At 35.6% G+C, this 260,137-nt stretch overlaps 1 protein-coding gene across 5 annotated transcripts; it reads right to left on the bottom strand.

Annotated features, from left to right (window-relative positions):
• Positions 1–18,833: 18,833 nt before the first annotated feature.
• On the bottom strand, positions 18,834–223,591 carry LOC120767234 (neural-cadherin). 5 transcript variants are annotated; one of them, XM_040093067.1, is made up of 21 exons: positions 223,146–223,591; positions 219,341–219,557; positions 215,370–216,155; positions 212,943–213,176; positions 212,690–212,881; positions 210,712–210,723; positions 207,726–207,916; positions 190,738–190,927; positions 181,594–181,776; positions 178,260–178,449; positions 73,435–73,578; positions 73,001–73,116; positions 67,090–67,248; positions 62,455–62,592; positions 56,404–57,727; positions 50,624–52,925; positions 50,295–50,465; positions 34,980–35,218; positions 28,665–28,877; positions 27,437–27,607; positions 18,834–22,687 (listed from the first exon to the last, which is right to left on the bottom strand). In XM_040093067.1, the coding sequence occupies exons 1-21, from the start codon at positions 223,502–223,504 to the stop codon at positions 22,563–22,565; spliced, it is 7,656 nt and encodes a 2,551-aa protein (XP_039949001.1). In that variant the 5' UTR covers positions 223,505–223,591; the 3' UTR covers positions 18,834–22,562. The 5 variants fall into 5 exon arrangements, with proteins under 5 accessions (XP_039949001.1, XP_039949000.1, XP_039948999.1 ...); XM_040093066.1 differs by lacking the exon at positions 34,980–35,218 and adding an exon at positions 44,601–44,842; XM_040093065.1 differs by lacking the exon at positions 67,090–67,248 and adding an exon at positions 69,906–70,070.
• Between the last annotated feature and the right edge of the window lie 36,546 nt (positions 223,592–260,137).

Here is a 260,137-nt window from a genome sequence, read left to right on the forward strand (position 1 = left end):
TCAGCATTCACGTCCGAGCTAAGTCGCGAATGCGATGACTGTTTGTTTGATGACAGGAGATATTTTGCCTTTTCTTCATTCACAACCTGACCCGTACGCTTCGCTTTCTTATCCAGTCTGGAGAACGCTGAACTAAAGGCGCGGTTGTTGATGGCAATGATATCAATATCATCGGCGAACGCCAGCAGTAGTAGACTTTTATAGAAGATTGTACCTTCGCTGTTTAGCTCTGAAACCTCGCTTGGAATGGTTCCGAGAGTTCTTCTCGACCCTGACGAACCCTTTGGTATTGCCCAACGTCAGCTTTCACAGCCGTATTAGTTTTGCGGGTATACTAATTTCAGACATAGCGGCATTGAGGTAGTTCCTTTTCTTGCTATCGAAGGCGGTTTTAAAATCGACGAAGAAGGTTTCAGTTTTTTACACATTACACTCGATTAAGATCTATTATGCGAAAACCCGTTTTGCTATTGGTTGTGATAGTAGCTTCCCGACGTCGAACTTTTCCTTTGTTGACGGGGCGGGCGTGTATCTTTACGTCAAGGACATTGGAGACATGTCACCCATCTTTTCCAACATGATGGTTTCGAACTTTTTAATCCGGAGACAGTCAAAAAGATTGATAAATTTTGTAATGCTGGAATCTAGTACTAAATAGTACAACCATATTTCCGGTCCCTGCTGGTAGGCTTCGCATTTTGGAAAAGTTTCGCCAGCAGAGTTTTGAAACTGTTGCACCAAAGACGCCATCTTTGGCGGATTGTAAACGTCATAAGCGCGCTCCAGCTGTTCATTAAAAGCCTTTTGGGTCATATCGGTCTTCTGTTCCGTCGAGGCGTGGGCGCAAATTAGGTTTAGTGAGTTGATGCAGTTATGCGGTTACTTTGAAAATATGCCACTTGGAACAGGTTTTGTTTTTCAGCACAGCCCATAACAATCTGACACCTTGGATACATAATAGTTTATCACCGCGACAAAACCAATTAATCAATATAAATATAATTAAAATATACTTTAAGCAAATAATCAACTTTAGTGCTGTTAATTATCAACAGTGTTATCAGTTAGGGGGTGTTTTCAAGCGATTTAATTTATTAGTTTTAATGAAGTTAATTGCGTGTTGTCTGGGTACTGCACTGTGATGTGAGTTGTAAAAAAACCATCGTAAACTAAGTATACAAAAAATTAAAAGGACAATTGTAGTTGACTGAGTTGCTCAAATGCGGTTAAAAACAGGCATTTCAAAATATTCATTATTCCGTTGTTATAGAAAGGTGAGGACTATTACATCCACCGTTCCCATGACAACTGTCAACTGGGCAGCTTTCGACAAAATTCTTAGGAGAATGTTCTTTGTCTTTACATTAAAAGGTAAGCAATTATTCAAAATGTCGTTGTGTGATCCGATTTTAAACATTTAATTAAGACTTGCATTGAAGTATTTCTTGGCTGCCCTAAAATAACCTATTATGAATATTTTGTACGAAATTTGGTACAAATTGTTTAAATTATTATGTATTCGGCGTAGCAAGCAGTTTTTGGCCGTTATAAATCATAAACGTATAGCGTTCAACACTGACGATTTACCAGAACTATAACACCTCAAGCAGTCGTGTGCAACGTTTTTTAGACCTTTACTCTGACCCATTTCGAGGTTTCCTACTTTTTTTTTAAGGAAAAAACACAAGAAAAAACTTCAAATTTATTGAGGAATGTTTATTATCATCGAAAAAACATTCTTTGGCATTTATTTTCTGAAGATTATCTCTTTCCAAAATTGTTACGTCCGTTGAGTCCAACTTTCGATGACTCGTTCGAGGATTTGGACTGGTAACTAGCGAATGGCTGACGTAGTGTTCCAAGGACTGAACCGAAACAGGATAGTCCGCATAGATTTTAGACTTTACATATCCCCACAGGAAAAAGTATAACTAATAAGTAATAATCACACGATCTTAGTGGCCAATCGACCGGCCCAAAACGTGAAATTATTCGCTAACCGAAGAGATCTCTCAGTATATTCATTGATTGATACCAGAAGTGGCGCCATCTTGTTCAAACCAAATGTCGCCGAGATAGCGAGCTTCATTTTCAGGCCTCAAATAGTCGATCATTATGACGCGATAATGGTAGCCATTGACGGTTACGTTCTCAGCGGCATCATGTGTGAAGGAATATAGACCACTGATTCCTCCGGCTCACAAACCACACCAAACCATTATCTTTTCTGGATGAAATGGCCGCTCTTGAATCTCTTCAGGTTGCTCTTCATCCCAAATGCCACAATTACGCTTGTTTATATACCCATTAAGCCAGAAATGTGCCTCATCGGTGCACACACTTTGGTCCCACTTTCGTGGAACTTTTCACGAGCCCATAGAGCGAGAAGATGTCGCTTGGGAAGATCGAGCGGCTTGAGTTCTTACAAAGGCTGTATTTTAATTTTAGATCTCTACGAATCATGCGCGATCTGTCAAAAAAAAGACTATTGAAACAAGTATCTCTACTTAGGTCACCCGTTATATGCTATAAATGCACGGGGCTAAAATTTCTCGCCTATTTACCCACCGTGTTCTACTCTCGCTTTGAACATGTAGTTCTTTGTCATCCACGAGAGCGTATAATAGGCAGCGGGCGTTACTTTATGGTAGAAGACTGAGATGTAACTGCGCAATTAGCAGAGGGCGCGATTGCATAAATAAACTTGTGGTTAACCGATTGTGGTTTGCTGGCTGTTTTGTTTATGGCGCTCACACAAAGCTGATTAGAAAATCGCTTGGTTTCATTGATGTAAGTACGTATAATTATTCAAAGTTAATTATCACTTGTAATTAAAATCAATTTAGTATGTACTTACATACATATACATATATTCCATTATATAAAGGCGCTAATCAAAAAAAGTAATTATTACTTACTTCGAGAGAATATATTAAGTTGTGAAATTCGAGTCACTCAGAATAGAAACGAATATTAGATGTGGCACATATTAGAGAATTGATGCGCAGTTGCATATTATCTAAATTTGGTATGACAGAACGAGTGAGCAATGACGCACTTTTATTGCACGTTGATAGTTCCGTGAATTACGGCGAGGGTGTGATAGATCCTGTGAAGACCAGTAGCATTGTTGCTTAAAATTTTCCTATTTCTTTTTACTTTCTACTACATATCAATTTTGTATAAAATATGGGAAAAATATATCTTCCTTTCACTGGCGTATGTACATATAACGACATTCACCTCAGATCATTTTTATATTCAGCCAATGTAATGTCCTTCACAATTGTATTTGTTGGAGTAATAACGTGTATAACCAAATATTTACATATATAGATTTGATCGGTCAGTTTATATGCTACAGTGGTTCGATCCCAACAATAGTTTCGGAAATTGTCTGGGAAAATAATCAACGCCAACTTTCGTGAAGACATCTTGTCAAATAATAAGGCTTTCCAGAATTTGATAACAACTATCTGATACTTATCAGTGATAAGGTAAGTTTGGAGTTTTGGCGACTCGAGTGTTGCAGTCTTGCAACTGTTATTAAGAAGGTTTTGACAACGAGTGCTTTTCTGTTGTTCACAGTAACTTGAAATATTCATCTCTAACGATTACAATTTTTAACGTGGTTTAACTCAGCAACAGCGCGTTGATGAACATAATTAAATTTTAATGATGACGCTCCATCAAGGCTCAGTATGATAAATTCAATTGAGGTATCAAATCAATCCCAGATGAATTTCTCGAAGCTCATCCAAAATCAGTCGTTGTTCCGGAAATCATTGATGCTGTAACTGATTGGGATAACTATAGGTTTTAGTGTGACCAGCTTTGACTGTAAAAGAGAATTGTTTTTCGTTGGATCCCACAAAAACTGTCAATCGCGTTAAAAAGGCTCGTGTTGATTGGAAGATAGGAAATGTTAAAAAGCAGGTCTATGACATAGTGACAGATGATGAATCACGAATTTACGCGTATGTGCCTCGACACCTGAAATAGCGTTTGATGCGTTCAGAATGCATGATTTGGAGATATTTCCATCAGAGTGCTTAAGGGGGTATTCTACTCCAGAAAGTGTCGTAAAAAAAAAAGCAATTAATGTTTTTACTATCCATTTTTTATGGTGTTTTTATTGATATCTTAAGAATACTGAAAAAAATATTACAAAAATATATTAAAAATTAAAATAATTGGAGGGGGAGAGACAGGTGTAAAAAAAATGGCGCATCCTGGTGACATTGATCCTGACTCTCCTGGTGGTCTGAAAAAAAAAATTAAAAGAAATTCTTAATCAGTAAGGATGCTGTTATAGTCGATACCTCAGGGAACAAGAAATTTTTTTTTTTTGAAAAATGGCGATTGCCTGAAAATAAAAATCATTTTTTACGATTTTTTTTGAAATTCCTGAATTTTTTTAAAATATTAAAAACAAAAATTTTGTCACGATGCTTATAGGAACGATAAAGGATTATATAAAAAAGGTTCACACAAAATTTCAAGTAAATTGTATAGAACTTGAGATAATGCCGGTACCGTGTGGAAAAAAGTAGTTTCGAGAAAAAGGCGTTTAAAAAATTCCATACGGCCGAACCGGGCTAGGTACTGCGTCATTAAAGTAACTGTAGCTCTTAAAATAATTTTAATTTTTAAAAATTCTTTTGAGGATATGTTCTTAAGGGTCTAAACTTTAAATATATGAAAAAACAAATCGCATTTTTCAAAATTCTAGAGTAGAATACCCCCTGAAATTGTAAAGATCTTAATTGAGATTGATTTCTGACTATTAAAGTTCGTTTTTGCTCTCTATTCCCAAAATTTAAAAGGAAAAAGAACGTGTACAAGATTTCAGAACGATATTTCAAACAACGAAACGTAGACGGACAGCCAGACGGACATGGCTAAATCAACCTCATAAAGCTAATTCTGAATATTATAAACTTCGTGGTAAATTTAATAAACCCTGTTAAGGATATAAAGAGTTCTCTCGCAGATCTCAAATTTTAATTCCATACTTTTGTTATATGTATAAAAACCACTGTTAGCATACATTGTAACGTAACAAGTACCGAAAATTGTAGTTTAAGTTCGGTTTATGTTTTCTGCCAACCAGTTTGTTTATTGCTACTTAAGTCAGTACACCTCAGTTGGGTTTTTTATAATGGATAAAAATATCGAACAAAGAATTTGTCTCAGTTGGATAACGCTTACGGTGATTCAAAAGCATAAGACTACGAGTCGTACCAGTCCTTTAAGGAAATCGAGAGGTCGTTCCAGACATGCGTCGTTCTGGACGACCTTCGACTTCCTCAACTAATGAAAATATTAAAAAAACGGGAAGGATATGGTGACATCTCTCGCGAGTCTTGCTCGACTCGTGCCGATAACGCTGATTTTTTTTTAAGAGTACCGTAAACAAGTCCATTTGAACGTGCGTGATCATGCGAATTCCAATTTCAATATTCTTCAGTGAGCATTATAACTGCCGATGAGACATGGGTTTATAAGATTGACATGCAAACAAGTCAATTTTCAGTCGATTGAAGAGATAAAACAAAATTCGCTGTAAGAGCTGAAGGCCACCTAAAAAGTGCTTATGAAAAGTGTTTCGATAACGGGAGAAGGGTATCTGTTGGGGATTACTTCGAAGGCGACAACATAAATTTTGTCACAATGTATATTACAATTTTCGGCAACTATTACGCAGCCATTCCATAACTGGTTTTCGAAAACAAAAATGTGGTAATATATTTTGTAAACATCACGATCAACCATATTTCGCTTTCTTACCATTTCTTCAGCTTTCTTTATTATACGAAATACCGATGAAATCAGATGTATGCCGTTTTTTTCTTTATAAAAAAATAAAAACCTCTCCTCTGTAAACCATGAGTCAAACCCTTGGAGTTAATAAAAATAAATGCGTTTTTTATTTCCCATTGCTAATAAAATCCATCAAAAAAATGTTTAAGATGTGTAAGTATTATTAAATTTTTATTGAAAGCTATATTTCTCATTTAAATAATATCTACCACAACGCTGAATACTTATAGTATTCATTTAGTACTTATGAATTTTAGTACTTATGTGCACTTACTGGTATGATATTTTATATTGGGGTACGCTTTCAATAAAACCCGAAAGCTTAGCAATTGAGAACAAATCTAATATTTTATCTAAAAGCATGAATATTAAAAACTCGGTTTACTCACACATTGGGACATTTCTGTTTGCACAGTTATACTGTGAACTGCTGTTTCACATTTGAAATTGATGTGTAGCATTCCTGAATGCGCTCATACATACTCCTTACAAAGATTCACCATTAGGTACACAGAGGGCCATGTTAATTTTCGCACATGCATATGCATTTGATAAATAAATTGACGTACGTTGGAGACCACAAAAAGCGTGGCACGCATCCCGCAGCACACACCGCCTCGGCCTCATGAGCATTCACAGTGGCAAGCTCATAAATATTGAGTGGGCAAGCATATGCGTGCATAAATTTGGAATTATGACAAAAATCCCGTAAAGGAATGACACAAATCGTTCCAAATGTAGCCATCGACATTTCTGAGCGGAGTCGGTGGGGATCATGCTATTTTAGCCGACGAATAAGTAAGGGCAAGGATTTTGTATTGGAAGCGCAATGTCGGTAGAAAATTGAGCTCCGCCATCAATTCTAGTTATTTAAGTTTTGTAATAATTCAACTTCAAGCAACCAATAATCTTCTCACCTTTATCGTATATAGCATGTGATAGAGCTTACTTCACGTTTTCAACGCATAGTAGTCAAGATATCAGACATATGTATATATTTTAAAGCATGGCTTAGTTCTTTTTACGAATTTTGTGTGCAATACGATTTAGTGGTATGACAACATCAGAGAATTGCTAGATCTTCCTCCCTTGAAAACTTTCTTTAAGCGTTTTAAACTTACAAATCTTCCTAATGCACCAGATGACGGGAAAGTTCTTTGTAAAACTCGAAATTAATCAGTTTGTCGGTCGTCACTTTTTTTAAGTACACATTTACATCTCAGCTTGTACATCAAGGCAATGTAGATTACTTCTTTTATTATCAGCTGAACTGCTGTTGAAATAGTAGACTAATCATTACTATACATGCTTAAGTATGTCTTAAGTTTAATTATCATTTGAGCGTTCGCAGTTTCCTTTTAGTTTTAAAGTCATTGCTATTCTATTAACAAGAAACATTTAAAACAAAAAATATCTACTAACATAATTATAAATTCCACTTGTTAATTTTTTTTGGATAACTGAGCAGTATGGATATCGATGCTTAAAACCCCTCTTGACTCTCAAAAATTGCCATATTTCGAGCTTTCGCGTATTGCGTCTTTCAGCCTGATTGAGCATTCGAATACCAGTTAGGTATCTATTTTTAAAAATATTTGAAAATATCTGAGACGTGCATTAGTTCACCTAACTCTTGTTTGTTACACCAAGAACTAATCGAGTTGATTTACAGAAAAATATATAGATATGGCGAGAGTAATTAGTTAAAATCCTGGTGAATGTGATAATTTGAGTAAGAATTAGATATCTTAAAAAAACTGGGTAAAAAAGTTTATTGGTTTCTTGAAAGGGTTGGTATTGCAACGATCGCTATCGAACTAGTTCAACGTCCATAAAATGCTGTTAGCTAATAATCAGAAATTTAATTTAAACACAAAACTGTAATTTGTTGCAGGACATTGAAGTATAGAGAAGCATCTGCGGTGTAAATAAAGGATTTCCAGGGTTCCCTAATTTTTTAAATGTTGGTGAATGTTTATTATCATTTGAAAGAACATTCTTTGGCATTTCTTTTTTAAAAATTATCTCTTTCAATTGTTGGTCGCGGCTACGTCTCAGATGGTCCATCCGGTTAGTTTAATTTTCGATGACTCGTTCAAGTATTTCGACTGGTAACTGGCGAATGACACAGGCGATGTTCTGCTACAAGGCATAAATCGAAACGGGATTGTCCGCAGAATTTAGACTTTGCAGATCCCCACAAAACGTGATATTATCTACTCACCGAAGTGTTCTCTCAATAAATCCATTTATTGATGCGATGTGTGGGAAGTGGTGCCGTCTTATTGAAACGAAATGTCGCCGACATTGCGAGCTTCAATTTCAGGCATGAAATACTCGTTGTCAAGTCGCGATAACGGCAGCCATTGACGGTTACGTTCTTCTCGGCATCACATTTTAAGAAATGTAGACCGATGACTCCACCGACCCACAAATCACACCAAAACTCAAACGAGTGTTTTAGCTCGTTGGTCGGTATGGCCGCCAGTATGCTGGTGCGAGCCTTTTAATGGCCTCTGCGTCTGCATAACGCTTTCCATTCATGAGCAAATGCATTTTTCCGAAATGGAAGAAGTCGCACGGTGTATCATATGTATCAGGTGAATACAGGTAGTGGTTAATGGTTAAAATGTGATTTTTGGTCAAATAATCATCCTTCGAATTTTGGATTCTGAGCAATTTTTGGTCGTCAGTCAATTTTTGCGGAACAAACCGTGCACACACCTTTCGTAAACCCAAATGTTCGGTCAAAATGCGATAAATCGATGTTTTGAAGATGTTCAATTCCATTTCCATGAATTTCAGTGATGAGTTCGGCTGATTTTTTATGGATTCACGCACAGTTTCGATGGAATTTCCGGTGATCACGGATTTTGATTGGCCCACATGTTGATCGTCATTTATGTCCTCACGACCACTTGGAAAACGTTGAAACCACTCGTGCACTCTGCTATGGGATAGGCAATCATCGTCATTAACTTGTTTCATCAATTAAAATGTCTCGGTAAAAGTTTTAGCAATTTAAAAAAAAATTAATGTTGACTCTTTGTTCCAAGCTCATTTTTGCACCAATAACACAAACATAACGACACTTAATACGCAATAACTTCACTTCCAATCAATGAAATGTCATGAAATTCTCACTGGACAATCGATAAAGTTAGCAGATTCTTACGCGTCAGTCGACAGATAGATAACCAGGGGGCGCTAGATTCAAAAAGTGCTGTTTACTTTGGAAATCAGATATAGATATAGATAAAGATATAAATATAGATATAGATATAGATATAGATATAGATATAGATATAGATATAGATATAGATATAGATATAGATATAGATATAGATATAGATATAGATATAGATATAGATAGATATAGATATGAATATAGATATAGATATAGATATAGATATAGATATAGATATAGATATAGATATAGATATAGATATAGATATAGATATAGATATAGATATATAGATATAGATATAGATATAATATAGATATAGATATAGATATAGATATAGATATAGATATAGATATAGATATAGATATAGATATAGATATAGATATAGATATAGATATAGATATAGATATAGATATAGATATAGATATAGACATAGATATGGATATAGATAAAGATATAAATATATATGTAGATACAGATATAGATATAAATTTCATTCTTCTTTTAGTTTGATATAATTTAATGTTAAATAACTATATCTCCAAAATTTTTAGGTACTGATCGGCAATATTCACACTCAGATTAAAAAATAAAATTTTCAATCCCCAGCAACGGAACCCTGATTACTAGTCAATGAATGAAACCACTTTACAGTAATCCAGCATTTCTTGTTTCTGTTGATAACAAGAGTCCACCGATATTTTCATTTTCCATTGCCTACCGAACTTCCTCCTCTATTCTTTTTCAGTGCTAAAATTCAGTTTGTATTCATCGATTTTCTATCATTTGCAAAAGCAATATTTTGGTGTGAGATAGGCAAAACAAGCCAACTCACACCGCAACCAGTCAGTAAACATGTAAATTGACGTAACAATACACCCAGCTAACCTTGTTACATCCGGCAGCCTATAGTGAGTTTAAAGTTCTTTCGAATATGCCTACGGGGCCAACAATCTTGTGTGCAATAAGACGAAAATAGTAAATATACCGCAGGGTGTTGTACTCGGTGTGTGCCTACATGGCTGCGGAACTTTGTTTGCATCTATTTGTATTTTATGATTTTCTTCACGCCACAAGCCACACAAATGATAACTTAATACCCTCCGACATTTTTACTAGTTTTGTGTATTTTTTGGAAGAAATTTTCCGTTTTCTGCAATGGGAATTCGCATAACTTTCCACAATAGGTATGAATATTCTACATATTCTTCTATTTTGGCTGTTTCCACATACTTACTCGTATCAGTGTGTGCCTTGGCATCCGTGTATTTACCTGTGTATGGGAATTCATGTTTGAGATTTTCAAAAATATTGTCACGTCGCTGTACACAAATGAAATTCCAATGAAACGGAAAGTATATATTGATGCAAGTGTTGTTTTTGTGGTTTGCAAAAGCAACCTTGGTTTGTGTTTTATTTGTAACCAAATTTGTAGTCTCTGGTGGTTGGAAATGTGGTAAGATTTAAGCCGTATATTCTGATTTAAAAGTGAGAAGAAAATCAAATATTTATTTCTATTCTTTTCATACGAGTTTTAGTTGTGTATGACGTTCTATATTCTACCTCATGGATATAGATATTATAACATAAATTTAAAACGTTTTAAGGCTGCTAAAGCGATTTTTGGAATACAGCAATTGATTCAAATTACAGCTTTGTTATGATGAAATGAAGAAGAAAACACTACAAATGGCTTGAACTAGACTTCACTGTAAATCCATATTTATCGGTATCTATTAAGATCAACAAATAATTTTAACATTTTCAAGAAAATGAAGAATACGAGTAGAACAAATATATTCAGTAACTCACGAATTGCCCCAGTATTTCGGTATAAAATATGCCATATGTTCACGTTTTCTATTACCCAAAACCAATAAGTTAATATATGTATGTTTACACATTTACATTCACGTTTCATTATTGTTTCGTATACTTATTAATTTGTACTTAAAGGACATGTTTGAGGAAAATCAGTCATCGTTTTTTGTACCTTCCGTACATCTTTCGCTATTAGTTCAGTCGATTGAGAGAAGACCTTTAATTTGCATGTTTCAAATAAAATTCGAAAAAATTCAAAAGGAACTTGTGTACCTGCGGAAAGAATGATTCATCAAACCATTCTTTAACAAATAAGGAAGGCCTAAGTTTGAACATTTTACACCCTTGCAACTTGTAAGAATTAAAGCCAGAGAAATTCTTTATGGTGTCAAACGTCGACCAGAGGATCGGAATCTAACTATATATATATACTCATACACTGGCCATCAAATTCAACTTAAAATTTGTTAGAAAAACGATAGACATTATACATATGTAGTATATTGGAGTTGGGCTAGTATCGACCTGATATTATCCATTAACTCTTATCATTTAGGTACCTCATATACAATCACCAATCATATGGAGCATTGTCAACCGGATGTTCGAAATCCTGGTAATGGTTATAAGGGAGTTAAGTTTATCCATTTATTTAAATTTATCCATTTTTGGCTCAAAGACACACTGTCATAATTAAAACACGCTCTCTCAATTTCAATGAGATAACACAAATATTGGCGGATATATCCAGCATAAAGTCACCTGTAAGTTTGAAAATCTTTATATTAGGTATATAGAGGCTGAGGGAGTTTGGGCTCGATTCGGCCAATTTCTGGCATACAGACATACCATTGTCAGAGAACGATTTTCTCCAAATTTTAGTTTCATATCTCACACATTGACCGATATCTTCGATCAGAAGTCAACTATAGGTACTGGGTTCACATATTCGGTACCTAGGGTCTGGAGAAGTTATGGTTGGATTTGAACAATTTTTGGTCACAAGTGGCACACACTAAAGAAATTATTTGTGCAAAATTGTATACCGTAATATTAATTGCTTCTTGATTTGTTTACTGGAAACTGAACGAATAAAATGGAATTTAAAATTGTGTTATATGGAAAGAAGGCGTGGTTGTTGTCCGATTTTGCTTATTTTCACACTGTAACATAAGAATGTTAAGAAATGATACATATTAAATTTAGTCGAAATCCGTTGGTCGAGTTCCGAGATATGAGCTTTCACCAAAAAGTAGGCGGTGCCACGCTCATTATCCAATTTTTACACTACCTGGCATAAAGCCTACTCATACTATCGCGGTGGTAAAATTTAATGTCTCTGGCGTATTTAGGAGTTATTGAATTTATTGCGATTTTAGTAGTTTTGAACAGTACCGTTATATGGGACATGAACCGGATTTTCATCCGAATTCATCCACTCTGCACTATCGGTAAGAGCTTTTGTAATATTCATGCTGAGGGAATTTGATTGTTGTAGCTTTAGTGGTTTAGGAGATATATATATTAAACTTATTAGAGAGCGAGGCCACGCCCACTTTTTCAAAATTTTTTTCTCACAGGTGCCCCTGGCTGTTGCGAACATATCTGTGCCAAATATGAGTTTTATATCTTAATTTAGTGCTTAGTTATGTCAATTTATACGTTTGCGGTTAATGGCAATTTTTGGCCGTGGCAGTCGTCCGATTACGCTCATCTACGAACTCGAACCAAGAAACCTGCACATGAAGTTTCATCAAGACACCTCAATTTTTTCTCAAGTTATAGCTTGCACGGACGGACAGACAGACAGTCAACCGGATTTCAGCTTTTCACGTCACCCTGATCATTTATATATCTCTATATCTATCTCGATTAGTTTTAGGTGATACGTACAACCGTTAGTTGAACAAAACTATAATACTCTGTAGCAACTGGTTGTAAGGGTATAAAAACAGCCGACGTCATCCAGGCGAATTTTGAGTCCTTGTACTCAATAGGACACTGAAAGTTTTTGAAACAGCGTGGATTCGTTGACTTTCCAATTGCCATGATTTTGAGTTTCTGAACTCCTGTGGCGTGATTCGTTGATTCTCCGACTTTACCAAAACTGAAGACATACGTTTTTTGTTCAATTAACTAGCTGAGACTGTGAAGGCAACTTTTCGCCCGATGTTTGAAGAAGTCAAATACCATATCATTTCTTGAAATTTTAAAGCCATCCATCGCTGGCGTAAAAATCAGCTTCGTTTTCCTTTAATTTTGAATGCAGGTTTTTGGCTGTTTCTTTTTAGCATTAAGGCACTTATTGGCCAGTTCTTATTTCGCATACGGTTAAAGAGCTTTCTCTTTTTTGTTTTGTTGTTGTTTTCCTATTCCATGCGCAGAAAATGTGTTGCTTACGCATTTTAAAATCACTTGTTTTCTTGCTTTAATGCCGCAATTTGTGCATTTAGCAAAATTACATATATTTCTTCGCTAATGACGTCACACTCGACCCTTTTTGTAAATGATGTCAAATACTTAGAATTAAGTTTTGCACACTAAATCGAATATGAAACGCTTCACGCAAATCCAAAATTGCGACCGAAATTTGTTACCCGTTACATTCAACCACAAAAAACCGTAATTTACTATTAGGGGTATCGATACAAAGTACTTTCAAACATTGAAACTATTTTTGTTCATGTTTTCTTGCCTTATTCGCGTTTTAGAATAGTTAATATACAAAAAAGCATGTTCACGTTTTCGAGCGAGCTCTGTTGTTCGATTGCGGTCAATTTTAAGGTTTTGCTAGCATGGTAGGACTTTAACAGCAGCTGCTTAAGTCGGTATACCTTAGTAGTGCGTTGGGATTTTTTCAATGCATAAAAATATCGAACAAAGAATTTGTCTAAATTTTTGTATTTCTAACCACATTTCATGTGCGACACGCATCGTTCTGAACGACCTTCGACTTCTTCAACTAATGAAAATGTTAAAAAAGTGAAGGATATGGTGCTTGAAAATCATCCGGCAAGTTTTAGAGAAAGAAAGCTCGATATCTCTCGCAAGTCCGTTCGAATGATTTTGGTAGATATTTTGAGTATGAAACGCGTTATTGCTCGACTCGTACCGATAAAGCTTAATTTTTTCAGAGTACGATGGTGATCGAATTTAAAGCTGTAAATGCAATGAACATCATCGGCCAACCAGGGTATTCAACAGATCTAACTCTGTGTAGTTTTTTCTTGTTCTCCAAACTAAAACTGACGCTCCGTGGAACCCGAATTCAGTCGATCGGAGAGATAAATAAATCAAAATTCGCTGGAGGAGCTGAAGGCCCTCCGAAAATGTGCTTATGAAAAGATGAAGAACTGGAAAAATCGTTGACATAAGTATATTATATTTGGTGGAGATTACTTTGAAGGCGACAAAACAAATATTGATGATTAATTAGATATTTTGCGTTCTATTTACATTTGCCGTTTACTTTTTTATCACAATGTTTATTGTAGGACCAAAATATATATTTAAATAGCATCAGCAGAATCCGTAAAAAAATTGGTACTCTATTGGTACCAAATAGTTAACAAACAGTTAACTTCAGCTGCATCGAGTCTATAATACCCATCTCAGGTGCATTTTTTATAGGTACATATGTATAACTAAAGCTAAAAAGTACGCATAGAAGACCAACAACTTGCGTCTAACGGAAAAGGTTTTGCTAGTTTTTTGTAGCCACGTTTTTGATATAAACATCCTTTAAGGCGACATAAGCTTATTTAAAAAAGAAAAACAAATTGTGTGGAGATTTCTTGATTTCAATCAGTTAGTTGGAAAGACAGCTATATGCCATAGTGGTTCCATCTGAACAATATGTTAAGAGATTTTACAGTACCTTATAGATATACACTAAGCACCACTTATGTAACTTTTGCGCTAGACATAGGTGAACCATGAATCGTTTTGTTTCCAGTGAAAAATATTGTAAACTGCAGAACCCGGCGAACTCTGTTTTGCCTTAGAGGAAACAAATAAGCAAGTTTTGGATTTTGTTAAGTCTTTTTTTTAGGAAATACATAAGAAATATTTATGTATTTAAATGATTCTTTAAGGTTCATGTATTCTAGTGCAGAGGTCGTACTCTTCAGTGCCTTGTGATACATGACATTTTCTGCTTAATTATCTGACGCAAGAACAAACAACGCAGATGACCTTCCATCCCTTGAACATGCCACTTAATGGCCATGCGAAATGTGGATATTTCAGATTAAAACCACAAACTTTAAAAGATTGATCTTGTGATTTGTCAATGGTCATTACGAATGACAGAATCGGAAATTGAAGTATTTTAACCTCAAACGGCATATCGGTTGGGATGATCAGTATACTTAGAATCAAAACTTTCTCACCTTCGAATTTTCCATTGGGTATTGTAGCGAAAATCACATCGTTCATCAATTTACTTACCACCAAACGCGTACCATTACATATTTTTTTTGGTTTATGTTTCGAAGCAATATTACTACGGAGCCAACCATTAGACGTAAATTGTGCATTGACAAGCCAGGCTCATCCAAGGAGTTTAAATATTCAATTGATTACTTAGTGGCTTCATCTTCATTTATTACTTAACCAATAGAATTGAATTCATGCATTGATCCAGTGTCCTCATTCTGAACTCGTAGGTTAGGTCTTCTACATCTTTGTTCTTTCCCGCTAAAATTGCTCGCTCAATTAACAATTCATTACCTTTGTGGTTAGTAAAGATGTTTGTTCGTCTTTCGATGAGACAAAGTTACAGAAATAAATCCGCTCGTTTCATCATCAGATACTAAACTATATATTACCGATAGTCAACAATTGTTCAAAGAATTCTTCAGCAGATTTACCACAAAGCAATGCAGTCATTCATTTCACGATTTGGCGCTGGCATTCCTAACCTGACCTGTCTTCGATCAAGAGTAAAGCCCTATTAGATACCTCTTTATTCATCTCAAGGTCGTTCGAAATATCTTCAGAAGACGAATTGTACTGACTTTTAACATAAAAGCATACAAAGTACCCTATGTCCGTCCCTTGGTTCTAAACTGCCTCTCCACCAATTTTCAACTTAATCGGGTCAGCCGTTCTTGACCTATAAATAGTGTAGCTAACACTAGCTAGCACACCTGGCATGCTGAAAATTTTGTAACGACTTTGTTTTTTTTTTTTTTAATTTTGGCATGGTTACCATTAAGGGGGAATAAGGTAATAAAGTAACATTTATTTGAATCAACGTCAGCTCCACAATCCGGTGCGTGTCTTCGCTTATGTAGCGCTGCTAATTACAAGTAGTTCACCAGTTATTTCTGTCTGATGCAGATATCGGCTATAGCAATACTAAACAGTCATAAAAATTTTATTGAACGAACTTCAAAAAAGATTTGAGGTCTTAGAACATACTGTGATCTTAAGATAAAACAAATTTATTCGATGTCGGTGTTTGAGAATATCTTCTGTTTGCCCTGAACACAATCCTAATAAAAGGATTTCGCAGTTATCAATATCTGCATTCAACATATTAATCGTAAATTTCATTAGAGTATTTTAGTTTGATGTTGATTCCTAAGTATTACGGAGAGCTAGTTGCTGTCTAAAACAATGTAAAGAAGATGTTATAGGAAAAAATGAAACCATCTCTTGTTAAAGGTTGTGAAAATAGTAGCTTCCTTCCTTTTGGTTTTACCTTTTTTATTTGCATTTTGCTTTTTAGCATTGCTATTTTACGAATTATAATAGCAGTGCAAACTGTTGAAGCCTGCAAAGTCTGCCCTTCTTTACAAAAAATTAGTACACCAAAACATATATGATTTCCGATAATATTCAATTTTATTTTCAAAAGTCGTACAGCATGAATTGTGTGAATAATCGAGTTCAAACATAATAATAAGATCTCTTGTGTGAGTGTGTTAGATTGTAGGTAACAAATACGGCTTCCACAACTCTACGTTGACTCATGTTTAACAACTTGGCTGACTTAATTACATTGGTTATTGCTATTTTCACGATACATTGTACGTGTTGTATTCTTATGTAAAAACATTCTAATGCATATGTATGTACATACGACACATTTGCACATACATACATATGTCCGCTTGACTGGGAATGTTCTCGATAAAAAAGGTTGTTAAATTATTTGTATGATTTATTATATATATATTATGTCAGTTATGCTAAAATAACAACAAAACACTTGCTTATTAAATAAAACTGTTTTGGTTTAAGTTCTGGGTTTTATACTTGTATGTGTGCAAACGCAGTTAGGGTTAAATATTTTCTTAGATTTTTTTTTTTGATAATATGTAGGTATATGGAGTATATGTATGTGTTTGTTTGTATGTATGAATGTCCTATAACTTATCTACGTTAAAGTATATGCATGTAAAATGTTTTGTGTATAAATATTTGTATTCAATATATGTATGTATGTATGTATGTATGTATATAAATGGTAAATTGCACTGGGTGTGGTTTAGCTGAAGCTAATTTTCTATATGTATATCTTATTATTAAATTATGAAAATTAGACACTATACAAAATGGTTTTAATGGTAATTTACAAACGATTTGGTGATTATCAACAAAAATTATACGTAAGTAACTTTGTACGAAAAAAGTTGTAATTTGATAAAAATTAAAGTTTTCAATGAAAAGTGTGTTATTATAAATAGAAAAAAAAACATATTTTATATTTAATAAAATAAATAGCGAAATTACATAAATTGCAACGAGAATTATAAGATGAAGGTCGGCAGATAAGTATATGTGCATACAATTTTTGAAAAAAGAAAAAAAAATTGATGAAAGTAAATTTTTGAAAGAAACAAATTCAAAGCAGTTTGAAAGCCAATGGAACTCGTAGTTTTGCCGTTAATTGAGATAAGCCATTTTTAACGCTTAAAAGTTCCACCACGCCCCTATTTTTTCTATTCCCTATCTCAGTTTGCTCGTGAATTATTTTTACTTTATTATTTGTTATTTAATCTTACGTTTCCAATGATTTTCCGCCTTCTTTGAATTTCTTTCACTTTTTACCATTTTTTAAGGGCTCTGCACTGGTCCAATAAACTGAATAAACTGAAAATTAAACTAATATTTTTTTTTTAATAGTTTTCTGAAACACAAACTAAAACTGTAGAAAAATATATTAAAATAAAGTTTTAGAAAAATAAAAAAAATATAATGTAACAAAAAAAATTATAAAACCAAAAATTTTTTTGAAACACAAAATAAAACTGTAAAAAATTTTATTTCAAAAATTTAATAAAAATGAACTAATATTTTTTTAAAATACTGTTCTGAAACACAAATTAAAACTGAAAAAAAAAATATTAAAAAAAATTTAAGAAAAATAAACTAATATGTTTTTAAAATATTGTTCTAAAAAACAAAGTAAAACTACAAAAAAAAATTTTAACTAAAATTTTGTACAAATAAACTAATATTTTTATAAAATAATTTTCTGAAACAAAAAATAAAACTGTAAAAAGAATTATTAAAAAAAAATTTAATAAAAATAAACTACTATTTTTTTAAAATACTTTTCTGAAAGACAAAATAAAACTATAAAAAAATTATTAAACTAAAATTTAATAGAAATAAACTAATATTTTTTTAATATATTTCTTTGTTGCCGTAAGCCATAAAAATTAAGAAAAATAATTTCAAATTAAAAAAATATATAAATTTATAAAAAATTTTTAACAAAAAAAAATATGAAAAATACATATTAAACTGAATTCATGGTAGGTTTTCAGTTGAAACATATCAACTCAGCTTTTTCGTACTCCTTTCAATTCTCCGCATTTATAGCCTTTTAATAATTAGGTTTTTTAACTGATAATTAATTTTTTAGTTTTACAGGCTTTTGTTGCTTTTTCTCCAAGTGTGTACTTTTCAACTGAAAGTGCTTTCACGTTTAAGCACGAGTTCAACTGTATTTTAATAAATTTTTTATACTAACTTCCTTTTGTTGTTATTATTTGTTACTACTTTTTTCTATTGTTATGTGTGTGTTTGTATTAATTTACCTTCTTATTAGCATGGTGTTATTGTTAAATGTGTTTATCGTGCTATTTTTTGAATTCACGCATAATCTCATTATCATTATAAACGTTTCTCCTTATACATGGCATGCCATTTGAACACTATTCCGCCATGCAGTTGGGCCCGTTTAGTAAGATATTGTGTTGTTTTCTTTTTAATTAAATGTACTTTAATATCTAGATTTTGTCTCCCCATTTTTACTAAAATCTATTTAATTTACTTTTACTTTTACTTTTAAACATATAAATACTGTTTTTTTTACTATATTCTGCTTATTTTATTTATTTTTTATTATTTTTTGCTTTTGGTTTACGTGTGACCTATTTAAAACCATTAGTTTTTCATATTTTGCTGCTTACATATGTACTTGTTTGTAATTATATTCAAACACTATTTCAATTACGTCATAATACACTAGTGCCGAACACAAGCAGACAGCGCCGGTCTTGGCTGCCTGCGGCTCTTGCGTCCATTACATGCTAAAACTATTTACAGTGTCTGCCAGTTTTGTGAAATCAATTTCAACACATACATATGCACCTCCTTATTAATTGCATTCGTTTGTTTATATATAAATATGCTTTTACGTTTTCATCATAATCATCATTTTTGCTTCATATTATTCAATTATTCATTACTTCAATTGCGCTAAGTTCACCTAAAGGTAAGTTTTACGTTTACATTTTCATTGTTTTGCGTTAATTAGTTGGTTTTACACTTTTGCTTTTAATCATTTTCGTAATACAAGTTTGTCTAATTAAATGTTCCTCTGCTATGCGAATTTGCTTAATTAAGTTTGTGTTAGTGATTTGTTAGTATGAAGGAGACTTTTAGTTTTTTTTTGTTTGCTTCTTGTTTTGCTATTATAATTCACCGCTCATATTTCTATTATGATGCAACATTTTTCCCATAGATGGTGCAGTTGTGTTTGAGAGGCGCAGCAAAGGTGCAAAAATCGTGATAAAAGTTGAAATGAATAGAAACACCATATGAGTCGGTTAAGACCACCGATTACCAAAGCCGCCAGCCTCTCAGCACACAAGCTTAGTTATCCAAACTTTGTTTCTACATTTTCTACGATTTTTGTTTTTGCTGTGTAAAAAAGAAGAAGTTTTCAATTTTTGTAATTTCCACAAATGTATAATTTTTTCATTTATTTATTTTTGTTTTTGTATTTTTACTTATTCAAATAGTACAACTTTTCAGCCCAGGTTTTATAATTAATTAAAGTTAAGTATGCATGTATGCGTGTTGTTCACTTTCACATATTTGATGGAACGAAAACAGTCTTTGGGTATTCATTTTACTTTAAATTTAAATTTTCATTCATTTTGTTTTTTTTTGTTTATTATGATATATTTAATTATACGCTTTAATTGATATAATTACGTCTACATAAAAAGTAAAGTAATAATTAATTAATTTTAATGCATACACACATTTTCACTTACGCTCAACATTAACTCATTTCGCCTAATTTGCCTTTTTTGTTGATTTTCTTAATTTCTTGTAAACATACAGTTAGTTACATATACAACATGTATATATAAGGGTGTCTTTGAGTGTGTGTTTGTGGGTACATTTTGTGTCTTTTGGCCTGAAAGTGCTGCGTGTGAAGAGTTGAAAGCATTAATAATAACTAGTTGTAATAAGCACGACCTACAAGAAAGTCTCTCACAAAGTAGTAATTAGGAAAATATTGCCGCCTTCAATTAGCCTGCACGGTGTTCAATATTTTTGAGTGCTGCTCTCTTTAAAACTTTTACTAGTGAAAATAATTCGAGCCAAGAAATTTTGCGTATGCTTTAAGTGGTATTACACCTATGAAATTATGCCAGTATATTTGAGTTATACCACTTTGTGATACACTATGTTACGGTCTCCTGTCGAAGCAGTGAAACCACTCAATCGAGTAGCAAGATCCGCAACAGCTAAAACCACTATTCGATTAACCAGCACACATGTTTTATGCCAGTTGCTTGTTCGAATCGGTATGTCTTTGCTAAAAATTGCACTACTACTCACAAGTCTCAAGTATGTTCGATTATGCCACTACATGTTTTATGCCATTTGCTTGTTCGATTCGCTATTCCTGGTTGAAAAATGTCGAAAATCGTAATACTAAAAACAATTCTTAAGCATATTGAATTATGCCACTTTATATGATTTATACCAGTTGCTTGTTCGATTCGCTATACTCGAAGGTTTGCCAGCAAAGTAAAGTGTAGGCACATAAAATAAACCAATATGAATTATCGCTAATTGTAAAGGAAAATTTGCTATAATTGAAATAGTCGAAAATTTTTAATCCAACCTAATATCAAGTGCGCCTGAGAAACTTATGGCTGGCAGTATTCTTTTTCGAAAACGCAGAATGAAATATAATAAGGACTGACAACTCAAGAATTGACTTCATTAGAAATTAGAAAGCTGCAACTTCACCGCCAGCGAACATAATAAAATTTATACAAAAATCAATTTGTATTTTTTCTTTACTAGTGTGCCGATAGTTGCGCTCAAAACATAGTTTTGAACTCTAGAAATATTTAATTTCCCTAAAATCGAGATATTTCAACAAGATACTATTTTTTCATCAATGTTTGCTCAACAGTCACTTTATAATATATGTATACATACAATAACTTGTACATATGTTTTAACACACAATGCAAAATTTAACTCAATTCTGGCCTATAACTGCTTGTCGTTGCGTTGAATTGATCCTTTAGTTGTGGTTTCTTGTTAAAAATGCTATAACTACTAAATATGTATGCGTGCAATATCACCTCTTTGACTATAGCAATTTGTTATATATCTCACATCCCCTTCAGCTTCTACTTTTGAAGCGTTGAGGTGCAATCTGCAACCATACTTGCCTCACCGGTGTTGCATAATTGCGTGCTCTGCACCCACGTACACTGTGTAACTTTTAACTAAATCTAAATTTTAAGTATACGCCTTAAATAGTTGTATTATAATAGTAATAAATAATATCAAAAAGGAAATGTACAGTACTTATAAAACTATGATGAGTATTTAATTTCATGTGTTTTTGTTTTTTTTTTTTCGTCTACAGTTTCCGTATGTGTTTTGTATGTATGTGTTTGTTTTTTTGTTTTATCTCCTTACATTTAAATACTTTGGTTTCATTAACATTTATATTCGTGCCCGCAAGTTTAACAGCTTAGTATTGCGACTCGGCCCGCTTGCCCCTTATGAAAGAACCTTGCTAGGCTGAAAATATTTTTGTCTTTAGTTTACCTTTCTTAACTTGCTCTCTGCCTAAATTTAGCGTACAGTAGTAGTCTTATATAAAATTAGTATGGGGATGAGTATTTTTTTACAAATGCCATTTTTGTCGCCGTTAATTTAATTTTCCATAGTTTGCTGGTTTTCGTTTTCGCGAGCTCCTTTCAATCTCCTCTACATCAGATTTTCATTTTCACTTCTATCTTTGGTTGCACTACACTATTTTATATTTAATTTAATTTAGTTTCCATTTAAATCTTTGCTCTTTATTTTTTACTTCTTGGTCCTTATATTCATCTTCATTTTCACGTTCATCTTTATCATTATCTCTGTTTGGTTTTCCATATTCTTAAGTGTACTTCGCTTCTTCTGCCGTACTTATGGAGCTTTTTTCCGTTTTGTGTCCTTTGTGTTTTTACAATCCTAATTCGGGGTGTGCAGCTGCAGCGTTCACTTCGTCGCCGTACATGTTGGCCAGTTTGCCGAAGCGCGGCCCCCACGAGCCCAAGTAATCATACTCGTGCGCCTCATCATCAGTGCCTGCAGTAAGTAGTGGAAATAATGTAAAATAATTTATTAGCGGGTAAAGCAAGTGCAATTTTTCTGCTACAATATAATGCCCAGTAGAATACCTCACGCAGATATATAGTACATATGTATATTACATAAAAAGGTATGTAAAGGAGTATGTCTACTTGTATAAAGCAAACACTGACACCCACAACAAATAGTTTACCTACAGAAAGGTTACATTTTCTTGCTACACATACATTTTTATTAATATATTTTTATCTGCAAGACGGCCTCAAATAGCAATATCGCTCCTATCAAAGTTACAGGAAGGAAATTTGACGACAATGAAGGGAAAACGATGATCCTGAAGAAGTTCTGCTGACAACGCGGATGCACCTTTTTTCCGAGGGACTGCCGGAAATGGCGTCGTAATAACTGCCATTTTGATATTTTTTTTTGAAAATTTTACAAAATGTTTATTAAATATGAGTCTTTTAAATAAAAAAAAATTTCATTAAAATATTTAATTTTTTATATGTAAACAAAATTATTGAAAAAAGGCCGTTTTTTGCCCAAGGAAACCCATGTAACCCCTTAAGTTATAACAAATCGTAATACAATTTTTTCTACGAAAGTGGAATATCGGATATTCAAATTTTGAAAGCAACCCTTATCAATGAATAAATATTCAAACGTTGCGTCAGTGAAGAGTTTTAATTTTGAGTTATGCAAACATAAAGGATCACAGAATATATTCTTCAAATTTTTACATCATCACACGATGGAAATGTTGCTGTATTGTGTGCAAAATTTATTATGATATAAATATTAGGGTGGGTCTAAAAAATTCGAATATTTTTTTTCGCTCGGTAGCCTGAAAAATTGGTTTATAGACACTTCTAAAACAGGCTCTCCGAATATGAGCTCTTAATTCTAACGAGAAGGTCCTCCGTCTAACGGTTTTTTATTTCTTCTTATTATCAGTCAAAAAAAGTGTAGCTCGATTCCAACTACTTGAAAAAATATTTCGTTTAATAGGTTTTATAGCAATTGAATGCTCTAGAACAGGTGCATCTACGGTTTTTTCGTAAAGTTCCGTTTCAAATATATTAACGCTTGAATTTTGACTATTTTAAGACAAATTTGTTTTTTTCTTTTGAATTTTTAGTTAAAGAAAAAACATAATTTTAAATTGCAACGCTCGAAGTCTTGTAGGAAATTTTCAGCTCTACAAAAATGGGCTACATAATTTCCGGATTCAATCAGCGAAAAAACAAAAATTATTAAAAATATATAAAAAGATAAGGAATAAGTGGTAATTTTTATAGAGCAGGGAATTTCCTACAAAACTAGATTTTTTCGCATTTATAATAATGTTTTTCGTTAAGTTATAAAATGCATAAGAACTTTTTTTCTTTTAAATAATCATATTAAACCGTTAATATCTCTTAAACGGTGAGGTTTACGGAAAATTGGTGTGGATTATGTTTAAAAAGTTTTCAATTTCCTACAAATTTCACAAAACGAAATATTTTTTGAAGTACTTGGAGAAGAGATAAAAACTTTTCTAACTGATAATAAGAAAAAACGAAATAAACCATTGGAAGAAGGAACTTTCCTAAAGGGCCTTTCTTCGAGATGTCTATCAACCAGTTTCGAGAGCTCGAAACAGTAAAATAACATACGTTTTTTTATCCATTATATATTCAGTAACTGTAAACGCCAAGCGAGTACTACTTCCTTCAGATCATATAACCCCATAATATGGTATTGTAAAAGAATTTCTTAAAGAGAAGTATCGCTAGTTTCGAATTTTCGAAAACCGATGTCAAATCTAAACAAAGGTAATTAATATAAACAGTTCACAAACTGAAGTTTTCAATTTAACACTAAACAAAGGATTAAGGGTACACTCCAATATTGGTTCCACTTAAGAAAACTTAATTTATGAGTGCCAAAAAGTTCAACAGACCTTTCGAGTAAAAACGATTTTTTATAATCCGATTTAATCGATCAAAATACCTTCGTAAGATAAACTCGCGTATTTGACGAGATATCTTTGAATTATTGGTCAAGACAACGGTACACGAAGAAATTGTTCAGATCGGAATAGTAGAGGGGACGGTCTAATCGAAGAAGCGTGGAGATCCCTGATCACCAAAAGTGGGGAAAATAACAATCGTTTAAATTTTCTTGACACCAAAATTTATTTTCATTTATTTTCCTACGCAAAATCTCTATGTGTCCATTTTATTTAAACCTGGTCTGCATACTTAAGTGGGTACATCAATAAAACAATCGGAATATAATATATATTTCTATTGTGTATTAATTTTTGTGTTTTTATTGGTTTTCTTAAAACTACTTAAATCTGTTTGCTCACTTTTACACCCAATATTCAGCAGTATTGGAGCGCAGTCCTGTAATTTTAAAATGGAAAACATATTTTGAACATGAATTATGCAAATGGATTGCCAAACTAAATGAACTATATATGAACTAGCTAGCTAACAGTCTGTAACTATATATTTAAATAGAAAGTTAAATTATACACCTTATGTAAAGGAGATAGCAAATTGGTACCATCTCTATGAAATAGTTCTTTGTAATTGTGTCTGGTTACTACTGTGTATCCCAATTATTAATTAAGTATTTATATATGTAAGTACTTATAGTTCGGGGCTTTAGCGGTTAGTGGATTGGATGGTTGGAAATCAAGCTTACTTTCTGTTCTTGTATATTTGGCTAATCTAAATCAAAGTATACATTTAAGTTCGTCTATAGTTTCAGTTGAGATAAGTTTGTATATCATACTCGTATACTATATATTTCGAGAATATTTCATAACTCTAGGCTAACTAATAAACCGGAAATTGGCTCAATACTTCATATATCTGTTTAAAATGCAATAAATAATTTAAATTTGAAAGTTTGACACAACGGTTCTCAGAGGCATAAGTGTTCTGATCAATTTATAAAAAATATATGTTGAACATAAGATAGCGATTTTTATTTGTTCTCAACGAAATAAACGCTATGTAGCAGATGGAAATTGTTCGGATCTTAATCTTCTCGCATTTCTGTAAAACCTAGTTGAATGTTACAGTGATAGTCACTATGTTGCCTTGGGTATTATGAATAATCTATGCATTATTGCAATAAATAAGAATTTAATAGCGTCAAGTCAGATATATGATCCTTTATATTTTCCTATCCTAACTTCGAAAGAGAAATACTATATGTCCAATCTAACATTGAAAGCGAAGCTTAACAAATAAGATATAGGCACCTTTATAGAAGCAGATGAGCCAGTAAATCATACGACAAAACTTTTCAATTCACCTGGGTAACTGGGAACTCCACGACCTACATAGAAATTGAAATTTGGTGTTAAATTATATATTGTAGAAGGCTATGAGCCAAGAATTTTCGACTAAACTTCCAACAAAAAGTTAATGGGAATTGCTGTAAGAAGGAATAAAAATAAGAGAACTTTTCTAAGTTACGGCCTTTCAATTTAACTGAATATTGTTATACATTGTGACAATAAAGCACCCAGAATTTGCAATTAAACTCCCCTGGTAAATGATATTTCAAAATGTATATTGCTAAGTTGGTAGGACTGTCCATAATTACTACGCCAAATATAATATGAGCGCTGATTCAGCTTTATCAAAAACATTAAGCTACGAGTGGTACAAAGACTTCAAAGACGATCGAGAGGTCGTTGGAGACATGCCTAGTTTTAGACAACCTTCGACTCTTCAACCGATGACAATATTAAGAAAGTGAAAAAAGGTTACTTGAAAAACGTCAATCAAATGTTAGCGAGATGGCGTCTGAATGATTTGATGTATATTTTGGGTATGAAACGCGTTCTTGCTCGACCTGTCCCGATAAAGCTGAATTTTTTTCAAATAGAGTACCGTAAATAGGTCTCTTTGGACCTATTTTACCACATTTATAGAGAATATTATAATTGCCGACAAGACATGGGTTTATGAGTTTGACATGCAAACAATTCAAAAATCATCGGAATACTTGTAGAACCTGTTTTCAGTCGATCGAAGAGATAAAACAAAATTCTCTGTATGAGCTCAAGGCCATCTCAAAAAGTGTTTATGAAAAGTGTTTCGAGGACGGAAAAAATGGTTGGCATAGGTGTATTGAATCTGGTGGGGATTACTTTGAAGGCGCCAAAATAAGTATTGATGATTATTATTTACAATTTCCGGATACTTTTTTGTCACGTTCCCAACCCGAACTAGTGGCAATTTAAGGTATTGTTTAGTTCACATTTAGAATTGTCTAGATTGCCTAAAAGCATGAACATTTTTGTTGAGAATTCTTTAGAATGTAACGTACTTTCCTAACCAATACATTTATAATAAAAATACATATATTTGCTTTAAAATTTCTTCATTCGATATAATTTGAAAACTTTTGAAAGAGTCTATTTCGCTTTAATCTCAAAAACAAAAATTTTGTATTTTTACCTACATATAAGTATGTATATATGGTAATATGTTGCACTGGCATTAAGTTCTAATCTGATCTATTAGCTAATGAATTAAATGAGTTCTAATGGAGCGAATATTGGGTGCAAAAGCATAAAAGTGCTGCCTTATATATAAGAATATATTAAAATATGTATGTATTAGTGTATAGAAAACAAAAATAAATATACACTAAACGATGGGAAGTTACGAACTGTTGTAAGCATATTTATGTGTGTTTTTAGTTGTAATTTATTTAGTAATTCACTGAAGTACTCACCAGAGGCCAGCGAACTCAGCGAACCGGCTGTGCTGCCGCCACCTTCATAAGCATAGTTGCGTAAGTCATCGAAGGGCGGTGCATTTGGGTCACCATCGGCACGCTTTTTGTGCTCCTCAATGAACATGCCCACGTTTGGCTCCTGGCCGGGCATTAGCGTCATCACCGGATCTGCAACGTTGCGAACATAAAGAAAACGAGCAGGAAATGGAGCAATGGAAATAAAATTAGTACGAGTTTCAGATGAGTAAGAAGAAAAATTTGTAAGCTTGCAGGCAGCTTGCGCGGAGAACTTCGCCGGCATACTGTTATTCAACATATTTTAGTGCGTTACTGGAGAAAAATGTCTGTGTCACTACATTTTTTAGATTGTTCACTGGCAGAGCGGGAGCTGAGGGCGTCATCAGTGTTTGGCGCAGCTCCACAACGCAAAGCAAAGCTGAAGTGCAAATTCATGTTGCTTACAATTTTAATGCTGTCGCAAGCGTACTTGCATACAAAGATTATGAGGTGGAAGATGGACGGACGGATGGTTTATTTTGCCGAGGTGGGAACTTGCAGAGTTTGCTTTAAGATTGTTGAAGAGACTTTACTTGCCAACTTATGGCGTGCCACTAAGTGATTATTAAACATTTAAAGAATGTAATTAGAAATGTAATCGTAAGTAATTAGAAAAAATATAAAAGCATTGCGGTTAGAATTTGTCTATAAAATGAAACTAAAATTTTTGTTATGTTAATTTTAAACATCATGAAAGTTGCCTAAGCTCGGTTATGGGCGTTAAAATTAAATAAAAAATATTTTTTAAATACTTTCTATTAATAGTCATTACTATATTGATAATATGGGTAGCTGCTTTAATTTTGTAGCCTCAAATGCAACTTTAATTAACACCAAACAGCCGCAACTATAAGCTTCTATCATAAAATGGAATTTTACAATCAGAACTGCTGCCTGGTAACTCTCGAAAAATCCCATTCAAAGTAAAAAATATGCTTTAAGCTTAATAATTAATGTTTGCACAAACTTTTGCATATACGAGTACATAAATAGCAAATGTGTGCTCAACAGTATTTCAGTATTTGCACCAAAATGGCTAATAATCAATATCCATTACGCGCAGCCGCCCCTGCACAGCTATGTAAACGCTCATTCATTTGCCACTTATGGATTAAAAATTACGATTTGCTAAAATAAACGGTAAATTATTACAGATATTTGTACTTACACATTATTGGCATTTTCATGGCCGCCAGCTCGGGTGGCATTGGCCCGCCGATTGGTATTTGCAGCGGTGTAATATCGAATGCAGTCATGTCGTCCTCGCCACCGCCCTCGTCATCATAGTTGATAATATTCTCTCGCACGTCATCATCCGGGCCAGGGTATTTAATATGCGCCTCACGACGCCGATTATAAACAACGAACACAAGCACGAGAACTAAACGTGGTAGCAAAAGAGTGGTGGGGGTGCGTACGCATGAAACGTTGGAAATGGATGTAGGATTGGGGGGGGTAAGTGTATGTAAACATTAGTTTTTTCACACAATAGAAAGCTTAGTGCATAATTTATGAGCATACATATATATATACACAGGGTATATAATGCACACATATTTGTGGAATTAATAATTTTCAAATGCAATATCCAGCGTTTCGCGGCAATAAGCGGCGGTACTTATCGCGCGCCAACTTAGACTATACAACGAGCCAATGTTGTTAATATGCTGCTGTTAGTTTTAAAATTGTCTGTACGCAATGGAAATTCATATGTTGTCACAACAACGCCACCGCCTCAGTAAGTAGGTACTTAAAAACTCAAAATGGATAATTTCACATACAATAATTATGAAAGTAATACTACTTTTTAACTACCGACTACTCTTAAATACACATGCATTACTACGCTTTACGGCTTGTTGAGAGTGTGCGTGTGTGTGGGTGTGAAAAGTGGTTGTTTTAAATAATAACGCTGCATATATGCGCAGACTCGTTTGGCTATAAACAAATATATTAGTCAGCAAAAATATTAAAATAATAAAATTCATAAATGCATACACGCATACACGCAAACGAACATACACACACAAATACTTGCACGAACATATGTAAGTATAGTAAGTTAAATGTGCTTGCGCAGCACACGCATACCTTCAACGCTCTTCCGGTAAAAGACTAACTACAGCTTCCATAACTTAACCAAATTTACCGCGAACAAATACTGGATAAAATAAATATAAATTTCTATGTAACATGTGTGTGTGTGTGTGTGTGTTTGTAAATTACAAATTGTGCTCCCTCCCATGCACACACATACATATGTGCATAAAAGTGAAATGCAACGGTTTTGTGGTACGGGCGCGCCAACACGCTGTCAGCCACACGCGCAACATTAATTACTTGCAACAAGCGTGTATAGAACTCAAAATGGTAGATATACATATGTAGAAGTATGTGTGTATGTATCTAAGCCAAACATGCTGCAGCGGGGGTTTGCCACGCTTAGTACGAATGGTACCGTTACAAAATGCGCTTACAACCGGCAATGAATTAAACTAACAATGTTGCAGTATCATTGTTGCACGTTAGCGCGCAAAACAGCCCCTGCTGCAAATTCGCAAGTGGCAGAGCAGCATTTCATTTGTAAATTCGCAGCACTCTTAAGCGCCTTGCCACTTTGCCACTTTGAAATTTTAATATTTCAACTCGAAAACACTTGATTGTGAAACCCCAAAGTACACGTGTGTGAAAATTAAGATAAAAACATATACATACATATGTATTATATTTTCCATTGATACCGTGAGTAAGCTTCAATGCGAGTTTGCGCTTACATGCGTGAAGTAATTAATATTCGTTTTATTTATGTTTTCTCAAATTTAAAGGACGCACAGCTACTTAATCAATCTGTCAGCGCTGCTACACGGCTTCAGCAGTCTCGTACAAATATACAATTAACATTATTATTATTTCAATTATGATATAATTGTGTGTGTTTTTAGTAAAGGCATTGAGCTGAGTTGAGTTATGGCATTGCCTTCTACCTTTCCATCCTGCTAATGCCTGACGTGCTTTTATAAAGCTTTCAAAATTTATTATTCCGGGTATATTTGTGAAAATTACCTATAAAAGCAACAACAAAGTCGAGTTATCGAGTTGAGTTCATACAGGAGCCTATGATCATAATCGCCATCTTCAAAGCTACCAAGTTTCGTTTTGTGTATTTTAGACCGCAGGTACTATTGTGAATGGCTCAAATGACAAAATATGGTCAAATATGACAATTTAAATGTTTTTATACACTGAACATGTTTTAATACCCAGATTTTTGATAAACACTGACACCTCTTTTGATAATCTTATTTCCGAATTAAGAATTTGGTGAAGTATTTTTAGGGGCAGCAACGAGCGAATAAGGTTATTTGGGACACGATAATGATTATTTGACTATATATGATTGGTAATATTACTCAAGATAAAAACGGATAAGTTCGGATAAGAGCGGATAAGCTTAAATAAGTTAAAAGTCAATAAAACTCGAGGAAAACGCAAAAATAAAAGGACATTAAGTAATTACGATATCATCAGAAGTACTTGGAATACTGTTATCGAGACTGGATAAAGCTATTTGGGATGGGTAGCGTGGTTTAATGATTATTTGACTAGATATGATAGATTCAGCCACTCAGGATAAAAACGGATAAGTTAGGATAATACCGGATAAGAGCGGGTAAGCTAAAATAAGTTAGAAGTCAATAAAACGGAAGAATGCCGTAAAAGTAAAAGGACATTGAGTGATAACGAAGCATATGCGAGGTGTCATCAGCAGATATTGAAATTGAGCATCTAGTATGGTTTTTTTTTATTCGCCACTCTCAAATATTTGGCGAATCGAAGACAGCTAATATTTAATTTTGGGAATATTTAAAAGTAATGCATTTTGTTTTTGCGTATTTGCTAATTGTACTGGTTAATAGCTTCAAGTAATTAAAACTCTAATAAAGTTTGTCATATCCTTTTGTAACAAATTATGTGCTAGGCGGTGACTTTATCCAATGATAATGTTCGTGACACTTCTTTAAAGCTTAATTGATGTATCATATGCATTACTGATAATAGCTCGGGAGTATAAAAAAATCTTCATCAATATCTCAGCTCTTATTACCCATTCCACAAAATATAAACAAACGTAAAAAGTCTGAATGGTGAGATATAATCCTTATTATCTTGTTTTAATAACTTTTTACAACCTAGAAACTTCTGTAGTGTGAACCCTCAACTAAAAGATAGCACTCAACTTTAGTGTTGCGTAGTTATTCTCAGTTCCGAGATGTTCGAACTGGCCCAAGCTCACGCATTTTGCGCTGTAAGGACTCACAATTACGCTGAACTGGAAACTTTGAAATCTTTGCCCCCAGCACTATTGAGTGCCATTTATGCACACTCATTACAGTCTAAGAATCATGTGCTTACTGCTGTAGTGCAAAAATTGTAAAAACTCGTGAATGTAAAAGAGAATTAATTAAAATTAATTGAAACTGCAATACAAGAGCAGAGCAAAGGTGCATGATAATTTCAACTTTTCAGCCCAGAGCTGACTACATTTAATGCGTACATAATTCCACCAGTGCAGGTTAAGTTACAACTAGTACCAAACTCAGGCGTAATAGTCCGCTGACTGTCCCTTTCACATTCCCTAAACTGACTTTGTGGAATGCTGCCGAGTTGATAGTGCTTGGACGGATATAAATCCAGTTTCGTAGGCTCGACTCTCATGGAGACGGATAAGTGGTAGTTTTATGTGGTGATGAGTTATGAGATGTACTAGATTCATACTATTTAAAAATAAACACATTACTATACGTCTTCACATGGGTGTAACCATTGTTATTTCTAAGAAATTTTTTGACTTTTACTTTGGACAGGTCTTTAGTGTTTTTACTTAAGAAAATTGCTGTTTTCTCGGTGATGACGTTTTACGTAATGTAATCATCAGATTTCGTTAAGAAATACTAGTTCACGTCAGACACTGTTACATCGAGTTATGGATAAAAACAAACAATGTTTATATTCTGGATTGAAAATATATTCCGCCATTAAAAATTAAATTCAAGCTCTTTTATTTCAGTACTTAATTGCATGAAGTCGTTGCACTGAATTAGGATCATTTAAAAACTGGTGTAGATTTAGGTTTTATCGGACTAGTATATTTGCAGAGCAATTTGCAAAGCAAATACACTGGGTTATACGCCGATGTATGTATGTCTACATATGTATGCATATCCATACATTAATAACTGTGTGAATTACAGCGAACACTTCAGAGTCAAGAGCCTGTAACTTATACGGTTCAATGAAAGTGCTCATCACTCGAATGGCATGTATGAAATTTTAATTTTCAATTCACCGGTTGCCCAATGGCCACTCATTGGCTGCGCTGGGTATTTGTGTTAATGAGTTGTAAATACGGCAAAAAGGTTTCACAATTATGGCACAATTTTCGATGAATTATAACATTTCTGTTCTTTAATATAACATTTAATTACAAAGTGAGATTTTTTTAATGTTAATATTTTAAGCTTTTTATAAACGTGTCTAACAAGCGATGTAGTGCCGAATTCAATGGACCTTTTGAATAGACTTTCAGTTGTAAACTACTATTTGTAGAACGCCATGACACAAACGAGAGATTCAAAAGTGCAAAAATATATTGTATTGAAGGTCTATGTAGGTTGCTTTTTATATTTCGGGATTTAGCGACCCTAGTGTTACGATCTGCAATACACAACTGTAACTTAAAGTTCAACATTTTTTATGTTAAACAAACTCAAAATATTTTGACATTTGAACGTTATTTGTGTTGCTTACAGTAACTTTAAAAATTCATCTCGATCGAAAAATAGAATAAAACCGCGCGGGATTAATTTTCACAGCTTTCGACGTGGAATATCTCAGCAAACAAAGAATCGATGGACTTAATTCAGTTTTGGGCAATGAAGCTCCATTAAGTGTTTATTGATAGTATGGTGAATCCAATCGAGATCGTAGAGCATTCTAAGACGAATTTCTTGAAGGTCGTGCAAAATCAGTTCAGGTTCCGAACTCTATTGTGATAGTATGCTATTGCAAGATCGCTATGTGACCTATGGTGAGACAACTATGAGCATTAATGGGACTAACATACATTGAACATTTCATTGTAGAAAAATTTTTTCCTCGTTGGTTCGCACACAATTTGTGAATCGCTCAAAAAAGCTGTTGTCGATAGAGAGAAACGTCAAAGAATACTCTAACGGTGGTTAGAAATAGTCAACTGTATGGGTGTTTCAAAATTGTTTAAGGCCTTTCCAGGCAAATGGTTACTGTTTTTTTTAGAAAAACTGAATATTTCGCAACCATACGACTAGAAAAATACAGAGCAGTAAGTTTTGTTTGGTTTGCAAACATTTGTTTCCTGTTGTCTTTCCAGAAATCAGGGAAACCAACCACCGAAAATGGATCACTCTTCGCCACGACAATGCGAGCTTTCAGACATCGCCTGAATCAACTCCATTTTTGAGCATTCAAAATATCGAATTCAGAAGACTCCACCATGCAATCTTGATTTGACTTAATAATGGCTTCTTTTTATTCTCGTACGTAAAAAATAAACTACGAAGTCAAGCTTTTCGACACCAGAAGAGGCGATACGTTCAAAAGACATGTTTCGGAGATTCCACAAACAAAGTGACAAAAGTGCTTTGAGAACTGGTTTAAACGTATGCAAAGGTGTATAGATTTTAATGGAGAATATTTTGAGAAACAATAAAGCTATTTTCTATAATTAAAATTTGTTTTATTTTTCTAATCCCGCAATGTAAAAGGCAACCTACGTATAACAACTCTATATGCTTTTCGGTCGGCAATACACGCCCTTGTAAGGCGCGGTGCTCGATTAAAAACTAGTTTTAGTAAATTATATGTATGTAATTGTATTTAAATACGCATATGGGATTTCGTCGTGGCTTTGTGCCGGTTAATGGCCGTGTATTATAATATTGTGGTTATGTGGTTGAACGCGTTCATTTAATGCGCTTTGTGGCTAAGGGCTGTCGCTGTTCAATTGTGAATATAAATGTAGTGTAATTTAAAATTTATATATTTACGAAATTAAATTTAAACGTTAGGCATTAGGGGTTTAAATATTTGCTATGTACATTTTTGTATTATTAATTAATATTATTGTTAGTATAAATAAATATTTAAATTTAATTGTTTAATTATAGTTTTAGTTATTTAATAAAGTGCAACTTCAATTAATAATTATTATATATTCGCGGACATTTTAAATAAAAAAGTAATACAAAAACTACAAGTGCTGCTCAACAAATAAAATAAATAAATAAATATTTGCTTATATGTAATGCTAAATAATTCAAAACATTCACGCCAAACTCGGTTAGTTCCACTCACACATCTTACCTCTTCAACTTTCAACGCTTTACGATTTGCATTTTATATGTGTGTATTTTACTATTTGTTTTTGTTTTTTGTTTTTACTTACGAATTAGTGTACTAGTGCAGAGTACTAGCGCTATTATGAAATCACGTGATGGCGTTAACACGCCGGACGCCAGTAATTCCAGTTCGCAATTCATGCCGGTGAAGCCCATCGGACAGTGGCACTCATATTTCTTTGGTGGATTGTGATCGCGACAACGACCACCATTCCGGCACGGAAATTGCAAACACTCATTGTCGTTGACACATTGACTGCCCGAAATTTTGTAACCAGCCGGACACCTAGGTTTATATATTGTTGGTTGGTTGGTTTGTTTGGAGAGGATAACATGAAGGAGAAAATTTTTGTAATTCTTTGTTTGTGTGTAAATTTGTTAACGTGTATGTATGTTTTGTATAAATATATCTACTATTTTTAATATATATACTATGTGTGGCTATGTACTTGCTTGGCAGCATGTGCGTAAGTTGTGTGTATGGTATGTGTGTGTTAAAAACCATAGAAGAAATTAATTAGAAGTTTATGGAGAGATGAACGCGTTTCGGTGCTAACAACTGCAAAAGGAGTTTTTTGCAGTGTTTGTGCGGCTAAAGAATTGTTTTCGTTTATTTTTGTATTCATTCTAATTCCAGAAATTGCTTTTACATTTAAAACATACATATTTGTGAAGTTAAATTTCCAGCAATGTAGGTCAATAAATTAATATAATTGTAAGTTGGGAACTGTCTAAAAAAAGTTGAAGGCGTATACTTTATTATATATAGTTAATGTAGTATATAGTATACCATTTAACTCGTTGAATATTTTTAACACTTGAAAGGCTAAAATAACCTCAGTTTTTTTTTAGTATTTCCCAAATATATTCAGTGTGTGTCTATGTCACACGAATAAACAGAGTCTCCTAAAACTAATGCAATACTTAAATGTTTCGCTATTTCAATTAATCTTCACAGTTGATGATGTGTTGATACTATTCCGACGATATTTTATATGAAATATTTGAACTGCGCACCCCAAGCTTTCATAAGTTTTAAAATGTTGTTCAATAATGAAAACATGTTGCTTTATCTTGTAATGCTCACTTTTACTATGCCTAAACTGTCCAAGCAATTATAATAACAAAGTTGAGTTGCGAGCTAAATTCGATCCAAGAAAATGATGAGATATCTTTACGAAGTTTGCCATAAATTATTGCCCAAGGCAACGAAATAAGCTCCGAAAAAATTGTTCACATCGGACTACTATAGCATATAACTGTCATACAATCTGAGTGATCAAAATAAAGTTCTTTTTTCAAACCTTTTGAATTTGTGAAGGGTTGTATATAATATTATAGAACAGGGTCGAATGAAAGAATATTAAGTGTGCTCTGCCCAATACACGCAATCTATGCCAAACTACCATGGTATAAGACTCATCACCATCGCATATAAGGTCTTATCGAGCGTACTGTGTGAAAGATTAAAGACCATCGACAACAAACTGATTGGACCTTATCAGTGTGGCTTCAGTCCTGAAAAATCAACAACTGAGCAGATATTCGCCATGCGCCGAATCTTGGAACATACCCGTAAAAAAACGAACGACACACATCATCTCTTCGTCAATTTCAAAGTTGCTTTTGGCAGCACGAAATGGAGCCGCCCTTAAGCCGCTATGTGTGAATTTGGTATCATCACAAAACTAATTCGGCTGTGTAAACTGACGTAGAGCAATACCAAAAGCTCCATGAGCATCGGGAAGGACTGCTCCGAGCCGTTTAATAACAAACGAGGTTTCAGACAATTCGACTGTCTATCGTGCGACTTCTTCTATCTACTCTTAGAGAAAATAATTCGAGCTGCAGAGCTGAATAGCGAATGTACGAGTACAATCTTCTATAAGAGTCCACAGCTGCTGACGTAAACCGATGATATTGATATCATTGGCCTCAACGTCCGCGCCGTTAATTCTGTTTTCTCCAGACTGGATAAGGTATTGAAGCAAATGGGTCTAGTAGTGTATGAGGGGAAGACGAAATATCTCTTGTCATCTAACAAACAGTCGTCGCACTTGCGACTTGACTCCCACGTCACTGTTGACAGTCATAACTTCGAAGTCGTATATAATTTTGTCTACCTTGGAACCACTATTAACAGCAACAACAAGCTAAGCCTAGAAATGCAACGCAGAATAACTGTTGCCAACAGGTGCTACTTCGGACTGAGTGGGCAATTGAGAAGTAAAGAAATATTCTGCGGAAGATTCATGGTCCTTTGCGCATTGGTAACGGCGAATAGCGCAGTCGACGGAACGATGAGCTGTACGAGGTATACGGCGACATTGACATAGTTCAGCGAATTAAGAGACAGAGGCTACGCTGGATAGGTCATGCCATCTATATAGATGACAACACTTCAGCTCTGAGAGTATTTGGTGCAGTACCTGCTGGAGGAAGCTGGCGCGTAGTTGTAAGTTCGGCTATAACCGAAGTTACGGATTTTCTTCGTTTGTATAGAAATCGTATATAGGGTCTATCGTATATATGGTATATTATTATCCCGCTGAACTAATAAATATATTACTTGACTGGAGGCGACAAATGCCTGCACCAAAAAATCAGCGGAACGCGTCTAAACAAATTCGTGCGTCCGTATGTATAATGTTCTTTACTGCTTTTTCGGTGGCGCAAGCTAGTATAATCTGTTCGATTCGTAGTTCTCTAACGTTTGCCGTATAGAAGTTAACTTATATTAGCGTAATAGTACTCTAAGGCTTCAAATATTGGTTTTCTCATGAACTTCTATATTTTATGGAAAACAATTCTTGGCTATTAAATCTTTTTTTTAATATATAAAAGATTTCGTTGTCGGCACTAGAATGTTTGAATTTCTTAAATACATCCAACACTTCTACTTTTTTTGTTGACAAACCAGTAAAGTATTAACCTACTATTTCTACTACTACTTTTTACTCTCACAAATCCTTCTTTAACTTGCTCACCACATACAAATAAGTGCGTCAATATGTAGATATATTTATTAAAATATCAAGGTCTATATACTAGGCATGTGAGCGGCTGTAAAAACTTAGCTGCTGCTGCGGCGTTACAATGCTCCCTGCTGTGTGGTTATAAATAACGTAAACTTAACAGTTTACTCTGAGGAAGCTGAGAAAAAAAGATGTATGTATGTATATAAAAACTAAAACTTTTACTTTATTCCCTATCAACCATAACTGACCAAAACTATGCGCGAATTTTCTTAGAGCTCAAGCTTTCCGCTTCCACGGCAGACTGCGCGCTGCTGTTTGGTTGAACACATGCCTACGCACATTTCTGGCACCATATTTCATGCCAACTATACTTTATGCCCTTATTTTATAAATTTCTTTTGCATTTATTTTCGCGCCAAGGCAACCGAATTTTTCGTTTATTTGTTACCATATTTTTGTATATTTTTTGCGAGAAAATATTTCAAAAAGTTTAGCTTCAAATTCCCTCTTCTATGAGCGTTTCCATTTTCTACTTTATTTACAGTTGCCAGTAAAACGATTCGCATCTATTTTATTTAAGAAGAAACTGATATTTTTCCACCAAACCGAAAAAGTCTCAAGCTCAGAATGGAACTTTCAAAAAACACAGCAAATGTATACACACGTTGCTGCCACACAATAACGGCAATGGATAGTAATGGAGAGGAGACTCAGAAAACGCCACACAGCGCAGGCAAACACATAGCTACTAAATCGGCGCATAAGCAACTGGCAGCGAGAAATCACAGTGTATGAGCTGGTGACTCCATTGGCAATGCATCCTTCGCTTGCAACTGACAGGCCGGCTTTGGTGATGGTACGACATGTCGTGTGCAGTGGATTTGTTAACTTTACGTAGAATTTCATGGCGCTTAAAGCAACAGCAGCCAGCCAAATTGTTTGTTTGATAGACGAAGCTATTTGGTTACCTGAATCGCGCAGGCAAACACTTGCCACACATACAGACACACAGTCGTACACGCACGTGTGTCGCAAAAGTTGTCTAAAAGTGAATATGCGCACTTATTGGTGCGATATCAGCGCTCAAGTACGGATTTGGAAAAGCATTCAAGTCATATGTGCGAGTGTGCATGTGTGTGTGGATATGGGGCAACATGACAACACCATAAATTATTCAAAATGCTGCAACATGCCGTGAAATATAGATATTTTGTTGTGAAAATATTTCCGTATAAATATTCTCTAAATGCTACTATCCACATATACCCACACACATATTACATAACACACTTGCACATAGTCGTAGATAACCGAATTGGAAGCAAATGCGTTCGTACAAGTCTGCAAAAGTTGGCCCGATTGCACATACTTGAAGAAGAGATTTGAAGAAAGCGATTGGTCGCATTATTCGGGTACTGCGAAGCGTGGTTTTAAGGCGCTCACTTGGGAGTTTGACGCTCAAAGAAAGTTCTTTGCCGCTGCTTTGATGGGGGAATTAGGAAAGTTGAATTTATTTTCACATCGCAAGCGCCAGTTGTGGCAAAGTACTTAAGCGCTTATGCAGTAGTGGCGCGACAATGCTTTTTAAATGCACGAGAAATGTCTGAAAAGCAGTGATTCCAAATGAATATACTAGAAATTTTGACATTAAATATTTTCCATTCGCGTTTCTGGCAAATAAATTTATTCAGTTGTGAATAATGCCTTCAATGATAACGTCGCAAAGCTTAAAAAAATGTAATTTCTTAAGGCTTAAGATGAGGAGAGTCACACTCTGTGTTTATACTCCTCACTATAGTCTCTGTCAGTCTCAGCCATATACTTAGTCCTGCCATAAGTTCCGTTACAAGTTTTAGTAGTACATGTTTTAATCAAGTAATATTTAATAAAACAATATTATAATAAATGAGCGATGCTAAACATTTTTTTCGAAATGGTTACCCATTGATGTCACACAACTCTTCATACAATTCGGTCATTTATCAACAGCAGCACGCACAGTTTCTATTGGTACTGACTGTCCAAATTTCTATGGTGTATTCGACAAGTTATGTCTTCTAACTCTGAACAGAAACTATCATCCAATGGACTCAAATCTGAATTACCATATAGCCGTTCATATGCAGCTATGAAACCAAATAGTGCTGTTAAGCCACTGAGAATATTGTTTAACTACTTTACAGAGCATCTAAAACATCTGGTTGGTACACTTTTGCCCCAGTTTCAAACTCTTTTAATCAGAAACGAAGAGGCGTAACGCGTTTACAAAAGACTCATCACCAAATAATAGCAGCTGGATGGTGACCACTTTGAACCCTTAGGTTAACATTTTTTGCCTCTTTGGAAGTGTTTGTATAGATTTTGTCGTTTTGCTTATTGAAAACTTCTTAAAAATTGAAAACTGGTTCATCTGTTAAAAGTATACTTTCATGGTTGTTGACCCTGTGCATCTGATGAAGCCGCTTGCATATGTTGATAGTAATTTTAAAACTTCCAACGGAATGTATCCGCGAACAGGTTCATGAATAAACTGGTTCAAACCACGCACGAATGATCACTCCTTTTTCTGTCATGAACTTTAGCCGTTTTAGAGAAACGATTATTTTCAAAGCAGTATGCGGTCTAGGGGCTAAGAGATATACTATTGTACGAAATGGATTCTCTTCGAATTTATATGACATATCTCACAGATTGTCTAATATTTTTGACAAAAAGTTCGTAACTGGAATCTTTAAACACATATGCGGTGTCTAGGCACTTGAATTATTTTGGTCCGATTCGATACATTAATTGATGCTTGATTTGCACACTGGAAAGTTAAAAAATCAGATGGAATTTAAAATTGTACGATATGCAAAGTAGGTGTGGCTATATGTCTGTGTAGTACTTAGTAAAACATAGAAATGTCTAGATAATATTAATACTCAATTTGGTCAAGATCTGTCTAGTAGGTTCTGAGATATAGCTTTGTTCCAAATTGTAGGCGGTGTCATGGCCATCGACCAATTTTGACACCGGCTCTCATAAAGGCCTATCGTATTACGCCAAGTCTAAAATTTAATGTCTCCGGCGAATTTATTTGTGGATTTATTGCGCTTTTAGTAGTTTTTAATTGTACCGTTATACAGGGAGTATGCGGGAGTTATCAGCGAATTTCATCCATTTTCCCAGTGTTAGTAGGGATGCCTAAGGGATTTGTCCTGAACGAAAATTTGGATATTGTATCTTGAGTGATTTACGAGATGTTTACATTAAACCTCTTAGAGGGCGGGGTCACTCCTATTTTCAAAATAAACTGTTGTACTCTATAGCAACAGGTTGATTTTTTTGAGAATTTGTCCTCAAATAAAGCTTTGTAAATTTTGTAACAAAATTTATGGCAGGTCTAAGGTCTCAGGTCCCTTTTCATGCCGTCACATCGTTTGGAGGATGTTTGACAAACTAAGTATTGATCTTAACGTCTAAAAAAGGGAATGGCCTTGTTAGCCCATGGATTTTCGACATTTTCTTTTGTGCTTCTTTTCGAGCTCCGATTCAAATACATATATACATCGGGGTCCTTTGTATATAAAGATTCACTTATATATATCTCACAGACTTGAACATCATTCCTGAAACTACTTCTTTGAAAAAGTTTAGTCAAATAGTTAATTTCGTAGTTGTCCTTTAACATTTTTATACCTGAACAGGGTATATTAAGTTTGTCACGAAGTTTGTAACACCCAGAAGGAAGCGTCGGAGGCCCTATAAAGTATATATGTATATAAATTATCAGTATGTTGAGCTAAGTCGATTTAGCCATGTCCCTCTGTCTGTCTGTCTGTCCGTCCGTCCGTCCGTCTGTATATATACTAGTCCCTCAGTTTTTCAGATATCGTTTTGAAATTTTGCAAACCTCATTTTCTCTTCAAGAAGCTGCTCATTTGTCGGAACTGCCGATATCGGACCACTATAACATATAGCTGCCATACAAACTGAACGATCGAAATCAAGTTCTTGTATGGAAAACTTTCGCATTTGACGATATATCTTCACAAAAGTTGGCACAGGTTATTTTCTAAGATAATTATGTAATATACGTAGAAATTGTGCAGATCGGCTTACTATAGCATAAAGCTGCCTACAAACTAAATGATCGGAAAAAAGTTTTTGTATGGAAAACTTTTGCAATTGACACGATATATTCACGAAATTTTGCATAGATTTTTTTCTAAGGCAACAATGTAATCTCCGAAGAAATTGTTTAGATCGGCTTTCTATAGAATATAGCTGCCATACAAACCGAACGATCAGAATCAAAGGCTTGTATGGAAAACTTTCGCATTTGACGTGATATCTTCACGAAATTTGACATGGATTAGTGCTTAAGGTAATAACATAATCTCCGAAAAAATTGATCAGATCGGATTACTATAGCATACAGCTTCCATATAAACTGAACACATAGTTACTAAAAGAAATGCATCTGTGAAGGGTATATTAGCTTCGGTGCAGCCGAAGTTGAGGTTTTTTCTTGTTCTTGTGTTCTTTTGACGTTAGTACATCCGTATTATGTAATGCTATTATATTGCAACCAAATTTTGATCATTCCTATAATCAAACACGCCTAAAAAGAAAAGATATGCATGCGTACTAAAGAGTAACGTACCACCGAACCAGATCAATCACTTGCTCGAGCTTGTCTAATTTTTAAATAGATTTAAGGTTTTATAACTTTTTGTTAGGCTTTAAAATAAAGCAGATTCAATAAATGTACAAATATGTAAAAAAATGGTAAATTGAGGAAACTACGCATTAGTTATCTATAGTTTTCCAGAATAAAATTAAGTTCACTTATCATACGTAATACAAAATACTGTGGCTATTACGTCCGTTAGACCGCCAACTATCGTGGGTTGCCTTACATAATAGGCGCATTAATCTGATGACAGCATTTTTTCACTGAAACTTTTGTATGTCCTTGTTTTTGTACTTTTGCGGTCATAGAAATATTACAAATATTTAAATATTACATAATTACCTGTGTTAATAATTAACGCTACCATTTTTTGTACAGTTTATTATGTATTTAAATTTACACAATATTTCCTATTTGCAAATTGCGTTAAACCAATACTGACAAATGCGGCAAAGACCAGTTGGTGCTGCAGTGAAATTTTTCAATACCAACAAACCGAGAAAATACCTGTACATTCCGTTGTACAGAATTTTTAAAGCATTGTAAAAAATGTGCAGCTAACAAACAGCTCCACAAAAGCTAATAGGTTCACACACTTTTTCTGACTTTTTCACTACTGTAAATACGTGTATATGTGGCACGCCATGCGTTGCTTTCAACGTAAACCAGAGAGAAGAGATGACTGTGGATGCTGTGCTAAATGGACACACAGAAAAAATAATACACAATGAACACTGAAATTTTTATATCTAAATACATATATACGTATGTATATGCATACATTTTACGGTGCAATAATGAGATGAGTGAAAAAGAGGCAAGCATTGAGGCGTGTTAAAAAATGCGTAGCCACAATTCAAATATCACACCTTTATACTATGTGGTGTATTTGTGTTATTTTATGAATATAATATGGCTAATGGAAAGTGTAAATATTTAAATAAAAAGCCTAAAAAATTGTCGTATTATGTAAATATTAAGTGGCAAGAATTTGTGGCATGTAAACATGATAAGGTGCAAATGCGACAATGTTGTGACACACAAGTAAACACAGCACAATATATTTGCAGCAAATGTGGCAAATGAGACAAAAAAGTTTGCATTTGACTGAGTGTAAGCTTCCATGTATACACACGTACATATGTATGTATAGATGAGTGTGCGAAAGTGCGCTAAACGCTTGAAAAAATGGCATGCACGCTACGAAATGGCTAAGTGGGTAGGGATTTGAAATGAATGAACGAAATGAAAGGCGCATGATGAGATAAGAACAGAATGGTTACTATATATGTATGTATGTATGTATGTATGGATATAAAGTGGCTGAAGCGCAAAATGGGCGGTGTTGTTACTTATGGTGAGATGAAATGATGTGAAATGATATGCATGGAATGAGGCAGGTCGAAAGCAATTGCGATTTTCATATATATACATATGTATGTATACATATATACATATATCTAACTTTGCTAACATTTATACAAGTAAACATATAAAGATATATAGATGTATATATATAAATGATGATGTTTGGGTCCAACATATTTCTTTTACATTAGCACCAACACCAACAGAGCATTTCCACCAACGCTACAAATCTACTATATATTTTAATTATTATAAATGTTGCATGAATAAAAGAATATTGTATATGTATGTAAAATCAAAAGTAAAATGTTTTTCGCTTGTGAATATTAAGGCAACAAATTAATGCTTTAAGCCTAAATATAAATATAAGTAACTATGATTTAATATTGGGAAAAATCAAAGCTGAATATGCGAATAAAAAATTGTTGCTACGGCGAGCAGTAGGCGTTGTTGCAAGTAGCTTGCGAGATGCCGCACAAGTCGCTAGACTTTTTTTAATTTAAAATTATTTTTTATTTCGTCGTTTTTGACGTTTAGACGACGCTTGTTTTGCATTTGCTATTATTATTTTCTACTTCTTTGTTTTTTTCTGTCATCATCTGCGACGCTCATATATATGTTTTTTCTACTCATTGAATGCTCACTCAGTATGACCAGCAGGCAAACCAATATGGCCGCCAGTGCGCCCATGCTCAACTTCAGCGTCTGTCCCTCTTGCACCAATTCGCAATTCTCGCCCCAAAAGCCATCCGGACAGATGCAACGGTAGCGCAGACGTGGGTCCAAATTGATGCAAGTGGCACCGTTTAGACATGGCAAGTCCAGGCATTCGTTGCGATCCATGCAGCCTTTGGCGTCTGGCGACATGACGCGTCCTTCACCGCAACTACAAGCCGTTGTTGTGCATGTCGAAGATTTTGTTGTTGTTGTTGTTTTGTTTTTGTTTTGATTTTATGAAGCAGTTGTTTTATTAATTTATTTACGTGCAGCGCATGAATATTTTATTAATTTGTTTGTTTGCGTTGATGACGATGGTGGCAGTTGTGGTGGTGGTGGTGAAAAAGATATACATACATACGATTTATTTATAATTATGTTATATTAGGTGAAAGTTATATGCAAATGCTTATACTCATTATAAGGATTTTAGAATTTGGCAAAAAGTCGATGTGAAAATCATGAATTTTATGGATTTTTTGCTCAAAAGCGATATGTGTATGTGTGTGTGTAAATGCTTAACGTTCACCAATGGTTATACAAATGGTCATGTGTTAGAATCAGTTGAAAATAACAAATACTTAAACTTTGATATTTAACTTTTTTTTTTTAACTGTACTTTCTTGGCGAAGTAACTCCGCACAAACCACCTACCAGTTGAAAGACCGGTTAGTTACCCGGTAGCGCTACCAGTTATTTCTGTTAAAGTTACTATGAGTTCCTTAAGTCAATTGACAATTCTAACCGAAACTCACACAACCACCTACCAGTTAAAAGACCGGTTAGTTACTCAATAGCGCTAACAGTTATTTCCGTTAAAGTTGCTATGAGTTCCTAAAGCCAATTGACAATTCTAACCGAAATTCACACAACCACCTACCAGTTAAAAGACCGGTTAGTTACTCAATAGCGCTAACAGTTATTTCCGTTAAAGTTTCTATGAATTGTTTAAGACCCAATTGACAATTCTAACCGAAACTCTTGTGCACATGTGTGTGTGTGTCAGTTTTCGCGCTAATTCTTTCTATGTACAGTAGTTTTGGTAGCAGTGACTTGCTGGCTTCACGGGTTGACTGTACAACTTCGTACAACAAAATTGGATCATATACATACATGCGCTTACATACATCATATATGTGTTTACATAAGTGCATGTCATATTCCCAGAATTGGGCAACAAAGCATGTGACAGCATCCGCTCCCCAATGTCCAAACTGCATTGTGCTTCGAAACTTTCCGAAAGGCTTTCCTTGTCAAATTCAATGCAGTCGAAGTTGCAGTAAACTTTGCACAAATTATATAAATATATCTAGCGTATATATAAAGTGTATTGTATGCGTCCATATGTATTATACTTTCGACCCATTACATCCTTGTAAATAGTTTGGTTACGCATTCGTTTACTTGAAACCCGCTTTTCTACGTTTTTTTTGGTAATCAACCTTGCTTGCAACTGCCTCAATTGTGGTTTATTGCGTTTACTTCACTTCGCTTCGACTTTTGTTATCGTTGTTTGGCTGTGTCCACATAGTTTGGTTTGAAGTCTTGTTAGAATTTCGAAAATTCGAAAGTTTTCGAATTCAGCACAAATGCTCTGCATGTTTTCCCTAATTATTTAGAAAGGAAAAGTTTCTTTGAATAGTGACAGGTGTGTGTGTGCAATAGCAAGCTGCCTCGGCTGCATGCGTATTAGTTTGCGGTTATGGAAGTGGCTGATGTGGTATCTCTTCGGCAAGTTTTAAGCCGACAATATGCCGAATATGTGACATTGATAAGGAAAGTTTTGTGGCTTAGTTAGAGCTTTCATATTTAATAGAAGTGAAAGTGCTCAAATTATTATATTTACTTTGTAGTTTTATTCTATTGCAACATTTCGAACAATAGCGGTGGCATAAGTTACCGTTGCAAGATGCAGTTCTTTTATTTATATTTTTAACGAGTCTAAAAAAAGCTCTAAAAAAGTTTTTAATGCATCATAATATATAAAATTTGTTCAACAACTTGATTTGTATTATCTAGAACTGTATGCAAGGGAAGGGGATTTGCGCAGCCTTTATGCCAGAGTTTCGGATAGGGTTCTGCTTTGAAGACAAAATCATTCGAAAAGCACAATAGATTTTGCAATTTATCAAAACACAAAAAATACACAAGAATCTATTTTAACTTCGTGAAGAGTAAATGAAGCCTAAGCATTGGCAAAATAATTAAAGATTTTATTTTTCAGGACATGCTTTCAGGTTTTTAACTTTCATTATGAAATTGCCACTAAACAAATAGAATGAAAGCTTAAAGCACAAACTTTTAGCACTTCCCACACTCTTTGTGAAGCCGTTGAACAATAGTAATTAAAGACCAAGCTACCAAGTATCAAATATGTATTTACTTTTTTTTATATGTAAATTGCTTCCATGAAGTTTCTTTGAGCAAGAAATGTGCATAAAAGATTCCACATGAATTTCATTTTCATTGTAAACATTACTCGGTATTATTTTCATATTTAATGAGAAATGGCAAATACTAATAATTGCAACAATTGCAGCATTTGTAATTTGCATAAAATGAGCAAAAGCTGTATCGTTTCCCTGGAATATCACGCCATAACAAGAAGCTTTTATTATGCTTCTTCCGAAACCACAGACTTAATTATTATATTACTGCCACACATATTTTACGATTTGTGGAAATGCTATAGGATTAACTTCCTACATGTTTATTTATTATTATTGCTGAAGCTTTTCTTTTTCTTAATTGGAAATGATGACCACAAGCTTTTAAAAATAGTATATGCTCGTACTTGCCACAGCTAACAGTAGTTTAATAAATTTAATGACTGTTAATAAACAAAATTTGAAACTTAATGCCGCTACCTTCAGTTGTTTTTGGATTTTAAGCGTGGTAGCTTTGTTTAGTTGATTAGTGGCTATTAAGAAGCTAAATATTTACTTAGTTAAAAAATGAAAGAAAAATAAGAGCGTGACTTTTTTAAACTGTTTCTATTTTCGTAAACGTTTGACTTGAAAATATATTAGTGTGTGACATCATCGAGGAGAAAATGCGAAAGTCACATATTTTTAGCTATGACGGCCTTATCATACGTGCGCTCGTCTTGACCATAATTTGTTTACTTTAAGTAAAATGAGTCTTTTCGCAGCGGATGCGGATACGTAGTTGTCAAAGGGGGATATAGTGATGTTTAAACCCTTTGAACTCCGCACGATTTTGATCGATCGTATAACTTATTATATTTTGAGAACTAAGTGACGTATTATAATGATATGGGACTGATATGAATTGGCAGAGTATGATATATTTTAAAACAATCCACTATACATATACAAATATTGCAGGCAGTTTGTTGCATGTTTGACAATAATAATTTCTTTGTCGCCTGCCATTTCTTATACCGACCTTTTGTTTTATAAACTTCCTTTATCGCTCTTTTCAAGTGATTCCGAGAAGTACTCAGACTGTCGTAAGCACGCGCATCATGTTGTTGTCTGACACAAAACCCGCTGATATTTTTGTAAATATGTAGCTCTTAGTAATTTTACGATATCTTGATGTGATTGTGAAAAATAATATCCAATTATTTATCGTTTGACTAATTTAATTAATTGCACAGTTCGCATTTCTCAGAACTTCTTACAAGCTTTAAAGCGCCCCTTACGGTCGTTCACTACTCGTACTAAACTGGATTACATAAAACCAATAAGTTAAAATTTGTTTATAAAACTCCATGATTTTGTGGACCTTCGACAATTTACCACCAGCAATCGGTGTCAGAAATACAATTTTGTGAGTGTAGTATTGAAATATGCATCATCAAATTTAAATAGTTTGAGGGCTTCATATGATGGAAAATAAAGACGGGCTCCAAAGTCAGTAGAACCATGTAATCGCGCAAACTTAAGAAACGGCCAATAGTGCCCCCATTTGCATATATTAAAAACGAGTTTGAATTTGGCATTTTGTCAAAAAAATATTAGAATTTTATATAAAAAAATTTAGTGAAATAAAATGTTTATGTTCAATTCGATGTCAAAAAAATTTTCTTCCATTTAATTTCAGTTTGGAAAAATATTTTGGGTTCTACTAGAGGGCTTTAGAAATTAAAGTTTTCTGACCGTCCTTATTTCATAAAAGAACTGATAAATACCAGTTGGAGCCTTATATGAACCTTAAATTGGGCGAATAACACCATGTATGATATGTACATACTTGTAAGTAAAAGTAAGTTCGTACACATGTATCTACACTTTGGCACAACATTCATTTTTACACAGGCTTGCCTGACTTGCTTGTAATGTTTTCGTAGTAATGTCTGCTCTCGAGAGTGCGATTTAAAGAATTGTATGCCTATGTATGGTATTTTCGTTTTTCTAATGCTGAGTGAGTGATTTTTTTTGAACCTTGATCGTCACACTTCACTTTACTTCTCGCACAGCATTTTCACGAGTATGTAAAATTGTTGTTGAAAGACGCTTTTTCAGTCGAAAGTGTAATGATGCAAGTGAAAGCTAGTGTCTGCGGTTGAATGTTGCAAGCGTTTAGCACAAAAACACGAGTGACTTTTCGTAATGGAGAGTGTATGGGTAAGCTATAAAAAGCGACTTTGTGTTTTTCTCTGTCGACATTTCAGTGTTCGTTGTTTTATTGCGTTTTGCTGTTTCTTGTGCTTTATGACATGGAGAGCTTTGCTCACTTGTAGGTGAACTCGCCTGCAAGCTTGTTGTTTGTAGGTACATACTATATGATTCCAGTAAAAAAAACGTATAAATGTATTTTGAAGGATTTTGAAAGTGAAAAATCGTTAAATGTTCTTTTTTGCTTAGTTTAGTGTCGTTTTAGTACACTTTCTTTATAAATTATCGTAAGACTCATCAACTATCTTTTTAAATTTTTGCCAGTGAAGGTAATAAATATTGCCATATCAGATATTGTTCACTTTTATTATTAGATGTGCTCAGTAGAGTCGATGATACTTCAGTAAAAACTTATATATTTTACAAACTTATTGTAGCAAATTTTGGAGTTAGAGATATGCTAACCTAAATTTAACTCAAGGTCGTTGAATATACTCGTATCATCAATCGACTGTCCTATATTTACGAAAATATTTGAATTTATATTATATTTTTTTTGTATCGACATCAATTTTAATGTTTTATATTTTAATAAAATTTATTATTTTTTTAATTAAAATAAAATTTATCAAAAATTCCAAAAGCATTATTTAACAAAAGCTAATACTGTACTTATGGTTTCAAGGTCCTTATTATTTCATAAGAACCATTTTCACAATAGTTGTAATGACACTTTGTGATGAGGAATTTGTCAACTGTACTGGTTGTTATATTTATTAAAAATTACTCAAGAAGAAGAAAAAACTGGAATCAATCAATAAGCTGCCTATGAAAAATAATATCAATATGTTCCCTATTTAATTCTTTATATGTTGAGTTTACTGTCTGTATTTATTTATTTAAGCAAATTTGAAGTATTCCATTTATGATGCAATGGAATGAAGAACTCAAAAATGTTATGAAAACAAACGATAGAAAGGCAAAAGTAATGTGCTTGCGTGCCAATTGCAACATAAATTGAACTCAAACGATACTCACGTGCACTCATATTCATTCCACAGATCCACACATTCGAACGGCTCCGGGCATATGACGTTTGAACAAGGTTTATTGGAGGGACAGTTCTTTTCCAGATTACGCGCCATAGTCGCTTGACCCCATTGCGTGCCATTCATCGCGGGTGGCAACGGCAAATGTTTGCCCTCAAGTCTATAAGCAAATGCAAACACAAAATAAAAATCCGCATGAATAAATGGTTAGTAATGCACGAAGTTAGAGAGCAATGGAAATGCCAAACCCTCTAACATTTAGGTAGGGTTTATCATGCATGCATACATATAGGACATTGTTCAATGCTGCACACTCACCTGATGTCGTCTAGGCAACTCTTTTGGTAATCCGCATACACCTCAAACGTACGCACGCCCGTATATTCGGCTTTGCCGCCTGCATATACACCCTCCTGCTTGTCGACCAGTAGCCATTGATGACCCACAAATTCGAATGTCTCATTGTAGCGGCGGCCTTCGCCACCATCCAGCTCCAGGGTAGCTGCCGAACCATAACGATTAATGCGCACCACATGCCATTGACCATCGTCGACCGCAACTGCGTTTAAACATAAATCTTTCTCCTCCGTACGCAGTGAATTGAGATTGTAGCGGAAGTGTAGACGCGCATCCTTAATTTCTAAAATTCCATATTCGCGGTTATGTTGGTCCGAAACACGAAACAGTTCGCCGTGTTGCTCACGTGTACGGAAACGTAATTGTATTTGTGTACTAAATCGATCTGGCTCAAAGCTAAGCGCATACTTAACGTAGCTCTGTTGCTTGAAGGTGGTCGGTATTGTGGGTATATTGCAAGCAGGTCCCGTCCAGCCGGGGCGGCACTGGCAACGTGCTTCGGAAAGTGAGCCAACACAGTTGCCGTGTTCCCAGCAGCGTGCTGTTTGCTCCGATTGCGAGCAAACTTCTTCAGTTTGTTGGCAACCAGTTACACTATTGCGTGATAGTCCGGGATGCGCCAGGTCATAGAGCTTAGAATTAAATATCAAATTACGTATGCAGCCATCGAAAGCCTTGGCGTTGGGCGCATAATGCCAGAAATAGAGTGACGGATCGAAGAGGTCGCGGTAGATGCCGCCCACTTGTAGTGGTCCATTAACATTCAGGTATTCATTGAAGGGAGGTATTTGTCCACGCGCCTGACAGGACATGTCATCAAATTCGGGTGGTGAGCCATCTTCCATTTCACTAATGTTGGCAGATTTACAGAAGTCTATAACCATGCGTACGCTCTCTGTATCCCAAAATATATCGATACGATGCCATTCACCGTCATCAAGCGACTTCTTTGTCTTCACGCGCAGTTCTAACGTACCGGAACCGAAATCCATAAGTAAACGTGGATAACCACGCTCCAATTCGAGCGCTATGTAATCAGTAATAATCATTTCTTCGCGTTCTGGTGGAACGATCGGTCCATTGTAGATAAAAAGACCATCCGGTTTTCTAGTTATGAACTCTAAACTCAAATGTGATTCATCACACATTTCTAGTGGTGGGTACCAAGCCCAGCCATTGCCTCGGAAGCTGCGTGTTGTTTGCTGGCAGCGTGGTCCATTATAGCCTGCCGGGCAGGAACAGTGCGGACCAAAGCGTGTATCTACACAACGTCCGCCATTGTAGCAGGGTGTGTTACGACACGACTCAGGTTTCGAAAAGTTTCGAGCGCCGCAAGTGCACTCGGCAAGCGTATCTACGCGCACACCCACCAAGGCGGTTTTATTCGCATTCACCATATATGGCAAAGAGCTGATATCCAATGTATTTGTGCAGGAGCCCTCGCACATCTGATTCTCATACAAACACTCGTCAATGCCGACCATGGTGATGTTGAATCCCACATCTTTTTCAATCTCCTCTCGATTCATGAGCACAATACCATTGAGACGTACTGGTTTGTAGTAGGGGGAACCATGCGCAGAGAAACGTATATCGGTTAGTGGCGGATGCCGACGCTTCAGTTGTACACTGAATATATCTACGTTCTCGCGATCCGCATTCAGCAGATCTGCCAATTTGTCCCGGAAACGATCCAATTTCGAGCGACTCAAACTCTGTGTACGATAATTCCAGACTCTTATGAAATCCTCATCTGTGATGCCGGAGACGCGTATAGAACCTGAATTGATTACCGCTTCGTGAGAGATCTCGCGAACTGTCACTGTAATATTGGCGGGCACATCGGTTTGCGTATGTTTGCGATCGTACACCTTAAAGCGCAAATGATAGCGTCCCTCACGTGTACCGGCACGCATCGTTACCATGCCTGAGTCCTCGTCCAATTTGAATCGTGGATGTTCTTGCGGATCCCAATAGAATTTCTTGTCGGGCAAATCCCAATCATCCAGATCGTATACATATACGCGTCCGATTTGTGTATCCGGTGACTGTCCTTGATAATTATAAACAAATATATCCTTGGATCCGGGTTGCATTTTATTGTCATTTACGTCGCCAATGATAACAGTCAGTGTACTAGTGCCTGTCATTGCGGGTGAACCGTGATCCTTGATCACAATCGGAATCATGTACTCTTTCTGTTGCTCGCGATCGAAGGAACGCAGCGAGGAGATTACAGCCATGCCATCGCCATTGGCGCCCTCTGTGTTGGTGAAAGAGTAAAGTGAGGAAAAATACATTTAACATAAGGTTTATTGCTGGTTTTCTAAAACTCGCTATAAAAACTAGAAACTTTAAATTGCTTTAGCGAAATAGTTTGGTTTATTCTTCTCCACAAATGCGTCTCCCCGAGTGCTTCTAATATATATAAATTATGTATGCATAAAGCACAGTTTATGGCGTTGTCCCCAGCGTTTGTGCATACCAAAACAAAAAGAAAAACCAAATGCAAAAGTTGCAATGCACAATTCATTTAAATGGTTTACCCATTGAAAATTTGGTGTTTAGCTTTTAGAACGAAAACTAATTTCATTGTTTCATGTTGTTCGAAAAAAACAAGGAAGCAAGGGCAGAACAATTGTGCCAATTATCAAGTAGAGCATGTCTGTACATAAATATGTACACCAGAACATACTCAGAGTTAAATTCAAAACGAACCCAGCAAATAATTACAGCTTTTTGGGACGGTAAGTTAAGATAAATTCTTTTCAAATATTAATGGCATATACGGGTTTACGGGTTTCAAAAAAATATTTTTTTATTGTCTTTTTAAATTCTAATACACCTCTTAACTATGCTTCTAAATTCTCAAGTTGATCCGTGTAATTGATCTTGAAAATTGTGCACTCGAGGCTAGCAAGGCTAAGTGCGCCGTCTTTAAACGCGTTTTTTCGGAAACTGTCTATTCGAAAAAAAGTCCCGAAATTTTCACAAAACTTTTCAGTTTTTTTCCTAAAAATGTCTGCCAAAAATTCAATTTTGAGTTTCTTTTCCTTGGTTCAAGTTCTAAGTTAAGGTTTTAACTAAAACACAATTTTTTTGTTCACTTTATGTGATGCTGTTATGAGTTATCTTGCCATCGCGGGTGCATCTTTTTTCCGAGGGGTCACCGGAAATGCGCCGGAGACCGAGTATAAAATATTTCTTACCAAAAATTTCAGAATTTTTTTGTTAATAGACTACATATGTTTGTAACAATAAAAAATTCTAATAATATTTTTTAAAAACCCCTTGAGAAAAATATTTTTTAAAGACCCCTTAAGCCATAGCTACGAATTAAATGCTTGTTAGTGACTACAAAATACTTGGCGCAGAACCTATAATGTAAATAAATAAATGGTCCGCGTGGCGAGCTGGGTCTGTTTGGCCATATCCGCCTGTATATCTACGAACTCATCTCAGTTTTTGACTGAAATTTTTCACACAAGGTTTCTTAATGAAATTTGGCACAGATCCATCCAAAGCAGCGCTAAAATCTTCGAAAATATTGTTTAGATCGGACCATTATTGCATATAGCTACCTTTCAAGCCGAGCAATTTAAAATAAGATATATATTATTTTATACCATTTTTTGCTATAAAAATGAACATGTAAAGGGTTTAATACTAAAACTTAGCGATCCAAAGAAAAAATATCAAATCAAGTGAGGCGATGGAACATTTTCGTTTGCCTGTTGTGGTTTTCATTAGTGGACTTCATCTGCTAGGTTTACGGTTGAGATATTTTGCAAGCAAAAAGAGTTTGGCTTACTCTACTTTTATTTTAAATACATAACAATAGATTCTGGCACTTAAATGTTTCATAAGTCATAAGTTCATTATTGATCACTAAGAAAGAGCCAAGTTGAAATATTATGATGGTTTTACATCAACCATAAATTATAATTTTTGACAACCTAATATAATACTATTACGTATTTAATCGCTTGCTGGGGAACAAATATGTATGATAAAGACTGGTTACAAAAATATCTATAGTAGTATGAGCAGATGGCAAGCGATTCAGTTCACCCTTGCAAGTTTCAGCACCTAAAGTGTACAGCGATATTGTTTAGAAACTGTATTTTTGGTTCTAACTACGTTTGTATTTAGAACTACATTTGAAAACATATAAGAATATCTACTCACAGGACGATTGCCAGCATATACTTGTACTCGTATGCACATTACTTTCAATGTCAACTGTGAAATAGAGACTGCTCAATGTGGTGTGGACAGCCAACGCACCCAACCCATCCTTACTTCTAAAAACTGCAAGGCATGAGATAAATGTTTAATTTGAAGTTTTCCCCAAAGTTTTGGGTTTAAATTTTCTGCTGTTGAGTATGCAGCTTGTACGTTTTTGTATTCATATACACTCAAGAAGATGCCGATAGATTAATAATCGATTTTGAATGTATTTCATGTCTTTTCACTTTGCTAACATGGTACTTTCATTTCGCTCGTAAAATGTGAATTAACAAGTAAGGAAGGCTAGTTTTAAAACTGAAAGTCAAAATAAATAATATATTTTGGTGTAGGCAGGATTTTATAAAAAAAACACGTTGTGAAAGTATTCGGTATTCATTATTCTACGAAATTATAAACTGATTATAATTACATTTGCTACACCATTAAAATACTTGTATGTTATATTATACTATAGGTCGTAGACTCCCTAAGGTTTTTGACTCCATTTTACTTCGTGCCCCTGATATTTACATGTATGTATATCAAAATCTACCGCAATAGAGGTATACTTGTTCATACATATGTTTGAAGTCCAAACAAAGCCATTTGAAAACATTCATCCATTTTTTATAGAAAATAAATAGCAAAGAGCATCTCTCTCTAATAACAATCTATGCGTTATTAGAGAGAGATGCTCTTTGCTATTTATTTTCTATAAATGGCGTGCGTTTTGTTGTCCGATTTCACCCATTTTCAATATTATTTTTCTCAAGCCACCATAAAACATGTGTATCAACTTTTCTCAAGATATCTCAATTTATACTCAAGTTAATGTAGTGACCGTATTTGAACTCGTCTCCTCCGTCATCCTGATCAGTTATATATGGTATATATGACTCTACGTCTATCTCGATTATTTTTAGGTGAACAAAATTATTATACTCCGTAGTAACATGTTGCGGTAGTACAAACATTAAAAAAAAAATGCTTACAACCATTTAATCTACAATGTTTTCATTGAATGGGTATTGTCCTAGATGGTAGACTCATGAATTCCCATTATCAACTAAGGAAGTGCGAGCACATCAAAGCAAGGAAATGTGAAATTTCGCACCATTGTTTTTGCCAGATTAAGTAAGTTGTGCATTTTCAACTTTTTTGAGAATTCACCGTAATAGGCAAAGAGAAAAGGTAATAAGATTTGGTTTCTTTGGAATCGGCAGTGTAGATTTTTCAGGTGAGGTTATTATTCTGTACGCGTAATCAAAGAAATTTACTGTGGAATGTAGTTTATGCAATGGAAATTTCAAATTTCAAGGCACATGACAACTTCTTCTAAAACCCAAAACAACTTCGGACCAAAAAATTCTAAATTGGAGTTTTTGTAAATTTAATCAAATTTCAATGTTGGTGAGCTTTACAAGATCATATAACAGAGACATTGCAACCAAACAGTATTTAAAATACATCTTTTTGGAGTAGTTTATATTAAAAGTCGTGCGTTTACTTACTCTGATCTTGTTCCACTTTGAAAGACGCGCGTATTATGTCATCGGCGCTGGGATCCAGTCTAAATTGGAATGGAGGACCATTGCTCTTTGAACGATCATCATCGTCTGTAGCCAATATTTCAACCACTTTCCTTGGCGGCACATGCTCTGGCAACACAGGCCGATAATCCTTTAAGAATTTCGGTGCATTATCATTAATATCCTGCACAATTACGGTCAGTGTGGCGGTTGCGGTTTTTGGTGGTGAACCATCGTCAATCGCCAATATTTTTACTTGATGTCGTGGTACAACTTCGCGATCCAATGAACGTTGTATGGTCACTGAGCCATTTTGATTGATAGCGAATTGTCGCTGCCGATCTGAGGAACGATCGATTGAGTAGGAAACTTTGCTCTTGCCACCTTGATCGGGATCGGTCGCCTTAAACTTCTCCAATTCCGTGCCTACTTTTGTGTCTTCAAAAACAGACACCTCCACATTAGCGCGTTCAAAGTGCGGCTTATTATCGTTAATATCACGCAGCTTGACCACAACCCACGAGTAGGCAACATGGTATTTATCGTTGTCGTTGTCCTCACCCTTGTCGTTAACTTGTATGCGAAAGCGGAATCCATTACTTTGCAATTGATCTTCATAATCCAGTGGTTGTACAATTTTCAGTGAGCCCGTACCATCATTGTTGCGCACCATAGTGAACTTATCAGCGCCATAACCACTGTTATCGATCACTTTGTACTGGAACTTATTCGTTTCATCCTCATCGTGCACCGTCACTGTTAGTATAGGCATTTCGGGCAATGTGGTGCCATCCGTTTCGTCCACCTCCGTAAACCATTCGTCTTTGGTAAATTGCGGCGGCATATCGTTGATATCTTTCACACGTATAGAAGCCGTCCCCGTGCCCTTTAACCCCCCGCCATCCATTGCAACAACTTGTATTGAATAATCCGGTGTGCGCTCACGATCCAAACAACAGACTGCTGTCTTTATAACACCGGTGTCAGGTTCTATTTCGAAAATCGGCGAACCCGTTTCCTCCTCAATCACATTCTTCTCAATGGAGTACACAAGCTTGGCATTAGATCCCTCATTTGGATCATCGTAGTCGACCGCAGTCATTGTCATTACCACCATACCGGCAGTACCGTTCTCTGTCACATTGCCAAAGTAGACGCCTTGTGGGAAGATCGGTGCATTATCGTTGATATCTTTCAAGTTCACTTGCACGTCAGCATAACCGACGAGACCCTCACCGCCTTCGTCTTGCGCAAAAACTGTGAAGCGCCATTGCGGACGACCGTTCGGTTGATCACGATCAAGTGGCTGTAAGGAGAAAAAGGAAAAACATATATTTATTATTACTTGTGTATACAGTCCAATTTAGGTATGTACTATATATTTAAACGTAAGCACATCAAATGTATCATAGAAGTTTTGTCACTATGAATAAAAATAAACTACATATTTTTCAGTTTAGCAAAAATTGTTTCTAATATTCTTAGTAAAGTTTTCATAATATTAAATAACTCGGATAATCTTAATTTTAAATTACTTGTATAATCCTAAAAGAAGATGCCACACAATGATCGAATACCATCACCTGGCAAATCGACCAGCGCGATTGCCGATTGTAGTATTGCGGATGTGACATCTAATGTAGTCATAGTATTCAGTGGGTTCTTTTAGTAACTGAAGGGGTATGTCGATTAAAATGATGGCATTCGTAGAACGAAAGCAAAGCAAAGGAGGAGGAGATATCAGAAAGAACGGAGCTTTGTGCAGTACCGTGCGGGAGATAAGTAAGTAGTATTCAAGAGACCCAAAAGTATGGTCAAGCAGCAGAAGTTGGACTACATTTTTTAAGGATACTATAATTATCCAATCCGATAGTGGTTTTGATTTTCATTTTTGGATTATAAGCCCATAAATATCCTTTGTAGAGAGAAATTTTAAGGCTATAGAAGGCTGGTAAGCAATAAACAGTTTTATATTCCGGAAACTTCATTGAGAAGTTTGAATTTATCCTCTGCGATTAAGACGTAACTATCTCCAATGAGCTTTTTATATTTTGCAAGAGAACAAAATTTTCGATATGCTGAAAGTGAAACAATCACCTATTTGATGCTAAGCATTCATTTTTTATAGACATGAATTTAATATTTTGGCCCTGAAACATTCGAAAGCTTCTCACACAAGTTGTGGCTGAAAATAATTTATGCAAGCTGTGTGTTTGTGCCGTAGTTAGTAGAATATTTGAATAGCAAAGCTTCTGCCGACATGCACCAATATGTATATGTAATATATGTATGTATATTCACTTAAATATAAACTTGTGTTTAATACCTCATTCAGAATGTCATATTGCACATGTGTTAGGATTATGTATGTATATATGTACTTGTGTACGGTTGTCATCAAATTCATTGCCAGAGTTGTACTTTGCCAAACAAGTTGGGGGCATTAAAATTATGTACATATATTAGAAAAACTCTTGGAAACATAAATGCAAAAATTATTTCTCCTTTATACATTTGGGGATATTCAATGAAATTTTGAAGAAAACGTTTATTAATTTCATCTCAATTGAATTACAAATATAAACAGAATTAATAATTTTTAATTTATTTGAATATATTTGAGGTAGAGCTAAAAGAATAAATTTCTTCATTGTGTAGTCATAAACCTCACTTAACTGTAATATTGGTAATTAAAACAAATATCATGTACAAATGTTCTCACTCAAAACACAGAGAATACTTTACGGAACTCATGATATTGGTTTGATATTTTTCCTTGAATTATAACATTGAATAATTGAAATACATAATGAACAAAAATTACGACTGTCTATAAATAATGCGTAGCCGATACCTGCACTTAATGTAAATTATGGTACAACGGATGTGTGATTGAATGAGTAACGCGTAGACCAGTTTTGGTCCTTTACGATACCAGAAAGAGTTCCGTTACGAACTTCATGAGGAGTGGTCATCTGAACCTTGCCAAATAAGTTAAATTGACGCGATTTTTGTACATTCTAAATTGTTATATTAGTAGACCGTAGCAATTATATAAAACAAACAGCAGTTCCATTTCGAAGAAGATAGAGAGATGTGAGTAGAGCTATCGGTTTTTCAAACAGCACTCAAAGCGTGTAAGGATTGATTTTAAATTCTCACAAAACCACAGCTTGTGCAAGAACTGAAGCCGTTCAACCTTTTCAAGCGACATGGTTTCATTCTATGGGCTCTTGAAAAGTTCCAAGGTGATCAGACGTTTTCGAGCTAAAGCTCAATGGATATGTAAACAAACAAAGTTGCCAATTTTGGGACGAAAGCAACCTGAAGAGATTAAAGAGCTGCCATTTCATTCAGAAAAAATAACGGTTTGATGTAATTTGTGAGCCGGTGGAGTCATCGGTCCATATTTCTTCAAAAATGATACCAGTGAGAACGTAACCGACAATAGCGACTGTAACCATGCCATGATAACCGACTATTTGATGCCTAAACTGAAGTTCGTGATCTCAGCTATATTTGGTTTCAACAAGACGGCGACACTTCCCACACATTGCATCAATCAATGGATTTATATAGAGATTACTTCAGTTATCAGATAAATTCACATTTTGGGCCTGTCGATTGGACCAAGGTCATGTGATATCACACCGTTATATTTTTTTTCTGAGAGGATACGTAAAATCTAATTTTCCTTTGTTTTTTCTTTAAAGAAAATATAGAATCTCGAAATGTATCACTTTTTATTTATAAACATATGTATAATCCATGTTATTGTTAAAGCAGCCAGCATAGCTCGATGTAAGGAAACGACTCTTCAAGCTTTCTCCTCAAAGTGTACGCAAAGGCATAAGTGAGTACCTAAGTGACAGTGAGGACTGGTGGTACATCATTCAAAGGTCGTGTGCAAGGGAGTGATTCCGACTAGGATATACATATGTGGGTACAACATAAAGGATTATCGCAATGTTGGCTGCAGTTGATGTGATAATTTGCTTGACAAATCTCAGACAAACGTGTCTTCCAGCTGCATACATATATTACGAGTATGTTTGTCAGCACTTTACACGCATAACTCAAAAGCCACCTTCGACTAGAAAGGTGCACGAGGTACTTGGTATTTTCTGTCTCGTAGATTTGCTGAAAAAAACTGAAACCACTGCCATTTGATGAATTTCGGGTGCTTACTACAACATGAATGCTAAGAGCTCCCGGTTCGTTTGGCTTGGCTACTCCGTAGAGTTTTATGCAAACTTTAGTGTGTGAATGGATGCACGCGAGACAAAACATAGCAGCGTATCTGTGCAGCGCGTGGAACGCATAAATTTGTCGACCACAATCTCTACGAAGCCATTGACAATAGCGCCACTGCAGCTGTGGCAGGTGAAGTGCCAGCGACTGCAGTTAGACTTAGCGAGAGTGTGCATAAAGAGGTTTGTGGGTAGCAGCGGCGGCATTTGCGCCATGCATATACAGGGTAAATTTATTAGATACAGGCGAAATTCTCTCTGCGGTGCTTAGCGCAAGCTTAAGTACGCCCATAAAGCCGAAATGCATTTTTAATGTTGCAGCCATGTGAATTTATGAACATTTTCGTAAAGTTCAATGCTGAAGCTGATATAAGAAATATATGTATCATATACGTCACATTACAGGAGGGTGAGCGCGTGCAATAACAAAAATTGTATTTGCCTTTAATGTTTCTGGAAACTTTATTTATTTTCTCTTTCTTTCAGCAGCAATGCGCACGAAAAACGCTTTCGTTGGCTTTAGCTGACTTATAGATAAGGAGTGCTGGCTTTACGCGCATTTACTTCGGCTTGGTAAAATGAACGGTTTCTTTTAATTATTTCTCCTCCATTTATAACTGTAATTTATTGCTGCTTTTCACACGCGAATCACGTTTATTGCGGCATAAATATATTTTACAACGACCCACATACGCACTTGACTGCGCCCATACATCTTCTGCTTATTTCACTTTCTCAATTAAGCAACGCATGATTATATACACATGTAGTATGTATGTATGCATGTACATATATACACAAACTGCAGTGCATTTCGCTTCTTCACCCTTTCGTTTACCCTTTTACAATTGCGTTGAATTCATTGTAGGCTTTTATAGCTCTGGATAATCAGGCAATCATCTGCTGTGGCTTGCTTACCGCACTCATTCAGTTGTTATCTCTGCCTTACCTGTCTTCTGCAACTGTAAATGCTTTTATTACGATTGTAGTGTGTATAGCAAATATTTAAGGCGCTCGCTTGGGCAGCAGTGAAATCGTAGTATACTTTTGTGCGCGCTTAATCTTGCTTTTAATGAGATTTTCACTTATTTTAAACACTGGGCAAACAGAATGCTGCTGCATTTCGTAATCATGCCAGCCCATCTCTTGCAATTGCAATCATGAATCAATCAATCGCAGCGCAACACAGAAGGGCTGAAAATGAAGGAATCGAGCATTTTCGCAGAATATGGTAAAGTGCTGCATGTACATTCAGAAAACTTCGGATTACAGGAGAACTCAAAATTATACTCGATGAAAGTCGATTAATTGTCTTTTCCGAAGTTTATTTTGGAAAGAGATATTTCAGCATTAAGAGTTATTAAAAAAAAATATATAAAAAATTTAAATTTATTAAAAACTTATTAAGAAATATTAAATATAATAAAGTAATTATTTGGTAGAAGCTTTATCGTTTCTGATTATTCAAAAAAAAAAAAAAAATTCACTGAAATCAATTTTAGCAAAGTTTGAAATTCGCTTAATGCTGCTTTATTAAATATTTAATATTATTTTAATAAATAAACTAAAAACTCTTTTCGGAAAGTTATTAAATTTCCATATATTTACCCCTCTATTTTCAACAATTCTGTCGCAAATTTTAAAAAAATGTTAATTTCATGCTTAAGTCCGCTTATTATTACCACTGTCTCGGCAACACTGCACATTTTATTTAAATAACTATATGATATGTATTTGTGAAAACGACCGCGAACGCAAATTAATTAAACTTTCAATCACTCACCTTAAGTACGAAAATTTCTCCCGTGGTGCGATTTATATCGAATTTGCTATTGGCAGGATTATCCGGATCGATGCCTTGACCTGTCAAAAAGTAAACGATATTCTGAGGGCGATCCTTATCTCCATCGGTGGCGGTGACCTGTTATGCAGGCAAAGTCAAGGGCGTTCCAATCCAGTTTCACGCAGTGCAAGCAAAAATAGTAGGCAAATATCTTTTATTAATAATGAATCGAAAAACGTATGAAATTACTTTGTATGTGAAGTGAAAATTAATCCGAAAATAATGTAAATTTCATCCAATATACACCAAGATACATATATGGCAAGACGCATGCAACTACTTAAAACAACAAAGCCAAAGTAACAGTAATGCAGATATCATGCAATCTACCGAAATAACTTTTAAAATATTTCTTTTATTTTAAATATAAAACCTTTGTTAGAACATGCTACTTTGTTATTTATATGCCAAGAAGCTTTAAATGTGCTATGTGCTAAATAATAAATTTTTTGAATACACATACCATACATGCATGTAAGTCACAATTGAATATGGAAAAGTATTTTGCAATAATTCAATTCAACTTCAGGCGATTATCCATAAAGCGCACGTGAATTTCTGTTACTGAATATTGCATAATCTTAGTTTTACATTTATAAAATTCAAGGAATTGGTGAACAAATTTTTTTTTGATATTGTATGAACACGTGTGTGTTGCTAATAAATAGCACAATTTTAAAACAATTTTCTTTATAAATATTTATCCTTTCATGCCATATTTTTCCCGCTCTTTCGACATTTCTTTTCAGTAAGGTTTGCTATTTCATCATAGAATGGTATACGATCCAACAACGAGTCAAAATTAATAAAATTTACCACCGAAATTCGGAGTCAGTGGCTTCAACTTTAAGTGCACTATGTCCAATTTATGGTCTTCATAAACGTCCTGTCAAATCAACAATTGAGCATCTAGTGGAAAATTTCGATCCACAGACACAGTACAAAATGTTCTGCTGCCAATGAGAGAAAGAATTGCTCATAGTGTCGAGAATATTGCTGCCGGTAGCTCATCAATTGTGGAAGAACCAAATCAGTCTCTCACACGTCGTTCTCAAGCGTTGAGCAACTCTGTAACGTCGTTGTGGTGAATTTTGCGAAAAGATCTTAGCCTACATCCTCATCAGATCAAATGAACGTAAGAACGGAAGCTGCTTGATCACCAGAATCGTCGTACAACTTGAAAATTATCCGGATTTTCATCGAAAAATCATTTTCAGCGATGAGGCTCATTTCTGGCTGAATGGCTGCGTCAATAAGCAAAATATGTGTTATTGGTCAGGCAGAAATCAACACGTACTTCATGAGTTACCATTGCAGCCCGAAAAAAATTACGGTTTGGAGCGGTTTATGAGCCGGCGGCGTCATTGGGCCGTACTTCTTCCGTGATGATCAAGGCCGCCACATTACTGTGAACGGGAAGCGCCACCACTAAATGATAACCGAATATTTTTGGTTCGAACTGGATGATATATATATATACGTGGACCATATGTGGTTCCAATAAGATGGCACCACAAGCCACACAGCGAATGTCACCATCGATTTATTGAAAACCATGTTTGGTGAAAGTGTTATCTCACGAAATAGCCCAGTCAATTGGCCGCCTCGGTCGTGCGATTTGACGCCATTAGACTATTCAAATTTGAGCTTCCATGATTTAATTCTATAGACCGCTTGACTATCTTCCCATTGGATAATGCACATTGAACGGATGCATGAATTGGGTTTAGAATTGCTTCGACACTGACCGATATTCCTCAGATCTGACTCGCAGCGACTTTAGACTTTAGTTTTCAGAACTCAAGCGTATGATCTCTAGAAGGTGATAGACGATAATGCAGTCTATCTTGAACAAAACAAAATTCGTTCTGTAAAAACTCGGTATCGTAAAATTTAAAGATGACTGGACTGCCACTGTTGCCAGCAACAATAAAGTTGAGTTTTGCGAAACAAACACATTTTTATTCAAAAGTATATGAAAAGTTTTGTTTGCACGCTACGTGGATGACAAATTCCGTGAGCGTTTAATTAAATTTTAGTTTGAGCTTAATTCAATTATATTCAAATTAAATAGAGTAAAAGTTGAATGAAAATAAATACTACATACAGCTGTTGACAGCTAATTAGAAACTTTTTTTGTAGGATGATGAGTATAATGATTAAAATTTTTGATGAACCGTTATTTATATTCCTTAAAGTCTTGCATTGTTTGTATTACTCTATTTACTACTAAATTCACTCTGTTTTGTAGTTGTGAAGTTAAAATTCTTTTAACTTTTTCCTAAATGGTAAATGCGTTACGATATATGTAGAAGTGTGCGACAGCTAATTAGAAACAGGTTTTTAAAGAATTAAAATTCCTTCTGGTGCTAATTTTTATTAGCAATATTATTGATTTCTGGTAAGTATGCATTTTAAAGTTTTGGTTTAAAATATACTAAAATGTATTATTCAAGTTTTTTAATGTGGAAAAGCTGCAGCTGTACAACTACCCTTCGCAGCTACATTTTTGACTTTCGTCGGTCTGGAAAGACGTGCAAACAAATTTCGAATAAGGGCAACTGCTCAAAAAAAATTGTTTTGAATGTCCTTAAGCATATATAGAATTTTTAAACTATTTTTTATATTGCACGCAAGAAAAAAACTGAAAACCTTCAACAGAAATATAGCGCTGAATTAATACTATCTCGCGAAGAGACCTAAAAAAAGAGTTCCACGACATTCTATGTGAAATTCAAGACGAATGCAATGTCCAAATATCCAAGAGAATAATTGTCCGGCGTTTGGTCGAATCTGGACTTCACGGCAGGGCAGCATTCAGGAACCCACTTCTGACTGAAATTCGTAGAAACGACGCGTAGACTTTGCCAAACTCTTATTGGTCTAAGATAACAAATCAACGGAGGTATGTCATTTGGAACGATGTAACAAAAATTAATCGCTTAGAACCTGATGGTCGAAGGTCCAATGATTCAAGAATTTGATCCTCGCTATGTTCCACGCGTAGTTGAGTATGATGGAGTATCAATCATGGTGTGGGGATGTTTTATCTGGAATGGTGTTGGTCCATTCCATAAGAATGATGGAATTTTAAACAGGGAGAAATACGTCGACATCCTAAAAAATGTCATTTTGCCATGGGCTGATGAAAATTTTCCTGTCATAAGGGAGATGACAATTCAAAGCATACGTCTAAGTTGGCACAAAAGTTTTCTAATGAAAATTCTATCAATGTTTTAGAGTGGGAATCGTCCAGCCCAGACTTAAATCTTATAGAACATCTCTGGGTGATGTTAAAGGAAACACACCATCTCAAATATGGATTTTCTTTGTGATGAAATTAGAACGACAAGGCAAGCTACACCATTGGTGCGCTGTCAGAGTCTTGTAACGTAAATTCGGAATCGACGTGAAGCAATATTTATTAAAGGAAAAGAGCCAACCAACAAACTACTAACTGAAAGTAAACAAGTTTTTGTAATATCATTGTTTTTTGTTGATAAAATATTTTCGTTTCTAATTAGTTGTCGCACACCAATCGTTGATTCCACAAGTTTTTGTTAAAATCTTCAAAACAAAAACGAATTTTAAACAAAATTTTTACTATTAGATTTTAAGTTTAACATAAGTTTCAATAAAATATGTGAAAATGCAATAAATGTACATGATTTATTAGAAAATAATATCATTTACTTCAAAAAAGATGTCGTTTCTAATTAGCTGTCAACAGCTGTATGTATATGCAATTAAATGTACTTCGGGCGCTGCTAACTCAGCAGTCTAATCATTCGCATTGCTCACGCACATGCACACGCACACGTACTTATACATATGATATGAATCAATAACATTTTATGTAATAGACATACATATACATATGACTTTGGCAGTATTAATTTACAAAAGAACAAATATTAAAGTTTCATTAGCGTAAACGGCTGTCGTATAACCTCTATTTGTGCTGAATAGTACTTTATTAAATTTTATTAAATTATAATTAAATAAAAGAGCAACATATTAAGTTTTGCTCTGGCTCTCCATAAATCCAAAACCATTAATTAGTGCACATCCCTGTCTATGGGCAATGTGTTTGTGTTTACATTTAGTTAATTAGTTTGTAGTGGCTGATGAGGTATGAACTATTTGTAATTAGAATTTAAGGTTAAAATAGGAAACCCGATAACCACTACAATCTAATGAATGTTAGATATTTTATGAAAATGCTATTTTCACACCAATTTTAACTGCTGAATTAATTTTACAACGATTTAATTAATTACATTACGCATTACGCAAAAAGTATTACCAGATTACTATATACAAATGTATTTGTTAATTGGACACCAGCACTCCCCACCCATTATGAGAGTTTACTAAAATTTTATGTGAAATAGTATATACAAGTATGTTACATATGTATGAATAAAGTGACCATTCCGTTGGTTTCAAGTTAACAAATAATAAAAAGTATAAAAATTATAATTTGTAAAAATCAAAATGATTAATTAAATTATTTATGTGACAGTTAATTACTAATTTAGTAAAACATATTTTTTCTTTGAAAAATTTAGCGACCTGCATGATGGTGAACGGCGCATCCAGCTCCTCGTCCAGCGTGCGCTCATATAGGGTTTGCGGAAAGACCGGCGGCAGGTCATTGACATCGCGCACATAAATCACGATTGTTGTTGAATTCTCATTCAAACTATCGGAGGCAACCAATTTTAAATCGTACTTTAAACATCGTGAAAATAAAAACAAGAGCAACAAAAAATGCAAAATAATAAATGTGTGTGTGTAAAATGTGTAAGTGTAAAGGAATTGATATCTAAATTTAGTCAATAGAATAAGTGAAGTGTTTCAAGGGCTTCGTCAAAGCTCCCTTCGCAAAGTGAGCACGCTTGTCGCTTGTCACAAAGATACTTGTGGTGTGCAGTAAACCAAGAACAACGTAATTCATTCAATGTTTTACCAATTTCCGATTCAATAAATATTTTGTGTGTTTACTATATACCATAGTAACTACTGGCACTGTTGAGGAGCTCAGATAAGAAAGGATTCAGTCCGATGGAACCCAGTCCAAGTACTGGGATATCCAGAAACAAATTTCCAGTGAGTTACATGGTATGGTACTACTTACTATGGTTCCTTAAGGGGTTACATGGGCTTACAGGTTTCAAAAGATCGAATTTTTTTATTGCCTAATTAAGTTCTACATCTCCTCTAGAATATTATCCTAAAGTTTCAAGTTGATTCGAGTAATAGTTTCGGAGATACAGTCTTTAGGACATGTGCGCCGTCTTTAAACGCGTTTTTCTCGAAACTGTGTCTTGGAAGCCGGTTGGTAAGATTTCTCGAGAGCTACTCAACAGATCTTCATGAAATTTTACACAGGTCTTTGAGATATAATTTTTAAAGACTTGGACGCGTGTCTTTTTCGATCAGTTAAGAGGACAGTAGTAGTAGTAGTAGTAAACTTTTTTAAAATTTTTTTTTTATTTTTTTTTGCATTTTCCGTTCATATTCATTACCGCATGATATGTAGCGAAAGTTCTATTGTAGAATAAATATTTATATTAAAAAACAGCCAAGATTACCCTACTGACCCCTTAAGGCTTTAACTAAAACACGTATTTTTTCTCACTTTAGATTATGCTCTAAGGAATTACCTTGCAAACGCAGGAGGTGTCCGAGGGGCGTCGCAATGTCCGAGTTTAAATTTTTTTTACCAAAAATTTCAGAATTTGTTTGTTTGCAGTGTATGTTTGTAACAATAAAAATTCTAAAATATTTAATTTTTTATATGAGCAATATTTTTGTAAAAGTCTGCTTCTTACCCGGGCAAATCCATGTAAATCCTTAAATACTTCTGGATATATTGACATTATTGTTTTTTTATATATTTGCTGTAACCATTCTTCTTTTCTCTTTCAAATAAATAATAACAAATATTTTGTTTAAATATCTTACATTAAAGATGGAAGGATGTTTGGCGTAGAGGCTTATATAAACTTTAAAATGACCATGAAATAGCCAAGACTTAAATCCTATCTAGGATTGCTGGACTATTTTGAAAAAAAACAAGTTGCAAGAAAAACTTCCAAGAGTAAAGCAGAATTAAAACTTTCCATAAATGAAGCATGGAATAGCGATTTAAAAATTGTTTATTGTCGGAAATTGCTTGCATCCATGCTCGAAATTATTACGGCTATTCTGAAAGCTTGAAGAGGGCTTACGAAATATTAATTTTTATTTTAAACTTTTATTATTAGTTTTAAGATCTACCTTTGTCAGAAGAACGAAAAAACTCAACAAATTCATAGAAAATTTAATGAAATGATTCTTTTAATTAGCACCTATGTATGTCTTTTAGGACTGGATCTTTAAAAATTATTAATTATACTGCATTAATACCTGCGTTTGAAAACAAAGTTATACAAGAGATATAAAATTGCAAATTTGATTTGTATATATAAATTCTGAGGGTGGTAAAATTTCATTGACCACTAGTGTATATGGAAGGTATGACGATATTGCTCGAGAAAACCCAAGTAACCTTAAAACTTTCTCCTTTAGGTAGCAAAAATGATCAGCAGTTGGGTTCGATCATCAGCTGCTAGCTGCCTTCTTCATTAAGTAAGCACTATCTGGTCATAAAATATATAATTTGTATTTGATGTAAAAATAATATTCACAATGGTAGAACGCATGAGGTGAGCCATTTTGGTTCTCTCTCTCGGTTGCATGTGAAAGCAAATACAAAGTAATTGAGCTGAAATCAGTGCAATGGAATATAAGTATACCTGATTATAATGGTATCACCTAAAGTACTCTTTCTGTGTGGTTATGGCAGCTTACATAATTTATACAAGTTGTTTGTTCGATTCGCTATTGTATTGTTTATGACGACCTATGCTTTTTACTGCCTTATATTAAATATAAAAAATAAAAAATCTTAAGTTAAAATCATGCAGAATGACATAACAATAATTTAACAATATCATATTCAAATTCAATGGATATCAAAAGTTAAAATATAATTCGAAATGCTTTTAAGGCAAATGTATTGATTTCATAAAAATTATTGAAAGGGAAACTATGTCAAGCCGTGCACATAAGTGAAGCAAAACAAAAATTGCAGTTAACAAAATTTGTAACAACGCTAAACGGAGTCGTAACGAAAACAACAACAGCTAAAATGGTGCTAAGGGTATATAAAGCATGAAAGCTGGAAAGAAAACTCAAAGTCGATCTAGCTTTGCTCAAATTACAAAAAAAAAAAATGGTATATAAAACTGCATTAAAAATTGGCGTCTACATGTTACTAAGTTACATAAATACAAAATATGAGCGAAAGTGTGCGATTATATTAACGTTATATGGCCAATAACCTGAAGCACACGTTTCGGCAAATTGCGGTCATCTTCTTCGGTGATTTGCGTGCGATAGGTGGGACGTTCAAAAACTGGTGGATTATCGTTGACATCCTTAACGTGAATTATGACGGTCGTATAGTTTTCCTTCAAGTTATCGGAAGCGGCTAAACGCAGCTCATACTATGTGTGTTAAGTTAAATAGGAGAAGCGCATTATTTGAGTGAGCAAATTTAAGGAAAAGGTTTTACAGCTTTCTTGCCATTAAAAAAAACTTATTATTATAATACTTTATGATAATATTTCGGTAGCTATAATGGCAACAGGAGCCGTATATATACCGTATTAATAAAAATTTATATTTATTGTGTATTATATACTCGTATTATTGAAAGTTCTAAAAGTTTAGTGCATTAAATGTATGTACCATAAATATCGGTCTGAACATAGATAACTGCATTTTCTCTTTAGCGCCTTTTAAAAATTCAGTGTCATTGCTCGCGCTCACAAGCTTAATTAAAAGAATCCAATATTCGCTAAGTTTTAAATTTTTATCACCGTCTTTATCTTTTCTGCGATTTTTCTTTTGTTATGATTTGTGATCGAAATGTTTGTAAGAAAAAATGGCTTAAAAATATATATATTCTTCTAGATATGTACTTAAATTTATGTAATTGTACGCATATTGTGAAATGCCTTGCTTTTAATGCAATGCTTTTAGATTTATTACATCTAAGAATAACATCAGGAAGTTTTTATTTGGACTGATTTCCTTCTGAAGCACTTTCTAAAAAAATTATAGGTCTCTTGCTTCCTTACCAAGCTCGACTTTGAGCTGAAAATTCTTATCAAATTTCGTGACTTATAAAGTTCTCTTTCAGGATGTCTATTTTCAGATAGTAAAAACCAGAAAAAGTACTTTAGAAGTATTTAAAAAACTCGTTGTCTTCAGCGAGTTGCATTACAAAGGTAAATACATCTGGAGATCTATTTAAACTGTTCAGTATATAATATGACAAACAAGTGGAAGTGTGGAAGTTACGAAAATGGGAGTAAAGTAAGACCAAACTATTATATTCTTATATTGAAGACATCTAAAAATTGTTTTAATCAAATTTATTGGCATTTCAGCTCCACTCTTCCGATATTTGCCAACGAAATACACACTTCGCTTGCAGGACTCATAAAATAGCAGCAGCTATGGACTGCAATTGTCCAAATGACTCTATGTAGCTACACACTTTTCAATGTTGCAATAGCACAGCCAAATTCCAAACAACGTACATATGTACATATAGTATGCTGAAACAATTGAAAGATACTGCAGACTGAAATTTGGTAGCAATATTTATGCACCTATAAATAAGTAAATAAATGAAATGTACTTGAACTAGTGCTAACGGATGATACGAAATGCGGTATATTGAATTCGTTGGAACTGGCGAAAAGTGACATTTATTTAGTGTGAGCATACGTGTTGGTATGATGGCTCCCGCTTTGGCTACGGTTGTTAGGGAGACATATGTAAAAACAAAAAAAATTTATACATATATTGCGCCACATTTTGGCTAGAATATTTTATGTGGCGTTTTGTTAAAGTTGGTCACGTTTTTCAAATTTTCATGCTGTAAATTGTGTCGCATGTAGTTTCCCAACAAGGAAACGTGCAACAGGTAAATAAAAAAAAGTAGTTTGGAACTAGAATGGGTTGACTAAAATCCAAGTGAGCAGAAAACGTAATTTTTGTAGCAATTCAAAATCATTTTTTTTTATAAAAAAGGGAGCACTTAGTAAGGCACCATTATTTTCGATAACATAACCTAGACCAAAATGTTAGAATTTTGATTAAAACTGCTAGATTTCTAGGCAAAATGTGAACATCAACGTCTCGTAAGATATCAACACGTGGCAGTTACCAGCATTGTGTGGTAAAAAGATATGTTCTTGACTAGTGAAACTAGCGGCGCATACTAGTTGTAAAGGAACTGATAACTAGTTGACTTCATTTTAGATTTTGGATGGCCTTCAGCATGACGTACATGTCAAAGTGCGGAAACGCATGTGTATACGTAAAATACTAGCTGCATAGCACGGCAATTCAATTAGAGGATGGCTCTAGTAAACTTGAACCAATCACCTGCCTTATGTAACAAATATGTGCACACTAGCACATATCGAAATGAACGATTGGCAAACCGGTTAAGCCATCATGCGTCACATGTATGAGCACAAAACTAACTGTAAATACGCATATCTGCATACATGCAAGTGTTATGAATAGTGACAGCTGCATATTTCGCTTTGAGAATTTTATTTAAATCTTTTGTGCGAGTTCCAAGGAATATTTGTTTGTATTGTGCAGCTTTTCAGGTTTCAATTTCAGTTCCAGTTTCGTATTAATATTGAATTCTTTTATAAAAGAGTTCGTTTAGTTTCAGCAAAACTTCAATTATCAAAGTCACTTGTAGCCTTAAATTTACATATACTTTATACCGTTATAGTTTAATGACTTTTATGCCAAATAGTGCTTCGAGACTGCATTGTGGTATTTCATAGAAAGTTACTTTCGAAAGCAATTAAAAGTTGTGAAATTGGCTATGAGTTCACAATAACTTCAAGTTACTGTTAAAATTTCAATAAAATGCTCGAAAATGTTTCAAACATTTTTTTTTCATTTAACATACTCATTGCTGTTTCCGAAAAACCTAAAATTATTAAACTTTTCGACATCAAAACCTTTGATACCTAGTTCTTTTGCCATTATTATCACTCTTCTCTACTAAAACGCTTACATTCACGATCGCAAAACTCTTTTATTGCAAGCTGAAAATGTATTTGATTGCCCGCTAGAAACGAAATTGCGCTAATTTTAAGTGTGGCATAAACTGCAAAAGTGTCAATATAAGGAGCTGTGTGTTTATGCTTCATATCCATTGGAGTGGAAGCATAAAGCTCGCTCGCAGGTCGAATCATTCGGAAAAACTACATCTGTGAACGTTCATATAAGGCAAAGTGTCGTTTAAAATTGATAAAGACATATATACAAATATATGTAGATAAGCAAGCGAAAACGCAAACATTAAAAGAGGAAAACTTTTCGTTTATCAGCTTACCCTTCGGCGAGTTTCGTAGTCCAATGCGCCGGCCACATAAATGGCTCCAGTCATATTTTTCACAGCGAAAGCGCCACCAATGTTGCCACTCGTAATTTCGTAACGTATACGCGATGCTGTACGCATTTCAAAAGCCAATGGCCATCAGTGACAGATGTAATAACAAAAGTGGCGGTGAACGTTGTTGTAAGTGTTGACAATGTAGACAATGTTGACATTTTTAATTTCATTCCGAACATTATATATAAAAACAAATGTATTTCGAGTACAATGTGCGATCCATTTCAAACGGTTAACGGCGTTACGCGAATCAGTCCGTCATTCAAAAAGAAATAGAAAAGATAAAAAATACATTTTTATAGACAATTTTCCTTTACGCATTGTTGTTGTTGTACAACTATAATATGAGCATATTTGAGTGAGTATGTGCTTACATTCGTCGTGATCTTTGGCTGTGACGGTCAGCACAGTGTGTTGGATATCTTCGTTCTCATCCACCTCTGCCTCGTAGAGCGACTTGTCGAAATAAGGCGGGTTGTCGTTCTTATCGGCGATGCCAATGCGTATAAATTTTGTCACTGTTAGAAGAAGAGGAATAAAGAAGAATGAAAATGTGGTTAAGTTGTGTGAGGAATCATAAATTAAATATGCAAGTGTGATAATACTACTTCGGCACTGGTGTAATTACTTTGCGAATTGTAATGTTACTTATAGCACATAGTAAAGTTGATTAAAGAAATTAAATGATAATATAATTAGCTCCATTAATGCTTTTTTCTTATTTTAGAAATAACAAACAAAAGAACTTTAATTTCAGCTGCATCAAAGCTATAACACCCTACACAGGTACACTGAATATGGCATATACGGCCATAAAAAGATTTAAATCATGATTTCGATCAGTGAGTCGGAACCTGGAACGTTCTTACCAGTTTTTTAGAAGATTATACCGTTGCCTTGGACAATAACTTGTGCCAAATTTCCTGAAAAAAACTGTAAAATAGAAGAAAATTACATAAAAGGATTACATTTTGCTCGATCAGTTTGTATGGCAGCTATGTCCGATCTGAATCTAAACCAGTTTTGCGATGATTGTACTGTTGCCTTGGATAAAAGTTCATGACAAGTTTCCTGAATAAATCTCGACAAATAAAAAAAACTTCCGTACAAGCACTTGATTCCGAGCGTTCAGTTTGTAAGACAGCTATATGCTATAGTAGTCCAATATCGGTGATTTCGAAAAATGAACAGCTTCTTAAAGAGGAAAGGATTTTTGTAAAATTTCAGATGGTTACCGCGCAAACTGAGCAACTAGTTCGACTATATACAGACAATAAGACAGACGGACGAACAGGTTTGGCTAAATCGACCTAGCTCCTCACCATAATCGTTATGTATATATTTAAAGGATATCCAACATTCCCTTTGGGTATAAGAAATTTCGTTGCAAACTTAATATACACTGTTGAGGGTATAAAAATGAATCAAACGTCGAATCATGAATATTGCTGCACCGTTTCATTCCTCAGACAATATGATACATTTTTGCCAAACAAAACAGTGAAAAGCGTTTGCTGTTACTTACCTAACACAAACAAACACGTATACAACCGGAAATAACAGAGCAAACTTCTAAGTATTAGTTTAACAAGCCGGTTAGGCGAAACGCCTAAAATTATGCAATTATCACGTAATTCTCATAAACAGCCTGCACGATTACGAGCAACACAATGTGACACGCAGTGTCTTGTACTCACTTTTGGCACTAATTCACAAACTGCTCTAGCGAATGAAGAGGCATTATCATAATACGAGTATGTGCCACGCATTGCGAATAAGAGAGAGAAAATAAGCATGTGTATTCTTTATTAACTTTGCTGGTATATGAATTTAGGCTAGTGCGCTTATATCTGAGTTGTCACGCATATAAAATAAAAGTGTAATAAATCCATTTAGAAATAGTACGTGTACTAAACTGGGAAACCACTTCAAATAAATGGTAAATGCAAATAATTTTTGATGCGTTACAACAACAAACGTCTATGACTTTAGACTTGGATGAATTTATAAAGAAATAAAATCAGCAAATAAACATCATGCAACACAATGCAAATGGAATTTCATATGAATCTGTTCTCTAGGAAAAGCCGATTAGTTGTTAAGTTTACTATGTTTGTATTGGTGAATCATAGACAGCTTTCCGACTTTAACAAGTCTAAATGTGTAAATCTATGACGTATACACAAAATAGGAAAAACGTATGTATTTGTATCACAAAATTTCTTAACAGCCTTACCAAATTCAATGCAAGAAAACATATGCGTTGTATTTATTATAAAATATTTCATATTTATTTGCGTTAGAAATACACATATGTTTGTAAATATGTTACTGTTTCCTTTTGTTGCTCACGCAACATTCTAAATTCTAATTCTAAAAGCCAAAATTTATTTGAAATCAAAGCAAAGCAATTCCCTTTTTTTACTGGTGATTGAATATTGCTGCGTATGCTCAAACGTATGCGAGATTAATAAAATAAACTAGGTGTGGCCAAGCAGTTTCATATACATATACATTTAACGAAAATTTTATTAAGTGAATAAAAAAATTTCATGAATGTATAGGATGAAATTTAGTTATAAAAGATGCGGCAGCATATGTTTGCGGTTCCGCTTGCTCATATACATAACTTATACTCCTGTACAGGGTTCTGCAGCTCTTGGCTACTTTTTCAGAGTTTATGACATCTCACAAAACCATCAATATTTCTGTAATATAAGCAAACGTAGACGCTGAGATCCTCAATAATAGATCTAAGAAAGCTCAAACATAATATTGAAATTCCCTAATCTTCGTTGGGTAAGCCTCTTTATACGATCGTAAGGTCTTATCGATCGTAGTGAGCGAAAAACTGACGCCCAGCGTCAACAAGCTGATTGGACCAGTCTGGCTTTAGCCCTGGAAAATCTATTATTTGTTTATTGCTGAAGAAAATAATATGGATTGCAATGCTAAATGGAGAAGGTACAATCTTCTAAAGGAGTGTACAGCTGATGGCTCATACGTCATTGTTGAGAGTAATAACTTTGAAGTCAGAGATAATTTCGCCTATCTTGGAACCAGCATCATCACAAACAACTTAAAATCCAACGCACAATCACTCTTGACAACTGGTGCTTCTTCGGACTGAGTAGTCAAGTTCTCTCTCGACGAACAAAGACCAAACTTTACAAGTCGCTCATTATTCCCGTCTGCTATATGGTGAGTCGGTTTCAGGGTATGGCCCTTTGCGCATTGGCAACGGCGAGGACCTCAGAATCAAGAGATAGCGGCTGCCTTGGCAAGGTCATGTTTCCAGATGGAAGAGAAAACTCCAGCTTTTAAGGTTTTCTATTCAGTACCCGACGGTGGTAGTAGAGAATCTCTCCGTTAGAGGGATTAGGTGGAGAAGGCTTGGCTGGCATCATAAATTGGCGCCAAATAGCGAAAAGAATAGCTATAACCGCGTAAGCGATGGCAACGTCTGTAAAGAAGTTAAAATAATCTACTGGAAGGAGATTCAGGATACTAAAGGTCTTAATGGTCCGATTCCTGCGATTTTACAACTGTAATATTAAAATATATTGCGAAAATTGTAGTAGTTTCTGAGACTATTAAGAACCTTTGAAGAGGACCTCTACTTTAAAAAATATATTTTATTTATATATAATTTTGAGTAATCCTTATCGCTAAATTTGATGTTTCTGAAGTTATTAGTTAGACATTTATCGCACTTTTCAACACACGATAACAGTTATATAGTTGTGACTAAAAGAGCAGACAGAAAAAAATGCGATAATAATTTCAGCAGCTAATGATGGTGTTTATATTTCTCAAATATTTTTAGGTAATAGGTGAGTAAAATCATATTATATACTACATCGTGACGATGAAATAAAACTTTACTTGTCTAAAATAGGTGATTTGGTCTATTGTAACTACTTTCCGATTTTGATGAATTTATTAGCGTTTGGATAGGACTCAAATCACTGGCGATTGTCCATTGACTACTCAACAATTAGTTTGAAAGCAGCGTTGCTGCAAATGGAAATAAACTTCTTTCAGTCTTTCTTTCTCATGGATCTATCATGAAATTGACCAAGGCATTTTTCAAAACTTTTTGACGAAATCGGCAAAAGCAATGGTTTAAAAATTAAATGAATTCTTCAATAGCTAGAAATTACTCTCACATTTTATAAAAGCTTATTGTAAGCAAAAAACAAAGAAAATTTACTCTATAAATACATTTTTAACAAGATATATGTATATAGTACTGACGTCTTCTACCTGTCTGATAGCGACTATATCCGCAAACTGTAGTCATTTACATGTCCTTGGGTGTAAAAGAATTTACTGCAACTTGCAAATGACAGTTGCCACAAACCAACAGGCAGCCAGGCAGGCAAGCATGCAAAGCAAGTATTTGAATTATGAGCCTTGCAATATATTCTCCGTATTGTCGTGATTGGTTTGTTTCAGTTAGCCGCCCAGTGGAACGCTACTGAGCAGTTCAGTGAATGGGCGCCACGACAACGTTGCCTTGCGTATATTTCATATTTACAACAACAGGCCTGGACTGAATTTCTGTGCTTCTGACTTGTTTATTATTTTCGGAATTATTAAAACATCATCAGGCACTGCAGTGGACAAGCAACACGGTGTTGGCGTCGATGCGCCTGCGCCTGCGCATGGTAAATTTTAAGTTTAAGTGGCAGAATGCTGCAATTGTTGCACCATTAAGAGAAGCAAACATACACTGAATTTCAAGTGTGTTGTATTCTGTTGCGAGTATGCCTTTGCGCTTTAATACAAGTATAGGGAAATACAAAATTTACTGCACTGACGCACATAGCGCTGCTAATCTGTATTCAAGTCGATTGTTAAAGTGATAATGGTATTGTTGTGCACAGTTTGTTTTTATTGTAGTTTTGTCTTCAGTAAACTGTACTTAAGGCTTAAATGGTTTGCAAGTGAAAGCGCAAACACACTCGCATGTCCGCTTGTGTACACAGAGACAACCTGTTTGCGGTCACAACTCTGCGTTTATGTAGTGAACAAACAGATCTGGTCCAATAAGTTATGAGAATTTATAGAAATTTGGAGCTTTGGGTTGTATTGAAGCGCTAAGGTTTGTCTTAAATTTGGACCCTTTCAGACCCACTATTATGTATTTGAAGGGTGCTTCAATCGGAATAAAGTCATCATTGAGTGGTATATTATTTTGGAAAACATCTACCTATTTCATGTGTCTGTACTCATTTTTGCATATTGTTTTACATCCATATATAACATATTCTGTTGTCTGTAAAGATAACAAGGGATGATAGCAATAGATTATACACCAGAATTGGCATCTAGTTGCTGAGTTTCCTATGGTCAGTATTCGATAGCCTTGCATAATATAAATATTTATATATAGTATGGTAGCCCAACGACAAATCTTTCATTTCGATATTAAGAAGATGAGTATTTGTTATTTTATTTACAAATATACTTTTCGTTGGTTTCAAATTCACCCTAACCTGGTTATTAATTTTTGTGGGGTTATGAGACCCTTCAACTCGAAATAATTTTGAAAACGGCCCAGATTTACTATATAATTGCGTTTTCTTACTTTAATTTGTAGTAAGATATCATCTTTATGCACCAATGTACAAGTTTGGAATAAACTGTATTATTCACCAAAGACGTAGTGAACTGCACTACGCAAGGTTTGGTCCAGTGTCACCCCAAAGTAAGACAATCCTTTACTAGGACTAATTTATGCAAATCCACTTATAACAGCGTTGACATAAAAGGCTTTGTGTAAACTTCAAGGGATTACAGTTATTTTGGTATGCATTTACGCAGATGTATTTGTGTGTATTTGCCTGCTTTGAGGCATTGCTTTCGGCACTGTGTATGTGCTTTGTACTCGACTGTGCAACTGTAAGCACACCAAAGTATGTACGAATGTGTGTGTACGTGGATCTGTGGTCCTGCGATTATGTTTTAATTTGAATTATATTTGCATTAAGTCCTGTTATAGCAATTAGATAATCGGATTGCTTGAATTGTTTGCTCTGCCTGCAGAACACAGCTCGATTTGCTCCTTGAGCAGTCTCCTGTACATATCCGCCGTAAGTAAGCATTTACATAAAAGCTTGTGTAAGCTTGTAAATGTCTGTTTTATTATGTGCTTGTGATTCTGTTTTGGTTTTCATTTGCAGTCCGCTGCAAATGTGGGTCAAACTGCAAATAGTCACTTGAAAGGGCAGCTCACTTTCTCAAGCACATACGAATGCATATAAATTGATTTTAATTAATGTATTAACACTAAACAAATACTAATTACATAAGCATTTTAGGCTTTGACACACAAGGCTTATACTTAAATTGTAAAGTGATTAAACATAAGTGGGAACATATCCTCTCATGGATAATTATTTACATTGCCACTTTCCCCATTATTTACTCGCTTTCTATTTATTTGAATAGCGGCTATCAACAAACATAATTGTATAGTAAATATAGTGAATATTTGTTAATAATCGAATACGAGAATAAATGAAATGTCAGTGGTTAGATTTATGTTTCTCAGAAAATTAGTTAACAGGGATTTGTGTTCTGAGAGATAAGGAAAAAGCTTACAAACATATTCGAATATATTTGTTTATCAGTAAAATTCGATGAAAACGTCAAGGGTATTACTGAACTTTTCACGTATGATTAACTATAACAAGAAGGAATACATAAATTTGCGTGCAATTTAGAATTTTATGTTCACTCAATTTGCAAGTATCAAAGGACAAGTTCAGGTGCTGACAAAAGTTTACAATTTAGTTTTAGATTAATTAAATATATTTCATGTAGCCACGAGCATGAAGTAAAGAGCTGCTCTGTTAGCACATTCAGCGAGCTCTTTGGCCTCAGTAAGGCTAGCCTCTCTCTATTGCCTTAAAGGCGTCTATGCTGTAAAGTTGATCAACTTACCGCTATATGGAGGAATACGAGATCGATTAACTGAAAACTTTCCTCTTGATTGTCCCTCGTTTGCGAGATCACGGCTTACACACTCGGGAGCATCTTATCGGACGCCTACTGCAGAAGCTGCATGCAAAAAGGCGAGATTAAAACTTCTTAAAACTGCCTTCTGGCTTGTCCCGCGTTAACGTGATCAAGGTTTAAACACTTGGAAGCTCACACTTTCAGATATTCTACCGAGTTGGTAAGAATAGAAAGTAACCCTGTGAGCAAACTTGTAATAGTCACAACGCGCTTTATTGACTTATAAGGTCAAATACAGAACGCAGTTCTTTTGGCCTCGCAACGGACTACATTTGGGAATCCAAAGCGATCCCTAGATAAGCTGGCGAACATAACCTAGTTCGATTTTAATATAAATACCGATTAAACGAAGTAGAAGATTGTAACAAAGCTAATTAAATGTTTGACATATAATAACATACAAATTAATAAGATACCAGATATGATTTTATTCCTTTCAGTACTTGGACTGACGTATAGAAAGACTTTACGCATTTTAGGTCGAGATCTTGAATTGAAAGTGTACAAAATACAGCTTGTGCAAGAATTGAAGCCGCTCGACCTTTCCAAGCGACATCGTTTCGCTCTATGATCTTTTGATGGGTCCAAGAAGATCCGATGTTTTTGAGCCAAATAATGTTCAGCGATGAGTCTCATTTCTGGCTCAATGGGTATTTAAACAAGCAAAATTGTCGCATTTTGGACGAACAGGAACGTGCATAGATCCACGGACTTATATCTCAACCAAACAAAGCAACGGTTTGGTTTTGTCTCTGGGCCGATAGAATCTTCGATCCATATTTCTTCAAAAATAATGAAAGTAATAACCTTCAACAGCGACCGTTATCCCGCCATGATACCTGACTATTTGATGCCTGAAATTGATGCTTGTGATCTCGGCGATATTTGTTTTAACAAGACGGTCCCACTTCCCACACATGGACCATCTGAGACGTGGTCGCAGCCAACATTTAAAAGAGAAAATCTCAAATTGAAGTTTCTGTATTTTTTCTTTAAAAAAGTAAGGAACCTTGTTAAGTTTTGAAACTTTTCCATTTTAGTATAACACAATAGATATTACTAAAAAGTCACTGTTTCCTATAACTTTGAACTATTGTATCCAAACTGATTTAATTTTTATTTATTTTTAGAACTATTTAAAAGTGTTAGGAAATTTAATGGTTATACGAGTAGACCTCCGATAAAAGGTTACTTTTTTTCATTCAGGCACAGCGAAGTCCTTGGTGGAATTGAAAGATCTTAATTGACACGCTGTTAGTTTTACACAAATAATGGGCGATTGAGAAAAATAAGAATGACAGCGCAATGAAGAGGAAACACGTCAGCATACTGAAGCACTGTCATTTGCATCAATCCAATACCATAAAAACGTCAAAAGCAAAATCACAAAAAAATAAACCAAACGATAATGGTCTGCAATTAGTAATAAATGAAAGTGTTGGACGATGTGCAGGACAAAAAACCAAAAACAATAAAATAAAGAGAAAAACTTGCTGTCAAAGCAAAAATCACGTTTCACCTCTCAAACGCTAATGTTCAGTTAATAACAAAGTTACAATGCACAAATGAATGACAATTGAAGGTAAGAATGCTGACGTCAAAGTAAAAATGTGGAAAAATAATGAAAATCAACCGAATGACAGATTAAATTAACCAAATAAATTTTTTGCGAAGAGAACTATCTGCACTGGTGCCGAGAAGAACTCAACTCCACTAAATTTCTTCTAATTGACAACGTCAAGTGTTGTCAGCAACAGTGGTGTCTGTCAGGTGCAAAGCTTTGCAGGCTAATTTTCCAACCGACTTACATGGCAATTTGAGAATTTAAATTTTTGGAAACACCCCAATATTTGGCCAAAATTACTAACAATTTTCATTGCATTTGTAGACAGATTTATCTTGGGTTTCGCTTAAATCTGTGCAATTAGAAATCACTTCGGGCTAAATGCCAGCAAACCATCTGTGTTTTACCCATTGTACATACAGAAATTACAGAAATGCGAACATTTAAGTCTTGGGTAGGGGAGCGGCGCTATGACAGTACGCTTGCGGTTTGGCGCGCAATTTCTATCGCAATCACAAGTGGTGGAGCGCCTGGCTCCACGGACGACGAGTGCGTTTGACAATAAATTGGCAAAAGGCCAATAACTATTTTTTTTCGTAAATATTACACACCAATGGCAATGTCAACGCCACAAACGCCTTAGTATTGTAAAGGAAATTGTTAAGCAATAAGCGCTGAATAAAAGAACGATAGCCAATTCCTGCAAAAAACGACGAAGCGAAGACGACTATATACAGGGATGCATTCGAGCGAAAATTTCAGCGATAAACTTTTGCCACTTGCAGATAAGTTTCATCGGAGGCAACACAGATGCAGGCAACTGAGGCAGAATATGCTGAAAGTCAACAGCACAAGCTCAAATATTTAATGAAGCGATGAAAATATAACTGAAATTTTTTGGTTTTTTTTGTTTTTGCATTGGAGAGAAAAACTATATATATCTCTGTTAATAAATTTATGTTAACTAGAATCATAGAAAATGTAAAAAACAGAAAAAGTTATAAAATTCTTACTTAAAAGTTTTCCGCTAATAATAAAGTTCATTACTAAAATTATGTCATTAATGATTATAATAATTATTTAAGTGGATAAACAAGTAGGTGTGGACTATATTCTTGAGTACGAGTTAAAACATGTTACTTTGACTACTTATTGACCTTTTTACGTTTAGTTCACTGTCTGAGAAGCAATAATGAAATTAAAGCATTGGAATGGAAGACCGGAGCATACACTTATAGGACCCAGAGTGGTGATCTAGTGACTGACGCCCGGAGCATACTGAAATTATGGTGGAAACACTTCTCCAACCTGTTGAATGGCAGCGAAAGCATAACACCAGAAATGGTGAATCCGATTTCCCAATCTTCTGTTTCTTTGTAGAATATGGTCAGACGAAAGCATGCCCGGTGATTGCAATTTGAATCTGCTCTGCTCAATCTACAAAAAGGAGATCGCACAATCTGTGCCAACTACTGTGGGATAAGCCCGTTCAACCTTACAAATAAGGTTCTATTGGGGGTACTTGGTGAAAATTTAAAGCTTGAGGCTTGGGAAATCAACAACTGACCATATATTAACCTTGCGCCAAATCTTGGAAAAGACCCGTGAAAGGAAGATCGATACACACTACCTCTTCGTCGATTTGAAAGCCGCCTTCGACAGCACGATAAGGAACTGCCTATATGCCGTTAAGTGTGAACTAGTTATCCCCGCAAAGCTAATACGGCTATGTCAGCTGAAGGTGAGCAACATCTTATGCTCCTTCAGAATAGGGGAGGGCCTATCCGAGGCGTTCAATACCAAGCGAGGTTTCAGAATAATTCTTGCCAACAGGTGCTACTTCGGACTAAGTAGGCAATTGAGAAGTAACGTCCTCTCGACGAACAAAATTCAATCTCTAAAAGTCACTCATCATCCCCGTCCTCTTATATGGTGCCGATTCATGCACAATGCACAGTTTTCGAGAGAAAAGTTTTGCTGAAGATTTATGGTCCTTTGCGTATTGACAACGGCGATTTCCGCAATTGATAGAATGATCAGTTGTACGAGATATACGACGATATTGACATAGATCAGCGAACTAAGAGCTGACTAGGTCATGTCGTCCGATTCTGTACCCCCGAGGGAAAAGAGTAAAAGAATGGACTTTGTTAGAAGAGCCAGGTCCTTGCTAAACTTGGAATCTCAGATTGACGCCAAATAACGAATAGAAATAACGACTGGTGCACTGTTGTTAACTCGGCTATAACCGCTTAGGTTATCTACCCCAATAAAGAAGAAGAAGAAAAAACAGTAAGTCGGAACTAAAACTCACGTGTTTTGTGAGGCTCAGTTTCAAAGGCTTTTGTTTTTCCACTCAACACTCGAAGTATTTCTACATACTTTTAAATAAAAAAACTATATGGATATGACAGTGATTCACACGGTTATTTAAACAGTATACTAAGAATCTTCGAATACATATATTTTATAACATATTTGCAGAATTATTATATTTCCCACACTTTTCAATAAGTTTCAACTTCAAAAACCTGTAAGTGTATATTTCATGAATAAAAAATACATCCGAGTAATACCATCTATACATTTTGTTAATATAGCACTTGATATCCGTTTTAGGCTTTAATGTTAAACACTTGAAAATACCAATTTGCGACAACGAAGAGGAAGTGTCGTATAAATTGCATGTCGTATAAAATATATTATATAAAATGTATTTCATTGCTTATGCAGAACATTGTTTTTAATTAAAACGAAGTAAGGAGGTACGAGCTCGATCGCAGCAGCATTGGCATGCACGAATCCAGTCAGAGCAATATGTACCCATAGTCATGTGATTGTCAAGAAAAGGTTAAAGGTAATTACAACTATAATTTCCTATGTTTATATGGGCGTATTCTAAAGTAGTGGTCTTTCTACCCAGAAAAAGCACATATCTATGTTAGCACAAAATTAAAGTGTTGCGAATCCCTTTGAATAGCTGGCATAATTTCTTTCGTATGTTACTTTCCCTCCCAGCTCATTTCCGATAACAGTGTACTTTGATCTCCGTATTTTAGGTATTGCTAAGCCACAACTACGCTCTAAATGGTATACAGTCTGAGCGCCTTCTTCTTATATTGGCATACAACATGTAGTTTCTGCGGCATGTTGCACGCTGGTATAAAAATTGTGACTGATTAATTGCACCAACGAGTGTGTACAGCTCAGTTGGCTGCGACCAACAAATAGCCCACTTGCAACAATCGTTCTGTAGGTGGCACTACTTTGGTGGGCCCAATGAGCAGCAACAACAGCCAACCAAACGAACTCGACGTTTGCTGCAATTATCCGCCGCGCCACATGCATATACATATTTTTGCCTGCCACATTTTGTGACATGCAAGCAATGCTTTTGCAAGAATCTTCTGTTTTAATTTTTGCAATACTTGTTAATTCATACGCAGCGCCACACATATGAGTGTGGTAACACGCAGCGTGAAGCGCGTAGTCTCATAATGAATTCTTAAAATGCTTGTTGCATATACAACATGTTGTCAGCGTTATATGGTATGCGTGTGGCTGTTAATGGCAGTTAATACGTTTGTTGTAGTTCGTGCTTTCGTATTTCGTGGCGCTTTAATATTAATTTAAATTTTCTATATGCAGCCGTCGCACACGCACACACACTCAAAGGGACAGCAATACATGCGAGCATTTAAATAATATATACACATGTGAAATATGTGACATGAAGACACGTAATTTCGGGATTACACATGCTCACGTTCCCATGCATTAAATATTAAATAACCAAAAAACCGCTGGAATATTAATTACCGCTATGAAATATGAGCCCTGCAAATTGATATGAAGTCGTGCTTTTTCAAACAGTAATATAAAATGTATCAAAAATAAAAATTGCAACCAAAAAAGTTATTAGCTGAAACCTGATGAAAGGCTTTTCCGATGAAAGGAGCGATGATTATCGCAGCACTTGTATGGAGCTATTTATTTCCAATTTTTGAACATTTTTATACAAAAACCTCTATCATTTGCTCACATACTATATTTCTTGCAATTTTATGAAATATTACAAATGAATGAATTTGTCTGACTTCAGTGTTAAAACAGCACGCATTGGTAAGTTGTATCTAAGGAAAAGTGTCCGGTTCCACAAATTATTACATTAAGTTTCATTTTCATAAATTTCAATTTCCCTTTCAGAAAACGGTTACCACAAATCGCTTTTAAAAGCTAACGAGCTTAAGCTACTAATGACAAAAATAGAATTTCACTAGTTTCGTTACTCATTTCAATTTCAATGGGAAAAAACGAGTGTTGTTACTTAGATTGGCTTATAAAACGTATTTTTTGCAGTAACTTCAAATATTCGTCTCAGTCAAAAAATGGAACGCGAAAATTGCAGCGCGATTGTTTTCTACAGCTTTCAGCGTTGATTATCTCAACAACAGTGGTGAAATTTGTTTTCGTTCTCTAGTCCTGAAATATAACAGGCAACCTAAGTTCAAAACCTAAGAGTAAGATAAAACTACAAGGTAGGTAGGAGTGCAGCGATATCGGGCTCTATTAGCACTTGATGTGCTATTTTGATACACTATTCGTAGAACGTCCTGTATCTGCTATTACGTTTCACCTTCACTCTCAAACCATTTTGAGGTTTCGATGAAACTACTTCTGTCCCAAAGTAAATTTTCTGGGCCTCAGTTCACTTTCGGCAACGTTCTTTCTAATCTTCGGCTGCGGCACGATATTGGTTGAAAATTTAGCGAAAAACTCATGAAGTCTGAATGCAGTAAGCGATAGTGCATTATCGTTGTACAAGAACCAAGAGTTGTCGGCCCATAACTCCGATTTTTTTTACGATAAGCTTAGTGCAAACATCAAATATAGTACTTGTTGATGGCAGTTTGGCCGGTTAAAAGAAAACTGTCAACAAAGCTTTGATTTCTGACCTGCTTTGACGTGTTTTTCTTTGGCTTCGGCTCAGCCCTGCCATTCGACTAATTGATCGTCTGTTTTCGGGTCGTAAGCATGAAGCTAAAGCTCATCGCCAGTAATAATACGTTTGATGACATCCTGATAGTTGGAAGGCAAAATTTCAACAGAAGTTCAAATAGCTTTCTTTGATCCTTGCGATATTCCAACAATGCCAGTAGAATCTCTGATTATCAATCGTCGATTTTCAAACACCAGTTCCCTTATTTATTGAAGTGTAGACCATCAGCTGATGTTAATGGCTATCCTCTTTGAATAATTTATACCAATCAAAATACATGTTCGCTATTCACTATAATGGTCAAAGGCCTTTTCCAAACATTCTGAACGTTTCGGCAGTACAAATTTGATTCCATACACAAAATTTAATGGGACTTCTTCTTTGAATAATTTCACACATCTCAAAAATTGTTGAATGCACTTTATGTATTTCAGAAAGACAAGCGTATACAAAACACGAATGATCATTTTTATGTAACATTTGACACAGACAGTCACTACCAACCTAGAAAAAAATATTTTTGTGTTGTTGTGTTGCGTGCGAAAAATTTTAATTAAAAAGTATTACTATTTTTTGCCCGTAGTGGTACATATGTACACAAAATTTAGTAAAGCATTCACCAAAGTAGGTCACACAACACCGCTGAAATACTGGATCTTTCGGTTTTCATGACAGAATGGCGACAGCTAAACAAAAATATTATATTCCGTAGCAACAGGTGGATAGAGTATAAAAATAATTCGTACTTTATTTATTATTCTTTGTTGGCGTAGACCCCGCTTACGAGATTATAGTCGAGAACTTTATTTAGTACATTGTGTCATTTGTCACCTATAAAGTGTCTTTTAAAGTTTCCTATAAATTTGCAATGCAATGCAATACTAACAAGTAAGGAAGGGCTAAGTTCGGGTGTCACCGAACATTTTATACTCTCGCATGATAAAGTGATAATCGAGATTTCATTATACGTCATTTACATATTTTTCAAATACCGTATTTTTGTAAAGTTTTATTCCGCTATCATCATTGGTTCCTAATGTTTATACTCGTATTATACAGAGAAGGCATCAGATGGAATTCAAAATAGCGTTATATTGGAATAAGGCGTGGTTGTGAACCGATTTCACCTAAATTTCGTACATGTCATCAGGGTGGAGAAAATATTATATACCGAATTTCATTGAAATCGGTCAAGTAGTTCCTGAGATATGGTTTTTGTCCATAAGTGGACGACGCCACATCCATTTTCAATTTTTAAAAAAAGCTTGGGTGCAGCTTCCTTCTGCAATTTCTTCCGTAAAATTTAGTGTTTCTGACGTTTTTTGTTAGTCAGTTAACGCACTTTTAGTGATTTTCAACATAACCTTTGTATGGGAGGTGGGCGTGGTTATTATCCGATTTCTTCCATTTTTTAACTGTATATGGAAATGCCTGAAGAAAACGACTCTGTAGAGTTTGGTTGACATAGCTATAGCAGTTTCTGAGATACGTACAAAAAACTTAGTAGGGGGCGGGGCCACGCCCACCACAAAAATTACGTCCAAATATGCCCCTCCCTAATGCGATCCTTTGTGCCAAGTTTCACTTTAATATCTTTATTTATGGCTTAGTTATGACACTTTATAGGTTTTCGGTTTCCGCCATTTTGTGGGCGTGGCAGTGGGCCGATTTTGCCCATCTTCGAACTTAACCTTCTTATGGAGCCAAGAAATACGTGTACCAAGTTTCATCAAGATATCTCAATTTTTACTCAAGTTACAGCTTGCACGGACGGACGGACGGACAGACAGACATCCGGATTTCGACTCTACTCGTCACCCTGATCACTTTGGTATATATAACCCTATATCTGACTCTTTTAGTTTTAGGACTTACAAACAACCGTTATGTGAACAAAACTATAATACTCTCCTTAGCAACATTGTTGCGAGAGTATAAAAATATTTTAAATAGGTTTTCTGAAATTGGTTCATGTAGTTGGTGGTACACCAAATCGAACCAAACTATTAAGCGTTATGTAACATGCTTCGGGAGCATGAATAAATAATTATTTATTATTCAGGGAAACAATTTCCATTGAATTTAATTTTGCACTATTTATTACTGATAAGTAGAGCAGACATCTGTCAAAATGTGGCACATATTTAGTTTATGTATATGTCTGATTATATGTGCCTAACTGAGTAAGCGAAGTCACTGCTTTGCACACATCTACTGGTATAAGTAAATTACTGTTCATGCAGGCTTACAACACACTACACATTTTACTAGCTTTTGCTGCAGACTGACAAGTCAGATAAATAAGTCTACAAGTCAGTGGTTAAGTCTAAGGAGACGAATGCATGTACTATCTATGTAGTATATGTATATCTAATTAAATAAGCTGGAGCAAAACATTGCAAGCAACAGATATGTTAAAGGTAATGTGCTAAATTAATAAGCTTGAAGACATGGAGTATACTTATTTATGTCGAAATTTATATTGTATATAAACACTGTAAGTGCTGTGTTTGTGTTACTGAAGTGTACCGAATTCGTTTAGTGCAAGGGACGACGACTGTTTGCAGACGAAGGGCGATGACAACTGTGGCATTGAGGCAACTTTGATGCTGTATTATAGAGATTACCAAGATTAAGAGTAATTTTGACATTGGGTTACATTAGATTAGACTTGCCATTTTCGGTTAACCTAGACGGACACAATGCACAGCAGCGGCTGTATATGTATATAAATAATCTGAGCTGACAGCATTTCTACGAAATTTGTCTGCAGGAAATTACTCAAATATATTCACATGCCTATATATACAGCGAAAAGTAATTTAGGTTAAGAAAAATAATTTTACTTTGAACTTTTTAAATTTAATATTTTAATATTGAATGTGCAGTATGTTCGTCCAATTCGCTGGACTATCTATGTATATGAAACTTGCTTTATAGGACCCTTGGTATTACACGTAAGGTGAACGGACTCAGATTCAGATTGACAGTATTCTAGAAAAACTGTAACCAATGAAGCTAGAAGCACTTTTGAAACGGTTAGATTTTGGAATTGCTGCAAATTGTCTTGTGCTTCAATTCACCACTCACAAATCATTATGTAATTATGTTCACCCGTAAACTTTTATTTATTTACTGCCGTATAATTAACTTATTGTGTATGTTACATTGTATGACATGTCGCAAATATGTTGAAGAAACATATTGAAAAACTGGTAAACTGCTTTCTCTTCTACTTATAGTGCCAACAGTGCCTAAAATATCGACTCAAAAGTCCCAACATTTGTGAAACAAAATATTTACATTTAGTCCCAGCAAAAACATACATTTGCTTTGTGGATAGAAAATTAATAAATTTTATTTATAGCTTTCAAAAGTTTGTTAAAAGTGCAACTAGTAATTGTATTAAATACTCGTATATATAATTATAAATATCTCATTGAATCAAATAATTAATTTGTATTTGCAACAACTTGACACAAGGCGCACGTTGGAGAGCGGAATGCTGCATATCTATTGTTAATTTGTTTGATTACTTGACATTGCAATTTACGATTCGAATGATTTATTATGGACTGTTGTTAATTAACTTCTGTTTGTGGTTGTCTTTTAGTATTTGTAATTGAGCTGCAGTGAAACGTTAAACTAGTAGGGAAGAGCGATGGTGTTAATAGAGGACACGAGAATAATTCAAACTAATGATGAGAAAATAGTTAATTTTTGCAACTAATATGAACTTAGTATCATTCTGACCAAAATGTAACAGTTGACATCTCGTAGGACATCAGCATAAAAATATATGTATTGTTTATTTTCTAAGAAAATACAGTCAACTGTTTATAAGTAGTGTGATGAGTTTTTAGTTCCGATAAAGTTTTGTTTAAAGAAAGAAAACAAAATAATATAAAATACAAGCTACTCATATTAAAAAAAAAATTTCGAATTTTTGTTACAATGGATATGGAATGGTGGATATTTTGGGTTTGAACCGCATTCTTGCTCGACTCGTAATAAAACTGATTTTTTTTCAAAAATAGTATTACACATTCATGAGGAAAGCAATTTAACTGCCGATGGGACATTGGTTTCTCAAAGTAATTCTCATTGTTTTTTTTTCAATATTCGTGGTTTGCTGTATCATGAATTTGTTCCGGAGGGACAGACGCTCAATAAGGAATTTTTGGTCATATTAAGGCATTTCCGTGAGAACACCTGTCAAAAACGAACGGAATTTTAGAAGAAGAATTCATGGAGTATGACCCGACTTTGAAACCAAAAACGCAATAAATGCCATCAGTGAACCACCGTATTCAAAAGACTTGTGATTTTTTCTTGTTCCCCTAACTGAAATTGACGCACCGTGGAATACGTTTTCTGTCGCTCGGATATATAAAACAAAATTCGCTAAAGGCCATCCCAAAAAGTGCTTATGGAAACTGCTTTGAGGACTGCAAAAATCGTTGGCATAAGTATATTTCATCTGGTGGGGATTACTTTGAAGGCGACTAAATAAATATTGCGGAATAATTAAATATTTACCGGTTTATTTACAATTTCTGGGTACTTTTTTGTCACAATATATATATATTGGTTGGTTCGCCCTACTTTCCCTTCCGTCCTTGCAAGTACAATTATGTTTTTCAACAGGTATTAAGTTATAAAATCCCGTCTGTCACGCCATACATGGACCTACTTGTCCTTAGTAATGCGAGTTGTAGGTTCAGTTGTATTTGAGCTGAAGTACTCGTCATACAGGATGTCAACCTGCAAACTTAAGAGGAACTTGATATCTAATTTTGGTACGTTATTTAATCAGTTCAAATGCGCAGCTTCTAATATTTAATAAGAATTCTAGGTAAGGCAAGGCACCGGCAAAGGAGGTTCCCCAGCGTTTCTCTGATGCCAGCCTCTCTGCATGTAACGTGTTACTTATTCCCATCCGGCTCGTATATGATGTCACATAATTATGATAATTAAAGAAGAAACATCTAGCATTCTCAAACAGTCACATCAACTTTTGTCGGTAGCAGAAAATTAAATCCCAGATTTCTATACTTACAAGGAATGTTCCAAAGTAAACAGGACTTCAAAAAAAAAACAGAACAAATGGTTTTTTCGGCAAAATCAATTTATTTTTTTGAAAATAGTCTCCTTCTGCTTCAATACTGAAAAATGAAAAGCATGTCGAACGAGTGTTTTAGCTCGTTGGTCGGTATAGCCGCCAGTATGCCGGTGCAAGCCTTTTCAATGGCCTCTACGTCTGCATAACGCTTTCCTTTCATGGGCAAATGCATTTTTCCGAAAAGGAAGAAGTCACACGGTGCCATATGCAGTGAATACAAGGAATGGTAAATGGTTAAAATGTGATTTCTGGTCAAACAATCGGTCACAAGCGTCGATCGATGAGACGGCGCATTATCGTGTAACAAACGCCAACTTTCATCTTCGCGATATTCGGGCCGAACACGTCGAATACGGAGCACCAAACGCTTCAAAACTACAAGGTAGAATTCCGCATTAATGTTTTGGGCAGGTAGAACAAATTCCTTGTGGACAATACCCTTGGAATTTTAAAAAAGAAATCAGCATTGTCTTCACTTTTGACGTTTCCATGCGCGATTTTTTGGGTTTCGGCTCGTCCGGTGCCTACCATTCAGCACTTTGGCGTTTCGTTTCGGGATCATATTGGAAACACCACGTTTCGTCCCCAGGCACAATATTGTAGAGAAGGTTTTTGTGTTTTTTGACTTCTTTAATGATGTCCTTGGAATGTTTTCTTCTGAGCAATTTTTGGTCGTCAGTCAACAAACCGTGTACACACCTTTCGTAAGCCCAAATGTTCGGTCAAAATGCTATAAATCGATGTTTTGAAGATGTTGTTCAATTCTATTTCTATGAATTTCAATGACGATTTCGCCTGATTTTTGATGAATTCACGCACAGTTTCGATGGAATTTCCAGTGATCACGGATTTTGATTGGCCTACATATTGATCGTCATTCATGTCCTCACGACCACTTCGAAAACGTTGAAACCACTCTGCTACGGGATAGACAATTTTCGCCATAAACTTGTTTCATCAATTGAAATGTTTCGGTAAAAGTTTTACCAATGTTAAAACAAAATTTAATGTTGGCTCTTTGTTCGAAGCTCATTTTCGCACCGATAACACCAACATACTGACACTTAAAACGCAATGAAATTCTCACTGGACAATCGACAAAGATAGCAGATTCTAACGCACCAGTCGGCATATGTATGTATATGAAGATGGCGCCACCAGGGGCGCTAGATTCAAAAAGGCCTGTCTACTGTGGAAAGCGCCTTGTATAGTGATGCCACAACGACTTATCGACGGAACAGGATAAGTCAGCGTTTTTGTTCCCGCAACATTTTACTTTGCGGATAATTGTTTTGTTGAATTGTCGCTTGTTTGAAATATATAAAGCAAACATAAGGGGTTATAAACAAAAAGGATAAGAATAATCTGATGCATGTCTAAAGGATCAAAATCATAAACAGTTAACTTGTTCCCGCAAAGTGTTTCGATAGATATTGCAACCGAACAACACCATCCATCATCAAGAATCAATTCAAAGTGCTATTAGTTCTCAGCAATTATGAAAGAGAATGATCTGTCAGCACCCGAATATAACTCTTCCTTACTTGTTATAATTTTCAAACAAAATGTAAGGCATCGGTATTTTCAGCTGACACACTAACTTACAATCAGAATATGAATATGACGTGGTATAAATAATATATATAGATATATAGCCCTTTATAATATGCAAAAGCAATTATGATATGACCCTTATACGGATATGTACATAGCTGCAAACATATGCAGCTGCTGAGTGACGCGCTTTTCATATATAAATAGGTGGAGCGCCCAACTTTTCGTAACAAAATCATTAATTAAATTTACCTATAGCTGCAATATCAGCCAATCATGCGGCTGTTTAATATTTATAATGAATAAATAAACTATGTTAAAAGTATTACGTAATTATCAATTTGACTTGCCAAGCCATATCATCAACGAACAACATTTCACTGATACTTTTATATTTCATATTTATTTTTGTAATATTGGAGATAAAAGGCAGATATTAACAAGGTACTGGCGCATCTGGCGAAAGTAAGAATCGTAAAATATGCAACAACACATATCTATATATCAACACATGTTTGACATTAATACTGAAACTGTAATTGTTTACAGTTCGCTTAAGTTTATGGTAGTTGAAGTATTTTTTAATTACATCGCTCGAAATATTGCGCACCATGAATGAGAGGGGAAACTGTTGCAACAAAAAACAAACTCATAACACACAAAGTTGAAAATGTCGCAAAAGGTCCATGGAAGTAAGAAAAAGCGCAAGATGTTAAAAACCAGTTGCGAAAACACATTCGAGTGGCAGAGAACATAACCCGCAAGGCATTTGACATGCAAGAGATTACAGTGCAAGTCCTTGAAAAGTAACAGCTGTGTCGTTATATGCAAAGCAGGGCGTACGCAAAAGCATACAGAAATACAGGAAAAAATGTCTTTTAAATTATAACCTTTATCTTTGGTGCCAATAAAAAAACTTTAAGGTATAAGGGGGGATGAAGTTCAAATTGTTTTTTTTTTTTTAATAGCTTTCCTGTGGGAATTTGGCAATTCAACCAAAACCAAACTCGTTTTGGCCTGGCGAAAATCAATTTTTTCAACTTAAGTTTTATTGGTGTTGCCATCATTAAAAGTAAAGATTTGTTAGTTAATTTAGCAGTTGAAAATTTTTAAAGAAAAAGTGAAAAGTATTCAATTTAGTTACTGCTTGCGAAGGCGTAAATAATTAGTGGTGTGTTCAAAAAGTATCGCGAATTTTGAATATTCGCGGGTTACGTATATTCGAATTTCAAATTTTTTGTGGTGTTATGTTGGTACTCATGTCTCTCACTTATGCCGACAAGCTCGGCCATTTTGAGAGTTCATTTAGTTGTTGGCAGCTGCTTTGCTTGCACGTGTTTTGGATCGTCTTCGATTTTTACCTATTCAAAAGAACCTGTATCAAATTTTGTGTGAAAAACGAAATTAAGTGCACGGTTGCATTCCGAATGTTGACTTTGGCATACGGAGAAGCTACCGTGGACCGAAGCAGCGTTTATCGGTGGTACAAAATGTTCTCAGAAGGCCGAGAAGATGTGAACGACGAAGAGCGTGCCGGACGCCCGTTCGATGGAATGTGAAAGTTTTGCTGACAGTTTTCTTCGATTGCAGGGGCGAGGTGCATGATGAGTTCTTGCCACAGGGAAGAACGGTCAATAAGGAATATTACCTGCAAGGTATGCGCAATTTGCGCGAAGCAATCCGCCAGAAACGCCTGGATTTGTGGAAAAACAAAAATTGGCTTTTGCACCACGATAACGCCCCTGCTCACACATCGTTGCTTGTGCGCGACTTTTTGGCCAAAAACAACACACTAATGATGCCGCAGCCACCGTATTCCCCAGATCTGGCCCCCTGTGACTTTTTCTTGTTCCCTAAACTGAAGAGGCCCATGAAAGGACGACGGTACGCTTCTCTTGACGAGATAAAGACGGCATCGAACGAGGAGCTAAAGAAGATAAAAGAAAATGATTTTTCGAAGTGCTTCGAAGATTGGAAAAACCGTTGGCACAAGTGTATAATATCTCATGGGGATTACTTTCAAGGGGACAAAATAGATATTCATGAATAAATAAATAATTTTTAAAAAAACACAACATTCGTAATACTTTTTGAACACACTATATACATAAGTTTTAATTAACAACAAAGGAAGGCCATAGGGGAGGAAACTCCACTGGCTCTTCTGTCAAGAGATGGCGGTACAAAGAGTGTAAACTTTGCGAAGAAGTTTAAAGTTACTCTCGCTAATAAGGTAGAGCAGAGTGATTCTACACTTGACCTATTCGGTGCTACACTAACGGTTCGAAGACAACGGAGGGCATTGGAGCTTTCAACACCCATGTGATGTCGTCCAAGCATTTTTCAAGTAGAAGTCTTTGCTATTAAACAAAGTGCAGAAATTAATCTACAACGCAACTAGCATAACGCTATACTCAGCGATAGTCTTCATTTTTTACTGGCGTAGAAACCACTTACGCGGTTATAGCCGAGTTGGCTACAGCGCGCCAGTCGTTTCTTCTTTTCGTTACGTGGCGCCAATTGGATATTCCAAGCGAGGCCAAATCCTTCTCCACCTGGTTCTTCCAACGGAGTGGAGGTCTTCCTCTTCCTCTGCTTCCCCCGGCGGGTACTGTGTCGAATACTTTGAGAGCTGGGGTGTCTTCGTCCAATCGGACGACATGACCTAGCCAGCGTAACCAATGTCTTTTAATTCGCTGAACTATGTCAATGTCGTCATATATATCAAACAGCTCATGGTTCCATCGAATACGATATTCGCCGTGGCCAACATTCTCTCGAAAACTCGCAACGTCGACTCGTCAGATGTTGTCATCGTTAGAGTTGTTGTCGTCAGTTATAGAAATAGTAAAGCGACCCTAAAAACGATCTCAGTCTAATAGATTATATCGCTATTAGTGGAGTAGTGTATTAGAAGGCTTCACCGCCTGGGCATAAAGAGGTGACCGGACAAACTCGTCCGCTCTGCTGCCGTATTTCGGTTGGGTTCCACACCATAAGGAAAAGAGATAATGGCAGTATGCAACAGGTATGCTAAGCTGCTATTGGGAGGTAACAACTTAGCAAGATTCAAGAACCTCATTAACCTCTTCCGAGACAAATTCCATCCCATTGTCATGCTCTCCGTAGGGGCATAGCTTCTTGTGCGAATTACCGGTTTAGATTGCACAGCAATATGTAGTCGCAGGCTCAATGACTTTGGACGCAATAACACCCAGCAGGTCCATGGAATCCGTCAGAGTGCTGGACCTTTGGGAACACATGTGATGGAGGTTTGCCCTCCTCACCTAGGTCGCGGTCCAAACATACTATCTATAGTTATTAAAGAAGTTCTAAATATAATTGAGCAATGTATAATGGATTAAAATTCAAAAGACTCAAGAGTTATTGATGGAACTAAAGTACGCGTTATTCCCCACAACTCCTGAATTTTATTTTTAAACTATCGAAGTGAGGATACCCGCGTCCTCAAAGCAGTTTAGTTGTTCGAAGCAACTATAAATACATATGTGGATATGTAGTCAACCCTCTCAAAAAGTTGAAATTTGAAAAAATTAAAAAAAAAAATTCACAGGCTAAGTTGGTATCTATAATTTCAAAACTTCAACCAAAATGCAGTTGAGTTGAAAACCGTAACAGAGGCTTTAATGAGTACTTAAAAAAAACTTTCAGTCGTCCTAAAGTTTTGTGTACGGTATATCCGGAATGCATTAAGCATTCCGTAAAGACCTTGAATATTCACTGTATAAGCTTAGTTCCGTAATATTATTTATTTAAAATAATGTAAGTTTATAATTTTTGAATTCTTTACCATTGAAGACTACATTAATTCTAGGAAAATATGTATATTACTTGTTAGAAAAATTAGTTAGAGCGCCTTACATGAGTGTTTAAAGCCAATTCTGAAGTCGCGCCATATTACTTGAGAATGGTTGAGCATATGTACAGCTCTATGACTTCCGGATATTGTAATAAAAATTTCATTTTTAACTAGATCTACTAATGGATAACTCTTCCCCTGCAATTTTTTAAACTTATAAAGCAGCACTTTGAAAATATAATAAAACTTTCAACCAGATCGGAAGCAATAACTTCGGCTAAATATTCTTCATTGTAGTGGCGAGCGAACGAAAAAGATAAAATTTAACTTCCAACAATTACGAATATGTTGAGACCAAACAACCCGAAAACATCCGAAGTTAAAATTAACTCTGAAGTCAGTGTAGGTCGATATTAAACTTATTGTGAAATTCTGTATTTTTCTTTTCTGCGTTTAATATCATTGTGCTCTATGTAATTTTCGTTGAACAGCTTTCTAATTTACTTAACGATAAATAAAGGCCGGTAATTCAATACCTATATTTTATGGAATGTACACATCTGAATTTATTTGCATGTATTTTATTTATATTTAGAAGGCATAATTGAATACCAGGGTAAACATAAGTATTGTAGGTGGCTTTCCAAAAACTTTTGAATTCAACAAATATGTAGATGCGGCACTTTGCTACCTAAAATAGAAATATTTGTAGACAAAAATGTGAGGTTGGTAACCACAAAATTACTAGACATTCAAATACGTAATGTTTTTAGTACGTATACATCTTAAGCATAGAGCTGCAAGCATAAGTGTGAGTACGCTGCTCAAATATACCTGAAATTATTTAGCTTCGGTACAAACAGTTATGCATACGAGCGCAACATATTTATTTTATGGTACTTTTTACCGAGTTGTTTCCCAATTGCTCAATACTATTGTACTAAGTAATGCATTATATGCAGCCGTATTATTACATTTTTCGGGTACACCCAGCCATTTGAGTACCTTTCCGAATCAAGAAATCTGCAGACACATTTCCCTGATATTTTCTATTATGAGGCTGTATTGGAGTGAGTGCTTGCTTGCTTTTGGTGACTTTATTGTCGAGCATTAAATTTTATTCTTCGGTGTAAACAGTCGTGTGCTCGGCAGTTGATAAAAATTGGCCATGGAATGTGAATACACCCACAAAAACGAAAATGAAACCGTAAAAACGAAAAGAATAAGAAAGGCATTCGGTCGTACAAGGGGTGCGATTGATTGCGGTAATATAGTATAAGTGTACACAACAACTTTAGCCATTAAGGGGGATTTCTGGCGTGATTTTTTCTGCTTACGCTACTTTTCACAACAAGCAAACATTATATGCATACCTTCTTTGCTTGTTCAATAGCTTGAGCAGAGGCATTCGGGCATATGATTACTAATCTTTATTTTGCTTGCCAAATTCTTGTTGGCTAGTTGGCAAAACGTCAAGTTTGCACAGCCGATGATATTTATTGGCTTACTACAGGGTGGCATGAGAAATAACTACAACTCATGCATGTGATTGTGCATTTGCTACGAACAAAATTAACGAGTGGCCTGTTAACAAGATTAGTTGTAAGCACAAACCACCGCCTCTCAACAATACAATTTTCTGCTCATTTCAACTTATCAGCGCTGTGGGTGCACAACTCATAACAGTAACTATTTGTTTTCTCACCAACAAGCAAAAATTCACTAAAACTAAATGCAATGATGGAGCACTGCTAGCCACACACTCAGGCAAAAGTTTGTATATTGCTCACTGCTCACTCTCATATTGCAATAGTTTGCTTACTTTGGTGTAGTTATGGTTTTTAGGCGACGAAAGACAACACGTGCGTTGTCAACCTGAAGCGTTGCCTCTGGTTTATTTGCATGACAGTGTAAGTGTTCTTTGTCAACTTGGCAAAATCTGGCTGCGGTCAGCACAAATTTTATTACTTTGCATGAAAGTTGGTGAACTCAGTGTGCCAGGTGAAAGTGTGTCACTAGGTACAATGTGAAAGTAAAGAAGAGATTTCCATTTATTTTCTATATATTTGCAAATGAAATATTTGAAGATTAAATTTGTTGTTACCGTATTCAGATCATTCATTGATGGTCCCATGGACTTTTTTCCTAAAAATCATGTTAAAATGCATGTAGGGACAAACAAAAAAAAACATTTATAATGTAATATTCGCAATTTAAATGAAATTGCAATAAATTTGTGACAAATGTACTCATGTATAAGATAAAATCTAAACGACCAAACAATATGTAATGAAATAACGGTGTTTATTTACAAAAAACAGCGTATATTAAGTTTGCAAGAGCAAACAGGAGAGCAGGAGATTCAACACAGTTTATACATATGTACATGTATATATATCTACATATAACCAATCAGCGTGACAAGCTGAGTCAATTTAGCCATGTGGGGCTGTCTGTAATTCTGTATATACTTGTATATCACATTTTGAGATATCGACCTGAAATTTTGCACAGGTCTTTTTCTTCCTGAGAGGCTGTTCATTTGTCGGAATTGTCAGATTAATCGCGCTGCATGCACTGACACCTGTTCACAGAGGGTATATTTAAGTAATCATTTCCCAGCTGGCAAAGCAGGACTGAAAAGTTTATACTGTGCTCTGAACCAATGGATTATATTGTGAAATGTATTGAACGAAGGAGTATACTGCAAACGCCTTGCTAAATTCCGTGCAGGCCATATGAGCAATGACGATGTGTGTTTCGTTGCAGCCGAAAACTTAAAAGAACATGAATTTTAATCGGTCAGTCGGACAGCTATATGCCATAGTGACTGAATCTTCTTTTGAGATTGAAACATTCCCTTGCACAATAACTCATACCCAATTTTGTAGAGATATCTTCTCAGATGAAAAATGTTTTTCGCAACCACTATATTTCGGTCGTTCAGTATGTAATGATGACCAAATCTGAACAATTTCTTCGAAAATTACACCAATGCCCTAAACAATAACCCGTGCAAAATTCCGTGAAAATATCCCATCGAATGAGTAAGTTTTTCGTAAAAGCACTAGATTCCGATAGTTCAGATTTTGTGTCAGCGATGTGCGATAATGGTCTGATATTGGCTGTCCCATAAATTAAGCAGCAGTTTTTGTAATGTTTTGAGTGTCAAAATCTCCTTCATATGTTGGAAGAAAAACCCTTCCAGAAATAAGTTATGGATCCGCCGCTGCTATGTACATATACATACATATGTATATATACGAGTATAACAAATTGATCAAACTGGTCAATTTTGATATTGCGATTTCTTAAAAAAAATATTACCATTTTTAGCAATTCTCAAAAGTTTACGACTTTTTTTTGTTATTGTTCGCTTTTGTAAATATATACGCTATCAACTTTTTGAGCAAAATTTAGCATTTAGCTCAGATACAAAGCAAGGCCATGTTACCTGTAAACTCGATACACAATAAAATCAAAATAAAAATTCCTAAAGTTCGCTGTTTTCTGGCTAAAAGCCTGAATATAATACTTTACTTTTCGAATTATTGCCGAAAATTTAACCTGCCTTAATACCTTTTGCTTTTATTTACACTTATTTATAGCAAATGTAATTCGATATTTCTAAAGTGTGAATTAAACTGATAGGAAATTGAATTGTTGCTGAATCTGAAAACATCAGAAAATTTTGCTAAAGTGAACTGCCGGCTTCCTTTATTTTCAAGCAATTTTATTCGCATAATTTTATTGTGTTGCTCTTTCCTTATTTTGCATCCCCAGACGAACACCCCCTTAACTAATCAAGTAGAAGAGGTCATTTTCGAGGCTGTCGAAGCTTTAGTCAACGTTGACGTCACTGCAAAACTTGCAACAGAATATACATATATACATACCTTCACTATAGACACACATATTTACACATTTATCTCATATGCACTACGTATAAAATAGTTACGTATACGACCTGGCGGCGATAGTGTGGAAATAGCCGTCGATCTTTGACAGACGTTTACCTTTGGCTTTGGCGATGGCGTTCGCGCTGAACTGGCGGCGTATCAAATATGAGCGCAACTTTGTTGAACTTTTAATGGCTCTTCAGTGAAGCTGAGTGAGCACAAAACAAAGTTTCTAAAGAGGTAAACACAAAAATGCATAATATGAATATGGGCAAATTGAAGCTGAAGGTTTGCCGACACTTGACTTAGCATAATGACTGCCAACTTTGGTTTTATTAGCTTGCGAACAAAGAGTGAATGAAAAAGTTAAAAAATAAGAGGAAAATCTATAGAAAAAGTAAACCAGTTCAAAGCACATTGAGCTGAGAGCAGCAAGTTACGAAGTTGGCAGTCAGAGCCACACATACCGACACAGTTTTGAGGTTGCAAATCGAAGCCGAAACTACGTTTATACACTTTGCTATGTAAGTTTCTAATAGTTCAGTATTGTGACCATACTAATCACTACTAGTGCGGTTTATTAGAAGCTTCAATAACGTTATGTGCTTTGAGTGGTGGCAAGCGAATGCCAACTGCAAGGTGTGACAGCATTTCAGGCGTAACATTTGACATCAATGTGACGCTTAGTTAAACTTTCACAGCACAGTTAGGCGGCAATCGTGCGACAAATTGCTTTTCAATTTGATTTGTATTGACAAGGAAAATGTATGCTATGGATGGTGTAATTACAAATTGTTAAATAAAGAAAACTGCCTTAAAGCTTTCGATTTTTCCACCATTCCCATAATAAACCAATTTTGAATATAACTTTAAACCGTTTGTTTTATCATAAAATATGACTTGTCGCGGTTTTATCTTTGCTTAGAGGGTATTATTTGCAGTACAAATGGCGGTCTGTAATTACCTAAACCGCAGCACCGCATATGTTCCACAGACGGGTTTGCGTTATAGTACCGGACCTGGATTTTAGGTCCTTCAAGGTCTTTCAACTCGGCAGCAATCTTTTAAAATATTTCAGGAATACTTTATAACAACAACAGAACGAACTCTAATAAAAAATAACTCTTTAACATGTTTGAACTTCTTAAGAGGCCATTGAAACTTAAATTAACTCCAATACAACAAACCAAATTATTTTATTCACAAAATTTCTCATAAAATTGTTTTCTATAGACTATCAAATAGATCTAACAACAAGCATAAAACACCTTCAAACTTGTTATCTACAAACTTTATACTTGTGAAGAGCGATTTATGATGCTCCAATAATCATAAAAATTCTCTTTCAGTACCACGTATAAAACTACTCACCCCCCATGGCCTCAGGCCCAGTTAATCATGGTGGAAGCATTGGCGAAGTATGCACCATAAGTATTTGCATTTTATCGCCTTGCACGTTCATTCCTGTAACGTAAGTATGTACATAAGTAAGTGTACATTGCTGCGCTCGCAATCAATCAACTTTTTCTCATTAATTTAACACTTACCGCAACACAATTTACTGAGCGCAGCAAAAAGCCAAGTACATAAATCAACAAACTAGTCAATGAAGCAAACCTCTACAGCATACTCAGGCAGCAGTAAATCGAAAACAAAAACAACTATCACCATCACTGTGAGTGCTAGTGCATCATCTTATATCAGCAAGACGTTGTTAAGTCTTTATCGGAAATTTATTGTTAAATCGCGTTTATTTGTTCTTTACTCCTACATATTAAATGTTTGCTCTCTCTCAATACAACTATTTCTTTTTCCGTACACGCTGTACGAAAGCTTCTTCGGTTAATGTCGCGTAGCTGTCAATAAAGCAGTCGACTTTGTAATGTGTGATTGATGCTGATGCGCACAGCGTGAAAGTGATGGAGTGCCAGACGACAAAACAGTTCAGTGCGAGGGTGAGTGGGAAGAATGTGAGGCACTTGCAGCATAGTTATAGTAGTAGTGTGCTGCATACCATTTTTTGCCACTTACTTTGTAGTGTTCATAAAATGGCGCTAAAAATGAATTTGCTGATGGTGCTGTGATAGTTAAATTTAGAAATGTAATGGCAAAAATCAAGCCAAATTGATTTTTCTTTTCCAGCTAGCTCTATTTTGGGTTGGTTTTTCGAAAGATATACTTATTCCACAGCCTGGAAAGTGCATACTGACTAGGTTTTCCAACGAGTCCTGGCAATTGTCCGTCCACTCTCCGTTATTTTTACGAATTAGACCAAACGAGGCGAGGCTTTTTGACAATAGTTTCCTAAGTCTCGCCACCTTGTTGGTCTTTTCAAATCCCCTACAAAAGTATCTCCAGGATTCTCGCTTTGTCCTGGGCACCTACTACTTGCAGTCTCTTAGAAGATCTTTGTATTCATTTCAACAGTCCTCGCTTTCTGCTACCTTGGCACAATTGAAACATTGCCGTAATTTACGTTTGTAAGACCCAAGCTCCTCGTTCCACCGTTTTATGCTTGAGGCGCAGCGCCAGGCATGTGTAGTGAAGTCCTGGATTGAACAAATGGATTTCCTGAATTGTTGGTTGCGAACATATAAACCCGGAAATGCAAAAATCTAATAAAAACAGCAAAGTAGAAACTTACTAAAATCGCTTTTATAGAATTAGAGTTGTGTTTGCGGTATTTTCCTTTTTTTCTGTTAATTACACCAATTTTACAAATTTGAACGTTTTAGACAAAAAGCCTAAAAGGAACTTTAATGACATTCTTTTTGAAGAATTTCGTTGGCATTCACCAAGAGTAAAATGCAAAAAACTGCTTACGAATATTATATGAATACAAAAAATATGTCCATTAAACGAAATTTTCAACAAATAAACGGTACAAAGAAGCTTAAGGGACTCAAAAATCTGTTAATACCCACAAAAGAGTTCAAATAAAATGAAATTGCCATTTAGTGACAGCAACACGTAATACGGTACTCTTATCACAGCCATGTGCTTTTATGTAAGTATATACATATGTGTATAAAACGTGTCTTCCTAACACTCGTGTATTGCCGAAATTTTGCAAATTTAAGAGTAGACCGAACGTGTATACGAGGCTTAAAAAATTTTAAAATTATTACACACACGGAACACGCTGCACAGGGCACAATATTTCTGTACCTATAACGGTTTTTTGTAATTTAAAAATAAGGTGGCATCAAAATAAGCGGAATGAAGTGAAGAACTAGCCTTTCGCTAGTCCTTGTATAACTAAACTAAAATGACTTACTTCTCTTTGGTTCATTTATTGCGCTAAATATCGGTAGGGGTGTTAGATGTCTCAGTAGAACTACACGAGATTCTAGTATAATGCTATTATAGCTCAAATTTTGACTGAATTCAAAGGTTTTATGATAAAGATACATTCATTTCCGTTTAGCAAATTCCCTTTAATGTTAGTATTTCATATATTACCTAATGGAATTATCAATTGTGTCCTATAACATAATTTAAATTGGCACACAGAACTATGGAACGACTTATTTATGATATTTGAAAGTTCAAGGCATTGGTATGGGACTCATATCAAAAATGCGTCAATCGGGCTCTGAGTTAAAAGAAGCAATCAAACTAATTCTTCTTCTTCTTTATATGCGTAGACACCGCCTTTCTTGTTCGCTGTTTGGCGCAAATTGGAGATTCCAAGTGTAGCGTGGTCGCTCTCCACATGGTCTTTTTAACGGAGTGGAGGCCTTCTTTTTCGTGGATATTGCGTCGAATACTCTTAGAGCTGTAGTGTTTTCATCCATTCGGACGACAAAACTAATTAAACTAATTAGTAAGCCCTATATTCTGCACCGGCCAAGTGAGCACCCAAGATGATAACCTATTGGTTGTCCAAAAGAGACTATTTTCGGATAAAAACTTTCACAAAGCTATTTTGGATGAACATAAAATGAGGTTGCCTGAAATGACTGACACGCTATAAGTACTAAAGGAACTTATCGGTTATTGATATTGTCGGTTGTGGACATATGGCTTATGAAAATTAAAGTGTTTAAAAGAAAAAAGTCCCAAGAAGCACCGACGTTTTCGAACCAAATTTTGTTGAGCGATGAGGCTCATTTCTGGCTTATTGGGTATTTAAGCAAGCAAAATTGCCGCTTTGGCACGAAGAGCCACCTGAAAAGATTCAAAAGCTGCTATTTTATACAAAAAAAATAACAGTTGGTTCGGTTTGTGAGAACGTAACCGTCAATGGCGACCGATATCGCGCCATGATTACCGACTATTTGAAGCTTGAAATCGAAGCTCATGATCTCTCCGACGTTTGGTTTCAACAAGACGGCGCCATTTCACACACATCGCATCAAGCAATGGATTTATTGAGAGAACACTTCGATGAGCAGATAATTTATTTCTTGACGATATGAGAAAATATTTAAGGTTCGGCTGCGCACGTTCTTTGCACTTCCATACACGTTTTGTAAATTTCAATGCATGTATTCGCCACTATGTTGACATGTATAAAACATAAGTCAGTGCCTTATCGCACACTTTTAGTGAATATATTTTTGGTAAATACCACCATATGTTGTGAGTCACGTGTTGCTGACGGACAGTATGTCCCGCATGTAAGCAAGGCTACATATCCTGCCGCTTTGTAAAGTGAACACAACGCCTCCACAAATACATATACACGGAGTCTGTATACAGACGGCTACGTGTTTGTGGCATTATTTTGCGTACAGATTGCAGTGGTCAGATTTAATATGAAGAATGCTCATGTGCGCGGACATATTTGGCAAAAGGAGAGTATGAATATATTGCGAGTATTTCTATCCACGTAAAGGACACAGGGAATAATAAAGTAGTTGATAACGCAGCTTACGTGCACTTGCCACTTTTCACTGGTAATATGTATATGTTTGATTTTGCAAGATTTTCTCTTGAAAAGAATATAAATAATATTTAAAATTTATGTTTCATACCAAAGTAAATATTACCAAAAAATATTAAAATTCCTGCAATTTTTAATTTTCGCAGCTCAGATATTGAATAACAGATTTTTTATTTAATATCTCATATTTAATACCGCGAAAGTAGCAACGATATGCATGAGTTCTGTGGAACGGAAGAGCTTAATAACCCAAATTTTCTCAAAAAGTCGTATCAGTAAAAACTTAGAACTTTATACGTTAGTGTTTTCCAACGAATAAATCTAATAAAGCAAGAAATAATGATTCAGATCATTAAAAAATTTTCAGGACGTCATTAATGAAATTCTCGAATAAACAGAGTAATTGAACAATATACTCGTGTTATATCTACATATCTCCAATTTTCTCGATTATTTTCACATTAAGTTAGTATACATTTCGTCTGAAATCTCTTTTTAATATAGAATCGAAAACTTACATTTTCCGTACAACCTTGCCAAGTATTTTAATGCCGAAGTAATACCCACACCAGTACACCAGCTGTCTTATTTCACTCACCTGCAAAGAAATTAGAAAGAGAAGAGAATTTTTATTTGTGTATGTTAGATAAGGCACATGTGTAAGTGAAAATCGAAATTTAATTTGAAATAAAACTACAGACTTCGGCTTGCAGTTCTCGTGCTGAAGCGCAGCGATCCTAAGGTTTTGGTTTCAATGAAAATACAGGGTAAATCCACAGTCCTTTTAAATGTGAAGCTGTTGTTGTAGCGACCCAAATCTTCTAGTATCTAAAAATACGGGTATAATAATAGCTCGTGGTATTTAAGATCACAACCGTGGTACAAAAATTTATAATAAAATTTTACAAACTTTTGTTTTCCTTGATAATAAAACAACTTTTCAATAGGAACGCTACAAAAGCAGACCGATAGGGACAGCAAACTACGCCATATTTTTTCCGCTCTTTTGACATTTCTCTTCACAAAGATTTGCCATTTCATCATGGAATAATCCAACAACAAGTCGAAATTATCCAAAGCTACTACCGAGATTCGGAGTCAGTGGCCTTAACTTTAAGAGCGCTATGTTGAATTTATGGTCGTCATAATCGTCCTGTCAAATCAACAATTGAGCATCTAGTGGAAAAATTTCAATCCACAGGCACAGTACAAAATGTTCTCCTGCCAATGAGACATAGAAGTGCCCGTAGTGTCGGGAATATTGCTGTCGCTAGCGCATCAATTGAGGAAGACCCAAATCAGTCTTTCACAGGTCGTACTCAAGCGTTGAGCAGCTCTGTGACGTCGTTGCGGCGAATTTTGCGAAAAGATCTTGGCCTACATACTTACAAGATCAAACTGACGCAGGAGCGGAAGCCACTTGACCACCAGAATCGTTGTGTGTTGGTGAATTGGGCTGAGCAACCCTTAAAAATGATCCAGATTTTCATTGAAAAATCACCTTCAGCGATGAGACTCATTTCTAGCCGAATGGCATCATTAAGCAAAATATGCATTATTGGTCCGGCAGCCATCCACATGTACTCCATGAGTCACCATTGCATTCCGAAAAACTTACTGTTTAGTGCGGTTTATGCGCCGGGGGCGTCTTCGGGCCGTACTTATACCGAATACCGTTTATTTATAACCGAATATTTTTGGCCTGAATTGGATGATATGGAATTGGACAATATGTGGTTCTAACAGGAAGACGCCACAAGCTACAGAACGAATGTCACAATCGATTTATTGAAAACCACGTTTGAAGTACGTGTTATCTCACGAAATGGTTCAGTCAATTGGCCGAATCGGTCGTGCGATTTGACGCCGTTAGACTATTTCCTTTGGGGCTATGTCAAGTCTATGGTCTATGCCAACAAATTAGCAACGATTGAATATCGAACGCAAAATTGCAGCAATATCGGTCAATTTATACTTGAAACCCATCGAAAGTGCTCTTATTGAAAAACCCGTTAATTTTATAATAACTTAAGGTACACAACTAGTGTGGACTTTTAAAGAAATCATTATTTTCAGATTTCGATAGGTTACACTTTCAAAAATAACATACTAAATTTCAAGTTAATATCTCACATGATTTTTGAGTTACAACCTTTTAAAATGTACCCAGTCGGTGCCATCAGTTCAATAAATTCAAATAATTTATCTTTAAACATGATTTTTCGAAATAGCATTTTTGAATTTGCTGCAGTGATAATATATATGTAATTCTACATACAATGACCCATCTGACTTTCGATTTCTTCAAATATCGAATTTTGCCAGTCCAAAAATTACCAAATTAGGGCTAAAACTCAACTTTTTTAAATCCACGCTACTTTGTCAAATTTCGATAGAAAATCTTCGAGTTTAACTATAAATTTAATTTTTCGGTTTTATCCGCGGAGAAGGCCGCAATAGTTTTTTTGGTCATCACACTAGGTTTGCCCTTAAAAATAAAATTTTATTGAGTATGTTCATAAAAGTAAGAAATGTTTACCACTTTAGCCATTTATTACATTAAAATGTTTGGGCCCACCCTGTACTATGGTCAGTTCATTAAGTTTGAGCATTGTCGGCTAACAGCAAGAAAGGTGCTGCTATGGCAACATTTAGGAAATGTGTACTAGCAAAATTAAATTAAAAATATGTTGCGGAAGTAATTGAAAAACTCGTGAAGGTGTTCACAAATAAATTGTTTTTACATAAGTACATAAGTATGGACATTTATTATATGGTGCATTTCAACTAAATTTTCAAATTAATAAAACTGGAGGGAAATCTTTCATTTGGCTTTCATTGCTTAGGTTTATTATTTTCATATTATCAAAATTATAAAAATGTCTTGGATATTCTAGTATTCTTTATTAAGAAAATGTGTTCTTTTGTAGCGCTTTATAATTTTCATACCAACCATACTTGAGTAGTAAGGCAAGAATTTTCAAAATTTATATTGTGATTGACAACCGGCAACTGTGCGAAGTCATTTGATTAGTATATTTTATTACCAAGTTTTTAAATGTAAGTATTTGTTAAATACTTTGTCAGATCCTGTTCAAAAGTCCAATATTAATCTGTTACTCTTGATGCATTTAATTCGCAGGATTCTAATAATTTAACAACGAAACTGCAAATTAATTCAAATCTACCGCAAATCTACGAAGTATAACAATTTTAAATTTCAATTAGAAATAAATAACAGTTTTCTGGGTATTTCAATATACCACATGGGCTGCCATCATAATTTCGCCATTTTCTGACTCCACCGCACAGTTAATTTATATTCCTACGCAGTTCTGAAAATTTGTTCATACCGACCACACGGTGGTAAATTAAACGAAATTTATTTGGCTCCAATATGTATTTATGTATGTACCTATGTACAAATGTGAACATGTGTTGGCCGCAACACTCCAGCGCTGACTTTTGCAGTCGATTTGCCGAACATTAGAGAAACAAGTATTCACCTTGTGGAAAGGCAATATCAGACAGCACATCTGACTATGAGAATGCCTTGAAGACATATCCGATTTTAATTAAGTGAAACGCTGTGGTACGAAAACCCAAGCAACACAAACAAACACACACGCGTGCACCTAGCATGAAGCACCATTGCGTACGGTAAGCAAAAGAGAGGATATCTATTTGACCAGTATTTGTTGCTTGCAAACAGACTGAGCTCAAATAAATTGAGTGCGGACTATTTGGCCAGGTCTCAAGGCAAAATATATCTTGAAATAAACGGACGCTCATTTCGTCGTTTGTAATGCTTACTTATGTACATATGTGTGTATGTATGTACATACATATAGACTAATATTGTTTGTGCGAGAGTGTGAGCTTTGGCTTTTCCTTCAGGTTGCCAAGTACAAGCACTTGGTACCTTATGTTTCTAACTACCACAAGCGATATGGTGAAAATTTGGAAACTTTTATTTTCTTTCCGGTGCCCAATGCACACCTTTCCTTCTTCCTTATAATGCTTGTAGGCCACAGATGCAAACAGTATACTAAGTTATATGTATACATATGTATGTAATCAACATTGTGCTAGTAAGCAGTACAATAATGGGCTGATAAAAGCAAGCAATCTCCATCGGTTGTTAGGGACAAATAGCAAAAATTGCCAAACAACGCTCGTGGCTATTTGCATCGGTCGATTTTCGTTGCCTATTTGCTTTGCGATTGGCATCAGTGTAAAGTCAAATCGAAAATTGGCAATGTAAGTGCAGAAATTGAGTAGGCCACATACTATATATATACATATATACCAAAAATAACAACAATATGTATTCACATTATTTGAATAAGAGGAACTCTGTGCAAGAGGGAAAACAAATTGGGTAGGCAAATACACAAACAAAGGATGGGTATGTGTGCTGAAAGTCAAGCTGAATTAGGAAAATGGCAAAAAACCACTGCATACAAATGTAAGTACACATGTACACTAGGATTATATTCATTTGATTTTCCGCAGAAAGTGAAAGCCCATACGGCAAGGTAAAGTGACTGGGAAGTAATTGCTTGAGCATCATCTAACACTTCCGTATCAATAGCAAGCAGACACACACATTTACAGTTTGTCTTTCAAAACTGTCGAACAGTTTTTTAATTGAGTTGGAGTCCTTCCACAATTCTTATGGCTTCACTGCACGTTAACGGAATATATTTTAGAGAAATTTGAGTGCAAGCGATGGGATATTTTGACGGGGAAGTCTAGAGAGGCTTTAATACGCTGTAACCAACCTGACCAACAGAGAGAATCATGACTGCCAAAGTACTAGCGGTAAGTAATACTTCGACGAAGTAATAGGACTTGATATATAATAGGAAACTAGGCTATGAACTGACTATCTCCCAATATGCTGATCATAACTAGTCTTTATATTTCGCTGACAGCTTTCCATTTTCTAGAAATATCACATAGTAGGACAGTCAAGATTATTCTTAAGAACCCAATACATTGAAAATACACGTCTTTAGAGTTTTCACTTCACATTATATACGTGGTAGCTTTCAAGGCACACAAGTCCACTGAGTAATTGGAATTTGTAATAGCTGATAACAGTTTATGGGTGTGCCATCTTTTGGATGATCTTCTTTGTTATATTAAGAGACCCATTAGCATAACTGGGTATGATTTAAGAACCGCATTGCTGTGGATCTACTAATAATAGACTAATAGACTGCTAAGCTTGCAAAGCTCTTTGCTCTCCTGCGGTCTGATCTTCGGCCAGGTGTAGGTGTATTGGTCCTACTTGCTGCGGTGTAACGAATAATAAATCAACAAAAGCTCTAGAGGTTATTCTCGATATCCGTCCAATACATATTGAAGTGAATTATGCTGAGCCGGCTAATAGTTTTAGTTCATTGTAGCCAGACTAGACGTCACTGCAGACATGGGTACTCGACCTTGTTAAAAGAACACTTCAAAATCGGCAATGCGACTGAGAAAAGGAGATCCACGATTAAACACAACGGTGTTATGCCCCAGTGGAAAAGAATGAAACAATGATAGGGCTTTTGCTCTAACCAGCAAATCCATAAGCCTTCTAGTGGACAGCCCAGCGAAAACTAAGGCTATCAAGCGCCAATACTAAGTCTCATTAGGTAATGTAAGCAGGCAATAAGTAGACTCTCAGTAGGTAACTAGGTTAATGTAATCGGGGTACACAGTCATATAAATAGAAGGAAATAAAGAGGCAGACAAGTTAGCCCGTTCAGCGGTGTAGCTGGGAAAAATTCCTCTAAGCTGTCCAAGACCATTCAGCTTCTTCAAAGGTTGTTTGAAGCAATGGACCCTGAAGGAACACTTCAGATCTTTGGACACCAGCAACATAGGGCATACCACAAAGTTACTTTGGGGCAGTGGTAAGGATGAAAAAACCAAAAAGCTTCCACTTCCAGGTTAAAGGGGACTTAGAAATATTGTAGTGGTCAACACAGGGTACTTAGCTTTAAGGTCAAAAAATTTAAAAAGACGAATCGGCGGCTTGTTGAGCGTGCGCGGAGGATGTGGAACACTATCTTTGCGAATGGCCAGCCTTCAGCCGAATGAGAAGGTGAATATTTTACAGCACACAATGCTTTAATTTAAGAGAGAAGGGGTGAAAAACGGTCAGGTTTAATATCTACGAATGTTAATTTGGAACAAAAACTTGTCTACATGTATGACTATATTTCTAACGGTGATCAAACTATCGAGTACACGACTTATTCCATTGGCCATAGGTACAGTATAACAAATGACCTACAACCAAACAAATAAAGACTAACAGATCTATTGAGCTCAGTGTTCCAGATGTTTGTTGTCTGTTCGTTCGAAGTAAGCCATTCCAGATCCAGGCAGCTCACTGTGTGGTGAGGTAGCTCCCATGTCTATCCAATAAAGATGGTCCAACAACAGAAAAAGCACCACGAAGAAATGATGCAGGCTGTCGAAGCAAGCAGCAACAAAGCTTTTGAAGCGAGAAAGAAAAGTTGATGGCGCGAGCATACATAAATACATATGAGTGAGTACCCTTGATAGTATATCGTCATATGTGTATACAATGTACATACGATCGTATACACAATATGAAAATGCCGTTATTTGCAATTGCATATGCACATGAAAAGAAGTATTTACTTTCGTGTAGTCCAACAAATGTGTAATTGCTGTATGATGTCGGTTTATTACAATATGCATCGTTTGTGTACCCACACATAAATGAAATTGGCGTAAGTATATAAAAACTGTATGCTCCTTGTTGTTGTTTACTATATTCATTGTTTGTAATGTAAATGGTAATGTGCCAGTGAATCGTAAATAACTACTGTGTGAGTTTTATTGAGAATTAAAAAAGGATACGATGCTACCTTCTGCTCTCACTTTCTCTTTATGAAGCGAAATGTATTTAAAGTCATTATTACTACTTTTTATATAGTTTATAATAATTGACAACATCCGGCATTCTTAACTGCTTCACTGAAAGGAACGCTGTTATGGTTTACAACTTAGCACCACTTTAACTTGATTTTTAAAACTTATTATAATCCATATTAATATACATAATACAAGGTCTGTCGCAAAAGAAACAGAACTTTTTAAATATAACTGTTTCTGGTGGCGCCACCTATTAATGGGTATATGAAATAAAAAGTTTGTTCTCTTGTTGACATTTCGTAAAAATTTTAAGACAATTGGATAACTACAATCGATGTTATCGATCAAAAAGTGACAGCAGCTTTTGGTCATCGATCGTAAAATGCAAAGAGCAAATATTAAATTTTGTTTTAAACTTGGGAAAACGTTTACTGAAACATTTCAAATGATGAAAAAAGTTTATGGTGATCAGTGCCTATCTCGTAGTAATGTGCATGAGTGGTTTAAGCGATTCCAAGAAGGTCGTGAGGACCTCTGTGACGATCAGAAGTCGGTCGTCTTCAGAAGTCAAAAATAAAGACAATGCTGATTTGTTTTTACGATTTCGAGAGTATTGTACACCGAGAGTTCGTCCCTTTTGGCCAAACGATTAATGCTGTGTTTTATCTTGGTGTTATGAAGCGTCTTTTGTCACGCATTCGTCGTGCTCGACCACAATACCGTGAGACAGGGCCCTGGCGCCTGTTGCATGATAATGCGCCGTGTCATCAGTCGACGCTTGTCACTGATTTTTTGACAAAAAACCCCATATTAACCATTAATCACTCACCATACTCACCTGATCTGGCACAATGTGATTTTTACCTATTTGGAAAACTTCATTTGCCCATGAAAGGACACTGGTTTCAGGACATTTCAGCTATCCAAAAGGCGACGACCGATATTCTCAAGAGCATTCCGAAAAATGACCTTAAACACTCATTTGAAATGCTAATTGACCGGACTAAACGCTGTATCGAAGCACAAGGAAACCACTTTGAGTAAAAAATATAACTTTTGAAAAATATTAATTTTTTGTTGTTTTTTTTAACAGTCCTGTTTCTTTTGCGACAGACCTTGTATCTCAACCTGACAAAGAATTTTTTGTTGAACTTTAATAGTCTTATATCAGCTATTAATTACATTGTCATGTAAATATGCCTTCAGCTAAAATTGATTGTACTTCTTAATATCAAAAAGGTGTTTCAAAGTTGAGATATTTTATATACACTAATTTAAAGTTGCTCTATAGGGACAGTAGGCGCGGCTACACCCGATTTCACATCACGGATTTCGAAATAATGTTTTCAGGTAAATCTTGTTGAAATTGACTAATTCATGAGAATAACTTTCGTATCCTCTCGTTTTAAAATTTAGTAATAGTTAGGGCGTTTTATAGATTTTCGATGAATATTAATTTGAGGGAGTGGCATTGTTCCGATTATGGCCATCTACAATTCAGGATGCCTTACATTTCACATCGTCTTATATATTTATAACGATTTCGTTCATAGGTTCATACTTATATGCCAGAGAACCGGAGAACCGCAATGAGTAATACATTTTTGTTCGACTCCAGCTTAATCTGTCAGTTTGATTCAGGTACACGAATCGAACGGTTTGTCTACAATTCAGCGACAAAGAACAAACTTGAATCTGTAGCGATCAGTTTAAAACAGTTTATACAAGCAGATATACTTAATAGCTTCAATGGCCTTTTTGACAAATCACGCGTGAGTTGTGTCAAGCTGTTATATTTTTATTGTTCGGTGTTGTTTGGCATTTCACTTACGCCTGAACAAAGCTTAAAAATTTTCAACTTTGTTACGAAAATTCACGTTCTGCGAAGAATGTGTTTCGCGCGTTTCGCCCGACTTACATATGTACATATAGTCAACACAATCGGCCTACTGAGCATACTTTTTGCAACAACATCAACCCTCTTGGGACCTAGCTATTATTATTGGATAATATTTCACCGAATAGACCACGTCCAGTACTCAGTGAGCAGCCGTAGCTGAAAGTTTACACGAAGACTGTGTAGAGTCCATTCTGCGCCGTTCGCAGCAACTCGGACTGACATATTAACCGACCTGGAGCACTTTACTTCGACTTCTTAAATTGTAAAAGGTACAAAATACAGCTTGTGCAAGAACTGAAGCTGGTCGATCTCTCCAAAATATATCGCTTCGCTTTATGGGCTCTTGAAAAGTTCCAAGAAGATCCAACGTTTTCGAGCGAAATTTTTATCAGAGATGAGGCCCATTTCTGGTTCAATGGTTATGTAAACAAGCGAAATTGTCGCATTGGGTGCAAAGAGCAACGTGAGAAGATTCAAGAGCTGCCATTTCATACAGAAAGAAAACGTTTTGGTGTGGTTTGTTGACCGGTGGAATGATCGGTCCGTATTTCTTCAAGAATGATGCAGGTGAGAACGTAACCGTAAATGGCGACCGCTATCGCGTCATTTTAACCAACTATTTGATAAATAAATTCGCCAATTATTAGTCAAAATGCTTAAACGAGTTATCGGAAATCGAGCTAAACGGCTGGACCATCTCAGACGCTACGGCGGCCAATATTTGAAAGAGAACGTTTTCAAAAAATAAATGCCAAAGAGTGTTTTTTGGAATAATAATAAAAATTCCTCATTAAATTTGAAGTTTTTGTGTTTTCTCTTTAAAAAAAGTAGGGAACCTCGAAATGGATCACGGTTTACATTTACATGCTTTAGAATCATACTCATATTTGTGTGATTGAAATGATCGACAGTCTTCGGGTTGTATATTATATCCAATATTATAATCAATACAAAGACTTACTAGAGTAACTGCTGTACACATGTACATACATGGCTATATATAAGGTGGTTTCCAAAGTAAACAGAACCTTTTGAATCTAGCGCCCCTTGGTGGCGCCATCTATATGGCGACTCGTGCGTTTGAATCTGGTATCTTTACCGATGGTCCAGTGAGATTTTTATGACATTTGATTAATTGGAAGTGAAGTTATTGCGTTTTGAGTGTCAGTATGTTTGTGTTATCGGTGCGAAAATGGGCTTCGAACAAAGTTGGTAAAACTTTTACCGAAACATTTCAATTGATGAAACAAGTTTATGGTCATGATTCTCTTTCCTGTAGCAGAGTGCGCAAGTGGTTTCAATGTTTTCAAAGTGGTCGTGAGGACATAAATGACGATCAACATGTGGGCCAATCAAAATCCGTGATCACTGGAAATTCCATCGAAACTGTGCGTGAATTCATCAAAAGTCAGCCGAAATCATCATTGAAATTCATGGAAATGGAATTGAACATCTCCAAAACATCGATTTATCGCATTTTGACTGAACATTTGCGCTTACGAAAGGTGTGCACAAATTAACTGACGACCAAAAAATGGAGTTGATAATGGGCATACATTTATGGCGGTGTATTCGTGCAATTGATGACATCCGTGCGTTTGTTCTCTGCTGGCAAGAACAATGAGATGTGGCTGTTTTCGAGAGAGTTTGAAACTCTTTTGGTTCATTCCCTTCTACAGTCTCATCACAACTCCAACTACGTAGCAGCACTACTCTTAACCCATCGCCAGTAGTGGTTGCTTGTTTAGTCACTTTGTGACTTTTATATTTCTCAATTTTACCTTAACCAAATTTCAACTTTTGTCAAGGAACAGTTTCATTACATGACTCGATTTTAACTCAAGTTATTGCTTGCACAGACGTACGAACTTCGATAGTTTTCGAATACTTCTCAATTAGTAGAACTAAAAGATGCTAAGATATCTCCCTGCTATTACGAAAACGCTTTTTTTTTAATTTTTATACAAAATAAAATGATCAAAAGAAATAGTTTTTAAGAAAAATTAATGAAATAAGCAAGTATTTAAGTATTTTATATCGTTACCCTATTTAAGAGAACCTTTCTGGAAAAATCGCTGTTTTCTTTGCTTAAATATTCCATGGTTTCCCGGTAGTGCGAATAACGTACATTTGTGTTTAAATGTAAATACCGACGTGTACATGCCTTTGTAACATGTGCTCAAGCATTTAGGAGCTGATCTCAGTGCAGTTTTAATAGCTAATGCTTGTTCGAGTAATACCCCAAAAAATATAATAAAATGTTGTATGACATGCAAAAAGCATACATAAGAAAACAAAAATGGACATAAAATGTTACGAAAACATTTTAATCAGCTTAAGCACTTAGGATTTCGTATTTGTTAGGCTAAAATCCGAACGCGACATAAGCTCTCATATTGGGCCAAAGCGCGCTTTCACAGACCAGGCGCCTCACATACGACAAAAATGCGCATTTGGCTATGTTTATATGGAGATGTGAACATATACCTACATATTTATATATTACTGTATGTACATACATATGTAACATTTATATTTGTATGTGCTATGCGTGTAACTTTTGTTTTCCGCAGCAGTGAAGCCATGAAAGTGGTCTAAAGCATACTTACATGTGTACACATACATATGTATACTGTACGCATGTTTGCACATATATTTTAGTAATAAATAGAGTTTAAGTTGGTAAAAAGTACGTAATATAGTGCTTAGAATTGATTTTTAGATACTTCCACAAATGTTGTAGACAGATTTTCTTTCTATGACTATATACAAGGTGCACTCCAAAGTAAACAGGATCTGAATCTAGAGCCCCCTGGTGGCGCCATCTACTTATATTTCGACTATGAATGTCCTATCTTTATCGATTGTGCACTGAGAGTTTCATGACATTTCATTGATTGGAAGTGAAGTTATTGCGTTTCAAGTGTCAGTATGTTTGTGTTATCGGTGCGAAAATGAGCTTCGAACAAAGAGCCAACATTAAATTTTGTTTTATAATTGGTCAAACTTTTACCGAAACGTTAGAATTGTTGAAAGAAATTTATGACGATGATTGCCTATCCCGTAGCAGAGTGCACGTGTGGTTTCAACGTTTCCAAAGAGGTCGTGAGGACATAAATGACGATCAACATGTGGGCCAATCATAATCCGTCATCACCGGAAATTCCATCGAAACTGTGCGTGAATTCATCAAAAATCAGCCGAAATCATCATTGAAATTCTTGGTAATAGAATTGAACATCTCCAAGACATCGATTTATTTTGACAGAACAAATTAACTGACGACCAAACATTGCTCAGAATACAACATTCGAAGAACGCTTCTGATTGATTATTTGACCAAAAATCACATTTTAACCATTAACCACTCCCCGTATTCACCTGATATGGCACCGTGCGACTTCTGCCTTTTCGGAAAAATGCATTTGCCCATGAAAGGAAAGCGTTATGCAGACGTAGAGGCCATTCAAAAGGCTTGCACGGGCATACCGAAAGGATGACGTTTGCTTGAAAACTAGTAAGCTGAAATATTATAGCAATATACAGAGTCTAAACTTGAAGAATAAATCCATAATCGCAATAAAAATAAATATACTTAATTTGGACGTTTTCAATATTGCTTTTATCAAATTAGCATTAACATGAGGCTCCCATAAATCTTTCTCAACCAGCAAAGTATAAATAGTGATTTATTTGGATATTTTTTCTTAAGCAACAATAAGTAGTATACGTTGTACTGTGAACATACCTTAGGTAGTTTACTAATAAAGCACTAGTTAGGTTTCGTTAGTTTAGGCCAGGTAAATAGGCTGATTTGTCGTAAGTTAACGAATAATCACACTTGAGCAATTAGAGACGTCTATCCCTTGTGATGCTTAGAACAACTAGATTTAGATCAAAAGACCGTCGCGTATCGACAAAATCATCTATCAGTGCTATTGCTGACCAATGCTTGCTGATCTCGCGCGAGACCCATAGATCCAGCGCCAGAGTGTACGCAGACAGGGAACATCTTCTGTGGGGATAAGTGTCCTTTGTAGCGATCTCATCGACATTACAAATTCCGACGGTTTTGTGGTGGTCAGGCAGTGAGATCATGGACTACTTGAGTAACTTTAAGCTCACTGTGGGCAAGCTCAAGGTGTCTAGTAACTTTGCTATCGGAGCACAAGCAAAACTAAATAAATAAGCCTCACTTCTGTTGCTGCCTTGATGACTGGCACTTCTGCTCTTGACAGAAAACTCCCACTCCAATTTTCCCACACCAGCCAGCTAATCACCAGTTTAAATGGAAACTCACTACTTGAGAAAATGCTTTTAGTCTAGCACATTTAAAGGTGAGATATCACTTAAAGCAAATATGAAGCTTAACTCGTTGGAACCTTTAAAAACTTTCCGCTTGCAACTATAAAACGCTTGCCAAAAATATATTAGATTTATTTTGCAAAAAACTATCGCCATATGCCATAATTAATAGAGACATTTAAATGTGCCAAAAACTACTTGAATATGTTTTGACCATCCGGTGACTGTGCTTCCTGTGGTCAGAGACCAAGGGTACGAAAAACATTTTTGGCAAACTTCGTTGATATTCATTGCCAAATTAGATCCATCTCTTAATGAATGTACGGTTGTTTAGTTTACTGTAAAATTAGCATCAAAATGCTTTTAATTTTTTAGCAAAATCAACGTTCTTTAATACCTAATAGAATAGCAATAATCAAAATAAATTTTATTTATTATAATTTTGTCTAAAACTTGATTAGATGAGAGTAGAAATTATGAAAAAAGGCGATGAGCTTTAATTATAGAAATCGCTTTTTCAATGAAATGAAAAAATAAAAACTATGTCTGTTTCATGACTTCGCAAAATCTGTCCAGAATATTTTTAATTAAGTTAACAAAATCATATTCTAGTAACCTTCAGGGCTCACGAAGTTCATTTGAACTAAGCTGCGCATTCAAGAGAAAGCAACGCAATGTCATTTGCTCATGGCTAGTCAAGAAAACCAAGTTCAAGTATCTTACAACTAATCGGAGAGAAAAAAGTTTGGCAAAACAGTCCTATTATAAATGCTGTTGCTTTGTGCAGCAAGGTCGGCCCGGGGGTATGTCCGTGATTCATTTCCTTCTGTCTTTATTTAATTTTCCATTTTTAATGCAAAACTTTTCAGTATCATGCTTATGCCACTAAAAATAAAGACAAACATTATTGCTAGAATGCAAACTTAAAAGAGCATTAAAGAACCTTTAAAATGGCGACCAAATGCTCATATTTTAGCCCACTCGAAACACTTCAAAATTCTACATTCTTTGTACTACATACATATATTAGTATATATATTTGAGTACAACGAAACTTCCTACTCAAACTGCCACATCTATATGCGCTCTTCAATATTTCTTTTTTTTTTATTATTTTTGTGTCTAATTTTGAGTAAACAAATTATAAAGTACAATGTAATATGACATACCGCACCATCATTGCCGTCAGTCATTATAAAAGTCCACTATTTATTATACAATGAGAAACGAAAGAAAAAGTCATGACGAACTTCAGGCTGAATAAAGTGCAAAACAGACCACAAAACTGCTGTCAATGCAACAATATCATTTAAACTTCAGTTCAACTTTCCTTCAAGTGACTTTGTTTTGTTTTCTTTACATTGTCACTACTTTCCATTGACACATTGTGTCTCTGCGCTCCCTTACTGCGCTGTGACAATGATGATTGCCTTTGTATTGTTGGTAGCATCAACATTTTGCTGATAAGCGGGAGCAAGCGTAAGGTCCCAGAAGCTGAATGTTGTCAGTCACATTCCATTCGCTCATTCCAGACTCTTGCTCTTACTTAGTCTTGTACTTGGGCTGATGGCTCATTATTACTGCAACACGTGGGTGGCGCTTTTCTTGACAGATCAGATAAGAATATTTATAATGCCTTCGTTTAGCGATTACTTTAGAACATAGATACCCCTAGATGAAATACTAGTTGTATCATGTTATGATAACCATGTAAATGTATTAGGTATTGGTATTTTAATTAAAAACTCAGAGTTACATAACACCAAGTTATCGATCTTGATTTGTACTGTGAACTTTTATGCCATAGAATTTAACAAAATATTTAGATAATGCCTTTTTAGACCACTATTTTGTTAGTCTATGAACTCAAAGTTATTTTAACGTTAAACAATAAAAACTTTTGTACCACCGAGTCTAAGAAGCACCAAGATAATAGGTTTCATGGCATCGTGGTAGTCAGAAAGCACTGTTTCACAGATTTTAATTGTTATTATTTTAGACTTTGGAGGTGTGGAAAATCAATTTGAAATACACCAGCTGTTGAGCGGTTGCAATTACCGAAGATGTCTAATATTACTTTATTAATTAACTCCACCTTTTTAAAAGCCACGCTTTCGAGGAGCGTAACGCACCTGCTTGTGCATTTCTTCCTTATGTCTTCTTATGTTGCCGTAATAATGCAAATATAAGTATATTTCCTTGCGTAACGCGGTGTGACTTAACATTCACCGGAATGCTGTCATAATTTGCAATTAAGCAGTAACTATCAGACAACAAAAGCAAACGACAGAAGCACAAAAACAGCGCGGGGGAAATTCGATATGCAGCGGAGGCGAGTACAGTTTTGTGTTCAACAATTAATTTGCAAAAATTGTGTAGCAACTGAGGAAATGAGTGGCGCACAAAAAGCAAATGAAGGAAATACTTTTCGTTGCTTTTTCTTGCGACATACTCCACAAAGTCTATGTAGGTATTTATGGTATGCGCGAAGCCACTGAGTCTTGGCGGTGAACGAACTGAACGCAACGCTGCAAAATAAGTGGAGATTTGAAATTTTAAGCTGACTGTGCATAAATTTGCCATCCGCCAGCGACATCTAAGGCCAAGTGGAGCACTACCACATAATAGTGACGATGCAACACTAACAAAGTCAAATTGTGCGCTGATTTATTGCTCTTTTTTTCAACATGTCCATGACGCGGCTGCAAACACCAAAGTAGAAAGAATGCAAAAATGACATTAAAATCATGCGAAGGCTTAACTACGACGCTAGTCGTTGCGCCAGAAAACAGAACAACGAAATATGTTCCCGCCCCGAAGAGTTTTAGTCAAACAACGGCACTTTTTGCCGAATCGAAAAACTATAGTCGCTGATTGCGCTGCCATTTCCGTCAACCAAGCAACGAGAAATCTCAGTTGTAGACCACAACTTCTTGCCTTTGCTGTTCTTCTTTCGCTGTCGCGCCAAAAATTTGTCGCTTTTTATTATCCACTGATAGACGCAGTTTCAGTTGGTTGCTTCCTAATTGAAAACGACCAACTAGTCGCTGCATACGATCCACTGGCTAGTAAAGCTAAATGCAACGATTTGCAATAAGGCGCCGCTTTTTTGTGGTCGAAAGGGAATACGAGCAAAACGCTGCAAAGTTGCATATTTCACAGAAAGCACGTCTTACGTGCAAAAAAATATGCGCGACTCGGGGAAAATGTGGTTAACTAGTGAATTACTGACAAATCAGGCAGTTCGTGGCGCATCTGAGGGACGCGCATGTTACAAGAAAACAATTGACGACAATTGCTGAATGTGCAATGCAAAAAGTTGTTGTTTTTCAGTCACTGGAGCAAGTTGCTCGTAAACTTTAGAATCGAGTGGGAGTGCTCCCAGCGCCGCAGGCTAATTGAAGAAACTTATAGGTTTTTGTGAGTTCCAAAGTATTCTTCTTCCAATCTGTCAGGTAATAACTATAAGCAAAGAGTTTGTTGGTGATAATTGCGAGAAGAGTACGAAAACTTTTGAATTATGTTATTTACGATTTTTAATTAATTTTTCAACAGATAAGAGCCTGAGTGCAGAACAGCAAAATTTTGAAATTTAGACAATTATTTGTCATTGAACACTTGGAGCTCTCTCCAAGTTTTAAGCCATCCTGAACGTCTAACAATGTCAAAGATACGTTTGTGCGATACAGAAGTGCGCTTGGTTTTTTTACTGTCTGCTGAGAGTGGAGGTTAGTTGTAAAATTACGAACCGAGAATTAATCAAGGCCCCACATATAAAGTTTTAGCAAAACTAAAATTGCCTAAGAACTTTGCTACTGAATATATAACGAACACCCCAATGCTTCAAGTTGCAGTTATTTTGTAAGTATATGCCAACACCAATCGCATTCGAGTCGCTTGGTCTAAATATTCTTACAGCGTCGAGGAACCTTCAGGCAACTCATTCGTACTCAACGAAGAGCAGAAATGTGCGCAAGAGTGTTAGCCAGACTGTTGCATTGTTGTTCGTGGACAGCACATGGAACTTTCTTGCCTCACTTGCTTAAGCAAATAAATCGAAGTTCTGTTAATACAATAACAACTGCTGCAAAGATAGCGGTTTGCAGTGGAAAGATAGAATTAAGTTGCGCAGAAAAACATGTGAGACTGCAACAGCTTGCAAGGTGGTGAGAGTGAGAGTTAGCGAAAGTTACTTAATTAAACTTTAACACTGAATAAATTTTCTTAACGCATTTCAACAGATTTTCAAGTGTATGCTCCAATTTGATTGTAGATTTCAGCAGATTACACAGGTAAAAAGTTGATTCCAGCAAATTGAAATATTTTAAGTGTAAGCAAGTAACCATCAGAGTATAGCAAAAACTGCAACTGCGAGTGTAACGAGAAGTTGAACGAGCTAAGGGCCTCCAGGTAGGTAACTAATAGAATTGAAATTATTATTAATATTATATTATGAAGAGAGTAACTCAAATGGCTTGCGGCAAGTAAGAAAAAACGCTAAACTGACGAAAATTGAATTTGTTCAGAAAATTTCATACGATTTCATATAATTTTCACCTCCTAACAATTTATAGTTTAGCGAATTATCAAAAAGATAAAACTTTTTTTGAAAAAAGGTCCACTAAACAATGTCAAATGGCAAGCAATGGAGAGGCGAAACAAAAAAATATAGCGCGTTGATCACCCTGAATGTGAAGAATGCCTCACTCAGCAAACTGGGCAAAGCATAATCAAGGCTCTGTATGACATACGAGCACCTCAATATTTTATTAAGATTATTATTAATTATTTTGAATACAGGCGTGTGTTATTCGATACTGATGAAGGCCCTAAAAGCTACTCTATTTCTATTGGACTATTGCAACGCTCGGAACCTAATGTATTATGGAGTTGCTAAGGAGACATTAACCAAAAGCCGTTATATTAATTGCATACGAAGACGATCTTATTGCAGTACCAGTGGCTAAGCACCTCGATGACCTGCGGAGAAAATGCAAGCAAAATATAAGAAAAGAGGAAAGTATATCCCTCACCATTCAAAGCCACAACTAAAGTATCTGGGAATAATAGTAGACTCAAGGCTCAAATTTAAGGGTCACCTCGAAAATCCTAAACGCCTTATCAAGAATGGTAATAATATCGGTTGTATTATATGCAGCGCCAATATGGATCCAGCCACTAGGCATATATGGCAGACAAATTAGCACATTGCACAGGCTATTGGCACTAAGAGTTCATTGCTTTCCGAACAATATCAAGTGACGCTGCTGAAGTAATAGCCAGTATGGTGCCCATTGACATACAGATTGACAATTACGAGCGGGTGTACAAATTGTCAGAGCCGTCTATAGGAGCCAAAAGAGAAAATAGAGTCAAAAGCTAAACAATATAGCAGCGGTGGTGGAAAAACTCACTCAAAGGACGGTGGACCCATAGACTGGTACAAGGGTGCTTTAGAAGCAACTTGGACAGATTACTGCACGACATTAGTCCAAAACGTCCGACGTGTTCAAAGTGCTTTAAACACTCTGAGCATGTATTCTTTTCTTGTCCTCGCTCAAGGAAAAAACTTAAAACAATACTCGTTGGTAGTTTTACGGTGGAAAATTTAACGACACTCATGTCTACTAAGAACTTGAAAGTTGCAACAGTCTCAATTATGACAAAACTGAGGCATATAGTGTTCTTACATTTGTTAACGTTTTTTCTATTTTATGCCCTGAACAGGGTATATTAAGTTTGCCACGAAGTTTGTAGCACCCAGAAGAAAGCGTTGGAGACCCTATAAAGTATATATAGTATATAAATGATCTGTATGTTCAGCTGAGTCGATTTAGCCATGTCCGTCTGTCTGTCTGTCCGTCTGTCTATATATATACGATCTAGTCCCCAGTTTTTAAGAATTCGTTTTGAAATTTTGCAAACGTTATTTTCTCTTCAAGAAGCTGCTCATTTGTCGGAACTGCCGATATTAGACCACTTTAACATATAGCTACCATACAAACTGAACGATCGGAATCAAGTTCTTGTATGGAAAACTTTCACATTTGACAATGCATCTTCACAAAAGTTGGCACAGGTCATTTTCTAAGAAAATAATGTAATATACGAAAAAATTGTTCAGATCGGATTACTATAGCATATAGCTGCTATGCAAATTAAACGATCGGAATCTAGTGCTGCTATAGACTGCGAAAGTTGTTTGATGTGGTATCTTCACGAAATTTGACCTGGATTACTGCTTAAGGTAATAATATAATCTCCGAAAAAATTGTTCAGATCGGATTACTATAGCATATAGCTTTCATACAAAATTAACACATAGTTATTGAAAGAAATGCACCTGTGAAAGGTATCTTAGCTTCGGTGCAGCCGAAGTTAACGTTTTTTCTTGTTTTTATTACTAAAACTAGATAAAGGCCTTTCACCTTCCTTTCTTTGTCAAAAAATTTTGAATATATGAAAGCAAAAACAGAATTATCTAACTAAATTCACTACTTGTGTTATGCCAGTTGTATATTCGTTTCAGGACTTTCCAAGTTTTAGCTAGTTACCTGAAATATTTTTTTTGTATTACTGCATGACGCACTTTCTGTCGAAAAATATTCATATATTACCAATCCACTCGCATAATGTCACTCCACACTTGTCGATTATTTTCGAAGCGCGACTTCATCGACTACGCTACCGCTAAATAGACATTATCAATCAACGGTTTAACGTCAATCAGCAAAAAATGCAGGAAAATTGATTTCATTCCGGGAAAGAGTGATTGCCGCACACACGTCAAGCACAATTACACACACTTAAACATTTGAGCACAACTATGGCGGGAACTAACTATGAGTACGTACAGATTGCTTTTCGTGCTGTCGCAAATTTGTGTGACCTGATTTTATTTACAGCGAATTTCAAGCTGATCGAATTTAAAGAAAATCACCTAACAAATGTTTGCCAGGTGCCAAGTTGAAAGCACCTTGACGCATTGCAAGCATTGCCACCTAAATTGTAAGCTGAGAAATATTCTAAAATAAAGTAACAGTGTATTACTTGCGCTTGTACTCAATTGAGCTAAAGATTTACTATTTATATATGTATATTTTCTTATTTTGTATATTATTAAAATATTTTATATTTCCATTATAAATTGTGCACAAAATAATAGCACAAACAACGTCAATTGTTCTCAACAACCTCAATTTGCCTCTTGTGCTGAAAAAATGGAAATGGTGTATGAAGAAATGCACTTATGTAGATAGTACAATATATGTGCTTTGTAGTTGTCACTTTTCATGCGGCACATTGACTCACTTATTGCAGTTTCTATGAACTCAACTGCAAACCTCAAATAATCTTATTTATGCACATGGCCACATAAAAATACTATATATCATTTTGCTTATCTACATACAAAACTGTATAAATATCCATGTAGGAAAATCAGTATATGAAATATTATCGGCTATATTGCGGGATTCGGAAAAGCTTTCGAGCAAGTGACTTTTAAAAAATTCAGCAGTAGGGTAAGTAGTAGTGACTCAAAACCTCACAGTCATGATTTTTGAGGACTGATACATACGTGATTTTGGATATGAAAGACGGTCTGAAAATTTCGTACTGTTTTTAAGAATGGTAACCTTCAAAATTTCATGCATATACCTGTATTTTGTAATCCTTCAAAAGTCACGTGCTTCAATTTCCGGCTGTCAAAAGATTTGTTCGGGGGTTAAAGCAAATTTGAGGTATGCACGCATTGACACTAAAATTTTTTGTTGAGGCAAACATTTGTAAGTTTTTTGAGAAATTTCGTTGACGACATTTAAACAGGGAATTTAAGGTTACAACAGTGTACGGTCAAAGGAGGCAGTCGCAGATAACACATGAAATAATCCAAAAAAAATATTGAGGACGCCAGAAAAATTAGATTGTTTCAGATGAAAGCTAAAGCGAATTTATATACGCCTTTATGAAAGTTGCAATATGTGAAGACTCTGCCCGAAAGCTACAGCTAATTTATCTGTCGTTTATGAAAAATTCAGTATGTGAAAGCTCATTCGAATTGGGTGCCCGCTAACGCTAAATCAGGCGATTTAATATGAAAAAGCTATGCCGAAATAACATCAATTTAGCTTTGAAAAGCATCGGTATTTATCTTACTTTCCGAATATGATCCCAGAGGCTTTTTCCTATACTCTAATGATCTCTGCTTTTATAAAGATGCGAACATATACTCCTATTCTTTATTCAACCAATCAGTATATCCTATCCTCATATAATAAATATGTACATCAAACTACTCGCATCTGCATTGGTAATAGCTGCCATTTGACAAATCTTGCCACAGCTGCATTTAATTAAGAATGTATAAAAAAATTTAGTTTTTTCCCTCAAGCCTTTTTGAAGCTTGCTGCTGCTAGCTGGGCTGTTGGCCTTGACTGTGGATAAAATCCTTATTTACATATTTCTTTTAATAAGTCTATATAAATATTTACTTGTAGCGCTTTTTGCGGCATTTCGCCGTCTGCTCTGTGAGATAACTATTTCAAGTGAACAACCGAAATACGTACATACACATATGCACATACATACATGCATACTGGTTCAAAGCAAGTGCGCGGTGAGGTACTTGTATTATCTCATTCTCAATGCAGTCAGCTGGTTATATGGGAAAATTAACTAAGCAAATTTGCCATATACTGAAGTCAGTGTTCGTCAAGTCTTATTTTCTGTAACGCTACCCCACTCATACATGTATATGCAGTGCCAACGCATAGTTGCAACCTTGACAACTACTTGTCTATCTATCTGACTGCAAATTCCATTCAAGTTGGCTAACAAATGCGCAACAAGCATCATTTTACATTCACGAGTAGGTACCACAAATGTGGGGTGCATGCCACATTTTGCTAGATTTCGAATTAATGAACATGTTAGCCTTCGCCTTAAAGGCTGTAGTGCGCTCTCTTGCTTAAAGCGTGCGGAAAATTGTGTTGGTGGTAATTGAAACCGCATAAAAATCGTGGTGGAAGCGCGCTAAGATTTTTGGCATTAATAAAGAGAACTAAGGAAGAGCAACTTAATGAAAACAAAACAACGTATGGCGGCATAAATAAATCTGACAAAGCAACACATATTTTTTGAAGCCTCATATGCTTTCAATTTTCCGGCTGAATTAAAAATATACAGTCAAGTAAAAGCAATCAAAATATATTGAAGGTAAGGGAATATGCCCAATTTTTGAATTCTTCAAGCGCAAAAAACTGGCAAAGTAACTTTAAATAAACATGTAACAGCTTTTTGCTTTGTAAAGAGTAGCGAAATTTAAAATAGTGAGAGAGAATTAGTAATGAAGAAAAATGAGCTTTTTTGTAAGAGAAACTATGCTTAAAAAATAAAATAGAGTGCTATAAAGCACAGAGTGCGCTTTATATCAATGTTCTCTTGTTTGGTAGGCTTGGTAGCTTTTCAAAACCAACCAACATTTGAGCATGGCAAAGCTTTTCATGTATGTTATGCTTCTGACTGAAACTTGAGTTCCATCGGTTCTGTTAGATTTCGTGCTTAACACGTTAAGGTCCTCTTAAAAGCTTTGATTGCGATGAAATTTGTTATACAAAAGCTTTATTTTATTCTATTATTTTTAAGTTCGTTATAATATATAAACATAAATATTTATGGAAAACGTGAAATATTTTGCCATAATTACCCTCATAGAAATAGTGACATAAAACATATTTTTATATTAAATAAAGTCTAAAGCTTTTATGACATTATTGTACTACAAATTAATTCTATTATAATTATAACAGGTTGTCAAAAAAGGCTTGCGATATTTTCGCTAGTTGGCGCTGAAAGCGCGTAGTTCTAGTTTTATTCGTCGCATCGGGTCATGCTATAACTGTTTGGAAAGCTCATTTCACGCGCCAACACTTGTTTACTTGATTGCCGTTTCTTTTAAGTCGTTCGTGAGTTATAGCGTCGCAAACCTGGAGCAAAATGAAGAGAAAATACGGCATATTTTACAGTACTACTACGTTATAGGCAAAAATGCATCTCAAGCCGCCAATAACATTTGTGCAGTTTATGGACCCGATACAGTTTCCATTTCCACCGCACAACGATGGTTTCAACGTTTTCGTTCTGGTGTAGAGGTGGTCGAAGATGCGCCACGCTCCGGAGGGCCTGTCGTCGAAAATTGCGATAAAATCGCTGAATTGGTCGAAAGAGACCGGCATAGTAGCAGCCGTAGCATCGGTCAAGAGCTGGGCATGAGTCATCAAAAATTAATTTCAATTTCAATAAAAAAAAAATCAATAAAAATACCGCAAGACTTTTTTGACAACCCATTATAAATAATATCGTGCTATAAATTATTGTAAAGTTGATTAAGACATATATCAAAGAAAAATGTTAGAGCTCAATTATTGCCAAAAAAATCGTTTTCTATAAACTTTATTATAATTGACATGCAATCGTTTTTATAGCAATACATATTATTTTGAATCCAGAAAAGCTATTATAATTGTTGGATTGATTACTTACGAACCTCCTTTTGCGATGAGATTACATTTTATGTAAGACTTTATAGCAATAATATTATGATTTATTATTTATAATAAGGATAATGTAAAATTTATAGTAGTCTTTTCCGACTATCCTTTTTAAATATTTCAAAATGTTCTTTAATGTTGAAGTATATAATCAATGAAAATATTTTGTAATTAAAATAACTTTTATAGTAGGTCATTATACCATGAACAGGGTATATTAAATTTACCACGAAGTTTGTAACAGCCAGAAAGAAACGACGGAGTCCCTATAAATATTTGAAAAGCCACCTCCATCAGTTTTTGAGAATTCGATTTGAAATTTTGTATACGCCAGAGCTGCTCATTTGTCTGAACCGCCGATATATCAAACAAACTGAACGTCTGGAAACAAGTAATTTGTTGGAAAACTTTTTTGGAAGAGATCTCTTCACGAAATTCGGCCTGGTTATGGCTTAAGGCAATGATTTAATCACCGAAATTGTTCAGACCGGATTACAAATACTTATTAGTTGTTGAAATATCTTCATTAATTATTATAATAAAACATTACAATTATAATTAAGACATTTGACAATGCATGTCCGATTTTTCTAGGAAGCTATTTCATTTTTAACTCTTCATTCGAATGATTGACACTGTCTGCCAATTTGTTTATGATTTTTTGAAAGAAACAAAAGATATACTCTTGTTATCTAGCTGCTTCGTTCCTTAATGTGAGACTTTTACTTTTCAAAGTCGGAAATGCATAATCAAAAAACTAGAATTTACTATTTAGGATTTCTAATAAACATCTGAAATCGACAGAGTTCACATTTAAATTCTGTTTCAAAGAATTGGCTGCTTTTTATCAGTCATATAAAACAACTTTTCGAAGCACAAACACTTGATGATCATAATGAAGCGGGTGCAACACATTTAGCTAAAAAAGAGCTAGTTATGGAGTTTTTTGTCCCCTCATTTGTCAACCTACATACATTTATCTCTCAAACAAATGATGTAAAAGGTGTGGACGTATTTCGAAACCATTATAAATAGCTTTCCAAGCTTCCTGAGAGATATCATCTCTTAGCTAGCTGATTTCATACTATTTTCCACTCATCTAGTATATTTACACATATATATGCATACCACGCTGCTGTGCTGCAGCAAATGTGAGAACTTGTCTGCTTTTCTAAATGCCAAAACAGATTTATTTATGCAAAATTTATGCAAGAATTTTGTATTTTACGACCACGCGCACACACGGCAAATATAGTTAATAAGGTGCAGGCAAGTATACTAAATACATGTCTACAAGTGTGCTTGTGAGTGTGTATATAAATATTTGTGCAACACTTTAGAGTGCACTCAAAGTAAACGGTTGAAATGTTTAGCACAACACATTGTGGGGAATGTCCATCCTACAAATGTATGCATATTAGGATGACCGTTATTTTCAAAGTTGATTTTTTTTTCAAATGCAACCTGAAATTTTAGTTTTTGCGCTAAAGATGAAATAACATAAGCAAGCTGTTTAATTTAAATGTAAACCGTACGTAAATTATTTAACTTTTCCAAAGTATTTTACTTGGGATTTTTTGATTTTTTAGAATAAACTTTTCATTTCCAAAGCAAATAATATTTTCTTAAAAACATTCCATTATAAGCAGTAAAAGTTATACACCAAATGTACTGGGCATTCATGCAAGTGCCTTATAAATTCTGTGTTGCTCATACGACATGGTCACCCATACGAATACAGTACATTTGATGCGTAAATTTAACTGTGTATAACTTTTAAAGGAATCATGTTATAAAAAAAGTCGTCAAAACCATTTTTGTGGAGCGGATAATTTTGTACTAGAATATAGGTTTTGCAAGCTTGTAGATTTATTTGCTTAATGCAAAATATCAAAAATTCCATGCTATATAGAAGAGCAAAAAATTTTGATTTAGGCATGATTTAAATCTAAAATAAATAGCGTGATTTCATTAAATACATAGTTTAAGTGCAAAAACTGAAACTTTAGGTGGCATTTGCACAAAAAACAAACAATAACTTGGAGATGACGGACACCCTTATGTAAATATACTTACTAGTGTAATATGACATACAAGCAAAATACCAAATAGGAAAATTTTAACCAAATTATTATATTGGCTTTGACTCTGAAAAATTGCTAAAAGCTTCTTAAGCTCTTAATTTTTGACGAAGATTCGTGCTGCTGCTGGCTTAAAATATTCTAAAAGAGTATCTTATTACTAAGGTTGCAAAAATTTTGCTGCTTTTAATTGCCCAAAGGTGCCGTCTTTTAGCAAGAATTTCTCAACATGCCACCCTATGTGTAAATATGTTTGAAACTTATGTAAATTATTAGTTAAACTTGGATGTTTTTACACATTTATCAAGTGTGTGTGGTAGAATGAGAGCAACCCGCCTGTTTTGAAGTGCATTTAACCGCATACGTGTGGTCAACAAGTAAACTAACATGGTTTTCGGAGGCTGGCCTAAACTGTTGTGGGCGGATTTAAAAGCCAATTTTGATAATAGGAAGCAACTGCGTCGATAAATTGCTTTCGATTCCGGCAAATAAGTGCATTTTGAAGTGCTTTTGTAGAATGGTGAGTAGGTAGTTCGCAAAACTTTAAACTATTAAGAAATATGTTAGACAAAAATATTTAATTGATTGATATTTTCATAAAGAGATTGTTCTGTTAGTCGAATATTGTAGTATCAAATATTTTGGATCCCTTAACTTCGGCACATAACACTTTAAATGCGATCTTTAAATCGGGTGACGGTAATGTCCACCTGAATTTTTAAATGATCAATACCGTATATCATGAACAGGGTATATTAGATTTGCTACAAAGTTTATAACATCTCCGATATATGCATATAACTACAAATGAATGATCAGCATGACGAGCTGAATCGACATACATGAACTAGTCCCTCAATTTTTGAGATATTGATATCAAATTTGGCACACGTTCTTTTCTTTCAAAGAAGCTTTTCATTTGTTGGCACCGCTAATATCGGACCACTGTAGCATACAGCTGTCATAAAAACTGAACGATCCAAACCATGAAATTGTATGGAAACTTTTTTATTTGACGAGATATCTTCGCGAAGTTTGGAAAAATGTACGAAGGAATTTTTCAGTCATCTAAACTGAGCCATTAGAATCAAGTTCTCATATGGCATCTTTGGTATATGTGAACGAGGATGTGTAGAAATTCACGCCAGTGTGGAAAGTTTTCTGAGCACCATTCACTTCGGAGTTGCCAGAAACGATTATTTTAGAAAGGACAACAGCCTCGAATTAGAAACCCCTCTTTCAATGACAAGCCGACCGACAGGGGTAATGCTTGAATATTATACGAAAATAAGCGGCGACTAACAGAAAGTTAGGAAGACCGAAGCATACTCTTTTAGAACCCCGCGAGTTCATCTAGTGACTGCTGCTCAGGTTATACTGAAATTATGGGGGAACACTTCTCCAACCTGCTGAATAGTCGAGAAAGCTGAACGCCAGGAAATGGGAACCCGATTCCCCAATCAATGACAATGGAATGGACGTTCCATTGCCCGATCAGCAGGAAGTTCGAATATCAGTTACCTGTATGAGGAACAACAAAGAGGCGGGGGCTGATGGATTGCCGGCCGAGCTATTCAAATACGACGGCGAAGAACTAATAAGGAGCATCTTTGTAGAATATGGTCGGACGCATGTCCGGCGATTGGAATTGAAATGTGCTCTGCCCAATCCAAAAAAAGAAATCCCACAATCTGCGCCAACGACCGCAAGATAAGCCTCCTCAACATCGCATATAAGGTTCTATCGAGCGTACTGTGTGAAAGATTAAAGCCCTCAGTGCATAAATCGATTGTACCTTATTAGTGTGGCTTTAGGCCTGTATAATCAAAATTAAGTAACTTCGTCGTTTTTCCAAAGTTTTTGGTATAGCTGTTAAATTATTTATATACTTTATTATTAAATAAATGTCTAGTCTTTTAATTTGTATAAAGTGGCAAGAATTCCGCGATACTCCGCCGTCCGTCGAGGAACGTATAAAAATTTCTTCGAGATTGGCACAGTAGCCGCCATTTAAATAAGAGTGTTAATATAAACAACATTTTACAAACTCAAGTATTCGTCTGATTAAATCTGTATGAAAGGGATTAGATTTCTTTTTTCTTACGCTCAGGTTAAGTCTTTCATTTAGACTCCCACTTGGGATACTTTTAAATGAGAAAATATTTCCATGTATCGCTATTACATGGTAAGTATCCATAAGTCCTTCGTGGCCAGAACTCAATATTTTAGAAACAAAAGTTCTTTCAAGTCACCTGTAATTTTAGGACAATATTTTGGGTATTATAAGTACTCTACTATTTCTAGTGTTAGCACTGAATTATCCGAAGTGCAGGAAGTTAACTCTCTCTTTCTTGAGCTTAGTTAGTATGACATTCAATGTCATTGACATTCACTTTCAGCGCGTCATTTGTGCAAATAAAAAGGCAGGTGAATCGAGACAGTTGAGTGGTTTTTATTATGTAACCCAAGCGCTAACTTGTAGGCAATTCAATGCTTTATGCGTGCATAGTTAAGTGCACAGATTTGTTGGCCATAGGCTGGTCAGCAAACACTTTATGCGCCACCTAAAGAGCTATTGTATCTTTACCAGATAATTTATTTTAATTTGCCGCACTTCTTTTTCGGTTTGATTACTTTGATCCAAACCAAGAGATGCACTTTCATTTGGTTCGTTTATTTTTATGAGAAGTGTCAAGCATTACACACCCACACAGCCACATATTTGCACTCCGCAGCCATAAAGATAAGATGCCATATCGAAAGTACCTACTCGTATATACACTTAACCTGCCAATAGTGTGCGTGTGTGTATTTAGTGGCACTTATATACACAGTTACAACTACTTACAATCACCGCAAAGCAAATATGAAAGCCACCAGCAATAACAGCTTGTAAGTATATACAAGAGATGTGTATATGTTAGTACATATCTTGAGTGTGGATAGTGCAGACAGCAGCACTTGTTCTTTACAGCTTGGTCGCATCGCTGGTGCGTGTTAAAGATTAATGGTGCGTCTAAGTGCTGCACGTAAAAGTGGTTAAATGTTGAATGTCGCAACGATCGGTGAAAAGTCGCCATAGCAGCGACGCAAGAAGCGTTTTGCCTAACATACACAAATGAACCGCAAACATTTTACTACTTGTGGTGTATAGGGTAGGAATATACGATACAAGTACATATGTATGGAGTGCTTACATTATGTACATGTTTTGTAATAAGAATCAGTGCAATGCAAACGTGGCGCTACAACTTATATATACATATATACATACAAATAAACAAAATTATGTATTACATTTGAGTACTAAAGATTGTGATTTCCATCTATTGGTGCCTACCTTCGCGCCTTAACGACCGTGAAAGAGCACGACGTGCAAGTGCAACATAAATATTTTTAGGCGCCATCAAAGTTATTTTTCTTGTAATGTGTTTAATGCAAAATGAAAACAGACTTTGAGAGATTTTTATGTATGAAAATGAGTCATGTAGTTAAAAAAATATAAAATGCGAAATATGAAAAATATTTTGAAACAATTCGCTCTTTAATTTAATCGTTACAACGTTAGTAAGTGAAATCAAAATATTTATCAAGGAAATATTTTATACTTATATATACTACATACATCTTTATAAATATATATAAGCACTCAAATGTACATACATTCACATAAGTCCTACAGTCGTTTCAAGTGAAGGATCTATTCATTGCGTTGACAATTTTTGCGAAATTTTATTTTTATTTATTGACAAAATGCTGTAGTTTACAAAATCAAAAATAATGCCGAGCTGAATTGCGGAAATAATACATGCAATTGCATGGAAAAGGGAATGAGCAGAAAACTGAAAATCCGACTAACATTTCACACTTATCGAAAAGCTGCCATAAGAGATGAGCAGAAAATAGTGTCGTTGCCAGATAGCTAACTATAATGGAAAGTAACTCAATTTTAAATTTTTACAGTAAGTTTATTTATTTCTGTATTTGCATTGGTTTGCACGCAAATAAAATACCCATTAATCTGTATAATATAAGTAAAAAATGTTTGGAAAATTTATTAGCTCTCGTAAAAATATTAGAGAGTAGCGAATAGGTAAATGGGTTTCAAAAAATCGAACTTTTTTCAATTGTTTTATTAAATTTTACAACACCTCTAGAATATTGTCCTAAATTTTTAAGTTGATCCGAGTATTGGTTGCGGAGATACAGCCTTCAAAACTTGTGCGATCGAGGCTAGCTAGGCTAAGTGCGCTGTCTTTAAACGCATTTTTCTGGAAACTGTGTTTTTAAAGTTGGTTAGAGAGACTTCTCAGCGACTAATCAACTGATCTTATTGAAATTTTACACAGGATTTGTATGTTAAAGACTTGGACGAATATTTTTTTTCGATTACAACTAATTGATTAAAATGTTGTGAAATTTGCACTGAAATTTTCATTTCTCTTATAACTGTGGGCTTTTTGGGCAATTTCCAATTTTCATTTCGTTTTCCTTCGTTCAAGTTCTAAGTTAAAGTTTTACTCTAACACGTATTTTTTCAGCTTAGATAATCCTGTTAGGAGTTATGCTGAAAACGGGCACGCATTTTTTTCGGAGGGATCACTGGAAATAGCGTCGTAATGGCCGAGTTTTAAATATTTTTTGCAAAAATTTCATTATTTCTTTGTTAATAGTGTATGTTTGTATCAATAAATAAATCTAATAAAATATTTAATTTTTAAACGAGAAAAAATTGTTGAAAATGGCTGTAGATATTGAGGTCTATGAAAGAGGTCTAAGAAGGAAGCAATATAGTTTTATGTGAAGAATTTTCTATCATTCAATCTGACGGAACATATAACAAAATATATCTCCGTTACTAAAGACTTTAGTTCCTTAAATTAACTGGCACTTCGTCAAGAGCTTAAATTTTTATCGAAGTTCTTTAGTCTTCCTTTTTTTCCACCAAACGATCACTTTCTCGGCTGTTACTTTTTGACTATAAAATTTGTGTGAGATTTTTCACCCATTCGTGACCATCACCCGTCCATTATTGAAATTGACTAAAAGTGCCTGCAAATAATTGCAGCCTGAAACGCCGCTGAGTGCCACTACAATTGATTTGTATTTATTTGCGTCATTTCAACAGCAGCTGCAACACACCAAAACAATCTGACAATAAAGCTTTTGTAAAGTGACATGCCACAAACGTACGCATACTTGAACAGATAAATATTTATACCAATTTCCATGGTAAGAAATAGGCTTTCACTATTCTAACAATTTCAAACATTTTATTTTAAGTGAAGGGATTTACAATCACAGGATAAGGTTGACTGCCAGATATAAGCTATTATTACTCAACCCTTAAAGGGAGCTTTTCGCCAATAAAACTGCATTACTAAGTTATGTAGTAACTATTATTGTGTTATATATCATTTGATGGCGTAGTGTGTAGAAGTTCATGCAAGTGAGAAAAGTTCTCTAAGCGCCTTTCACTTGGGAAGGGTCAGAAACATTTTTTTTTACATATAGAAGCTCATGCCTACTGGGCTTAAACAAAGTATCCTCTGGGTAGCCAAAACATATCCGTTTCTAGTTGGGCTAGTGTGAGAAGGCGAATTATCCCTCCCCAGGGTTGTGCGCCGTGTTCCGGACGGGCCACGTAAAAAAACACTTACAATGAAAAGAACACAACAGCCTCGGATGAGAGGCCCCTTTTGATCGTATTAACGATTACGATTTAAAGGCATGCACCTGGAATGACCGGTCCCTTAATTGGGAAGGAGCCGCTGCTTCGCTTGTTGATGTCGTCGTAAGAGTAAAGGCTGACATCACCGCCATCCAAAAAGTGCGATGGACGGGACGAGGACTGAGATGAGTAGGTCCTTGTGGCATTTTCTAATGCAACCATATAAAGGAGAGCAAGTTTGGTGTAGGATTCGTGGTGGGAGAAAAACTCCCTCGCCGATTCCTGGCATTCACCGCGGTGGATGAACGTCTAGCCACAATCTGCATCAAAGCGAAGTTCTTCACCATAACGCTGATTTGAGCCCACGTGAAAACGGAAGAGAAGGCCAATGTGATCAAGGATGTTTTGTGGTATGTGAACGAGGGCAAGACGAAATATCTTCTGTCATCAAACAAACAGTTGTCTCATTCGCGCCGCCTTAACTTCGAAGTCATACATAATTTCGTCTATCCTGGAACCAGCATTAACACCAGCAACATCGTGTGCTTCGAAATCGAACACAGAATAACTCTTGCCAACGGACTGAGTAGGCAATTGAAAAGCATTGTCTTCTCTCGACGAACAAAGGCCAAATTCTACAAGTCACTTATCAGCTTTGCCCTGCTATATGGTGCAGAGGCATGGACGATGGCAACACCTGATCAGTCTGCGAGATCGAGTTTTTGAGAGAAACGTTCTGCGGAAGATTTATGCGCATTGGCAACGGCGAATATCGTATTCGATGGAACGATGAGCTCTATGACCTGTATGAATTGATTTTAATGTTTTTTCTTGTTTAGAGTTATTAGAATCTAAAATTAGAAATTATATCCCGACGTCTAAGAAATTAGTAATGCTATACACTGTATTAGTCACAATTTAAATATTATTGGATTTTTCAAAATCGAGCTGCATGGCATGTGCCACATTCATCTTCAAAAAAACATTTACCGAAAATTTTAGTATTTCTAAATAAAGAGTATTGCAAAAACAAAAATAAAATACAATTCTGAGTTCAACACTGAAACCGCTTCAAAATTCTTAATTAAACAATTTTTGCAAGCTTTGCTTGTATGCCTCCTGTTATCATTCGTGAAAAACTAACTACCACAAACATATTTGTTGAAGGATTTGTGAGCCAGTTCGATTGCTGTGAACGAATTTGTTGAGCTGACACCTGTTCGTAGTGTTATTGAAAATTCCTATGCCGAATAAAATGTATTTTTTGTAGACTGCATTCTTGCTCACAATCAAACCATGCTCACTTCAAATACATGTATAGAGCCAGTGCTAATGAACATTTGGTACATTCTACTTCTACATATTGCAAATTCATTTCTTCATTTTCTCAATTCAGATTTCTAAAATCGTTTTTGTTTGTGAATTTGCATTTATTTAGCATTTTGATTTTTTCAATCTAAATTAAACAAGATGAATTTTTCCCGGTAAAACTGCTTTTATATACATATTTTGTCTGTCAATAAAATTGAATTTGAATTTGGTGCGGACAGTTTGCTTCAGATATTGACATTGGGAAGTAGGTACATTTTTTAATGCAAAAATAAAAATAATCATAAATAGAATTATTTATTAACACTGGAAACATCAGAAGTACTTTTCATTAAGAGCCGTCATATACGAAGCTCTCATGCTTTTTCAAGCGATTTATTTTACTAGAGACTAATGATTTTTTAGGAAACAAATTCGAATCCATGAGCACTCAAGAAGTCCGTATTTTCATTTACAGTCATTATATTGTGTTACAGTTATCGCTTCATCACCTAGAGATAATCTCATTTGAGTTCAACTATTTTCAAAACTGGTCTATTAAAGAAAGAAAGATTGCGAAATAAGCTCTAAAAAGCAAAGTCTACCACGCCATAAATGATTTTCCGAGGCAATACTGAGAATTTTAAATTAAAGCATTAAATATACTTGTGAGTAGCCGCCTTGAGTTCCATATCATCACTTCACTAGCAATTGCCTTAGTCTATGAACATTGCTCGTCCCATTTGACGATGCCTTATTTCCATTGTATATCTTAGCAAAAGATTAGTCTAACAAGTTCCCTAAAACCACATAAATATATGGCAGTGAGAAACATGTGAAAAAGTTTGGTGAAATTTTTGCCCAAAATTTCAAGGCTGTATGAATTTTACGGCTTTCTCTAACAAAAATCCGTACTTGTAGCATACATGCTCTTGCGGTGGGAGCAATAAAGAGAGATTATGAACAAAAATTTTGAATGTTTTGTTAAATTTACGAAATGGCTGTAGTTTTCACTTTAAATGGCCCAAAATCATGGCCGGTCCCACATAGCGTGCACAAGCAAAGTTGACTTTGTACGCTATGAAATATTGCGGAAGGGATTACGTACTTTAAAAGTGAAGCGGAAGTGTACAAAATATAAAGAGGAAATGCAGTGTTGAACTCAAGTATTTGAATTTCATTTCATACCTTTAATCGTTCTTCATGCTAATGGAACTCTTTCTTTTCCAATACTTGCCTACACTCAATGTAATAATTCTGAGCAGAAGCATAGTTATTAAATTCTCACTGCTATTTAGTAATTATGTGCGTATTTTCTTTGACCGTAGAAATGTATGTACTATACTCCTAAATAGAATGAATTTCTTTTGGCCAAATGTTTAAGAGATTTTTAAATTAAATCTGTAAGAAAGTCGAGTGAGTCGACGTGAGCAAATTTTCCGTTTCAACGCGACAAACGACGGTCGTTATCCGTTTACTAATTAACTTATAATTAAGTGGACAATGGCTGCTTGTTTGGAGAGGGAACAAACGAAGGCCAACAAATATTCTTGGAATTTTGGGTAGCCACTGTACTCAGCTCACAGCGCCTTTCGCTGTAAATTCAATTAGAGATTGGCGCAATTTTTAATTAAAGAAGGGAGTTAAAGACGATCAAATATTCAATGATTAGCAAATACAGGAAATCCTGACCTGATTAGTTAACTATTTAAAAATACCTTCAGCCGAAATAAATATTTTCGTCCTTCGAATGGAACAAGTAAGTTTAAAGTAAAATTTCGTGTTTTTGGGAAATATGCTTTAATTTCGTTATTTCTTTCGAATTTCTTGCAAATTTATCCGACTTTAAAAAAGGTATTGAACAACACCGCAAAAACATCTCTCCGAACTGTTTAATATTACGTTTAAGCCAGAAAAAAAACAGTTTAGATACAGTATTTTATAGTATCGTTACATAGGCCGAAAATTACAGCTTTAAGACCTTTTCACTTATGTCCTTCCCCGACACTTCACGTTCTGATTAAATTTGTGTCACACTTGTATACAGTATGTTTATATTTAATTTTAGAATAATTTTTAGAAACAGATTTCAAAGACGGTCCAGAGGTCGTTGAAGGCATGCCTCGTGAAGGATATGGTGCTATGGTGCTTCAAAATCGTCAGATAAGAGCTAGAGAGATAACAAGGGAGCTCGACATCACCCGCGAGTCCGATCGAATGATGTTGGTAGATATTTTGGTTATGAAATGGGTTCGTGCTCGACTCGTCCCGATAGAGCTGAATTGATTTCAAAAAGAGTATCCTAAACAGGTCTCTTTGGACAAGCTTGATCGTGTGAATTCCGATCCCTCATTTATGAGACTGGGTTTTATGAGTTTAATATACAAGCAAGTCAACAGTCATCGGAATGGAGGAAAAAAAAAACGAGCCGAAACCAAGAGTAACACGCCAAAGCCGCTCAAAAATCAAGGTGACGTTCAGTATTTTTTTTCGATATTCGATATGCAGTTGTGAGAAATATTCTGCGAAATAGGGAAATGTCGTATGGGTAGGGAAGAATATAGGCAATTGCGTGTTTGTAGCTGAGTGCATATTGGCAAACTAGTCGTTTATTATTTTCAATGAGTAATTGACTAATTCAAAAGAGTATGCAATTACAAGTTCTCAGCTTCTCGACGAAGGAGATGCGTTGCCTAATTAATTAATTGCCCTATGATTATCAACATCAATAAACCATTATTAGCTTAATTTATTGACCAGGTCCATTACTAGGTATATACATATATTATATATACTAGTAACCAAATGATTACAGATCTTAAACCATAGAGCTGGCGTTTTTAAATTGTGCGAAGAAAAAACTTGGGCCATTAAATTGCGATACCCATTGTATACACACACATATACATATGTATTTGAATATGATATGCGTTGTACAAAAGTACGCACTCTACGGTTTTTGTAGCTTCTGTTCAAAAATCGAAGAGGAGCCTCGATAAGCTTCCGTTCGAAATTTTTGCCACAAAAGCGGAAAAATACGCACACGAACTCGTAGATATTGTGTTTTATTTTTGTTTTTCGTATTGCACAATATTTTCGCACAGTCCACTCAACATTTCACCGCTAGCATAGAATTTCACCAGACTCGATATTACTTTGCCAACGAGTTGATATGCTAGCAGCAATACCAAAGAGGAAACCAACAACTGCAACAAAGGGCGCAGGAAATGAGGAGAATTTGTGTAACCAACTCCCGATACAACAAGTCAACATGTGTAGCAATAATTGAATGGACGCTTTTGCTGCTTCAAGTGGAAGTGGAATGAAGGCAGACTGGCGCAGGAAAAGCCCACTCATATCGAATAGTTAGTGGGGTGAGGTCTGCTCACAGGTGCAACGAGATAGAATTGCTAGGGAAAGGGTGGTGACTCCTGTTGTTGCTTGCAGTGGTTGGAGTATGTTGTATTTACAAAAATTATATAATGCGTAACCTACTCTAGTTGGCTATTATAAGTGATTCCAACGGCAACAATAAACACCATAATATTAAGAATAAAAAGTGAACTTTTCTCATTTCCGCTATTGAAAAGGGGCGAAAATAAAAGTTTGTAACAGCAACAAGGTCAGCTGCGGAATTTTGCAACAATTTGAGTGGAAAGAGTAAGGGAATGAGGCAGCTAAAGTTAGCATATGCGAGGTAATGTACAAGTATATTTACCACACTAAGCTGTTTGCAAGTGAAAGGATATTGAACTCAATATTGGCAGGAGGCTATAAATGCCTTAAGAGAAGATTGCGTGAAATTAGGAGAATGTACAAAATTGTCTAGCCACATATGCGCAATTTTCAAATATATAAAATACATGCTAAATTGCTCAGCAACATTTTGTTATATTGAAAAAAATGTTTATTTGGCGACTAATATTACCACCATAATAATTAATGATTTTTGCTTGAGAAATCCGCTAGAACAATTTGCAACATCCCGTGTGACAATATGCTAATATATATATTTGGTGGTTTTTGTTTCAGTTTTGTTTTCACTTGTTTTTCCATCGCGCACCTATTTTTAATTGCCACTTTTTTCGTTGAGTATGGTTACAAGCATCATTCATTCGCTCGCGAGTTCTTTTTCCTTGAAAAGACGCTTGCTTTTCAAGCGAAAATTGCCAACATGGCTGGTCTGCTCTGCCTTGCAAGTTATTAGACTGACCGAATGTCGTCGTTGTCGCGCTGACTTGACATTTGAGTGCGCAAACTGCTATCCGTTATGGGCGACCGCTGAGTGTTGGTTGGCCGGTCTTGAGTGGCTGCCTTGACAGCGACAAGTGGCAGGAATAGCAAAATTGCAAGGATATTTATTTAGTTTAGTATTTTTCATATCAAATTATATTATAGGTTCTTGTTGTTTATTTTCAACTGTTTTTCAGCACCTCCTTTGAGGAGTTTTTTCTCCTTCTCCTTTGTGTTGCTTATTTGCTTGAATGTTCTTATTTGTTTGCGAATTCTAATGTTCGCCTAAAAGTACTGAGTAAATGTAGTGAGTGAGTTTATGGTTCTTGACAAAGTTGAACAAGTGCCTTAATTTTAAGAAATAATAGAAAGGACGGGAGTAATAAGTACAATGAACAGCAAAAAAGAAGGAACATCACATCTTAGTTTTAAAGAAAGTTAATTACAAGAAAGTTCGTAGTAGAGATGTAACTGTAGAAATGGTGTTCCTGTAGAGAGCTTCAAATTTTTAAAACAAGACGTCAAACATACTGAGAACAGGAAAATACTATGTAATCATATATTTACAATTAGCATTACTAAGACAGTCCCAATAGAGGGTATGCTGAAACTTTATTTATGTGGAATAACTACTTTCTCCATTCTTACGGGTCCAAGTAGAGGTACTTTTTTCAATAGTCTTTTTTTTGACAAATCACGCGTGAGTTGTGCCAAGCTGTCATGTTCTTTTTAGTCAGTATTGTTTAGCATTTCAAGACTTAGAAATCGTTCAACTTTATTACGAAAATTTACGTTTTGTAAAGAATTCGCGCGCTTGGCTCAACTTATGGCCAACATAATCGGCCTACAGAGCGTACTGTTCGCAACGACATCACCCATCTGGGGAGCCAGCTTTTATTACTGAATAGACCACCATCAGCACGAGGTGAAGAAAATATAGAAGCCGTAGCTGAGAGTGCACACGAAGACCGTGGATAGTCGATTCAGCGCCGTTCACAGCAACTCGGACTGACGTATTTTACATCGAAATCTCAAATTGAAAGCAAACAAAATACAGCTTATGTAAAAGCTGAAGCCGCTCGACTTTTCCTAGGGACATTCCTTCACTCTATGGGCTCATAAAAAGTTCCAAGAAAATATTACGTTTTCGAGCTAAATTTTGTTCAGCGATTTTGTAAGCAAGCAAAATTTGTCGCATTTGGGACAAAAAGAAACCTGAAGAGGTTCAAGGACTGCCATTTCATTCAGAAAACACAACGGTTTGGTGTGGTTAGTAGGCCGGCACATTTTTCTTCAAAAATTATGCCTGTGAGAACGTAACCCTCAATTGCAACCGATATCGCCCAATTATAACCGACTATTTGATGCCTGAAATTGAATTACGCTCTCATTTCCTATGCCATAAGAGTTGGGCATCTATTTATCTCTACTGTAAACACTCGTAAAGCTGGTAATTAAATACTGTAAGCTTATATATTATAGTTTTTATATTAGAATTAATTTGCATCGCTGCAGCGTTCAACAGACTTCGACCATTGCATTTGATCTTTTGTTTTAAAAATTGAACAATTATACAATAATACCACCTATGGTTTCGTCCACGTTTCACAAATACCACAAATGTGGTCTTAGCGAAATATTAGTTGTATAAATGTATTGGGTTTCCCCAGCCTGTGCTCAACTGCTCTGATTATGCAGATAATTAAATAACTATCAAAAACAGAAACTTTCCATAACCTGATATTTACCGTTGCTGTTGTCTGCCGCCGCCGCCAGTGCGAGTATTTATGCTGGCACACATACATATGTACAATGTATTTGTTAATGGTAATTTTTCGACGATGTAATTTTGTGTAAAATATGTGGTTTTAATTATTGATTTTATTGTGTGCGATTTTTTGCCAAATTACCAGTTTTTGTTTTTGATAAATACGTACACCGACGTGAATATGATAAGTCTGAATAGTTTGCGGTTTTCGCGGTTACGCAACACTGCTTGTGAACTAATTGCGAATATTGAGTGAAGTCGGCTAATTCGCCTGTGCTTAATGAATAATTCAAATGTTACATTTTGTGCGAAAAAATCGCTGAAATACATATTAAATATTTACTAATGTCGAGTGCACGCGCAGTTGAAAAGGGAGCAGAAATATAAAAATTAAACTCAAAATATTTCCCCTCTGGCATGAATGTCACGGACACTATAACGGTTTTCGCTTTCCTGAGTGTGCTGTGTATGCTAGTCGAAAGGTCAATGAAGAAATTATTTACGTATGTATATACAGTTATACACAGTTGGCGTCGTAGACGTTTAATCGATACTGTAAACGCGGTTATTGTTGCTGTTTCGAAAATTGTTTATGTTGATAAGACAGTGTTTGCTGAGATTAATTACATCAGTGGCAAAATTTTAGTTTCGCTCAAGCTTAACTTAAGATATTTTAACGTGATGGAACAGAGAAGTCGTGAATACCGGGAGTAGAGTTTGATTTTTAACTATTTGCAGCTTACCTGTAAATAAAAAGAGAAAAAAACATATTAGGTATTATAAATACTTCGTGTTTTTCATTCATAATAAAAATTAATAATCAACAGAGCTGTCGGGTATTCTTCATATCATCAGAGTTATTATTATGGATTTTTATTTTGATTTAATGACTATACATGGCTTTGGTGTTTACGGAATGTTAGATAAGTCACAAATTTTCCATGTAATTTGATCATAATCAAAATTGTCTCAGAAACATGCATATTTCACGCGTCGAGGTCGGGTGCCACAATTTCCCCGACTCAGGATCCATACCATATTCATACACCAGTCGACACAGCTCAGGTTTATACAGCAACACTCTAATCATATTCATCACCTCTATCAGCGAAAACAACAAATTCACCCAAATTCTCCGTACTTTCTAGAGTTGGTTGGCAATACATTCGAGCAAACATCAACGAAACACGCAGTCAAGCACTGCATTCCGACCATGAGAACAACAGGTGTACAACATGTCGCCAACAGTACCCAGAATGGCTCATATGAAGATCATATGGCGATTTCGATTCTGAAAGGACTCCAAACCAGGTCTCAGGCCAGACTTTGCCCCGAGAAATGGGTTTCTCAGAGAATTTTCTTTCTATTCTTTCTTGTATCACTTAGATAGGTTAAACACTATACGCTGAAGGAATTTTGTCATAGTATGAGTTTTCTGTTCGGCGATCATCAAATTTGGTAAATTGAAATCGAGATTACAGCCAATTATTGTTTTTAAATACAAGTCTATACAAACATTTACGGAGTGTTCTAAATTTCTAACGTGATTTCTTCGTTTAAATAACTATATTTGTTTATATTGAGTTCAAACCAAACGATCTTGTCTGTTTTCGGATATGTTCTTGAACAAGTTCTCTATAATTTCAGGAAAAAACAAGAAAAAACGTTAACTTCGGCTACACCGAAGCTAATATACCCTTCACAGGTGCATTTCTTTTAGTAACTGTGTGTCCAGTTTGTATGGAAGCTATATGCTATAGTAATCCGATCTGAACAATTTTTTCGGAGATTACATTATTACCTTTAGCAATAATCCAGGTAAAATTTCATGAAGATACCAAGTCAAATGCGAAAGTTTTCCATACAAGCCCTTGATTCCGATCGTTCGGTTTGTATGGAAGCTATAAGCTATGGTGAGCCGATCTGCACAATTTCTTCCGATCTTACATTATTTCTATGAACAATAACTCATACCAAATTTCGTGAATATATATCGTTAAATGAAGAAGTTTCCCATGCAAGCCCTTGATTCCGATCATTCGGTAATGTATGGCAGCTATATGCTATAGTAAACCAATCTGTATATGGTATAAAAATCTGACTTCAAGTTAGTATAAAATTGTTTTAACTGGAAATGTGGAGTGGAAACTGTAATTGTATATATAAGCTTCTCTTGTTACTCTATGATGTCCTCCTTCAATGTTACAGACCTTCTAATACATAAAATACTATAATTTATTTTTCGTCTTGAAATTTTCTTTGAACTTTTCTTTCTCGAAAGTTGAGTGTTCACCTTTGTGAAATACACCGGCTTTCAATTCCATTATCGATCAAAGATAGTGATGAGCAATGCAAACTAGTACAAATTCTTGTGTAAATAGCACATGGTTCTCTGTGGTTCTAGATCAATATTTAAAATAAAAAGCAATATTTTAAACTTAATTGACGGACAAAAAATATCAACCGCACGCCACAATTTATACAAAAATAGAGAACTTTTAATTATCAACTAATTTCGGTAACATTTCGTATGCCACAATCACGTGTGTCGCATATTAGCCTATCAAAGTACCGTTGTTTTGGTTAAAACAAACATTTTGCCTATATTTTGATCAGCACATATGCACACCGCCAGGCACACACACATGGCAAACTGTTACATTTTACATAAGTTGCAGTTAATTTACAATTTGTTGAACAAATTATTCATTGTCAATCTGACGGCAATTAGAGCATAAAAACTCAAATGTGATATTTTCACAGCTGTTGCATGTTAAGTGTTTCATTAGATTATGAAATGGCCGCACACATTTTGAATTATAAAATAATTGCCTGCACTTATGGCACTTGTTTACATTGCCGCGGCAAATATTTGACAACAAATTTTCAGAAAAAAAGCAAAGCCAAAAACACTGATGATAAACAGAAGCTGATGAAACACCATATATACCATGTTACTAATTGCTCACCATTTAAATCTATGTATAAATGTTTAATTATGATAATTACGCGAACAAGAAGTTGCAACAAACCGCAGTGAAAAATAACCAAAAAACAACAACACAAACAAAAATGTAATTACCGCGAATTTAATAAAATGAAAATATTTAGAAAAATATCTAACAAGCATTTATTAGAAGTGCGCTATTTAAAATTACAATGCCAATGCCAGATTATGGGAACGTGTGGAGAACATAAAAACTAACTGTTTCTTACTTTTGTCTATTGTTACTTGAATTTCTGTAAAAGTTTGTAATTATAATTTAATTTTTTATAGCGCTTGCAGCATGAAAAAGAGTTACTATGGCTGAGGCGGAATGTACTAAACGTCATAAGAGAGAGAGAGAGAGAGAAAGAGAGAGACTGGTGAAAACAAGCTGGCGAAAAATAAATTAGCGCTGATAAACAAAAAAATAGAAATAAAAGCAGCCGGCGGCTTAACTTCGAAAATTAATAACGGAACATTAGCGAAATGCAAAAGAAACGCCAGAATATAATGCTACTAAATTACAAAAATACTGTCTGCTATGAGGATATACTCATTTAACTGCAAGGCAAGTCGCCAAACAATTATACGAAGCTGCTGATTAGCACCGACGCATACGATGAGCGACTGCTCGTATTTCAGTTGATGTGTAGATGGTATTGACAGTCAAATGACAGCTAGCGCTCGCTACGCCGAAAGCTTGACAAAGCGACTGTTATTGCACTGTAAGGCAGTAACTAAATTATAAACAAGTCCTTTGGAAATAAAGCCGCGAAGTGAGCTATTTGTGCTGCTTGCAATTTGCAACTTACTCGGCGGTAGTCAAGGAGGCGGGCGGCAGTTGGCAATAAAAGAAGTCGAAACATATTTGAACAAATAGACACAGTCAGCAGGCTGCACTTCAGCACAGTCACAATAATAATAATAATAATAACAAGTGAGCGAAAACGCTAAGAAAATATGAAGTTGCGTGGCATTTTGTCAATTGCTGTTGTTGCATGGCAACTTTTGTCGCATAAGAAACGACAATTCTTAGTGAGCAATGCTGCAAGTGTCTGTAAGTGCTTTGAGCGGTGTGTTGGTTGGTGGCATAAAACAATAGAAACTGCTCCGAACAACAGCTGCTATTTACACGCTTACGCGCAACCAACCACCTTATGTAACCATTCATAAATTATGTTTTTAACTTCATCTCCCGCACGACAACAAACAACATGACAACAACCGCAATCAAGTGTAAATAAATCTACTTAATTATGACTGAAAAACAAGCAAACTTTCTTGGCGCGCTTTGAGTGTAGTTGGTGGAAGGTGAAGACTAACAGATGCCACAAAATAATTAATGCTACACACACCTGTGATTGTCGTTCGGAAAAGCACACTAATAAGTTGCTGCTTGACTTAGAAATGCCTGTGCTCTTACTTTTCTACTAAACTTTTAAGCCTGCAAGATAAATTTATAAACATATGCTAAAACCCACGAGTTAATGCCAAGTACCCGTTTATGAATCATGCTTATGAGTATTTGTCAAAATCTAATTCCGCTCTGAGTGTATTTTAGGCATATGAACTTTGCACACAAATTTGCTGCAGTCGGTCGGTGTCTACCATACCATACAAACGACCTCGCCAAGGTCAAATACAAAAGCATAATTGTTCATTGCTGTTGCGAAAATAAAGCTTTTGTTTTGTTAGTCGCTGACTGAAACTGAATTATGCGAAGAAGTTTAGTTCTATAGCTTTATATAAATGTTGATCTAAATAGAGTTACCTTTTTCACTATTCATCCATTACTGGAAAATATTCTATCGAATAGACTACGTTCAGCAAGCAGTGAAGAGAATATAGCACCCGTGGCAGAGGGTGCACACGAAGGCCGTGGAGAGCCGATTCGACGCCGTTCGCATTTTGCATCGAGATCTTAAATTGAAAGCGTACAAAATATAGCTTGTGCAAGAACTGAAGCCGCTCGACCTTCCCAAGTGACATGGTTTTGCTCTATAGGCTATTGAAAGTTCCAAGAAGATTCGACGTTTTCGAGGCAAAGTTTTCGATGAGACTCATTTCCGGGCACAATGGGTATGTAAACAAGCAAAATTACCGCATTTGAGACGAAGCTAAACCTAAGGAGATTCAGGAGCTGTCATTTCATCCCGAAAAACAACGGTTTGGTGTGGTTGGTGGGCCGTTAGAATCATGGGTCCATATTTTATCAAAAATGATGTCGGTGAGAATCGCCTATGGCGACAATTATTGCGCCATGATAACCGACTATTGGATGTCTGAAATTGAAACTTATGATCTCGGCGACAATTGGCTTCAAAGAGACGGCGCCATTATTGAAAAAAAAAAACTTCGGTGAGCAGATAATTTCACGTTTTGTGCCGATCGATTTGCCTCCAAGATCGTATCACATCACACCGTTAGACTTTTTCCTGTGGGAATATGTTAAGTCTAAAGTCTATGCGAACAATCCCGCTTCAATTCGGGCCTTGGAGCGAAACAGAGCGCGTGTCATTAGCCAGTTACCAATGGAAATGCTCGAATGAATAATCGAAAATTGGACTCAATGTATAGGCCATCTGAAAAATCTTCAAAAACTAAATGCCAAGGAACGTTTTTTCGAATGATACTTAAGAAATATCCCGCATTAAATTTGAAGTTTCTGTGTTTTTCTTAAAAAAAAGTAGAGAACCCTGCAATGGATCACCCGTTATAATTTCCTGAATACGATTATCGAAATAATGAACAAAATCTTTCTTTTATGTTCCAAAAATTCTATTTCAAACATCGGTTATATGCCGCACACAATGAAGTTTCATGTTTTTGTACCAGAAATTGTTCCAGCAGGGCCCGAGTAGAAAATGATAAAAATCAATTCGAACCATTTGTTAATAGATATTATGTGGTTGTGCGCTGTGGAGCAGCTCGAATTCGGTATTTTAGCAAGTGTCGGCACCGCAATATTTTCATGTAAAATATTTTAATTAATTTGCCATTACAATTGTGCTCTTTGAATGTAGAGTAAGTCAGCTTTAAATGCGACAAGAAACAATGCAATTCCAGCCGGATTACAACAACACAAAATTCTTATAATTTGGTTAGCAAAGGGAATGTTTAAAGCGCAACGTGCATTGTAAAAATTATTATTTCCACGAATATGTTCGATATCACGTTTATCTCTGTGAACGCATACAAAAACAATTGTGTAAGCGTATCGAGTGAATAGTATATATCTGAAAATACCACACGCAAGCATAAATGCATTAAATGTAACAATCACGCAGACACATTTTTAAATATGCATATTTTTGCGCAAGTGTATGTGCATGCAAATGCAACGCACCGCTGCAGAAAAAATGCAATTCCGTCTATGCATATGTATGTACATACATACATTTATATGTGTACATATACATTTTTTTTTCATAACCGCGAAGCCACCCACAAACTCATTACCCGTTTCCAGCAGTCGCCTGTGGAGAAAATTATTGAAACAAATTTAAGAGCAAAACCGTAAGGGGTCACGAAGGGTTTCGGATTAAAATATTTACCGTATATGTACGCATGTAGTGCATACATTTTATAATTGTGGGGCAATTGGTTCTTAAGATATATTTTAAGTACGTGAAAACAGATATTTCATGTGTAATTGAACCAATGTTTTTATAGCAGAAGAAATTTTGCTGCTCCAGAAAGAGTATTGATGAGTGTTGAATGGGTTGTGTGACAAAACAATAATTCGTAGGTCCAGAGAGCACCTAAAATTGGATATTACGGATGACCCTGAAACGATCTGAATACTGCATAATCGGGATAATGCAAAATTAAAAAAAAAAATTAAAATTCTTTGAAGTACTACTTTTAGGTTTGTCTGTTATGAATGTAACGTGGTACTAAAGCAGAGTAATGGAACCATTACATACTATCTTGAGTTTTGCTTTTGGATATGTAATTATATTAGCGCGCCTGCAGAAGAGCCATTGTTCCAAAGTGTACACCTCTCCGTGGTCTATTGGCTCTACAAAAGTTTCATCCATTCCATACTAACGGATGGTGCTGTGAAAGGAGGATGACATTAACAAAAAAGTGCCGCAGAAAACCCCTGGAACTGGTGTCAAATACGGCTCCGAAGTTTATCCTCATGATCGGCGTCACTGCGGGCATGGTATTAGCTATAGTCGACCAATCTTAATGAACTAAATGGAATTAGACATAACGTTTTCGTTCGCCGTTAGAGAAGAATTGATCAAAGGTTCCGCCATCTACATATTCACCGACGGAACAATGGTTGAAATATGAACAGGAGCGAGCTTCAAACTGAATAGCTACAATACAGTCTTTTAGGCCGAAATTGTGGGCACAACAGAAGGTGTCCGGGAGATTTCTGCTCTAACTACCCTAAGATTTGTATAACATAGACCATTCAGCTCCTTCAAGAGTTGTTTGAAACAATAGACTCTAGAGAAACAGCTTAGGTCTTGGAACACAAACAACACAGGGCATACCACAAAGTTACTTTGGGGTATTGCTGCTGGTGAACTGACCACAAAATTTATATTTCTAGGACAAACTTAGTAATATTATATGGGTAATCACAGGACATTTACGCTCAAGATATCATCTACAGACAATTGGAAAATTGGATTCTGAGGAATGCAGAGCATGTGGAATATGATGAGACGCTGGAACGGTTATCTATGCGAATGCCTAGCCTTTAGCCCGATGAAACGTGATAAATACCAATGCTTCCAGCTAAGATATATTGGGCAGCTGGGATGAAAAAAATCAGAATAATAAAAATCAGCACTTTTTTGCCAAATCCACTGAATTGCTGGATAAGGCTTAATTTGGTTACCTCCAAGGAGCCAAATAGGTAAATTAACAAACAAACCAAATATATTATCAGAATGTTGCAGCGAATTATAATTTAAAGTTAATCTTTTTTTTTTGTGTATATGTACCTATTGGAAAGCCCTTTATTGCAATACTGTGTTTGATCTTTTTCCACACTAACAATAGACCGACGTACGTTGCAGTTTTTTCATTGCATTTTCGCCTCATTTTATGCGTAATTTTCTTTGTGTTCGCTTTCTTGCGAATCGATGAGCTGTGAATGATTTCATTTTTAGCGTTTTATAACTGATTTGAGGTTGCAAAAGTTTGTTGCACAGCGACAGTGTAAATGTGCAAGGCCAACACGACGGCATCGGCATAGACTACATTGAGGGAAAAATGAGAATTACGATAATATATGTATATGTAGTTGCGCAGCATTGCGTTTAAAAGAATCACCAAACACAAGGATTAAGAAGAGTTTAACACGGCGAGTTTGCAAGGAAGTAGAGTTAAAGCGAGCGAACACTATATTTTTGTGCAATTATTTGCAACTTGTTTTAAGCCATGAAATTTTAATGTAATTTCTTTAAACCGGATTTAATCTTATTTGCAACGTTTACATATCCTTCCACCAGCGGTCAGCATACGGCATAGAGCGCTTACAGCTGCTGATATTAGTGAGTGTGCGCATTTTCCTGCGTTTTTCCGTGCAAAACATATTTACGTGCGGGTAGCAATACGAAAAACATCAACGAACGTATTTGCTTAGCTAACCAAGCGTGTAAATCCGGTTTGGTTTGTTCTGGTTTGGCTATTTCTATGCTGTTCAACATCCGCTGTGCTGGCGGCAAAATTTTCTTTCATCCAATTCTTCTCTGCTCAGTTCGATTCTTCTCATTTGAACAATGTTTTAGAAGTTTACTTTTTATTACTTTTTTTCTGCGTTGCTCATGCTTTTTTAATTTTCTAGCGTTGATTTAGCGGTGTTTTACTTTTTGTAAAGTTTTTAGTAACGGTTTTTTTGTTTGTGTTATTATCGCTAGTTTTATTTCAAATTTCATTTCGATAATTTTCTGGTGTTCGTTTTATAGTATTCGATAATAAGTATGGGAGTTGAAGACTGTTCTAATAGATTTCTTTGTATTTATGGAGCCTTTTTAATATTTTAAAAGAGATACTACTGTGGGGAAAAATAGTAAGACTTTTTTATTTAAATTTGGCGCGAAAAGCCATTCGTCGAAATATTTTCTTTTTCAAGGTTGGTGTGACTATCAGTCATCATTCATCAAGATAATCATTAGTTTTTTGTTTAGTATTCGCTTGAAGTACACAAAGTGTTATCGATGATTTTTATTATGAATGAAATTATTCAACAAAAAAGTGCCATTAAATTTTGTATACGGAACCAAATTTCTGGTGTCGACCTTCAGAATGTTGGAAAACGCCTTCGGTGATAATTGTTAGTGTCGAGCAAGTATTTTTAATTGGTACAGATTATTCAAAGAGAGTCGAGAACACGTTGCCGACGATCCGCGTTCAGGGCGGTCATCAACATAAACTGATGATAAAGAGGATGATGATCAACAAAATAAAGAGATTGGTGCTTGAGAATCGACGATTAACAGTCAGAGATATTACAGGCATCGTTGGAATATCAGAGAGATCAATAAAAACTTTTTTGAAACATCATTTGGGCCTAAGAAAAGTGAAATCCCGATGTGTTCCAAAATCACAATTTTTTTTCGAAAAACAACGTCCCGTTAACGTCTGTGAAACAATGCTTTCCGACTACCAAGATATCATAAAACGTATTATTATTGGCGAGGAGTTTTGGATCTATGTTAACGATGCAGAAACAGACGACCAATCGGTCAAGGTGAGACGAAACCAAAAAAACACGTCATAGAAAATCAAAAATCGAGGTTATGTAGACAGTTTTCTTCGGGTGTGGTGTACTCCGAATTCCTTCCGCCTGATCACACAGTCAACAAGGAATAATATTTGAGTGTTATGCGTCATTTGCTCAAAGCTGTTCGTAAAAAGCGGCCGGAATTATGAGCGGACAACTCCTGGCTTTATTAAACGTGAACCGCCACGGGTATTGAAGGCTATTAAATAAATTGACTTTAACAGCTGTTTCGAAAATTGGAAAAGCACTTGGCATTAGTATTTTGATGCTAAAAAGGAGATTACTTTAAAGGTGACGACATAGATTTTGAAGAATAAACTATAAATTTTAAAATTAAGTACAAAGTCTTACTATATTTTGTCCACAGTACAAATATTTTTTTAATTCAAGATAAGTTAACTCGCACACACGCTCCCGGAAAGCTAATTTGAGACTAATAATCAACTGTGCAACTCGTAAAATTGTGCTCGTTCACCATAATAGCGGTTACTAAGTGTGACATGGTCGAACACACAGCAGCATGCAAATGAGAAATTTGTTTGATGCGCGGGCAATAAATAATTGCGCCTTTCCGGCCTAAATTCAGAGACGAGTGGGTCCACGCGCGCACATGTATATACGCCAAATGATGTGTTTGCGCCCACATTTAGTTAAGAGGACAAGGACATTCCAGTTAAAAGCCTAAAATTTAAATAAATAAACATGCGTATGTCTCTTTATATGTGGCAGACATTTCGAGTTATTTGAATAGCAATTTGCGAACTGCACAAATACAGCCATTACCATGAGAAATATGTGTCATTCAAGCGGAGGGGGTGGCTGAAGGTTCAAACAAAATCATTTCGGCTCGGACACGTTTACATATGCGCGCATGCATGCTTATTTGTAACGGCTTTTTTAGTGCCTCCTTTGAATTGGTTGACATCCTGATGCGGTTCCGGCGTGCTAATGCACCATCAACAAGGCCACCAGCGCGACAATGGTAAACAGCAAATTGCCAACAACAGTAAAATAGCCCACAAACAACAGACCGACAACAGGCCGACAACAATGGCACTCGCAGCTAGCGGCCAGTGCAGTGCAGCGCGTCACGACATCAGCGCCACCAAGCGAAGCGGTCGGCAGTTGGTAATCTGTCTGTTTAATTAATTCCTAAAAGGCTTTTACAGCATTTAAACCAATGCAAATAAAACGTAGTAGAAAGTCAAATATATGTTATATAACGCCAGCAACACATACACACATATGTTTGTATGTATGTAACCACAAACAACAGCAGCAACATGCGTGCTCGTACAACTTACAACAACTACAGCGGCCTATGGCTAAAACATTTGCTAGCCATTTGAGCTGTGTTGTCGTTGTTGTTTGGCAAATTAAAAGTTAACACTCCCCTGACGTCAACACCTCTCACCAATTGCTATGTGTGTGCATCACCCTGTTTTCGGCTATGAGCGGCATGTGTTGGATTTTGTTATTTTGATTTCCCTTTGAAAGGCCTCCGTGCGCCGTAAAATCATTGCATCAACGCAAAATTAAAAAGTAGAACGCACAAAAGCCGAAATGGCAGTGAACTATTTTACCCCAAAAGTGTTGTTTTTTTGTTACTATCAAAACCGCATACACACACACAATCGTGACAACTAAATACATTCAAGTTAACTAAATAACAATCAGCCTTGCGTCCTCTCGCGCATTTGTTGTTGGGAGCGGTGACAGAGTGGTGAGTTAAATTGAAATGAAAGCGTGAAACAAATGGAATTATTTGAAATTCTAAATTGATTTATTTGCATGCGCGCTGTGCATTCGCTGCAATTCGAGTTTTATTTGTTGTTCAATTCCAGCCTTGCGGGCGCGCAGCAAAATATAGCAAAAGAAAACCCGGTCCAAACTAGTGATTTATTCATTTTATGTTTAGACTCAAATTAAATAAAAGTTCAGCGTAATGAAAGGCAAATGAGAACAAAGGAAGGCACATAGTCAATAAAAGCGAATATTTATTGCAAACTTTTGAAGAGCGCTGCTCGAAAATTAGTTAGGTTTAAACTTTTTGAGTAATTTTCCAAAGTACCGGTACCAAATATGTGAGCTGATTTACAGTTTATTAGGGTTTTCGGTTGCCATGAAAGGTAACTTAGTAGCTGTAAACCAAATTAATACACAATTACTGAGCTGCTTGATAGTTTACTTTCGTTCACAGAAACTTAAATTTCAAATTTCTGTTTAAACAAAGCTTTTCCCTTCTTTACTTAATGACACATTGAATTTTGTCAAGCGCACTTTAAAAAATTAGCATTCTATAACTCGTGGAGATATACTAAGATTCGAATCTCAATATATTTTTTTATTTATTAATTTTAATACGGAGGCTGCTATATATATTTCTGGCCTAGGCAACACTAAGTTTTGCCAGGTGCAATCTGACATTTCCATTGGAAAGTTTGACATTTTTTAGCATAACATCACTCAGAACGTTTTGTCATTTAATAGTGAATTGTTTTATTTACAGGGAATTTAAAAATTCATCTCGGCAAAAAAAATGGAATTAACTCGTGAACATTTTCGTGCGATCATTTTTCAAAACTTTCGACGTGGATTATCACGACAAGAGTGCATCAATGAACTAAAATCTTCGTAGGGCTATGAAGCACCATCCTATAGCACTGTGAAAAACTAGTACAACGAATTCAATCGTGGCCGACGCTCGCTCAAAGACGAATTCCGTGAAGGTCGTCCAAAAACAGCCGTTGTGCCAGAAAACATCGATGCCGTACGTGAACTGATAATGCAAGACCGTTATGTAACATACCTTCAGATAGAGGCATGCCTATGCATTTCTCCCACCAGCATACATTCGATATTGCATGAACACATGGCCGTAAAAAGGTTTGTTCTCGTTGGATCCCGCACAATTTGACAATCGCTCAAAAGAAGCCGCGTGTGTATTGGTGTAAAGAAATGCTGAAAAAATACGATCGCGGTGCTTCAAAAGAGGTTTATAAGATCGACACAGGTGACGAATCATGGATCGATGCGTATGTGCCCAAAACAAAAGAGCAATCGACCGTGTGGGTATTCCAAGACGAGCCAAATCCAACGAAAGTTGTTCATGGAAGAAGCACTTCGAAGCAAATGGTCGCCTGTTTCTTCGGCAAAACTGGTCATGTGGCGACTGTTCCGCTTGAGCAACGTAGGACGGTCAATTCTGAGTGGTACACCACCATTTGTTTGCCTGAAGTCTTCGGAGAAATTCGAAAAACGAACAAGAGAAGACGAATCATTGTGCACCATGACAATGCGAGCTCTCCCACATCGGCTCAAACCAGCGCCTTTTGACTGGCCAAAACGTCGAACTGATGGGTCATCCGCCGTACAGCCCTGACTTGGCACCCAATGACTTCTTTTTATTCGCAAACATCAAGAAAATAATGCGTGGTCAACGATTTTCGTCGCCAGAAGATGCTGTTGAAGCATTCAAAAACCATGTTTTGGAAGTGTCCCAATCGGAGTGGAAAAAGTGCTTCGAAAATTGGTTTGAGCGCATGCAAAAGTGTATAAATCTTGAAGGAGAATATTTTGAAAAACAATAAAACTTATTTTCATTATTAGGCCAGAAATGTAAATAGCAGCCCTCGTACTAGAGGACCCGTCCACGCTATGCTGTGGCTAATACATAGATAAAACTACTACTACCATCTATATGATTCCTATTAGTTGGATTATAACTATTAGTTAATGAGATAAAGCATTTCGTGTGTTAATAAAGATATTTGCTAAGCTGAAAACAGGCGAAATGAGCAAAGTAGGTGCTTCGCAAGTTCATAATCCAACAGAAACCAAGAATAACTGGTTCTAAAAAGTGTTTAAGTGCTCTCTAATCGGAATAAAGCCGAAATTTTTCGTCGGTGAAAGAAACATAGCTCAATCATTTCCCACTGGAATCCAATCGACAGTAATTCTAGCGGACTCCACATGACGAACCGGTTCTCAGGCGTGGAAAAACGAAAAAGGCGGCTGAGAAAGTTATCACATCAGTCTTTTCTCTCTCTGTTTAAAATTGTACGCATACATATGTATATTCAAATGATTGTTACAAACAAGAATTTTGAACAAATGCTTATTATTTGAAATATAACTTTTGTATTTATGAGTTGTATTCAAATTTGACATAAAGAGAGTAAAGGTATCCTATGTCCTAACCCAGGTTCTAAGCTACCTCTCCACCAATTTTCAGCCAAATCGGTTTAGCCCGTTTTTCAGTTATAAATGGTGTAACTAACAGAACTTTCTTTTATATATATATCGTAAATAAATTTTTCAGTGATTTTTAAGATTGATAACTTTTTTAAAAAAAAACGATTAGATTGGTTCACTGTAAATAAATTTTTCAGAAATGTTGTCTTCCAAAGCTGGAATAGTTGCTGGCTTATTTCTGTAGACTTTAGACTTGACGTAGCCCCACAAAAAATAGTCTAAAGGCGTTAAATCGCATGTTCTAAAAAGTGTTTTAAGTGCTCTCTAATCGGAATAAAGCCGAAATTTTTCGTCGGTGAAAGAAACATAGCTCAATCATTTCCCACTGGAATCCAATCGACAGTCATTCTAGCGGACTCCACATGACGAACCGGTTCTCAGTGGAAAAACGAAAAAGGCGGCTGAAAAGGTTATCACATCAGTCTTTTCTCTCTCTGTTTAAAATTGTACGCATACATATGTATATTCAAATGATTGTTACAAACATGAATTTTGAACAAATGCTTATTGTTTTAAATATAACTTTTGTATTTATGAGTTGTATTCAAATTTGACATAAAGAGATAAAAGGTATCCTATGTCCTTACCCTGGTTCTAAGCTACCTCTCCACCAATTTTCAGCCAAATCGGTTTAGCCGTTCTTCAGTTATTAATGGTGTAACTAACACAACTTTCTTTTATATATATAGATGAACTGTAAATAAATTTTTCAGACATACTAGAAAAAAAAAAGAATTGGCTGGCTAGGCCTTCGTCCCATTTTGTATAGATACATATTAATTTACTTATATGAACATTTCAACTCTAAGTTAATTTTAGTAGCATAGTAGGTAGATGTTTTCTTAAATTTTCGTAGTCCAGTGTTGCTATAGCGGTATGCAAATCAACATTTTGCGAAGTGTCGTTATAGCAGTTTATTAGGTGTTCCATGATTAGAGTATCATTACAGTTCATGCAAAGTGGTGGTGGTTCTTTTGAAAGTAGATACCCGTGCGTTAGTTTAGTATGACCGAGTTTAAGTCTCATCAAAACACATTGCTGGTGTTTTGTCTTAAAATTCGATTTGCTGCCATATTGTTGAGATAACTGATGCATAGTTTTATAATGAGTATTAATTTTGTTTTCATAATTTGAGATACGTTGTTTTTTAATAAAGTGTGGGAGGCAATTTTTAATATCTTTTTCGGTGTAGTTGTTTATTAAAAAAGTAGGATGAGTGTGCGTCTTTTGCTAATTGATTTTCTATTGAAATATAGAAAACTGGCCTCATGCGAGGTTAAAAAACAAGTGCTTGAAAACCATCGTGTTGGCATCAGAGAGATAGTAAGGGATCTCAACGTCTTCTATGCATCGACTCAAAATATTTTGCTTAGTGTTTTGGCGAGTCAATCCTAGACTCGTACCAAAGGACTTGGACCTCTGGCAAAAAGGATGTCGAGTAGAGAATCAAAATATTTTGCTTAGTGTTTTAGCTAGTCAATCCTAGACTCGTACCAAAGGACTTGAATCTCTTGCAAAAAGGATGTCGAGTAGAGAATCAAAATATTTTGCTTAGTGTTTTGGCGAGTCAATCCTAGACTCGTACCAAAGGATTGTAAGATTGGACTTATAGAGATGTTTGACAAATGGAACCTTTCAGCTATACTTAGTTTGTAAATAGCTAAGAATACCTCAATGAGATTTATCTTATAAAGTTCTCAGTAAATGCAATCGAGTAGAGGATTATCAGTCAAACTTTAAAAAGTACCATATTCTATTAGAAACCTCAAACACCGAACATTATTTCACAAACTTGATTGGTAATAAATGTTCTTGATTGTGTTGATTCGATTTGGCTACTTAATGAAAATTTAAAAAAGGCACAGAAAGACAAAGTATTGGGTTAGTTAGACCTGCTAAAACAGATAATTTTAAACATTTCATGATCTGACTCGCCCCGCACTGAAAAGCAGAGTAACTATTAAAATATAGAAACAATTCCCAAAAATATTTTAGAACATATTCCAATCGAAATATAGCCATAATTACAAATACATAAACATAGCTATAAAGAAATGTAAACAATGGTCAAATCGATTGATCTGAATTATTTTGTTAATCAGTCAAGCCAAGTATAAGATGTATCATACGGCATGTATGAAATGTATACAAACTTATGAAGGTTTGCTGTTTATCATGATATGATTTTTTGGAAAAAACATATTTTACGTTATATCGGTGACGCATTGAATAAAATCAATCCCAGTCAATAAAAAGCATTTCTTGCATTCGCTTTTGAGCTTCTTCCTAAATAATTTGTGATAAACAAGGCAAACACTTCTACTAAGAAAAAAACCAAAAGAAATATGATTGCAGATTATTTTTGATCAGTACAACGTGAAACTGACGATACTGAGCTAAATAAAAAACGAACCAAAAAGAATTTTTGATCTATATATTTGAATTTACTAATATTTTTGGGCAAATTAAGTTCGTTGCAAAGTTTTGCAAAAATTTTTTTTTTATAAAAAGTTGAATAACTTAATAAAATTTTTAACGATTTTCAACAAAAAACATTTGTTAAACTCGGTAAATATACTTTTTGAATTTAATCAATAGGCTAATTAAAAAAGCAAAAAAAAGGTGAAACATAAGCTTGTTGTGCGAAAAAAAATCTCTTAAGCTTTAATAAGACAACTACATACACATATGTCATTCGAAAAGTCTTAAACCGTTCTTAAATTAAAAATCGGTTGATAATTATACTGAGCTAAGATATGGGCTAATAGTGCGCAAATTATGAGATTTTATGTTTGGCAAATTTCATAATTTGATTTTCCTTCCACTCGAAAAGACCTACAAGAAAAGTAGCATCACTTTCCAGGTAATTTGGAGTGTCACACTGTGTTAAGTATGTATACAGAATACAGATACCAGGTCCCAATTCATAAAAAGTGAGAACATTTTTGAAAATTGTCATAATCGATAGAATTACTCAAAAACACAATAAGTACGACAAAAAAATAAATCGACCGCTACAAAAAACAGTATTTTTTGAATTTAGCGATAATGTCAGAAACGTCAAAATCTGAGAGGGTGTATAGCAGATGAACACTGAATTCTTCCATAGGCACATGCATAAGTGTTCGACCTCGATATAGTCCACATTAATACCTACTTCTATAATTACATTTTGCATGTCACTTTTTACCGCAGCGAGTTTGTGAAAATTTAAATTGCTTTTTATGCCGTACTTTTGAATTTTTAAATGTACACAGGAATCTATACACAAAGTCACATGCGCAAATAAGCTTTATATTTGCATATTCGACGAAAGAATAAATATAAATATAAATATAAATATAAACAGGTGTTTGCACTTTTGGCAAAAAAGTTCCCCAACTAACTAATATATTAATGTGTGTATGTGTATGTATGTATATGCAGGTGTACGTATGTATGAATTGCTGATTTGCTAACATAACCGTACATACCGTTGCATATGCATGTATGTATGTACATATGTATAGGTATCCTCATAGAGAGCATATGAATTTTCATTTCACTTTATTGCCGTGGGTTTCAACGCATTTGTGCGCATGTGTATGTATGTGTTTTAAATGGCTTTGTAGGAGTAAGTTGGTTGACCGGTTAGTTGGCTGCCATTAAAAAACATGTCCAAACAATTTGGCTAACGGTATCGCAGCACAGCACAACACTGCAGCGCATAGCTATGTTATGGGCAAAGTACCCGTTAAATTGCCAAAAAAAGGCCAAACTGCGAATGTGTGTGGGTGATAAATACGGAGCGTAGGTAAAAGTTTGCCATGTCAAAAAAGCCGTTATGTGTGTTGGTGTGCTTGCAGCATAGCGCAGAGCTATTATAAGTTGCAAACTTATGAGCATAAGCATATGCAGATGTGCACGTAAGCGAGTTGGTTGCGCAAATTTACGTGCATGTACCTGCCATATACACATACACACATGCGTACATATAAAACGTTGAGTTTGGGCGCATTTCATTGGCAAATGTGAGCTCACCGAATTTTGTGGCCAACATACAGAGATGGACGCACGGTCGTTTTACCGTTAAATGGGCATGAATTGTGCGACTTTTTCCGCAGACGAAAAGCTGCATGCTGAAAGTGCATGCGAAACACACGTAAACGGGACCACAACTGATTGCGAATGTAGGCATCCAAAGGCACATTCGTTTGCTTTGAAAATCAAGGTGTACCGTTATATACATATATTAAAAGCAGGTGGGAGCTGAGCATGAAGATTTAAGCGGAAGGAAGCAAAAGTGTTCGGGCGGGTGCGGAAACTATACGGAAGGCGTGTGTCACATGCAACATTGCACTTAGGCGTGGCGCATTTTGAAATAAAGTAAAAAATCTGCGCTTAGCAAATACGCACTAACAGCAAGCAAAAGTAAAATAAAAAGATAAAATAATAGTAAACTTCGAGATAATTAAGCTACAACAATGAAAGACAAAGAATATATACGTTCAACGGCAAAAATAAAAATGAGAAGCCTACTAGCAGGCGCAAAAGCAGAAAATTGCCAGCTTCCCACTTACATAACTTGGTTTTCAGTAAAAACAGGAATCAGTTGCGGCAAACGTTGCCAAGATTTTGTATTATTACATGCCTTCATAGCTAGATATATCAACATAAAGTTAAAATACTAAAAAATATCTTAAAGCTCCGTAGGTGTATTTGAGGGTTTCGGGGAGAATATTTGAAATAAAATGCCAGCCGTTACACAGATAGTTTTTATAAAATTTAATAGCCACAAAAATCGAGACAATGATGAATTTATGCAAATTTATCCTAAATTAGCCGCAAAAAGTGGCCGAGTGGCAACAGTGTTGAGCATAAGAAGGAAACAGGCAACAGTAGGAGCAGCGTAAGAGAGTACAATGGCACAAGAAAAGTGAATAACAGTATTACATGGAAGCCATAGAAAACGATAACATCCAAGCACTTGCAATGTGCTTAGAGGTCTGACCACTAAAGCGCAGATTTCGGTGAACAATGACGGATTTAAGCCACAGTGAGAGCAGCCTTCAGAGGGCAAGTGTTTTTCACTGCTCAAGTGGCAAGTTGAAAGTGTGGAATATATGTACATACATATTTCTATTCCTACAATTATTATATTTTTTGGTCTTTACTGCTATTGTAGGTTAGCTGGACTAAATGTCATGGCAGCTAAATAGTCGTTATTAATCACTAGCAGAAGGTAATCTTCCAAAGCAAGAGTAGCCCTTTCCGCTTGTGTGGGGAATGTAGTAAAAATATAAATATGGGTCAAAGGGGACACATGTATGAATAATGTATAATCAAAACAAAAAAATTGAGAACAAGATAAATTTGGAATAAGTCAATTCAAGCTTCTGTGTAAAGGTAGGAAATTCAGAATGTCTTGAAGATACTTTTGACGTGTCTTTTTTTAATATATGAATAAGTAGTGAATATTTTAGCCTGTATTCAAATAATTTTTTTTTTATATTTTCAAAGTTTAACTATTCATGAATATGTCTGGAAGAAGATTTTCAGGAGGACTCAAATTATTTTCGGAGATATATTTATTTTGCTTACCCAGCATTCAGACTTAGACAGCGAAACACTTTGTGCAAAAATTTACACGGATTTTTCTCGCAACTTTCTCTCTAAAGCGATATCAACGATTTCTCAGGTTCAGCTATATAAATTCACTTGAATTTTTTTTTTGTTTGATAGTCTTCTTTATAGACTTGTCTATGTCTGCATTAATCCATAACACTAAATTTTTAATTAAAAAAACACTATTATTTAAAAAATTCGGAACGATCAAAAATATGATAAAAGTTCTACATTTTTCAGAGAGTCGCCATTTCGTGAAAAAATTTTTCTTTCATCTTTTCCATAGAACCAGACATCCGACATTATTCTGGATGAATAATCTTTTTTTTTGTTGTCAGTGTGCTGGGAGGGTTAAAATCGTGGTTATATGGCCATGAAAATTTTTTGAGACACCCAATTCAACAGCTGCTAATTTTTGAAATTTTCCTTTTTTTAGTTTTTGAATTCCTTCTAGGATTCTAGTAATGTTAATAAATAATGAATAACAAATGGGTAGTAAAAATAATAATTGCCCTCTTTACGACACTTCTAAATTACCTGAAATTCATGCCTCTCTAGACAATAATAAATATTTCCTAAAAATAGTGAATAAAGACAAAATATATTAAGAAACTGAATAACTAAAAGAGCAAACTGGACGAAAGCAAAATAAGAAAATGTATATATGTATGTACATATATAATAAAATATTAACTTTCATGTCTCAGTTTATCCCTTACACCTTATTTTTAACTTTGCGCTTTCTTGTAACCTTTTTTCCCTACCCTTATGAGCGTTTTTGTAGACAGCACATTAGTGATTCGTATTTCTCGCACGTGATAAATGTATTGTACGAGGTCTCTTTCCACAATTTGCGCATAATATTTAATGGCATTTCCCGCCTTTGCCCAGCATTTCTAATCTCATGGACACTTCAGAGCTTTCCTGGTTTTGTCGCTTTTTGCATCCTATTAGACATTACTCACTTAAACATTCCGTTCTTCCATTGCAGTTGATGAATTTGCTGTCTGTCGCCCGTAAGATCAACACACCGGCTTCGTCTTTAACTTTTGACTGCTGTCATTTATATTATGGCAGTAGAGCTCAACAAAGGCGAGAATGTGTCAGGCAAACGGCTGTAAATAAATTTCACTTTTTCCCTAGTCGCTTGCGCTCATCGCTGACCATTCTCAAATTTGTGAGGTGCTGACTCATGTATGTGTATGGCATCTTCGTCGTTGCTCTCTCTTTTGCAAAAGCAATAGGGTGGGAATGGAGTAGGCGTGACGAATTTAATTCATAAGTAGTGTTTAATTAGGGAAACGAGCCGGCAGCAAGGGTCGTCTGATGTACATTGTTAGTGAGCGACGAGTAAGGGCAGCAGACGGACCTAGACTTGAAGTAATGTGAACGTATTTTTTACTTGACAGTTCCGTCGAATTTTTTCCTTAGTTAATGGAAACTTTCTTTTATTCCTACTACTCTTTTCTAACTCAGAGAAAGTGTGCTAATTTTAATGGAATATCTAAGCTAGGTTATTACCAATTTTTCCTGGTTGTGGGAACATTCTTGCTAAGTGAAATAGTACTTTGTTTATCTAGGTACATTACGAAATCTCTATTTGTAATAATATTTAATGCAAGGAAGGAAACTCACATCTGCAAACTGAGAGCTGTTTTTCAGCACTGATCACATTCGCGTAATATATATAGAACTTCTAGTTCCGAGAATAAAATCAAGGTAGTGAAGTGTAAGTACGATAAATAGTAGAAATTCATAGCAATATATTGTATGTATATATAAGAAACTAGACAATACAATTGAAATATGAAAAAACTTATTTGAATGAAAGTATAAAAAAATTTCTGAAGCAACTCAGCTGAGTTAAGCAATAAATTGGTCTCCACTAAACATAGTTAATAACGTAGCTTCACGATATTAATTTCATAGTCAGAAGCTTCCTCGCGCCTTCTTCTATGCAGCTTTTCCTACTGCAGCTTTCTCTTAACTAAACCATCTTAAATCCCACTAAATTGGCACAGCGGCTACTTTAAACGGACCTCATACACTGGCGAAGAGATCCATCTTCTAACTAATTATTCGCTATTTCTAGCACATTAGTCTTCCACTGGCTTTCCACTAATTCTAAGTTCTTAGCTTTCATCGCACGTCGCCCACTTACCGCAGCAGCTAGCTATTCACACTAGAAACCACACATAATCTGCACTGCAATTAAAAACTTTATGGCCACCGCACCCCGGCAACAAAGCACACGAACAACAATGGTAAAATAGAGCGTACTTAAACACTGCACCGAATTCCTCTTTTTTGTTGCAAAGTAGCCTCTGGACAATGTTTCTTTTGCTGCTGCTGCTGTTGCTGCTTCATCTTCTGCTTTTACTGCAATTTTTCACGTTTGTCTCCGCATTTTTATCTCAGAAACTCTGTGGTGCGGCAAACGGCCACAAAACCAACAATGCTCTGTGGAGACAAACTGCCTTACGGTGAAACAAGAACAACAACGACACGGAAAGACTGATTTGATTTTGTTTCAATTCATGCATCTGGAATTAGTGTGAGCCACGCAGCCACCGAGTCCGTGTGTCAAGGCATTTGGATAGACCGAGCATTCTGCGTAAGTCAAGGCAAACACTTGGGCAGCTGCGAGCGTGTTTGCTGTCGCCTAATAATTTATGTGGACTTTGATAGCAACAAGACGCCGAGTGGTCAGTGGCCGGTTGCCTGGCTGCACTGCAACGCAATCAAGGTATAAATCACGACACCGCCGACCGCGCTCATACAAGCCGAAAACACAAGCGTCTGCGATAACTTTAAATGTCAAACGCTAGCTTGAAATCGAAGCTTAGCGTACATACATACATGTGTATAGCTAGTGGATTGCCAGTTGCTAAGCTGGCGCGAAGCTGCAATCGGAACTTCCTTCCATATGGCTCATTTGTAATGCGCTAGGTAGTCTAGCAGGTAGACAGCAAGCAAGGCGCAGTGTAAGTGGAAAACCTAGTTTCCGGAGGGCAATAATTTATGTAACGAAGAAAATTTTCTTGCACCTGTAAATTTGGCGAACACTTTGATTTAGGCATTGAATTGCAAATTGTGCACCACAGTAATGGCAAGCGTATTGGTGGCACTATTTGCAACAAGCAAGCTCTTCGAAATGTGCTGACCACTTAAAAATAATAATTTGTGTTTAGTGAGGGGCGTAATTTTGCTGATGGAGAAATTATCTTACAATTATCTTCTTAAATTTTTTTGAATTTGTTATATTTAGTAGTAAAGTGTCAAATCTCATGTGTAGTTTAGACATTGGAGATCCTAGTAAACATTAGGCTTCGAATTTCGCCTTTAATGTCTCACGTTTCTGTGAACAATTATATTTTTGGTTCAAAAGTTTTTTTCATCAACAAAAAATATGTCTATACTACAAAGTGTATCCTGAATTATTGCTTTGCTAAAATCAGTATGACAATGCCAAAGCGAGATTGCCGGCTGAAGTTAGCCCAACATTTGTGAATATTCCTGATGTCAGCCTACCAATTAACACCCATAAATATTTATATTATTATATACACATGCGAATGTACATATGTATGTCTTCGCGTATACCTGCCAAATGCCACAATAACGGTTAATAACACGCATTGGCAATATTTTCCATGCTTATTCGTGCTCATTCTCCTATTATCGCTTGTATTGTATTGATTTTAATATTTTTGTAACACAAATCTCATGTGTGTCATTTCAGTTTGCTGTAGAATATTAAGATTTTATCAATGCTCGCATATTTGCCACAGTTGCTTGTGCTTATTGTACTACAGAGACAAATTGAGATACATTTATGAAAGCATTTTTTTGATGGCAACAACAAAATGCTTAATGCTTTAATTTTAAATATGGCAGACATGACGGGCTTAAAATACTGCGAATACTCACAATTAAAACTATTATACGAGTATGTACATATGTATATGAGCATAAAAATTTATAAAAAATATTCAACTTTCAAATTTATTAAATAATATATACATACGTGCATATATATTATAAATTTATTTACTCAAAACCATGTGAGACTATGTATATAAGCATGCAAATATTATATACTAGCATACATATGCACAATAGTAAATATTGACGCGTGTGGCCTCCTAATATCAGATAGAAAATAAAAATGTGATAAATTCATATTTGCTTTGGCTTTAAATACGTTGAAATGCCGACGAGCAGCATTCGCAAATGTTTGGTTTGCTTTTTTGGGTATTTTCTAAAACGAAGAGATAGCTCGTCGTTTGTTTTGGATAAACAATTCAGGATTGTTTGTTGCTGCCCTACATTCGGTTATGGAAAATTTTCGAAATTTGTCGAGCATGAGTTTACTGTGTACTGTGAGAGCTGTGTTGAGTGAATACCGAATATATTCCACAATACGAAGAAAATATGAGCGACCGAAAATCGTACAGTACCGAGAGTACTTATTTAGCTGAGAAAAGGATGTTAGCATGTTCATATACTGTTAAGTACACTACTCGGATTTAGTGGAGAGAGCTGGGAAAAAGTTTGAGAGCAAAACAGTTATTCGAAAAAGGAAACCGTTTATTTATAATATATAAGAATGGGTGTTAATTGATATGTAAGTGCGGCACTTAGTTCTCCGAAAGTATGCTATACTTTATGTTAAGTTTAGTTAGCATGCTGTTATTTGCAGCATTTCCCTTAAAAGGAAATTAACATTAACATTTTTCAACAAAGGATGTAAGCATTCGTCATACATATGTTAATAACATGGTCTCCTTTTTGGCTTTTTGTTCGTGTTTTATATTAAGTTTAGTTAGCATGCTGTTATTTGCAGCACCTCTTTTAAAAGGGAACTAACAGCAACATTTTTCAACAAAGAAGGTAAGCATTCGCCATATATGAATAACAGAGGCAACAGTTTCTCCTTTTTGGCTGCAACTCGAAATGTGGAGGATGACATACACACATTTCGAACCTCGAATTGGGGAATTGCGCATACTCCTCCGTAATTTTATTCAATTTTAACAGCTGTTGAACTCACAGAAGATTAGCACCTTAAAGGGGAACAAAAGTTATATTCGAAATGCACTAAATGTTAAATCAAGCTCTATTGTATTTTAGAGCATATAAATAGAAATGCTTCCCCTCTTCTTTACAATCTCGTCAGACAAAAGTAAAACAGAAATGTTAAAATTTGACTTATTATTGCTACTAAATTTCGAGGCAAAGTTATGTTCGAAATGCAATATATTTTAATCCAGACTTTTGCCACCCAAATTTATGTAAATAACATGCTGTATAAAATGGTTCTGTTATGAATTTTTCTTACCCAATTTTAAATATTTGTTAGACAAAAATGTGTTTTCTATGTTATGCTTCCCTATATGTTTTTTATATACTATACATATACAAATTTAAAAAATTAATAAAAAAACATATTTAATGGAAACTCGTAATTACTACCAACTCTTATAAACCCTTCTAAAATTTAACATTTAGAAGTTGGGTGTACAAAAGTAGTTTAATTTAATTCTATGTCATATCCTGTACAACTAGCTATAATTAGTAAATAAATTAAATTAATTTCGAGTTTCAGCAAATTACAGGAAATTTAATTTTACTTAAATAGTTTTAATGTTACAGCAAATATTCATGTGGCATTCATTAGATATACTTGTACTATACTCCATTGTTCTCGTCTTGAGAACTGAAGCTCATAGTACTATTAAATATGTATTTCATCAGAAACGATTAAAAGCCATAAATCTGGTAAAACCAATGACTACCTCGATATGAGTACGAGCATAGCTAAAACCATACATTCATACATGCGTATATGTATGTATGTATGTATGTCTGTTTATACGTCCATTCATATAACCTCTCGGCATAGGCACATACATCACTCATACGCTCTGTTGTACCACAACGCCCATCATTTAGCTGCATAACTACTTCGCTTGCACTTAGTTCGTACTTCTCACCACTCAACTGTCGATTTGCCTCAATCCACATAAAACTACTATGTCATGCATGCAACGGCAGCCGTATGATCGATGTGACATTGCTGTCTTGAGGCACTTCCTTTCGATTGGCTGTATTGCTTCAACGCTTGTACCCAGCAAATATTGCCATACACGCTTTAGTTGCCACATACGTTTGTTTACCCGCTATGTATATGCATGTAAGTGTAGTATGTGAGTAGTGTGTATGTTGGTGAATTGTGTCATGTCCATGATTTTGCCATATTTGATGTGCACATAAGTGCAAGTGCAAGTGTAACTTGCACTCAGACACCAAACAGTTGAGAAGAAAGCATATATCTTATAAAGTGGTGGCTGCAATGGCACTAGTGGAAAATTACTTGGCATATTGATGTAAATATGCGTATGCAAGTGCAAATATTTGCAACTTTGGAATCTCAGACAAAAATATGCTTTATTAATAAATGCATGCAACTGTTGCATAGATGAGTGGCGCTTTTAGGCTATTTGTTATAATTTGTTTGCCATCTTAGCGGAAAGTACTTATATAAAAGTGTATTTATGTAAGAAAATAGTTAGACAGTTTTATTGATAATAAGAGTCTTAGAAAATCGCAGTTATTTGTTTTTTGATTAATTAGTATGGATCTATTAGTTAGTTCAGATCGAGTTCTAAAATTCTTATGTGTTATGTTTCCCTTTTCAGCTGCCAAAGTAAGCAATTTGTATGCATGACGCAAGTTATGTCGGTGTCATTTAAAGCATATTTATTGTCGTTTCCTTCCAACTTATTGCTTAGTAAAAGTATAATTTCTTAGTACAAATTTTCATTAAAAATGTTTTGCTGCATTTGCTTTAACTGAGCCAGAAAATCGCCCAGCAAAGCTCTGTAGTTTAGAAAAAATCTCACTAAAAGAAAATTTACATATATACAAGTATATATGATAGTATATATTATAAAGTCAAATTATTGAATGAGCTTAAGCGTTAGTTTAGGTATATTATCTGGAAATTTGATTGATCCGTTTAATAGTTTCATTTATACAAAATAAAATATTTAAACTAAATGCAAATAACTTTCAAACTGTAAAAGCGATGTATCAAAATGTTAGCATAAGGACCTTCAGGACATTGCCTATTGAAACGAAGGAACTCAATAGTAAAAACAAACGAAATAAATATTAACGTAGCTGATATACATACATATTTGTGGAATCAAATGCTTCTTTACAAAAAATTTCGAAGGAAGTACATTTTATTAGACTTCATAGCGGGGAAAAAATAACTCTCACTATAAGAGAGTGTGCGGTTACTTCACAGCCACAGTTAAGTATTTGGGGGTAATATTGGACTCCAAATTAAAATTCAAGGAGCACTTGGCATACACATCAAACAAAGAAAATGAGACTTATGCCTTATCCAGAAATAGAGGCTGTGTGCGCTCCAGCCGTCGACTTCTAATTGCAAAAGCATATGCAGCTCCAGTATGGATACAGACACTAGACATTAAAGCGTATGCCAGACCAATTAATGCGGTGCATAGACTCACAACAATAAGAGTAACAAGTGTTTTCCGAACTATATCCAGTGAAGCAGCCGAAGTGCTAGCAGTAAAGGTGGCAAACTTTAACCAAAGGATAGTGGACCCACAGATTTATACCTGACATATATACATTGATAACTAGACAACTTGGGGATCTGAATTTCTACCTGACTTAAATACTATATTAAGCGGGCATAGTTGCTTTAGAGGCTATCTTACAAATTTTAAAATGACGGCATGCTATATTCTTCGATGTGTACGGAGTCCATAGAAATTTTTAGAATTTTTGTTGCTAGATTAGGTTTGAGACTGATATTAGACCTCGACAAAAATCATTACCTTATCACGTACTGCTGAAGTGTGAATGAATTCATATGATATAGAAATTATTTTTTTATTAGCATTCATAATTATTGACGTTTCAGGATTATAAATGAATATGTACATATTTATGTTGTCAAAAATGTCAATTTATATGAAATAAATATCTGGTATGAAGGTAAGTATATACAAAAGTGTACAAAACAATTACCAACAACTGCTGGAAAACATTTTAGCATTGGCAACTTATGGGGTTTAACATACTCGCACATACACGTACATACATATGTATATACATACATACATATATGAATGCCATAGGAATGAATGCGAAAGGAGTGTAAGGACAATAAAATAAATTTAACACCATCTAGTATGCGTACTAGAACACAAACCACGTTAACGCTACAACAAATATGGCACTTTTCACACACTTGCCAAACACAAAATAATGTGTGTACACTTGAACACATTCGCGGCCAAAAGGCACGACTACACGCATACACACACACACATAGATGGTACATATGTGCTTGGGAGCGTGTGTCTGCGCCCAAGCATAGCAATGGAATATTATTATGCTTAGCTATCTAGCCAAAAAAAGATGTTGGGTTATATCATATTATAAACGCAACAATAGCAACAACAAAAGCAGCAATAATGTTTTTATGAGCAAATTTTTATGAGTACTTACTTCCGCCCTAGAAATTAGGAAGTTCTTATTTCATGTGAGCGGCATAATAAACTTTTCCCACTAAACACAGGCGCATTCATGAGAGATATAAAGCTATGAGCGAAAGGAGTGTTAGCGAAAAATCGCTGGAGTAGTGGCTGAAAGCAACAAATTTTGCCAACGGCCAACAGTTAGCAGACAACAAAAACTACATGCAATAACAAAGCTTGTCGCAAAAACAACAGTTAGCGCGCAAGTAGCCTGAGGTCGGGTGTCGTGGCAGCTCATCAAAAAACATAGCATTTCGGCAGCACATACATATGTATGTACTTTCATGTTTGTATTGAAATTTATGATGTGTTGTTGGGTGAATAAAGGCAACAAGCACACGTAGCGCAGATAAGCAGGCAACAGAGGTAATCGATATAAGGAAAAAAATAAAAATTTGTTGTTTGATGAGAAAGTGCATACAAATTGGGCAATTGAGCTTATGGATTGAACGAGAAAATGGAGATAAGATACAGCACCCAGTTTTAATACGTATTGTAGCTTGTGAAGTTTCCGTTATACATATATGTATGTATAAGGCACTGATAATTTGTACATATGTAGCTGTGGCTATAGCATGCATTTCCTATAGTATAGATAGCAGGTTAATGAGCGAAAGGAAAATTCAGAAGTTCAGAGTACACTAAGATAATGATATATCCTACTAAAGCGCATTAAATTTAGCCATTAAAACGAAAATTTTGCCTTCCTTTGCTTTTAAAATATTATTTTTTGCTCATATTCTGCTTGATTGCCGAACTTTGGCTCATTAAATGGCCATCGGTATGCTTTATGAGCACAACCCAAAAATATTATTTCCCGAAATATGTGTTTTTATTAGTTCGAAGTGTACACAAACGATGTGACTATCAGTTACTGAAGCTTTCGGCTGACCGACGTGCACAAGTGACGGCCACACAAGCACATAAGCCCAAAAGTATGCAAGCAATAAATGCAGCACGTACCAGAGATAACATCTAAAATTCCGTTTACTGTCTCATACCAGCCAGCTGCTGCTAGCCGACGCACCTTTGAACCCCTTAGAGCCGACAGGCTGTGTATACAAGTTAACCACTTTTTAGCCTAAAAGTCAACTGAAAGGGCGCAAAAGAAAATATTATTTGCTGTTTTATGGGCCATCGCCCGAAACGCCTAACAGTTGGTTCCGCATGCTGCACGTTCTCCAGCGCCCAATTGTGTGTATGTATATCGAATTGAATTCACTATACACACACCAACATAGTGTATAGCATGAGGGCTGGCAGCTGTGATTTGTTGCTGTAAAATGTACACACAAAAACTAAACACAACACCAAGCAAGCAATTGTTGAGCTACAAGTTTGAGAATGTAAAAGCAATGGCCGTAATAATGCTTTGCATGTATGCCTATGTATGTGTGCTGTAGTCATGCCATTGAAATGGTAAAAAACTTTTCGTCAGGCAACGCATTTGTGCGCCTATTGCAAGGCTCCGTAGAAGAATTATTTGATTATTTTTAAAATCTCCCAAAAGTAGGCTATGCTAGTACCAAATCAACCGGCACGTAAAGGAGTTATGCATAACAAATATGGCTGTGCTTTGACCCGAGTCCTTTTTGCCGCCTCATACATTTTGCATATGCAGAGTAATCAATAGCAGGTTAATGTAATCGGATTTGTATTGCGTGAAAGTAGTAATTTGTTAGCGTTTAAGTAGACACCATACAACCATTGCAATCGGAAAACATAAACTAATAGAAATTTAAACGAAGTGCCATTTCATGGAATAGCTTTTTAAACTTGCTGGAAGCGAGTAGAACTTAAATGAATTTGAATTCCAGTGTTAATAGCGCCATGCGTGAATATATGTAAGTGGAACGTAACTGGTCGAGGGAAAACAATTTGCCATTGGTAATTAGAACGCTCTACACAAGAATGCATATTTCGCTTTACATGGAGACTATTTTGTCTGGATTCGTGAAATTACAAAATAATGGGTGCTTTTTGAGACGTGTGGTTTTCAATGAGGTAATGCTTTTTACGAAGTTAGTTTTTTAACAACTATTAGTCGATTTATACTCAACAATTTCAGCTGTGCCTATTCACTTTATGGAAGATTATGCCAAAGTAATTTAGCTCGCGGGTTTATAAAATCCAACTCGTGCACGAATTAAAGCAGAGTGACCATCAAGCGCGCCACATGTGCGATGAATGAGTCCAAAACGAGATATCTATCGATGCCGATTTTAGCAAAAAAAGTTTTGTTCAGCGATGAAACTCAGTTTTGGTTAAATGGGTAAGGTAATAAAGAAAATAGCCGCTTTCGACTGATATTGTTGTTGTTGCGTCGGTAACATAATGTCAACGGCAGGCCCAAGAAACTTGCTGTTTCGACGAGGTCGGAACAAAGGGATCGGAGTGTCAGATGAGTGGGGTTGGTTGGGCATGCAAAGAGGTGGCCAGTGTCAAGCGGATACTCATTGCACGCAAGGACATATATTGGATATGTCGGGGTGTATTCTGGATAATTAGCAGTTTAACCTGCTAAACCGTCACTCTCGTTTCTGGCAGCAACTCGAGATCTTCGTCTGCAAGGGGTGAAGCTTTGATTCCAAGTACGCCCTTCAATGAAAGGAAATCGGTGAAGGTGTTGATGACTTCACTGTGAATGACAGTGAGTGCTTGTCGGAAGTTAGTTGCGCCCGAAGACTGGCCGACGTAATGTCTGATGTCGCTGACGTAGTTGAGGAACGACCTCTTGATGTTCCTAGAAGGCGGTTCCGCTCCAAGCAGGTGACAGCAAGGATGACTTCTACGAAAGCACCCCAGCAGAGCTGCTTGGAGGGGAGTTCTTTATGCTCTGGGAGCATACGGGCCACACTATGTAGGTGTTCAATAGGAGACATCAAGAGACATCCTGCCGTAGTCCGGAGTGCAGTGCTCTGACAAGTCTGGAGCTTGTTCGTCTGCGTTTCACAGCATCCAGGCGACCATATTTGTGCGGCGTAGTTAAGGACCGGTCGGCTGATTGCCAACAACGTTTCTTTGTCAAGGTGATAGGAATTTCCTCTGGTGGCTGTGGGAGTTTCGAGATATAGAAATTAAATAATAGCTGCGAGGGGACACCACTCTGTGAAACCCCTAGTTTAATTTTTCTCAGTTTTAAATTTTTACATCGAAATAGTACGGATGATTGACGACCGTTCAGGTAGTTCATAGTTCACCTCTTCAGTCCTGGAGGGAGCTTAGTTCTTTTAATGTCCTGCAATTGCATTTTGTGACTGACTGTGTCAAAGGCGATTGGCAAGTCCAACGCTACGAGGATCGTTCTCTCACAGGATGGTTTCTGGTTATGACGCTAGGTGCTGTGGTGGTACTATGCACTTTTTGAAAGTGGTGGTTTGCTAGACTCAGGTCGAGTAATGATAACGCACAAGCCCATATTGTATTGCTTTAGAATTCGCCCTTTCTTCGGGTCTGTTCTCAGAGGCCTAAAAAGAATGGCAACTGAAGAGAACTTACCGAGGATTTGGGCTATTTTGTAGAAAAAAACCAATCATATTTCGAACTCTAACGCCCGTTTTTGCCAAAAAAAATTATCTTTGCTCCAAAGCCACATGTTTTTTTCAGTTTGTCTCATATATGTACATGTATATACATATGTATATGTATAAACCTACGTATAAATACTCGTATAAGAATCTTTTCTAGTTATACATCGATTTTGTGTTGATTTTATCATACGATAAATTCCTGCGGAAATTATATAAAACTTTTTCCACATCTCTTTTATATTATTTCGACTAAGGTTTGCACCGAAAACGCACTAAGTGGCAGTCGCCCTATGAACGCACTTGCCAAGGACAGCCCGCATAATTTATTATTATTTTTTGCTTGGTCTGTAGAAGTTTTTTATTTTTAAGCCCAAAAGTGCTAAAAAGTATGTCAACACTCGCATTTGTTTAGAGCGTTGCAAGGCGTCAGAAAAAATGCAATTGGGCGCTGAAGGGCGGCGAGTATACTGCGAAGGTGCATGCATAAACACCAAATAAAAATAAGATTAGCATTTTGCAATGCAAAATAGCAACAACCTAAGTGCATAGCTACACATATACACACACGTCAAACACACACACACATACAAGCATACAAATGAAGTAAGGAGAATTTGCATGGATTGCAAATGCGAATGCAAATACCAGCGAGAGCAACGGCGAGCCATAGACAGGAAGGCAGACAGATAAGCGAGCAAACTGACAGCAGAGACACAAACCACACACACACATACGAAATGCCACGAATTACTTCGCCATGCAGTATACACTAATGCACTAAATAGCCAAAGCAACCAATGACATACTGCAAATGCATCACCAATGTGCTTGTGTTTGTGTGTGTGCGGCACTCAAAGTTCCCTTTGCTGTCACTGCGGCGCTAACTGTGAATTAAGTTAAAAAAAGGAATATTGACAACGCGTATGCAGTGATTTCAATGCCAAAACCGAAAATTGGCAGCACTCAAAAGGTAAACGAATTTGCGAAATGCCAATCGAAAGCAGCGCGCAAAGCGAATAGCTAGAGGAATGCGGTTGCAGCGGCTGGTTTGTGCCAAAAAATACCGCGTTCACATGCTAGTGGCGTTGCGCCGGTAAACACTTCATAGATTGAGGTAACATTTGCACAACGCGCCCGCACACATACACACGCATGCGCACGGCTGAATGAACTAATAAGCATATGACGCGCTAAAAGCTGAGCTGCGAGGGCTAAGTCTGATTTATGGCGACACTGCGACTCAAGCTGCCGCAGTCCATTGCGTTAAGCCACTGTGTGGCTGCCAACCAAGTGTTTGGGGGTGTTATACTAAGTATATAACACACCCGATTTCAATTTGCGCCGGAAGTAATAATTCAAAACTGTAACGGGAACTGTCGAAAAAGTGTAATTTTAAGATTGTTATTTTAATCCACTTTAAATGCAACGCTGTTGGCACTTCTTACTCAAACACTGCGAACCAAGAAAGAGCATTGAATGCTAAAATGAGAACTTTTGCCAAGCCATCACTCTCGTTGCACGCCGCGCTGCTGTCGCCAACAACTACGCAAGTGGTAGAGAACTTGTAAATGCAGCATGTTATTTGCCCAAAAATGACGCCACTTGCATTTGCATATGAAAAAGTTTCGTGAAATAAAATTCACAAAGAAACTTTTACTCGAACGCCAGTCTTGTTGTTATTCTTTCACAACTTATCCATGCCGGCAATTGCGGCAGCTGTTGATTTAAGTTGTTGATGTTGATAACGGCGTACATCTGTTTCGACTGCTGCAACTTTTGCGCATATAATTTGGTCAATCACAACTTGTAAATCTGAATAATTGGCGCGCTAAATGCGCGCGCTCAGCTCAGGTTCCAAATGAAATGCACAAGTGCTAACTAACGGCTGGTGTATAGTTACTAACCTGAATTGGGTTGTCCATTGCTGTTGGGTCGTGCCGAGGGTGCGCCATCACGTGCTTCCACCTCCAGCGCATAGGCGCCTTTCTTTTCTCTGTCGAACACGGTTTTGGTGAAGATTTCGCCACTCTGCAGGTTTATTTCGAAGAATTCTTTGCCTTCGTTGCGCGGTGAGTCGACAATGTAGTAATAGACCTGTGGAACACAAAGACAAATAAAGTATTGTCAGCATGAGGGAACTTATTATTATTTTAAACTTTTATAATAAGAGCTAAGTATAAGAGTTCAATGTTAAGTATCAGAGTTCAATCTCCTTGTATATTCTTGTAATATGTGTGTTAATGCAACGATGTTTTTTGCTATGTTTGAGATTATGAGGAAGCTGGGTGACACAGCGAACTTTAAAACGGCTAAAAGATAATGCAAGAAGTAATACCAATTAAATCACACCTTTTATGTAAAGCAATTTATAGTTGCCAATATACTGCCCGTGCCTATTATAACAGGTGTACCATATGTAATACGAATGGCTAGTGAGCTCAGCATAATCGAAAACTTAGATACTATTCCTAAACTTATATTTCTGAGAAGCAAGCTTCAAAGCAATTGATCGATATTTCAAAAAGTTGTACTTTTATAAGTTGGTAGAACTGCCCTTAATTACTAAACCAAATATGAGTGCGCTACGTAAACCAGTTTGTTTACAGGAGCTGCTTATGTAGGTACACCTCAGTAGTGCGTTGCGATTTTTGTAAAGGAAAAAAAATATCGAACAAATAACTTTTCTCAAATTTTGTATGCGGAATTGTTGCGAATGTTGGAAAAGGCGTAGGTTGAATCGGTTTGCAAAAACACAAGTATACGAGTGGTACATAGCTTTCAAAGACGGTCGAAAAATCGTTGAAAACATAACTCGTTCAGGGCGACCTTTGGCCTCTTCAACTGATGAGAATAATAAAAGAGTGAAGGATATGGTGCTTGACAATCGTAAGGCAAGTGTTAGAGAGATGACAAGAGAGCTCACCATATCTCGCAAGTCCGTTCGAATAATATTGGTGGATATTTTGAATATGAAACGCGTTCTTGCTCGACTCGTCCCGATAAAGCTGAATTTTTTTTCAAAAAGAGTACCGTAAACGGGTCTTTTTGGATATGCTTGATCGTGCAAATTCCGATCCCACATTCACGGAGAGCATTATAACGAGCTGAAACCAAAAACACCACGCCAAAGCCGCTCAAAATCAAGGTGATGCTCATTGTTTTCTTTGTTTTGTATTCGTGGTTTGGTGCATCATGTATTTGTTCCGGAGGGACAGACGGTCAATAACGTTTTTCCTTCAGCCACAATGAAGTTTTTGAGTGAAAACGTTCGTCGAAAACGGCCACAGTTGTGGAAGAAGAATTCAAGGATTTTACACGATGATAATGCACCATCGCACACTGGTCGATTTTATAGGCCAAAAAAGATAAAAATTCATTATCATCAGTTATCTTAATGACTTCTTGACTAATTGAGAACGATCGATTTTTCAATGTAACTCTCTCACCGTGTTTGAACTGTAAACTTCTTGAAACTCTTTTCAAAAATATTATTTTCCTTCCCAAACATTGTTTACTTCATAAATCTGTTTGAATTTGGGGTAGTTTTGATACCAAAAAACAAGTGTATGAATGCCAAGGGGGACTACTTTGAGGGGGATGGCATAGATTTTAAAATATAAGTTAAGGATTATGAACAAAGTCTTACTGTGCTGTAAATATAAAGGAAAAGTGTTGAACACTTATGGCTAAAAACGCTACCATTCTTCATTATTACCGATTGAGAAAATATGAGAAAAATGTTAAAAAATGCTTACACATGTAATGAATTGGAATGAGCTTGTGAAGATAAAATATAATATTACCAAAAGTTCTTTTGGAGACTTTGCTAGATGGTTATAGGTGTGGGTAAAGTGTTACAAATCAGATTTCATGCAAACCTGACACATTCACAAGAAAACGCTTTGAAAGTCAAATGTAATATTTCTTTATGGCGAGGCATCAAATAAGTGAAAGCATTAAATAATTTAGAAATTTCGCTTAGTAAGGTAAGGTGCATATAAATTGTATTTCCGTTTTTACTTTGTAGCTTTCAACACAGCCACATATAGCTAATTTCACGTTGCCAAAGGTAGGGCAAATGCTGTAAGAAATGCCCGCAAATATATGTAGATGCTGCGGCCGTAATATTTAAAGCCACTATTTATAAAGGATCGCAGATAGCCAAGCGAAAGCGGTGTAAAAGAAGGCATGCCCACACACCTACTAACACTACTTCATAGGCAGCATTTTCCAGCGTTTCCTTTGCCTGCGGTTGGTCGCGCTACTTTCTTATACATTTTCAGGCTCCTTTTTGACATCGCACGTAATGCTTTTGGACATTTATTAGCGTGAAAATGTGAGCAGATGAGAGCATAAGCCCAAAGCAAATTAACCAGCTGTGGTAGAGTTAAGAGAGTGGCGCTGGCAAAACCATTATTTCTATGAGGTACTGACTCCACAAAAAGCTGGATATTGAAATTTTTCTCAATTTTTTTTTAAGAAACTTACAGTCGCATACCCGTGAGCGATTTTTATTTTGTAAAGCATACTGTAATTACAACATACTTTTTCCGCCACTAACTCTCCCACGCCAAGGCCATTTTTCTTTCTACCTATGCACAGAATTTTTTCAGTTTCCAAGTCAACGCCTTTGCGGAATGGCTCATGCTAGCGCCTTACACGCGTAAACTTTGTGCAGCATTCATTCCACTTAACTGATTTCGACACTCATTTGCTAATTTAGTTGCGCTGGACCGGCGCAAGCTCGCGCAACTTTCACACAATAATTCATTCTCTTTCTCGCTCGCGTTACGCGCTTTCTACTTTGCCACCCAGATGATCCCATTTACCACGCCGTAATAAACACAGAATTTTAATTATAGCATGATTTGTTTTTCTCTTCGCGACGCTCTTCGCCGTAAGCGCAAAAGGGGTTTGATAAGAAATTTTTGAAGCGAAGATAAACATTTTTGGAATATTGGGCCGCCACAGTGAACAATGTTGGGCGATTTGCATACTACCATCCAGCTTAGTAATGAGCCGTATGTATGGCAGGCGCTTATCAACCGCTCTCACACTTGACTGCACTGCTGCATGCGCTCCATACACCGTAGTGCAGGCCGTCGCTTGCTCCTCATGCACTCCTCTGGCGCAAGCATGAACAAATATTTCCGCATAACATTTCTTTCGTGTACTCTTTGTTTTACTTGCAAGTATGTGATTCACTAAATTTACCTAACGGTACTCCATTTTGTTTACCTGATTATTTGGAAATGTGCCATCCTTGTCAATGGCATTCACTTGCGTCACTTTCGTGCCAATGGGTTCACCTTCCAGCACGGTCTCCTGTTCACGCTCCGTAAACAATGGTATCTCGTCGTTAACATCCTCGAGCATAATGTAGACGGTCGCCTCGGATGCCAATTGTTGGGCGCCATTGTTCTGAAAAGCACACAGAAAAAAAATAAAAAACAAAGCGTAATCAGAAAAATTTTGTTTTCATTATGCAAAAGCGACAAAATTAATAAATATGCTAGTTGATATGAGGCAATAACTCATTACGTACAGTAACTGGCTGTCATTATAAAGTTAATTAAAACTGGAACAATGCGCCTACGCGCTGGAATATTGAAATAATTGCGCAGGCATTGTTTTTGCTGGCATACTTATCATATGCAAAAATAACTGACATTTACTTAAAAAAATATTTATGCTGAGCTTATTTGTATTTATGGAAAACAGAACTTCAATTTGCATATGAAAGAATATGAAAATTGATTGACGTACATATTAAAATGCAGTCAAAACGAATTTGATAAGAAAAAAGTTTTCTTTTATAAGACACCGTTAATTACTTTTTATAATAGGACCTGATTCAAATATCCCGATTTTATTTGAGTTCAGATGCGGACTTAAAAGTTAAAAAATCTATTATACTAATTGAATTCTTCAAATAGAAATAAGTGATTTTACTAAGTGTGTATTAAGGTAGTAGTCTGGTAACTTGGGTTCAAAACATCAACATTTTTTCGAGAACTTTGAAATATTTCGGGAGTTAAAACAAGTTTCCTAGAGCGCCTGTCTCGGAGATATTGAACTTTAAACGCGTTTTTCTCAACACATTGTTTCTCTGGTCGGAATGACATGTCTAAAGATCAAGAGCCAAAATCACCCGGCCAACTCAGGTGCATTTTTTTTAGTGACAATAATAATAGTAATAAAGTACTAAATTTTTTCGAATTATTTTTTTTTTATATTTTCAAAATGCAAATAAAAACCACTCTAAATATTCAAGCTAATTCATTTTTATTTCCCCATAAAAAACCGCCCTCCAAAGATGTCATGAAAATAGGCATAAATTACCAGACTACTACCTTAAGGGGTTACACAAGTTTACGGGTTTCAAAAAATTGTATCATTTTTACATTATCTTATTAAATTCTACAACACCTCTAGAATCCTCCTAAATTTTCAAGTTGATCCAAGTAATAGTTTCGGAGATACAGCCTTGAGAACTTGTGCGCTAAGTACGCTGCCTTTAAACGCGTTTTTCTCAAAACTGTTTTTTTTTTTTAAATCGATTGGCAAGATTTCTCCCGAACTACTCCACCGATCTTCATGAAATCTTACACAGGTCCTTGAGATATAATTCTTAAAGATTTTTACAAAGGATTATTTTTCGATTTCAACTATTTAAAAAAAAAGTCGCGAAATTTTCACTGATATTTATATTTTTTTGAAAAAATATCAGTTAAAAACCCAATTTTCAGTTTTTTGTAAGTTATAAGTTAAGGTTTAACTAAAACACAGTTATCCTGCCAACGAGAGCGCATCTTTTTTCCGAGGGATTACCGGAAACCTCTAATAAGGGAGGGTAGTAACTCATATTTAATACACCAAATATAAATACTATTTATAAGCAATAGCGCGTAGCCACGCATAATGTACATGTTTTACATAAGAGTCTTGAAAATCAAATCAAAATCAGCCGTATTAATTTGCATTGCTTTGGGTTCTTCGTGTTTGACCAACCGTTCAAATATATCTTGCTGTAGCATTTGCCATGAAAACATCGGAGAATCCATTGCTAGGATTATTCGCGAAGGATAATCGGAAAAATATTTACGGATTTTGAGTCATTAGCAAAGACAAATCTCTTATAAGATGGAAGATAATATATATTGGAACAAAAAAGCACCCGGAAATTGAAAAAAAAATTCCCCTGCAAAATGATATTTATAACAAAAGTTTTTTTTTTTTTGGGTAGGACTGTCTGCAATTACTATCCCAAATATGAGCGCGATCTGACAACCAGTTTGTTAGCAGCAGTTACTTAAGTCGGTACACCTCAGTAGTAAGTTGCCATTTTTACAATCGATAAAAATATCGAAAAAGGAACTTGTGTCAAACTCTGTATTTCTAACCAAATTTCATACTTCTAACCCAATTTTGCATTTATAACCAAATTTCGTGTACGAAATCATTTCGAATGCTGGAAAAGACTTACGCTAATTCAATTTTGCCCAAAACACATGCCTACGAGTAGTACAATGCCTTTAAAGGCGGTCGAGAAATCGTTGAAGACGTGGCTCGTTCTGAACGACCTTCGCTTGAACAGATGAAAATAAAAAGGATGTGGTGCTTGCTTGAGTCAATTGTTTGAGAGATGGCAAGAGAACTCGACATCTCTCTCGAGTCTGAAACGTTGCTCGATTCGTTCCGATAGGCTGAATTTTTTTCCACTGCAATTGAATTTAAATCCAAAAACGCAATGAGCAACATCAGCCAAACATTATATTCACCAAATTTTACTTCGTGTGAATTTTTATTTTCTTCCAGACTGAAATTGCCTTTCCATGGAACCCGTTTTCAGGCGATCGAAGAGATAAAACAAAATTCGTTGAAGGAGTGTAACGCCATCCCAAGAAGTGCTTGTTGATAGTGATTCGAGGACTGGAAAATCATTGGCATAAGTGTATTACATTTGGTGGGGATTAGTGGTAATAGTGGTATAAAGTGGTACTATTTCCCGCAGGCGTAACTAAGTTTAAACGAACTTTATTTCTCCTGGTGTTTCGAACTGATACACACATTAGAAGTAATGAAACTACGGCTTTCTCTTCCCGGTCTAATATGGCGATAACAGAGACAATCAATAAAAATCTTAAAAACAAATAACATATCAATTTTATCTTCTGATTTCGAGGTATATATACATATTTATAACAGAAACAGCATTGAGTACATCACTTTCAATACTAAATTTAATTAATTTGCTTCAATTCTAAATATATTGCTATTAAATTGAATGCAATCGTTTTCAGTTGTCTTTTCTTTTTTTAATACAATTCCTGAAAAAATGTAAAAGTGATTTAACCATTTAACCAGTCAAATACCGGTGGATAAAGCCATTTGTGCAAGTTAAATTTTAAAATTTATTGAACGTTATTGCACTTAATTTGCCATCTATTAATACATTAAGCGTTTGCAATCAATTAAGAGGTTTGTACCAGTGTAAAAAATTGTCAGCAGTTTTTGCGTTTTAACTATTACAAAAAAGGAACATGGCTTTTGGGCAATATATAAAGTCTGAAGCCATTTAGTAGCATTTACAAGTCTTGATTTATAGTTTATAGCGATTAAAAAAGGCACTTTTTTGTTAAACTCGCCGAAACCACACTTCAATGCACATGTTCACGGGAATTTTGTCGCTTCTGTAAATATGCTGGTAAACTATAAACTAGTAAATGAAATAATCATAGAAAAATACTCTGCCAAATTTGCAAACAGGAATTTATATAAAATACACCTACAGTGGATGAACTGCATTTGACAAGTGTTCAATTAGTCAATTCTAAATAGTTTTCTCTCAGTGAGCCGACCAATTTTATTAGCAAACAGAACTTATGCCAATAATTGCTTTCAACCGCTATCTAAGTTTTATTCTTTCAAATATTCGATTGGATAAATTTTTTTTATTTTATACTTTCGTTTGTACCTATTAAGAATTGTAACTTGCACAAAAACTGGAAAAAATATATTTACACTAGTATTTATACTGTGGGCAGAATATAGTAAGACTTTTCAATTTAAATTTCATTCGAACACCCATTCGTCAAATTATTTTTTTTTCTAGGTTGGTATCACTTTAGGTGACATCTGCGCCAAAATTTACTTCCAAATAATCATTAGTGCTTAGTTAACGCTTGTCTTTCTGAAAAGTACATAAGAGTACATTCGGCGAATTTTACGATGAGTGAAATTATTAAACAAAGAAGCTCCATTAAATCTTTGTGTGCGGAATCAACTCTCTGATGCCGAAACGTCCAGAATTTTGGAAAACGGCTTCGGTTTGTTTGTTGCGAAGAAGTGTTTTTGAATGATATAAATTATTGAAAGAGGGTCGAGAACACGTTTAACGACGAACCACAGCCATGACGACCATCAAAATTAACTCATGATCAACACGATAGTAAAATAAAATGGTCCTTGAGAATCGATGATTAACGGTCTGAGATCATTTTGGCATCGTTGGTAAATCGGAAGGATCAGTGAAAATAATTTTGGAAGGTAATTTGTGCCTTAGAAAGGTGAAAGCGCAATTGGTTCCAAAGTCATTCAATTTTCTCTAAACACATGGTCGCGTTAATGTCTGTGAAACAATGCTTGCCGACTACCGGGATGTCATGAAGCGTATTATTATTGACGATGTGTCTTTCATCTATGCTTACGACCCGGAAACTGACGATCAATCGGCCGAATATAGTGGCTGAAGTGGGCCGAAGCCGAAAAAACCACGTTATGTTGACAGTTTCCTTCGATTAGCGAGTTGTGGTGCACTCCGAATTCCTTCCAACCGGATAGGCTCTGAACAAATAATACTATTTGAGTTCTATGCTTCGTTTGCGCGAAGCTATTTGTAAAAAGAGGGCGGAAATATATGCCGACAATTCTTGGACTTTGCACCGTTACGTACCGCATTGATTCCTTTTGAGTTTTCCGCAAATTTTCAAGCAATATCGTGCCACAATCCTCCTATTCGCCTGATTGAGCTTCGTGTGACTTCGGTTTATTCAGCAAAGGGGAAACCGTTTTGAGCCAATTGAAGACTTTAGACACGAATCGCGCATTAAAGGCTATTCCGGAAATTGACTTTAACAAGTGTTACTAGGATTGGAGAAAAAACTTGGACCGAGTGTATTGATGCCAAAGGGGAAAGGAAAGAATAAATTAGGAATTTTAAAATTATGAACATAGGGTTACTATTTTTTGCTCATAGTAGTATAAATAATTACAGTGATGAAATCAATGAAACTGTGTTCATTAAACCTTTAATGCCATTACTAAATCTAATAGTTGACACTATACACCCGGAAACTTAGCAAACGCCTACAATAGGCAAAAGAGGAACCAGCTATCAATTGTCTACCATAGTTTTTAAAACTTGGATTGCTAAGATCGGTAGCCACATGCAATTCAAAGTAATTTTAAAAGAGTTAGAGTAAACAGACCGACCAGTTTACTCAACAGGAGTGCGAACTGAACTGGGTTTGAAAATATAACGTTACTGTTTAAGTAACTAAAGCTTGAATGTTGAATGTTTTAATTTTGTTGACAGCACAGGCTAAACATATAGAGAATAGGACTCTGAAATCGTCATTTTACCCCAAAATTGAAAATTTCAGAATATAATGGGTTGTCAAAAAAGTCTTGCGGTATTTTTATTGAATTTTTTTATTGAAATTGAAATGAATTTTTGATGACTCATGCCCAGCTCTTGACCGATGCTACGGCTGCTACTATGCCGGCCTCTTTCGAGCAATTCATCGATTTTATCGCAATTTTCGACGACAGGTCTTCCGGAGCGTGGCGCATCTTTGACCACCTCTACACCAGAACGAAAACATTGAAACGACCGTTGTGCGGTGGAAATGGAAACTGTATCGGGTCCATAAACTGCACAAATTTTATTGGCGGCTTGAGATGCATTTCTGTCTTTATCGTAGTAGTACTGTAAAATTTGCCGTATTTTCTCTTTATTTTGCGCTATAACTCACGAACGACTTAAAATAAACGACAATCAATCAAACATGTGTTAGCGCGTGAAATGAGCTTTCCAAAAAGGTATAGCATGACCCGATGCGACGAATAAAACTAGAACTACGCGCTTTCAGCGTCAACTAGCGAAAATACCGCAAGACTTTTTTGACAACCTAATATTTTCATTTAATTTACGAATATTTAAATCATTGAAATTGTATCATAAGCCAAAAATTCCATATATATAAATCTAGAAAAACATTATTTTCGGTTGCATTGAAGCTATAATACCCTTCATAAATATAAAAAGCTCCTATAAAGGCTTGATTTTGATCGGTTGGTTTGTATGGCAGCTAAAAGCTATAAAATGAATCGATCTTAATAATTTCTTTGGAGATTGCACTGTTGCCTTGAACAATACTCCATGCCAAATTTCTTATAAGGTTTATGCTATAGTGCCGGAGTTCCGGCAAATAAAAGCTTCTTAGAAAGAAAAGGAGATGCGCTAATTTCAGATCGGTATTTCGAAAACTGAGGGACTGGTTCGCGGATATAAAAAATTATGAGCATGTGTGAATAATTAGTACAACCTGTTCAGGGTATAATTAGCTATTCATGCGGTTTATATGTGATATTGATCATTTATTTCAACAGTATTAAGGAAATTCAAATTATTGGAAAAAATTAACAAATTTTGGCAATAAACTTAGCAAAAAAAACTTCACTAATACATTGATAAGTTTAATATTATTAATATTTAAAATAAATCAGCACTTTTGGTATACTATTTACACATATGCTTATTGATTATTTGCAATATTTAATAAAAATGAATTATATGTGCATCAATGCATTCTAAAAAAAATTACAAATTTTCGAAAAACTTAACTGATGCTTTACATATTTCTTCGTTAGGCTCCACTAAATTTAGTTTAAATGTAAGCAAACAGCAAACAATTTTAGGAATTTCGAATAATTTTTCAACATGCCGGAATTATGAAATACAAACAGTATTGCAAAACTAAACCTTTAATAAGTACATATAGTAACTATTTGTTTTGAAATTGATTGCGCTAAAATCCGTCTATTAATAAATGAATTATTTGTCTAAGCATTTCAGGCGTAAAACCAAGTCCCTCACAAAGGTTTATGCGGCAAAAAGACACTATGCACCTTAAACGCTTGAAGGTATTTGTCCTAATGAAAGTTTGTATATATGTAAATATACGAGAAATATACACATACATATGTATACATAGAGACATTGAAATATACTTGCATACATATACTGCAAACAGTTAGCTGAGACATGAAATGCAAATATGATTTAAAACTCACAAGTTTTATTGAACATTTGCAATATTTGCTTTATTTCGTAGGTGGATATGAATTATGCAAGTGTTTGCTCGCCAGCCTTAAGCGAAATTTACTTTTGCTTCACTTTGCACTCGAATGAATTGGAGTAGCAAGAAGAAGAGTGCTTTGCATGATAATAACAAATAACTGTGGTAAATACCTACTGAACATACACTACATATTTACCGAAAATGTCTGTGGTTGCATTTCTCTTAGCAATTAGCCACATAACGGACGCACACAGACGTGGCATATATATTTCTTGCAACTGCGCCGACAAGTCTCTTCAACTTGTTTATCAAATATTTAATATCATTTCCGTTTGTTGTGCCAGCATTGATGTCACTACAGCTGTCACTTATAAATCTGCATATGTGTCTTTAGTAGGAAAAAGTAAATGTTTTCCTTTACTAATTGCAATATATTACTTACATATTTTGTGCAATACATGTACATATATGTCTTTGCAAATAAACATACATGTGCCAGTGTAATAATAAGTGCAAATAAAGCGATATAATAGATCATAGTTGGCATTTTTAAGAAATATTCCAAATCAATTAAATATTTCGGCTTTTGAGGAATTCGCATACAGAGTTAGTGCAAATGGAGGAATGCACGCTTGTTTATTTATCTTCAAGCATAAATAGAATTAATTAATATTTGTATTTTAGAGCGGAGTCTGAGGTTAGTTTTCGATTGAAATTTGGTACAAAAATTTCCTCATACATTGCTTTGTGTGAAATAAATAAATTTTGCAAGATCAATCATTTTTATTCATTCTCTCTCAATTATGTTAAGTAAATTGCTTACAATATTTATAATTATAATTTGTCAGAGCTAAAACATTGCAGACCAATATATTGAATATATAATTACAAAAAAAAAATAAAATTTTGTACAAATTTATTTAAATTTTTTAGGAACTAACGGATGATTAAGAAACCTAGTTGATTGTAGCAAAGACGCTGTATACTAAGGGAGAGACAGTTTGAATTGAAGTTTTAAACACTTTGAGCCCTCTTCATTTTGGAATTGCAATACAATGCATGCACGATAATGGTTTTTGCAAGAATCCATGAATGCAATTGGGGAGCACTAAGCTTTACTCAAAAGTCTGTTGCAATGTGGAGCTGGGGAAAACGGCGCTTTTCGAATGCAATAATAATTATAGTAACGTATATTTAGCAGGAGGATGGAGTTATGTGTAAAAGTTCAACGCAAGTGAGGCAAGCTCTCTGATTGCCATTCTCTTGGGAAGTGGCTAGAAACGATTCTTTTACATATGGCTAAAGCAGCTCAGGACTTCTGGTCTTAGATCAAGTATCCTCAGGGTAGACAAAGAACAAGGCAAGTTAAAGTGAGAAGGCCAATAGTCGACCGAATAGACCATGTAATAGAGCACGTAGTGAAGAAAATATAGCAGCCGTAGCTCAAAGTGTACACGAAGACCGTGAAGAGTCGATTCGGCGCCGTTCGGAAAGACTTGGCGCATTTTACTGATCTAAACTGAAAACTGAAGCCGCTCAGCCTATCCCAAGCGACATCGTTTCTATGTTCTCTTCAAAAGTTCCAAGATTATCCGACGTTTTCAAGCCAACTTTTGTTTAGCGATGAGACCTATAGGTATTTAAACCAATAAAATTGCCGCATTCGGAACGAAGAGCAACCTGAAGAGACTCAAAAGCTTTTGTTTCATCAAGAAAAAAACAACAATTTGGTATGGTTTGTGGCCCTGTGAAATCATCGGTCCATAGTTCCTCAAAAAATCCCACTTCGATTCAGGTCTTTGAGCAAAACATCACTCGTGTCATTCGCCAGTTACCAGTCGAAATGCTCGAACGAGTCATTGAAAATTCGACCGCGGCCAACATTTGAAAGAGATAATCTTAAAAAAATAAATGCCAAATAATGTTTTTTCGAATGATGATAAACATTCCCCATTAAGTTTGAAGTATTATTGTATGATATATACGATATATGTGAACATTTTAAACTTTTACTCACCTCTACACGTATCGTCAAATTATATTCCTTTATACTCTCATAATCCAGCGGATGATTCACCTTTATATCGGCCCAAGTATCCCCATTATCCGGTCTTTGTTGTAGGTAGAACGTATGAAATTTGTTGGTCTGTGCGGTGGACCCGGGCATTAGCCGATAAAACACTGTCGGATTGCCTTCAATACCCGAACTGCGAACGCAGACGACGAAACAAAACGGTTAAAAAAAGATAAATACATATTAGAAAACTTGAAAAAGCCAGTATAAAAGATTAGAAGTCATGTTTTAAACTAGGAGAACTATTTTCAGATCAGTTATTTGAAATATGACCAAATGTGGTGTGGGGGTATTATATTCAAGGTAAATGATCTGTGTGTGTGGTTTTCAAAAATCAAATTTGGGAGCATTTCGTCATATTTCAAACAGTTTAACGACAGGTGTTTTGTAAATTTAAGACGTGCAAATATTTGGCTAAATCGGAAAAACGAAGCATTGGCGTTTGAAAATGAAAGGAATGCTGATTTTCGATTTAATTTATGTTAAGTTATTGTTTTTTTATTAATTAATTACAATTTAAAAAAATGTTTTAGTTGACGCGATTTTATTGTATTTATTTTTTTCAGAAAAGTATTATTAAATTATTTTTTTTCGAAAAACTTTGTAAGTTTATAAATTTACGTATAAATAGGACCACTTGATTTCAATAATTAAAGAATTATGTTTTCCAATATGATTTAGTTGGACTGGAAACTATAATGTTTGGATCAACTATTTGCACGTATTTCAAAATTAAACAGTTAGCTAGTTAAAAATGAGTAAGTTAGGAAGTATAGGAAGGTTAATATTTCATAAAAATAATTTTATATTATTTATATAAAAATACAGCTATTTGTATATATGTGCGCATGCGACATAACAAAATACAAAAATTATTTATGACGCATAATTCAAGAAAAAATATTTCTGTTACTATGGGAAAGTGCTACAAGAAAAAGTGAAAATTACGAAAACAAGTATAAATCATGATTCAACGACGCCATTGCGCTAAATTTGTGAAACATAATTATCTGCAGAAAAAAAAAACTTTTATAATGTTTAACACAAGAATTCGATGATTTTCTCAAAAGCAAAAAAATAATTGTGAAATGGCATCAAAAAACGGTATTGCCATATTAAATGTCATCAAGCACAGGGTGGGTAGGTATTCGGGTTGGGATTGAGGATACAATTTTCGAATGAAAACGTGGCAAAAATGACAGTTGTTCTTTTGCTTGCGCTGGAAAAAGGCAAACCAGTTGTTCACTTTTTTGTACGCTCACAAAAATGGCAGGAGGAAAATATATGGAAATAAAATGAAGCGAAAACATAATGGCAGCGCGTGCGACACGTGAGAGTGACATTTTTTCACTTATTGCCACGCAAAAAATTAAATGCCGCATTAAATTGAATACAAAATAGCGAAAATAAATCAGCATGAATGAGGAATGTGGGAATTTCATAAAAAGCAGCAGGTAATAGGGAATTATGAAAGTAAAAGCTGGTTGGTTGCAGTGGAAATATGCTGGACGCGTGGGTGACAGGATCAGTTGTATAATACCTGGGTTATACCTACAAGTACACATTTGCGCAAGTGTTGTTCAATTTTGCGATTTTTTTTTTACTTTTTTTGCAGGTGACGCGATGCGACTTTATGAGTTGTGTATTTGTAGGATGTTTTATGATGGGGTTACTGTTGGCTATTTATATACTTTATAATTTATATGTACTTTTCGGTGAAATGGCTTTCGTTGCACATTTTTCACTTCTCCAATACAATTTGTAATTAACAATCAACTGTGTATGAAATTCGTTTGTAAATGTATTTTATGGTATGTAAAAATACCGCTAGTAATATCAGTATACATACATATACAATAAGAGTTTTGGTTAGTTAGTGGGTATCGATGTTCATGTTTCGTAGTACCGATGTTTGCCAATAGTAACGTATGGACGTGGCGTGTGTTTGTAAGTGTGCTACGTGGAATTTGCGTGTATATATGCATAATGTTTTGCGCTAATTTACAGCTATTTGTATCAATGTATGCGAACCATAATGCCTACTAACAATTCGTATGAACAGGCATACTCATTTTTCTAAGAGTAATTTTAATTAAATATGTTTTTAATGATTCTCTCGAAATACTTCGTTTCAATACTGCTCTGTATCGTGTATAATGGCTGGTGAATTACGGTACAAATATTAATATTAAATAATATTACGGTATATGGTAATTTGAACTAACTTTTTCCCCGTTCATGCGCTCATAAACTTTCAATCATTTAATTAGAAAAGTTCCTGTTCTACACTGAAATATTGGCTTCTAGATATTATAATTTTTACGCAGGTACATACGAATGTATGTATTATGCGAGAGCATAGCGTATGAACTATTTGTTAGCATACAGCCTCATTCAAACTCAACACGTCCACACAACTCTTTTTAAACAAATAAATAAAAATGTTAATTAAATATGGAAGCTAAATTTAATATTGCAGAACCGCAACTCGCTAGCCCTACAATAAAATACATCAAAATATTAAAAAAAAAATTAAAACGAAAAAAAGTTTAAAATTTTCCTATAGGGTTTCCCATTTCAAACAAATGCTTTTCACAAATGATTTTCGAAATTTATTATTGAGTTTTTTCTAATCTAACTCTTTAGTGAGCTCTTTATTTAATTTTTCTCAACTGAAATTTAAAGTTAAAAGGACATTTCTGAAAATAGATTTAGTAGATAAGGGTGCAATGTTATATTTGGATTAAATTCTGTTGACAGGGATGCATTTATAAATCTTTATCAATAACATTTGAAAATCGCATGCTAATTTCTTAGAAAACATTAACAAAGAATATGAGTTTAGAGCACTTCAGCTGTTTTAAAATGTGTACTTTTTGACTAAAGTTTCAGCTAAATCCACATTTTTTCAACTCGGCTTAATTGAGTTGAAATTGGAACAACTAAACTTCAAATTTTTATTCGATGGAACGATGAGCTGTACGAGATATACGACGACATTGACATAGTTCAGCGAATTAAAAGACAGCGGCTACGCTGACTAGGTAATGTTGTCCGGATGGACGAAAACACTCCAGCTCTGAAAGTATTCGAGGAAGAGGAAGACCTCCACTCCGTTGGAAGGACCAGGTGGAGAAGGACCTAACGTCGCTTCGAATATCCAATTGGCGCTACGTAGCGAAAAGAAGAAACAACTGGCGCGCTGTTGTTAACTCGGCTATAATCGCGTAAGCGGTGTCTACGCCAATTAAGAAGAAGAAACTTCAAATTTACGATTTCAGAGTTATTAAGCAAATGATCATTTCGCAATGAAAAATCAATGCAATACAATATATTTAAAAGATTTTATACTAGCTGCATTTCGTAGATCAACAAAACATTTTCGTGATCACTCAAAGAAATTTTTTTCTAGAAAACAATTGTAAGGATACACTATGGTAACTGCTCGAAAGCGTAATTATTATGGAGTTAAGAAAAAATTACGATAATATTATTTATAAATTGTCTAAAGTTGACTTGTTTTCTTAATACCGAATTGAAAATTATCAACTGAAATCAGATTGACTTGCGAACCATAATGCCATGTGCTAACAACTTTAATATATTTGGAAACATGGAGCACATTTATTATTTCATATATTTGAAAGCACTTTATTCAAAAATAGACCTTTAAGGGTAAGGGGGTAAAGTATATTTTTAGCTATATTAAAATTTTTTTTTTTTACAAAAATATTGAAAAATAACGGAGTTATGTGCAGTCTGCAGAAGTGCCGAAAAAAAAAGTGTCTCAACTGCTGGCATGATTCCGGTCGATTGAGTAGCTGAAACAAAAAAATTCAAAATGTTTAATAAACTTAAATATATTTTCTATACAATGAACTACGGTCTTTGGAAAATATCAAAAATTAAGAAAATGGCGTAATTTTGAAAAAAAAAAATAGTTTTTTTTACGAAAAAAAGGTCGTTTTTTTAATGCCAAATTGACAATTTTCAACCAATCAAAAAGATCGTAGTCTATTGTATAGCAAATGTATTCAACTATATCCAGTTTTAATTTGAAGTCGATCGGTCAATTTCTCGTTGAGTTATAATGTCAGCAATTTTGAAAAATGTCGTTTCAAGAAAAACGCATTTAAAGTTTCACTTAGATATGTTTGCACCTCTGAGCAATCGCTGTTTAGAACGCTGCCATTCAAAAACTATTCAAGATACGACCTTGCCGATTTCACAGGATATTTCTGAATATATAAACAATCGAAAAAGCAACCAAAAAAAAATTTTTTTTGAAAGTGTCACACTGGTATAGCCCTTTAAGGGGTTACGTGGATTTTGACTGCAGAAAAATGCCGATTTTTACCTTTTTTCATATAATACATGAAATAAATGAGCATATCAAAGAGCAACATTGGAAAATATTTTCTGAATTTTTCAAATAAAATGAAATTCAGCCATTGGTAGCAGGTGCCTCCGAAACCGGCCAAAAATGTCTCCTCCGGTCGCCAGCATAATCGACGAAGGATTCATCCAAAATCAAAATATCAAATTTCAGAGGTTGTTAAATGAGTATAAGTCGTGAATAATCGAAATATTAAAAAAAATGAGTTTTGATTTTAGCTCTAATTTCTTTCAAAAAATTAGACATAATCGAAAACAAAAACATTGCAGCAATCAAGAGACCAACATATTTAAAAGAACTTTGAAATATTTCAATAAGATCACTTCAGAAGTTTCTGAGAAATTTCGAACATCGACTTTGAAAACGATGTTTGAAAAAAACACGAAAAAATATTAAAATAGCCGACGGGCCGCTTTCCCAAATGTTCTAACTTGTACACTATTATTGCGGTTGCCTTGAAACCTTTGGAAAATGTTGTCGACATATCATAATATTTAAAAGAAGTGAAAAATAAAGCAATTTTTTGAGATTTCAAAACCCACGTAACCCCTTAAGTATGTGTCCATATTCATTTGCCATTATAAAACTGCAACTCCTTTAAATTGCGTGATGGCATTTAAAATATAACTTATCTAACTTACGCATCGCCAATTGCGGCACGCGTGCTCTTCACTACATATTAGTGCATTATGCTCTGGGCATCCACCCACGCATGCACACAGACGCACATTCAATATAGCATTTAAGGCGCAAATATTTGAGCAAGTGCGCAATCGGCCCTGGAGCGTGTGACCTCTTTCGCTCGCAAGTTAAGGAGCATAGCATTACGCCGCAACAGTCCGCAATATACCGCGCTGAGTACAAGAATCGACAAATATTCCCGTGCAGGGGTGCACAAACATAGACTGTATTGGATGCTGCATATAGCCATACTGGGCACACAATCTCTACGCGCCTGTCGAGCGGAATTGGAGCAATGGAATTTGAGCAGCGACATGTCGCATGCCGATGCGTTGCCTGTGGCTAGATCACAAACAGTATTGCAATAAATATGTATGTATGTGCATATTCGGTAGGTAAGTAAAGGTATGGGAACTTCACCTCATACGAGTATTGTGTAACTGCCACATACAAGCAGAACAACAGCAACCATAAACATTATTGTTGTTGTCCCATTGAAATTACGCCGGCATATAAGTTTTTAAAGAGTTGGTTGGCAAATATATTAATGCATACAATTTCAGCTGTGTTATCACGCAAAAAGCGCATAACATAGCAGTGAGTTGCTGTGCGCGCACACTATCCCAGATGCAACTACCGGACAATATTATAAAATGTTGTGGAGACACATGGGACATATAGATATGTGCTTCTTATTTAGTGAGCTTTGAGTGGGGAGTATCGTGCTACCACCTGTTTCAAAATTTGAATTCAATATGTGAACTGGTCGACACTTATGAGTCCGGCTCTTGTTTGCAAAAGCACATAAAATAGTTTATTTTTGAATATTTATGCTTTAGTAGCCCAATATGCTGTTTTCAGAATTTTTGAAACCAATATTCGTCTACCTATAATTCAGTTGGAGTTATGCTGCTCACATCAACGATTACTGTAGGAGCAAGCATATGTTTTGAGCAGGTGGGAGCTTCGAAATGTTTCATTATGTATGTTTTAGTGGGTGCCATATCTCTTTTAGGTTCAGCAAATTTTGTGTTATTTTAAGAAAGAAGACGTCATTCTGTTAATCTATATCGAAAATCCACTACAACCAATGATGATCCAGTAGTAAAAAATCTTACAGAAAGTTATATTGATGTGTTGTTTAGTTGAAAGCGGAAGCTAAATAGAGTCCCGGCTAACTCAAAAACCCGCTGATTGGGAAGGAGATAATTTTCTAACGTTTCATCAACTTCACTTCATGATGTACGCACTGGCTTTCTGCTAAATATGCTTAACCAAGTTTTTGGAGCTTAGAGATCTACCATGTTACTCAATTTCTTCATTCCTAAAAGTGGAATGCTTTTGGTACAACCACTTAACCATCCAAACTTATTTTGAGCACTCTCTATTGGCGGTTTTTTTAGACCTGAGATGTTATTCTAACAAACATTTGTTCTAGTATCCTTGGAAGTGTCTGAAAAGGCTTGTAAAACTCATTACGACTACATACGCGGGTACCCCAAAACGGACAAATTTAAACCCTTTTTTTCTTCAATATCTATTTGTCAGGATACCGAATTTCTCAGTGGGCTCAGCAAACATTGGTCAGCAACCATCACTTGTGGGGTTGCGAAAGCCCTTTCGCTCAGAGTCGAACGAAAAAGGCCCATTAAACTGCTAGCTCTTAGCAAGGCTTACATCGTCGCAATGATAAACGTCCTAACTTGACACTGTTCTATTAACATTCATGGGGTGAGGCTAAAGGTTTTGAACTAAGCAACTTGTCAAAGTTGTAGTGAAGAAGATTAGGTAGAAACACTTAGACACTTTCTGCTCCTCTGTCCAGCTTTAGCCAGGCTAAAGCAGCTGACTGAAGTATTTCGGTGTTCGTACTTTCTACGAACCTGGCAGAGCTGGCTGGAGCAGATATTAGTCGGCTTAATAACATTGTGGCTGCCTTTAGATGCTTTGCCTTTATGCGACGGTCTTTTTGATCGATACCTAGAAGTTCTGGGAATCACAACGGAAAAGTGTATCTAACTGTCCAAATGGGACCTTTTTTGGACTCAAGTCAACATATTTATTTAACCTAGAAAAATACTTTGGTTCCTTCTTCTCTGTGAAAAAGTTACATAGCCTGTATGTTTCCCGGTCGTGTACCGCGAATCTATGCAATTGATGGGTTCTCAGTTATCCTGTCTACACTTTCGATATAATTTTGTTTATCTTTGCTTATATAACTGCTTTTTTTGTTTGCTCATATTTGGCCGATTTAGCAGTGCATTTTTTTCTTCGAAGCTGATGCAATAACGCCGATAAATGATGTAGTTGTTGTGTGTGAAGAAAAGTGCAATGAACAGAACTGGGTGTATGTCTACACAAACACACTAACTCACACAACATGTGTAGATATGTATATAATACAAGGCGCATTACGATAATAGCAAGTAAACACGATGTTGACTGTGGGGCAAAACGATGTTAACATTTGTTAACACCGTTAAATATTATGTATACACAAAGGAATATGCAAGTATGCGCTGTAGGAGCGAAAGTACCGTGCACATTTAGCAGTAACATGGCTGTGGTTAGCAGTGTACATCGCGAGTACACTCTTGCGGCATAGAGATCACCGACGTGTCATGATAATAGTCGTAATAATATTTTCATAAGTAGTCTTTGCCGCTATTGAGCGTTTTTCCACCCAGCTATTGTTCCATGCCACAAGGTATAGTGCGCTTAATGTTGTAAAAGTGTAAAAAAACTGCCACGGATATGCCTAGCGTCAGCATCCGCAGATGCACAGACAACAATAGAGAAGCCGGTGCATGCCACGTATACAAAAAGAGCAAATAAAATTTTCAAATTTTTTGTTTAAAGGGAGAAAAGTGAAAACAAAGGCGCAAAATGAAAAATAAAATCAAATGCAAGCGAAATTCAAACGCGCCATCTTCACCCACACACACACACAGCTGGACGAGCATCGCCTGAAAGGAAGGCATCACTTTCCCAGCGCATCCGTTGCATTCACAGACAAACGGAAAAATCACCGCACACTCATATTTCCGTTGCAGTATGCCTAGGCGAAAAAACGTGTGAAGAAGTAGCACTTAATGACTGTTTTGTTGTCTTCTCTTTTCTTGTTTTTGGTTTCTAATGGCTTTGTATGACCTCCGCGGGCGCGGTTGGTACGGCTTTTGCCATGATGTGCGCCCATAAGTATGTTTTATCAGGGAAAGTGTGCGCTATTATTACGTAAGTGTGTTACATAACTACATTTTCATGTGAGCGTGTATCTACGCACTTACGTTAAACGCCCTGAATCCAACTACTAAGGAGTAAAAGCCCCGTCAGCACACACACACGCTTGCACATAATCATTCGTTCATAAATGACTGTCATAAAAATAGTTTGCTAACATTTGTTAAACTTATCATATTAAAAAATTTTTTAGGTTTCTAAATTTAATTTTTTTTAATATTTTATTTTATACACTTATTCTCCTCACCACTCTCTTAACAATATTAACTATATGAACAATATACACTTGTCACTATTAAATATGTAAGCACTAGCTGCTTCTCTACTAAATTTCACATAAACAGTTTGTGAGCAATACCCGAAACTATATTACTTCGAAATACAGCTTCAGAATTTTTATCTTCAATTTTTTTTACTTACAAAAAGAAAATATAAACTTTTCAAAAATGATTAAATAAACAAAACTTATTTGAGTGCTTTTACAGGAAATTTGTGCGGCGCTTTCGTTGTGCATGCTTAGAGCTACCTACTTGCTATTCATAGCATTTTAGTGCGGTTAATATTAGATTTTAGTGAGTACAGACTAGTAGCTTAAACGAATATTTGCCGATAGTCGAGCATTTGGTTATTAAGTGAGGATGCTGGTGCTTGTGCTTTTCGTTGTCGTGTCTGCTTAGAAGTAAAGTTTGTTACTAGTAATATATTTTCGGAAATAAATAAATAGTTTTTATGGAAAATATAGCTTTAAATTAAAACAACAAAAAACGTTAAATTCGGTTGCACCGAATCTATAAAACTCTTGAAGAAATTCAAAATATGCCATACAAGAACTAGAATTTGATCGGTCAGTTTGTATGGCAGATATATGCTATAGTGATACGATCTGAACAATTTGTTCGGAAAATGTACCGTTTTCTTTTACAATATTAGTTGCCATATTTTATGAATTAATCTTTTCAAATAAAAAATTTTTCCTTATAAGGACAGGATTTTGAACGTTTAGTGTGTATGGCAGCTATATTTTATAATTGTTCGATATTGACGGTTCCGACAGATCATCAGCATTTTAGGGAGAAAAGGACGTGTAGAAATTTTCAGATCCATATCTAAACAAGTAAGGAAGGGCTAAGTTCGTATGCAACCGAACATTTATACTCTTACAACTTGCAAAAAGATTTAACACAAATTACATAGAGTAAAGTCAACCGGGTGTTTGATAACAAGTATGGGGGCTAGGCTAAGTTTTTGTCATGTACATTTTTTCTATAGCTCTTGTCTTTTGCGAGATATATACAAAAAATGCGAATTTCGTTGAAAAATTTAGGTTTAAAAGGTTTAGAGCCCCGTACTACCTCGCCGGAGTGAATTTCGACTTTGTCGCAATGGGCACTTTTGTAGAGTGTTCAATTCTGAGGAATATGTGTCTAAAGTCGAAGCGATACCATAAATTGCCTCTGCGCTATGGAAATTTAAAGATAAATAAACACTATTGTCGTGTATTTTCAATGGAAAATGTTTACATAACTTAGTCCAGTCCTTAATATTAATATTAAGGGCTCAAATTTTCAGGGAATTTTTTTAGGGAACTTCGAAGGAAATTTCTTGAAGGGATTGAAAACAATGAAAAGTTCAAAAAAAAAAAAAAAAAACTCCCTAATGTATATGTATAAATCAGTCCATTAGACCAAACCTACGAAATGTACATGTATAAATTGCATCGCTATTGGATATTTGGTTTGTAAGATATAGCATTTCATTGTTTGGAAAATTTGGGTAGAAAAGGAACATGACTATAAAGTGGCTTGATGGGTGTTATCCGACTCTGCGCAAGGACGAGATGTTGTGTAATAAAGCTTGTATGGGACAGATGAAATATGTTCCACAGGAAAACATCGAAAACCTCACTTCATCTAAATATATCACGATAACATGAAAAACGTGTGTCATAATTCAATGAAAATTAAATGATCAGAAAATTGAATAAATGTTATCGAAAAGTTGGGTGATTTTTCTGAGCATGAGTTTGGCGGTATTTCTGTTTGAACAATGAAGTCGAATTTCTGCATAAAAATTAGTGTAATTTAAAAGCGATGGGAATTTACTTAGCTGCATTATTAGTACTCGTATGCTTTATAGCTTTACGATAAATTACATGCGATATAAATTATGTCAATATTTAACAGTTCTTGAGTTTCAGAAGCGCTATCTTATTATAACTAAAAATAATTTAATTTCGAGGTTCAAAATTTCAAAAATAAATTTTATGCTTTTATTTTGTTATATTTTAGACTGGCCGCATTAGAATCGTTTTGACGCTCAGCTATCGATGGGACTAAATTTATCTCAAGAGTCATAGCTTTCTCGCATAGCCAAATTAATTTTGTACATTAAGATTATAATTGAAATATCAGTTTCTGCCTTTCACACAGCCTTCTTCTCGATTAACGATCAGATGTTACACGTTTCATTACATTACATGAATATGAAATTCATCAGCTCAATGCTATTTTATCAATAAACACACCCAAATTTACAGCGTGGACAACAACCCGCACAATTGTCTTTTAGTTTCATCTGGATTTGTATTCGATTAAAAACTAATGTAGTAAATTAAGATGGAATCGATCTAAATTAGCGCTTTAACTGCTCAAAGACCAGTTAACTGATAAATTAACTGCTGTGCGAACAGGCTATATCATTAGTAACCATTTGTGTGTGCCGGAGATACTTCAGGATGAAAATTTGTATGCAAAATATTTATGCGAGTATAGTTAGTACACATTTTCGCTATCTATCATTCTCATCATGTATATAAATATACACATATTTAGGTATGTATTTTCACCATATACTACAGCTACAATTTACTCATCCTTTGTACGCTGGTACGCACATCTGTTGCTGCAACATCGTGTCTAACCAAAGCTATCTATTCATGTTTAAATTAAAAAAGTTTTGCACCGCAGACACAGTTCAGGCGAAAGTGCAAATGTGCGCAGTATATTTTCACTTTTTAAAAATAAATAAAAACCGTTTAAATGTTATACATATTTATGAGTGAAATTACTGAATATGTTACCACCCATACACATACATACAAGCGTAGATGTATGTGGCCTCACCGCGTTGCCGAGCTTAGCAGTGCTCATATCTCATTGCCTCTTTAATTAATTAAGAGTTAAGAGCTTTAATATTGGCCTGAAGACGAGATCGTGAAAAGAGCGGGAAGAATCGTGCGTGGGGCGACGGGTAAAAAAAGATGCAAGGTAGTTAAGTATAAAAAGTCAGCAAACGAATGGAAGGAAAAAGTGTCATTAGCGCTGTATTCAACGGCCACATGAGGTAGGCGTGGTACTTAGCTATTGGGGACACAAGTATGCTACTAAAGCTAAAGGAAACACGTGGGCGTATGCGTTTCTGCAATTAATGCGCTGATGAAAAAACGAAAGTGTGTGTGGGGCATAATGTAAACAAAGATGTATAATAAGTTATAATTTTGTTTAAATGCATAGTTACCTACATATGTAGGTGTATATATACTACTATATACATATATAGATATGTATAGTATATATTTGTGTGCATAAATATGTCAAAGCAGTTGCATTTAACTAATGTGTGGCTCATGTGAATGTGTGTGTGTGTGTGCATGCTTGTTGGTGGGTTGCATTGGTGTGCTTATGCAAATTTCCAACGGCTGTGCAAATACTTAAATGTCTAATGTAAACTAGAAGGGCACATACTCTATTCTGGTATATACATATATACATAAATAGTGAGTAGTGTGCTTAATGTGGTTGCTTATTGTTGATTTTTGTGCTTGACAGTGCTTGTGCTTGGTGCTGGGTGCTTCGGAAGCATGAGTGTATTGAAGGTGAAGTGTTTGGATGAAATGTGCGCTGGTGCGGGTTATGGGTATATGATTAATGGGTATAATATGAATGGAATTAAGGGGGATATGGAGTATTTTTCGATCCAAATTATCGGTAAAATATATTTAGGTTAATAAGGACAATATCCAGTCATGAAAGAAAATATATCAGTGATACAAAAATAAACGTTTTCAAATCAGGTTTGAGCCTGTTAATTTTGCTCTTATTGTTTTATAAGTTGTTATAATCATCACTAGCTGCACTGACAGTGGTTTGGGTCCGTAGTAAACGTTCTCTGAATGTCACTCTCATTGTTAGTGTCGCTATCACTGTCAGTGACGCCCTTGATGATATTTTTACCACCTCTATTTTATTCACTGTCGCTGTCAGCGTACTTTTACAAAGCTGTTGTAGTTGTCACAACGTCCGGTGTGTTTAACGTGGGTACCTGCTGACGACAGCCTTACCCCACGGCGCTCAAAAGCACAGCGGATCAAATCCAATTGGCAGTGTGGAATGGATACACTAACCACCTTGGTAGGGTTCGAGGCCCATCTAAAACCGCTGCCATGCTTTGGGTCCGGCACGCGGTTGCAATGCAACTTCACATTCAACTGACAAAGTCAGTTCTTCCCGCAATTGGGTTTTGATCACAACCACTACGATACTCCCCGAGAGGTCAGTCCGCATGAGCAGGGTGGAGCGAACTCCAAGGGCTCCTGATCCTCTTGGTACCAGAATTAAGTCTCCGGTCAGACCTCGTAGCCGAAGTTACTACCAGTTGAGCTTCCATACGGCTCTGGACTGGTGGTCAGGGGGCCCCATGCACACATCACATACACACACCATTCATACAAAATCTAACCCTAATTCCCAGCTAAGCGCCTTCACCGCTTAAACAACTCACACGCAAACGACCCTAACTGTTCGGTATTCCGACTAGTGGAGATCACACAATCTAGTAATCTATCAGTCCAGCTATTCCCCATACCACCCAGATCCCTAATGTCCGAGTACATCGAGCATGCTATTAAATGCACCCAATCTTTTATCCCTGCCTCACAAAAACAACCCGACTTATCAGATAGGTGCCTCTGCTGCAAAAATGCATTCAGAGGCCCATGCCCCATAAGCAGAAAACTCAGACTCTGACAATATATGAAGTCTGGGTTATTCTCAACGAACCCAGCGTCCCGAATGTACTCGTAGGTCACTCAGCCGTTAGGACTATTGTCCGAAAGTGCTTGCCACCTACACCTAATCCTATCATCTAGAAGCCACTTGCTCTCTAGATATCCCTACCTCTCCACATCATCGTCGAAAGTCCAGTAATTTCGCAGCGATGACACACTCAAGCGCCTTTTTAACCTGAATGCAACAGCACGCTGTGTGACAATCAAGTCAAGAAGGAGGCACCTAACAAAACCTGCATATCATCCGTTGAGACAGTGCGACATACAGGCAAGCATCATACAACGCTGAATTGAGAGGAGTTTTTGGGACTCTATGGCAGTCGTGGCTGCTTCCTACCATACAGCGGCTCCATATTTGGCACAGGCCACTCAACAAGTCACCATGTATGACCCCACCCACTCCTCAAATTGCGTCGTATTTTGCCTACGGTTGCCTGCAGTCGCTCCTTCACTTTCGCAAAGTGTGGAGTAACACACATCCTTTCACTTATGGTCAGCCCCAAAAATATGACTAGCGTCAAATATCTGATGCTGGCCTCTTTCACACGGACAATCGCTGGACGAACTGACGACAATCTGCGCTTAAACAGCATTGTCACCATTTTTTCCCTTGATATGTAGTTGTCACAGTCTAAAAAAAAATTTGTCCGCGTAATTACTTTATTTTTTTAGTAATTTAATTTTTTTTTTATTTATTATTTCTATTTGCTTCAATCTTCGCCGATAATTTGTTCAAAAAATAATTTTTTCACAAAGGAAGTATCTTCAGGATATGGATCAAGAAGTGCAGCTGACATAGAACAGTTTACGGACACATATATAACTTAGACGAGACTTCACTTATAAATTTGGCAAGAAACAAATACGAAAGAGCTTAAAAAATAAAAACTCTATGAAATGGTAAATAATTTAAATGGTAGTAATTAATTATAAATGTTAAATGTATATATACGAATACGAACAGATACATTTTCTAAATAATATATATTATATATATATATATATATGTATAAAAGCTTTAAGTTTAGTTGTCAATTTCCAAAACCAACTCTAGTGCTATGTTTATTTCATAAAAAAAGTTGTTGCAATTTTTTTGTATTTTTTTTCAAACAGACCTGGCTTTGATCGAGACGACTTTCCCACCGACTGGCATATTTTCCTTGACGTAAATCGGCCCATACACCGTATTGTCCCATACGGGCGGATTATTGGCACGATCGACTACGTCGATTTGCACCTCGACGGTACGCGACAGCGGCGGGTAGCCTTTGTCCTGCGCCATTGCCTCTAATTTATATGTTTCACGCTGTATGGTACACACACATATACATATACATTTACATATATATATATTTGGATTATTGTTACACACACATGTAAATTCGTACAGTAGCATATCAGGCGCGTTGTGTGTCATATTGGCATATGATTCAAATCGTGTTTTCAAAAATTGTTTAGCATTCATTTTATCGTTTATGATTTTTTTTTTGAATGAAGCGTCGCAAAAATGTGGTTATGGTTTAACGATTTGATTTTCATTTGTTTGTTTTTTTTTTTTTTGAAATTATAAAAAAGAGGGCAAAATACAAAAATTATGTATATTTTTTGCATATAAGTTGTAAACTTTAGCAAAGTTGTTGAGTTATTAAGTTGGTAAATTGCTTAAAAAAAGTATACCTTCAACCAAAAAGAGTATCAAAAGCGCCAACAACCGAACGGATAAATAATGTACATAAGAATTATATGCTAACTTGCAAACAAAAAAATCATATACATGAAATTCCAAAATAAATAAAAATTACAAAAAGTCTTGTTAAAAATTAAAATTTCACGCAAAGTGGTGAAAAGCAAAAAACTTTATTGTATGTATAATTTTTTACTATATTTTCTAAGGCAGTGCAAATTATTTTCGTTGATTTTCGTCAAAAACAATGCGCTTTGTTTTTGTCTCGATCCTAGCCCATAAACTTTTAACAGCGTAAACAAATATAGAATTTGAAAATTAGCAAAAGTAAAAAATAAAAAAAATTTATAAAAAAAAAAATTAAAAATCTGCTAATAAACGCTAAGCATATATAAGAGCTTAGCGTCAATTTCTTATGCTAAATATGACAAACTAAAATTATAATAAATTATAAGAAATAAATACGTTTTTAAAAAACGTTTTGTACACCGTAATATAATTACTTGCTTACTAGTTATTAGCATATGCATATTGAAGAAAAGAGCGTTTTTAAATTATGAAGAGTTAAAATAAAAATAAGTGTAAAGCAAAACTATGAAAAGGAAATGAACACAATACGTTTGTGCATAGTAAGAATATTGCATATTTTGTAAATATTCACTTAAAATTAGGCCATTTGTACCAAAGAAACTAGAAAACACTAAAAATGCGTACAGAGTTTATACAGAACAAAGCATTCAATGGCATTGTTTTTTAACACTTTTCTTCAAAACAACGTTAATAAACAAATTAGTTACCTGAAGCTTGGTAAGTTAACCCTAATGAAAGCCTAAACATAGTAAATAGTATGATTATATGCAATTCCTCAACATAAAAGCGCTAAATTCCAGACACCTAAAACACATAATACCTTTCCGTTAGCTGCTATTAGTTTACCAAACCCAAACATAACATTCAAAATATGAATTATATTTGTTATATATAGTACGTGTCATTATTAAATAAAATAATTTTTGCATGAATGGCGTGTAAATTTTCCGTGTAAGCAATATTCATAAGATGAAACGGCATCACATTATGACTTAGGTTTCAGGGCGTAGCGTAAATTTATTGAATTTCCAATTCGTTTGAGGATGTGTGGGAAACACGTGTCCAATACAAACTGTCTTTTTAATTTTTTTTTAAATTTCTTTGGAGCGAGGAATCAACGTTGAGAGCAAGGAGAGAGCAGTGAAATTAATATGCATTTAATGCTATTCGTATTTATAATCATCTTTTCTTTATTTCATTTTTTAAGGCAGTGACAAAATTCAAAAATTCATTGTGAACGTAACGCCGCGTTGGTGTTATCTGCTGGCAAGCAGGCCAGTGCTGCCATGCAAAGGTTATTACACCACAGTGACAGTTTTAGACGCTCACCGCTCGGCAATGTTTCGAATGGGCAGTGGTGTGTTCGCCTTTGCACACAGCGTACGGCGCTAGCACCAACAAAAATATCCCTGTTTGGGATTTGGTTACAAAAAGTCCTTTACGTTCACGTAAAAGCTGCCGTTAGTTGCTTGCAAATAGTATCAGTTAACATTACATTAGAATATGCAGTTTAAAAGTATGTTAAAGTTAGTGGTACTAAAAAGTTAGTATGAAAAGGAAATTTATTTGTGTATAAAAGTATAAGTTCTGTAAGTAAGTTCGACAAGCTTTTGTTACGTAGTGGTTACGTTAAAAATACAGGTAAATATTAGATTTATTTGGTTATTTTTGTTGCTGGTAAGTAGCACTTGGTTAAGTAGTATCTACACATATGTATGTATGTTATGCAGCTTGTCGACGCTTGTGTACAGTTAGAGCGCTATATATATACAAACCTTGCCTTCACCGATGTTACAACCGTACCCACAGTGACATTTTCACGTATGTGTATTGGACCGTATATGCTCTTGTCCCATATTGGCGGCTTGTTATTGCGGTCGACTACATCTAATTCAACATCGACATCGGCATAGGATGGTGGCTCACCACGATCCGAGGCGCGCACCCGTAAACGATAACGGTCACGCTATTGTGTGTGTGAGTGTATTGGTTATATTTTACCGTACGTTTAAGTTTCAATATGTTAACAGTGTGGTGTCAAAGTGTTGTCGTTGCGTAGAAAGAAAAAATGGGTTTTTGTGATTATGTTATAAAGAATCGTAAAAATTATTTAACAGTCTGTAAGAAATTGGCTTATGAGTTATTTTGTTTAGCAGTATCGCTTGGGTAACAACAGAATTGTATTTTAGTTTAGACCGAATAGTGGTGTTAAATGTATGAAGGAGCTTTCAGCTAAGTTAAACGAAAGTTCTCGACTAACGTTACCTTTTATTACGATTAATACGAACATGTGTATTAGTTGATGATTCGTTAGTGTGTGGTGTGTGTCTTTGCTAATTTGATTTTACGATAAACTTGTGCCACAGCAGAGAACGTATGAGATACGTTCCCCGGTTGTTGTTGTGTACAATCGTTAAAATTTTGAGTAATTAACTGCGTTAATTTAGTTAGTCCGTTGGCTAAATTGTGTATTTCATCAGTCTTTGGCTAATGAAAGTCAGCAAACTGTTTCTACGTCAATTCGGCGTATTTTTAAATGTATTTAATTGTATATAATATTATATAAGCATACAAAAAAAGAATAAAACTAAAAGTTACAAATTATATACGTACTAATTACATGACAGTAAAACAAAATGAAATTAATGAAAACTAAAATAAAATTAGTTTGATAATGGTTTATAAAGACAACAAGACAACGTTTATGTAAGTATTATTTTTCGCCAATATTTTGAACTCAATATACAATTATTTGAGAGATTTACATATCAATACCGCTGGGAAATCACGTCTGAAGAGCAGAGAGTCGATAACAAAGGCGTAATGGGCGATTTTGCGCAGTAAAAGTGGTTGAAGGCTTAATGCCGTAAGTCATAATATTTTGTTCAAACAGTTAACTGTACGACGATCTTGACAGATACATGGTACAAAAACTCAAAACCCGATGCAACAAACTGCCTGGGTACAAAACTGCAAAAGTCATGTAGATTGGAAGTACTCAAAGTTCCTATTGGTACGCGTTAGAAGAGACTGTAGGAATATGAGGGGAATACTAACTGATCACTGTCCGTTGGCGACACACGTCAGCAGGATGGGGCAGATCGATCGAGAAGACTGCAGAAAATGTCTAGAGCATACACCAGGGAAACAATGAATTATTTCTTGTGTACCTGTCCCGCATTGGCAAGACTACGCTCTAAACATAACGGTATGATACAATGGAGGAGGCATCGACAGTGAGGCCGCAGAGTCTGTTAAAATTCGTGCCAAGCGCAGGTATCCTAACGGAAGACTACTCCTCTTGGATCTACCAACTGAACTCCATCTGGTATCGCAAAGGACCAAAATTGGTCCATGCGTGGCTTATTGGCTTACCAGATTAACCTAATTCTAACTTACTTGTATGAAAGAGTTAACTGAAGAGGAGTTATTGTAGTCTTTGGAGTTATAAAAGCAAAACAATAATTCTGAATTCGCTGTCAACATAAAATCGGTAAAATTAGGCGAAATAGATTTAAAATAGTGAGATTAAAAGAAAATTTTGATATTATTTAGATACCTAAACATCTGTGTGCGCTCAGTAAGGTTAGCCTCTCCTTAGTTGTGGGGCTTTTAACGAGCCATTGCCCTATTGGCGACCATGCTGTATGGTTGGGAATCTTACCAGACCTTATTTGCAGAAGCTGTATGGAAAGAGTCTTCTCGACTGTCCCACTTGGGAGCGCATACCTTCAGATATCCCACCGAACTGTTGGGAGTGGCATTTAATTGCCTGTGCAAATTTGTATTGGCTACTAAGCATTTTAGTAATTTATACGTCCGTACACAGGAGTCTTAAGTTTAATTGATTCAGCTATTGTTTTCGTGTAACTATCACAGTATACGCTAGGAAGTTTTTTTTTATTCTCAGAAGCTGTTTTAATAAAACTGAGATTATTATTTTTACTGATAGATTTAACAATTAGTTTAGTTTGAACATTTAAAACACGTTGGAGCTAACAGTTGGATCTAAATATATTAAATAAAGGTTATTGAAATACCCGAAAAAGATATTATAATTTCAATATGTGCGCCAGGTGAAGTTTCCATTTATGGTTAACAAAAATGAGATGGATAGACACTGATGTTAAGTAATGGGCATATCGTTCCAGAATTTTGGCAAGCTCCATTCAGGCTGGCGTAGTCGACAGCTACTATACGTACTTTTCTATTGCGGAATTTTTAACGAAAAATTAACAGATCATCATAATCGATGTATTATCAATGTATTACGCTCAAGGAATGAATAATAAAATCGAATTTTAAGTTCTCAGTCTCAGACAGACAGTTATTATATTCGCAATTTGGAGCGTTGCTTTGAATTTAGTAAACCTCATGACTTGACGACAACGACAAACCATTAATATAGAACTAGTTGATTGACTCACTGACTCCAATGATAACAAAGAAGAAAGTATATTATCCATTTCCATGCGAATAATTATGTCGCAGAAACTCTTCAGCTTCACAAAAGTATTCTACCAATCAATCGTCCAAAAGCGCCAATAATTATCGACTGCATCTTCGACGCACGAAATTAAGTTTGATGAGATGGATCATTATTTGATTAGCCATATTTAACGGTTTGGTGAGTTACTATGCAACGGAGACTAAGTACAGTTACGACAAGCATAGAAATATATAAGCATCTCCACTTTCGGGACATGAGGTACATTTGTATACGGAAGTGCGATAGCATGTGCGTACATACATTGTACTTACTGGATAGCAACCCTGCATTGAGATGCAGCGCGTGGTAACGCACAATTGTTGTATATTCATAACAGTTTAAACATATATGAAAGAAATCATTGAGAAATGCTTTAGTTATTGAGTTTATCAAATATATGCAACAATAAAAATAAAAACAAAAACAAAAACAAAATGTAACTATAAAATAATAAAACTGAATATAACATCAAAAGGTGCAGTTAACGAAACAGAAAAGTAAACGCTACAATTTAACACTCAAAAATCGTTATAAATTTTTATATTTTTTTATACATTTTTGTATTTTTGTGATACGTTTGTTCCCTTCCATTTGTACACATGCATTCGCGATATTGAAAAAAATGCTTGAAGAACAAAAGTTTTGGCTGACCTTCAAAAAAGTTTTAGTCCGCCGAACTTTAACTTTCGGGTAAACGAAAAAGTTAGAAATATCACCTGAAGTGATAAAAATTGGCAAAAATACGATTTTAGTTGTACAAAAATTCGGTATAACCAAAATGTTAGTTGCTACTTACTAACAAAAATATGCATTAACCACAAAATCAAGTAAGTAGTACAAAAAATCATTTCAAAAGCAAAAATAAATGTGTCGTTTATTTTTTTTTCGTTAGCAATTACGTCTGTTTTGAAATAAGCTACAATACGATATACGAAAAAATGTCATCGTTCTTGAGCATCATTTTGAAAACAGTTGCCGCTGTTAAGTCTTTAGTGTTTGTTGTTGTTTTGCTAATTGGTGTTTGTTGTTGCAGTGTGGAAAATGTCACTTTTAGTTAAATATATATTAAAAATGTTAAATCTCAAGCATTTGTGGGTGTTTGAGACACAAATGGCGTGTATCATAATTTATTAGTACCTCCACCTTGCATTAAAACGACCGACCTAACTTGCTATAAACTACATACTAAGCACTGCAAGTGCCAAAAAACACCAAAGTTGCCAGTTTTCGCCTATATTCTTAATTATATTACTGATCTACGTAACAATGGGGTTTTCAAAAATGTTAAAAATCTATTTTAATTTTGTTCTTAGTAATTTCTCTTATGTAAATAACGCTGCCACCGATTTCGTGAGCGTTTTTAGGAAACTATAAACTATAACCAAAATTCTAACTCAGAATGTTTTCGATACAAAAACATTCTCTGTTGAAAACTAAAAATCAAAGGGGAAGGCTGCTCTTTTCAATAAAATTTCTATGAACTAACCAAAAAGTGAAAGTAAGCTTAAGGATGTTGCACTCATGTTCAAAAAATTTAATATTTTTTCAACTTTTGGCATAACTTGCGCCTTGTATGAGAAGAAAAGAGATTTTGCATTTCTTTTCTGATATGCTTTAAAAAAATTTGCACTGCATATAGTTTCATTCGAATGCATTTTCAATTTGTTTATCTCTTAAAGATATTTATGTGTTATATACTATAAAAATAATAATCAAATAATAGACTTTTACATGAATAACATCGAATAGCGAATTTTCTTATTGGTGAAAAAACTCAAAATCAGACTTTCAATGGAACATAGGTTGGTGCATAGTAAGAAAAACAACTCAAACAAAAATTGTAACGAAACAAAAGTCACCAATCATTGCAAATTTTGCTTCGGAAATTACTTAAATGTATATGTAGAAAATAATTTTGTCAAACTAAGACGTTATGAATGATCTATTCCACGCTTACGTGGCATCACTTATGGCATTAAATAATTTGATTATAAATTCAGCGAGCTTGGTTTAAGTTTTGCTTCGGTTTTGGTCGCCTAATTCATGCCAGTTTACGAGATGTTAGTAAAACAATAAAACGAAAAGTTCTTAAAACACAAAAGTACATATGAACATAAAAATATCTAAATTCATCCGTTTAAATACTTGTTAGTTAAAGCAAATCAAAGATTTTTAACTAAAAGTTCTAATGAAATATTGACAAATAAGGCATGTCAGCTATAAATGTGCATTGGTAAACGAATAACTTACGTCAAGCGGCTTCTTCAGCACGATCCAACCCGACTCCGCTTGTATGTCGAAGTATTCCAAGTCATTGGGATTGAATGGCGCACTCAAGCTGTATACGATGGCGCCATTGTTATCGGCGTCCTCATCTGAGGCGGAAACACGTAAAATATTAGTGCCAATACTGGCGTCTTGTTTCACATTTTCCACATATTTCTGTCAATTGAATTCAATATTTATTGGTAAGCTTTCCAGTGAAAATTTCATGTGTATTTACCTGTCGATCAAATAATGGTGGATTGTCGTTAACATCGGTGATTTCCACTGTAAACGAGCAAACGCCCTCCAAGCTGGGCTCTCCCTGATCAGTTGCTTTGACAGTCACCGACACGAATTTACCGTCATCACCTTCGCGATCGAATACTTTGTTGGTTGATACTTCACCGGTTTCTTCGTCCACTGTGAATTTCGTGCCTTTTTGATTCGGCTGTTGCACGATTGAATATTTGACCTGAGAGAAAGCATATTTTAAATGTTTTATAATTTAGAAACCAAAATATATTTATTAATACAATACTAACAGGTATTAGATGCTTAATAATCTATATTATACTACAAGAGCTGACAATTGTGTGTCACATGAGATCTACGTTAAGTCTATATTTGAACAGATTTTCAAGCAAATAAAAGTTTTAATTTTTTTAATTAACTATATTTCCGTTCTGGAAATTTCGATGTGAAAGATGCAGCTCGCTCTGGTCGACCTAGCGTTGACAAAGTCGATGAAATTATGGAAAAGATTGACCAGGACCGTCACATAAGCAGCCATGACATCGCTAAGGAAATTCATCAACAAACAGTTTTGAACCATTTAAAAAAGTCTGGCTACAAAAAAAAAAGCTCGATGTTTGGGTACCACATGAGTTGAAAAGTTTAATGGACCGAATTAACATGTGCGATTCTTTGCTGAAGCGAAATGAAATCGAGCCACGTCTGAAGCGAATGGTAACATGAGATGAAAAGTGGACCAAATACGACAATAATGTGCGAAAAGATCATGTTTTAAGCGTGGTGAAGCTCAACAAATGGTCGCAAAGCCAGGATTGACGCCTCGAAATGTTATGCTAAGTGTTTGGTAGGATTGGAAAGGAGTCATCCACTATGAGCTCCAGCCTGGTCTAACGATTGATTCTACATTTTACTGTTAAAAACTGAGGAGTATGAATCAAGCAATCGAAAAAAAACGGCCAGAACTGAACAACAGAAAGGGCTTCGTCTTCCATCAGGACAACGCTAGACCACACACATCTTTGATGCCTCGGCAAAAACTAGGAGAGATTGGCTGGGAAGATTTGATGCATCCACCACACAGCCCTGACCTTGCCCCATTGGACTACCATTTGTTTCGGTCAATGTAGAACTTCCTTAAGGGAACAAAGTTAGCTTCAATAGAAGCCTGTGAAAAGTACTTGTCGCAGTTTTTCGCCGAGAAACCTGAAAAATTTTACACTTGTGGAAAAATGTCTCTAGCGAAAAAATGGCAAAAAGTGGTTGACCAAAATTGTACATATTTTGTTCATTAAAGTTCATTATAAATATAAAAAAAATTAGAAATACGAAAAGACTTTTTTGTCTACCCAATATAATGGTGGTTCAAGAATCTAATATTTTTGTTTTCCTAGTACTCTGAAAAATATGTTCTTAGACACCTCTAAGCGCAAGACACCTCTCTGCAAGTATGAGTTCTTAATGGTAATGGGAAGGTCTCCGCATAACTATTTTGCACTTTTTCTTATTATTCGATAAAAAGTGTGTATCTCGCTTCCAACATTTTGAAAAAATATCTCATTAAATACATTTTTACGAAATCGCATACTCTACTTCGCTCCTCTTACCTTACGTTTAGTAGAGTAAGTTATTTCCCTCATATTATTTACTCATTAATTGCAAGAGCCTGCTTAGATTTGGATTCTCTAACGAGGACATAATTAATTCACTACCAAGTTTCAGAAAAGCATAAAAAATTACAATCAACTTGCTTACGAAATTGCGGTAATACGTTTTATTCGAATAACAAAAGAGAAAATGTGCTATGACCGCGCTCAAGAGCTCTTCATTTTGGCGGCCAATCATTCACTGAGCATAATAACCTGGTCAAGTACACTTACGCGCAAATATACTGACTTTCGCCTTGCTCGCTTCTATGACGGTCTATTGTTATCGCTTAAGTGTTTATAAAATACTGCGAGCGTACGCTTTGAGTATTTGGTTAGTGGCTCATTCACTCGACCACTAAATTAACGGTGTTGATTCGAGCTCGGCTCATATTTAATGTTTGACTTTATTAATTGGCTACATAAATTGCTGCAATGTCGGCTAAGAGAAACAACTACAACAATATACGTTTTCACCTTAAAGGAATTTGTATTGTGTCCTGTTTAAGTAATAGCTTGCCGTTTTCGAACAGGCGCTTTGCTAACCACAACCAAAATACTACACCCAAAATTTTCAACGTTTTCTTTGCTACTACTTTCTTGTTGTTCTACGTGAAATCGCGGAAATTTTATTAGCGTTAATGAACACGTATTCTTAAATGCTCGACACCCGGCTGTGAAACTCAACGGCAGCACAGAAATTTTAATTACAATTGCATTGAATTCATTCACTAGATTTAATAGTGTCTAATATATACATATATACATACCTGTCCATTAACACCTTTGTCCTCATCGGTGGCGACCACTTTTATCACAGGACTGCCATTGGGTGCACCCTCTTCCACTTTTGGATAGTAGGTGCCGCAATCTTTAAACACAGGCTTATTGTCATTCACGTCGGTTATAAAGACCACAACAACAGCGGTGGAGGTGTGTATGGTGTGATCACCATTAACACAACACGAACCATCATCCATAGCTGTGACGTTCAATTCATACTTATCACGATCCAATGATATGGCCTTATTATGTAAGCGTATTACACCGGTTATGTCCTCTATAACGAATTGGCCAGACGATGTGCCGCCACCGACAAAACCGAAACGTACATTATCACCATCCTTATCGGATGCCACCACAGTGGTGACAAGTGTATTAGGTCCGGCATTTTCATCCACATTCGGTGTATAGACTTGCTGTGAGAACTTTGGTTCTTCATCGTTCTTATTTTTCGTATAGACGCGTACAGTGGCAGTGCCTGATTTCGAAGGTTCACCTTTATCTTTTGCTGTTACAATGAATTCATAGTAGGCATTGTTGTTGTCGGCATCGAGTTGTTTATTATTGACAATAATGCCATTCGAATCGACCGCAAAGTGATCATCCGAAACTAGATATTCGATTTCTGCATTTGCACCCGAGTCAGAGTCCATTGCTTTGACACGCAGAATACTGGTTCCGAGCGGTATGTCTTCGTCTACGTTGTGCGCTTGGTAATCAGGCAATTCGAACTTCGGCGCATTGTCGTTAACATCGGTTACTCGAATAGTTAACTGTGGGAAGAAAAAAATAAAAATTTTGAATTATTCAGTATTCAAAATATTCCTTAATTCTAAATATGTTAACTACTTGTATAATTATATCGATTATATCCTACCATAATGGCAGAACATGGCCAAATATATGTAGAGTTCATGGGTCGTTAAGTAAGATATTAAATATTGTTGAAATATATATTCGAGTATGGATAAGATCGCATCTATTAATTTAGTCATATAAGACAATTTGGCTGACTTTCGTCATTTCTCTTCTACATATCTAAATGCGTTTGGACTTTCCTCTCTTATTGCTAAAGTTTGATGAGAAAGATCCCTCTTTTGTATAAATCAGTACGTAAAAGTTTGTAAATGACATGCAAAGTGGTAGTTAGTGTCACGCGGGAACTCATTATACGCTGATCAAAAGTATATTTGGTATGAATAACTCAAGCGATTCGTGATGTTTTGTCTTCAAAAATGTCCTTCCCTTGAAGAAAGCCGATGAAGGAGCTGATGATTTCAATATTAATGTTTTTTGTGTTCAAAATCTCGTCGGCGTATTGTTCGATATCGATTCTGCAAAACCATCCCAGAAGAAAATCTCTGGAGAGGGGTGCCTTAAGTTCCTTAACCGGAAGTATGCAGGCCTCACTCAGCAGTAGGACGACTCTTTCGACTTTCCACACATCGTGTATTTAAAGAGTGTTCAACGGCAACAGATTAATTCTGCCTATTTGATGACACTCAGAACGTCCTCATCGGTGAAAGTAAGTGGAGTTTAGTGTCTTGCCATTTTGCGCAGCCGTCGGATAAAACATAATTTAGCATTGTCGGTTGAAGGGAGCAGTGTAAACTGTCTACTTAAAAAGCCCCCGCACTTTTTCGGGTGTATATGCATATGCATTTGGGCATGAATTGAATTTAAAACCGATCGTCAGTCTTTACTGAGCGGCGGGTACTGAGTCGAATACCTTTAGAGCTAGAGTGTTTTCGTCCATTCGGACGACATGACCTATCCAGCGTAGCCGCTGTCTTTTAATTCGCTGAACTATGTCAATGTCGTTGTACATCTCATACAGATCACCGTTCCATCGAATGCGATATTCGCCGTGGCCAACGCGCAAAGGATCATAAATCTTTCACAGAACTTTTTTTTTGGTGTTGAAACTAGCTCCAACGAAGCTATCTACGACTTCGAAGTTATGACTGTCAACAGTGACGTGGGAGCCTAGTCGCATGTGCGAAGGCTGTTTGTTTGTTGACAGGAGTCTTGTCTTCGTTCACCACTAGACCCATTTGCTCTGCTGCGATATCAATATCATCGGCATACGCCAGCAGCTGTACACTCTTATAAAAGATTGTTCCTGTTCGATTAAGCTCTGCAGTTCGAATTATTTTCTCCAGAAGTAGATTGAAGAAGTCACGCGAAAGAGAGTCGCATTGTCTGAAATCTCGTTTGTCATCGAACGGCTGAGAGAGGCCCTTCCCGATCCTGACGGAGCTTTCGGTGTTGCTCAAAGTCAGCTTACACAGCCGTATTAGTTTTGCGGGGATACCAAGTTCAGACATCTTTCCTTTGTCAGTTGTTGATTTGCCAACTCTAAAGCCACATTATAAGGTCCAATCAGTTTGTTGACGGTGGGCTTTCTTCCTTCACACAATACACCTGATAGAACCTAATACGCGATGTTGAGAAGACTTATCCCACGGAAGTTGCCGCAGATGGTGGGGTCTCCCTTTTTGTGGATTGGGCAGAGCACACTTAAATTCCAATCGTTGGGCATGCCTTCGTCTGACCATACTTTACAAAGAAGCTGATGCATGCTCCATATCAGTTCTTCGCCGCCGTGTTTGAACAGCTCGGCTGGCAATCCATCGACCGCCGCCATTTTCCAGGCGGGTAATTGCTATTCGAACTTCTTCATGGTCGGAAAATGGATTGTCTGCTCCATTGCCATCGTGGGGATTCGAGTTCGCCTTCTCTTGGCGTTATATTTTCACTGCCATTCATCAGGTTAAAAATGTGTGCCCCACATAATTTTGGTATGCCCTGGGCAGCAGTCGCTAGATCACCTTTGGGGCTTCTTCAACAGTATGCTCCGGTCTTGAAACTTTCTGTTAGCAGCCGCATCTTTTCGTAGATTTTTCGAGCATTACCCCTGTCGGCCAGCTTATCAAGCTCTTTATACTCACGCATTTCATCCTCTCTCTCTTTTTCTGTCCATCTTCAACTCTCGGTATCTATTCCATCCCGCACGTGTTGGGAGGATGGAGACATGTGTAGAAGTTCACGCAAGTGAGGAAAGTTCCTTGATTTCCGTTCCGTTCACTAGGGAGCGGCCAGAAACGATTCTTTTCCATGTGTCTCAAACAGCTCACGACTTCCGGTCCTAGACCAAGTATCTTCTGGATAGCCTAAGAACATCTGTTTGAAAGCGAGCTAAAGTGAGAAGACGAAACATCCCCTCCACAAGGACATGCGCTGGGCTTGGGACCCGCCACGTAAAAAACGCCCGGAATGAAAAAAAGCAGTTGCGTTTGTTGCGTTTCCGTCCGTAAGAATGAATAGAGCGATGAAGGCGTTTTCGGTAAATCCAGTGAAGTCGACCCAGTTAAACTTTTCATAGTTAACAAAGATGCCTTCCATATAAGATAATAAATAAATACTTAGTACAACAGTATGACCGCTTTCTTCAATGTAAACAAGTTTTATTTTATTTTGTGAATGCATATGAGATTTTTTTATTAACTATACACACAAATCGAAATTAAGAACATTGAAACCTACATTTTCTCGACAACATACTTTCTAGGAAGTGCATACTCGTACCGACCACGTCATACAAATAGTATTTATGTATATGTGGTGTAACCCATTTCTTTTTCACAAAAAAATCAGTGTGCTTTTATTACCCTCCTTTAGTCGATATTATTGATAAATGAGCATTGAATGCGCTTTTTAACAATTTTAGTACACACTTGAGTGCATCTGCATCCAGGACACGCTTGTCCACACACAAGATTATTTTCATATTTACGCATGCACATCCACAGCTCAGCCGCTTATAGCATGAAGCAGCGCACAATTCTTAAACTGCTTTGCGAATAAAGACATACCAACGATATCGAGTACTCAACCAGCAGGTATATTTCTTTTCGTGAGTATATTTATATATAAATATGTAAGTATATCTGCTTACCTCAACGGATGTGGAGAAGCCACCCGAGTCCTCGGTGGCGGTGACTATCAGTGAGTAGACGTGTGGCTGTCGTAAATCCTCGAAATCCAATTCCTTCGCCAACTTAACAATACCCGAGGACGGACCAATGTTGAATGTACCAGCACCCTGCCCTTGCGCTTTTAATGTGTACCGTATTTCTCGATCCGCAAAAGATTTCGCCTTCACCGAGATGATGCTGAAAGAGAAGAAAGCATGATTTAGTGAGGTGGGTGTGCGAAAGTAGCTTAATATGTATTTATACGTAAGTATGTAAGATTGTATAATAATTTTAATATTTGTTACAATGTTTTTTCCATCAGCGCACAAAATTTTTGGCTACAAAAGTGCGCATAAAATGGAAAATAAATCGGGAAAGTGCCAGCACGCTGAGTGACGCTGACAACATTTATTCAAGCATATGTACATACATGCTGTACGCTTTATTTCTTCTACGTGTGCAGAACTAGTTGTAAGTAAGTGTGTGTGCCACCACTCGAATGTGCATTTGTGTGCAAATATTTTTTTTTTTTATAATTCTGGATATGTCTCTATGCGTCCTTCCGTTTACATATTTCATTTCATATGAAATGCCATTTGACAGTTGTTTTTCTATCGGAATTTCAATGAGCCGAGCTTTAGTCAGTCAGTCGTACCCGTTCGCTTGGCTCGACTAACTTCTGCTCAGCTCACGCGCTCCTCTTTCTACGGTTCAATTTGTTTTCCAGCACAATTTCGTCTTGCACAACTTTATTGGAATATAATTTGCATATTTTATTATATCCCGTATGAAGGCGGATCGCTAGGAGTAGAAAGACTCTATGTACATATATTTCCATCCTTATGTAAGCGCAATGTGTATTTCTAGGTAACTTGCAGTGAAACATCAAACAAGACATGAAGATTGCACAAACAGCATAACAAGGAGGCAAATTACCTGATTATATTGTTATTAGCGAAACTTGATTTCTCTACATATGCACACTCTACGCTTTGAAGGTACATATACATATATGTATGTATGATTGTAATTTGCGCTTGAAAGACAAAAGATGCATTTACAGTTTAATTATATTCGGAAAAGGTACCTATAGCCAACAAAATCAAGATTAATTACTTTCATTAAGTATTGAAGAGCTTAAATTCATGTATTTATAAGTCAAGTTTAAAGAGATCAAAGAGTTAGTGGTAAAGTATGAAGCCCTTTTAGCAACTTAATTTCAGTGACTATTAAAATTATGTTTAAAATTTGGGGAATTTCTTTAAAATCCAACCCAATAGAAAAACTCTTTTTTTTATTGAGCTTTCCATCAGTTGGCGACGAAAACAATAGCTTGTCTATCTCTACCAAACAGAATTTACATATGTAGATAACCTTTACAACATCAACAACAAAATGTTTTAGCTTTTATTTGATTTTAACAAATATGGAATATTTATTATTAAAATCTGTCACCTATAGACCTCTTCGCTGAAAACTGCGCAGCAAAATTGTCGGGACGACTACTGCCTGCTGGAGATTTTCCATATAGAACTTTCGTGCAGCTCGGGTGGGTAATGGTGGTTTGGCAAGTACCCATTACATGATCCCACTTTTCAACTGGGAATGAAAGTTCAAAGTAAACATAGAAAATTATCGTTGACGTAAAGGTATATTAGCTGCGCCCAACACTCTAAACATTTTTGCTTTTAAGTTGCCGATGAACTGCAATATATTTCAAGCTGAGGTCTTTGCCACTGCGTAAGCCACGGAGCTGGCCTCTAATGTACCTGCAGACAATTCCAGAGCCAACATCAACGTAGACAGCCAGGCAGCAATCAAGGCAGTAATCCGTATCGCATATCCGCCAGAAGTGTCTTGGGAAGCAGGGCAGCAATGGAAAGTATTGTCAGAAACAAGCAACTTCACTTCTACTGGGTGTTAGGTCACAAAGATATCTTGGGTAACACCCAAAAACGTGATCAACATTGGAAAACCCATTCATTGTCTATACAATACGACATAAAACGGTATATCGGAAGTAACAAAATTTCTATTGGCACTAAGAGACTGTAGGAACATGATCGGAATACTAACTAGTCACTGTGTGTTGGTGACCTACGGCTGCAGCATGGGTCTGACAAATTGAGAAGACTGCAGAAAATGTCTAGAGGGAAACAATGGAGCATCTTTTGAGCACTTTACCCGCATTATCAAGACTACGCTGTAAGCACCTGGTGTCATGGTATGATGTACTGGAAGAGATATCGATAGGCCATAGAGTCTGTTGAAATCCATGCTGGACGTAGTCTATCCGGTCGAATATTATACTATAATGAATGCTGGGTCTCAAGATGGGTGATGGTGATGCAAATAGTACGCTCAGTAGGCCAATTATATTGACCATAAGTTGAGCGAAGCGCCCAAAACACATTCTTTATAGAACGTGAATTTTCGTAATAAAGTTGTACCTTTGGTAAACGTTGTTCAGGCGTGAGTCTTTCCATGATAAAATGCCAAGCAACACTGAACAAAAATAATATGACAATATGACACGACTCACGAGTGATCTTTCAAAAAAATTACCTCTATGCGGATCATCCATTAATACAGAATTGGAGTATTATAAAACAAAATGGTATATTCTTTTGGTTTCTGATAGCTGGAACTGATATCTTAGTTAAATTCCGATAAATTACTTTTCCGTACAATTTGTGCCGAACAAGCCACTTTTACTTCTTTAGAAAAAAAGTTTTGATTTAATGACCGCCTTCTCATATATTTCATATATTGAAGTTCATTACAATTCACTTTATTGCATTTATCACTGTAGTCCATGGTATCGCAATAACTTTAAATATTGTCTGATTAAAACTTACATGAACAGGGTAAAGAAATAAATTTGCACGATTTTATTAACGTTTTGAAAAAAAAGCTCTTAAACTAGTACAAGCATGCCAACGCTTAGTCAAATTTTTTAAACACACGTTATATGTTAAGCCTCGGCTGAGATGACCTTCTGTGCTTTTCGCATTTTTATTCCTTCAGTTTCGACTAATTTTTGGAGCGTTAATAGTTAGACTATTGCACAGTTTCGACGTCATACTCATAAAGCCATGTCTCATCATTTCACGTCACGTAATGATACGGTTGAATAATGCAGGCTCTTCAGCTACGTTCTCAAGTATATCTTTTGCGACCTCTACTCGACTTTGCTTTAGGTAACGATTCAGGTCTTTTGATACGAGTTTAGCATTGGCATACTTCATACCCAAAATATTAACAAAAATATCTGATGACAACATGAAGAGCACTTTTCTTTAACTTTTCACAAAGTTTACGATGATTTCACGAACTTCTTGGAATCCACATCGCGGTCTTCAGTAACTTTTATCTGAACGGCTACAATATTTTCATTAATTCGAGCGTTTCTTTGTCTTATTGGCATTTTGAAAAGGTACGATCGAAATTTTCAACCATTCGACGAATTGCTAGCAAAGGTGGACGATTACTACGACCACAAAATGGCAAAAGCGCAAGAAAGTTGCAGTTTAAGAACGATTATTTTGATAATAAAATTGAATAATTTGTAAACATTACTGAATACAATCAAAATTACACTGAATTACAGATCATGACATATTAAAAATGGCCGAAACGACATTTGTAAATCATATAATCCATATTGGAAAACCCTGTATAACTAGAAAAATGTGCCGAAATAAATGAGTTTTATTAACGGTATATTTAAGATATTGATATATTTTGTATGTAGCCTAATTTTAAAATATGGTTTTTACAACTTACTCAGAATCCTTTTTCTGATTTTCCGGTATCTCCGCTTCATAGCTAGGCATGTAGAATTGTGGTGCTCGTTTGCCGCCCACAATGGAAAGACGCTCCTCAGGTGTGCTCTGGAAACGACGATCATCCACTTTGCCATTTTGATCTTCCGCTTTCACATATAAAACATATTCCATATCCAACTGGAAAAGATCAGTACCACGGGTGCGTACAACACCCGAGCGTTCATCCACTTCGAAACGTCCACCGGTACGATCACGTACAATGAAATAATGTATGTTATGATCGGTGTCCGGATCACGAGCTTGTAATGTAAAAACTGGTGTATTGGGCGGAGCATTAAGTTGTACGACGGCTTGCATGGGCAGCGGACGATTAATAAAGTATGGTGGTTCATCATTGACATCTTTCACGTGAATGATGACGCGCTGATTGTCGGTGTACTTGAGGTCGGAGACTAAAGAGGAAGAAATTAAGAGAAATAGTTGTTTGTTAGTATGTATTTTTGTTTATATAGTTATTTATAATATACTTAATTGTATAATTTTATGTTACTGATAATCGATAAGTTATATTTAAACACAGTAATATTCTTAAAGTCGTTGATTTTTTTTCTTTCTTTAAGTCTGCATACCCCAAATCTAATTGCAAAGCAATGTCAATGTCACCAACAAAGTCAAAAGGAAATTTACAACAAAAACTAATTACGTTTTTGTGAGTGACAACAACTCCGTCAATCGTTTCATGTCCTTTCACTCAACTTTCTGCAAACAACTTTCCTTATTTGCACACGAAAGTGAACAAACTACAATCTTGAGCATTATTAGCTCCCTTGAAGCCGTACTTACAACCCGCACATACTCAGATTACGCAAGGTCTGCTTTAACCGTAAACACGTGGACATATGCACATCCTTGAAAAGAGCACTCAACTTCTGTGTATCGATTTATAGAAGCGTATTTGTTCTGCGTACCCAACAAAAGGGGAGCAATGCCACAAACATGTATATACATATATATACAATCATTCAAAGCATACTATAGAATTTCGCCAAACGATCTGGGAACTATTCGATTTCACTTAAGCTATTAAAATGCAATGAATTAGAAAAACAGCAATAAATATCAAATGCAGAAGCTACAGGCATCAGAAACGGTAAAACTCCTTCGTGTGCAAATACTTCATTGAATGCGCAACAATAACAAAGCGATTACGTTCTAGCTGTATTTGTGTACGTATTTGTACTTCAACACCTTCTCTATAGACTTGTTTACATACATATATGGGTGTATGTGTGGGTACAAATGAACGTCGCAAGCAAAGGTACGGCAAAAAATCAATAAAGGCGACCGCTAGGCAAGCAGGTCCTTTCAATTTACGCAAAAACACAAGGTAGATATGTAACAATGTAAGTGCCTGTGTATGCATTCGATTGTAGCAAAGCATACATTCACACTTGCGTGGCAAACAATAGCCAGGCCTACACACCGGAAAAATCCAATCAAGTCGGTTGGAAATGTATCCTCCCAAAAAGTTTACCAACGTAAAACTTGCGGGCATAATAACCCAGTGAGCAGGGAATTTGTTAGTTAAGTTAAAAGCATATAAACTTGCAATTCTTGGGAACGAATAAACGATTGGTTGTAGCTGTAGTAGCTGATTAGTTTATGTAAAGACTTTGAAAGAAGCATTATGCAAAGTATTAGCAGCCGTTGATGTTCGAAGTATGAAATATATTTCTGTTGTATATACTACTACATGTTTACCAGGTTATGTTGAAATTCAGTTATTTACATGTTTACACTAATGTTTGCTTTGAAGATAGTGCACAGATCCAAACAAAGGCAACCTGTTTAAAATCGCTGAAAGCATTATAGCAATTTGCGCAACTGTTTCGGGGAAAATAAAGCGAACAAATTGAAACTCAAAGTAAGAAAAATATCACATAAAGAAACTACATAATGAATATTGTATAAAAAATTTTAATAATTTTGAAAAACTGCAAGCAAAAAATGTAAAAATAAATATTTTTTAGTAATTTCTAAATTATCTCTGAATGTTTTTAAGGGGTTACATGGGTTTATGGGTTTTAAAAAATCGATTTTTTTATTATCTTGTTAAATTCTACAATACGTTCCAGAATATTGTCTTAAATTTTCAAATTGGTACTAATAATTTTACGGAGATATCAACTGATGTTCATGAAATTTTGCACACATCTTTGAGATACAATTCTTAAAGACTTGGATGAAGGTATTTAATTTGGATCATTGGTATTTGAAAAATTTGTCCCGAAATTTTCACTGAATTTTTCAGGTTTTCGTAAAAATGTCTGCCAAAAATCAAATTTCCAATTTTTTTGTCCACGTTCTAAGGTAAGGTGTTAACAAAAACACGTATTTTATCACTAAAGATGATCCTGTAAAGATCTGCCAACGCGGGCGTATCTTTCTTCCGAAGAGTCACCGAAATGGAGTCGCAATGGCCGAGGGTTAAAATTTTTTTTCTAAAAATTTTAGAATTTCTTTCTTAATATAGTATGTTTGTAACAATATAAAAGTCAAATAAAATAAATCATGTGTTATATAAGAAAAAAAGTGTTGAAAAAATGCTTCTTTTTACCCGAGGAAACCCGTGCAACTCTTTAATTATTTTGTAATTACTTATTTAAAAAAATGAATAGAATTATACAAGATATATGATTATTAAAAATATTTAATATTAGCGTTAAAATCAAAATTATTTTATGTAAGATATAAAAAGATGGAAAAAGTAGCCGAAGAGCTTATCATGTACATATGTAAGAGTAAATATGGACACATAAATATTCACACATACATACTTGAATTTTACTTGTACATCAGCGCGTTACATATTCAAGTTTGGTGACCTTTTTCGTTATGAATTGAGCATTAGGTTTTATATCACCGGCTAAACATTAACTACGATTGCACCGAAGCTTTAATACCCCTCACAAATACAAAAGTTTCAGCACGAGAATTTTGACCAATCTATTTGTATGGCAGCTATATGCTCTAGTACTCCGAGCCTAAGACAAATTTAGGATTGTAGAGTTATTTTTGAAAACCATAGCTGCAAAAGTTTGTGAAATTTCCTTTCAAGAACATTATTTTGATCTTTGAGTTTTTATGGTTTGGGACCGCCGCGTAAAAAACACCACTAATGAAAAGAAGATGGATGGACGGATGAGAGACTAACTCGGCTATAGGCGCGTAAGCGGCTTCTACGCCAATAAAGAAGAAGAAGAAGAATAAGTTTTATTAGATGATTATTTGCGGTTTCTACAATTAAGCACTTGCTTGGAAAGAAAAGAACGCGTTCAAAATTATAGATCAATATCTCAAGCCTTAAGAAGGCCGAACTTAATATGCACCGCCAAGAAAAAAAGACAGTGTCGACCAATGGAAATGTTTCGACTCGAATCAGCGATTTAAGAATCATTCTGTTTCTGACTTAGTAAGATGTGAAAGCAACAACAAGAGGGTATTCGGATGCCTCGTTAAAGTAACATAGCGTATATGTTCAATGCTAGATTTAGAGAGATGCAATTTTCCCACAAATAAAATTTTAGCTAACAGTTAGGCATGCCGTACAGTGTGACCTAGAATATCTGTCACTTTTTTGCATTGTTTTCTGCCTTACAAAATTAAATACTGTAACATATTCTTTTTTTGTCATGCATTTCAGAAGGAATACCAAAACTTCCAATATTCAACATTTCTTTAATAAAGTCGTTTTAAGACCGGCTAAACGAGAACTCGTGGTAAATTTGTATTTGAAAATTTGAAAATTATTATTTATTTATATTTATTGAACCATAAAACGTACAAAGAAACAGCAAGTTTTGATTTAAAAAGGAAAACTGGACGAAAGAAATCCATTAAGACCAAAGCTATCGTAAAATGTGTGTGAGAAGAGATTAGATGAAATGCAGCTCAGTGGGGTCGTTACATGACTAAGGCAGTGGCGGCATCGAAATCATCAACGCAGCGGATACTAAAAAATGATCTTGGACCCACAGCCTAGAGGAGAGAAAATGCTTGAGATTGATCACAGTCCTTACCTCCACGATTCTTGTATGTATTGAAATGCAATCTTCTTTTGTGATTTGGGTTTTAATTCACTACGCACAAATACGTTATTCCACATTACTTAAAACCTTCTTAACAATTATAGATATCGTAGCCCCACTCTAAAATCATTTTCGCTGGATGTTCGATAATTACAGGCGGCAAGGGAATATAGGGTTGCGCATATTTTTTAACAGAAGTTACAGCCGTACGGCCGTACCTCGAATATGATAACTTAAGTGATAATAAATGTATTTGCAACAAGTATTATTAAAAAGTAATTTGATTCGAAATAAATCTAAGTCCTACTTAGTGTTAGGAAGTTTCAATGCGTTTGAGTAATTTGGAAGGCTTTTGCCTCAAGATGTCACTCACTGTAACATACATTAAAGCAAATGTCCACTTTCACATAATCCACTCTCTTGTGACTTATAACTGAATTGAAATTTTTAATTTTTCGTTTAAATTTTTACCTTAGCTACAACATTGAAACTTCGACTGATATTAGTTGTAGTTCTTAATACCAAAAACGAGTTTGGTTAATGTGAAGTTGAGTTGATTTAGAAATAGGTTGGTAAAGATTAACATTTTCAAAAAACAATCACTAATAACTGTACTTCTTATCAACCGCTAAATACTCTAAATTCACCAAGATACTGCATTCTTGCCTTTAGCAAAATATAAACTCAAATGCTCTACTTTGCTTTGACACATGCCTGCAATGGTTTGAGCCAAGCTTTTGAGTGTTCAATCGTTGCTTTTTCTTTTGCTAACTTGGGGTTGGCTGTTCAAATGTACATCGCATAAGTGTAATTATACAAGCAAATTAACAACTAAAAATAAAGTTAATTGCAAATGAGATCTCCAACTTCGCTTTGATTCCAGTCGGATGTGCCACAGTCAAGCTGTTGCAAGACTGTGCCAATTATTTTGTAATTCCAGGTTATGCCACCTTATAGCGTGCGCTCAAAATCAACAAGACAACACACGCAATTCGCTTCACACATCTTAGCGTCTGACTTACACACACCGCTACAATAACAAAAACAAAGCAACGAACTGCGAGGAGTCTTCTAATAGACAAAGTCTGACTGTTGCAGTAGTTAATTATTGGTAACACTACGCCCGCAGCATGAGCCTTGACTAGAAAGCAGTCACTGTGCCACATTTAAATGGAATTGAATTTCGAGGCAAACGCTAACAAACGAAGGAAGTTGTAGTTGCAAGAAGAACTACCAGCAGCAGCGACAGTGGCAGAAAGTTTGCAGAGCAATTCAAAGTATGTTGTATGTATTTCAATTCAGCACTCATGGCATTGTCTACCGCCACATTTGCAGAAACGAATGAGTGTGTGAAAAGCTTGGCAGGCAAAGCGAATGCGAAAATCACAATGAATACGAAAATTTAGCTGCGCGCGGCACTGCAGCCAGGATTTCCGCAACGCGTTTGTATTCACAAGCCAACTGCTGGCTGACAAGTAGGCTGGTTGGTTGACGGAATAACGGCATTGTATTTATGGCACAACTGCAAGTGCATGTGTGTGTGTGTGTGTGTGTTATTTAGAATGTATCCTTGTCTGCCTTTGTGGCATTTAGCTGCACTGCCTTTGCGCGCTTCCGGCTGCCATTTTTAAGGCTTTGCCGCCATTGCTGCTGCTGGTACTACATCTTAATTCCGCCTGCCAACACGCCTACACAATGGTCACTCTTGTCTGTGTTGCCTGTTATCCTGTCTAACTGGCAATGGCTATGTGACTGTCTGCCTTTTGCTGTCAGTCTGCACACTCCTTCATTGTATCGCTTGTTTATTTGTTTGCGCGTCGTCTGTTCCACCTATCTATGTGTCATCTTACTTTATGGTAGCTTAGCTGGATTTTTACTTCTTAAACACTCCTTCCTTCTCTTACCGTTATTAAATATTTTTATTCCCATTCCCCACAATCTCGTATAGTACTCAATCCTCTTCTTCGCTAATATTTCTTTGAGAAAAATCTGCATAAGTTTGCCGGTTTGCTGTGCAAAGTTCCGTGCGCTTTTCTACAGACTTGCTTATCTTTACTTTTACCGTTTCTTTCCACTTCTGACGCTTGCTTCATTTATTAAAGTGATAGCAAAGCGTAGAGCTTAAGTAAAGGATTAATGCTTTCAGCCAACAAGTCGGCGCTGCTTCCTTGAAATGACAGGAAATCCTTTTCTACACATTGCGTAAACGTGAATGAGTGAATGCAGTTCCTAAGAATGGTTTTTAACTTGAAATTTTTGTTTGAATTCACTAAATAGAGGGGAGATTTTAGAGGAGTTGCTTTGTTTTAAGATTAAGAAAAAGAATTATTATAAAATTTTGCATGTGTAGCATTCTTTATTATTCTTCTACTCCCATTATTTTTTATTACATTAGACTACCGATTTGGGTGTTCTTCGAAATGCCTGCTTTAGAAGCTTCAAAAAATCGAATTTTTTTGTTTGATTAAATTTTTTTTAAAATTATCTAAGAATATGTCCCCAAAGTTATAGATGGGAATTCGGAATATGTTCGTAGTTAGAAGGAAAATAGTGATCGAGCGTTTAGCAGATATATAAGCGCTTGGGCAGAAAGCGAAAATTTTGACGCGCGATTTCTCGGTTTTTCAATTTTACGATTTTTTTTAATTGCCGGGCGGATAGAAAAAAAACTTAACTTCGTATGGAATTGGGACAAAGTTTATTATATTTGGCATTAAATTATCTTCTATTAAAACTAAAAAAAACTAAGAAAAGTAAAGTTTGAACATATTTTTAAATAACATAAAGTAAAAGTTTTGGTCAAAAACCATCTTTTTCCATTTTAAAAAAAAATTATAAAATTTTACACTTTTGTTTTGGAATTTTCTTAGTTTAACTAGAAGATAAATTATTAAAAAAATGAATTTTTGAATTTTTTGTTTCCTATAAAAATTGCGACCTGCATCCTACCCGCCAGCCGACAAATGCACATGCGAGATGCATCGGGCAATTGCTTCCCAAAGGCAGAATATCAAAGATTTTGTATCCAAAAAATTTGTAAATTATATTTAAATATTATGAAGTATGGTATGTACATATCCAAAATTGAGGACTGGCTACTCTGTGGCTTATAATCATTAACTGGTTGCCACGCAATGAATATTTTGTTAGTATTTTCGTCTCGGCACTTCAAGACGCTGCCCACAAGGAGGTGTGCTATCCCTCTTGTTATGTAGCCTTGTCGTGGAAGAACTGCTCGTGGTCCTTCCTTGAGAATATTCTCTACGATATCGTATAGAGGGGACTAGGCATAGCTAAGGGATGATGCAGAAAGGTTGGACTGAATATTAACCCTTTGAAAACGACCACTGCCGTTTACGAGACTCAGGTCTATGATAGGCCCCAAGAATCTAACCCCCGGAGGCAGAGAGATATAGATGACTAATATGGTCAAATACCTTGTTCTAACGCTGGTTTCCACTCTGCGGTAGTAGCAGCATGTTGATCTGACCATGATGGTCAAAGCTATGAAAGCACTTATGGTGTACACTTGGCGAGCTGATAGATCCTGGGTCTGCAGGCGAAGGATTGTCAGGTGGTTGTACACCATAATCATGCGACCGATTATCACAAATGGAGCGATGGTTTGGGCTTTGAAAGCATCGCAGGTTTCGGTAGGACTTCAACTATCGAAGCTGCAACAGCTCGCCTGCATCTACGTGTCCGGCTCACATGTCCGACGGCGGCACTTGAAGTTTTGCTGGATCTCAACCGCTTCACATAGTAATCGATCAGTATACGAAACTCCCACTGCTCTAAATGATAGCAGAAGGGTTTGGCAGAGTTCAGGTAATCTCTTCCCAACGCATGAAGGAAGTGGCGTAATGCCAATGGCTATTTTCGCAAGGGACAGCATTACCAAAAGTGTAAACTTCTCCAGGGAGTTCAAGGTTACACTCAGCAGTAAGGATGAATGGAACGATTAAGCTTTCAAGCTACTGCTAAGGGATATTACAATCAAGTGGTACACCGACGGCTCGAAAATGTTGGTTTGAATTGGAGAGTGGTCGCAGGACCATGCACCAAACTCTACATACCTATGGGTACTTTTCCGAGCATATTCCAAGACGGTGTGTGGAGATAAACCTCCAACGAAACTATCGGACAACGTATAGTTAAACTAAGCGATAGTCAAGCGGCACTCAAAGTAATATCTGCGTACGAGATCAAATCGCTGTTGGTGCAGGAATGTATAGAATAACCGAACAGTCTATCTATATATCTATGTCTGAAATATATGTCAGAACACCTGCTAATTGACTGCACAGTAGTCTGTAAGCGCAGAATAAAAGCCCCTGGATCGATATTTTTAAATAGGGATCCCATCGCCTCATAGTACCTAGCAGTAATTTATCAATTTGCTAAGTCTAGGTGAGTCGTTGTGACTTAGGAGAGTGCTCAATAGATCTTTCGCGCAGTGCAATCCTATATTCTATATAGTATAATAACAGTACGTTTAAATAATAAGATTTCCCTATATATTAACAGTATCTGCATATACATAATTGCAACTATACATATGCATTTTTTCACTGTTTAAATTTAAAATATTTATTTACTTTTCTTGCTGTAGGAAAATGTTTATACTTGTAGTTAAGATTATAATAAGAAAAGGAATGATATGTGGAACTGAAGAAGGAGAAACCAACTTTCCTAATTTTGCATTATGTCAAATACAATTTATCAACTGAATATTATACACACAAAAGAAAAGTGAAGTAATGACAGATGTCAGCTACTGAAGCCAAAGGCATTGACTTTATACACATAAATACTTCTATTGAATAAATGAATGATAAACTTTAATGAATTTTTGCACACTTCACCGCCTGGTTAAACTCGCTTTATACCCCATTTTAAGGCGGTAAGTTTTCTAATATCCGCTATGCGAGTGTTTTGGAGAAAATACGGTGAAAGCAAAATGGATTAAATGCAACACAACTCATAAAAATGAAAAATAAGAAAAGAGAGGAAGAAATAGCAAGAACATTGTCAATAAGAGATTCTACGTGTGAATAGTGAACGCACTGAAAGCGCTGAAATTTCATAATTGTCAGCGGCATTGTGTAGAACGGCTAGGAAGTGAATCTAACTTTACGTTTACCGTTGTTGTTTCTATTTTTCTGCATTTTACATACATATTTTCCCCAAGCAAGGAGACACGTAGCTTCATTCCAGAATATCCTAAGACTTCCATTGTTTGCCGGACTAAATTCAAGCCTTGACTAGGCTGCATAGGCGCCACCCACCCGTATATAACTGTCGCCACTACATATTTAATAACGGTGGGGCACAAGACGAGTGAACAACATGACTGTGTGGAGTGAAAACAATAAAGATTTTCAAGGACTACTTCAGCGTTTCGACAAAGACGGTGATGATGAAGTTGCTTTAATGGAGGGGAGCCAGCGTGCAACGATGTGAAGGTGTAGCTGTGTTAAATAACGTACAAAACCGGGTGCGGGTTGTTATTTTGCTCGACTGTCGTATTTTAGCTTTTGTTGAATATTAAAAGCGCTCGGCACCTTATGCTTGCAAAACAACAGCAACGCAGTGCTTCATTTGAGTGCTATTCAAATAAAAAGCAATGGCGCTGCTGAAGTGGCACGTCTTCTGCATATCCATTCAGTGCGGATAAATGTGAATACATTTTGGGGTCAAAGATTTAATGAACTTTTTATTCCGAATTCTAAGAGTGAAAAGCGTAGTGGAATATAAGGTGTTAAGCAATGGTGAGTGTGTGTGAAATACATCTGAGAGTTCATTATTTTTTGAGATTCTAAACTTTGCGTTCATGTTTGAGGAACTATTCTCGCTTGTCTTGTCTTTATTATGTAACATGACTTCGACTTATTCTTAGCCAATTTGCTTAAATGCCACATGGCTGTTAACATGATATAAGATATGTATATATCCGATGCTTATTAATCATATATTTTCCATGTCAACAAATTTATTATTATTATTTTAAGTAATTAAACTCCTATATTAAAAATAACCTTTTCGTCGACGTGGTCGTCGAAAAAAATTTCGAATTTTTTTTTCTAATGTTACGAAACTTTATTCTGCACAAATGGTCTAAAACCCGTTGTGATCCAACTATTTGCAAGTCGTATTTTTTTAGGGGTAACAAAAATTTGTTGGTCAGGTCTTGAGATATCTGAATGAAATTTAATACTTAGGTGTATTATGATATTTTATTAATGCTTTGTTGGAATCGCTCAAATCGGACAACTCTATCACATATGTTCCATGCAATCGATTACTCGTATTCAGATCCTTTAAAATTCGACTTAAAAATCGCTGATTCGAAACCGGTTTTAGACCCATAGTATCTAATGTATATATATACGTTAAATAGCTTTGGTTGGAATTCCTTGAAATAAAACAACATCATTTAAAACTCTATGAGATGACAATAAAATTAATTTTTTTTTTTGCTTGTCAAAGGTTTCACCAGAAATTATTATATTTATTATATATGTTTTTATATTATATTTTACTGCAATTCCTGGAAGAATCATATTTTTAATTTTTGGCATTCGATTTCAAGAATATTCGTTCAAAATTTATGTTAGATTGCTGGAAAAGTGGCATAGTTACAAATCGTCACCTAAAATGCAAAACAACGTATCACCAAAAACATCGAAATTAAGTTTTTAATTGCTTACAGTTCACTACATCATATTACATATATTTAGCGTAAAACTTTCAGCTTCTGCTGTCAGATATAACCATTATATAACCATTTAATAATAATACCCAACGATTACCGCGAACGAGCCGGAATTAGCCGAGTCATAAAAGGCAAGAGAGTTTTAAGCGTTGCGGTCTTAAGCTGCTCAGCTACAGAAACAAAAATTTCAACAGCCGAAATTAAGAATTAGATTAAAGTAAGTTTATTATTTTTAAATGTTACTTGTTAAGAGTAGATAAAATAACTTTTTTAACGGTAAAGTGTGAGGCTGTTAGATCAAATGTGCTGGAATGAAAATTGAAATCATGACATACTTATACGGCGGAATGGTTCGTTTAACTCAAAATTTGACCTAGAAAGGGTCTAAACTGCCTGGTAGAGCGAGCGGGAATGTTAAAATTAATATCAGATAAGAGAGATGGGCTACAGACTGACCTATTCATGAGTTTTACAAGAAATATTATACCAAGCACCTCCCTACGACTAGCGAGTGTCGGGCGATTTATAAGTTTTAAACGGTTAATGGAAGGGGGGAGATTTAAACTGGAATCCCAATGCAAATGATTTAAGGCAAAAAGTAAAAATTGTTTTTGAATGGACTCTAACTTATCCGAATGGACTTGGTAACTAGGGTTCCAAACCACAGAAGCATACTCTAATATAGGCCTCACCAGAGATGTAAAAAGAATTTTTGTGGTAAGCGGATCTCTAAATTCTTAAGACCAACGCTTAACAAAACTAAGAGCGCCTTTGCTTTATTAAGAAGATTAAAATTGAGTTTGGGGTCCATAGTTACTCCCAGATCAACAAAACTGCATACTTGCTCCAACTTAAAGTTTTGTATTGCGTATGAAGTAGGGTCTACAGCTCTCCGTGAAAAGCACATCGTTTTGCATTTTCTAAGGTTCAATAGCATGTCCAAGATGGCTACCTTGAGGAACGCCTAAAGGAACATTGATTATGTCAGAAAAAGTATCGTTAAATATGACTTGTTGAATTCTATTACTAAGATAAGAAGCAACCCATTTTATAAATATTTGTTGAAAACCAAGAAGATCAAGTTTATTCAAAAGAATTGAATGGTTTACTTTATCAAAAGCTTTACTAAAATCTGTAAATATAACATCAGTGTTCTTATTATCCCTAAAGCCCGTTGATACATGTGATACAAATTCAAGCAAATTAGGTATTGTAGATTTCTCTTTACGAAAACCGTGCTGTGAACAAGAAATTAGTGGAGAGATCCGGAAGGTTATGACGTCTGTTATAATTGCTTCAAAAAGTTTAGGTATTGCAGACAATTTTGCTATTCCCCTATAATTTTCAATAGATGACCTAAATTCACTCTTTTATAAAGGAATTATAAATGACTTTTTCCTTGTAGTTGGAAATAAGCCTTGCATAAGAGATGAATTAAATAGTTTCGTTGAGGGTTGGTATATATATTTGGCACATTTCTTAAGAAAGCATGAGTGAATCATATCTGGGCCATAATTGTATGATTCTTCTAAAATATTTAACTGATATAAGACGTCTACTTCGGAATTTTATAACCAAAACTCAAATTTTTTTCAATATGAGTGGTTTCTATTATATCTTTTTTACTTCACCTGTGAACTTATGAAAAGCGATGGTATGTTATTTTGCATTTTGGTTAACGAAATATTGTATCTGTTTTATGGGCATTTCACATCGGATTTTTGAACACTACCGTTTCCCTCAACTCTTCATAAGTTCAAACCAACTCATGCGACCCTTTTGAAATTTTACGTTATCTCTGTACATAGTCTCCAAGGTAACGCCGGATAGTTATTTTTAATCTTATATATAAAAATGAAACCGTTTTCGTTGTCACGGCATCACGCGTGAATGGCTGAACCGATTTGGCTGATTTCTTTTTGTTGTATTTGTTATTATTAGCAGAAGGTTCTTATGTAAGAAAAAATTACGAAAGTTGCCGGAAAACCCCTAAAAACAGCCCTTTTCTTTTTCCCATACAAGCGTTTTAGTTTGCATATATGTACATACATATGTATGTAAGTAAAAATGATTGTTTGTTTGTTAGTAACGCTAACGCACGAGAACGGCGGAACCAATCTTCATGAAATCAGAAGTTGTTCGCTGTGGATCTAGAAAGGGTTAGATATAAAAAAAACCATATACTTTTCATAAGGAAAAGTCGAAAAATTGGAAATTTCCAAAAAGTGACTTTTAATACAATCCTTTTTTGTTTTGTGTTTCAACATTTTGTTTTGTAAATTATTTGAATCTTTCAATTTCGGTCGCTTGCTTTTTTATTCTGGCTATTTAAAAGAAAAATTATTGAAAAATGTTCAGTGAAAACTTTATGTGTGTTTTAAACGAAGTGATCAATTACAGATTGAAATTTGTTACGAGCCAACAAAGACATCGGGCTAATATCAGTCGGCGTTCTTTTTGCTATCAACGTATCAACATGAACTACAAGAGACTCCCAGGATGCGATGGCATATGTGTGGAATTATGGATCGCTGTCAATCAGCAAGCGATCATCACGATAATACAGCAAGATTTTTCAAACAACAGCTACGATATTTGATGGACTTTATCTTGAAGCAACGTATGTATAATATATATATTGTATATACAATTATGGTGCAGTCAGATGCTGGATGTACTCTGTTGAGGTGGTTACACCAGATCAAATTGATGAAATCATTTCTGTGGAAATTCCTCATGCAGAGAAAGATCCATTATTCTACGAAGTGATGAAAACCAATATGGTGCATGGACCTTGCGGACACCACAATCCCACTTGCAATAAATGCACGAAACACTATCCACGTCCTTTCTTTCGGAAACGCAAACTTGAAATGATTGATATCCACTGTATAGGCGTGGTTCACCAGATGACAATGGCAGAACCCTCAGCATTCAATTTAGAAGAATGAATATTGAAGTTGACAACACATGGATCGTATCATATTCGCCATTATTGTCTAATTCACATTCAAAACTCATGCCAATGTTTGATATTGTAGTTTGGTGAAATCGATTTTTCCGACTGTTGTGCGTTTCGCAGTTCATTTGGAGAATGGCTAAATAGTGTTTTTCAACCCAGAGAATACAGTACAGCCAGCGGAAACACTTCCAACAACAAAATTTACATTGACGAGTTTTTTCTCAACTTGCGTCAGTGATTCGTTTGTGAGAACATTGCTCTATTTGGAAATGCATTGATATTATGCATGGAATGCATCGCCGAAGAAATAGGTACGCAGAAAGCAATGCCAACCAATAGATTGACATCCAGGTGTGTTCTCAACTAATTCCTTAGGACGAATTTACATAATCCACCCGAAAAACTACGATTGTTAATACCTTCGGTTGCTATTAATAAATGTACATACATCGTTCAGTTTGATTTGAGTCATTGCGCACACTTTTCGCGATGGTCATTTCGACATGTCAGCCTTCAAATCCGCGTCAATTATGGAACACGAACAAAAGTACATTGCCGAAGACATTTTACATCGTATTCGTTAGGAATTGGAAATAGGCAAATTTCTGTTCCAGTGGTTTGATATCAATTCCACCTCCCTTTTGTCAATTCACTTCAACGAAATATGAACTCATCACGAATGTTTATGCCAAATTGGCCAAATTATCGTAACTACGATTGCATGGGTTTTCCCGAGTTCCCGAGTTCCCCATCTTCTCTGTACATTTACGCACCGGAATGGAAACCAAAAAATGTTGCTTATCAAACTGCGTGGCATTGAAAAAATAAAGAAAAATCGAAAATAAATGATTTTCATTTCAAAACACAAAATTTCACGCAGGACAACGAATGCGTTGTTACGGCATCACGCGTGAATGGCTGAACCGATTTGGCTGACTTTTTTTTTTGTAGTTTTCTAATAAATACTATGTACAAGGTTCTTATGGAAAAAAATATTAAGAAAATCTGTCAGAAAGACTGAAAAATATACATTTTGCATATTTAAAAAAACGCGCGTAACAAATGTAAACGTAATTCAATTTAAATGTCAACGTCGTTCAATTAAAAAAAATTGTGGTAATCTGTTTTCATGTAAATTTTATTAAGTTTTTGATAAAGTTCGTTTTGTTTTAAAGACTAAGAAGTTTTTTGTTTGCTAATAAGTGCTTATTAATCACGGTAAGTTAAATTCACCTTATATCGATTTTTGGTAACTTTTGCTGACTACACAATATTACAATTTGGTATACATGGTTAAATAGAGAAAATATGAGATCATTTCATTTTCAGTTGGATTTTCGTTTTTAACAATGCCACCAACCAGACGTACAAACAAAGATCAAATGGATGAAATCATTTCTGCGGAAATTCCTGATGTAGAGAAAGATCCAGTATTAAACGAAGTGATGAAAACCAATATGGTTCATGGACCTTGCGGACACCACAATCCCACTTCGGTTTGTATGTCTAACAATAAATAAACTGGAAATCATGGATATCCACTCTATCGTCGTAGCTTATCAGACGACCATACAACTTAGAGTAGTGAATATCGAAGTTGACAACATATGGATCGTACTATACTCTCCACTGTTGTCTAATTCACATTCAAAACTCATATCAATATTGGTCTTGAACGATACGGTCGATACGTGAATTGCAATAAAGCGCTTTGTAGGGTATTTACTTTTGCAATTCATGAACGTTTTTCGACTGTTGTGCGTCTCGCAGTTCATTTGGAGAATGGCTAAAGAGTGTTTTTCAACCTAGAGAATACAGTACAGCCAGCGGAAACACTTCCAACAACAAAATTTACATTGACGAGTTTTTTCTCAACTTGCGTCAGTGATTCGTTTGCGAGCACATTGCTCTATTCGGAAATGCCTTGATATTATACATGGATTGACATCCAGGTTTGTTCTCAACTAATTCCTTAGGACGAGTTTACATAATCCACCCGAAAAACGACGATTGCTAATACCTTCGGTTGCTATTGATATTTCCAACGTAAATTCAACTTTCTTTTCATTTCAAAACACATAATTTCACGCAGGTCAACGTATGCGGGGTCAGCTAGTATCTTAATAATATAAAATATAAATAGTAATATTTTTACAATAATAATTTTCCTATTTTTCTTCAAGGAAAGGCATTTTTGCCTTCATAGTGTTCCCAAACCAATATCTAATGAATGATCCTTGAAGTTGTCCAAAAATGTACAGAAACATGGGTATTTTTGTACAAATTAACCTTTTAATGACAACTTAAAAACTGAAATACTACTTGGCCTATATATTTGTATGTGGTTAAATTGACCAAACTCGTCACGCTCTGATATATGTATAAATTTTATATGGCCTCGGACGTTTTCTTCTGGGTGTTACAAACTTCATGGCAACCTGTTCACGGTATAATTAAATTATTATACTTATCAACCAAGAAGAAACTTTAAGCAAACATTAAAAACGTCGTTGCACATTTGCACATTTTTACCGCGTTGCGTAAAGCTGAACAGCAAGATCTCCTTTTTTCGACCCCAGCGACTATGATATGCAGTGACCATAAAAATTTGTCAACTGAGAAATTCCACAAAATGAGGCCACAAAATAAAAAGAGGCAACAACAAAACGCACAAAAATAACATACCATATATGCAGAGCGCAGTGCAGACGTGGCAAGCAAACATTCAACGCCATTGCCATAAGTCACTGCCTTGGCTGGCACTAACTACACACAGAGTTGAAGCCGAAGCTCAGTGTGGCGAGGCGCGACAAACACCAGGTCGTGGCCGCAGGTGGACAAGGTGAACACGTGGTGGGTGACGGCTACAGCAGCAAAGGGTCCATAGGACAGCCGCACATCTACACACACACGCAAAACGACTCAAATGCAAAACGTGGAAAGCAAAGTGTAAAAACACCGTTGCGTAGAGGTGAGTGTGGGTTGCGCTTAAAACAACTGGCGCGCAAGAACAGATTATCATAAAACGCGTGTGCGACCGCACTACTACGTCTGAGTGTGTGTGTTATGCGGCATCAAACAGTGAAACAAGTCATGTGGCAACTTCGGTTTGGCTGCCACAGTAGTCAAGCCGTTAGCCATAATAGCGGCTGTAGCTGCCACTGCCATGCGTTACTGCTGCTCGGAGCTATATAAAAATTGGTATACGAGTATACATACATATATGTAATGCATGGATAATGTTACGGTGAGGCATAATTTCTTGCCTATTGCAGGTTCCATTGATGCTACAACTGCAACTACTGCCTGACTAACTGATAATAAAGACATTCACTTTAGATGGTGTCAAATAACAGCTCAACGCAGACAAATGACGACATGCTGGCAAACCATTGGTCGGTGTGATAATTGCCGCATTGAGCAGGTGGCGATGGCGAATATAAAATAGTACGAAAAATTGCGGACAAGTTGGTTTCGTGCGAAGTTGGGAAAGTGGCTCAAAGCAAAATACAATGACAAGTGCGAGACGACTGTGTGGCTGGCAGACATCCAGTTGCCGTAAGCCGGTGCAGGCGATATGACGGCGAGACACTGTCGTAATACAAAAGTTTTATTCATAAAATAATGTACTAATTGTTATGGCGGCTATTGTTCCATGCACCAGCTGTGACCAAAGGCGTATACTATATTTCCGCTCACCCAGCGGTCATCGTATTGTATTTTGCTTAATAATTCCTTTGTATTCGTACAACAAATGGCTCTTACGTTTTCGGATTAAATAACTTAAGTGGAAGTGCACAAGCTGATTTTATGTTGATTACGTCAAAAATTACGTCTAGCCAATATTTATACATATTGGAATGCTTCACACGAAGTTGAACTAAGTTACAAATAAGAATAAAGGTTGATTTCGGCTGCACCGAAGCTATAATACCCTTTACTGGTGTTTCCTTTAAAGCACAAAAAGTTATAAATATATGTATATATATATTGATTTTAATCGACCAGTTTAAATGGCAGCCGTAGACTATAGTAGTCCGATCGGAACAACTGCTACGAGGATTCTACCGTCGCCTTGGACAAACATCATTTCATTATAGAAAAATATACGCAACAACAACGTTTACAAATTATTGATTTTTTTTCAGAATAAATGTTCTCAAATAGCAAATTTTTGCGCTTTTGCCATTTTATGGGCGCAGTAATCGTCCGCCTGCTCGTCGAGTTATTGAACATGTCAAGCGTACATTTTCCTTACATAATGTTCAAGCACTGTTGCTGAATTTGTCGATTCCAAGACGTTCTCAAGAATTAGGACTATCTCAAAGCACAACCAGGCGAATTTCGAAGAAGGATTTGCATTTTCACTCCAGAACTGAAGCCATTGAACTACTGTACTGTATCAAATTCGTGTAGAACGAAGAACAACTTGAACGTGAGAGCAATTTTTAAAGAAAATATTCTCCGATTAGACTAACTTTCATCAGAGTGGTAAGGTAAGTAAAATAAACTGCCGATTCAAGTGCGAAGGAAATCTACAAATTATTTATGTACAACTTCTTTCCAAATGAAACTGGCGATAGCGTTACTGTCAAAGGAGAGCGGTATAGATCGATGATAACCAAATTTTTATGGCCGCATTTGGAAGAAGCTGATCTCGACATTATCTGGTTCCAACAAGACGGAGCTACGTGCCACACTACAAGTGAAACAACCCAACTATTGGGATAAAAGTTTGGAGTTTGGTTTATTTGAAGAAATTTTGACATTGAATGGTGGCCAAAAATCCAGACTCTCTTCAAGCTTTAGAAGTCAAAACTTGGTTTAGTCGAAAAACTACTCGAAAATTAGGTTCCTCGAAAGACTTTCTGCAAAAGAAAGCGAGGAAGCCATTTGAATGATGTCTTATTCAGAACTTAGTTTTACCGATTTTACTTCACTTTAAATAAAAAAACATTTGAAGTTAATTCAATTTAGTCATGTCCTTCAGTTTTTGACATATCGATCTCAAACTTTACACACGACTTTTTCTTCTTAAGAAGCTGCTTATTTGTCGGAACCGCCGTTGTCGTAACAGTATAGCTTATAGCTGTCATACAAACTGAACGATCAAAATCATATTATTTTTAAGGAAAGCTTTTTTTATTATATTTTATAAAATGAAAAAAAAAATAATACAATCATTATCTTACAGATTGAGAAGCACTAGCTGGCAGGGCTTACGGCTTGGAAGGCTTTTTTATTTGACGAGATATCTTCACAAAAAATATTTCCCAGAGCAACGGCAAAATCTTCGAAGGAATTGCTTAGATCGAACCACTATAGCATATGTGTAGCTATTAGGTTAGCCAGAAGTGTAGGATATAATAAATATATAATAAATAATTATAAACAATGACTGGTTAAGTTGCCACATATAAAGATCATTATTTATGGTGATCTTTTCTTTCATGAATATATTATTTGTTGCTCCCTAACTTATCGACGACAAAGTCCAGTAGCCTGATAGCGATAAAATGGCTTTTTTGTTCGAGTTACAGTGACCATAGTCTCATTATAGCCATTTTAAAGCCTTCTGACCTTATTTGATTAAATACAGGAGAGCATTTTGTGAGTTATGAAATTGTGCCCTAAAGTGAACGGGGACAGATTTATTGCCTAATTTTTACACTAATGTGCATGTAGATCTATTGTGTCATCAATAAGTGTAAAATAAACTTCCCTGATATTATTCTTTCGAGCGTCTTCTAGTAGTAACGAGAACAACCGTCAGCTTACCTTAAAGCGAACGAGTCTGGTTGAATAGTTATTGTATATAAAGTCCACTATAGGGTAAAATCATGTAAACTTTTCAGAAACCTCTTGAAAATTTGGGTTAGCTTAGTAGGTGACTAAGTCTTTATGTTTCTCGACAAACTGAACGATCGGAATCAAGTTCTTGTATGGGAAAACTTTCACATTTGACAAGATATATTCACGAAATTTGGTACATGTTATTTTCTAAAGCAACAATGTAATCTTCGACGAAATTGTTTAGATCGGTTAACTACAGCATATAGCTGCCATACAAACTGAACGATCGGAATCAAGTTCTTGTATGGAAAACTTTCACATTTGACAAGATATATTCACGAAATTTGGTACATGTTATTTTCTAAAGCAACAATATAATCTCCGAAGAAATTGTTTAGATCGGTTAACTATAGCATATAGCTGCCATACAAACTGAACGATCGGAATCAAGTTCTTGTATGGAAAACTTTCACATTTGACAAGATATATTCACGAAATTTGGTACATGTTATTTTCTAAGGCAACAATATAATCTCCGAAGAAATTGTTTAGATCGGTTAACTACAGCATATAGCTGCCATACAAACTGAACGATCGGAATCAAGTTCTTGTATGGAAAACTTTCACATTTGACAAGATATATTCACGAAATTTGGTACATGTTATTTTCTAAAGCAACAATGTAATCTCCGAAGAAATTGTTCAGATCGGTTAACTATAGCATATAGCTGCCATACAAACTGAACGATCGGAATGAAGTTCTTGTAAGGAAAACTTTCACATTTGACAAGATATTTTCACGAAATTGGGTATATATTATTTTCTAAAGCAACAATGTAATCTCCGAAGAAATTGTTCAGATCGGTTAACTATAGCATATAGCTGCCATACAAACTGAACGATCGGAATCAAGTTCTTGTACGGAAAACTTTCACATTTGACAAGATATGTATATTCACGAAATTTGGTACATGTTATTTTCTAAGGCAACAATATAATCTCCGAAGAAATTGCTTAGATCGGTTAACTACAGCATATAGCTGCCATACAAACTGAACGATCGGAATCAAGTTCTTGTACGGAAAACTTTCACATTTGACAAGATATATTCACGAAATTTGGTACATGTTATTTTCTAAAGCAACAATGTAATCTCCGAAGAAATTGTTCAGATCGGTTAACTATAGCATATAGCTGCCATACAAACTGAACGATCAGAATCAAGTTCTTGTACGGAAAACTTTCACATTTGACAAGATATATTCACGAAATTTGGTACATGTTATTTTCTAAGGCAACAATATAATCTCCGAAGAAATTGTTTAGATCGGTTAACTACAGCATATAGCTGCCATACAAACTGAACGATCGGAATCAAGTTCTTGTATGGAAAACTTTCACATTTGACAAGATATATTCACGAAATTTTGCAATATATTATTTTCTAAAGCAACAATGTAATCTCCGAAGAAATTGTTCAGATCGGTTAACTATAGCATATAGCTGCCATACAAACTGAACGATCGGAATCAAGTTCTTGTATGGAAAACTTTCACATTTGACAAGATATATTCACGAAATTTGGTACATGTTATTTTCTAAAGCAACAATGTAATCTTCGACGAAATTGTTTAGATCGGTTAACTACAGCATATAGCTGCCATACAAACTGAACGATCGGAATCAAGTTCTTGTATGGAAAACTTTCACATTTGACAAGATATATTCACGAAATTTTGCAATATATTATTTTCTAAAGCAACAATGTAATCTCCGAAGAAATTGTTCAGATCGGTTAACTATAGCATATAGCTGCCATACAAACTGAACGATCGGAATCAAGTTCTTGTATGGAAAACTTTCACATTTGACAAGATATATTCACGAGATTTGGTATATGTTATTTTCTAAGGCAACAATATAATCTCCGAAGAAATTGTTCAGATCGGTTAACTATAGCATATAGCTGCCATACAAACTGAACGATCGGAATCAAGTTCTTGTATGGAAAACTTTCACATTTGACAAGATATATTCACGAAATTTTGCAATATATTATTTTCTAAAGCAACAATGTAATCTCCGAAGAAATTGTTCAGATCGGTTAACTACAGCATATAGCTGCCATACAAACTGAACGATCGGAATCAAGTTCTTGTATGGAAAACTTTCACATTTGACAAGATATATTCACGAACTTTGGTACATGTTATTTTCTAAGGCAACAATATAATCTCCGAAGAAATTGTTCAGATCGGTTAACTATAGCATATAGCTGCCATACAAACTGAACGATCGGAATCAAGTTCTTGTATGGAAAACTTTCACATTTGACAAGATATATTCACGAAATTTTGCAATATATTATTTTCTAAAGCAACAATGTAATCTCCGAAGAAATTGTTCAGATCGGTTAACTATAGCATATAGCTGCCATACAAACTGAACGATCGGAATCAAGTTCTTGTATGGAAAACTTTCACATTTGACAAGATATATTCACGAAATTTGGTACATGTTATTTTCTAAAGCAACAATGTAATCTCCGAAGAAATTGTTCAGATCGGTTAACTATAGCATATAGCTGCCATACAAACTGAACGATCGGAATCAAGTTCTTGTATGGAAAACTTTCACATTTGACAAGATATATTCACGAAATTTGGTACATGTTATTTTCTAAAGCAATACGGGGCCACTCCCACTTTTCCAAAAAAATTACTTCCAAATATGCCGCTTCCTAATGCGATCCTTTGTGCCAAATTTCATTTTAATATCTTTCTTTATGGCTTAGTTATGACACTTTATAGGTTTTCGGTTTTTGCCATTTTGTGGGTGTGGCAGTGGGCCGATTTTGCCCATCTTCGGACTCAAACTTCTTATCGAGCCAAGAAATACGTGTACTAAATTTCATCATGATATCTCAATTTTTACTTAACTTACAGCTTGCACGGACCGACGGACGGACGGACAGACATACGGATTTCAACTCTATTCATCACCCTGATCACTTTGGTATATATAACCCTATATCTGATTCTTTTAGTTTTAGGAACAAAACTATAATACTCTCCTTAGCAACTTTGTTGCGAGAGTATAAAAATTATTATGTGTAGTATGAATAATTTCAGATACTTACAACACTAACCTAAAGTTACAGCTTATATATGTATATCCAATACTAAATGTACGTTTAGTTAATTTGGCAGATATATAAGACAAGATATGACCGATAACATAAGCCATAGGCCAAACGAAAATTCGAAAATCTTTTATTAGGTCAATGGGACATGGCATAGTATTGCCCGTTTTCATCTATTTTTGGCAATATTACATATTATTAATGGAAAGTTTCATTAAGGTACCTCATATACCACCTACTATATACATATAAGGAGCAAAGTCTACAGGATGTCTGAAAATCTTAAAATTAGTTATATGTGGGCTACGGGAAATATTGACCCATTTTAACCCATTTTTGACATACAGCATATTATTATTAGGAAAACATTCACTCTAAAATTTAATAATATGTCTCACATGTTGATTGATATTTTCGGTAGAAAGTCAACTTTGGACCCTAGGGCCCACATTTCGGCAAATCCGTGAGATCTGTTATTGGAATATGGCTGTTACTTCGCAAATTCTCTGAATTAAAAAAAAAAATCCGGGGACTGATTTTATGATAGTAGCGAGCTCTATGATGCTTTCTGAAGCATATATTGCCGTAACAAAACATATTTCAAATGTTTTTAAGATATTTTGCTTTTGCCCGTGTCAATAGTAACACCCTAACGAATTTTTACAAGTTTGAAAAGATTTAAAGCCTACGAGCGGAATACAACAGGTCAAAAAAGACTCCGTAGTCTAGCATTCATAAATAAAGCGTTTGGGCTTTAGTACTTAAACGTATGAATGTAATTTCTTACATCTTAAAATTAACTTAAACGATTTTCCAGGAGGTATGTACATATGTATATCCATAAGCACTTAAGAGTATTATAATTTGACAAATGATGGGCCTCTTTATTAGAAAGTGTATATGAAATTATAAACTGTTCGCATCTATTTTTTATACTCCGCATACATACATCCCTGTTTAATATAAACAACACACATACTTGTATATATGTGTTCTTACAGTGAAAAAATTTTTGTTTGCACAAATCAAACTCTTTCAATTGAAATATAAGCTCTCAAATGCATTATTGACCTAAAAAGCACTTGAGGCGCTGTTTGTTAAACTTTCAAAACTGTTGCTAATCTTCTTTATTTTAATCCAAAAAACTACATAATAGACTTGAGAGCTTAATCCCACTGGTGTTGATTGTTTCAAACTTTGACTACCGGCAAACGCTGCACCGTGGACCAAGTGCTCAAGGGGAAGTAGAGTCCTGCCACAGCTGACATTACTCATTGTCTGTACACAATGAAGGCGTATTTCGTGTTTGCGTAAGCAATTTGCCAAACAAGTGAAACTGTAAAAATGTTTGCACTTACAAAATTGCAAAGTTTATTTAGTATAAAATCTGAAAATGTATACATTTGTACATATGCATAAATGTTTATTTCCTACAAGTGTGCGAGAGCGCCTAACGGAAGCGAGAAGATGGTTGCAACTCACTTGGAAACTTGCATAAAGCAATTTCCGCTTTCACTTTACTACTTAATAATGCAATAAGTTGCTCATAACTAATATGTGTATATATGTTAGCATAAACGATTACACATATTCATATATAACATGCGTTATCAGATAAGTTAAAGTTCGAAATTCCACCAAAAGTGTCAGCCGAAATGGCAAAAATCCAATATATGCAGTTTGTTTACCTCAGCCCAAAGCCTTGAAACTTATTCAGAAGACAAATAGCAAGGAAACCGTTATTGCTACTCTAGTAAGGTTACACATACACACACATATTTCGTTTTATCTGCACTGCATGCTACAATGTGAATGCGAAAGCACTATCCAAAAGTGAAGTGCAAACTGTTGGCGGCAAGAAACTATTAAAAGTTTCAGTGCTTGTGGTGTGTGTCTATTGTACGCATTGGTCGCAATGTGAACATACCAAGTTGCTCGCCAAATCTCGCCCACCACCACTTGCTCTGCTGTTATCTCTCTTTCATCGCAGCAGGTGCTACGCTTCGGCTACTTTCAAAGTTCAATTTCTTCAACTTTGTTAGCTGGCAGTTGCTGTGCTGGTTGTTATTGTTATTAATGTTGTGAATGCTCCTTCTATTGTTGCACGGTTGCGGGCCTGCACATTTTTTGTTTTGGCGTTTTTTTTTTGGTGTTTTGTCAGGTGCGTTCGAGAAGGATGTTACTTACATGTATCTATTTATATAACGATATTTACGGTGGTCCCTGGAGTACTAACTTACTATTTCCATGTTTGTTTCTGCTTGAACATCTCACTTTATTCAAAAACATTGTAAACTCATCAAGGCATCAAGAAAGAGGAAGGAAATCGGATTGTTTTTCTTTCTAATATATAATCCTATAACCCAAAGAAGTTAGAAGTGAATGTTCTATTATATACAGTATGTAGCTTCTATATTTTTTATATCCTTATGACGAAAAAATCGGTGAAATTGGAGTGGATAGTAAGTGTTCCATGTGAAAGTATTCCTTTCACTTTCTTTAACAGATTCTTTCACTTTGAAATAGATAAAGCAGGTAACAGTAAAGCTATCAAAACACATTTCACAATTAATGTTTCTAAAATGTGGCAACTCTCAACTATAAAAATCGCAGCATTGGACTCTTCTATAGCCCTTCGATATGGACTAATTTCTCTGCCTGTGACTAGAACCATATCGAAATCGTTATTGATATTTCTAAAATCGATGGGTAGCTTCCAAGGTCATATAATAAATTTCGTTAAGGTTCTAATAAAGAGGTTCAACTTATTCAATATATCTCTGTATGTATGTCAGTTAGTTCGAAAGATATATTTACCAAATAAAGAGACAGAGGAAGTAAAATGTGTCATCTGATTAGCTGAGTATAAAATTGTTCAAATCTTTGAGGTACGAAATGTACCGTTATTTCTTATTCAACACGAACAATAAGGAAGGAAAATACCACAAAAAAAAAATAAATCAGCGATTCAGTAAACACCAATTTCGAAATTTTCAACTTTTCGTGAGATTTTAGCAGTATAAAGTTGCCTGCAAATATCATTAGTTTACGACGCTATGCGAAAAGCAACGCAACACTATGCAGACGAAATGGCGAAACAATGACGAGTATTTACATTGAAGATTCATACATACCACCACACATAAATACCCTTCGCACATGTACATATATAAGTACATATATAAGTATGTATGTACATTGATAATACAAGTAAAGCGTCTTAAGTTTTGAGAAGCAAGTGCATTGAGCGCCTGTTGTTATTGTCTCATTTGCTATTTCGGGAAATCGGCTTTGGTAAAGCTAAAAGTTTTATCGCTACAGGAAAATCTTCAATTAAACTACATTAATTACAAATTTGCTTATCATTGTTGGCTCGAAGCAAGCAGCTCTTCAGTAAGCGAAGATGGAGCTCGCGAATTTAAAGCACAACAATCAACAAGCAGCGAGGCGCCACGTCCGGACGCCATAGAGTTATCGATATGTACTGCTACATTTTGCATGAATTTTAGTCGAAAATATATGAAACGTGTCGAAATGCGAGCAAAACCGTATTATTGAAACTGTGCTATATGCCCTTACGCCAGGTTAAATCGTCAAATTATTGCATCGATTTTAGTATAACGTAAGCTTATAATATGCTTTACATGCATACTTCGTAAAGGGTGATCCAATTCGAGGTTTCCTACTTAAAAAAAAATCACAGAAGCCTCAAGTTTAATGAACAGTGTTTGTTATCATTCAAAAGAAGTTCGGCACTTAGTTTTTGAAGATTATCTCTTTCAAATGTTGGCCGACGGCTACGCCTCAGAAGGTCCATCCGTTATGTATATTTTTCGATGACTCGTGCGGGCATTTCGAAGTGTTCTCTATTGATTGATGCGATGTGTGGCGCCTTCTTGTTGAAACCAAATGTCGCCGAGGTCGCAAGCTTCAATTTCAGGCATCAAATCACGTTTAACATGACGCGATGACGGTCACCATTGACGGCTATGTTCTTACCGACAGCATTTTTGAAGAAATATGGACCGATAATTACACCGGCCCACAAATCACACCAAACCGTTGGGCCAGAAATGGGCCTCACGTTGAACAAAATTTTGCTTGAAAACGTCAGATCTTCTTGGAACTTCTCAAAAGCTTATAGAACAAATCAGGAACACTTCGGAAGGCAGCGCGTCTTCAGTTCTTGCACAAGCGAGGTAAACGCTTTCAATTTAAGATTTTGAAGTAAAATGTGCCAAGTCGTCGATGAATATTGGGTCTCCAGTTTGGTGATGAACGATGTTGTGAATTGTAAAATAACATGAGAGCTTGAACCGATTCATGCATGATTTGTCAAAAAAGGTCTATTGAATAAAGTACCTTGGATAGTACTTGAATCACCTGTTATAATAAAGATAGACATAAAGATTAAAGAAAAACAAAACAGCTTTGAACCCCTTAGTAACGTCTTCCTCTTTAGTTTTCAAAGAAATTTACTTTTGTAATGTATATACGTACTTATTTTTTATACTATCAGAAAGTTAAGTTTCAACGAACATAAAGCGTACCAACTGTTTAAAAAAATCGGATATTTTGAGTGAGAATTTTTGTTTGAAAATATAAGTTTTTAAGTCGAAATAAGATTTCCTCTTTAATATTTTAAATACATTGCGTTTTGGACATAAGAAGTTAAGTTCGCACCAAATATCGGTAAAAAAAAGTTCTTGTAGTACAACATAAGATTAAAAAAACCAAACAACTTCGATATTTAACTTATTCACATAAATTTTGAGCTTATGTGAAAAAAGTGTCTAAGCAAAAATAGTAAATCTTTTCATTACCTACAGCTTTGCCATATAAATACCTTCGATATGACTCCTAGCTTGGCTGAAAATTAAGTTCAGCTTCTAACCTTAAAAAATTCAACCATTCCTTTCCCTTTCTCTTCACGGCCTCAGACAATCCTAAATTACTTTCCCTTTCATTGTTGTTATTTTATCCTTCGTTTTCAGTGGGTTTCAACTATGAATTTATTTCGTTTTTTACAATTTCATAGAATTATGCACGGGTCTATGATACCTATTCTAGTGTCGAATAAACTTAGGAGATTATGACAGATGTTCTGTGGGAAGTAAGTGCTATTGGGACCTAACTGATACCATTTTCTCCGCAGAATTCGTTGAATTTGGTGTGACTATATTAAGTATGTAGCTTGCGAGATATGACATTTGAAAAAATTGATGTGGCCCCGTTCTTTAAGAGCTTCTAAACCACTTTTTCAAATTTACTTAGGAACAAGTAAGGAAGGGCTAAGTTCGGGTGTCACCGAACATTTTATACTCTCGCATGGTAAAGTGATAATCGAGATTTAGGAACAAGTAAGGAAGGGCTAAGTTCGGGTGTCACCGAACATTTTATACTCTCGCATGATAAAGTGATAATCGAGATTTCATTATACGTCATTTACATATTTTTCAAATACCGTATTTTTGTAAAGTTTTATTCCGCTATCATCATTGGTTCCTAATGTTTATACTCGTATTATACAGAGAAGGCATCAAAATAGCTTTATATTGGAAGAAGGCTTGGTTGCGAACCGATTTCACCCATATTTCGTACATGTCATCAGGGTGTTAAGAAAATATTATATACCGAATTTCATTAAAATCGGTCAAGTAGCTCCTGAGATCTTGGTCCATAAGTGGGCGGCGCCACGCCCATTTTCAATTTTTAAAAAAGCCTGGGTGCAGCTTCCTTCTGCCACTTCTTCCGTAAAATTTAGTGTTTCTGACGTTTTTTGTTAGTCGGTTGCACTTTTAGTGATTTTGAACATAACCTTTGTATGGGAGGTGGGCGTGGTTATTATCCGATTTCTTCCATTTTTGAACTGTATATTGAAATGCCTGAAGAAAACGACTCTGTAGAGTTTGGTTGACATAGCTATAGTAATTTCCGAGATATGTACAAAAAACTTAGTAGGGGGCGGGTCCACGCCCACTTTTCCAAAAAAATTGCGTCCAAATATGCCCCTCCCTAATGCGATCCTTTGTGCCAAATTTTGCTTTAATATCTTTATTTATGGCTTAGTTATGACACTTTATAAGTTTTCGGTTTCCGCCATTTTGTGGGCGTGGCAGTGTGCCGATTTTGCCCATCTTCGAACTTAACCTTCTTATGGAGCCAAGGAATACGTGTACCAAGTTTCATCATGATATCTCAATTTTTACTCAAGTTACAGCTTGCACGGACGGACGGACAGACGGACGGACAGACGGACGGACGGACAGACAGACATCCGGATTTCGTCTCTACTCATCGCCCTGATCACTTTGGTATATATAACCCTATATCTGACTCTTTTAGTTTTATGACTTACAAACAACCGTTATGTGAACAAAACTACATATAATACTCTCGTTAGCAACATTGTTGCGAGAGTATAAAAATGAATTGAGAACCACAACAGACACTGTAAATTTGTATGGATTCGGGTGATGACACCACACATAACGGTTCGTTTTAAACTACTAAAAACGCCATAAATCAATAACTAAATACGCCTGAAGCATTAATCTTTAAACTTAGGATGAGGCCTTTATTGGAATTAGGGTCAAAACTGGCCTTAAAGCGTGGCCTACATTTCGGTGAAAAGACCTACTCGACCGGTATCGACCCAATTTGCTAAATAATGTTCCCTTTGCACTCCTATGTTGCAGTGCGAAAACGAGCGGAATGGGTCTAGAACCACGCCTATTTCTGAAAGAAATTTGGATAAAATGCTTTCCTAATTGAGTTTAATCGGATAAATACTGTGTTTATTTTCATTTAATTTACCTAATGGAAGTATTTATGAACGCTCAGTTGATCGATACCTCAAACTGAGGGACTGGTTCGCGTATATACAGACAGACGATCGGATATTTTATACAAGACAAACTTAATATACCCTGTTCAGGGTATAATAAGACCCAGTTAGCTCACAGCTATAATGTTTCGTTTATTATTATGGTATGAGAACTCCCTTAGGATGCCCGCAGAATAGATGCTCAAAGCCGAGTTGAGTGTGAATTCGAAAATACGCACCCATAAAGAGTAACCGATCAATACTTGTGTTCATAAAGAAGACGAAATCTAATAATAGTTTTGGTATTAAAATATTATTTTGCTGAAGTCAATAATATACATACATATGTATAAGCGTCGATATTCAATTTTAACACGAGGAAGAAACTAAATTTACATATATGATTAACTGTTGAAACGCACTTTGTTGATAGCACATTCTCACGCATAACCGGCACTTATGTATTCTTAAAATTATACATAATTATTTACAATCAAGTAAATACATACATATATATATACATACATATATCCTTCACACATCACATCGCATAGTCGCCAAAGATAAATATCTATAAAATGATGATCATTAAATTAATGTGCTCATGAAGCATAATTACACACCACCAGCGTTGCATATTGCCTGGTATGTGGCAGATACCATAAATTGTGTTTGTAAACACGTCTGCGTGCAAGTGACTTTTATGGGGGCGTTTGGTCAGCTTGTTGATATGACCGTGGTTTCGATGTTATGTGGCACGTCGTAAACAAAAGGTCAATATTCTGCTGAAAATCGAATTGAACTGCTGTGGCCTATGGAGGATTGTGGCAACATTTCATCGTATGTGTGTGATACATAGCATGTAAAATGAAATTACTTTGGGAAAAATGTATATGATAGTAGTACTGTAGTAAGTAGGTTCTCTGCATTAAATAGGATATGTGTATGTATCGGCGGCGGTTCATTACAGTTCGAGGACTTAACGGTATTAAATCTATCAGTCTGTTTGACATTTGGAATTTATAGGCACATACAATAACATAACAAAGTAAATGTCAAATCATCAAATATATGTATTTATGTGGTTCTTCGGGTCAATGATTATTTGCCGCTTCAATTCTACACTAAACATTTTGTCCGATTTATAGTCGTAGAGGAAGTCTAAAATAATATTGTTTTAACCGTATACTCTCTTCTTGAGTAAAGTTTGTCAGAATAATTCACCCAGAATTCTTAAAAACTTTCAAGCTAGTTAGAAATAATCTTATTTTTAGATCACATATGTATATTAATACGTTTGTCTGTTGAAAGCTTGAAAGAATAATACTTCTTTATCACAAAACTGTGGTCACAAATGCAGTTACATCACTTCAACAACATCAAACAAAAAACTTAATTAAGTGCGACACTTAAGCAAATATAAAACAAATATGTGGCCACTCTCAATTATTACCGAAATTGTAATTGTTTGCTCAATGGCTGAAAGTTAATATATTTATTAGCTTTAGAAGACCTTTACCCTTTTCTCGTAAGTGTGAAGCAATGCGTTCATTAATGTATAACACTTTCGTAAATACTTCAATTTGAGTACCAATCATTCGCCCTTCATTAACGTCGCACTCACAAGAACTCCTCCGTCAACAACAAAAACAAACATTTAAAATGTCATTTCAACGCATTAGTGTGTGTACTTACTTGTATTCTAACTTAACAGTAATGAACAATGTAGGACATCCACATAAATATATCTATGTACATAAGTATGCATATTAGGATGGGTAGAAAAAAAATAATATCGAATTTGTGGCATAAAATGCACCCATAGTTTTTTTCTCTGCCTATAGGTTAATTTAAATCCATAAACTCGTTAAGTTAGTTGACTCACCCTAATGATGATGCAATTTACATAGAAATGACAAATTTCGATACGTAGCATATGTGTGCAATGTGCTCAAAAGTTGCTTAAATATGGCATATACATATATAGTAGGTACATATACATATATAGATGTCCACTTTATTTTAGTCTAGGTTATTTAAGTTTTTTAGGCTTGAAAGGTTGCCGAAATGAAGTGTGCGCGCCCTCAAGTACTAAAAAAAACTGTGGCTCGTCTGCAGGAAATGAAAAACTAGTAAAATTTTCATGGAATATACATACATCAAGAAAAATGTGAAGTGCTGGGATAAAAACACATACGCATGAGTGTATCGAATGCCAAAAGTACTTACATACATACATACAAATACGTGGAAGTTCTATTGAGGAAAAACACAAAGTACTTTGAGAATGATTATTAAAATGTACATTGCTGTCGCTTGTGAAAAAATTTATTGGAAATGAGAATGGCGCAACAGTGTTTAAGTATGTATATACTATATGTATATGTATATATGTATGTGTATATACTTACATGTGTTAATGTATGTAAATTTGTGCACTCTTCCTTTCATGAATTCTGGAACAAGCAATTTATAGAAAGTGTGAGTGAAAATTATTATTTCATAAAAACTCATTTGGATATGGGAAAAAGCAATGGATTACAAATGTATATACATATATTCATACATACCTAGTACATTGCATATTCAGTTAGTAAGGGCTTAAATGATAAGTAATGTTAGAAGTTACTTTGTAATTCTCATGCTCCGTTGCTAAAAATGTTGTATCCGAAAGTTTTTCAATATAGTACATTACATATAGTTGTATATGTATATGTTTATATGTTTAGTATATACATATATTTATATGTATAGGTATATACATATGTATATACATCTGTATATACTAAAATTAAATGAAATATTAATTGCAGAAAAACTTTCATGTGGAAATATTGGTGTCAAATGGACGCTATATTTAGTATGTACATTGTACAACTCATTATAATAATAAATATATTTTGGTTGTTTGGAAGCGATAATGGTAATTTGGTAGTTAGCGAAAGCCGTTTTGATAGATACCGAAATTTGCTTTCTTACTCTCTCATAGCACGTTCTCTTGCCCTATACTGGGCCAGTTTTGGTTCGACAAATTGTTACAACGGGTACGTTTGCCTTCAAATAGGACAAATGAACATTAGATATAATCTCGTAAACCAGTCAGGCTGTAGTAGCAACATTTGTTTTTATCATTTAATGATAGAGTTTGAAAAGAGATGAAGAGGTGTAAAATGCTAAAATGGGTATGGGTCATCTACTTTTAGGTAAAATTGCATTTAGCAGCAACTAGTAGACACATATGCTTCAAATTTGGTACATAATATTTCTTTGAAGTCGTTATAAAGTATATCAAAATATCTAACAACAGACTACAACAACGTTTGATTTCCGTATAATACCATTTTATATTCCATCCCTTTCACTTTGCAATAATTGAGTCAAGAAGCAATGAAGGGATCAAAATAAGACTTTCTGCAAATAAGGCTTTAAAGCTACTTACAATCCTCTGTTGAAACCAAGAAATATTTCGGGCGTATACTTAGTATAATGTTCGAATGCAATGCTATAGCTATATCAACCCTTTTTATACTCTCGGAACAAAGTTGCTAAGGAGAGTATTATAGTTTTGTTCCTATAACGGTTGTTTATAAGTCCTAAAACTAAAAGAGTCAGATATAGGGTTATATATACCAAAGTGATCAGGGTGACGAGTAGAGTTGAAATTCGGATGTCTGTCTGTCCGTCCGTCCGTATGTCCGTCCGTCCGTGCAAGCTGTAACTTGAGTAAAAATTGAGATATCATGATGAAGCTTGGTACACGTATTTCTTGGCTCCATAAAAAGATTAAGTTGGAAGATGGGCAAAATCGGCCAACTGCCACGCCCACAAAATGGCGAAAACCGAAAACCTATAAAGTGTCATAACTAAGCCATAAATAAAGATATTAAAGTGAAATTTGGCAATAAGGATGGCATTAGGGAGGGGCATATTTGGACGTAATCGTTTTGGGAAATTGGGCGTGGCCCCGCCCCCTACTAAGTTTTTTATACATATATCGGAAACTACTATATCTATGTCAACCAAACTCTACAGAGTCGTTTCCTTCTGGCATTTCCATATACAGTTTAAAAATGGAATAAATCGGATAATAACCACGCCCACCTCCCATACAAAGGTTATGTTGAAAACCACTAAAAGTGCGTTAACCGACTAACAAAAGACGTCAGAAACACTAAATTTTACGGAACAAATGGCAGAAGGAAGCTGCACCCTCTCTTTTTTTAAAAATTGAAAATGGGCGTGGCGTCGCCCACTTATGGACCAAAAACCATATCTCAGGAACTACTAATCTAATTAATTTTACAGCAAAATAAGAAAATATGTAAATGACGGATAATAAAATCTCGATTATCACTTTATCATGCGAGAGTATAAAATGTTCGGTGACACCCGAACTTAGCCCTTCCTTATTTCTTACTTTTTAATAAGTAGATACATAATTAACTATTTCATGCCACATGATGAATTTCATCTGATTTCAGATATATTCTAATGAATATATTTGTAGCCAAATATCTTGTATATGAATACATGTTTAGCTAAATCGTATTAATTTGAGTAACACCAGAACCAGTATTCCTTAGCAACCTTGCTTGTTACTGAAACGAGTACATATGTACATTTTATATCTATTCGACGACTGAGTTAGCCAATGTGATCAATGTACGGAAAAATATCAAAGATGAGAATTGTTTTATGGACTTTCGTACCCCTCCATGTGAACTGACGAAATAATTTGTGTGGTACTCTACTATCTTGAAAAACTTGTTTCTTGGTGCCCAGTAAGTATATTTATTCTAAGATATTAATTTTCAAGCATGTTAGATGTAAAAAAATGATGGTACAGCTTAGATCTAAGTTCCATGTTTTGAATAGAAGGTTTCGATAGGCAATAAAGTTAAATTAATAAAAAAAAATTTTAAATGAGAACCTGAATAGTCTTACAGTTTCGTATAGAGGAATTCCAAATATTTCTTAATTACTTGCAAAGCATGTGCCAAATACAAATATATATGTATTAAAATTCCTCGCTATGACTATATCGCAGAAAAATTGGAAAATAAATTAAATCAAGCCAAAAATTTACTTTATCAGTCAAATTTGGCAAAACATTAATGATATTGTTGACATTAATGATATTCTAAAGACATTTATTTTATTTACACAAATATTTTTATTTTAACCAACCCAATAATCCGTTATTAACCATCAAATTTTAGTAGAGTCGTTTCACTTGTAAGCATAACTTTGAATTTCTGCCGGATTTCTAAGTGATTGCCCCAAATGTCACTCGTTTCCTCTTCCGTGTGCGATTTTCAGCGCTCTCAGTTAGATCCTTCTTTTCGTTCTACCACTTCTTGCCATTCTTCTGACATTATCTCGTTTAACTCTCACAACCAGAAATTCACCTTTGACTTCGTGCAACTAGACCAACTGTTTATTCTTCATTTCCCATTTGTAACTCCAATTTAGATTCGTCTACGCTGTCGTTACGAGCGGTACCTTGTGTTCAGCGGAAGCGGAATTTCGCGCAATCGTCTGCTGTAGGTGCATTTACTTAATCTCAAATAAAGAGAGTCATACTTGTATTTGTGCAGCCACATTTGGCAGAAAGTGAATAAAGAAGTTAAAAGGAAAACCTTGATAGTGGGCTACCCTCAAAGCGGTGCATACAATATTTGTACATACATACATACATTTGTGTGAGAGTGTGTTTTTGAAGTTTGCTAATTTCAATATACAATATTTGCTGCTTGAGTATTGTTGCTCAACAGTTTCACTCAATTGTCAGTTCGCTGTTAACGCATTAGTGAGAGCGCAATGTACGGCACAGTGGTGTGTTAGTGAAACAACAGGGATAGTAAGCTGAAGTGAGTGAAAGTATAACGGTAAATAAAGTTCTAAGCTTCATCGCTAAGTACATGTGTACTCTATGTACAATTTCTTGATAACGTTTTATGTGAAAATCTAATGAGCTGTTTGTATGACTAGCTTATTCTCAATAATACATACTACATACTATACATACGTACAACCTTTGTATACGTGTGTACATAACATAATAAAAAAATACACACACATTCTTTCTTAGTTAGTAATTATTTGAAATATTCAAAACAGTAAACATAAATGCCTTAAAGCTTGCAGAATTTCAAAAACTTCAAAATTAATTTATTTTGTTAGGGGTTTCATCTAGACTCGTAAGAATATGTAGGTTGCTATATATATTTCTGGCCTAATAATGTAAATAGGCATATTTATCAACGAAAATGTTTTTTTTTTGTTTTGTCGATTGCTGTTTTGTTTCGGGCTCATACGCATAGATCCATGATTCGTCACCTGTGACGATCTTATAAACGTCTTTTGAAGTACCGCGATCGTATTTTTTCAGCATTTCTTTACACCAATCCACACGAGCCTTTTTTTGAGCGATTGTCAAATTGTGCGGGATCCAACGAGAACAAACCTTTTTTACGGCCAGGTGTTCATGCAATATCGAATGTATGCTAGTGGGAGAAATGCATAGGCATGCCTCTATCTGAAGGTATGTTACATGGCGGTCTTGCATTATCAGTTCACGTACGGTATCGATGTTTTCTGGCACAACGGCTGTTTTTTGACGACCTTCTCGGAATTCGTCTTTGAGCGAACGTCGGCCACGATTGAATTCGTTGTACCAGTTTTTCACAGTGCCATATGATGGTGCTTCATAGCCATACAAAGATTTGAGTTCATCGATGCACTCTTGTCGTGATAATCCACGTCGAAAGTTGTGAAAAATTATCGCACGAAAATGTTCACGAGTTAATTCCATTTTTTGGCCGAGATTAATTTTTTAATTTGCTGTAAATAAAACAATTCACGATTAAATGACAAAACGTTCTGAGTGATGTTATGCTAAAAAATGTCAAACTTTCCAATGGAAATGTCAGATTGCACCTGGTAACACTTAGTGTTGCCCTAGGCCAGAATATATGTAGCAGCCCTCGTATAAGTTAAATTTTTTCTTTAATCCAACAACAATATTTTGAAACAAGTGTAAAAATTTAAGATTTTATGACCGGTGCTTTACAGACACCATATTTGTTTCAGAAGGCTTCCTGAAAATTAAAGCATATATCTTTTGTAAGCCTTTTGATTAGAAAAAACAAATCCAAGTACATGTCCTAGACAAGAATTTTTTACTTTTCGTTTTTCAGATACATATTTATATCTTTTTTTTAATTATTTATTAATTGTAAATATTAATAACCACATATTCCTTTGTAAATATTTTGAAATGCAAGTAAAGAGTGTTACAAATATTGACGCTTCCAGAGACAAGGCTGTCAAAGGAAACACATGTTTTGACATTTATTTGCAAATTCGTAGACATTTACGTCTGAAACTCAAATTTCTAAACTTTTTATATCTACAATGAAGCAAGTCTAAATACTTAGGTCATTGCTTGCATCATATTTTTGT

Source organism: Bactrocera tryoni, chromosome 2 (assembly GCF_016617805.1).
Source record: "Bactrocera tryoni isolate S06 chromosome 2, CSIRO_BtryS06_freeze2, whole genome shotgun sequence".
NCBI lineage: Eukaryota > Metazoa > Arthropoda > Insecta > Diptera > Tephritidae > Bactrocera > Bactrocera tryoni.

Bases quoted from the DNA above. Each gene is read 5' to 3' on its own strand.
- LOC120767234 (XM_040093063.1), bottom strand. From the start codon at position 223,504: ATGCAAGCCGTCGTACAACTTAATGCTCCGCCCAATACACCAGTTTTT. The intron at 178,450-181,593 runs GTAAACAAAATG...TGTGTTCCACAG, and splicing joins GCACATTTCCAAATAATCAG to GTCTATTACTACATTGTCGA. The intron at 22,688-27,436 runs GTGAGTACTTCA...TACTTACTGCAG, and splicing joins GCTGAGTTCGCTGGCCTCTG to GCACTGATGATGAGGCGCAC.